A 288,358-nucleotide genomic window follows, 5' to 3' on the forward strand; every position below is an offset into this window, starting at 1 on the left:
GATTATCAGGATGTGTTCAGCGAGTCCAGGTCCAGTGTTCTGCCTCCTCATAGGGACTGTGACTGTGCCATAGATTTGATTCCAGGTAGCAAATTTCCTAAGGGAAGACTATTTAATCTGTCTGTACCTGAGCATACCGCAATGCGTTCGTATATCAAGGAATCTCTGGAGAAGGGGCATATCCGTCCTTCCTCTTCCCCTCTTGGTGCGGGATTCTTTTTTGTGGCCAAGAAGGACGGATCTTTGAGACCTTGTATTGACTATCGGCTTTTGAATAAAATCACTGTTAAATTTCAGTATCCTTTGCCTCTGTTGTCGGACTTGTTTGCCCGGATTAAAGGTGCCAAGTGGTTCACCAAGATAGATCTTCGTGGTGCGTACAACCTTGTGCGCATTAAGCAAGGAGATGAATGGAAAACTGCATTTAATACGCCCGAAGGTCATTTTGAGTACTTGGTGATGCCTTTTGGGCTCTCTAATGCTCCTTCAGTGTTTCAGTCCTTTATGCATGATATTTTCCGGAAGTATCTGGATAAATTTATGATCGTTTATCTGGATGATATTCTGTTTTTTTCTGATGACTGGGACTCGCATGTAGAGCAGGTCAGGATGGTGTTTCAGGTTTTGCGTGAGAATGCTTTATTTGTTAAGGGCTCAAAGTGTCTCTTTGGAGTACAGAAGGTTCCCTTTTTGGGGTTTATTTTTTCCCCTTCTGCGGTGGAGATGGACCCAGTCAAGGTCCGTGCTATTCATGATTGGACTCAACCCACGTCAGTTAAGAGTCTTCAGAAGTTCTTGGGTTTTGCTAACTTCTACCGTCGTTTTATTGCTAATTTTTCTAGCATTGCTAAACCTTTGACGGATATGACCAAGAAAGGTTCTGATGTTGCTAACTGGGCTCCTGCAGCCGTGGAGGCTTTCCAGGAGTTGAAGCGCCGGTTTACTTCGGCGCCTGTTTTGTGCCAGCCTGATGTCTCACTTCCCTTTCAGGTTGAAGTGGATGCTTCTGAGATTGGGTCAGGGGCCGTTTTGTCGCAGAGAGGCCCTGGTTGCTCTGTGATGAGACCTTGTGCCTTTTTCTCGAGGAAGTTTTCGCCTGCTGAGCGGAATTATGATGTTGGCAATCGGGAGTTGTTGGCCATGAAGTGGGCATTTGAGGAGTGGCGTCATTGGCTCGAGGGTGCTAAGCATCGTGTGGTGGTCTTGACTGATCACAAAAATTTGATGTATCTCGAGTCTGCTAAACGCCTGAATCCTAGACAGGCCCGCTGGTCATTGTTTTTCTCCCGTTTTGACTTTGTGGTCTCGTATTTACCAGGTTCAAAGAATGTGAAGGCTGATGCTCTTTCAAGGAGCTTTGTGCCTGACTCTCCGGGAGTCGCAGAACCAGTTTGTATTCTTAAAGAGGGAGTTATCTTGTCAGCCATTTCTCCGGATTTGCGACGTGTGTTGCAGAGATTTCAGGCTGGTAGACCTGACTCTTGTCCACCTGACAGACTGTTTGTTACTGATAAGTGGACCAGCAGAGTCATTTCCGAGGTTCATTCCTCGGTGTTGGCAGGGCATCCGGGAATTTTTGGCACCAGAGATCTGGTGGCTAGGTCCTTTTGGTGGCCTTCCTTGTCACGGGATGTGCGGTCGTTTGTGCAGTCCTGTGGGACTTGTGCTCGAGCTAAGCCTTGCTGTTCGCATGCCAGCGGGTTGCTCTTGCCCTTGCCTGTCCCGAAGAGGCCTTGGACACACATTTCCATGGATTTCATTTCAGATCTCCCGGTGTCTCAGGGCATGTCTGTCATCTGGGTGGTATGTGATCGATTTTCTAAGATGGTCCATTTGGTACCTTTGCCTAAGCTGCCTTCCTCTTCCGATCTGGTTCCTGTGTTCTTTCAGAATGTGGTTCGTTTACACGGCATTCCTGAGAATATTGTGTCTGACAGAGGATCCCAGTTTGTTTCCAGGTTCTGGCGATCCTTTTGTGCTAGGATGGGCATTGAGTTGTCGTTTTCGTCTGCCTTTCATCCTCAGACTAATGGACAAACGGAGCGAACTAATCAGACTCTGGAGGCTTATTTGAGGTGTTTTGTTTCTGCGGATCAGGATGATTGGGTGACTTTCTTGCCGTTGGCTGAGTTTGCCCTTAATAATCGGGCTAGTTCCGCTACATTGGTTTCGCCTTTTTTCTGCAACTCTGGTTTCCATCCTCGTTTTTCCTCGGGACATGTGGAGCCTTCTGACTGTCCTGGGGTAGATTCTGTGGTGGATAGGTTGCAGCAGATCTGGAATCATGTGGTGGACAACTTAAAGTTGTCACAAGAGAAGGCTCAGCGTTTTGCCAACCGCCGCCGCGGTGTGGGTCCCCGACTTCGTGTTGGGGATTTGGTATGGCTGTCTTCTCGATTTGTTCCTATGAAGGTCTCCTCTCCTAAATTTAAGCCTCGCTTCATCGGTCCTTACAAGATATTGGAAATCCTTAATCCTGTGTCCTTTCGCTTGGATCTTTCTGTGTCGTTTGCCATTCACAACGTGTTCCATAGGTCTTTGTTGCGGCGGTACGTTGTACCTGTGGTTCCTTCTGTTGAGCCTCCTGCTCCGGTGTTGGTTGAGGGCGAGTTGGAGTACGTGGTGGAGAAGATCTTGGATTCTCGTCTCTCCAGGCGGAGGCTTCAGTATCTGGTCAAGTGGAAGGGCTATGGTCAGGAGGATAATTCCTGGGTGGTTGCCTCTGATGTGCATGCGGCCGATTTAGTTCGTGCCTTTCACGCTGCTCATCCTGATCGCCCTGGTGGTCTTGGTGAGGGTTCGGTGACCCCTCCTTAAGGGGGGGGGTACTGTTGTGAATTAGACGTTTTGGCTCCCTCTTGTGGTCACTAGTGGTATGACTCTGGGATTGTCTTTTTTCTGTTTGGCACTCACCTGGGTTGTTAGTCCAGGGGTGTCGCTATATTAACTTCCTGGATCCTTAGTCCAGTGCCTGGCATCGTTGTAATCAGATCCTTCTGTTGCTCCTGTCTGCTGGTCCTGGCTCTTGCAAAATTAAGCTAAGTCTTGCTTCTTTGTTTTTTGAGTTACTTGCTTTGCTACTATTTTTGTCCAGCTTGTACTAAATGTGATTTCTGACCTTGCTGAAGCTCTAGGGGCTGGTGTTCTCCCCCCGGCCGTTAGACGGTTCGGGGGTTCTTGAATATCCAGCGTGGATATTTTAATAGGGTTTTTGCTGACCATATAAGTCATCTTACTATATTCTGCTATTAGCTAGTGGGCCTCTCTTTGCTAAATACCTAGCTCATTCTTATGTTTGTCTTTTCCTCTTACCTCACCGTTATTATTTGTTGGGGGCTTGTATCCAACTTTTGGGGTCTTTTCTCTGGAGGCAAGAAAGGTCTTTCTTTTCCCTTCTAGGGTTAGTTAGTTCTCCGGCTGGCGCGAGACATCTAGAACCAACGTAGGCACGTTCCCCGGCTACTTCTATTTGTGGTGCTAGGATTAGATATATGGTCAGCCCAGTTACCACTGCCCTATGAGCTGGTTTTTTTGTGTTTGCAGACTTGGTATTGATTCCTGAGACCCTCTGCCATTGGGGTCATAACAGGCCCACCCCACCTCGACGGGATAGTACGTCCAAGGTCAGAAAGGGGTTAAGATCGTGGCAACATCCTACTGAGGCGCGTAGCCGGTGGCCGGAACACAGAGGAAGTATTGGGCTCCAAGCATTACTTCAAACAGCGGCAGGATAGTTGATTATAGGTTGGCTGTCTCACCTAAAACACCTAAAAAGACATAGGGGGCAATTGTGGGAGAAGGGCGACGCTAGGGTCCCGGAAGAACTCCAGGCCTACCCGTCATACGGGTGCGTCCTAGCCATATCATCTGGGGGACGGAGAAGAACATCAGAACAGATACGAGTTTTGAGAAAGAACATCAGAAACAGACACAACAGTTGTGAGGACTATCCCGTGGTGCTCAGCAGGGAAGTACTACAACACACAGGCGCTAGAAGGTAGGCACAGATTTCCACCTGCAAAGGGAACTCTGGATGTGCCTTCGGACCGGCCGGTCTCAGCCAGCCTTGTTAGCAGTACTCTGGATTGCGGATCCTGAAGCCTTCAGTAAAGAGGTAAAGAGACTGCAACCCTGTGTCCTCGTTATTCATCGCGCCTCGCACCACGCACCACCATCACACCTTTCATTGGACGCCCCTTAGCAGTGTCACGGACCGGGTCTAGCCACCATGACAACCCCAGGACTGAGACTGAGAGGCCCGGTATCGAGTGCCCCGCGGCCCTGCATCTGGGGGCGCTCCAGTCCCCACTATAGGAGGGGTTCTAGGGTAACAATGAAGATTTTTATGTAAAGAGCTCTTTCTGTTGCCGTGTCTAAGAGGGAACTTATCGGAAGGTACCACTGCTGATGTTTGGGGCTAATTGCTGTTAACCCAGCTGAAATGGAATCTGTCAGCACATTGTTGTCATGTAATCTGATTCTAGTGATGTGTCACTTACTAAACTGTGTTTTGCTGTTTCAATAACATCAGTGTTGTGATGCAGCGGTATAACCATACACAGTGAAACGGTAGTGACCCAAGCAAGTTCAAACAAAATGTTCTTTTATTGTGTTACTTCACACAGTCAATATAGTATACGGCTTCTTCATACTGTCCATTAATAATGCATGGCTATATGATGCAGTCAATACACAGGCCGAACTTCCCTTTGTCCAGTTTCCCTGGGTGACCGCACGCCGATAACAAGTCTCTGTACTCACTCAGCGCACTGCACTCTTTATCCTCTGGAGTGCAGCCAGGTACACATAAGACAGCCCAAGACGCAGGGTGTCAGTGTCTCTGGTTCCATTAGCCTCTGTGCTGCTCCACACAGAGAGAGCTCTGCAGACAACTGCCCTGTCTGCTTCCAAGAACACACTGACACACCTCCCCCACTACTACAGGGCTTTTTAATCAGTCGCTGCTTCATTATTCTAGTTACAGCCACACCTGTGTCTGTAGTGCGGCCTCATGGCCTCACTACGCTTCCATGCACGTTCTGCAGAGCACATACGGTGCCCCCTAGCTGTAACAGGGGTCACTACCTCGCAGTGTTTTATCAACAGGAGATTATCACAATAGGACTAACTGCCTTGTGCATCCTAGTCCTCCTGCTGTGTCACCACGCCCCCACCACTGATTAGCAGCTTTTTGTCAATACACAGTGTACACAGAAAGCAGCAAATCAGTGCTGTGTGCGGGGTAATACAGAGCTCAGCATTTCCAGCTCTGCTAGATCTCCGAAGCAATGATTGTAACAAAATTACAACATTCAGACCAGCAAGTGACACATCATTGGAATCAGGCTCTCATGCTGATCTCAGATAACATAACAAAAAACAAGTGGCAGATTCCCTTTAACAAATTAAGGTCCGGACAGATATACATCAGGAACCGAAGTTTCATTAAAGCCTATCTTAGGACTGTTTGGTATCGGTGGAAAGGGAAAAGACTAGACTGGAAATAGTAGTTTATTTTAGAAAACCTTTTAAAAAGGTTTGTCCAAAGTGTTCAGCCCCTGTAAGTCATTGATACGGAAGTAGGTCACCAATTGACGGATTGTTATTAACCCTATAGTAAATGCGGGTGGTCTCATTTTAATCAGGACAATTGGGAAAACATGGAAAATCTGTTTTTGGAACGTAGATCACATCTATTAAGATATTCAACTTATCTATTCATCGCACGCTCATTTATTGCTCTTAGTCACACTGTGAATTGTATTTGTTGTCTCCTTTAAGCTCCTAAGCAAAGAGACTAATGGTTTGTTAGGAATGGAAGATAATTATATCCGTCTCTTCCATTGACCCGTGCCAAAACGACATCCTGCTGAACGTAACCTCAGGTTGGGTGAAGCTGATAACTAGAGGGCTTTGTGCTGTCTTGACGCTGAGGTGTTGAAAGCAGGTTCACTTTAACGAATCACAAACTAGAAGATGCCAAACTGGAGAGGAAGCACTCCGAAAAAAAAAAATGCCCAAAAGCCTTTGCATCTGCTCTTACTTAATAATAAATGCATTTCTTTGAGTATTTTTCAATGCCAAGCATAGTCAATTTTACCAGAAAAATACTATAGACAGTTGTAAAGAAACAATAACAGATAAAACTTATTTTTTTGTGTGTCTAGTGCAATGAAAAATAAATGTAACGTCAGAAAATTACCTTTTGTTTAAATCAGGTTTTTGTGTTACATATATTTTTTTCGAACTTTTTTTTCATATTACAATCTGTATTAAAAAAATAGCAATTTTCACACTCTCTACTTGGTTGTGTTTTTTTAGTCTCTTACTGTTAAGCATCAGGATTCTCCCACTGCACAGTGTAGATCCCAAGCCTTGTCTGCCTGTGGGGTCTCACATTCAGCTCCAGCCGGGACAGGTGCTGCTCAGCATAGACATCGGTCCCAGTGTCTTGCTCAGACTCATGGTTTACACTTGGTTAATGCTGGCTCTCCAGCTAAGGCTATAGGAACCAGTGATGTTCTGGTGCAGTCCTGTGCTCCAGAGTCTAAGTCCAGAGATGACCTTATTGAGCATGTCCGTGATGTGGCATTTTCTCATTGGTGGTTGGACGTTAGCTGCTCTGGTGATGTGGCGGCTCCGGATTGACCCGTGGGTGATGGCACGGCCGGCTGGGCGTGAGAGTTTGGGGTGGAGCCTAAGGTTTAAAAGGCTTCCAGCGGCACATACGGGTGCGCAAGTATCATTTGTGTGTGGCTATGTGAGTGGAGACTCTAATACTCTGTCAGCATGTGTTTTGTGTCTGTCTAGCTTTGAGACTGTACACGTAGGCAGGCAGCTAGCATCAGTGGGGGCAATTAGCCTTTGGCTTAGCATTAGTGTTGAGCGATACCGTCCGATACTTGAAAGTATCGGTATCGGAAAGTATCGGCCGATACCGGCAAAGTATCAGATCCAATCCGATACCGATACCCGATACCAATACAAGTCAATGGGACTCAAGTATCGGACGGTATTCCTGATGGTTCCCAGGGTCTGAAGGAGAGGAAACTCTCCTTCAGGCCCTGGGATCCATATTAATGTGTAAAATAAAGAATTAAAATAAAAAATATTGATATACTCACCTCTCCGACGCAGCGTGGACCTTACCGCTGTGAACCGGTAGCCTTCTTTGCTTAAAATGAGCGCGTTCAGCACCTTCCATGATGTCACGGCTTCTGATTGGTCGCGTGCCGCTCATGTGACCGCCACGCGACCAATCAGAAGCCTTCCTAGAAGGGAATTTAGGACCTGAGGGATGACGTCGCGGCTTGTGATTGGTCGCGTGGCGGTCACATGAGCGGCACACGACCAATCAGAAGCCGTGACGTCATGGAAGGTGCTGAACGCGCTCATTTTAAACAAAGAAGGCTGCCGGTTACCAGCGGTGATGTCCAGGGGCCTCCGGACAGGTGAGTATATCAATATTTTTTATTTTAATTCTTTATTTTACACATTCATAGGGATCCCAGGGCCTGAAGGAGAGTTTCCTCTCCTTCAGACCCTGGGAACCATACACTGGAAACTTCCGATTCCGATTCCCGATACCACAAAAGTATCAGATCTCGGTATCGGAATTCCGATACCGCAAGTATCGTCCGATACCCGATACTTGCGGAATGCTCAACACTACTTAGCATCTCTTACCTACATGTGTGTGGTTAGCACAGTAGAGTTTCAGAGCAAGCTCCATCCTAGTCAGGGTATTATGCTCAGCATTTGTTTTGTTTCTCTGTGTGAGTGATACAACTCAGTTGCAGAGCATCTGTTTCATTTCTGTGTGCGATTAACACAGCTCAGTTGCAGAGCCAGCTCTTACCTCGTGTTTTCCCTGTGACGTTTAACAGGGCACAGCACTCTGTCTATATTTGTTCAGCACCTCTCTGTGGAGTTTGGTGCTTAGTGTTCCGTTCACCCTGTGTGGCGTTAACACAGTGTGTCCAGGCAATCACTCACTGTCTGTTCCGTCAATGCTCACTAGCAGCAGTTTATCATCTCTGCACGGTAGACCCCGGGTTGCGATTGCACTTTATTATTTATTTTATTTAGTGAAATCCACCAACCCTAACACATACATCCTGTCTTTTCAGGAAGAGTTTTCAGCAGTCTCATTATTATCAGAGGTAGAATTACAATGTCAGGTAACACCTCTATACACAGCTGATAACACAGGATCCACCAATCACAATAGGTGATGTCACAGCTTACTCTCTTCACAATGACCCTTGCACATGCACAGTAGATGCTTCAATACAAAAGATAAGGGCAGAGTCTGTTCATTGTGGCTATGTACATGTGTTGTTTCCTGATACAACAGTAAAGAGTCTAAATAACCACATTGGTTAGTGTGCAAATTGCAAGATTTTTAATTTTTATTTTTAATACAGATTTGGATATGGATATTAAATCATTACAGAATAAAAAAAATACATTTAACATAAAAACCTGGCTTAAACAATATGCCATTTTCTGATGACACATTCCTTTTAATGGGTTTAATTTTTGTCATTATTTAATTGTTTTTCAGGTTTTGATGGGCTATCTCTATTGTTTAGTCTGATGGCTGTATAACTTGGATGAAGATTGGAACATAGTGTAAGGACTGGCCGGCGGCTTTCCCTACATGACCATGACAGATGCACAGAAATACATAATGCTGTCACTTTCCAGTATGGAGAGCCATCGGCAGGTCCATTCCAATCTCAGTCTGATTTATACGTCTGCATGGCTGAACCTTTAGGATAGAAGGCAATCAATATCAAAATAGTAGGGTTCCGACTTCTCATACCTTGCTGTTTTATTAACAGGCACATTATCATGCAGTTTGTAGACTCGGTGCCCAGTACTGCTTCACTCCACAGCTCTATCCTTTCAAAGTGAACAATTTATTACTTTAAATATTTGGCCTGAAGAATTCAAAGGGCTCTACACCATGTCCAGAACCTGAAACTAGTGCATATTGGCCACATGTTATGACTGTACAAACACCAGTACACAGGTAGCGACCAAACCAGTGGGACAAAAACATGAACCTGACAGATCCCTGTTCAGACTGGCAAAGCTCTACTCTGTCCCTGGTCTGTCCCTACCTGACCGTGGAGGTTGGCACCCTAAGATAACACAATGGGGCCTCCACTTGGTGGTGGCTCACCCTTAATGCCATAACAGCTCCTAGAATAGCTATACCTGTGTAATAAGTCACTAGGGAAAATAAGTTATGCACTAAAAACTGCTACTGACCCTGCCAGTTCTGGTACAGACAAGATATCCCAACTCCACAGTCCCTAGTGGAGACTGTGGGTACAGAGATAAACCTAAGCACAGACTAAGAGATGGCAACTCTGGCCTAAATTGCCTAAAAGGCCCACACGTTGCTTCAACTTCCTCCTAAAGAACCATAGGGCAGAGCAGAATGTGAATTACCTACAAGAAGAGAAATGTGCTGAACAAAGAAAAGATTCCAGAGTGAGTAAAGTAAATAACTAAATGCCAAAGAAAGAATAAAACAAGTACTTGGAAGAAATATACAGCCTACGTCCTAATGATAAACAGAAGATAGGTGCAAAGTATATCAAAGGATCAGCAAAGAGAAAATCCTTAGCTGAAATCTCATAGACTGGCTTCAAACATAAAAAGAATATTAGAATATCCAAATTAACTCCTTCATGACCCAGCCTATTTTGACCTTAATGACCTGGCCGTTTTTTGCAATTCTGACGAGTGTCCCTTTATGAGGTAATAACTCAGGAACGCTTCAACGGATCCTAGCGGTTCTGAGTTTGTTTTTTCGTGACATATTGGGCTTCACGTTAGTGGTAAATTTAGGTCGATAATTTTTGCGTTTATTTGTGAAAAAAATGGAAATCTGGCTAAAATTTAGAAAATTTTGCAATTTTAAAATTTTGAATTTTTATTCTGTTAAACGAGAGAGTTATGTGACACAAAATAGTTAATAAATAACATTACCCACATATCTACTTTACATCAGCACAATTTTTAAAACCAATTTTTTTTTTGCTAGGAAGTTATAAGGGTTAAAATTTGACCAGCGATTTCTCATTTTTACAGCAAAATTTACAAAACCATTTTTTTTAGGGACCACCTCACATTTGAAGTCAGTTTGAGGGGTCTATTTGGCTGAAAATACCCCAAAATGACACCATTCTAAAAACTGCACCCCTCAAGGTGCTCAAAACCACATTCAAGAAGTTTATTAACCCTTCAGGTGCTTCACAGCAGCAGAAGCAACACGGAAGGAAAAAATGAACATTTAACTTTTTAGTCACAAAAATGATCTTTTTGCAACATTTTTTTTATTTTCCCAAGGGTAAAAAGAGAAACTGGACCACAAAAGTTATTGTACAATTTGTCCTGAGTACGACGATACCCCAAATGTGGGGGGGAACCACTGTTTGGGCGCACGACAGGGCTCGGAAGGGAAAGTGTGCCATTTGACTTTTTCAATGAAAAATTGGCTCCAATCTTTAGCGGACACCATGTCGCGTTTGGAGAGCCCCTGTGTGCCTAAACATTGGAGCTCCCCCACATGTGACCCCATTTTGGAAACTAGACCCCCCAAGGAACTTATCTAGATGCATAGTGAGCACTTTGAACTCCAAGGTGCTTCACAAATTGATCCGTAAAAATGAAAAAGTACTTTTTTTTCACAAAAAAATTCTTTTAGCTTCAATTTGTTCATTTCCACATGGGCAACAGGATAAAATGGATCCTAAAATTTATTGGGCAACTTCTCCTGAGTACACGAATACCTCACATATGGGGGTAAACCACTGTTTGGGCACACGGCAGGGCTCGGAAGGGAAGGAGCACCATTTGACTTTTTGAATGAAAAATTAGCTCCAATCGTTAGTGGACACCATGTCGCGTTTGGAGAGCCCCTGTGTGCTTAAACATTAGAGCTCCCACACGTGACCCCATTTTGGAAACTAGACCCCCCAAGGAACTTATCTAGATGCATAGTAAGCACTTTGAGCCCCCAGGTGCTTCACAAATTGATCCGTAAAAATGAAAAAGTACTTTTTTTTCACAAAAAAATTACTTTAGCCTCAATTTGTTCATTTTCACATGGGCAAAAGAATAAAATGGATCCTAAAATTTATTTGGCAATTTCTTCTGAGTACATGATACCTCACATATTAAGGTAAACCACTGTTTGGGCACAAGGCAGGGCTCGGAAGGGAAGGAGCGCCATTTGACTTTTTGAATGAAAAATTAGCTCCAATTGTTAGCGGACACCATGTCATGTTTGGAGAGACCCTGTGTGCCTAAACATTTTGGAAACTAGACCTCCCATGGAACTAATCTAGATGTGCGGCGACCACTTTAAACCCCCAAGTGCTTCACAGAAGTTTATAGCGCAGAGCCGTGAAAATAAAAAATACTTTTTCTTCCCTCAAAAATTATTTTTTAGCCCGCAATTTTTTATTTTCACAAAAGTAACAGGAGAAATTGGACCCCAAAAGTTGTTGCCCAGTTTGCTAGTACCCCATACGTGGGGGTAAACCACTGTTTGGGCACACGTCTGTTAGGGGTCGAGCTCCCATCTCTGCACAGGGGGAATCTCGGGCCATCTCCGCTGGGGTCTCCCATTCTTCTCCTGCCGCAGTGGAGCCTGCTCAGCGGAGACGTCGGTCCCAGCATCTTGCTCAGTCCCACTCTGTATAAAGAGTTACTGCTGCTTTTCCTGGTTCTGCCATTGAAGTCAGTACTGGGCAGCGGCGAGCAGAAGCTTCTGGGACTAAGTCCTGATTTTCTCGTTCTGAGCATGCCCTGAGTAAGATGTCTCAGTGGAGATCAAGGGTCACATGGTCAGATACTGCAGCTAAGTCCATTGGTCCCTTCAGGAAGGTCCTGTAGGTGCTAGGACTAAGTCCTGCTTTGCACACACTGAGCATGCCCAGGGCATGGATTTAGGGTCACATGCTCAGGTATGGCAGTCTCTCATTGGTCCTTCTAGGAAGGTCTTTTTCTTGCTGCAGCTATATAAGGCTCGCATGGCCACACGGCCATGCACTAGTATCAATTCATATATGTGCTTTGCGCCAGTGTGGTTATGTATGAGTGTGTTCAGGGACCCGGCTGAAATAAGCCCCTAGAATACCGGAACCTCCGGTGAGGAGATTGTATGAGTGTGTTCAGGGACCCGGCTGAAATAAGCCTCTAGAATACCGGCTTCTCCGGTGAGGAGATTGCATGTTGCATAACCACTGACTGCTATCAGCTTGGCAGTAAGCTTGTGCTCCTGTGAGGCTAACAGGGTGCAGTGCTTCCCCTTTCACGGCTACTCTGTGGAGTAACAGAGCTAGTCTATACCGCCAAACAGTGCCGCCATTCGCTAGCAGCAGGTTCCTCCTGCACGGTGGACCCCGGGCTGCGAACGCACCCATTATAATAAACATCTCTATTTACTCGGTGCGTTCCGCTAGCCCTAACACACATTGGTGCTCGGAAGGGAAGTAGTGACGTTTTGAAATGCAGACTTTGATGGAATGGTCTGCGGGCGTCACGTTGCATTTGCAGAGCTTCTGATGTGCCTAAACAGTAGAAACTCCCCACAAGTGACCCCATTTTGGAAAATAGATCCCACAAGGAACTTATCTAGATATGTAGTGAGCACTTTCAACCCCCAAGTGCTTCACAGAAGTTTACAACGCAGAGTCGTGAAAATAAAAAATCATTTTTCTTTCCTCAAAAATGATGTTTTAGCAAGCAATTTTTTATTTTCACAAGGGTAAAAGGAGAAATTGAACCCCAAAAGTTGTTGCCCAGTTTGTCCCGAGTATGCTGGTACCCCATATGTGGGGGTAAACCACTGTTTGGGCTCGGAAGGGAGGGAGCACCATTTGACTTTTTGAACGCAAGATTGGCTGGAATCAATGGTGGCGCCATGTTGCGTTTGGAGACCCCTGATGTGCCTAAACAGTGGAATCCCCTCAATTCTAACTCCAACACACCCCTAACCCTAATCCCAACTCTAGCCATAACCCTAACCACAACCCTAACCCCAACACACCCCTAACCACAACCCTAACCCCAACACACCCCTAACCCTAATTCCAACCCTAACCCTAATCCTAACCCTAATCCCAACCCTAACCACAACCCTAACCCCAACACACCGCTAACCACAAGCCTAATCTTTATCCTATTTCCAACCCTAGCCCTAATTCCAACCCTAACTCTAATTCCAACCCTAAGGCTATGTGCCCATGTTGCGGATTCATGTGAGATTTTTCCGCTCCATTTTTGAAAAATCCGCAGGTAAAAGGCACTGCGTTTTACCTGCGGATTTACCACGGATTTCCAGTGGTTTTTGTGCGGATTTCACCTGTGGATTCCTATTGAGGAACAGGTGTAAAATGCTGCAGAATCCGCACAAAGAATTGTCATGCTGCGGAAAATACAACACAGCGTTTCCGTGCGGTATTTTCCGCACCATGGGCACAGCGGATGTTAGGGCTAGTGGAACGCACCGAGAAAATATAGTTTTTTATTGTTATTGATGCGTTCGCAGCCCGGGGTCCACCGTGCAGGAAAACCTGCTGCTAGCAAAAGGCAGGACTATATGGCGGTATTGGCTAGCTCTGTTAACTCACAGAACAGCCGTGAAAGCAAAGCACTGCGCCCTGTTAGACTTCACAGGAGCACAGGCTAACTGCCCAACAGAGAGCAGTCAGTGGTCATGCATGCACACAAAACTCCTCACCGGAGGTGCCAGCAATCTAGGGGCTTATTTCAGCCAGGTCCCTGAATACACACAAACACACAAACTCCTCGCTGGAGGCGCCAGCATTCTAGGGGCTTATTTCAGCCGGGTCCCTGAACACAATCTTACATGACCACACTGGAGCAAAACACATAACTTAGAAAGATACTAGCTCATGGCCGTGCGGCCATGCGAGCCTTTTATAGCTGCAGCCAGAACAAGACCTTCTTAGAAGGACCAATGAGAAGCTGCCACAAAGCCTGAGCACCTTCAGGACCTTCCTGGAGGACCAATGGGCTTTGCTGCAGTATCCAAGCATGTGACCCTCGATCTCCAATGAGAGATCTTACCCTGGGCATGCTCAGAAGGAGAAAAGCAGGACTTGGTCCCAAAAGCGTCTGCTCACCGCTGCCCAGCACTGACTTCAATGGCAGAAGCTGGAAAAGCAGCAGTAATCCTCTTCACAGAGTCAGATTGAGCAAGACGCTGGGACCGATGTCTCCGCTGAGCAACCTCCACTGCGGCAGGAGAAGAATGGGAGGCCGCAGCGGAGATGGCCCGAGATTCCCCCTGTGCAGAGGCGGGAACTCGAACCCTAACAGCGGATTTGGTTTTCCACAGGTTTACATGGAACCTAATTCTATGGCTATGTGCACACGCTGCGGGTCCGCAGCAGTTTCCCATGAGTTTATAGTTCAATGTAAACCTATGGGAAACAAAAAACGCTGTGCACATGCTGCGAAAAAAACTGCGCGGAAACGCAGTGGTTTACATTCCGCAGCATGTCACTTCTTTCTGCGGATTCCGCAGCGGTTTTACAATTGCTCCAATAGAAAACCGCAGTTGTGAAATCCACAGAAAAACCACGGTAAATCCGCAATAAATCCGCAGCGGTTTTGCCCTGCAGATTTATCAAATCCGCTGCGGAAAAATCCGCAGAGGACCAGAATATGTGTGCGTGTCCATAGCCTAACCCTAACTCTAACCCTAGTGGAAAAAAAAATATTTTCTTTATTTTATTGTTGTCCCTACCTATGGGGGTGATAAAGGGGGGGTTCATTTACTATTTTTTTTTATTTTGATCACTGTGATCGGCCTGCAGATTCAGCGGGCGCACTGCGCATGTGCCCGCCATTTTGGAAGATGGCGGCGCCCATGGAGGAGACGGACGGACACCAGGAGGCTCGGTAAGTATGAGGGGGTGGGGGGGAGCACGGGGGGTGGATCGGAGCACAGGGTGGGTGAATCGGAGCACGGAGGGAGCGGACGGGAGAGCGGACAGGAGGACGGAGGGGAGCGGACCACAGAACGGAGGACTGGGGAGGAGATCGGTGGCTGGGGGGGGGGGGGGCAGATCAGGGTTTCCAGCCATGGCTGATGATATTGCAGCATCGGCCATAGGTGAAATATTACAAATTGCTCTGATTGGCTGTTGCACTTTCAACAGCCAATCAGAGCGATCGCAGCCCCTGGGCTAAAGTACCACTCCCCCTGTCCCTGCAGATCGGGTGAAATTGGAGATAACCCTTTCACCCGTACTGCAGGGACGCGATCATTCTGTGACACAGCATATGCGTCACAGGTCGGATTGGCACCGACTTTCATGATGCCTATGCTGTGTCACATGTCAGGAAGGGGTTAATTTATCTCCAGCAGGAAACGCCAGCAGGGGGACAGAATATAAAGCTGCAGACCAAAGATGATAGGATGAAAAATGAAAACACCCAGAGAAAAGGAGTGTCTCCTGTGGCTTGGCTGATAGAGAAACTGATCATAGGACACAAACTCAACAGATCAAACCAGTGTTTAGATTACATAGTGGGAGGAGATAGTGCACAGTGTGCTTCTCTGCCACTGAATAAGACCGCAGCGTCAGCATCTCCTGTGATGTAGATACCACAGCCCCACATCTCCTGTGATGTCTATGTTGCACTATCATGTCTCCTGTGGTGTCTATACCGCAGTCCCATTTCTCCTGCGATGACTATGCCACAGCCCCAGAATATCCTTTTATGTCTATACCATAGGCCCATGTCTCCTGTGATGTCTATACTGCAGTCCCAGCATCTCCTATGGTGTCTATAGCACAGCCCTATGTCTCCATTGATGTCTATGCCGCAGCACCATGTCTCCTGTGACCTCTATGCTGCAGCCCTATGTCTCCTATGACAACTATGCCATAGCCTCAGTGTCTCCTAAGTGAAGTATACATAGCAGTCTCTGTGTCTCTTATGTGATGTATACACATGAGTCTTTGTGTCTCCTATGTGATGTATTCACAGCATTCTCTGTGTCTCTTATGTGATGTATATACAGTAGTCTTTGTGTCTCCTATGTTATTCATAATCAGAAGTCTCAATGTCTACTATGTGATGTATATACAGCAGTCTCATTGTCTCCTATGTGATGTAAACAGCAGTCTCAGTGTATCCTATGTGAAGTACATACAGCAGTCTCTGTGTCTCCAATGTGATGTAAACAGCAGTCTAGGTGTTTCCTATGTGATATATACTGCAATCTACGTATCTCTATGTGATGTGTACAGCAGATCTCCCTCTGCTTTACTTCTATAAATATAACTTGAGCAGTGATGAATTTCTCACTGCGAGGAGACCTTGTGTGTATTAGACATCTGTGTTTGGTGCGACTTACTGCTGCAAGTTCTTAACAAAACTTAAAGAGTGACCTGAACTCCAGACCGAGGCAAACCTGGAAAAGCAGTTATGCACAGCAACATCATCAATACCACCTAACATCACGGCTGCACCAAAGAGAAGCACTTCCAACCATCACATTAGGGGTGTCATAATTAAATGTTTGACCAAATATATGAGGGTAATTTTCAAGTGAATAATTTTGTACGGCCCCGGAAGGGTATTATAAAGTCCAAATGGCCCCTAGCAGAAAAAAAGGTTCCCCACCCTTGCCTTAATTATCAAACATCAATAGAAGTTCGCTCTGACCTGGTTAAACATGTTTCCAGGTTATTTTTACTGTACGATGAACACCGTAAAAACAAAAACAGAAAAAACAATGGGGAAATTCCATTTTTTTATAGTCTCATTTTTTTTAAAAAACTTTTCTCAGTATATTGTATGGCAACATGAAGGGTGTCATTCGAAAACTAAAGCTTGTCCTGCAGAAAACAAATTTCTAACGGATAAATATATCTTTGTACTGTCTTAGCTATTAGATAGAAAAATATTAAAATTTGAGAGTCCTCAGGTGTGTTAATACCTTTTAATGGCTAAATGAAAAGATGGTAACAAATAGCAAGCTTTCGAGACTACTCAGGTCACTTCATCAGGCTTCGTCTGTTATACTGAGCCTCATCAAGAGACCTGATTAGTCTTGAAAGCTTGCTATTTGTTACCATCTTTTCAGTTAGCCATTAAAAGGAATCAACCACTAAGGACTGTCACATTTTTATATTGATTGAAAAAAGAAAAAAAATAATGACGCTTGGAAGCTGATGGTAAAATTAAACAGTGCAAAAATTAAAAATCACCTTATTCTTAAAAGGTTGCAGTCCGGGAAAACCACTTTAAGTCTTAGATTCAAGTGTAAACTTCCATTCTAAATACCTGTGGTGCTTCCTGGATCAAATTCGATATATTTTCAATATAAATTCCATATATATATATATATATATATATATATATATATATATATATACATATATATCTTTTGAGAAACAAATGCTAAAATCAGCTTTTTCTGCTTTGACATTCCTCTGAGGTGCCGTAACTTTCTGTGCACTATGCTGTGCTGACAAGACGTAAAATGTAGGAGATTGCTGTGTGCCGTAATTAAACATGGCAATTTTACCGAGACCTTCTGGTTTTTACAACCCCTCCTCATCATTCCTACAAGCTAGACTCACTCGGCAATTTTTGCGATGCTCAGAATATTTCAGCGTTGCAATTTTGGCAGCTATCCAAAGGAGCCAGGTGCCTCTCCTGGATTACGTTCAAGTAGCCTTAGGCCACCTACAGAGATTTCAGGTAGAATCTGGATTGTGTTCACCTCAATATGCTGTGATGTAGATGAGTTTCAGGTACTTTGTGAAGTTTTTCCAGATGGCTGGCACCTCTTCAAATATTATTATTACTACATCGCTTCTCTTCATCTCTCTGAAGTGGGATTGGCTTGAAAGATATGACATTAGACCAGCCATGGATATTCCAATTACCCAGTCTTAGTTCCAAAGCCAAATATTTGTTTTGGCATATGAATGTGTGGGCAAGTTTGACCACTAGTCTTTGAAAGTGGACTAAACTGCTATAAAAATGATTCTGTCATCAGCTCTGAAAATTATTTTGACCTGTTGGGTCCTGCATGAGACAGACATGAACTGGTGGCTAATTAATCTAAACATTTTGACTATTGATCTCAAATGACCCTCCCCAAAAACATATAATTAAGCAATAATTTAGGTGGGGTTTCTAAAGATTGTTTTTTGTAATATCAGTGGTGTAGACTTTAGTAAACAGGCTAAATTGGCACTAACCCAATTATGGAGAGTAGATGTCAAATGAACAGCCATCTCTCCTGGCATACACAATCAATTGGGAGAGGGGAGTAGACACTTCCAGAGAGCTGTTACGCACCTCGCCCAGGTGTCCTGGGCTCTGTTTCCTTCATTTTGGTCCACTGCCCTCTATTGTGCTCCACGGTGGGTTCTGCAGATTGTTCAGGGGGCTCAGTGACATCATCTCCCTAATCCTGCTTAAGGTCCATTAGGACATACTCTGTGTCTTAGGATTGGCAATCTAGACTTTAGACTTCTAAGTTTGGTGTTCTCCACCTTCTATGCATACTGTTCTTCAACTTTCTTGCATCCCTGCTGGTTCCACTTTATTGGTCCTGCTTCACCTGAGGTTCCTGAGTGTGCTAAGTCCTTGCTTACCTCGTGCCTTCCTGCCAGCTGCGCCAATGCCCAGGGTCCTCTTGCCCACCCAAACCTAAGGCTTAGAGGATCCATCTTACTAGGAGCATAAGAATTGGCCATGTTGAAATTACAACAACCTTATCCTTTTTGTCTCTGACATCTGCCATCAGAGGAAAGATTTTGGTGGGACCAACCAATCATTTGATGTCTATAGTGGTCTCTAGGCTCTCCATTATTAGCAGATGTCACTGGGAGGATCAGGCAGTTGTATTTCAATCTTTATGTTCTTGAGGTAGATGAGTAACTTATTGGATGAAAAGTCTAACTGTGGTTTATTCCACACTTCTTATTGAACTCACGCTTGGTTGGCCAAGCCCAGTGTATCTAATTTGTATGGGTGGTGGAAAAAGGGCCCATGATTTTTAAAGTCTTCTGTCATGTCATAATACTATGTCAAGACGTTTTGGTAGTTGGATGTCTCGGTGTAGAGAGCCTAAATGATTGTTAAAATGAAACCAAGGATTGTAGCACTTAGATGTCTACTTTTACCCCTTTGGTTTAGTAATTGTTGGGAGTCTCAGCACCAAAAACCTTGCTAATCAAAACTTATGGCCAAAGTTTTTAAAACTTGTAAGTACTTTTTAAATCCATTTTTTGGAGGTTGTTAGAAGAATGGAGATATTACACAGAACCAGGATGCTTAGTTATAATATCTCTTATTGGTCCTCACTTTTTTTGTCCCTGCAAAACTCAACATAGATCCTGAATGTTATAACATTGTAAAAAATACAACTAATGTATCCAGGAATGTTAGGTTGTAATGGTGACTGGTGATTGCACTGGGGTCGCTATAAACATTGACCAAACTGTTTACTGTAATTTTCCGGTCCATTGAATAATGAAGAAACAGTTATAATTTTTTTTTAACCCAAAGAAGATGGCAAAATGCTCCAAAAGACATAGACATGTGGACATCTTCTGGGCATCGTTTGAGCTTTTCCAATGACTTGTATTGTATGGTACAATTCAATATGACTCTTATACAGTATTTTCATAGTTATACCTTCAATTTTATTTTCAGTTTTGTCATGGCAATTGCCATTAAACCCTTGTTTATTTAGTGGCAATAGTTAAAATAGCTACTGGCTGCGCAAAAATTTGGAGAATTCTGATTTTTAGATTTATCTTCTGAAATTTAGATCAAATATGTAATTTAAATTTTAATGGGTTGTCTGGCTTGGAAAAAGAATCATTCTGAAATACCCCTATGCTCTCTTGAAATGATGAAGCAAATTAATTTCTATGACCTGGTCCATCAGCTGTTACATTAATCTAGGACCGGAGAACCGCCTCCTACCTCCCGGTGTAACAGGCCAAGTTAACCCCTGGACATATTAAACCCGGGTACAAATTAGCCCAGGCCAGAATATACCCCAGAGGGATAAACTGTCCTAGGCCAAACTGGGTGTAAAATAACCTAGGTAAAACTATACCCCTCTATTTTATGAGCCCTTGTAAACGGTCTTCCCTGATGCCATTTCCCATGGTGGCCTACAATTCTCCCATTCCCCGAGACCCACAAACAGACCTGGTGGTGGAGTCGGCATACTCCTCTTCCCACAATGCACCTTCCAGGTCATCCCACCAACTCCATCACTCTCATTCCCTTCTTTTGAGGTCCACACCATCAGGCTCTTCCGTCCCCTCTCCCCCAGAGTAGCGGTCATATACCGGCCCCCAGGCTCGCCCACCCACTTCCTGGACCATTTCTCTGCCTGGCTGCCGCACTTCATGTCCTCAGAACTCCCAACCCTTATCCTGGGAGACTTCAACATCCCCATGAACAGCCCCACTTCCACATCTGCATCCCAGCTTCTATCACTAACCACTTCGCTTGGCCTCTCACAGCTCTCAACCTCTGAGACACACAAGGATGGTAACACCCTTGACCTGGTCTTTGTCCGGCTGTGTTCAATCTCCTACCTAAATAACTCACTGCTTCCCCTCTCTGACCACAACATTCTCTCCTTTATGCTCACAAATCCTCGCTCACCCCAGCATCCTCCTACCTACCATTCAGTCAGAAATCTACAAACCATTAACCCTCATACACTTTCAGACTCCTTACACTCGTCACTGTCCCCAATCTCCTCTTTTTCCAGTCATGATCTGGTGGTACATCACTACAATGACACTCTTAGAAGCACCCTAGACCAAGTAGCTCCCCTCACCCTCAGAACCTCCAAACACAGAGTAAAACAGCCCTGGCTCACATCGCAAACACGATTTCTCCAGCGATGCTCTAGGAGTGCTGAACGCTTATGAAGAAAAACTTGCACACGAGAAGACTTAATACACTTCAAGTTTATGTTAAAAACCTATAACTCTGCCCTTCACATCGCCAAACAGACCTACTTCACCACTCTGATCTCCTCACTATCCAACAACCCCAAGAAACTTTTTTACACCTTTCACTCCCTCCTCAGGCCAAAAGCTCAAGCCCCTATCACAGACATTTTGGCTGATGACCTGGCCTCCCACTTTATAGAGAAAATAGACAATATCCGTCAGGAAATCCTCTCCCAATCACCAAGTTCAGTGACTCCCATCCCTCCCTGCATCTCCCCTGGCTCACTCTCCGCATTTGATCCCATCACAGAAAAAGAAATCTCCAGGCTCCTCTCTTCTTCTCGTCCGACTACATGCACTACCGATCCCATTCCCTCTTTTCTCCTCCAGTCTCTCTCTCCAGTCGTCACTACTCACCTAACTACAATCTTTAATCTCTCACTCTCCTCGGGCATTTTGCCATCCTCCTTCAAACACTCTATCATTACTCCATTACTAAAGAAACCCACCCTCGACCCATCCTGCACAAACAACTATAGACCGGTCTCCAATCTCCCCTTCAGCTCTAAACTCTTGGAGCACCTAGTCTACTCCCGCCTTACCCGTTACCTCTCCATTCACTCCCTCCTAGACCCTTCACAGTCCGGCTTCCGCCCCCTACACTTGACAGAAACTGCACTCATCAAAGTGACCAATGACCTTCTGACAGCAAAATGTAACGGTGACCACTCTCTGCTCATTCTTCTCGACCTTTCTGTAGCTTTCAACACTGTTGACCACCATCTCCTACTCTCTAGGCTCCAGTCACTTGGCATTAAGGACACTGCTCTCTCCTGGTTCTCCTCCTATCTTTCTGACCGCTCCTTCAGTGTTCTGTTCTCTGGCTTCACTTCATCTCCTCTTCCTCTCACTGTCGGGGTAACCCAGGGCTCAGTCCTTGGCCCCCTTCTTTTCTCCCTCTACATGGCCCCAATTGGACAGAACATCAGCAGATTTGGCTTTCAGTACCATCTTTATGCCGATGACACACAACTATACACGTCATCCCCTGGCCTTACTCCTGCTGTACTACAGAACACTACTGACTGTCTGTCCGCAGTCTCCAACATCATGTCTGCTCTCTATCTGAAACTCAACCTCTCCAAAACTGAACTTCTTCTGCTCCCACCATCTACTAACCTCCCTAAACCTGACATTTCCCTCTCCGTGGGTGGCACCATAATAACACCCCGGCAGCAGGCACGCTGTCTGGGTGTTATGTTTGACTCCGATCTCTCCTTCACATCCCATATACAATCTCTTGCCCGCTCATGCCACTTGCACCTAAAGAACATTTCTAGAATCCGCCCTTTTCTCACTATAGAAACAACAAAAACCCTCACTGTCGCCCTGATCCACTCCCGTCTGGACTACTGCAACTCTCTATTAATTGGCCTCCCCTTCACTCGACTTTCTCCTCTCCAGTCTATCCTTAATGCAGCAGCCAGGGTCGTCTATCTAACTAATCGTTACTCAAACGCGTCCACTCTTCGCCAGTCATTACACTGGCTGCCCATTCATTAAAGGATACAATTCAAAGTACTTGTTCTCATCCACAAAGCTCTTCACAGTGCGGCACCCCCTTACATCTCCTCCCTCATTTCTGTCTTTCGGTCTAACCGACCTCTGCGCTCTGCAAATGACTTTCGACTAACCTCTGCACTAATCCGTACCTCCCACTCCCGACTCCAAGACTTCTCCCGTGCTGCGCCAATCCTCTGGAATGCTCTACCCCAAGAAATTAGGACCATCCACAATTTGCATAGTTTTAGGCGCTCCCTCCAAACACATTTGTTCAGAGCGGCCTATCATGTTCCCTAATCAGTTATTTTGTTTGTGTGTAGCCCATTCACTACTTCCATCTATCCCCCACTCCCTGAAGATGGCTGGACCATCATTGTAAATACATCATTACAAACACACACCTGTACTTTGTATCTCCCCCACCTCATTGTAGATTGTAAGCTCTCACAAGCAGGGTCGTCTTGTGTTGCTTTAAATATTGTATTGTTAACATTATTACTTGTGACTGTTGTGTTTGAAGCTGTTAAACTGTAAAGCGCTACGGAATATGTTGGCGCTATATAAATAAAGATTATTATTATTGTTATTATTATATATGCCATTTTTTAATAAGGTATTTGTGCTGTTAATCACATGATGAAGATTGATCTTACAATACATTGTGACTGGTAACGGACAACAGTCATTACATCTGTGATTACACTGTTGTCCATTAAGATAGGTGCTTTTACCTTAGATCACAATTGTAACTTGATCTTATCACGTCACTGGTTTTCTCACCCTGTCTCTGATTGGTTGAAAAGTGCTCGGATCTCTTTCTATCATACTCAGACACACAGCTGCTTTTAATGTGTAACTACTGAGAAGTGCGGTATATTCTTTACCTCATTATATCTTTGTGGAAGTCTAATATTTTTAGTGATTGAAGTTTTTCTGGTTCAAGTAATAAAAGTCTATATGTTTAGAACTTAAAGTTTTAAGTCTGATATCTTCTCACTTGACTTACCTGGCAAACCTAAACCCCAAAAAGATGTTGAAAAATTAATTAATTCTTGTGTATATCTCTTAACGCTGCTGTTATCAAGGGGGGTATAATCTGGCATGAAGGGGTATGAAATGACATCACATGTGCGTTAGGCTGCAACTATGATGTCACACCAAGCCGACTGGTCAAAAGAAGAGTGACAGATGTTGTCAGGTAAATGGTGGTTTCCACGGCTCTTGTAAATCAATTAAAAGATTATTATGTGAACCAGCTCTAGTAAATATATGTTAACACATAGATATCATTACTATGTTGCTTAAACTTTTTCCTCTCCAGTTTGAGCAGTTTAGAGGAACACAAGGTCCATCATTTAGGAGCATAACCCTAAAGAGGAGCATCTCTAACTTTGGAGGACCCATCAAGTGTAATACCTCATTTTTCCAATGGTGGTGCTGAAAACTAATCATCAGAGGCCACAGCCTCTGGATAATGTGTAGTAATTAGTGATGAGCGAATATACTCGTTACTCGAGATTTCTCGAGCATGCTCGGGGGTCCTCCAAGTATTTTTTAGTGCTTCAGAGTTTTAGTTTTTAGCACTGCAGCTGAATGATTTACATTTGTTAGCCAGCATAAGTATATGTGGGGTTGCATGGTTGCTAGGGAATCCCCACATGTACTTATGCTGGCTAACAGATGTAAATCATTCGGCTGCAGCGCTAAAAACTTAAACTCCTAAAAAATACTCGGAGGACCCCCGAGCATGCTTGAGAAATCTTGAATAACGAGTATATTCGCTCATCACTAGTAGTAATCCTATGATTGATTGATCTTTCTAAAAAGTATTCAAGGTGAACATCTTTTTATTTAAATATGACATTAGGGTGCTCATTTTACTGTGACCCACAAAGATATGTATTTAACAAAACAAATTTGTATATTATAATCTAGTCTTTGCAGCAGGGCCGGACTGGCCATCGGGCAGTTCTGGCAAATGCCAGAAGGGCCGGTGGCAGTCGTGGGCCACTCGCCAGAGCCGACTCTGCTCCCCTCGCCGCCGCATTCAACTATACCGGCGTCTATGATGCCGGTACAGTTGAATGCAATGATGGAGGAGAGAGGGTCTGCTGACGCTCCCTCTCCCATCATTCCCCGCTCTGCCTGGCGCTGACACTGCGGGTGCGCGATGACGTCATATCTTTGCGCACCTGCTGTGTGCCAGGCAGACTGCAGCTGCTGAGACCAGAGCCAGGAGCAGCGCGGGGCACGAGGAGAGGTGAGTGTTGTTTTTTTTTAATATATCTATGGGGGCTGTGCTGCATTACATTCTAAGGGGGCTGTGCTGTATTACATTCTATGGGGGCTGGTGTATTACATTCTATGGGGGCTGTGCTGCATTACATTCTATGGGGGCTGTGCTGCATTACATTCAATGGTGGCTGTGCTGTTTTACATTCTATGGGTGGCTGGCTGCATTACATTCTATGGGGGCTGTGCTGTATCACATTCTATGGGGGCTGTGCTGCATTACATTCTATGGGGGCTGGCTGCATTACATTCTATGGGGGCTGTGCTGTAATACATTCTATGGGGGCTGGCTGCATTACATTCTATGGGTGGCTGGCTGCATTACATTCTATGGGGGCTGTGCTGTATTACATTCTATGGGGGCTGGCTGCATTACATTCTATGGGGGCTGGCTGCATTACATTCTATGGGTGACTGGTTGCATTACATTCTGTGGGTGGCTGGCTGCATTACATTTTATGGGTGGCTGGCTGCATTACATTCTATGGGTGGCTGGCTGCATTACATTCTATGGGGGCTGTGCTACATTACATTCTATGGGGGGCTGGCTGCATTACATTCTATGGGGGCTGTGCTACATTACATTCTATGGGGGGCTGGCTGCATTACATTCTATGGGGGCAGGCTGCATTACATTCTATGGGGGAGGGCTGTATTACATTCTGTGGGGTGCTGTATTATATTCTATGGAGGACCGAGCTGTAATGCTGGATACAGCTGTGATTATATGTTATATAGTCGTGTTACACTCCCCTCACTTCTTGTAACCTACAAGTGTACAAAGATATTATACAGTCACCATGTGACAAGTGGGCCTCTGTACCTTCAAATGCCAGGGCTGAATTTTAGTCCCAGTACGGCCCTGCTTTGCAGCCTTTAATTTTGAAACCCAGTGAGAGCTCCAGCTTACAAATTAGGACAAATGATATTTCTAGAAGAAGTTATGGTCTGCACAAGGTGCTTAATTACACATTAAAGAAAACTGATGTTCTTAGGAAGACGAATAAAGGTATCATTATATCCTGGCAACTTTACATAAAGTGCATGCTTCCCTACTGTGGATATCCGTACTTAGTATTTAGGAGAACATAAACGGCTATGGATCATCTCCTCACCACAGGCTAGACGTGGGCAGAAAGGATCTGAGAGGATAAAAGGCTTCCCCACCAACCTGACCAGTCGATGTGTCAGTTATCTGTGCCAATGCCTTGCTTTTGATTTTTTTTGGAGAATACGAATCATCAACCTTCGCAGTGAGTCATAATGTCCACATGACCAGAAGCAATGATCTTGTTTTAATGAATCCACGGCAGCTTGTTGTAAAATGCAAAAGCTATATTATAATATGGTCTGTACAGTGCTTGTGTATAAATTCTGTGCACATGAGTAGAGTTGGTGACTTGTGTGGGCTAGTCAAAAATTATCATAGTTACCCAGTGCAGGGTAGGGTGACCATAAATGACAGTCATAGTGCCAACTGCATAGCTGTTTGATGGGAGGTGTTGTACACACCTATTTTTCTGGGGTTCAGTGCCAAAAACAGTTGATCAGTCTCTATGGAAGGGCAAGTTATAATGTTGACAAGTGTCTATCGAGCGGTCTCCAGTTAGATAGAGTTTGTATAACAGTATCTGGACTGATGTGGAGGAGAAGAATCAACTCTGGGCTGCTGAGTTACTGAGATGCCTAAAGAAACAGAGCCAACCCTGAATGATGCCCATAGGAAAGGTACAGTGTGGTGAGGTGCCATCATTCTGCAGCAGAACTCAAGTGACAAGTACACAAGATCAACGCTAGGCTCATATAGGTACACACAAGAGGTGCCTGTTGGTGACAAATATTGAGATTGAGTAGGGAAGTACTAAAGGAACTAAGCCCAAATAGACCTGCTGTACAGGGACCCAATCATCACCACAAAAACAAAGAATTTGTATGACCGTTAAGCCTTGAACCTTGCAGACTGTTATGACCTCATGAGTTTGGTTCAGTAAAGGATTTTGTTGGCTTTTAACCCTGACTGTAATGTCTGTTATTGGACCATCACTGTTGGCATCTCAGTGCAAGTGGTTGGCCTAGTCATCGCTACACCATACATATCAATAGTCAATGACATAGATATATACAAGAAGGCCTCATTGCAAATATCAAACTGGGGAACCCACCTTAGTGCTGGATTTTTCAATGTAAGAAAGAATATATTTTTGCCCTTTCCTACATTTTTAATGACCCCTAGGCTAATTACTTATCACAGGAATTGCTAACAATACAGTTTTCCTGCACAGTTTCTTACTACCCAATAGTAAATGGTATAAGGCCAACCAGATCTGGGCTGACTTTCTCCAAGTTACCCTTAACACTGTTTTGGAAAGAGTCTATGTCTATGGCACACAGGTCATGGCCTACAGTGGTTTTTGTCAGCAACAATTGTGTTCACCGATTGGTGAATGTGTATCAATCGTATCTGCTTGAAGCATAGCAGTTTGGGGTAAATGGTTAGTGTGCTGTGGATAGGAGCTGCTGTGACCCGCTCATCAATAAAGTCAGTCAGCTCTTAGTAAGGGCTTAGTAAAATGTATGTGTAGATTTAGTTTACATACTTGGAAGGGGCCGAGGATGGTGGACATTGGTACAGGATGGGGGACATTACTACATAATAGGGGGTATATCCTTATAGGATTTAAAACTCTGCAAAGGCCCATACATCTGACCAACAGGCAGGAGTGGGGAGGTCAAAATTTTGCATGGGAGCCCATCGAATTCTAGTTACGCCAAAGGAGTATACAGAAAAAACAGCATGGGTTCACAGATACTGCTTGTGGTGAGGTAGGAAATGTTTGAGCTGAGAGATAGCAGCATCTAGGATTCCATACTGTACTATCTGTAGACTCTCGTTTGCATCCTCCCTTGGGCAGAAGCTGTGGTAGGTGTATACCATGAGCTGGAGCAGCTCTGCATGGTAAGACACAGCCATTACACAGTACATAGCAGGAGCACATTTATAAGATTATCTCAGCACAATAACACGTTTTTTAATCACACCCAATTGTGGAACGTATTATTATTCTAAGATATATTGATTAAAATGTACTTAGTTCATATGACAACCCTTTAACTTGTAACAAAAGCAAAATTGTAGCTTCACACAGGATAATTTTCACTTCCAATTCTCACTCCAACACTCAGATCTTTTACCTTACTGTAGAGGAGAGATTCTTCACCTTCACTTGTTTTATCTATTCAGCACCATTGGACTTGTACCACTTGACCAAACCAGTCTACTTACATTTTTTTAAGCTCTGCTCTTCTCTTTGAGGTGGCACTTCCACAGTTCACACTGACCCTGCAATGGCTTCCAAACTTTCTTGCTCAGTACTACTCTTACTACCCAATGGTTGCATTCCCAGCGACAACACTCAGGCTTACTGGGGCACCACTACTAAGCCCTCTGGGTCTCTAACTATGGCCCACCAGATCTCAAAGCAGCTCCTCTGGACCATGCTTTTCTTTAAGACTGTCATATGAAATGCCCCATCCTTGGTAAAATCCCCATATTGTTTCTTCCTCCTATACCTCAGGTTGCATCAGTGTGAGCAAGAGTATATCATGCAATGGTAGTTACCAGCCAGTAATCTATCGTTTCTTTCTCCTCAAGGTTTCAGCATCAATTTTATTTTACATCTTTGTTCACACAAACATTATGACTTCCTATTACAACCATGGAAGATTGATCTCTGAATGGATCCCAAAAATTGTAACAAATCTTAATGACTTATTGGTGTCAGTCAGATGTCCGGCAAAGTTCTTTGGCAAGAATAGCATCGTGGTTTATGCCATTTCTGCTGCCATGAAAACTGGAACCCCTGAAAGTAAATTAAACCAGTATAAAAAGTCGCTTATATATTGGCTGAGATGTCAACTCTTTGTTGTCCAGAATCCCAGAGTGTCTATCAGCCATATCCTCCTGCTTCTCCAATGTGTACAAAACCAAATTCATCATCTTTCCTCCATCTCATTAAATTCCCCTATCCGATCTATCTATAGCAAAAAATTAAATCACGCTGTCCCCTGTACCCGAAGTCAGCCGCATTTCAGTAACCCTTGACTCTGCCCTGTCCTTGAAACCGCACGTCCAAGCTTTTGCCACCTCCTGCCACCTTCAATTCAAAAATATTTCCAGAATCCATCCTTTTCTCAACCCCAAACCTACTAAAGTGCATGCCCTCATCATCTCCCACCTCAACTACTGTAATATCCTCCTTGTGGCCTACCTGCTAACACTCTCGCACTTCTACAGTCTGTCCTTAACTCTGCTCCCGACTAATCCACCTCTGCCTCGCCACTCTTTCACTTCTCTCTTCTACAAATACCTTCATTGGCTTCCAATTCCCCAACATATCTAATTTAAACTGCTAACATTGACCAACAAAGCCATCCATAATCTGTTTCCTCCATATATCTCTGAACTAATCTCCTGATATTTTATTGGATTAAACTTGAAAGTTGTAACTTACTGTATAAGTTAGAAGAAAAAAAAAGTTTAAAAAGTTTTCTCATGTGATACGACAGTATATGCAAAATTTCAAGGAATGTATTTGAGTGACACAAGGAGGCGTGAACAGAGGAGGGGGCCGGAGAAGAAATCCTATGCTGGCTGTAGAGTGCATTGTATTATTGGGAATGCTGCTGCATCAAGCCGAGTCTAGGGTTAAGATGATCAGTGCAATCACTGTCTCTTCCTTCCTCTACCTGAGAACATTAGCAAGAGGCACCTTAGATGCCCTGGATGCAAACATGCCACCTACACTAAGATGATGAGAACATCCTGCCTTTTGCTCTGCATGCCTCTTGGAGCAGATATAGGATTACATTCCGTACAGAAGATGGATTATTTTATTCTCCTCCTGTGGACTTTACCTGTCACTATCCTGCAATACACCTCTATGCCATTTTTGTCAATCCTGTGGATTGGAGGCTTGGACAAGGCAGGTTCACTTACTTTTCTATTCCAAATATATATATATTTTTTTTTAAACGGTGAAATCCTTCCATACACATCTATCACTTATATCATCTGTTCTTGTCTTTTCAGACATTTCAACTCTACTGCCTATGCGTCTCTTTCGCTGCCTCCTTAGCGAGCGACGCTGGATTTCCAGGAATTAATCACGGTTCGTATAAACTCATTGCATTCATTTTCTGATATTATTTTTAATATTGCATTTTTTTCCTTTTTAGTTTGCTTTTATCATTGCATTTTTTATTATTATAATTATTTATTTTTTATTAATATGCTAATTGTGTTAATCAAAGGTTAATATATTATCGTAATGTACGTTGGTTTCCATAAAGCTGAAACTAAATCTGCTTGGTGATGTGGCACCCAAGGAGTTAATATAAGCAAAAAATTAACTTTATGTAAATATATGTATATTTTTTACATTTATTAATTTATAATATTTACCAAAATATTTTCAAATACATAAAAAAGATACTATATATATATACATATATATATATATATATACACATATATGTATATATATATATATATATATACATAGCATATATATATAGTATACATATATTAACATACAGTGAATGTGTAATTTTTATCAAAACATTTATGTTATAGCTATATCATATATTATAAACATTCCAAAACCAAATTAATCATTATTTTTGCTCATCAGAGAAAATGAAAAAAAAAAATAGTATCAGATAATTACATAGAATTTATATATAAAGTCCTCCAAAACTAAATAAAATGCAGATTTTTTTATGCGTTTATTTTTTTGCGTGAAATTCTAGGACTTGTCAGGTTCATACAATTTATTAAAAATCAGATTCCAGATAAGAGGAAATTCATACATTTTTTTTGCAATGTCTTGAAGTTGCTTCTACAAATCTTGTTCTTGCATTTAAGGAAAGAGTTAAAATAGCCAAAAAAAAAGAGGTTGGATTTGGAGAAACATGTTTTCTCGTGTAACCCTTTCAGGGTATTTCATGCCTGCCCGGCATTGACAGGATTAATTTACTGTCAAGTTTAATGACTAGGCCTCACTGTGGGGCTGTAAAGTCCTGCTCTCTCTCTGTGATATAATGAATTAATGACAGGTCTAGTGCCTACTATGAGCAAGCATTGCCTTTCAGGGTTGCAAAGGAATTCTCTACTCTTGCAGATGTTGCTTCCTGCAGATCCGGTCTGGGAACCTCAGCTATTCATTTATTGCAGCATTAACTACAGTCGATTACTATATACTGTATTCATATGGCATATAAATATGTCTAGTATCCCCTGAGAGTCTAACTGCATGCAAAAACTTTGTATAGACATTGAAATAAAGTAAAAATGGCAGGGTCAAAAGATTGCCCCCAATACCACATCAGCTATACATGAGTGGACCCATTGGGCATTGCCACGTTTTTTGTTTTTTTTTACAGAAGGCCAGTAAACAATATGACCTAGGGCTATAACACATGAAGATCTCTTCCAACAGACGTTTATGACTTTTGTCCTCATTTTTATCCTTCTTGATGACCATTGGCTTGAACTGTAGAGTAGAATCAACCATAACTTTTTCCCTTAACGTCTTCCATTTCGTTTTCCAAGTAAGATCAGTAATTGGCTATGCTTCTTTTAACATTATGTTTAAGGCCTGGACATTCTGACCTTCGGTCAAATGAGTGTTAGGACTTTGGTTTGATAATTTATCAAAGTTATTGGAAAGAACAACATGCGACTCATTCCAGTTGTGATGGCCAGGGCAAGCATTGGGCATGATGTACTCATGGTGCTTGCCTTAGATGTTGTATGTTCCTCATGCTCCTTATACTCACAATTCCAAATTAATTGTTTTGATAGTGGACATGTTGGTAAAGATGACCGTGAAGGAATTGGATTGTATGGGCATTCTTCCAGTGTGCCAATATGTATGAATTGGGAGAATATTTCACAGTAATCATTGCCCATGGTAAAGTTGGCCATTGATCTTGACAATTGGATGTTACAAGGCCCAAACATCTTCAATTATAGATGAGCATTTTGATTCACGCTACTCTCCTCCACTTCGGTTGACCGTTGCAGCCAGTCTTTACTTCCACTTCCTCCAACTCCATAATGGCTTTGTGGGTGCTCTGGTGCTTACTAGGCCCACCTGAGATGTTAAGATATTGTTGTGCCATGATGTGATGACATTGTTGGTCATTATAAACCCCAGAGGTGGCCAAGAAACTGAGCCAAGGGTGCTGGGCAAAGAAGACAAAACCATCTGTCAAAGACCAGTCTAGGTATCGGAATATGGTAGTGAAAAGAGAATCATTCATTTTTGCATTGTTGGTCGTTTGCTCGCCTAATAACTATTGTTCCTGACCCGATATACTCATGCATGCTTGACTGAGCATGCATGTGTTCTCAACACAGGATCAGGAAAATTCAAGATGCCCGGGAGGTCCTGATACACATAAGATAGTCATTCGGCCCCTCTGAAATAAGTGGGCTCAGTCCACCTATGTAGACTTTGCTCGTCTTAAAGTGATTATCTTATGAGATACTTTTATGAATAATCTATAGTAAATGCCATACGTGTCTGACATTGCAGGTTGCACCTATCTCTACCTATCTCCCATAGCAATGAATAGAGAGTGTTGGCACCTGCATGTCCACCTCTCCACTCACTGCTGGTTAGATGCCAGCCAGTCTGGGGAGATTCTGGAATTCTCATTCTAGAGATAGGTGTGCATCTCAGAAACAGGACCTGCATCTACATTTTTGCCAAATCCTATGGGTATGTCAAGAAGGAACTCTTCTTCAGCTGATGGCTACTCTTCCAAGTTTCAATATACATATACAAGCTTGGATCAGCCAAAAGTGCATGGGAAATAATGGTCACTTCTGGCTAAATAAATAACTAAACAGATATAGCATGTCAAAATACAAATAGAGTTAGGAGATTCCAATATTAATTGGATTGGCAGCTAATCCGGCTAAAATTAATTCTGCTGAGTCGTGCCTAATATGAGAAGACATCTTTAGACCATGCAACGGTATTGATCTATACACAGTGCAGCCAACCATGACGATCATAACATTAGATTAAATACTCAACTACCCATCTGACCAATTAACCTTATCTTGTAATATCTATATTGAACATTGGGCTCCAAATTGTTGGCCACTTGTTTCAAAATGTCAGTCAAAAAATATGCAAACATTACGTAGAATCTGTAGACCTTGTTGGGTTGAGGTTGGATGAAATAATCCCGCAGTTGGCACCATAACTAATCAATTAACATTCTCTGACCCATTATAGTTGACGTCCGTGTCCTCGGGATCATCATGTATGAGTAGGGCTAATATATTTAATAGACAGAGCATGAACAGAGCAGGCCCTTTAAATCATTTATTTGCTGACTCATATTGTGCTGAACGGGTAATCAGTATAACCCCCTGGTGGTGACAAATGTTTTTTTTCTAAAGGACTTATTGTAATCGTTCTTTCTAAAGTCTTTAAGTTTGACTAATCCTCTTTTTATGCAACTACAAAAACATAATGGTGGAATCCCTTGTTGACCTCTATTGTTTTGATTGAGTTGTCAAATGTGCATTTCGAGGAACAGTAGCATCAGAAAGACCCGAGCGACTTTTGTTCTGCAGAATTAGCTGCAACATTACATACCATGGCAAATACTACATGATGGACTGATTTTAGTCATTCATTATTATTTCCCTATTCAATGAAACTTATTCATAGAATAATGATTATTTGCTTGAATTTTGTTGTAGTTCTTTTCGACTTTCAATATCTATGATTTCAATCATTTAAGGGGTTGTCCAGCTTTACTGCAGGATAGCTTATAACTTATTAATTGGTTGGGGTCCAACTGCTGGGACCTGCACCGATTTGTAGATAGAGGAATTTTTATTTCTGTTGCAAAATGGAGAAGCAGGTTGATGTCAAATGCTATTCCACTCAATTTCTATGAGGCTGCTCAGAAAGGTTGAGTGCAACGCTTGGTAGCTCCATGGAGAATGATTTGAGCATGGGCAATGCTGCTTCATTTTAATGTGAATTAAAGTGCCATTCGGTCATGGTTCCATGGTGGTTGGACCCCCATCAATCGACTAGTTATCATCTGGACTGCATTTTTAACTAGACAACCTCTTTAAGTAGTACCCTCCATTGTTTATTTCCAATGGAGAAATATCTATTCAAGGCTCATTACAATGATAGCTCATTCATCCAAGCAGTATCTTATACTGTATTGAGCTTTGCACATCTTAAAAGGGTTGTCCCCTTGATGGCAGGATATGCCATGGATGTCTGATAGATAGGGATCCCATCCTGAGACTTGCATAAATCTCGAGAACAGTGGTCCTCCAAACATGCAAATATAGCGAAGGCAAGCAAGCACGTTCATCAATTTTCACACTTCCTATCGAAATGAATGGAGACAGCAGCACATACGCCACCACCTTTCCATTCCTGGTAGTATGCAGGTTGGACCCCATATATATAGACACAGGTTTCCAAGGAGGGTTGTGTAACTGTTTGAGTTGAGCAAACAGATTTGCAGGACCCTGGTCTGGAGTCCACATTGTTACTCCATGGCGTCTTGACCAGGATCCTACGAATTTCCTTGGCAGGCTCTCGATTGCCAGCATCCAGTGCGCCTCTGATGCTTGTATGGCCTCTTCAACATCATAGCATCCTCTGAAGCCTAGTCATGACATGATTTGTATATGTCAGAGCCGGTGCTCAGGATGCCATCATTCATACCCTGGACTGGCAGCCACGGAGTACCAACTTGGACCCTGGACCAGATTCATACAAATCATTTTGCTCTTCTGCGGTATCTATCATGCATGTTTGCCATATCCTGTTAATTTCCCATAAAAGTTCCAGATAGGAACACACCAAATTATAATAAAAAGTCCTTAATGTGCCTCCACAAGGTCCTGTACTTTTCTTGAATGTGGTAGCTTCCATCCATTGTATTTCTTGCTCAACCTCTTCCTTGTTTCCATTGAGCCCTTCTTATCTCAGATCTCCTTTCCAATGATCATGAACAATATGAGCTCAGAAAGTAGTAACCTCTGCCCTTCCCCAATTCTAGCATCTGATGCTGCTTGTCTGTTTAGGATCTTTACCCTCAATACAACTTTATCTCATCTACAAAAACCTGATCCCATATACCTCACATAGCTGTCATCTGAATGCTCTTTGTGTCCACCTCTATCTCTCTGTACACTCATGCATGTCTATCTTCTTTTAGGTCGAATGGGCATGTGTTTTTAATTGGGAGAATAGAGAAAACTGCTGCCAGACACCTCTAACAGCAGCTTAAGTAAGAATCTGGCATTGATGCTCGACATGCCTGATCTTTCTCTCCAAAGACATCACCTGTCAATGCAGCTTTAGGAGGCCCCTATATGGGTGGACATACAATTGGTGCAATCACACAGTGGCCCAAGAGGTCAAGGGGCCCATTCCCACTTTTAAAGAAGGTGGAATTCTGCATTATAATGAGCTGTTGGACTGCAAAGGACCCAGATATTGTTTTTGTGATTTTGCACAGGGGCCCTTTTCTGTCTGTGGCCACTACTGCCCCCATACACATTATAAAGTCAGCAGTTGCCACTGAATTCAGCAGGGTCAGATAACAATAATATAATTAAAAGAAAAAAACAACTAGCATGAATAGGGCATCCACTGCAAATAATAGGACAGAACCACACTTATGTCCCAATGGTGAAAAGTTTATAGGAAAAGTTTTTTATTTGCGCTGGAATGTACTCTAATTTTAGAGCATAGATAAAGGAAAAAGACTCAAGGGTGATCTTACGCTACTGATTTCTAATTGACTATGCTCATAGGATAGCGCGTGACCATAGGCCAATGTGATCCACTTCTGACTAGAACACAAGTGTGTCTCGCTTCAAGCAATGATTCCGGCTTGAATTAAATAAAAATAGATCTACCCAAACTCTCGAAGATGTTACCTTGTGCACAGTAGATGCGTCGTGTGAAGACTAGTGTCTATGGAGTCCACAGGAGGTCCGAACTTCCTCGGTGTGGGGTCAGTATTTCCGGTGGAGAGAGCGGTTGTTTCTGAGACGCTGTCCCAGCTCAAAAATTAGGGTACATTCCAGCGCAAACAATAATATAATGTCCATGGGGCCAACTCTCTTCACTCACCCTATATGAAAACAATTAGGACTTTGACTAGAACTAAATTGTCAATTTTTACCGGTTAGGCCAATCAGATGGTGCTCAAATATAGTGGTTGACTCAAGGTAAGCCTTAAGCCCCCATACACTTTAAATAGCTATTGACCGAATGATGCTGCAGCAGCTATCTCAACCAACTCTTCCATTCACAGGAACGCTCGCTCGGCCAAGCACTCATGTGCTTTATGACAAAGCCGCTGCTGGACTCTTGTGGTGGCATCTTATTTCAAGAGAACAAAATGATCAGCAGTTGGAAATTGGATATGCCAAATCCTTAGAGGGATTGTCCACCACTCGGACAATCCCTTCTCAATCTTTATATTTCCCCCCAGTAAAATAATAACACTTCTGGTTCTGATGCTGTTCCAACAGTGTCGGCACTGGCTCTCCTGGCTTTCAAGTGACATTGGTATGTCACACGATCACTGTGGCCAATCAGCATTGGCTTCACTCTCCTGATCAGACATCAAGAGCAAGTGAGACCTGTTGTTTCCCTCTCAATTACTCTGGATGTTAATTATTTCCGAAGGAGAGGAGAGTGAAGCAAGCGCTGATTGGGCGCAGGGATTGCATTACATAATGTCATGGGATCCCCAGGAGGGCCAGTGTCAACACCACTGGAAGAACACCAGCACTAGAGGTGAGTATGGATACCTTTGATATATTGATAGCAAATATAAATATATCTTGGAGACACTTTACTTGGGCTTAACAACATTGAATGTTTCTGATATATGTCTTTCTCTACCTTCAGATTATGTCTTTGTTACGCCAGTGGAAGTAGACTCCAATGGAGCCTACATCTCACATGATATCTTGCACAGTAGTCGGAAGAAGAGATCTACGCGAAGTTCAAAGTCTTCCTTGCACTACAGATTTTCAGCATTTGGACAGGAATTACACTTGGAGCTCCAGCCCTCTTCACTGCTGTCAAGTCAGTTTGCTGTGAATGTCCTAGGTAAAGATGGATCCTTAACAGATGTGGGACAGACTGTGGAGTCCTGTTTTTATCAGGGATTTATCAGGAACTTTGAGAACTCCTCTGTGGCTTTATCTACATGTGTGGGCATGGTAAGTCAATTTTTTAAGACACCTTTACTCTCTCATAAAATAATGATTGACAAATTATATTTTATGGTCTAGCATTAAAAAGTTGGCAGAAACTTTTTAATATTTATGGTTAATCATAAAGAACTTTCTCAGTTTACTTCCAGCACTGAAAAACTCAGTAGAGATCGCTGAAACAATAGGTTTTTACATAGAAAATTAATTTCTTATTCAAAAAAGTGCTCGGAGGGATTACGCGACCATCTCCATGTCCATGGAGTATTGAGTTGTGGAACTTGATGTCTCTCCGTTCTCTCCATCATCAAAATTTTGAACCCATTCATGGAGCTTAATATCAACCGTCTTGGCCAATCAATCCAAAGATATTTGCTCTATGACATATAGAGCTGTATGACATCTAGAGCGCCACGCTAGTCTAGTGGTCATGTTGGGTATTGCAACTCAGTTCCATTCAAGTGAAAATGGCCATAAATGGAGCCGTTTCAGGAAAAAGAAGATGCGTAAAACAAATTTTGATCTCTAAAGACCCCTTTCTTGCCTATAATTATATTTTTTTTGGATGGGCAAACGCTCTTCTATCAATCTATTAGCATAAATAATGATAAATGTTCTTAAGATCTTTTTCTTTTGGAAAAAAGACAAAGTATCTGGTTACAGGTAATTAACAAATGGAAATGGTTCTCGAAATGATAGAAGAACCATTATCTAGACCCCACCCATGGCACATTTACGATGCTTGACTGATTCTTTTGTATTCCAAATCCAAGGCTAATTTTTCCCATGACAAGTATTACCCTTTGATTTTTAAACCTTTCACCTGATCTTGTCTGTTTGCAGTCTGTGAGGAGTCATCAGCTTCTTACACTGGCCAAAAATTTGCTGAGTCTCTCTTTATATGTGAGGTGATATACATATACTGTATATGTATATATATATATATATATAAGCATATATATATATATATGATCTATTTTCATTAAAGGATTTAAACAATCCCTTTGTGTAACCTCCATCTTCTGTCATTGATTTGAATTCTCAGTGATCAGTAGTTATCGGTAGGAAAACTGGGCAGCAAGTGTTTGCTTTCCCTGCAGTGTCCCCGCAGGACAAATGAAGTATTGTACAGTGTCTATTGAAATGAGTAGGATGTGCGGATTCCTCGAGAACTAGATATGCTCTTGACAGTTATTCTATGCCATAAAGTTTCTGAATTGTTCACCCCCTCTATTACTGAAAATACCCTAATAGTGTACGGAAAGTGGATTTTCTAAAGCAAAATCAAAACCTTTAATGGTGTTGTGCGCTTACAGTCAAATTAGTAATTCCAACATTCCTTGGTCTCATGGCTCTCAGATATGCAGTGGTGTGGAACCAGAAATGGTAGTCCATTGTAAAGGGATTGCTTGTTTTTGCTGCTTGTTTGCTTTTTTTCTTTTTAGAAGAGGGGCCTTTACCTTTATCTCATTGATGCATTCCTTTAGTTTCTAGGAATCACTTTGTTTCTTGGTTCCTCCTGTGCTTTGTATCTTAGTTTGTATGTCAACAAAGTATTTCTATGTATTTGACCCGGAGCAGGAAGCAACACTGTCACTGGACTGTGTTATCAGAAAATGACCTATTGTTTTTTTTGTTGTGTTTTTATGTTAAATGTATTATTTTAATGTTTTCATTTTTTTAAATCAACATCTATGCTAAAAGAAACAAATGAGAAATCTTGAAATATTCATACTGGTCGCTAGGCCTAACATTAGACACCCTAAATAAGATACAGTAGATAACACAGGATCCACCATTCACAATAGGTGATATCACAGCTCACCTCCTCCTCCTGAACAATGATTGATAACACCTCTATATACAGTAGATAACATAGGATCCTCCATTCACAATAGGTGATGTCACAGCTCACCTCCTCCTGTACAATGACTGATGATAACACCTCTATATACAGTAGATAACATAGGATCCTCCATTCACAATAGGTGATGTCACAGCTCACCTCCTCCTGTACAATGACTGATGATAACACCTCTATATACAGTAGATAACACAAGATCCTCCATTCACAATAGGTGATGTCACAGCTCACCTCCTCCTGTACAATGACTGATGATAACACCTTTATATACAGTAGATAACATAGGATCCACCATTCACAATAGGTGATGTCACAGCTCAACTCCTCCTCCTGTATGATGATTGATAACACCTCTATATACAGTAGATAACATAGGATCCTCCATTCACAATAGGTGATGTCACAGCTCACCTCCACCTGTACAATGACTGATAACACCTCTATATACAGTAGATAACATAGGATCCTCCATTCACAATAGGTGATGTCACAGCTCACCTCCTCCTGTACAATGACTGATGATAACACCTCTATATACAGTAGATAACATAGGATCCTCCATTCACAATAGGTGATGTCACAGCTCACCTCCTCCTGTACAATGACTGATGATAACACCTCTATATACAGTAGATAACACAGGATCCTCCATTCACAATAGGTGATGTCACAGCTCACCTCCTCCTGTACAATGACTGATGATAACACCTCTATATACAGTAGATAACATAGGATCCACCATTCACAATAGGTGATGTCACAGCTCAACTCCTCCTCCTGTATGATGATTGATAACACCTCTATATACAGTAGATAACATAGGATCCTCCATTCACAATAGGTGATGTCACAGCTCACCTCCACCTGTACAATGACTGATAACACCTCTATATACAGTAGATAGCATAGGATCCACCAGTCACAATAGGTGATGTCACAGCTCACCTCCTCCTGTACAATGACTGATAACACCTCTATATACAGTAGATAACATAGGATCCACCATTCACAATAGGTGCTGTCACAGCTCAACTCCTCCTCCTGTACAATGACTGATAACACCTATATATACAGTAGATAACATAGGATCCTCCATTCACAATAAGTGATATCACAGCTCACCTCCTGTACAATGACTGATAACACCTCTATATACAGTAGATAACATAGGATCCACCATTCACAATAGGTGATGTCATAGCTCAACTCCTCCTCCTGTACAATGACTGATAACACCTATAAGTATAGTGGGTAACGGAGGATCCACCAGTCACAATAGGTGATGTCACAGCTCACCTCCTCCTCCTGTACAATGATTGATAAGACCTCTATATACAATATATAACACAGGATGCATCATTCACAATTGGTGATGTCACAGCTCATCTGCTACTCTAAGTGTTTGATTAGCCCCAGTTTAATTTAGGTGAGCAGATAGATAAATATTGGCCAGACTTGCCGATTCCAACCATCTCATGTATTTGGGGTTTTCCCAACTTTCGACCAACAGCAGATGTTGGGTAGAAGAAGGATAGGGCATGTCGTATATCAACAAGCCCATTCCTTTTATTATTAATTAGCCAAGTTGTCTCCAGAGATGTTTGACATTGGCTTACTTCTCTTTGAGTTGATGCATAGGAACCTTGTCCAGATGCCATGTTGGTAGTAGATCATGGCTGCCATATCTGAGCCCTTCAGACCTCCTCCTACATGCTGGTATCCCTGAGGCCGCTTCTGGTAAGTAGGACCTGTGCTATGTCATAATTAGGGCACAAAATGTGCATGATGTCCTGCTTGGTCTACTAGTCAACAGAGGAACCAGAGATGCCGACAGGTAGGAGACCTTTCGCAGGTCTCTGGTCCAGTGGCATTGGAATACTAACCCGAGCGCTGTACATAAAATTGGTAATCCCTTGCTATGTAATGTGTTTGACCATCTTTACTTTTGGTTCTACTAAATTATTAATGTTGGTCTTTCTATGGTTAGCTCAATTGGTGACCTCTTTAGGATATTACGTTAGTTTTGGATTTATTGTATAAGGTATATATTAAGAGTTAACTTAGAGGAACCATGACTTGTGATCTGAAGGCGTCCAAAACGAATGCAATAGTTTTCATTAATGTCGTTTCAAAAAGTACTCCATCAAACAAACCAATGGCAAAGCGTCTTTATTTCATCAATACTTTAATCTTATAGAATGTAAGTCCGCAAGGACAGGGTCCTCTCCCCTCTGTACCAGTGTGTCACTGTAAACCTGTTTACTGTAAATGATATCTATAACTCTGTATGTAACCCCTTTCTCATGTACAGCACCATGGAATTAATGGTGCTATATAAATAAATAATAATAATAATAATAATAATAATAATAATCTAAATTAATTATTCTAAAGAGTTCTGTGGACCATGACTTGGGTTGAAAAAGATGCATGGTCCTTCAAAGGTTGTTTTCCCCTATAGCCCAGACCTTCATTGGAGGTTGATTGTCCATTGATCTCACTACAGTTCCTTTTCCTTTTTATTCTTGTTCAGTCTGCATAGTCAACAGGTATCTTATGGTAAGAAGGTGTCAGGCCATTTAATCATGTCATCCCTGGAATCCTCTCCACAGGGTGCAGCAAAGCAGATCTGCTAATTATCTAATGATGAGATGTGTTTAAGCTTCCCGGGTAAATTGGATGCTGATGAACGAGCGTAATTAAAAAAACTCAGTAAACAATTGCTGATAAACAGCAAAAAGGTCAAAAATTAAGTCTAGTATAGCAAATAACCTTAATTCATTTATTGATGAAGATGATAAAAAACTACAAATTTTATTATTCCTCGGTTAAAACCATGACACAACTACAACAGATAAACACATATAACACATAACCGTGCTCTCTACTATGACCCTGCGATGGGGCTTCTATGTCACACACTGCCTGACAGCGGAGGTTGGCACCCTAAACATACAAACGAGATTGGCGCCCCCACTCGTCGGCGGCTGACCCTAGTACTCCTGCAAATGGCCCTAGATAAGGTGCTTCAAGCTCACTCACACATGTAACCGACAAGAAGATGATAGAACAAATAGAGGAGCTGATTGAGTATGTATATTGCACATATGGGGCTCCTTTTTTGCAGGGTTTTAACCGAGGAATAATAAAATTTGTAGTTTTTTATCATCTTCATCAATAAATGAATTAAGGTTATTTGCTATACTGAACGAGCGTAATTAAAAGCATCCTGTGTTCTCACCTTCCAGTAGGTTAGGGTACCTTCACACTGGTCGATTCTGCTACGATTACGACGCATTTGCGTCATATTCGACATCGCAGTACGAGCTCGCAGCCAGCGGTCACACTCTACGATGTTAACGCTTTTTCTGACGTAGTTGCGATGTGAACGTCACGCGTCGCAATCGTACGCTACCCTTCACACCGCCATAGTCCTACGACTCCGAGCGTGACGTATTACCAGCATGGGCGTGCTAAAACGTCACGCCCAATCAGGAGACAGGTATGCGGAAGCCCAACCCACGTAGTCGCATTACGAGCTCGTATGACCGCCGTCACATACTACGATTTCGACCGCCACAGCGAGACATTTACGACGAAAGAAAGTTCTGCTCTTTCTTTCACATCGTACGATGCTGGGCTGCGTCGCAAATCGTAACGCCATGTCACACTTTGCAACCTCGGAACGAGGACGGATAAACGTCACAAATCGAACGCTCGTTCAGACTTTGATTGCACAGTGTGAAGGGGCCCTTACTCTTCCTCTATCAGATTTCTGCCTGTGGGTTTCATTTTCGACACATCTAGGGAGTCAATAGTTAAAAAGTGTCCGTGTAGCATTTGGAAAATGCAATGCTGTCCGAGGCCAAGTTTAGCCATCACACTGTCAGTCTGAACAATATCTCCAAGATTGAATGGCTTCAATATCCTTTTTACACCAATTACTTTTGTCACTTGGATGCCCCTCTTTCCAGCTCCCTTTGTTCAATGCAATTAAAGTGGAAGTGGTGGTTCTTTTATACAGTTGGCAGCTCTTATCTTTTCTTTGTGTCTTTCATTAGCAGTAGCTTCACAACAATAAAACTGCAAGGATCCCCCCACCCGCTCTTTCAAGCCTTCAGTTTACACAATGGGACTTAGAAGAAATTGCATTTCAATAGACTGTGAGGGTCTCTTTGATCTAATTTTTGGATGACCCAAATGATTCAGTCATTCAGTTCACTGCTGTCTTCTAATACTTTGTATTGAATGCTATGTGGTGAAAGGACTCATTTAGAGGGGGTTGCTAGGATGAGTGATCTTACAGTAACAGAGGAACCACACAGAATCTTACAAGTATTACAAGTATATATCTGCACGATCAAGGGTGTAACTGTAATAAATGCAGGGGATGCAATCGTGCCTGGGTTCTGGAGCCTAGGGAAGCCAAATGTTCCCTTTGGCCCATATGAAAACATTATTATTAAAGTCCTGTGATAATTGGGCATCCTGTTGGATATTTTGCATTGGGCCACAATTTTCAAGTTACGACACTGTGCACAATGATCAATTGCTCGCTAAGGCAAGTAGTATTTTCTATTTTTAATCATGATGCACTAATTTGTGCTAGAGAGACGCAATCCAAAGCCATGGCCCATGAGGGATAATTTACCGGGCAGCCATAAGTTTAAAACATGCTGCCTTATGTTGTGTACAGGGGCGGACATTCCATTGGTGTCACCCGCGCAGCCGCACAGGGGCCCAAGATGTAAGGGTGCCTCGTTCCACTTCCACTTGTGGAAATATACATGGTAATTAGAGTTGAGTGAATTTGCTCAGGTTCAGTCGCTGAATTTGAATTTTCCATATTCATGCCTTATTGGTACCCTATTCTTGCCAAATTTATGTTTGATGATCGGTTCAAAACATATTCGGTAATTTCTACTCCCATTGACTCTAATGATGTTTGGCTGTGTTCGACTAATATTGCAAAAACAATATTTGCCGCCGATCGTAATCGGAACCGAATTTTGAAAAATTCGCTCAACTCTAATTGTGATGAGCTATTGGAGTGGAAAGGGCCCATACACTGTTCTTTCACAAGGGCCCTTTTCTGTCTGTGTCTGCTAGTGGCTGTGTAGATCCCCAAACACATGTGACCCATTGTAGCATGGGCTCCAGAAGACCACTGAAGGTGTTTTGCTAGTAGCTCATTCTTTAGGGGTTCCTAATAGATATCTGTTTGTCAAACTATGGTTCAGTCAATCGTTTGGCTGGTAGCAATCTCTCTCGACTTCTACATGCAAAGGAGCCCTTTTTCTGTCAAACGTTCCTGTGTTCTCTATGAGAGAGACTCTGCCAGAACCCTCGACTGACGGTTTATCTCTCTAAGAACAAAATAATCGTCAGTCCATAACCAGACATGCCGCATCCTTATTTCCTCAGACATCGTTTATAGAGAAAGAGTCAGGAGGTGCCCCAAATACATTGAACGGGCATCCAAGTTCTGTGAATTTGTAAGTTTAGGCTTTTATGGATCTTTCAAATCTTGATCAGATTAACATCTTGGAATTTGACAAGACAAGTCACCACCCATTGAACTATTTATGCCATATGACAGGGGACATTATTCCAATGGCACTAGAATATATCACTACCATGATGGAGGGCTCTTGGCTCTCACAATGCTTAGGTAGGTGGTATGTTTCACATCCACATAAAACCAGGACACAAGATTTCCCAGCAGAAAATCACCCCATCACTCTGACTCCACCAGCTTTTCTTCTTTCCATAGTGTATCCTGAAGCCATTTTTTCCACAGATCACACACATGCACTTGAGTGTCCATGTAAGAGCATGTGGTTCATCAGACCTGGACTTCTTCCTCCATTGTTCCGTGTTCCAGTTCTGATTCTCATGTTCTCATGATAGGCACTTTTTTGGCAGTGGATAGGAGTCAACATGGGCACTCTGGGCGTTCTGTGGATTTGTCACCCTATACACAACAAGCTACAATGCCTTGCACCTAGTTCTGACATATTTCTATCATGGTCAGTAGTAAGGTTTTTAGCAATTATTCTACAGTAACTCTTCTGTGGGATCAGACCAAACGGATTTACCTATTTACTGTTCCTACAGGAATAAGGTGTAACAAGGGGCAAATGAAAGGGCAAAACCTATAGTGCAGGTGACAGGTGGGTGGAAGCTAAAGGCAAGACAATCTCAGGAAAAAGAAAAAAAAGTAAATGGAAGAATAATGGAGGTATACAGTCCCTTCTTGTCTCATCTCTACACTTCTATTTCAATATGAGATTTCCATGTTTAGCGCAACTTTAACATCACAAAGGAACCCAATATGGAAATATTTTGAAATATCCCAACAGAAGGTTCAATTTAATAGCATTCAGTGCATGTAAAGGATATTTCTAGGACAAATAATGAATTTTTACATATCTCCTAATATCATTTATAGAATTTTTTGGGGAGATTTCAAGAATTGTAATTTAGCTTCTTCTAAATAATTATCTTAAATATGCATGAAATCCTCTAAAGACTACCATACCAGCAATTCTGTACCATCTCAGGTGGTCTTCTGGATTTGTTACACACTGTGATTTAATCCTTCCACAGTTCCCGGTGCCCCCTCCTTACCGAAATGCAGATTGAATCACCAGGTCAAAGCCAAAGTAGAACATCCCAGGAAAGTTTTAGGTTTAAACCTATTTTTCATTTTTTGGAAGACATTTCCCTTACAGAACAATGGTAACAATTAGAAAATTGTCCACATGACTTAGGCTAGGTTCAGATTGCGTTAGGGCAATCCGTTTAGTGCTAAGTGCTAGCGGATTGCGCTAACGCAATGTCTTTTTAGGGGTCGCGTTAAACGTCCCCGCTAGCGCAGATCCCCGATCTGCCAGAGCGGGGAACGGACCTTGGGCACGCCACAGATGCTGCAAGCAGCGTCCGAGGTGGGCCACAAAAGAACGGCACATCGCTAGCACGTGCCGAAAATGGCACGCGCTAGCAAGGCGCTTTAACATTGCTGGCAATGGGAGCGTTAACGGACGCGTTGCACGGCGTTAATTTCGCCGTGCAACGCTGTCCGTTAGTGCTCACACAAAAACGAAATGAGAACCTAGCCTTATAGTCATAAAAAAAACTACAGATTTACCTGAAAGTCCAGGACAATGACATTCTTAGAATAATTTTTAGACTCCTTTTATTCTATTTGTATTATCAAAGCATTGGGATGTTACACCTTACTCTTGTAGGAAGCAGTTTATTGGTCTAACGACAAGTGACAAGCCAATGTCACAGCTGTTGTGAATATGAGAAAGTACTTTAGGAGCAAGTTTACAGATCCTCTAAGGTTGTTTTACAAGCTTTGACCCATAAAAGGGCTTGGGAACAGTGCAGATTTACGATAAGTGCCATCAAGGAAACTCTTTGTGTCTTCAGTCCCCTTGAAATGTCGCTATTCCTCGATAGCTCAATTCACAAGCCATAAATAATGAAATTTTTTCCCCTCTACTAATTTTTGCTTCCCTTCCAAACTGCACAGGGGATGAATAACATTTGTTCTGCAATATTAGAGAGTGACACTATAAAGGGACATTCACATTGATTACCATTTTTTTTCTTGGATTGTCTCTGAGCTTCAAAGACCCAAAAAATTAAGTAGATTATTACAGGAAAAAAGCTGTATATACTGTATAACAGAATAGTATTGAATGCTGTAAAAAAATTAATTTCTGATCAAATTAATTATAGATATGGTAGTCCATATGATGATGTTACAGATGATGTTCGCTAAGGGTACTGTCACACAGTGGCACTTTGGTCGCTACAACGGCACAATCCGTGACGTTCCAGCGATATAGTTACGATATCCCATTGTCTGACACGCTACTGCGATCAGGGACCCCGCTGAGAATCGTACGTCGTAGCAGATCGTTTGAAACTTTATATCGTCATCAAGTATCCCGCTGTGGCGGCATGATCGCAGCGTGTAACAAAGGTGTGCACGATATTCCCAATGTCCCGTATGACTTCTACATCGCAACTACGTCATGAAATTATCGCTCCAGTGCCGTGCATTGCAAAGTGTGACCGCAGTCTACGACGCTGGAGCGATAATCAAGCGACGCTGCAACGTCACGGATCGTGCCGTCGGAGCGATCAAAGTGCCACTGTGGGACAGTACCCTAAAGGTACCTTCACACTGAGCGACTTAACAACGAGAACGACAACGATCTGATCGCTGCAGCGTCGCTGTTTACATCGCTGGAGAGATGTCAAACACAGCAGCTCCAGAACGACGCAGGAGCGATCCTGTGACGTAGCGGTGACTCACTTATCGTTCTCACAGGTCGTTAGCTCCATGTTTAACATTGCTGACATCGTTGCTTTTGCTGTCAAACATGACGATACACGCCGACCTGACGACCAAATAAAGTTCCAGACTTCTAGCTCCGACCAGCGATATCACAGCGGGATCCAGATCGCTGCTGCGTGTCAAACACAACGATATCGCTATCCAGGACGCTGCAACGTCACGGATCGTTGTCGTTCTCGTTGTAAAGTTGTTTAGTGTGAAGGTACCTTAAGGAATAAAGATCCAGCATGCCCGATTTCAGATAGCTAAACCTTTTGTTCTCTAAAAGATAAGTCATCACCAGAGGAGTCTGGCAGTGGCTTTCTCATAGAGAACACAGGAGCACTTGGCAGCTCGGAAGAGTGAGCGCTCCGTCCTGTGTATTGGGAAGTGGGATGAGATAGGTGCCAGCTGAATCATTGTTCTACCAACCACTTTCTAGGGACTTTAGATAGACGTAAGCCAATGCTTGGTCTCCATATTCTACACCTCCTCAAAACCTTATAAATTCTGATTAAACCAAGTTTAAATAGCAGTTTTAAAATTGTTCACCCTCAATCCCACATCAAAAGTGCAATAAATGCAGCTAAAGAGAGAATCACAGAAACGTTCTCAATAATTCCCTATGGACATGAAAGACCAGGACGCAGGTGTAACGACGTGATCTGTCAGTTGCCTCTTGATTTTTTTCTAGATGTAAAACTGCAGAGATGGTTTTCATGTCATGTTTATGTAGATCTGTATAATGCTCCAGCGCACAAAGAAATGCACAATCAAGTGATGACATGTCCCACATATGAACCTTTCATGCTCTGTCTCTAGGAGATCGAGTTATAGGTAAACTCCTAAATCATGACTATCCCTTGTAGATCTATGGAAGTTAACAGGTTTGTTTGTTTGTTTTAATTTAATGGTGCATTTACAAAGTGGTAAAAGCTTTAACCTTTGTAACGTCAGTCTCTTCATCTGTCCTGGTAAGTGAAGGGTCACCATATGCATTAGAATATCAACCAAAAACCTGCCGATACTAATGGGTTTGGTCAACATTAGTCTAACGTGCATTGAGGCCTCTGAGGTGGCTATACAAATTAGGGGCCATTCACATTGCATTTTGCACCTTTCATCAATTGTCCCAAAATTGGATTCAGGCAGAACTTCCCACATAGATTCCAATGAGATAGATGGAGTTCAAATGGACTCTGTTTGTGCTTTTTTCCGATGGTGTTTCAAACCAGTCTTATACCCATCTGAAAAGATGGACACCACTGGTGATTCAGATGGAGCACCCAACAGAAGGGGCAAAGTCCAATATGTATATGACCCCTTAGATCAGTCCTCAAGACCCACCAACAGGTCATGTTTTCAGGATTTCCTTAGTATTGCACAGGTGATAATTTCATCACCAGATCAAGCATTAATTCCATCACCTATGCAATGCTAAGGAAATTCTGAAAACATGACCTGTTGGTGGGTCTTGAGGACTGGAGTTGAGAAACACTGCCTTAGATGATCATTAACCAAACTCGATGGGAGCACATGACCATCTAAAGTGTATGGGGGTGTCCAGACTTTCTCCCCATATGGTAGATGTTGGGTAAAAGAAGGAATGGCATGTTGGATTTCAATATTCCCCATCATGTCTTCTCACCGCAGACAACCTACCACAAGAGATCATAGAATGATAGAATAATAGAATGTTAGAGTTTGAGGTACCTCCAGGGTCATCCTGTCCAACCCTCTGCTCAATGCAGGATTCATTAAACCATCTCAGACAGATATCTGTCCAGCCTCTGTTTGAAGACTTCCACTGAAGGAGAACTCACCATCTTTCGTGTCAGCCTATTCCACTCATTGATCACCCTCACGGACAAAAAGTTTTTTCTAATATCTAATCTGGATCTTCTCCCTTTCAGTTTAATTCCATTGCTTCTCGTGTTTCCACGTGCAAGTGAGAATAAGGATGATCCCTCTACACTGTGACAGCCCTTCAGATATTTGTAGACAGCTATTAAGTCTCCTCTTAACCTTCTTTTTTGCAAGCTAAACATTCCCAGATCCTTTAACCTTTCCTCGTAGGACATAGCTTGCAGTCGCTCACCATCCTGGTAGCTCTTCTCTGAACTTGCTCCAGTTTTTCAATGTTAATTTTTAAAATGTGGTACCTGTTGTGAATTCTGCTCTTGGGCTCCCTCCGGTGGTTATAAGTGGTAGCGCTGCTGTCTTTGGATCGCAGCAGTCACATCAGGTGTGTCCACTTATTGCAACTCTGACTGGGCTATTTAGTCTTGCTTTACCCTTTAGTCAGCGCCAGTTGTCCATTATTTCCTGGAGGATTCACTTCCCTGCCTGGTCTCTCTTGCTTTGCTGTTCCTTTCATCAAAGATAAGTTCTGGCTTTGTTTTTTGCAGTCCACATGCTGTGGGCCTTATCGTTCAGTGCTTTTCCAAGTTTTGTCTTTCCAGCTTGGTCTGTATAAGGATTTGCTCAGCCAAGCTGGTATCTCTGGAGATGCAGATATACCCTTCATGTCTTTAGTTAGATGTGGAGATTTTGTATTTTCTGTGGTGGATATTTTCTAGTGTTTTAATACTGACCGCATAGTACTCTGTTCTGTCCTTTCTATTTAGCTAGAGTGGCCTCCTTTGCTAAATCCTGTTTTCAGTCTGCGTATGTTATTTCCCTCTCCTCTCACAGTCAATATTTGTGGGGGGCTGTCTATCCTTTGGGGACTTTCTCTGAGGCAAGATAGTTTTCCCTTTTCTATCTTTAGGGATAATTAGTCCTTCGGCTGTGTCAAGATGTCTAGGGAGTGTTAGGTACATTCCACGGCTACTTCTAGTTGTGGTGTTAAGTTCAGGGTCTGCGGTCAGTACAGGTACCACCTTCTCCAGAGTACGTCTCATGCTACTCCTAGGCCACCAGATCATAACAGTACAACTGGCCAACAATGAGTTAATTGCATCTCAGAAGAAGGGAAGGAAAGTGCTGAGCTATTTTTTTTTCTGTAGTCTGTTGTGCCTTTTCTTCCCTCTTTGCCTCTGGGTGGCTCAGGAGTTCGGCGCTGGCATGGATGTTCAGGGATTGGCTTCTCGTGTGGATCAACTTGCTGCTAGAGTACAGGGTATTTCCGATTATATCGTTCAGACTCCGGTTTTAGAGCCTAGAATTCCAACTCCTGATTTGTTTTTTGGGGACAGGTCCAAATTTTTGAGCTTTAAAAATAACTGTAAACTGTTTTTTGCTCTGAAACCCCGTTCCTCTGGTGGTCCCATCCAGCAGGTTAAAATAGTCATCTCTCTGCTGCGCGGTGACCCTCAGGATTGGGCGTTCTCCCTGGAAGCTGGAAATCCTGCTTTGCTTAATGTAGACACATTTTTTCAAGCGCTAGGGTTATTGTATGATGAACCTAATTCAGTGGATCATGCTGAGAAGACCTTGTTGGCCCTGTCTCAGGGTCAAGAAGCGGCAGAATTGTATTGCCAGAAATTTAGAAAATGGTCTGTGCTGACTAAATGGAATGAGGATGCCTTGGGTGCGATTTTCAGAAAGGGTCTTTCGGAATCCGTTAAAGATGTTATGGTGGGGTTCCCCACGCCTGCTGGCCTGAGTGATTCTATGTCTCTGGCCATTCAGATTGATCGGCGCTTGCGCGAGTGCAGAGCTGTGCACGCTGAGGCGTTGTCTTCCGAGCGGAGTCCTGAGCCCATGCAGTGTGATAGGATTGTGTCTAGAGCTGAACGACAAGGATTCAGACGTCAGAATAGGTTGTGTTTTTACTGCGGCAATTCTGCTCATGTTATTTCTGATTGCCCTAAGCGTATTAAGAGAATCTCTAGTTCTGTTACCATCAGTACTGTACAACCTAAATTTCTGTTATCTGTGACCCTGATCTGCTCGTTATCGTCATTTTCTGTCATGGCATTTGTGGATTCAGGCGCCGCTTTAAACTTAATGGACTTAGAATTTGCAAGACGTTGTGGGTTCCCCTTGCAGCCTTTGCAGAGTCCTATTCCTTTGAGGGGCATTGATGCTACACCGCTGGCAAAAAATAAACCTCAGTTTTGGACACAGCTGACCATGTGTATGGCGCCAGCTCATCAGGAAAATTGTCGTTTTCTGGTGTTGCATAATTTGCATGATGCTATTGTGCTGGGTTTCCCATGGTTACAGGTGCATAATCCGGTATTAGATTGGAAATCTATGTCGGTGACTAGTTGGGGTTGTCAGGGGGTTCATGGTGACGTTCCTTTGATGTCAATTTCCTCCTCCCCCTCTTCTGAAATTCCTGAGTTTTTGTCAGATTTCCAGGATGTATTTGATGAGCCCAAGTCCAGTTCCCTTCCACCGCATAGGGACTGTGACTGTGCTATCGACTTGATTCCAGGTTGTAAGTTCCCTAAGGGCCGACTTTTTCACCTGTCTGTGCCTGAACATGCCGCCATGCGGAGTTATGTTAAGGAGTCTTTGGAGAAGGGGCATATTCGGCCATCTTCTTCACCATTGGGAGCAGGTTTTTTTTTTGTTGCCAAGAAGGATGGCTCTTTGAGACCCTGTATTGATTATCGCCTCTTGAATAAGATCACGGTCAAATTCCAATACCCTTTGCCTTTGCTTTCTGATTTGTTTGCTAGGATTAAGGGGGCTAGTTGGTTTACTAAGATTGACCTTCGAGGGGCATATAATCTTGTTCGTATTAAGCAGGGTGACGAATGGAAAACTGCGTTTAATACGCCCGAAGGCCATTTTGAATACCTTGTGATGCCATTCGGGCTCTCTAATGCTCTATCTGTGTTTCAGTCCTTCATGCATGATATATTTCGGAATTATCTTGATAAATTCATGATTGTATATTTGGATGATATTTTGATTTTTTCAGATGATTGGGAGTCTCATGTAAAACAAGACAGGATGGTATTTCAGATCCTTCGTGATAATGCTTTGTTTGTGAAGGGGTCTAAGTGCCTTTTTGGAGTACAGAAGGTTTCTTTTTTGGGCTTCAATTTTTCTCCCTCATCTATAGAAATGGATCCGGTTAAGGTTCAGGCCATTCATGATTGGATCCAGTCCACTTCTGTGAAGAGCCTTCAGAAATTTTTGGGCTTTGCTAATTTTTATTGCCGTTTCATTGCCAACTTCTCCAGTGTGGTTAAACCCCTGACCGATTTGACGAAGAAGGGCGGTGATGTTACGAGTTGGTCCTCTGCGGCTGTTTCTGCCTTTCAGGAGCTTAAATGCCGATTTACTTCTGCCCCTGTGTTGCGTCAGCCCGATGTTTCTCTTCCATTTCAGGTTGAGGTTGACGCTTCTGAGATTGGGGCAGGGGCCGTTTTGTCTCAGAGGAATTCTGATGGTTCCTTGAAGAAACCGTGTGCCTTCTTTTCTCCAAAGTTTTCGCCTGCGGAACGCCTTTATGATGTTGGCAATCGTGAGCTGTTGGCTATGAAGTGGGCATTTGAGGAGTGGCGACATTGGCTTGAGGGGGCCAAGCACCGTATTGTGGTCTTGACTGATCATAAGAATCTGATTTACCTCGAGTCTGCTAAACGGCTGAATCCTAGACAGGCCCGATGGTCCCTGTTTATCTCCCGCTTTGATTTCGTGGTCTCGTACCTTCCGGGTTCTAAGAATGTTAAGGCGGATGCCCTCTCTAGGAGCTTTTTGCCTGATTCTCCTGGGGTCCTTGAGCCGGTCGGCATTCTGAAGGAGGGGGTGATTCTTTCTGCCATCTCCCCTGATTTACGACGGGCTCTTCAGGAGTTTCAGGCTGATAAACCTGACCGCTGTCCAGTGGGGAAACTGTTTGTTCCTGACAGATGGACTAGTAAAGTGATTTCTGAGGTTTATTGTTCTGTGTTGGCTGGCCATCCTGGGATTTTTGGTACCAGAGATTTGGTTGGTAGGTCCTTTTGGTGGCCTTCATTGTCACGGGATGTGCGTTCTTTTGTGCAGTCCTGTGGGACTTGTGCGCGGGCCAAACCTTGCTGTTCCCGCGCTAGTGGGTTGCTTTTGCCTTTGCCGGTCCCTGAGAGGCCTTGGACGCATATTTCTATGGATTTTATTTCGGATCTTCCGGTTTCCCAGAGGATGTCAGTTATCTGGGTGGTTTGTGACCGGTAAGATGGTTAATTTGGTACCTTTGCCTAAATTGCCTTCCTCTTCTGATTTGGTTCCGTTGTTTTTTCAGCATGTGGTTCGTTTGCATGGCATTCCGGAGAATTTTGTGTCCGACAGAGGTTCTCAGTTCGTTTCTAGGTTTTGGCGAGCCTTTTGCGCTAGGCTGGGCATTGATTTGTCTTTTTCTTCCGCGTTTCATCCTCAGACAAATGGCCAAACCGAGCGAACTAATCAGACTTTGGAAACTTATTTGAGATGCTTTGTGTCTGCTGATCAGGATAATTGGGTGGCTTTCTTGCCGTTGGCTGAGTTTGCCCTTAATAACCGGGCTAGTTCTGCTACCTTGGTTTCACCCTTCTTTTGTAATTCTGGTTTTCATCCTCGTTTTTCTTCGGGGCAGGTTGAGCCTTCTGATTGTCCTGGGTGGACTCTGTGGTTGACAGGTTGCAGCAGATTTGGGCTCATGTTGTGGATAATTTGGTGTTGTCTCAGGAGGAGGCTCAGCGCTTTGCTAACCGTCGTCGGTGTGTTGGTTCCCGGCTTTGGGTCGGGGATTTGGTCTGGTTGTCTTCCCGTCATGTTCCTATGAAGGTTTCTTCCCCTAAGTTTAAGCCTCGGTTTATTGGTCCTTATAGGATTTCTGAGATTATCAATCCGGTGTCTTTTCGTTTGGCACTGCCGGCCTCTTTTTCCATACATAATGTTTTTCATAGATCTTTGTTGCGGAAATATGTGGTGCCTGTTGTTCCCTCTGTTGATCCTCCTGCCCCGGTGTTGGTTGATGGGGAGTTGGAGTATGTGGTTGAGAAGATTTTGGATTCTCGTTTTTCGAGGCGGAAGCTTCAGTATCTTGTCAAATGGAAGGGTTATGGCCAGGAGGATAATTCTTGGGTTGTTGCGTCCGATGTTCATGCTGACGATTTGGTTCGTGCCTTTCATTTGACTCGTCCTGATCGGCCTGGGGGCTCTGGTGAGGGTTCGGTGACCCCTCCTCAAGGGGGGGGGGGGTACTGTTGTGAATTCTGCTCTTGGGCTCCCTCCGGTGGTTATAAGTGGTAGCGCTGCTGTCTTTGGATCGCAGCAGTCATCAGGTGTGTCCACTTATTGCAACTCTGACTGGGCTATTTAGTCTTGCTTTACCCTTTAGTCAGTGCCAGTTGTCCATTGTTTCCTGGAGGATTCACTTCCCTGCCTGGTCTCTCTTGCTTTGCTGTTCCTTTCATCAAAGATAAGTTCCGGCTTTGTTTTTGCAGTCCACATGCTGTGGGCCTTATCGTTCAGTGCTTTTTCATGTTTTGTCTTTCCAGCTTGGTCTGTATAAGGATTTGCTCAGCCAAGCTGGTATCTCTGGAGATGCAGATATACCCTTCATGTCTTTAGTTAGATGTGGAGATTTTGTATTTTCTGTGGTGGATATTTTCTAGTGTTTTAATACTGACCGCATAGTACTCTGTTCTGTCCTTTCTATTTAGCTAGAGTGGCCTCCTTTGCTAAATCCTGTTTTCAGTCTGCGTATGTTATTTCCCTCTCCTCTCACAGTCAATATTTGTGGGGGGCTGTCTATCCTTTGGGGACTTTCTCTGAGGCAAGATAGTTTTCCCTTTTCTATCTTTAGGGATAATTAGTCCTCCGGCTGTGTCGAGATGTCTAGGGAGTGTTAGGTACATTCCACGGCTACTTCTAGTTGTGGTGTTAAGTTCAGGGTCTGCGGTCAGTACAGGTACCACCTTCTCCAGAGTACGTCTCATGCTGCTCCTAGGCCACCAGATCATAACAGGTACCCAGAACTGGACACAGTATTCCAGATGAGGCCTGGCCGAGGAGGAGTAGAGGGGAATAATTACTTCATGTGATCTAGACTCTATGCTTCTCTTACACTGTTGATTCATGTGCAATCTGTGATCTATTAGTATACTCTATAGTTTTTTTCAAACGTTCTGTTGCTTAGTTCTATTCCTCCTATTCTATAGATGTAATTTTTGTTTTTCTTGTCCAGATGTAGAATTTTGCATTTGTCCCTGTTAAATACTATTCTATTAGTCACTGCCCATTGTTCAATCTTATCTAGATCCTTCTGAATACTTTCTGTCTTCTCTAGTATTAGCTATCCCTCCTAGCTTTGCATTGTCTGCAAATTTGATTAGTTTACCTTAAGGGAATAACTAGATCATTTATCAAAATGTTGAACAACGCTGGGGACAGGACAGAGCCTTATGGTACCCCACTTGAAACACTCTTCCAAATGAATGTGCAACCGTTTATCACCGCTGTTGAGTACGATCACCGAGTCAGTTATGAATCCACCTAACCGTAGCTTTGTCAATCCCATACTTGGTCATTGTTCAATAACGATAGTATGAGATACACTATATCTACCTCATGTCTTCTTCCTCTCTCATGTTGGACGCTTTGAGAAACCAGGGGTAGATGTGTACTGGAAGGCTCTCATGGAAAGGCTGTTGGATCAACAGCCAGTGAAGGTGTATGGCTAGCTTTAGTGTAAGATAAAACCAGTTAAAAAAGCTCTGACTATGACAAAGGGCAGCAATCACTGCTAATGACAACGCCATGTCTCTTACAAGCAGAAGATCATACCCTGGGGACAGAAATTAGGAATCAGTTTACTCAGATTACAAGCAATTAAGTCCTACTCTGTTTTCTAAGAGGGGATAAATACTGTATTCTCTTCCGTAATTCCTCAACGAGGTTTGTGAGTTTTGTCTTTTTGTTTCGTTTTTAGATAAAATGCCGGATATGGAAATAATCTCTACTATTTATCACTTTTTGACACCGGTGTCTTAAACTAGACATTGAAAAAGAGTTTAGGATTGGGATACATTATAAACCTAATTTCACGTAGACAAAGACTTTGATTTCCCATTTTGCCCATGTAAGAAAGCAATTTTAAAGGAATATCCTCATTCTAGTGAACTGCATCTGGGATTTTATTTTATTTTAAACTAAAATAAAGAATAATACTAAAATGATTCTGATTTTATTGCTTACAGATGAGCATAATCTCCCTCATATCTGCACATTTGCAAATTCATTGAAACATTTTTATGTTCAGATTTTAAATTTTTAAGAGCCTATACTATACTCCAGAGCTGCATTCCATATTCTGCTGATTGCAATTAACGAGCATCAGAGAATGGGGTAATGTCATTTTGTATTGCAGCTCAAACTCCCCATAGTGCCCTTCAGCTTTGACATCTAGCGGATTGCTATATTTTGCGCAGTGATTGTCAGTACCCGAGCCGTCACAGATCAGCGGTTCCAAGTGGAGCACAGCTTGTATTGAAGAGTCATTTTCTATCTCTAGAGTCACTGGGTAAGTCTCTCTCCTGTAGAATGTAACCTTTTATGGTCAGCGGAGTCCTCTCTCTGTCCTGTAGAGTGTAAGCTCTTATGGTCAGTGAGGTCTTCTCTCTACTGTAGAGTGTAAGCTCTTATGTCAGTGGAGTCCTCTCTCTCTCTTATGTAGAGTGTAAGCTCTTATGGTCAGCAGGGTCCTCTCTCTCTCCTGGAGAGTGTAAGCTTTTATGGTCAGCAGGGTCCTCTCTCTCCTGTAGAGTGTAAGCTCTTATGGTCAGCGGGGTCCTCTCTCCTGTAGAATGTAAGCTCTAATGGTCAGCGGAGTCCTCTCGCTCTCCTGTAAAGTGTAAGCTCTTATGGTCAGTGGGGTCCTCTCTTTCCTGTAGAGTGTAAGCTCTTATGGTCAGCGGGGTCATCTCTTTCTTGTAGAGTGTAAGCTCTTATGGTCAGCAGGGTCCTCTCTCTCCTGTAGAGTGAAAGGTCTTATGGTCAGCGGGGTCCTCTCTCCTGTAGAGTGCAAGGTCCTATGGTCAGCAGGGTCCTCTCTCTCCTGTAGAGTGTAAGGTCCTATGGTCAGCAGGGTCATCTCTCTCCCCTGTAGAGTGTAGGCTCTTATGGTCAGCAGGGTCCTCTCTCTCCTGTAGAGTGTAAGGTCCTATGGTCAGTGGGGTCCTCTCTCTCCCATATAGTGTAAGCTTTTATGGTCAGCAGGGTCATCTCTCTCTCCTGTAGAGTGTAAGCTTTTATGGTTAGCGGAGTCCTCTCTCTCCTGTAGAGTGTAAGCTCTTATGGTCAGCAGGATCCTCTCTCTCTTCTGTAGAGTGTAAGCTCTTATGGTCAGTGGGTTTCTCTCTCTCTCCTGTAGAGTGTAGGCTCTTATGGTCAGCAGGGTCTTCTCTCTCCCATAGAGTGTAAGCTCTTACGGTCAGCAGGGTCCTCTCTCTCCTGTAGAGTGTAAGGTCCTATGTTCAGTGGGGTCCTCTCTCTCCCATAGAGTGTAAGCTCTTATGGTCAGCAGGATCCTCACTCTCTTCTGTAGAGTGTAAGCTCTTATGGTCAGTGGGGTTCTCTCTCTCTCCTGTAGAGTGTAAGCTCTTATGGTCAGCAGGGCCATCTCTCTCTCCTGTAGAGTGTAAGCTCTTATGGTCAGCGGAGTCCTCTCTCTCCTGTAGTGTGTAAGTTTTTATGGTCTGCGGGATCCTCTCTTTCTCCCTTTCCTGTAGAGTGTAAGCTCTTATGGTCAGTGGAGTCCTCTCTCTCTCCTGTAGAGTATAAGCTCTTCTGGTCAGCGAGGTCCTCTGTTAGGACCCCAATGACAGAGGGTCTCAAAAGTACTGTACATACACAGTCTGCAAACATAAAAAACCAGCTCATAGGGCAGTGGTAACTGGGCTAACCGTATATCTAATCCTAGCACCACAAATAGCAGCAGCCGGGGAACGTGCCTACGTTGGTTCTAGACGTCTCGCGCCAGCCGGAGAACTAACTAACCCTAGAAGGGAAAAGATAGACCTTTCTTGCCTCCAGAGAAAAGACCCCAAAAGTTGGATACAAGCCCCCCACAAATAATAACGGTGAGGTAAGGAGAAAAGACAAACGTAAGAATGAACTAGATATTTAGCAAAGAGAGGCCCACTGACTAATAGCAGAATATAGTAAGATGACTTATACGGTCAGCAAAAACCCTATCAAAATTTCCACGCTGGATATTCAAGAACCCCCGAACCGTCTAACGGCCCGGGGGGAGAATACCAGCCCCCTAGAGCTTCCAGCAAAATCAGGAATCACATATAGTACAAGCTGGACAGAAAATAAAAGCAATACAAATAACCAAAAAAACAAGGAAGCAGGACTTAGCTTAATTTTGCAAAAACCAGGACCAGCAGACAGGAGCAAACAGAAAGGATCTGATTACAACGATGCCAGGCACTGGACTGAGAATCCAGGAAGTTTATATAGCAACACCCCTGGACTAACGACCCAGGTGGGTGCCAAACTGAGGAAAGACAATCCCAGAGTCATATCACTAGTGACCACAAGAGGGAGCCAAAAAAGTCTAATTCACAACAGTCCTCTTTCTGTCTCTCCTGTAGAGTGTAAACTCTTATGATCAGTGGGGTCCTCTCTCCTGTAGAGTGTAAACTCTTATGATCAGTGGGGTCCTCTCTCTCCTGTAGAGTATAAGCTCTTATGGTCAGCGGGGTCCTCTCTCTTGGGAGTATTTTATCATATGGGGTTAAAGGAAAATATAACACAAAACAAACCACAGGAGTCATACAGTAAGGTATTAACAAGCTCTAACAACTTTCACTCCTATTTTGCTATTTTCTTAAACACTTTCCTCCCTGAACAGCACAAGCCTGCAGCTGTTGCCATTACTCCAACATTTCTTTAAAAGATTGTTTTAATCTCATTCATTAAAGTCTGAGAGGGAAACAGTAGCTGCAGAAGTTGTGCCACGCTGTTTTTGCTGCAATGTTTTTGCTATGGAAACAACCAAGCGTGGCTGGCTGGGCTACTCTGTTTTCATAATTTATGTTCACAAATATAAGAGTTACAGATTTGCAATTCTTAGTCATACTCAGCTGTTTCTGTAGCAGAAACTTTTTTTTAGCAATGGTTACCAATTTATGACCATGATCTGGTTAGTTTTATTGATATTAAAGAAGTTAAGAAGTCCGATCTTAAGCTACAAGTCTGCAGCGAGCTGTGCTGGTCCCGGAAGTGTTGGACGCATGACTGAAATCATGAGAATTGCATACACATGCCGACTAGACATGTGCAGACTCGGTCAATGCAAGTGTGCTGAGAAAGGCTGAACACATCTAGTAGGAATGTGGCCAAAGTATGCGTCTAGTAACAGACACGTCTAGTGACTGCAGACTTATATCTTAAGACTGGACAATCCATCTAAGAATGGCGGCTTAGTGTTTAGCAATATAGTCTTTCAGCACTGGGATCGAATCCCACCAAGGACAACATTTGTAAGGAGTCTGTATGTTCTCCCCGCGTGTGCGTGAGTTTCTTTGGGTTCTCTAGTTTCCTCCCACACTCCAAAGACATACTGATAGGAAATTTAGATTGTGAGCCCTAATGGGGACAGTGATTAAAATATCTGTAAAACATTATGGAATTAATGATGCTATATGGAGCAAAATTAATAAATATTTTTTGACTCTACTCCTGTACTAGTTCATAGCGCCAACATTTTGAATTCTATATACGTATAGCTATGAAGACTAATGCTGACAAGTCTTTTCTATTACAGGGCAGTGATATAGCAGTATAGGATGTTATCTCATCCATAGATTTGTGATGGATTTAGTGCGGGATGGCTTCATGCGAAAATGTTTGTATTATATGGCTCCTTTCATAGAACAGGTACTTCCGACTGTCTCCAGTACTTGTTTCTTCATGTCTAGAAGTTTGTCCACCGCACAAAACAGCTTATTGAAGTTTACAGAACTGACAAGACAATGATGTCACGAGTTACATCATTCCGTTTAATGCCCATTTTCATGGTAATTGTCTTGGGGGGGGGGGGGGAAAGCAAATCTTCCACTCCAATGCACCACTTAAAGATGGCTTTTAGAGATAGAAACGTGTGTTTTTGTGTTACTAATCAGATCCAGTTATGGTTAAAAGTGACATAAGCTTTTGTAAAGGTAAGAAAAGGTTGTTACAACATGTTCCTTTGACATCCATATACCGTATCATCATTGCTCAGCTCATTTAGCGGTGCAATATTTTACATACTGAAACAGGAATCACATTGGTTAAAAATCTCCAGTTGAGCGATAATATCACCCTCTACATGATTACATATCACTACTAAAACCTACAAGTCAAATTATAATGTCCAGGGTCACATGGCAGTTCTTAATAGGGTTTCCATAGACAGGTTTTGCACTAGTTACCTAGATTATATAAAAGAATATGAACTTACACAGGGGCCTTGGGTTGAGCCGTTGAAGTAGCTGCTGACCGGTGGTCAAGGCTGGCAGGAATGGTCATTTTCCTTGGTTAGAGCCAGGAAGGAAGAAAGGGCACAAAATGATTAACTTACACGTACACGATCTCCCAACACTGCGACTAATGAACACATGAACGCAAATATTGCTGGAAAACGTTAAAAATGTAAATGTACTTAGCATTAGCGAGTTGCCCTAATCATCTCCCGCCTCGACTACTGCAACATACTCCTCTGTGGCCTACCTTCTAACACTCTCGCACCCCTCCAGTCCATCCTTAACTCTGCTGCCCGACTAATTAATCTCTCTCCTCGCTACACTCCTGCTTCACCTCTTTGCAAATCCCTTCACCGGCTCCCAATTTCCCAGCGTATCCAGTTTAAATTACTAACACTGACCTACAAAGCCATTCATAACCTTTCTTGCTATGATGACCTGGTGGTTAGGAGCACTAGGAATGACCTGATGAGCAAACTAGTAATACAGGACAAGCTCTGGGAAGTGGGAGCTCTGCTGACCGCAACCCCTAATCCTATCACAAACAACTAGAAATAGCCATGGAGCGTACCTGACTCTGCCTAGACGCCTCTTCACAGCCTAAGAGCTAACTACCCCTAAAGATAGAAAATAAAGCCTAACTTGCCTCAGAGAAATTCCCCAAAGAAATAAGCAGCCCCCCACAAATATTGACTGTGAGTTAAGATGGAAGTCACAAACACAGGAATGAAATAGGTTTCAGCAAAGGAGGCCAGACTTAACTAAACAGACTGAGGATAGAAAAGGTATCTTTGCGGTCAGCATAAAAAACTACCAAAAAACCACGCAGAGTGTGCAAAAGAGACCCCCGCACCGACTCACGGCATGGAGGTGCCACTCTGCATCCCAGAGCTTCCAGCTAGCCGGGCAAAATCATGATAGCAAGCTGGACAAGAAAAACAGTGGTAAACAAATAAGCTAGCAGAGAATTAGCTTTTGCTGGAGTAGACAGGTCATCTGAAAGATCCAAGAGAGAACTGAACCAGTACTAGAACATTGACAGCTGGCATCAAGTAACGATCTAAGTGGAGTTAAATAGAGCAGCAGCCTAGAACTAAACGAGGTCAGCTGAGGAAGAAACCTCAGAGCCAGCAGCTCCACTCACAGCCACCAGAGGGAGTCCATGGACAGAACTCACCGAAGTACCATTCATAACCACCGGAGGGAGTTCGAGAACAGAATTCACAACAGTACCCCCCCCTTGAGGAGGGGTCACCGAACCCTCACCAGAGCCCCCAGGCCGATCAGGATGAGCCAAATGAAAAGCACGAACAAGATCGGCAGCATGAACATCAGAGGCAACCACCCAGGAATTATCCTCCTGACCATAACCTTTCCACTTGACTAGGTACTGAAGTTTCCGTCTCGAAATACGAGAATCCAAAATCCTCTCCACCACATACTCCAACTCCCCCTCAACCAACACCGGGGCAGGAGGGTCGACGGAGGGAACCATAGGAGCCACATATCTCCGCAACAACGACCTATGGAACACATTATGGATGGTGAAAGAAGCTGGAAGGTCCAAACGAAATGACACAGGATTAAGAATTTCCAAAATCTTATAAGGACCAATGAAACGAGGCTTTAACTTAGGAGACGAAACCTTCATAGGAACATAACGAGACGATAACCAAACCAAATCCCCAACACAAAGTCGGGGACCAACACAGCGACGGCGGTTAGCGAAACGCTGAGCCTTCTCCTGGGACAATTTCAAATTGTCCACCACATGAGTCCAAATCTGCTGCAACCTGTCCACCACAGAATCCACACCAGGACAGTCCGAAGGCTCAACCTGTCCTGAAGAAAAACGAGGGTGGAAACCAGAATTACAGAAAAAAGGCGAAACCAAAGTGGCCGAGCTGGCCCGATTATTAAGGGCGAACTCAGCCAAAGGCAAGAAGGACACCCAATCATCCTGATCAGCAGAAACAAAGCATCTCAGATATGTCTCCAAAGTCTGATTGGTTCGTTTGGTTTGGCCATTTGTCTGAGGATGGAAAGCTGAAGAAAAAGACAAATCAATGCCCATCTTAGCACAAAAGGTCCGCCAAAATCTCGAAACAAACTGGGAACCTCTGTCCGACACGATGTTCTCCGGAATGCCATGTAAACGAACCACGTGCTGGAAAAATAATGGAACCAAATCAGAGGAGGAAGGCAATTTAGGCAAAGGTACCAAATGGACCATCTTAGAGAAGCGATCACAAACCACCCAGATAACTGACATCCTTTGAGAGACAGGGAGATCTGAAATAAAATCCATGGAAATATGCGTCCAGGGCCTTTTCGGGACTGGCAAGGGCAAAAGCAACCCACTGGCACGAGAACAGCAGGGCTTAGCCCGAGCACAAGTCCCACAGGACTGCACAAAAGAACGCACATCCCGTGACAAGGAAGGCCACCAAAAGGATCTAGCCACCAAATCTCTGGTACCAAAGATTCCAGGATGACCAGCCAACACAGAACAATGAACCTCAGAGATAACTCTACTAGTCCATCTATCAGGTACAAACAGTTTCTCCGCTGGGCAATGGTCAGGTCTATCAGCCTGAAACTCCTGCAGCACCCGCCGCAAATCAGGGGAGATGGCAGACAAAATTACCCCCTCTTTGAGAATACCAGCCGACTCAGGAACTCCCGGAGAATCAGGCACAAAACTCCTTGAAAGGGCATCAGCCTTCACATTCTTAGAGCCCAGAAGATACGAAACCACAAAATCGAAGCGGGAGAAAAACAGCGACCATCGAGCCTGTCTAGGATTCAACCGCTTGGCAGACTCGAGATAAGTCAGATTCTTGTGATCCGTCAAGACCACCACGCGATGCTTGGCTCCTTCAAGCCAATGTCGCCACTCCTCGAACGCCCACTTCATGGCCAACAACTCTCGATTGCCCACATCATAATTCCGCTCAGCAGGCGAAAACTTTCTAGAAAAGAAAGCACATGGTTTCATCACCGAGCCATCAGAACTTCTTTGAGATAGAACAGCCCCTGCTCCAATCTCAGAAGCATCCACCTCGACCTGAAACGGGAGCGAAACATCTGGCTGACACAACACAGGGGCAGAAGAAAAACGACGCTTCAACTCCTGAAAAGCCTCAACGGCCGCAGAGGTCCAATTGACCACATCCGCACCTTTCTTGGTTAAATCAGTCAATGGTTTAACAACACTAGAAAAATTAGCGATGAAGCGACGGTAAAAATTAGCAAAGCCCAGGAATTTCTGAAGGCTCTTCACAGAAGTAGTATGAGTCCAATCATAAATGGCCTGAACTTTAACAGGGTCCATCTCGATAGTAGAAGGGGAAAAAATGAAGCCCAAAAATGAAACCTTCTGAACTCCAAGAGACATTTAGACCCCTTCACAAACAAGGAATTAGCACGAAGGACCTGGAACACCATTCTGACCTGCTTCACATGAGACTCCCAATCGTCCGAAAAAACCAAAATATCATCCAAATATACAATCATGAATCTATCCAGGTACTTTCGGAAGATGTCATGCATAAAGGACTGAAACACAGATGGAGCATTAGAAAGCCCGAATGGCATCACCAGGTACTCAAAATGGCCCTCGGGTGTATTAAATGCTGTTTTCCATTCGTCGCCCTGTTTAATACGCACAAGATTATATGCCCCTCGAAGATATATCTTGGTGAACCAGCTAGCCCCCTTAATCCGAGCAAACAAATCAGACAGTAACGGCAAGGGGTACTGAAATTTGACGGTGATTTTATTGAGAAGGCGGTAATCTATACAAGGTCTCAGAGAACCATCCTTCTTGGCCACAAAAAAAACCCTGCTCCCAACGGTGACAACGACGGGCGAATATGCCCTTTCTCCAATGACTCCTTTACATAACTCCGCATAGCGGCGTGTTCTGGCACAGATAAATTGAACAGTCGGCCCTTCGGAAACTTACTACCAGGAATCAAATTAATAGCACAATCGCAATCCCTATGAGGAGGTAGGGCACTGGATTTGGGCTCATCAAATACATCCCGGTAATCTGACAAGAACTCAGGGACTTCAGAAGGATGGGAAGACGAAATTGACAACAATGGGACATCCCCATGTACCCCTTGACAACCCCAACTGGATACAGACATTGATTTCCAATCCAATACTGGATTATGGACCTGTAGCCATGGCAAACCCAAAATGACCACATCATGTAGATTATGCAACACCAAAAAGCGAATATCCTCCTGATGTGCAGGAGCCATGCACATGGTCAATTGAGTCCAGTACTGAGGCTTATTCTTGGCCAAAGGCGTAGCATCAATTCCTCTCAATGGAATAGGATACTGTAAAGGCTCCAAGAAAAAACCACAGCGCCTGGCAAACTCCAAGTCCATCAAATTCAGGGCAGCGCCTGAATCCACAAATGCCATAACAGAATAGGACGACAAAGAGCAGATCAGGGTAACGGACAAAAGAAATTTTGGCTGTACCGTACCAATGGTGGCAGACCTAGCGAACAGCTTAGTGCGTTTAGGACAATCAGAGATAGCATGAGTGGAGTCACCACAGTAAAAACACAGCCCATTCTGACGTCTGTATTCTTGCCGTTCAGCTCTGGTCAGGGTCCTATCACATTGCATAGGCTCAGGCCTCTGCTCAGAAGATACCGCCAAATGGTGCACAGTTTTGCGCTCACGTAAGCGTCAATCGATCTGAATGGCCAAGGACATAGACTCATTCAGACCAGCAGGCATGGGGAATCCCACCATAACATCCTTAAGGGCTTCAGAAAGACCCTTTCTGAAAACTGCCACCAGGGCACACTCATTCCACTGAGTAAGCACAGACCACTTTCTAAACTTCTGACAATATACCTCCGCTTCTTCCTGACCCTGACACAAAGCCAGCAAGATTTTCTCTGCCTGATCAACTGAATCTGGTTCATCATAAAGCAACCCAAGCGCCAGAAAAAACGCATCTACATTACGCAATGCAGGATCTCCTGGCGCAAGGGAAAATGCCCAGTCTTGAGGGTCGCCACGTAGCAAAGAAATAATGATTTTTACTTGCTGAATGGGGTCACCAGAGGAGCGGGGTTTCAAAGCAAAAAACAGTCTACAATTATTTTTGAAATTCAGGAACTTAGATCTATCCCCAGAAAACAAATCAGGAATTGGAATTCTGGGTTCTAACATTGGGTTCTGAACTACATAATCTTGAATGCCTTGTACCCTTGCAGTGAGTTGATCCACACAAGAGGACAGACCTTGAATGTCCATATCTACACCTGTGTCATGAACCACCCAGAGATTTAGGGGAAAAGAAAAACAAAACACGCTGCAGAGGAAAAAAAAACTGGTCTCAGAACTTCTCTTATCCCTCTATTGACATGCATTAACACTTTACGGGCCAGCTGTACTGTTATGATGACCTGGTGGTTAGGAGCACTAGGAATGACCTGATGAGCAAACTAGTAATACAGGACAAGCTCTGGGAAGTGGGAGCTCTGCTGACCCCTAATCCTATCACAAACAACTAGAAATAGCCGTGGAGCGTACCTGACTCTGCCTAGACGCCTCTTCACAGCCTAAGAGCTAACTACCCCTAAAGATAGAAAATAAAGCCTAACTTCCCTCAGAGAAATTCCCCAAAGAAATAAGCAGCCCCCCACAAATATTGACTGTGAGTTAAGATGGAAGTCACAAACACAGGAATGAAATAGGTTTCAGCAAAGGAGGCCAGACTTAACTAAACAGACTGAGGATAGAAAAGGTATCTTTGCGGTCAGCATAAAAAACTACCAAAAAACCACGCAGAGTGTGCAAAAGAGACCCCCGCACCCACTCACGGCGTGAAGGTGCCACTCTGCATCCCAGAGCTTCCAGCTAGCCGGGCAAAATCATGATAGCAAGCTGGACAAGGAAAACAGTGGTAAACAATTAAGCTAGCAGAGACTTAGCTTTTGCTGGAGTAGACAGGTCATCTGAAAGATCCAAGAGAGAACTGAACCAGTACTAGAACATTGACAGCTGGCATCAAGTAACGATCTAAGTGGAGTTAAATAGAGCAGCAGCCTAGAACTAAACGAGGTCAGCTGAGGAAGAAACCTCAGAACCAGCAGCTCCACTCACAGCCACCAGAGGGAGTCCATGGACAGAACTCACCGAAGTACCATTCATAACCACCGGAGGGAGTTCGAGAACAGAATTCACAACACTTTCTCCTCCGTATATTTCCACACTAATCTCTCAATATCTTCCCTCATGTAATCTCCGGTCCTCCCAAGACCTCCTCCTCTCCTCCACACTTATTCGCTCCTCACCCAATCGCCTCCAAGACTTCTCCCGAATATCACCCATCCTCTGGAATTCAGTGCCCCAACACATCCGGTTATCCACTTCTTTTGGATCCTTTAAATGAAACCTGAAAACCCACCTCTTCAAAGAAGCTTACAGCCTGTAAAGACCACACGGCCACCTCAACACCATTGGAGCTACTGCAACCCTCAACCTATTGTCTCCTTCCCCATAATCCTGTAGAATGTAAGTCCGCAAGGGCAGGGTCCTCTTCCCTCTGTACCAGTCTGTCATTGTTAGTTTTGTTTACTGTAAGTGATATTTGTATTTTGATGTAACCCCTTCTCATGTACAGCACCATGGAATTAATGGTGCTATATAAATAAATAATAATAATAATAATTAACGATAGGTCGTGGAAATTGGTCATGGCCATACTGCAACATTGTTATAGTCTATTGCCTAAAACAGGTGGCCAATTACCCTTACTATCCGACGGCCACATTTTGTATACATTATTGGTCAGTCACATGAGTTTATCACTTACCAATCACCCAAGGGTTGATGGGGAAGACACTAAACCAGCCTTTGCAACAGGAGCTTGGTAGTTTAACACAATGACCCAATTACTGGCTGGTTCCTAAACTTCCATAGGCCAGGCAACAAGAGTGGTTTCAACCGGGGTGTGCAAAAATCTCTTGTTGATCCTGCATGATCCAGCATCCATCCATTCTCCTCTACACGGAAGCTAGCAATCACGTCTTCTAGCTCCAATACCATTTCTTTGTCTCCTCGCCAAGAGACATATCTTAATTACATCCTTGGCAGTCAGTTTTTTAGACCCAGTCATTTTTTTGGGCCATGCAGCAGTGTCTTTCTTTTCTGTATCATGTCTGTTGTGGATTTTGTTGGTGGGCTCCCTCTGGTGGTTACTGCTGGTACTGGGTGACTTTGGTGGGTTGCGGCCTTTGGTTTCCACCTGTCCATCAGAGGCTGGGTGTTTCCTATTTTACCTGGCCTTTCTGTCATTTCCCTTGCCGGCTATCAATGTGTTCAGATGTGCTCTGTTTGGTTCCTGCCTACCTGCTCCCAGATCTTTCAGGATAAGCTAAGTGCTGATTTTCAGTTGTTTGGTTTTTGGTCCAGCTTGCTTAGAATGTCTCTATGCTAGCTGGTTGCTCTAGTGGACTGAGGTTCTCCCCATGTGCCATGAGTTGGCACATGGGTTCTTGTAATCTCAGGATGTTTTTTTTGATTAGGGTTTTTTGCTGACCGCTCAGTCCCCTTTTGTATCATTCTGCTTTCTAGTTTTCAGCGGGCCTCTATTTGCTAAAGCTATATACATCATCTCTATGTGTGTGCCTTCCTCTCATTTCACCGTCAATACATGTGGGGGGCAACTATACCTTTGGGGTTAATTCCTCTGGAGGCAAGTGAGGTCTTGTTTTCTCTGCAGTACTAGTTAGCTCTTAGGCTGGTGCGTGGCGTCTAGAACCAACGTAGGAACGCTCCCTGGCTATCTCTAGTTGCGTTTGTCAGGCGTAGGGCAGCGGTCAGCTCAGGTTCCATCACCCTAGAGCTCGTCCGATATTTGTTATACTTTGCTTGTCCTGTGCTATCCCTAGCCATTGGGGATTCATGACAGTATAGCCGGCCCACAAAGTGTTAATTGTTTGGGCTGAAGCAGGAGGAAAAGAAGTGTTCAAGGAAAATTTTTTTTTTTTCCTTCAGAGATTTGCTGCCTAGCCCTTAATTGCTGTCTAGCTGCTTCTTACCTCCTCTTAACCCTTGAATGGCTCTGATCTTAGCTGTTTATCATGGATGTCCAGAGTTTGGCTTCCAGCCTGAGTAATCTCGCGGCAAAGGTTCAAAACATACAGGATTTCGTTGTTCACACTCCCATGTCTGAACCTAGAATTCCTATTCCAGAGTTTTTTTCTGGAGATAGATCTACCTTCCTGAATTTCAGGAACAATTGTAAATTGTTTCTCTCTTTGAAATCTCGCTCCTCTGGAGACCCTGCTCAACAGGTCAAGATTGTTATATCGTTCCTACGGGGCGACCCTCAGAATTGGGCATTTGCATTGGCACCAGGGGATCCTGCGTTGCTCAGTGTGGATGCATTTTTTCTGGCATTGGGATTGCTCTATGAGGAACCTAACCTAGAGATTCAGGCTGAAAAGGCTTTATTAGCCCTCTCTCAGGGGCATGATGAAGCGGAAATATATTGTCAGAAATTTCGGAAATGGTCGGTGCTTACTCAGTGGAATGAGTGCGCCCTGGCTGCAAACTTCAGAAATGGTCTTTCTGAGGCCATTAAGGATGTTATGGTGGGGTTCCCTGCGCCTACAGGTCTGAATGAGTCTATGGCTATGGCCATTCAGCTTGATCGGCGTTTACGGGAGCGCAAACCCGTGCACCAGTTGGCGGTGTCTTCTGAACAGGCACCTGAGACTATGCAATGTGATAGAATTCAGTCCAGAAGTGAACGGCAAAATTATAGGCGGAAAAATGGTTTGTGTTTTTATTGTGGTGATTCAGCTCATGTTATATCAGCATGCTCTAAATGCACAAAAAGGGTTGATAAATCTTTTGCCATTGATACTCTGCAGTCTAAGTTCATTTTGTCTGTGACTCTGATTTTTTCACTGTCTTCCATTTCCGTCGATGCCTATGTGGATTCAGGCGCTGCCCTGAGTCTTATGGATTGGTCATTTGCTAAACGCTGCGGTTTTAGTCTAGAGCCTCTGGAAGTTCCTATTCCTCTGAAGGGAATTGATTCTACACCATTGGCTATGAATAAACCGCAGTATTGGACACAAGTGACCATGCGCATGACTCCCGTTCATCAGGAGGTGATTCGCTTCCTTGTACTGTATAATTTACATGATGTACTAGTGCTTGGTCTGCCATGGTTACAAACTCATAATCCTGTCCTGGACTGGAAAACAATGTCTGTGCTAAGCTGGGGATGTCAGGGGGTTCATGATGATGCACCTCCGATTTCTATCGCTTCATCGACTCCTTCGGAGATCCCTGCGTTTTTGTCAGATTATAAGGATGTTTTTGAGGAGCCTAAGCTCAATTCGCTCCCTCCTCATAGAGAGTGTGACTGTGCTATAGAATTGATTCCTGGCAGTAAGTTCCCTAAGGGTCGTTTATTTAATCTGTCACTGCCAGAGCATACTGCTATGCGGAATTATATTAAGGAGTCCTTGGAAAAGGGACATATTCGTCCATCTTCGTCCCCTCTGGGAGCAGGTTTTTTTTTCGTGGCAAAAAAAGATGGTTCCCTGAGGCCTTGTATAGATTATCGCCTTCTGAATAAGATTACAGTCAAATACCAGTATCCATTGCCATTATTTACTGATTTGTTTGCTCGCATTAAGGGGGCTAGGTGGTTCACTAAAATAGATCTTCGTGGTGCGTATAATCTGGTGCGGATAAAACAGGGTGATGAGTGGAAAACCGCATTTAATACGCCTGAGGGCCATTTTGAGTATTTGGTAATGCCTTTTGGACTCTCCAATGCTCCGTCAGTCTTTCAGTCCTTTATGCACAATATTTTCCGTGAATATCTGGATAAGTTTATGATTGTGTATTTGGATGATATTTTGGTGTTTTCTGATGACTGGGAGTCTCATGTTCTACAGGTCAGGAAGGTGTTTCAGGTTTTGCGGGCCAATTCTCTGTTTGTGAAGGGCTCAAAGTGTCTCTTCGGAGTCCAGAAGATTTCTTTTTTGGGGTACATTTTTTCTCCTTCTACTATTGAGATGGATCCCGTTAAGGTTCAGGCTATTTGTGACTGGACACAACCTACATCTGTTAAGAGCCTTCAGAAGTTCTTGGGGTTTGCTAATTTTTATCGTCGGTTCATTGCTAATTTTTCCAGTATTGTTAAACCTTTGACTGATTTGACTAAAAAGGGTGCTGATGTTGCTGATTGGTCTCCTGCGGCCGTGGAGGCCTTTCGGGAACTTAAGCGCCGGTTTTCTTCTGCTCCTGTGTTGTGTCAACCAGATGTTTCACTTCCTTTTCAGGTGGAGGTTGATGCTTCCGAGATTGGAGCGGGGGCGGTTTTGTCACAGAGAAGTTCTAATGGCTCGGTGACGAAGCCATGTGCTTTCTTCTCTAGAAAATTCTCGCCCGCCGAGCGCAATTATGATGTGGGTAATCGGGAGCTTTTGGCCATGAAGTGGGCATTTGAGGAGTGGCGTCATTGGCTTGAGGGTGCTAAACATCGCGTGGTGGTCTTGACTGATCACAAGAATCTCATTTACCTTGAGTCTGCCAGGCGTTTGAATCCTAGACAGGCTCGTTGGTCATTATTTTTTTCTCGTTTCAATTTCGTGGTTTCATACCTGCCAGGTTCAAAGAATGTGAAGGCAGATGCTCTTTCCAGGAGTTTTGTGCCTGATTCTCCTGGAGACACTGGGCCTGCTGGTATCCTTAGGGATGGGGTAATATTGTCCGCCGTATCCCCAGACTTGCGACGCGCATTGCAGGAGTTTCAGGTGGATAAACCGGATCGATGTCCACCAGAAAGACTGTTTGTTCCGGATGATTGGACCAGTAGAGTCATCTCCGAGGTCCATTCTTCTGTGTTGGCTGGTCATCCTGGAATATTTGGTACAAGAGATTTGGTGGCCAGGTCTTTTTGGTGGCCTTCCTTGTCTAGGGATGTGCGTACCTTTGTGCAGTCTTGTGAAGTGTGTGCTCGAGCTAAGCCTTGCTGTTCACGGGCTAGTGGGTTGTTGTTATCTTTGCCCATCCCGAAGAGGCCTTGGACGCACATTTCCATGGATTTTATTTCTGATCTCCCGGTTTCACAGAAAATGTCCGTTATCTGGGTTGTGTGTGACCGCTTTTCTAAGATGGTTCATTTGGTGCCCTTGCCTAAGTTACCCTCCTCCTCTGAGTTGGTTCCTTTGTTTTTTCAGAACGTGGTTCGTTTGCATGGGATTCCGGAGAATATCGTTTCTGACAGGTGATCCCAGTTTGTGTCTAGATTTTGGCGGACGTTTTGTGCCAAGATGGGCATTGATTTGTCTTTCTCGTCTGCATTCCATCCTCAGATGAATGGCCAGACGGAGCGAACTAATCAGACCTTGGAAACTTATTTGAGGTGTTTTGTTTCTGCTGATCAGGATGACTGGGTTGCTTTTTTGCCACTGGCCGAATTTGCTCTTAATAATCGGGCTAGTTCTGCCACGTTGGTCTCTCCTTTTTTTTGTAATTCGGGGTTTCATCCTCGTTTTTCCTCTGGTCAGGGGGAATCTTCGGATTGTCCTGGAGTGGACGTGGTGGTGGACAGGCTACATCAGATTTGGAATCAGGTGGTGGACAATTTGAAGTTATCTCAGGAGAAGACTCAGCAGTTTGCTAATCGCCGTCGCCGCGTGGGTCCCCGACTTCTTGTTGGGGACTTGGTGTGGTTGTCTTCTCGTTTTGTCCCTATGAAGGTCTCTTCTCCTAAGTTCAAGCCTCGGTTCATCGGTCCTTATAGGATCTCGGAGATTCTTAACCCTGTATCTTTTCGTTTGGATCTCCCAGCATCGTTTGCTATTCATAATGTGTTCCATCGGTCGTTGTTGCGGAGGTATGAGGTGCCCGTTGTTCCTTCGGTCGAGCCTCCTGCTCCGGTGCTGGTGGAGGGAGAATTGGAGTATGTTGTTGAAAAGATCTTGGATTCTCGTGTTTCCAGACGCAAACTCCAGTATTTGGTTAAGTGGAAGGGTTATGGTCAGGAGAATAATTCCTGGGTGGTCGCCTCCGATGTTCACGCGACTGATTTGGTCCGCGCCTTCCATAGAGCTCACCCTGATCGCCCTGGGGGTTCTCGTGAGGGTTCGGTGACCCCTCCTCAAGGGGGGGGTACTGTTGTGGATTCTGTTGGTGGGCTCCCTCTGGTGGTTACTGCTGGTACTGGGTGACTTTGGTGGGTTGCGGCCTTTGGTTTCCACCTGTCCATCAGAGGCTGGGTGTTTCCTATTTTACCTGGCCTTTCTGTCATTTCCCTTGCCGGCTATCAATGTGTTCAGATGTGCTCTGTTTGGTTCCTGCCTACCTGCTCCCAGATCTTTCAGGATAAGCTAAGTGCTGATTTTCAGTTGTTTGGTTTTTGGTCCAGCTTGCTTAGAATGTCTCTATGCTAGCTGGTTGCTCTAGTGGACTGAGGTTCTCCCCATGTGCCATGAGTTGGCACATGGGTTCTTGTAATCTCAGGATGGTTTTTTTGATTAGGGTTTTTTGCTGACCGCTCAGTCCCCTTTTGTATCATTCTGCTTTCTAGTTTTCAGCGGGCCTCTATTTGCTAAAGCTATATACATCATCTCTATGTGTGTGCCTTCCTCTCATTTCACCGTCAATACATGTGGGGGGCAACTATACCTTTGGGATTAATTCCTCTGGAGGCAAGTGAGGTCTTGTTTTCTCTGCAGTACTAGTTAGCTCTTAGGCTGGTGCGTGGCGTCTAGAACCAACGTAGGAACGCTCCCTGGCTATCTCTAGTTGCGTTTGTCAGGCGTAGGGCAGCGGTCTGCTCAGGTTCCATCACCCTAGAGCTCGTCCGATATTTGTTATACTTTGCTTGTCCTGTGCTATCCCTAGCCATTGGGGATTCATGACACATGTCTTTACATCTCCTTTGCTCTCCATCTGTTGGCTTCTGATTCTAGGTGGTCCTCAGTCCAGTATCTTCTGGCTTCCATCCCTTTGGTCTACATCCATGCCATCTCCTGGGTTATTCTGATTGTATCTTTGGCTATGCTCATTCATTAGGACTAGTGAAAAGTTTTGCCTCATCAGAAGCTTTGCCCCTTCTGTCTTGCACTTGTCTTATGGTTGCAGTCAACTGAAGACTATCCTACAAGCTGCAACCGAGGAATACTCTGCAGCATGATGTGAAACCTTTTACTGGGCATCCAAAGTGCAAAGTAGGACTTCCTTTGCATCTTCCTTCAGGCTACTTTGTGCTAGACATCCAATTTACTACTCGCTTCACAAACATGAAGGACACACATAGAAACTGTGAATGTATAGTCAGTCCAGGACATTAGCAAACAAACGGTCAATGGCAGAGATGTAAGCAGTCACAAAGAAATGGTTAACTGTGGCAGAAGTGATGAGAAGGCAAACTGGATATTTGTTTGTAGAAAAATTTACACCATTGCAGTATCGACTCTTTAAGGAACATGAAGAAAAAACAGAATCTCAATACGCAGACACATGTTTCAGGTGTCGCCCCTCCTCAGTGCAAAGCAAGAGGCCTCTGACTGGGGTCTAAAGGATAACATTTCTCCTTGTGGAGAGTGGCATGCCTGCTATGACAGTGTAAGAAGAATTATGTATAGGCTATGTAATGCTTCTCTGGAAAATTAAATATGCAATTTTCTTCTTTAATTTCCCAGATGAGCATTGCATGGCCTATAAGTGTCCTTACACTGGCATGCCAGGCATGTCACGCTCCACACAGAGAAACTTTACCTTTTAAACCTTACTCTTCTAGAAATTCTCCATTTTCTCTATATATTCAGTTGTGGGTACTACAATATAGAAACGCTTTTTAGGGCTTTTACACTGCCTTATATACTCAGGAGGTGAAGTTGAGTATTTAGTGGCAAAAATTGATTTAAACCTTTTCATGGGAAACAGGAAAATCATTCCTCAAAAATTGTTTGTAATTTTTTTCCAGCTTTTCCATTACAGGGTCTAATGTTAGTGACCCTAAGTATTTTAAACAAAATCATTTAAAATCCAAAGAAGGGTCTAGACTTTCTCATCTTGTCTCAATGGTCAGTGCCACCGTTTCTAAAAGAAAAATGAAAGCTCCTCTTTTCTAAATCTAGGTGAACTATTTAGTTTGTCAATAACTTGAACCCTTATTGGCAAATTTAAGGTTTTTCGAAAGTTCTCATTGAATCCCTCATTACACAGTTGCCTCAGTCTATAAAACCTGTGAAAACGGCACCCATTCTTGTCTGATCTTGGCAAGATTCTAGATGATCAGATCACTTATTAAGGTTCAGCTAATGGCTTGTGGATAAGGCGAGTGCTCTTATGATATGTACAGTATTGATACAAGTCTCTTTGATGTTTCCGAGTACATCACATTTTTGAAAGTTGCCAAAGAAAATAAAGAACATTTTAGGATTTAAACGTCTGACAAAATGACAAATGACATCATCAGATTATCAAACTATTCTGTCAGTATCATGAAGGGTTTTGTATGTATAGCAATAAAGGGATCTCTATCATATATGATAGATGTGTGGATTTTTTTTTTAATGGTTGACGTTTGAACCCAATCTTTTCTTAGTTTAGATTTAGAGGAATCACATATTTGTGCACCTCAAGAAATGATGGCACATTGCTTAGGCGTGCCATCACTTCCTGATCTGTGCAGATCCTTAGAATAATGTGGCCATATTCCTATTGCATTCATTTATGTTTTCTCATACATTGTGGCGCTCTCACCCACCTACTCTACTGTGAAGTGGGTGAGAGGAGGGTTGGACATGGGTTGAATGGAAACCAACGTCCAATCACCTGTATGGAGCTTTTTTCATTGTTGAATTGAAGTGTCTTCTGTAAAAGGTTACTACTTTACGGGTCTTTGATCCTTTTGTTCTCCAAAACAACAATACTCTCAAAGGTTGGTTCCTACTGAGCGGTAGAGATAAGTCTCTTCATGTGGGAGCGTGCCAAGTTGGAGACATATAGACTATAGGCCCCGTCACACATAGCGAGGTCGCTAGCGAGATCGCTGTTGAGTCACAAGTTTTGTGACGCAACAGCAACCTCAGTAGCGATCTCGCTATGTGTGACACGTACCAGCGACCAGGCCCCTGCTGTGAGATCGCTGGTCGTGTCGGAATGGCCTGGGCCGTTTTTTGGTCGTTGAGGTCCCGCTGACATCGCTGAATCGGTGTGTGTGACACCGATCCAGCGATGTCTTCACTGGTAACCAGGGTAAACATCGGGTTACTAAGCGCAGGGCCGCGCTTAGTAACCCGATGTTTACCCTGGTTACCAGCGTAAATGTAAAAAAAACCAAACAGTACATACTCACCATCTGATGTCCGTCAGGTCCCTTGCCGTCTGCTTCCTGCTCTGACTGACTGCCGGCCGTAAAGTGAAAGCACAGCACAGCAGTGACGTCACCGCTGCGCTCTGCTCTCACTGTACGGCGGCACTCAATCAGAGCAGGAAGCAGACGGCAAGGGACCTGACGGACATCAGATGGTGAGTATGTACTGTTTGTTTTTTTTGGTAACCAGGGTAAACATCGGGTTACTAAGCGCGGCCCTGTTACCTGGTTACCCGGGTGCTGCAGGGGGACTTCGGCATCGTTGAAGACAGTTTCAACGATGCCGAAGTCGTTCCCCTGATCGTTGGTCGCTGGAGAGAGCTGTCTGTGTGACAGCTCCCCAGCGACCACACAACGACTTACGATCACGGCCAGGTCGTATCGCTGGTCGTGATCGTTGGTAAATCGCTATATGAGACGGGGTCTTATGCCATGTACCCATGAAAATTTAAATATGCAAGCAGACTGTTCAGAGAGGAAGAAGACTGGAACTGTAGTGTCTCGTTTTGGAAGTAAGTATCCTCAAAGTCAATACCAACTCTTCAAAAGGCTTGAAATATGACTTAGAATGAGAAGCTTCTCCCCAAGCCAAACTCTTTTGTCTGCTTTACACTGAGGAGAGCAAACAGCCCCAAACACATGTCTGCAAGTGGAGTTTTTGGTTTGGCTTGTTATCCTAAGTCATGCGGCAAGACACTACAAAAGGTTGACATTGACTTTTAGGATTCCTATTTCCAATAGTTGGCACTAGAGTTCCAGTACTCTTCTCCTCTGAAGAGGTTACTTGCATATTCTAAGATAGAAATGCCCCATACAGTAAATTGGGCTAATCTGTAATATCAGACTTGGCTTAAGAAAGTCGCAACTTTTTTATCATGACACATAACCCAACTTTTTTGTACAGTTATGGAAAGATGTCTACATATTCTTCTTAAGAAATTTCCAGTTAAGTATATAATTTATGGACCACACCATCACACTGCTACCACCATAACTGTTGTAAGATATTCTTTGAGTAGGATGATGTATTTCAGATTTGCTTTGACCAATGTGACTCAAATTTTTTGTCCATAGAACGTCATATAAAATGTCTTGTGTATCATCCAGTTCATTACCTTATCGCTTACTTATTGTGAGATCATAAGCAAATAGTTGAGCACTGGACAAAGACGTCTGTAGCTCCTTGAACACTTTTCTCTGATAGGCCTCTTTCACACTTCCGTCATTTTCCTCCCATCGAAATCCGTCGAGTTTTGAAAAAACAGGATCCTGCAAATTTTTCTGCAGAATCCTGTATTTTCCCATAGACTTGTATTAGCGATGGATTGTGATGGATGGCCATCCGTTTCATCCGTCGTGCACTGGATCCGTCTGAAAATAGAGGTCCGTTGTGCGGAGAAAACGTTCAGAGGAATGTTTTTTCTGCACGTCGGAAAATTGCTCAGCGACGGGTCCTGTGCTGTCCGTCGTTGGCTATAATGGAAGCATATGGACGAAGGATCCGTCGCTGATTGTCAAACACAGGAATCCAGCGACGTATCCAGTCTTTTCATTCTGAGCATCCCTGGAAGGATTTTCTAGTCAAGGAAAAAGCTCTCTCTCTCTCTCTCTCCAGAATTTTATACCTTAAAATTCAGTCAGAAACTCGTTTTACACTATTTTCACAACATCCATTGATACATCACTTCACTGCATTATGATGCACCCCAAACGACGGAAGTGTGAAAGAATCCATAATTGCAGGCATATATCAGTTGTCACTGTGTGTCAGGACTCTGAACATTTTTTATCTTTTGTGCATTACTGCCCTTTTCCAACATGGCGTCTTTGGTCTCATGTGCACTTGTCTTCCTGCTATAAAACTCCACCCCAGCCTTCAGTCTGTGCTAGATTATTCTGCTTTGCATCCAGCTCCTGATTACTCCCTGGCCTTGCACCTGCACCTGCTCCTGTGAACCTGTGTTGGAGATCCTGCCACTCGGCTCTGAGTTCCTGCTGCATACACCAGTGTTCAGTAACCCTCCTTCATCTGCTGCTTGTGTTACTTCCATCTGCATTTGCTGGACATGTAAGCCTTGCTGCTCTGCAAAACCTGAGACTATTAACCAGGCCTCCCTGGTTGAGCTAAGATATGATTTGAACTGCCTATAAGCATATCTGTCTGTGTCTGGACTAAGTCAAGGATCTATTTGTGTCAAGTTTCCTCAAGAATAACTGTGCTTCATAGACTTTCTGTTTGTTTGCATCTACCTCTGAAGTTTCCTATTGACTGCTAAGCTCCGTTTATTATTTGCACCAAGTGTTGTGGACTTGAGTTTCTCTCTGCACCTGTTTGAATCACCGTGTGATAATATAAACTTTACCACTTATAAAACTGTGTCCTGTTGTCTTGTTCCACGCAAAGAGTCTCCTGAATTATCCCCTATAATTATTAGACTGTGCCTTCCAGTAATTTTGGATAGATGACTATTTGTGGGAAGATTCCTATTTTAAGCCATCTCTTGTGTGAGATAGTGCCTCGCAATGTGATTTGTGTTAGGCTCACCTGGTGAGGTGGATGTTCCAAGCCCAAGGTCCTGGTGGGCACACGGGCTACAGCCATCGGAGCAACAGGCAGATGAGGCATGAGGGAAACTGGTAGAGAAAGTACTGGAGACCATAGGCAGATAGGAGACCAGGCGGCAGATAGGCGAGGACGTGAAGACCTCACACAGGTAGCAGAGGTCCTGGAGACCACAAACAGGTAGCAGATGTCCTGGAGACCACACACAGGCAGCAGAGATCCTGGAGACAGCAGACAGGTAGCAGAGGTCTTGGAGACTGCAAACCAGTAGCGGAGTTTCTGGAAATTGAAAATATGTAGCAAATGTTCTGTTCTTGACACCGGAAACAGGCAGCAGAGGTCCTGGGAACCACAGGCAGGTAGCAGAGATTCTGGGAAACAGGTATGGAGCAAGCAGTGGTGCACAGCCAGACTAAAGGCCCCGTCTCACATAGCGAGATCGCTAGCGAGATCGCTGCTGAGTCACAAGTTTTGTGACGCAACAGCGACCTCAGTAGCGATCTCGCTATGTGTGACACGTACCAGCGATCAGGCCCCTGCTGCGAGATCGCTGGTCGTGTCGGAACGGCCTGGGCCGTTTTTTGATCGTTGAGGTCCCGCTGACATCGCTGAATCGGTGTGTGTGACACCGATCCAGCGATGTCTTCACTGGTAACCAGGGTAAACATCGGGTTACTAAGCGCAGGGCCGCGCTTAGTAACCCGATGTTTATCCTGGTTACCAGCGTAAATGTAAAAAAAAACAAACAGTACATACTCACCATCTGATGTCCGTCAGGTCCCTCGCCGTCTGCTTCCCACACTGACTGAGCGCCGCAAAGTGAAAGTGAAAGTACAGCACAGCGGTGACGTCACCGCTGCGCTCTGCTCTCACTGTACGGCGGCACTCAGTCAGAGCAGGAAGCAGACGGCAAGGGACCTGACGGACATCAGATGGTGAGTATGTACTGTTTGGTTTTTTTGGTAACCAGGGTAAACATCGGGTTACTAAGCGCGGCCCTGCGCTTAGTAACCCGATGTTTACCCTGGTTACCCGGGTGCTGCAGGGGGACTTCTGCATCGTTGAAGACAGTTTCAACGATGCTGAAGTCGTTCCCCTGATCGTTGGTTGCTGGAGAGAGCTGTCTGTGTGACAGCTCCCCAGCGACCACACAGCGACAAAACAGCAACGCTGCAGCGATCAGCATCGTTGTCTGTATCGCTGCAGCGTCGCTGTGTGTGACGGGGCCTTAAGAGTCTTACTACCAAGACACAGGTGTGTGCCTTGGTAGGCCTTATATATACCTAGGTAGATGATCACATAGGAGCCTGCCAGGCTACTTGCATAACACAACATGGAACACAACTGAGTTTAGCGGACCAGGCTGAAGGGAGATTTGCCCGGACCTGGGACAGATGTGTAACAGTTTGTTGGAGTAACAAAGGTTTTGTCCTCAACTCTTACCTAGTTATATGCAGGTTCTCCATGACCCACTGATTCTTTCTCTCTCGACTCTGTTGAGTGGGCTTGCAGATGTTGGTGAATGAGGTTTCTAGCATTTTAAAGTGATAAAACCTATTTTGGAGACCAAAGGAGGACTTTTTTTAGCACGCCGATCTATTCACTGTCCCTCAAAGGTGCATTCTCAAGTTTGAATATTATCACCTATCTGTTGGATAGGGGATAATTTCCCAATCGCTGGGGGTCCAACCCCTGGAAATCCCATCAATTTCAAGAACCGGGGTTCCGAAGAGCCCCATGTGAATACAGCGGTGGTCGATCTTAAGCACTGCCACTCCATTCATTCTTAATGGGACTGACAGAAATTAACGAGAAACTGCGATTGGCTGGTCTTTAGCACTCCCAAAAGAATGAATAGAGCGAAAGTGCTCGTAATCGACCACCACTTAATTCATAAGGGCTTTTCAGAAGCTCAGTCCTTGGGATCACTGGGGGTCCGAGCAGTCAACCCCCAGCAGTCTGTAAGTTCTCTCTCATTCCATGTATAGCGGATAACTTTTAAACTTCATAATACCGTAAAGTAACTTTTTGTCATTGGTAATATAGGTTGCCTACTGTAGACAATCTTTTCTTTTAACAGGGTCTTCTGATAATAAGCTAATCACTAGACCCGCTACGGCTGTAACTCCAAAAGATTAGATGTAAACACCAGGAAAACCTCAATCTTCTTTTGACTAGCTGGCCTTGGCGTGACGTCATTATTGTGGCATGAAGCACTTGTGACCTTGTGGTAAACCAGCTAATCAAAAGAAGAGCTGATGATGCCATCAAGTAAGGGAAGATTCTCAAGGCTTCCGTCCAGCAGCCACAGATTTCTTACATGGCCATTGGACCGAGTCCTTGGAACCGATTCACACCAACTCTACTTATAATGTTTTTGAAAATGATTTTTAAAAATGAAAAAGCCCTTAAAGTTTCTACGGGGATAATTTAAAAATAAGCAACATGTCACATTTTCTTCTTCTAATATTATATTATATTTTTGGGTTTTGAGATTTAGAGACCCTTTAGTGTGATGAATTTACAATAATAAAAGAAACCTGCTACTTTTTCACACCACTGTAAAAGAACCGACAGATTGTCATTGCCTTATAGAGCAAGATTTTGTAAAAAATTGTTTTGCGCACAGATTTTTTGACAGCTATTCTAAAATCTGTTTGTCTCAGTCTTTTTGATGTTTAATATATAAATCACATCTTTTCATCAACTGATATTTTTTTGCTGAAGATTTTTTGACATTTTTTGTATTATCTTACCTTTCTTGATTGACAAGGCTTTGAACACACAAACTTCCTTCGCCAGGTGCATTTGTGCTGCCAGTCTTCATAAATAACCCCATTAAGTTGTACTTAAGAGATCAGACTGTATTCGGCCAGATGTTGAGAATGAAAAATATAATTTCTTTTTGTTCTGCTTCAGAACTCGACTATTGTTCATGAACTGAGTTTTCATTTATGATGCAGAACATGAAAAAACATAATTTTTTGCAAAGTTTCATTACTTTATTAATTATAAGATATACAGTAGTGACAACTTTGTTCACCCGGACAGGGATGGCTCCAGTATTTTGTGGGTCTTTAGATGGTAGAGTCATGGAGCACCCCTTATGCCTCAATTTCTTTCATCCACTCGATATACTATTTTTTGCAGAGACAATTTAAAGCATTGATGGAACAAGGAGCATCAGCTCTCTCCTCCATCATATTCCCTGTGCATCTGAGCTCTGACATCTCAGAGCAATGGGTGCGATCACGTCACTACATTGTGCCCCCTGTTAAGAGCTTCAGACCACACGCTGTAGAGACCGGAGCAGCAGGTGAGCTAGAAAAGGATTTTTTTTTTAAATTAATGAGTACATTGTGGTAGCCACTATACTGTTTGAATGACTTTATTTGGGCCATTATACTGTTTAGACAGCATTGTGTGCACCGTAATACCGTTTGGAGGGCTCTGGGGGAGCCATTATACCAGTTGGAGCACTATGAATGGGCTATTGTACTATTTGGAGGGCTATGTCGGTCCATTATACTATTTGGAAAATTATGTGGGGGCCATTATACTTTTTGGAGGGCTGTGTTGGGGGGCATTTTTCTATTTGGAGGGCTATGTTAGGGACCGTTATGTTTTAAGGACTGTGTGGGGCCGTTATACTATTTGGACGACTTTGTGTGGGCCATTATAATTTTTGGAGGGCTGTTATGATCCGGTGACCGTGGAGCCGCATGAGAGACTTTCTCAGGAGTAGGTGGTACCTGTACTGACCGCAAACCCTAAACTAACACAGCAACTAGAAGTAGCCGTGGGATGCACCTAACAAGTCCTAGACACCTCGACACAGCCGGAGGACTAAATACCCCTATAGATGGAAATGGGAATTCTATCTTGCCTCAGAGCAGAACCCCAAAGGATAGGCAGCCCCCCACAAATATTGACTGTGAGTATAAGAGGAAAGACACACGCAGGCAGAAAAACAGGATTTAGCAAAAGAGGCACTTCTAGCTAAATAGAAAAGGACAGGACAGAATTCTAAGCGGTCAGTATTAAAATCCTAAAAATATCCACAGCAGATAATACAAATATACTACATCTAACTAAAGACATAGAAAGTATATCTGCATCTCTTGAGAATCCAGCATGCCTGAAAAATCCAAACAAAGTCTAAGCTGGACAATGAATTGCACTGAATTGCAAAGCACACTGCATGTGTGCACAGAGACAAAAACCAGACACTTATCTTAGCTGAATTGGCAGCAGGGCATGAGGAGCCAGAGAGAGATGCAATCCCTCCAAGAACAATGGACAACTGGCCAGGACTCATGGATCCTGCAAACCTAAATACCTAGTAGGGCTGCAATCAGCAGAAACACCTGCCCTGGAATACAACCCCAAGACAACTGCACTACCACCAACAACCACCGGAGGGAGCCCAAGAGCAGAATTCACAACAATACCCCCCCTTGAAGAGGGGTCACCGAACCCTCACCAGAGCCCCCAGGCTGATCAGGACGAGCCAGATGAAAGGCACGGACCAAATGAGCAGCATGGACATCAGAGGCAAAACCCCAAGAATTATCCTCCTGGCCATAACCCTTCCATTTGACAAGGTACTGAAGCCTCCGCCTCGAAAAACGAGAATCCAAAATCTTCTCAACCACATACTCCAACTCCCCATCAACCAACACAGGAGCAGGAGGATCAACAGAGGGAACAACGGGCACCACATATTTCCGCAACAAAGATCTATGGAAAACATTATGGATGGCAAAAGAGGCCGGAACGGCCAAACGAAAAGACACCGGATTGATAATCTCAGAAAACCTATAAGGACCAATAAACCGAGGCAAATCCCCAACCCGAAGCCGAGAACCAACACACCGACGACGGTTAGCAAAACGCTGAGCCTCCTCCTGAGACAACACCAAATTGTCCACCACATGAGCCCAAATCTGCTGCAACCTATCAACCACAGAATCCACACCAGGACAATCAGAAGGTTCAACTTGCCCCGAAGAAAAACGAGGATGAAAATCAAAATTACAAAAGAAGGGCGAAACCAAGGTAGCCGAACTAGCCCGATTATTAAGGGCAAACTCGGCCAATGGCAAGAAAGCCACCCAATCATCCTGATCAGCAGACACAATGCATCTCAAATAAGTTTCCAAAGTCTGATTAGTTCGCTCGGTCTGGCCATTTGTCTGAGGATGAAATGCGGAAGAAAAAGACAAATCAATGCCCAGCCTAGCACAAAAGGCCCGCCAAAACCTAGAAACAAACTGGGAACCTCTGTCGGACACAATATTCTCCGGAATACCATGCAAGCGAACCACATGCTGAAAAAACAACGGAACCAAATCAGAAGAGGAAGGCAATTTAGGCAAAGGCACCAAATGAACCATCTTAGAAAACCGGTCACAAACCACCCAGATAACCGACATCCTCTGGGAAACCAGAAGATCCGAAATAAAATCCATAGAAATATGCGTCCAGGGCCTCTCAGGGACCGGCAAAGGCAAAAGCAACCCACTAGCAAGGGAACAACAAGGCTTGGCCCCCGCACAAGTCCCACAGGACTGCACAAAAGAACGCACATCACGCGACAAAGAAGGACACCAAAAGGACCTACCAACCAAATCTCTGGTAGCAAAAATACCAGGATGGCCAGCCAACACAGAACAATGAACCTCAGAAATCACTCTACTAGTCCATCTATCAGGAACAAACAGTTTCCCCACTGGACAGCGGTCAGGTTTGTCAGCCTGAAATTCCTGCAGAACCCGTCGCAAATCAGGGGAAATGGCAGAAAGGACCACCCCTTCCTTCAGAATGCCGACCGGCTCAAGTACCTCAGGAGAATCAGGCAAAAAACTCCTAGAGAGGGCATCAGCCTTAATATTCTTAGAACCCGGAAGATACGAGACCACGAAATCAAAAGGGGAGAAAAACAGGGACCATCGAGCCTGTCTAGGATTCAGCCGTTTGGCAGATTCGAGGTAAATCAGATTTTTATGATCGGTTAAGACCACAATACGGTGCTTGGCTCCCTCAAGCCAATGTCGCCATTCCTCAAATGCCCACTTCATAGCCAACAACTCCCGATTGCCGACATCATAATTGCGTTCAGCAGGCGAAAACTTATGGGAAAAGAAGGCACACGGTTTCATCAAGAAACCATCAGAATTCCTCTGAGACAAAATGGCCCCTGCCCCAATCTCAGAAGCGTCAACCTCAACCTGAAACGGAAGAGAAACATCTGGCTGACACAACACCGGGGCAGAAGTAAATCGGTGTTTAAGCTCCTGAAAGGCAGAGACAGCCACAGAGGACCAATTCGCCACATCAGCGCCTTTCTTCGTCAAATCGGTCAGGGGTTTAACCACACTGGAGAAGTTAGCAATGAAACGGCGATAAAAATTAGCAAAGCCCAAAAATTTCTGAAGGCTCTTCACGGATGTGGGCTGAATCCAATCATGAATGGCCTGAACCTTAACCGGATCCATCTCTATAGATGAGGGAGAAAAAATGAAGCCCAAAAAAGAAACCTTCTGCACTCCAAAGAGACACTTAGACCCCTTCACAAACAAAGCATTATCACGAAGGATCTGAAATACCATCCTGACCTGTTTCACATGAGACTCCCAATCATCGTAAAAAATTAAGATATCATCCAAATATACAATCATGAATTTATCAAGATAATTCCGGAAGATATCATGCATGAAGGACTGAAAAACAGATGGAGCATTAGAGAGCCCGAATGGCATCACAAGGTATTCAAAATGGCCTTCGGGCGTATTAAACGCAGTTTTCCATTCGTCACCCTGCTTAATACGAACAAGATTATATGCCCCCCGAAGGTCAATTTTAGTAAACCAAATAGCCCCCTTAATCCTGGCAAACAAATCGGAAAGCAAAGGTAAAGGGTATTGAAACTTGACCGTGATCTTATTCAAGAGGCGATAATCAATACAGGGTCTCAAGGAGCCATCCTCCTTAGCAACAAAAAAAATCCCGCTCCCAACGGTGAAGAAGATGGCCGAATATGCCCTTTCTCCAAAGACTCCTTAACATAACTCCGCATGGCGGTATGTTCAGGCACAGACAGGTTGAAAAGTCGGCCCTTAGGAAACTTACAGCCTGGCATCAAGTCAATAGCACAATCACAGTCCCTATGCGGTGGAAGGGAACTGGACTTGGGCTCATCGAATACATCCTGAAAATCAGACAAAAACTCTGGAACTTCAGAAGAGGAGGAAGAGGAGATTGACATCACAGGAACGTCATTATGAACCCCCTGACAACCCCAACTAGTCACAGACATAGACTTCCAATCCAACACAGGATTATGTATCTGCAACCATGGAAAACCCAGCACAATAGCATCATGCAAATTATGCAACACCAGAAAACGACAATCTTCCTGATGGGCTGGCGCCATGCACATGGTCACCTGTGTCCAAAACTGGGGTTTATTTTTAGCCAAAGGTGTAGCATCAATGCCCCTTAAAGGAATAGGGTTCTGCAAAGACTGCAAGGGGAAACCACAACGCCTGGCAAATTCAAAGTCCATTAAGTTCAAAGCGGCGCCTGAATCCACAAACGCCATGACAAAAAATGACGACAATGAGCAGATCAAGGTCACAGATAACAGAAATTTAGGTTGTACAGTTCCGATGGTAACAGAACTAGCGATTCTCTTTGTACGCTTTGGGCAGACTTAAATGACATGAGAAGCATCGCCACAATAAAAACACAACCTATTCTGATGTCTGAATCCTTGTCGTTCCATTCTAGACAGAATCCTATCACACTGCATAGGCTCAGGCATCTGCTCTGAGGACAACGCCACAGCGCGCACAGTTCTGCGCTCCCGCAAGCGCCGATCAATCTGAATGGTTAGAGACATAGAATCACTCAGACCAACAGGCGTGGGAAACCCAACCATAACATCTTTAACAGATTCAGAAAGACCCTTTCTGAAAATTGCCGCCAAAGCATCCTCATTCCATTTAGTCAGCACAGACCATTTTCTAAATTTCTGACAATACAATTCTGCCACTTCTTGACCCTGAGACAGGGCCAACAAGGTCTTCTCCGCTTGATCCACAGAATTTGGTTCATCATATAATAATCCTAGAGCCTGAAAAAAGGCATCTACATTAAGCAACGCCGGATTCCCAGATTCCAGGGAAAATGCCCAATCCTGAGGGTCGCCACGCAGCAGGGAGATGACAATTTTAACCTGTTGAATAGGATCACCAGAGGAACGAGGCTTCAGAGCAAAAAACAGTTTACAGTTGTTTTTAAAACTCAAAAATTTGGACCTGTCCCCAAAAAACAAATCAGGAGTAGGAATCCTAGGCTCTAAAAGCGGAGTCTGAACAATATAATCAGAAATACCCTGTACCCTAGCAGCAAGCTGGTCTACACGAGAAACTAATCCCTGAACATCCATGCTAGCACAAGACTCCTCAGTCACCCAGAGGAAAAGAGGGAAGAAAAGACAAAGCAGGCTACAGAAAAAAAAATGGCTCTTTCTTCCCTCCTTCTGAGATGCATTTAACTCATTGTTGGCCAGTTGTACTGTTATGATCCGGTGACCGTGGAGCCGCATGAGAGACTTTCTCAGGAGTAGGTGGTACCTGTACTGACCGCAAACCCTAAACTAACACCGCAACTAGAAGTAGCCGTGGGATGTACCTAACAAGTCCTAGACACCTCGACACAGCCGGAGGACTAAATACCCCTATAGATGGAAATGGGAATTCTATCTTGCCTCAGAGCAGAACCCCAAAGGATAGGCAGCCCCCCACAAATATTGACTGTGAGTATAAGTGGAAAGACACACGCAGGCAGAAAAACAGGATTTAGCAAAAGAGGCACTTCTAGCTAAATAGAAAAGGACAGGACAGAATTCTAAGCGGTCAGTATTAAAATCCTAAAAATATCCACAGCAGATAATACAAATATACTACATCTAACTAAAGACATAGAAAGTATATCTGCATCTCCTGAGAATCCAGCATGCCTGAAAAATCCAAACAAAGTCTAAGCTGGACAAAAACACAATGAATTGCACTGAATTGCAAAGCACACTGCATGTGTGCACAGAGACAAAAAACAGACACTTATCTTAGCTGAATTGGCAGCAGGGCATGAGGAGCCAGAGAGAGATGCAATCCCTCCAAGAACAATGGACAACTGGCCAGGACTCATGGATCCTGCAAACCTAAATACCTAGTAGGGCTGCAATCAGCAGAAACACTTGCCCTGGATTACAACCCCAAGACAACTGCACTACCACCAACAACCACCGGAGGGAGCCCAAGAGCAGAATTCACAACAGAGGGCTATTTGGCAGCCATTATACTATTTGGAGTGCTATGAAGGGGCCATTGTACTATTTGGATGACTATCTAGGGCCATTGTACTATTTGGAAGGCTATGTGGGGCCATTATACTATTTGGAGTGCTATGAAGGGGCCATTGTACTATTTGGAGGGCTATGTGGGGCCATTATACTATTTGGTGAGCTATGTGGGGTCCATTATACTTTTTAGAGGGCTGTGTTGGGGGCCATTATTCTATTTGGAGGGCTATGTTATGGGCCATTATGTTTTAAGGGCTATGTGTAGGACGTTATACTATTTTGACAGCTGTGTGGGGGCCATTATTGTTGTGAATTCTGTTTGTGGGCTCCCCCGGTGGTGCTTTATGGTAGTGCCACTTATTTGCCTTCTTCTATCCTTGATCACCTGTTGACACCCATTAGGGGAGTTTCCTATTTAAGGCTGCTTGGCTGCTGGTCTGATGCCGGCCAACAATGTATCAGTAGCATTCTGTTGCATTCTCCTGCTTCAAGATCCTGTTCAGCTAAGTTGAATTTTGTTTCTAGTTTATGCTATTTTTGTCCAGCTATTTGCAATGTGACTCTCTGTAGCTGGAAGCTCTCGTGGACTGGAATTGCCACTCCAGTGGCATGAGTTGTCACTGGAGTTTTAAAGTAATTTCAGGATGGTGTTTTTGAGTAGTGTTTTGAAGTTGACCGTGAAGTGACTCTTTCCTGTACTTCTGCTATCTAGTAAGCGGACCTCACTGTGCTAAATCTGCTGTTCATCCTACGTATGTCTTTTCCTCTTGACTCACCGTCAATATCTGTGGGGGCTGCTATCTCCTTTTGGGGTTCATCTCTGGAGGTAAGGCAGGCCTGTATATTCCTCTGATAGGGGTAGTTAGATCTCCGGCTGGCGCGTGGTGTCTAGGGCATCGTAGGAAACACTCCCCGGCTACTTCCAGTGTCGTGTCAGGTTCAGGTCACGGTCACTTTAGTTCCCATCACCCGAGAGCTAGTCCGTTGTTATTTTGATTTCCCTGCCATTGGGAAAATCATAACAGTTTGGCCGGCCACATGTGTTAAAACTATGCACTAAAGCAGGAAAGGATATGAAAAGGTTTTTTTTTCCCTTCTGTGTTTGGAAAGTGCACCTTAGTGCTTATTTGTACTCCTTGCTTAAACTGCAGTCTTCAGCCTTTTTTTTTTTTCCTCTCCTCTTAATCTCTGAATGGCTTTGGTTACACCTGTTTGAATCATGGATCCACAGAGTTTGGTTGCAGGTCTGAATAACCTGGCTACAAAGGTCCAGAACTTACAAGATTTTGTTATACGTGCTCCAATGTCTGAACCTAAGATCCCTATGCCTGAATTTTTTACCGGAGACAGATCCCGTTTTTTGAATTTCAGAGAGAATTGTAAATTGTTTTTGTCTCTGAAATCTCACTCTGCTGGTGATCCTGCGCAACAGGTTAAAATTGTTATTTCTCTATTGCGGGGTGACCCACAAAGTTGGGCATTTGCATTGTCGCCAGGGGATCCTGCGCTATTAAATGTAGATGCGTTTTTTCTGGCTTTGGGGTTGCTTTATGAAGAACCTAATTTAGAGATTTTGGCTGAGAAAGCCTTGATAGCTCTTTCCCAAGGGCAAGATGAAGCTGAGATATACTGCCAAAAATTTCGTAAATGGTCGGTGCTTACTAAATGGAATGAGTGCGCTCTAGCAGCTAATTTCAGAGAAGGTCTCTCTGATGCCGTGAAGGATGTCATGGTGGGGTTCCCTGTGCCTACAGGTCTGAATGATGCCATGAAATTGGCTATCCAGATTGATCGGCGTTTACGGGAGCGCAAATCTGTGCACCATATGGCGGTATCTTCTGAGCAAAAACCTGTGCACCATATGGCGGTATCTTCTGAGCAAAAACCTGTGCATCATTTGGCGGTGACCTCTGAAAAGGCACCAGAGCATATGCAATGCGATAGTGTATTGTCTAGAGGAGAACGACAGAATTACAGGCGCAAAAATGGGTTGTGCTTCTATTGTGGAGATCCAGCTCATGTTATATCAGCATGCTCTAAACGCATAAAGAAGGTTGATAAAAAGGTTGATAAATCTTTTTCTATGGGTACCTTGCAGTCTAAATTTCTTTTGTCCGTGACATTGATTTGTACTTTATCATCTGTTACTGTGGATGCTTATGTGGATTCTGGCGCCGCTCTGAGTCTCATGGATTGGTCCTTTGCCAAGCGTTGTGGGTTTGATTTAGAGCCTCTGGAGGTTTCTATTCCCTTAAAGGGTATTGATTCTACACCTTTGGCTAGCAATAAACCACAATATTGGACACAAGTGACTATGCATCTTTCCCCAGACCATCAGGAGATTATTCGTTTCCTTGTGTTATATAATCTACATGACGTATTAGTACTTGGATTACCATGGTTACAAATTCATAATCCAGTCTTGGACTGGAGATCAATGTCTGTGCTGAGCTGGGGATGTCAGGGGATTCATGGGGATGCACTTTTGGTTCCCATTTCTTCATCTACTCCCTCTGAGATCCCAGCATTTCTGTCAGATTTTTATGATGTCTTTCAGGAGCCTAAAACTGATTCTCTCCCCCCTCACAGAGAGTGTGACTGCGCTATTGAGTTGATTCCCGGTAGTAAATTTCCTAAGGGTCGCTTGTTTAATTTGTCTGTACCTGAACATACTGCTATGCGGGAGTATATCAGAGAATCTTTGGAAAAGGGTCATATTCGCCCCTCTTTGTCTCCACTGGGGGCAGGGTTTTTCTTTGTGGGTAAAAAGGATGGTTCATTGAGACCTTGTATCGACTATCGACTTCTGAATAAGATTACAGTTAAATACCAGTACCCGTTACCTTTACTGACTGATCTTTTTGCTCGCATAAAGGGGGCGAAGTGGTTCACTAAGATCGATCTACGTGGTGCGTATAATTTGGTGCGGATTAAGCAGGGGGATGAGTGGAAGACCGCATTTAATACGCCTGAAGGCCATTTTGAGTATTTGGTAATGCCTTTCGGTCTCGCGAATGCCCCTTCCGTTTTTCAGTCCTTTATGCACGATATTTTCCGTGAATATCTGGATAAATTTATGATTGTGTATTTGGATGATATTTTGATTTTTTCGGAGGACTGGGAATCTCATGTTCAACAGGTCAGGAGAGTTTTTCAGGTTTTACGAGCTAATTCTCTATTTGTGAAGGGCTCAAAGTGTATTTTTGGGGTTCAGAGAATTTCCTTTTGGGATATATTTTTTCCCCTTCATCTATGGAGATGGACCCTGTTAAGGTTCAGGCTATTTGTGATTGGGTACAACCTACTTCTCTAAAGAGTCTTCAGAAATTCTTGGGATTTGCTAATTTCTATCGCCGATTCATAGCGGGTTTTTCTGCCATTGCTAAACCTTTGACTGATTTGACCAAGAAGGGTGCTGATGTTGCTAATTGGTCCTCTGCGGCTGTGGAGGCCTTTCGGGAGCTTAAGCGCCGCTTTTCTTCTGCTCCTGTGTTGCGCCAGCCTGATGTTTCGCTCCCGTTCCAGGTTGAAGTAGATGCTTCCGAGATCGGAGCAGGTGCAGTTTTGTCGCAGAAAGGTCCTGACTGCTCAGTGATGAGACCATGTGCGTTTTTCTCTCGAAAGTTTTCGCCCGCTGAGCGAAATTATGATGTTGGAAATCGGGAGCTCTTGGCCATGAAGTGGGCATTTGAGGAGTGGCGTCATTGGCTTGAGGGTGCTAGACACCAGGTGGTGGTCTTGACTGACCACAAAAATCTAATTTATCTTGAGTCAGCCAGGCGTCTGAATCCTAGACAGGCGCGCTGGTCGTTGTTTTTCTCTCGATTTAACTTTGTGGTTTCATATCTGCCTGGGTCTAAGAATGTGAGGGCAGATGCCCTCTCTAGGAGTTTTGAGCCTGACTCGCCTGGTGATTCCGAACCTACTGGCATCCTGAAGGATGGGGTGATATTGTCAGCTGTCTCCCCAGACCTGCGGCGCTCTTTGCAGGAGTTTCAGGTGGATAGGCCTGATCGCTGTCCGCCTGGTAGACTGTTTGTCCCTGATGACTGGACCAGTAGAGTTATTTCGGAGGTTCACTCTTCCGCGTTGGCAGGTCATCCTGGAATTTTTGGCACCAGGGATCTGGTGTCTAGGTCCTTCTGGTGGCCTTCCTTGTCTCGAGATGTACGTATTTTTGTGCAGTCTTGTGATGTTTGTGCTCGGGCTAAGCCCTGCTGTTCCCGGGCCAGCGGGTTGTTGTTGCCCTTGCCTATTCCTAAGAGGCCTTGGACGCACATCTCTATGGACTTTATTTCTGACCTTCCTGTTTCTCGTAGGATGTCCGTCATCTGGGTGGTGTGTGACCGTTTTTCCAAGATGGTTCACTTGGTACCTTTGCCCAAATTGCCCTCCTCCTCTGAGCTGGTCCCTCTATTTTTTCAGAATGTTGTGCGTTTGCATGGTATTCCTGAGAATATAGTGTCTGACAGGGGTACTCAGTTTGTGTCTAGATTTTGGCGGGCGTTCTGTGCCAGGATGGGCATCGACTTGTCTTTTTCGTCTGCATTCCATCCTCAGACTAATGGCCAGACTGAGCGTACTAATCAGACCTTGGAGACTTACTTGAGGTGTTTTGTGTCCGCTGATCAGGACGATTGGCTTGATTTTTTGCCATTGGCAGAGTTTGCCCTTAACAATCGGGCCAGTTCTGCCACTTTGGTTTCTCCATTTTTTTGTAATTCAGGGTTTCACCCTCGCTTTTCGTCCGGTCAATTGGAGTCTTCGGATTGTCCTGGAGTAGATGCTGTGGTTGATAGAATGCATCAGATTTGGGGACAGGTTGTGGACAATCTGAAGTTGTCCCAGGAGAAGACTCAACAGTTCACTAATCGTCATCGGCGTGTCGGTCCTCGTCTTTGTGTTGGGGACCTGGTTTGGTTGTCTTCTCGATTTGTTCCTATGAAGGTCTCGTCTCCTAAGTTTAAGCCTCGGTTTATCGGCCCTTATAGGATTCTGGAGGTTCTCAATCCTGTGTCCTTTCGTTTGGACCTCCCAGCATCTTTTACTATTCATAATGTTTTTCATCGGTCATTGTTGCGGAGGTATGAGGTGCCGGTTGTTCCGTCTGCTGATCCTCCTGCTCCTGTGCTGGTTGAGAGTGAGTTGGAGTATGTGGTGGAAAAGATCTTGGACTCCCGTGTTTCCAGACGGAAACTTCAGTATCTGGTTAAGTGGAAGGGCTATGGTCAGGAGGATAATTCTTGGGTGACAGCATCTGATGTTCATGCTCCTGATTTGGTTCGTGCATTTCATACTGCTCATCCAGATCGCCCTGGTGGTTCTGGTGAGGGTTCGGTGCCCCCTCCTTAAGGGGGGGGTACTGTTGTGAATTCTGTTTGTGGGCTCCCCCGGTGGTGCTTTATGGTAGTGCCACTTATTTGCCTTCTTCTATCCTTGATCACCTGTTGACACCCATTAGGGGAGTTTCCTATTTAAGGCTGCTTGGCTGCTGGTCTGATGCCGGCCAACAATGTATCAGTAGCATTCTGTTGCATTCTCCTGCTTCAAGATCCTGTTCAGCTAAGTTGAATTTTGTTTCTAGTTTATGCTATTTTTGTCCAGCTATTTGCAATGTGACTCTCTGTAGCTGGAAGCTCTCGTGGACTGGAATTGCCACTCCAGTGGCATGAGTTGTCACTGGAGTTTTAAAGTAATTTCAGGATGGTGTTTTTGAGTAGTGTTTTGAAGTTGACCGTGAAGTGACTCTTTCCTGTACTTCTGCTATCTAGTAAGCGGACCTCACTGTGCTAAATCTGCTGTTCATCCTACGTATGTCTTTTCCTCTTGACTCACCGTCAATATCTGTGGAGGCTGCTATCTCCTTTTGGGGTTCATCTCTGGAGGTAAGGCAGGCCTGTATATTCCTCTGATAGGGGTAGTTAGATCTCCGGCTGGCGCGTGGTGTCTAGGGCATCGTAGGAAACACTCCCCGGCTACTTCCAGTGTCGTGTCAGGTTCAGGTCACGGTCACTTTAGTTCCCATCACCCGAGAGCTAGTCCGTTGTTATTTTGATTTCCCTGCCATTGGGAAAATCATAACACATTATGATATTTGAAGGGTTAAGTGGGAGCCATTATACTAATTGGAGTGCTATGAAGCGGCCATTGTACTCTCTGGAGGGCTATGTGGGGCCATTATACTATTTGGCGAGCTATGTGGGGTCCATTATCCTTTTTGGAGGGCTATGTTAGGGGGCATTATGTTTTAAGGGCTATGTGGGGGCCTTTATACTATTTGGTCAGCTTTGTGTAGGCCATTATGGTATTTGAAGGGCTAAGTGGGAGCCATTATACTATTTGGAGGATTATAATGGGCCATTATATTATTTTGAAAGCTACTGTTTGGGGGGACCATTATACTATTTGGAGGGCTATGTGCGGCTATTATACAATTTGGAGGGCTATGTTAGGGCCATTATACTCTTCGGAGGGTTATGTGGATGCCATTATATTATTTGGAGGTCAGACCGAGAGTAAGCAATATATTTAATTTTTCATTGTATGAGAAATCCCAACATTAGAATAGTACGTATGTACGTCTTCTGTTATATAGTAACTCCTTTTTTATGCATTGAATAACTGTACTGTTTGCATTGCCCTTACGATAATCCTACCTTTTTTGTGAAGCTTACAAGAGAACGTCAATCCCGCTACGGCTGTGCTTTGTGAATTTCAATGCAATGATTTATCTTCCAGTCAACCAGTGATGAATGTATAGGAGAGTTTATTTCATTTTTGTGCTTTTTGTACTTTTTTAGTATTTTATAAATGCCATCACAATCTGTACGCTGGCATTCGGCCCTTTAAAGAGCACTCGTTTCTTTCAAACATGCACAATGGGGCAGAAAATGAGGCTTGTAAAAACACCATCTGAGCGGGAGCGGTAATTGTATGGATAAATGGTAAATACGGTGTAGTTAACTTGTCAAAACAGCTCTTTCATGGTATCAAACACACTTTCCTTTGTGTAAGGTCAGTGTTGTCACCGTGCCTCAACCTGCTTGTATGGCATTGACCATTTTATCACTTTGTTCTGTAACTTGAGCCCAAAATGTCTTCTGTTATGCCAGGCCAATCAGCATCTCTGGGTAAAGCTAAAAAAAGCAGGATGAGGAAGAACTGGAGGGGGGAAAGGTTACGAGAGTAATTTCGAGGAAGGACATAGTGAATGTTGTTCCGACTTGTCTAAGGTAATTTAAAGTCCAGGTGGCGTCAGGTTCATTCATGTTCCTTGCTCTGTGTTTCACCTGACTTTCACTCAAAAATAGAATTTTCCTGTTATTCCACTTATAAGGTTGCCTGATCTGACCAGGACATGTCATTAATAAAGAGTTGTATGTGTTTTGCAAACACAGAATGAGCCAATCAATTCAATGCCAATTTGTGCTCAATTTTTGGAACTTTGATGGTTACATCAAATTCGAACAATTTGCTATTTGCTCCTATAATGGGCTGCCATCATCACAGTTAGTTAGTTAGTTAGTTAGTTAGTTAGTTAGTGGTCATATCTATGAATAACTAACCTACTGCAATGAGATTTCCGTAGTTGGGTGGAAACACCTGGGGATCTTAATGTAGCAGGAATAAAGCAGACATTTTGGATGTGGGACACCGACCATTACTTTGCCTTGTTTGACAAATTAACAAATCATTAATTGGAGGGCAGCAAACACTTGTTGAAGTTGAAGGGATAGTGAGTGATGCAAAATAATTATTAAAACTGTGAGCCTGTTTACAACGAAATACTCAAGTGCTCTCATTCTCGCTAAACGTTGAGAGTGACAGGACACATTGATGAATGATACATCCTTAAGCAAATACTTATCGAGATCTCGGAGATGACATGTGGTGTAGGGTTACAGCTTGATTTTACGCCAAATAGTTCAGAGTTGTAAACTGACAAATTCATAGAAAGTGGAATTTGGTTTCAAAGAGAAAATCGGTAGCCTTTTTGGTTTTGCACAAATATAGTTTAGTAGTTACATAGCTATATTAGTACATGAGAGATAGAAAGGGAGAAAGTTGGTGATAGATGATAGATAACAGATAGATTATAGATAATATATATATATATATATATATATATATATATATATATATATATATATATAATAGATAAAGGATAGATAGATAGATAGATAGATATATAATGGATAGATAGATAGATAGATAGATAGATAGATAATAGATAGACAGATAATAGATAGATAGATAATAGATAGACAGATAATAGACAGATGATAGATAGATAGATAGATAGATAGATAGATAGATAGATAGATAGATAGATAGATAATAGATACAGTCATGGCCAAAAGTATTCACACCCCTGCAATTCTGCCAGATAATTCTCAGTTTCTTCCTGAAAATGATTGCAAACACAAATTCTTTGGTATTATTATCTTCATTTAATTTGTCTTAAATGAAAAAACACAAAAAGAATTGTCCTAAAGCCAAATTGGATATAATTCCACACCAAGCATAAAAAAGGGGGTGGACAAAAGTATTGGCACTGTTCGAAAAATCATGTGATGCTTCTCTAATTTGTGTAATTAACAGCACCTGTAACTTACCTGTGGCAATAACTAAATCACACTTGCAGCCAGCTGACATGGATTAAAGTTGACTCAACCTCTGTCCTATGTCCTTGTGTGTACCACATTGAGCATGGAGAAAAGAAAGAAGACCAAAGAAACTGTCTGAGGACTTGAGAAACCAAATTGTGAGAAAGCATGAGCAATCTCAAGGCTACAAGTCCATCTCCAAAGTCCTGAATGTTCCTGTGTCTACTGTGCGCAGTGTCATCAAGAAGTTTAAAGCCCATGGCACTGTGGCTAACCTCCCTAGATGTGGACGGAAAAGAAAAATTGACAAGAGATTTCAACGCAAGATTGAGCAGATGTTGGATAAAGAACCTCGACTAACATCCAAACAAGTTCAAGCTGCCCTGCAGTCCGAGGGTACAACAGTGTCAACCCGTACTATCCGTCGGCGTCTGAATGAAAAGGGACTGTATGGTAGGAGACCCAGGAAGACCCCACTTCTTACCCCGAGACATAAAAAAGCCAGGCTGGAGCTTGCCAAAACTTACCTGAAAAAGCCTAAAACGTTTTGGAAGAATGTTCTCTGGTCAGATGAGACAAAAGTAGAGCTTTTTGGGCAAAGGCATCAACATTGAGTTTACAGGAGAAAAAAGAGGCATTCAAAGAAAAGAACATGGTCCCTACAGTCAAACATAGCGGAGGTTCCCTGATGTTTTGGGGTTGCTTTGCTGCCTCTGGCACTGGACTGCTTGACCGTGTGCATGGCATTATGAAGTCTGAAGACTACCAACAAATTTTGCAGCATAATATAGGGCCCAGTGTGAGAAAGTTGTTTCTCCCTCAGAGGTCATGGGTCTTCCAGCAGGACAATGACCCAAAACACACTTCAACAAACACTAGAAAATGGTTTGAGAGAAAGCACTGGAGACTTCTAAGGTGGCCAGCAATGAGTCCAGACCTGAATCCCATAGAACACCTGTGGAGAGATCTAAAAATGGCAGTTTGGAGAAGGCACCCTTCAAATATCAGGGACCTGGAGCAGTTTGCCAAAGAAGAATGGTCTAAAATTCCAGCAGAGCATTGTAAGAAACTCATTGATGGTTACCGGAAGCGGTTGGTCGCAGTTATTTTGGCTAAAGGTTGTGCAACCAAGTATTAGGCTGAGGGTGCCAATACTTTTGTCTGGCCAATTTTTGGAGTTTTGTGTGAAATGATCAATGTTTTGCTTTTTGCTTCATTCTCTGTTGTGTTTTTTCATTTAAGACAAATTAAATGAAGATAATAATATCAAAGAATTTGTGTTCGCAATCATTTTCAGAAAGAAACTGAGTATTATCTGACAGAATTGCAGGGGTGTGAATACTTTTGGCCATGACTGTAGATAACACAGGTCTGTGACTAAACAGCTGTTTGATTATTTTCATATAATTTCCATGTATTTTGGTGTTTTGATGAAGAAAAAAAAATTGAAAATAATTGTAAACGTCAGGACTTGCCACAAACCTATAGGTTCTTCTGCAATCTCTGGTGTAAATCATTGGTAGGCAGCTTATTTTTTTTTCCACTCACTTCAATAGGAACTGCGTGATTGGCTGGTGGCAGTCAGATGGTTAGTGACATAATGAAAGGTCCTTATGCTTTCAAGAAATTTGCATTGGAATTTCATTCATCAACCGTGTTTCCCCAAATTAGCGTTATGGCTTTGAGGAATTGTATTAATTAGCCTGACTGTTTCTGTTTCATTTGTGGTGAATATACAGTGTTGAATCAACAGCTGAATATTACAGACTTTGTGAAAAAATATACTTTGCATACTTCTGACTAAAACTTGGAGATCAAGATAAAGTTTGGGCGCCTAATAAAGTCTGCAAACGGTGTGTTGAGGATCTCCGAAATTCTTTCAAGGGTAAGAAAAAAAGCTTTCCGTTACGGGTTTCCTGTGGTATGGAGAGAGCAAAAGAAGCATAGTGACGACTGTTACTTTTGTTCTGGTAATGTGAAAGGGTATAATTCCAAATGAACGTATTTCATTTGATACCCCAATCTTCACTCAGCAATTCGTCCTCATCCCCCATGACACAGATATGCCAGTACCCAAGGCCCCTGCTACCTTGGAAGAGATACCTAGCTCTGATTAATGTTGAATCTTACCTGATCCAGATGATGCATCAAGTTCTGACTTTGATGATGATACAAGAACAAAATTTGTTTCCCAGGAGGAGATGAATGATTTAGTAAGAGACTTGAATCTTCCCAAAGATGCCGCTAAGGCTCAAAAGCAGGAATTTATTGTTACCAGGAGTGTCTTTTTCATGGTTCAGATATCATGAAAAGGAGTTTGTTCCTTACTTTGCCCAGGAAGACAAGTTGGTTTATTGCATCAATGTCGAAGGTTTGATGGGTCAATTCAAAATTCAATATGATTCAGGTCAATGGCATTTTTTTTATAGGTTTTTCAAAAAGAAGTCTCAAAGCAGTTTTACTCCATAATTGCGGTTTTTATGCTTCCAACCCTGTAGGTCATTCCATACACTTGTAGGAAACCTACGAGAACTTGGAATTAGTTCTTCGTAAATTTAAAAATGAAGACCTTGGTTGGCAAGTGTGTGGGGATTTGAAGGTCTTGTGCATGCTGATCGAACAACAAGCTGGGTATACCAAATACCCTTGTTTTCTGTGTCTGTGGGACAGTCAAGACTGACAAAATCACAGGACCAAGAAAAGTTGGCACCCGATGGTGCTCACAGTCGGTGAAAAAAGTGTCCTCCGAGTAACTTTGGTACCTCCATATAAAGTTCTTCTACCACCTCTAAACATAAAATTGCACTTGATGAAGCAGTTTGTAAAATCACTTCCAAAAGATGGGGAATGCTTCAAATACTTGGTCACCAAGTTTCCAAGCCTCTCTGAGGCAAAATTGAAGAAAGGTGTGTTTGTAGGCCCAGACATTAGAAGGCTTATAGCTGATAAAGAGTTTGTCAATACCATGACGGATCCTCAAAAAAAGGGTGGATAGCATTTAAAAAGGTCTTAGAAAAATTGTCGGACGAATGCTGAAAGCATTTCAAGCTTTAGTTTGCCTGATAAGTTTGAAAGTGAATTTCCTCCATTCCCACCTTGACTACTTTCCTGAAAGTTTGGGAGCCGTGAGTGAAGAGCAAGGTGAACAATTCCACCAGGATTTTAAAGAGATGGAAAGAAGATACCAGGGAAAATGGAGCATTACAATGATGGGAGACTACTGTTGGATGCTTCAGAGAGACATTCCAGATGCTACTCACAAGCAAAAATGTACCAAGAGGAGTCTCACAGGGAAAAATTCTTTTAGTAACTTGTATCATCTCCTGAAAAAGAAGTCCTAGTGACTTTGAAACGTGTTGAGAATAAACCACCATTTATATCTCCAATACGCCTGGACATTCCTTTACGCAGCAGCGTGGGTAATATCCACAAATCTCTCCAATCTATATATATAAGAGGCATCATGATTACTCGCTAATCCCACCCCCTGCACAGTAGCTCCACCCCCCACCACATCACCACACATAATCCCACCCCCCACCCCATTATTTCACACAATCCTGCCCCCACCACATTACCACACACAATCCTGCCCCCACCACATTACCACACACAATCCTGCCCCCACCACCACATTACCACACACAATCCCGCCCCCCCACCACATTACCACACACAATCCCCCCCACCACATTACAACACACAATCCCACCCTCACCATATTACCACACACAATCCTGCCCCCACCACATTACTACACACAATCCTGCCCCCCCACCACATTACCACACACAATCCCGCCCCCCACCACATTACCACACACAATCCCGCCCCCCCACCACATTACCACACACAATCCCGCCCCCCACCACATTACCACACACAATCCCGCCCCCCCACCACATTACCACACACAATCCCGCCCCCCACCACATTACCACACACAATCCCGCCCCCCATCACATTACCACACACAATCCCACCCCCCTACCACATTACCACACACAATCCCGCCCCCCACCACATTACCACACACAATCCCGCCCCCCACCACATTAACACACATAATCCCGCCCCCCACCACATTAACACACACAATCCAGCCCCCCACCACATTACCACACATAATCCTGCCCCCACCACATTACCACACACAATCCCACCCCCCACCACATTACCACACACAATCCCGCCCCCCCACCACATTACCACACACAATCCCGCCCCCCCACTACATTACCACACACAATCCCGCCCCCCACCACATTACCACACACAATCCCGCCCTCCACCACATTACCACACACAATCCCGCCCCCCCACTACATTACCACACACAATCCCGCCCCCCACCACATTACCACACACAATCCCGCCCCCCACCACATTAACACACATAATCCCACCCCCCACCACATTACCACACATAATCCTGCCCCCCACCACATTAACACACATAATCCCGCCCCCCCACCACATTACCACACACAATGCAGCCCCCCACCACATTACCACACATAATCCCGCCCCCCACCACATTACCACCAACCAACAGATGAGAATAATTTGTTACACTATAGCAGTCACTATCCAAAATGTATGATTCAATCATTACCATACAGACAATTTCTTAGAATTAAAAGATTTCAAAATATACCATAATTATTATCTTAATTGGAGTGCTTCCTCTTGTTTTATATTCTGCAGACTATAACAAATTGGATATTTGTTTGGAGATCTGGCATCTACTGTGTGCAACTGTGGCGCTGTTCAATTATTTTTTTTACATATATAGATAGTAGATAGACATATAGATAGATTGATCTGGTGACATATCTGCCTATGCCTTTAATCCATTATGTGCTCCATGTTAATCTTTCTCTGTGTTCATATATAGCAGTACATGGAAGCTGTTAGATATCTACATACAATATGGTGAACCAGGGCCGGACTGGCCATCAGGCAATTCTGGCAAATGCCAGTAGGGCCTGTCTGGTTGTGGGCCGCCTTGTCTGCTACCTTGTTAACAAAATCCGTGTTCTCAAGACACCCATACTGTTAAGAGTAGTGATGAAGCACAATGTTGCTGACTCCGTCACTTACCCCAGCAGACCACGGGTATCATTAAATATTGGTCTTGTAGTAAATCTTCCTTTCCTTTATCCGGGGTAATATTAGTAATATATCCCATCTGGTTCATGGGGACAGGAACAACATGGGCCTGTGTGATTTCAAATGCCAGGACTGAATTTCATCCCCAGTCCGTACCTGGTGGAAAATGATTGTCCTTGGTTAGATTTGAACCAATAACCCGAGCAATGGAAACCTACAATGCTAACCTGTCGGAATAATGTTTATTATTGCATATATTATAACTACTATGTACTACTGTTTATTGGTGCATGAGTCTCTGACTCCAACAATAGTGTTATATTGTCTGTAATACATTGTCTAAAAAAAGAGTGCCAGGACGTTCCCGCTCACTGTTCACACTGTGTGTAGCTGGAGCACATTCTGCTTTCACTTTACAAGCTGGCAGATGAGATGCTAAGATCCCAAGCTGTAAGAAATAACAGTTGTAAGCTGCACTATCTTTGTTCATGAATAAATATATGTTCACTGTTGAACAGCTGGACTGTACACAGATTAATCCACTGCCAACATAACTACCCAGCCACCGTGCTGTCCAAGAGCTGTTTACTGGCTAAGTCATGAAAATGACTTCCAACACGTATGAGAAGGTTGTGAAAAGAGAAACTAGTTCCCATTACAGCCACTCACTTCAATTTGTAAAGTGTTCCTGAGAGGTGGAATCTTACCGTGATCTGTCCGAGTTGAATCCATGACTTCAACAAAATTACTAACCACTGAGCCACCATGCTGCCCAGGAGATTATTTATTGGTAGGTTATCAATATGACTACCAGCAGCAATGGCAAGATCATGAAAAAGAAAGCTAGATGCCCAAGGCATCAAATAAGTTAATTGATTTTAATTTCTGAAATGTACCTGAGAGGAAGAATGTCATTATTATTGGTCAGAGTTGAACCGATCACTCCAGTGCTAACCACTGAGCCACTGTACTAGCTGGCAACAGCCACTATGTTACCCATCAACTGCCACTGTGCTACACTATAAGCATCACCAAGCCACCACCATGCATCACTGTAGGAATCAATAAGCTCCCACTATGCTTCACTGTAGACATCCCCAAGCCCCCCTCCATGCTTCACTGCAGGCAGGGTGTTCCTTTCAGTGTATGCTTCATTTTTCCTCTTACCAGCAGTACATAATGACACAGACACTTGGGTTACAGCATAATGGTACTAACACTTTGGGTACAGGGTAATGACACTGGTAACCTGAATAGGGAGTAATGATGCTGACAATTACGGAACAGAATAATTACACACTGATTCTTGGGATATATGATAATGACACTGAAACTTGGGGTTCTCCTCTTTATGGCTCGATGATCATCTAGTTCTCATCATTAGTGATGGGCGAGCACTAAAATACTCGGTGCTTGTTGCTTGGGTCGAGCAAATTGGAGTGTTCGGGTGCTCGACCCGAGCAACGAGCCCAATATAAGTCTATGGGAAACTCGAGCATTTTTCCGGCGGCCCCCCTGGTGGTCTGCAGAGGGACTAGAAATTGCTGAAATCGATGGGAACAGTGCTCAAATGACATCGGAGCAGCATGGAGAATACCCCTGGAAGCATTTCTGACTCCCAGGTCACTGCTGTGAACAATGCTGTCAGAGTCTTGCACCACTTTTGCAGACTCACAATAAAACATGCAAAAACGAAACCAAAATCGATTTTCTTGGGAAATATGTTCAGGAACATCCTTTCCAGGGTAATGACTTGTATATAAGGCAAAATAAATGCTCCTCCACACCTTGGGCTATGTTCAAATGTAGCATTTTTGATGCATTTTTGAACTTTGGCATTGCTTTCAACCAAGACACATGCATTCACTTGGAAATGTAATTTTAACATTTTACAACCTTATCTGGCCATGTGTTGTGTGTCCTTCATTTGTGAAGGAGGGACCCTGAAAGTCACAAAGCCTATTTCTACAGGGCTATCAGGCAGCCTTTACTATTCTTAAAGGGCCAGCAGTCGGCTCTCACTATTCTTAGAGAGCCATCAGCCGGCTATGCTTTGTTGTTCCCATTAATAAACAGTGGGTCTCCTATACTGTTATTGCATATGCAGTGAGTGGCAGGGCTGACCAAATTTGGACGCACCCCAAAACCCCTTTGAAGAGATGTACAGGAGGGCCTCCTGAAAGTAATGTTCCGAATATTAGGAATTGGGTCTCCCATAGTGTTTGCCTATGCAGTGAATGCAAGGACCGCCAAAAATATGGAGGCACTCCAATGCCCCTTGGAAGAGATGTGGAGGAGGGCCTCATAAAAAATGTTCCCATTAGAAAAGAGCTGGTCTCCTAGGCTTGTAATGCCCCAGCTCTAAGTGTATGGGCTGACAAACATTTACCCCCATGGGGTATACATGAACATACTGTTTAACAAATTTTTTTTACCGGCATCAGAAACACACTTTAAAAATTTTTTGTGGGTGTTGCATCACGGACCACGGTCACCCTGGTGATTTGGTGGTGGAGGATGAGGATGAGGAGAAGGAGAAGGACAACAGCAAATAGCCAAAATCAGGTAGCGTATACCCATCTGTGGGTGTGAAGAGGTGCATGGGAATAGACCTCTCAAAAAAAGACACTGAGTTTATGTTACGCTGCTATGATTCAGTGGTGTTGAGAAGTCTGAACTTCCGTGTCGTCACCAAGTGGACAACTGACCATTCTCTCCTCCTCCTCCTCCCTGTCCTTAGGCCATCCACGCTGAATAGATGGTATGACAGTTGTGCAGGTAGTACCGTCTATAGCACAGGAAACTAGCTCCTGTTCTTCCTCCTCCTCTTCCTCATTGTCACCCAATCCACATTAGGATGAGATGAGGCTGGGCGGTGTGCAATCACCCTGTATGGTTCCTTGCTCATCTCATCGTGCTCTGCCTGCAAGGCATCCTCTTTGATTGTGAGCAGAGAGTGTTTCAGAACACAGAGAAGCAGGATGGTGATGCTAATTACGGCGTCATCGCCGCTCACCATCTTGGTGGAGTCCTCAAAGTTTTGGAGGACGGTACATATGTCTGACATCCATGTCCACTTCTGAGGTCTTATGTGTGGAGTCTGAACTGAATACCGACGGCCTTCTTGATGCTGGTAGTCAACAACTGCCCTCTTCTGCTCACAAATCCTTCCCAACACCTGCAGTGTGGAGTTCCAACATGTGGGGACATCACACACCAGTCGGTGACCCGGAAGCTTGCAAACGCTGCTGAAGCACGGCAAGGGCGGCAGAAGCTGTAGCTGACTATATAAAATGGGCACACAGGCGGCGTACTTTCACAAGCATATTCTGCGGCTCAGGGAAGGTTTTGAGAAACCGCTGAACCACAAGGTTAAGCACATGGGCCAGGCATGGTACGTGTGTGAGCTTGCCTCACCTCAGAGCCGCCCCCAGATTCTGGCCATTGTCACACACGACCATGCCTGGCTGTAGGTTCAGCGGTGTCAGCCACAAATCTGCCTGCTCTTTCAGAGCTGTCCACAACTCTTCAGCATTGTGCGGTTTATCACATAGGCATATTAGCTTCAGCACAGCCTGTTGCTGCTTGGCTGAGGCAGTGCTGCAGTGCTTCCAGCTTGTGACTGATATGGTCATTTCGGAGATGAAGGCTGAAGAGGAGGAGGATGAGGTGCAGGTGCTGTAGACTGTGGGGGCAACCCTGATTGACCTGTGGCCCGCAATCCTCCGCATCGGGATTACGTGTTCCATCTCAAGGTCCGACTGGGTCCCGGCATCCACTGTGTTAACCCAGTGTGCCTTCAGCGAGATGTACCATCCCTGCCCACAAGCACTTGTCCACTTGTCCGTGGTTAGGTGGACTTTCCCAGTTACTGCATTGTTGAGGGCTCGGCTAACGTTGTGGGACACATGCTTGTGTAATGCGGGGACAGTACACAGGGGGAAATAGTGGCGGCTGGGGACCGAGTACCAAGGGACGGATGCCACCATCAGATTGCAGAAAGCTTCAGTCTCCATGAGCCTAAAAGGCAACATTTTGAGCACAAGCAGTCGCAAAATGTGGGAATTTAGTAGTGTGGTTTTGGCTTGTGGGGCGTTGGCTGCGTATTTGCGCTTGCGTTCGAAGGACTGGGGTATGGATAACTGAATGCTGCCCTGGGAAAAGGACATGGACGTGCTTGCTGATGGCGCTAGTTGAGTGTCTGCAATGACAGGTGCAAGGCTGGAGGCATCTTCACATGCACCATGGACAGGGGATTGGCTTGCATGCACAACAGCAGAAGAAGCAGTGGTGTCACTCGCAGACAGTGTTCCAGGACCCTGGGGTTCGGCCCACAAAGTTGGGTGCTTTGCTGCCATGTGCCTGATCATGCTGGTGGTGGTTAGGCTGGTATTTTTGCTACCCATGCTGATGCTGGCCTGGCAGGTGGTGGAAATAGCCTTTTTGGGGTTAGCTGCAGAATCTTTAAAAAACAACCAGACTTGGGAAGACCTAATAGTTGTACTGGCAACTTCCGTCATGTTGATGTTGCAGGGAATAGTTGCCTGCATTTTTTCTGAGGCCACCACACTTCTTCTTCCTGCCTGTTGGTGTGCTACGTCTCCCCCCTCCCCCCCTGTGTGCTGCTGTCCTCGCTCTGCATGTCCTTCTGCCAGGTTGAGACAGTTACTATATCATCCACCACCTCGTATTCCACTTCCGCACCCTTGTCCTCCCCCTGACTTTTTGGCAATTGTGTCTCATCATCGTCCACCTCTTGTGACACTTTCCCACCGTTGCCTTCGTGCGCCATGGCTGTTCAAATATTTGGGCATTGCTACATGCGATCTCCTCTTGCCCCGCTTCAAGTAGACCGGGCGAGAGACCCGAATCTATAAATGGAAAAGTGAACTGCTCTTCGGAGTGTCCAAGTGTGGGATCAATTGTCTCAAGGGCACTCGGCATGGTGGAAGGAAGGAGGATCAGGGTGAGGAATATGCAGTCCAGACTCATGGCTACTGAGACTTGACCATGTGGAAGACAGGGTGGTGGCAAAGTGACTGGAAGCATTATCCGCTATCCAACCAACAACCTTTTTGACACTGCTCTGGGTTCAATACTGGTGTGCTGCAGTCCCCTAGTAATTGGGACAGGAAGGTCTGACGAGAAGAAGTGGGTGTTTGTTGTGGCACAATTTCAGCTTGCCCATGGCCTCGGCCTCTGCATATACCATCACCATCACGTCCAGTTCCCTGTCCCTTGCCACGCGCCTTGCCCATTTTAAATGGAGGACAATATTTTCCATGTTCGCTACTAATGGCTGAATTTGCAGCCAAGTTATATGTAATCCGTGTGATGTAAAACCACAGTGTTAAATAGCTGGCCTGTAGGTAACTATTTTTAACAGCAAGCTGGTGTCAATAACACACTGCAAAAAAATTTAAATGGAGGACAGAAATGGCATAATTTAGAGCGCACTTATATGTGATCCATGTGACGGACAAACCACAGTTTTAAATAGGATCTGGCTGTATTCTGCAGTGCCACACGCAAATGGAGCAGAAATACAGTGTTCTCTGGATTGCTTTTTAAGCAAATGATCAGGATTAAGATCCCCAAAAAATTATTCCTGACCCCTGATACCTGGGGCTATGTCTAGAAATATCTGTAAAAGCAGCAGCAGCAGCAGCAGCAGACAGAACTGGAATAGACTTTCTTGCTATATGCACTGCAGTCTGCCACATGCACTGTCTGCCTGATATCTATGCAGCTGGATTTGTCCTCAGAAGAACTGTTAGTTGAGATGGATATGTGTATAATATACTGTATTGTGTTATACCTTCGCAAACTAAGAAACAAGCAAATATCTCTCTAGCTCAGGAGCACCTCTCCCTACACTGCCTGATTCCAGAGTAGACAGTGACGAGCATGGCGGTGCCAAGTCTTATATATAGACGTGATGACACTGTACGGCCAGTCAATCACTGTAATGCTACAACCAACATGGCTGCATCATTACAGTGTGTGGCAGGCAATCCCTGCATAATTATTGACTCTGTAAAGAGCATCAAACATGCAGGGAGGGTACCTGAGTTCCCACCGAGCAACCCTGGAAATACTCGTCGAGCTCCGAGCATTTTGAGCAGTGAGACGCTAGGGCAAGTACCGAGTAATGGCGAGCATGCCCGCTCATCACTAGTCATCATCTATTAGTGACAATAACCCTGAATGAAGAATGAAGCTACATTGTATCTCGTTGTTTGTACCTCCCCATACTGGTTTAAGCATGGTGAATCTTCTGATTTTTCTTCTCTGTAGTTTATGCTCATCCTGGAGCCAGTCATGCAGATGATGTGATCTTCTCCTCTTTGCACAGTGATAACAATTATCAACAATCTAAATGGAGACAAATTTTTTTTGAGGAGTGATACTTATACGAAGTCGAGATCTATACTGTCATGCAGTCCAGAAAATTATCTACTATAACAATATGTAGTATATAACCACATCTCACATGCAAAACCTGCACTGGAGAATAAAGATATGGGACCAGCCGGACACGGTGGTGAACCGTTCACTGACCCAGCATAAGGATAAGGCAGTGTCACGATCCACTTTTGGTTTCATGGCAGCTCTGGTTCCACTTTGACTTAAATAGGAGCTTTTTTCCTTTCAGGACCAGCGGGTACTAATGTCCGTTTCCCTTGCTGGTACTCTATTGAAACTGCAGAGTGGCTAGGTCAGCTGATGTGGGTGATGACCACTCCAGCCATCCTTTAAATAGTCACCTGATGCATCAGCTGACTGTCAGTAATAGAGCATTCAATACTGACCAAGCCTAGAGGAAGGCCCTCTCTGCCTGTTGTTGTGTTTCAGCTGGTTTCATGGTCTGGGTGCCTTTCATCTGCTGTGCAGTGATTTGCAGCAGAGAAGGCTATTAAGCTAAGTTTGGTGTTTTTGTCCTTGTCTGTCTCATGTTTGTCACTGTCCCCTGTGTTATTCCATCTGCAGTGATGAAGCTAGAACACTTGCTGGGCAGTTCACTAGTCAGGATAGTGCTAGGTGACAGCAAGGGATGAGGTTCCTGATGGCGGGGGGGAAGGACCCACTTAGTGCATTAGGTGAGTGCAGGGTCAGTCTCAGGTTTGAGCAGGAGGTGTCCATCCCTCATTTCCCTATCGGTAGGGCTGTCCTTTCCCCATTTCCATCCCGTGTGTGTGTTGTGCCGCCCGCTTAGCTACCAGTGTGGGGTCGCTACATATAGTGACAGGCGGCCACAGGGCACAGCGCATTGTATATGGCTTCACATATATGCATTTGCGAGACTGGATTGCTTGACATAAATATGACAAAAATTGTGTCCTGAGAAGGAATACCCATTTAATCGTTTAATTATTGTGATATCAAAAGTTCTGTAGCTTTCTTACATAATCTCTGCTTCAATCCTATCTATCCATAATGCTTCCATCACCCATCTACATCATCTATCAGCCATCCATCTTACGGAGCACAGTGCGGCTGTAGAGGACCTGACTGTTGTCTCTCGGGGCCTGTTTTGTCCCTCTTTCTCCCACATACATTTATACCAGTTTCTCTTTGCTTCTCTTGGCACCGCTGGGCATGAACACGACTGATGGAGATCATCTTGTTCAAGCTGCTTCACACCTCTTTCCTATTCATCACATGCACTGTGTTGTGCACACGCTGTAGCTGGCAATAAGAGATAGTCTGCAAGAGGGACATGCTGGAACTCTGATTAGCAAAGTGAGGAAATTGGCTATTACTGCCAGAACCCCTAAAATTGATTCAATCTTGAAGAGACGTGCTGGAAAAGGGGCAATTGTGTATCAAGCCACTTGGTGCTGCAGAACCTATTTAATGAATGAGCGATTGCTTGAGCTGAAACCCTTCCTTGTAGTTATGGCCAACCCTCAGGTAACACTACATGAAGGTCAATGGACACAGGTGGCTGAATTGAAGGAATTGCTTCATCGCCCATTTACAGTGACTAAAAAGTTACAAGCTGAGGATTTAACTCCAGGTATTTTTATAAAGGAGTGGAAGAATTTGTTGCTTTACATGTCCCAAAGAGGAGGTTTAATCGCAGATGGCATTCCTGCTTCAATGAAACAGAGAGAGACACTGCTATTAGAAAATAAAATTATTCTGGCAGCTGTTTATGTGGACCCGAGTCATCCTATATTGCTGGAGGATCAACAGCTTACTAAAGGAAAAGAAGCTCGGATTGAGGTAGCAGTTAGGATGAGTGGGCTACAGAATGGCCAAGAGCAAGAGGACTCGGGTCCTGCCAGTGCTTCTGCTGCTGTTCCTTCATCCTCATCAGATGAGGAGTTTGATTTCGAACAGTATTTGGACAACATGGAGCAAGCAAAGCATTGCCACAGGGAAAAAGATTCCACTCCCATAGAAAACAGATTGACCATATTTCAGCAAAATTTTTCACTTGCTCTCAAAGAAGTAGTAGAGTTCAATCTTTCATCAAAACTGACTGTGCACGAGGCAATTCCTTTATACCCTGAAATTGTTAGAGATGTTGCCCATGTGGTTACTGCTTTGCCACCAACCCAAGTTAGTGTAGAGAGGTTGTTCTCTAGACTTAAAATAATTAGGTCAGATTTGGCGTCATCTATGAAGGAAGATCTGATGGAGGCGATACTATTTCTCAGAACAAATTCAGAGACTGCACAAATGTTATTCAGTATGTTTTTGTTGAAAACAGTTTTTTCCTCTTACTGCATAGTATATAATAAATTGTAAATATGTCAAAGTTTTTTTGTTCTAAAGTTGTTTTCCAATAAATATATTTTATGTCCTATCTAAATGGCTTGATTATTGTATCATAATAATGATTAAAAGCCTGATGTTACCATTTTACTACAGTAAATTTATCACTTAAACTTAAACATGAGCCATGTATGAGGGAGTTGGAGTCGTGGAGTCGGAGTCGGTGTCATGGAAATTGAGGAGTCGGAGTCGGAAGTTTGGCCCACCGACTCCACAGCCCTGATTTTGTGTGACTGTATGAGTTTCCTCCCATGTTCTGAAGACAGACCTGTAGGAGATATGACCACTGATGGGTGCAGTGATATCTGTAAAGTGCTGTACAATCAATATGCTTATTTATTATGCTTCACTTTGCAGACATTATTTCCCCGTCAGGACTCACATCCTATCAATATGTCTTTGGAAGTGGAGCTGCTCGTACTCTGCTCCATTCATTGTTTATGGGACCGTCTGAGAACGCAGAGCTCCGTTATTTCCAGACAGTCCCGTAGACAAAAAATACAGTGGAGGATAAGCCTGTGAACCTCTGCTCTATTCATTGTTTATGGGACCATCTGGGAAAGCAGAGCTTCATTATTTCCATACAGACCCATACACAATGAATGCAGTGGAGGATAATCCTGCACACCTCTGCTCCATTCAAGAATGGGATGGATCTAGGACACTTGCGCACTGAGCTCTGGAGACCGAGTCATGGAGATTATTACGTGATGTTTTCTAGCATGTGGATGTGTCAGAAATGTCCCACAGTAAATGGCCGCCCTCGCCGGTCTCTTGTATGAGAACACAGAGACTAAAATCCTTTTGTTCCCATCTCATAGATTTGTGCACAGCCTGTTGTTGCTGGTGGTTAAGCACCCATGGGGCAGCAAGGTAACACTAGTGTTTTCTTTTTCTTATTGCTGTTTTCATTGGTTCAGCTCAAGACCAAGAACAGTGAGATTCCTCCTCTCACAAACATCTAAAAAAATAAAATCAGTGACCACAAGGGAACCCTTTTCATGACCTGTTGTGGGTACTGATGGGCATATTGATGACTGAGCCAGCAGGTAATTCTATGGTGGCTCAGTGGTTAGCTCGATTACATTTCAACGATTGGGTCCTTAGTTCAATTCTGGCTAAGGTCTGCGTAATTCTACTTCTCACTTGTACTTTAGAAATTGCAAGTGGACTCGCTCTAGTTTTTCATGACCTGTCAGTGGGCACTGATAGACTTATTGATGACTTAGCCAGCAGCAAGCTCTCAGGCAGCACAGTGGCTCAGTGGTTAGCTTGATTGCCTTTCAATACTTTGGTCCTTAGTTCAATTCTGACTGAGGTCTGAGTAATTCTACCTCTCAGTTGTACTTTAGAAATTGCAAATGGAGCTGTTCTAGTTTTTCCCATCTTCCAATTGGTGCTGCAAGTCATATCAATGACTTTGCCAAAGGCAAAACTAGAGCATGTCCCATTTGCAGTCACTGATTACAATTTCTAAAATACACATTAGTGGAGGAATCTCATTGTCCTCAGTTAAACCCAGAGCACCAGCATTAAATAGCAGCAATGCTAACCACTGGGCCATCATGCTGCTTAAGCTCTAAACTCTGGGTAAGTCATTAATATGACTTCCGGCACCTATGGGAAGGTCATGAAAAATAGACATAGCTGCCCAACACATCTAACCAATCTCTTCATTGATTTCAATTTATAAAGTGAGGTGGAAAACAGGGCCGTACTGGCCATCTGGTGAGTCATATTGATGACTTACCCAAAATTTAGTGCTCAAGCAGCATGATGGGCCAGTGGTTAGCGCTGCTGGTGCCCTGGGTTCAACTCTGACACAGGACAATGAGATTCCTCCTCTTAGGTGTGTCTTAGAAATTGTAGTCAGTGACTGTAATGGTACCTTCTCTAGTTTTTTCTGACCTTCCCATAAATGCTGAGTGTCCTATTTATGATCTGGACAGAAATAAACTCTCAGGCAGCACAGTGGCTCAGTGGTTACCTCTATTGCCATCCTACACTTGGGTCCGTAGTTCAACTCTGACTGAGGTCAATGAGTTTTCTCCTCTCAGACACATCTTAGAAAATGAAATCAGAGACCTCAAATTAAGTCTTCTCTTCCTTTTCATGACCTGTTGGTGGGCACTGATAGACATATTGATGACCTAGCCATACTTGGGTCTTTAGTTCAATACTGACTGAGGTCTGAGTAATTCTGTAAGGGGGTTGAATAATGTTGCTGCTTTACCTTTCCTCCTTAATAGATCCTGGTACCGTATGTTCTAGTGTAATATAAGTGAGTGTGCATTTGCTGCTATACTGTGGTACTGCTACATGAATTTATGTATTACTGCCTATAAATAATGGTACTGCTACACTAATACGTGTATTACTGTTCCCTGTAAAATGTACATATTATAATATGCTTCGTTGTGCAGTAATGAATATCTAGTGTTGTAATATTAGGTATTGTGTTTTGTACTTTTGATAGGGAAAGTGTATTGTTAAAGTTTGGCCACCAGATGGGAGGCATTCTAGTGTATAGCGCTTTCACTTAGGGTATAGTGTAAGAAAGGGTTAACTATAGGAGGGTGTCACGAATCCTCACCGCTGTCACCAATATGTCACGATTCACACCGTGACCGTCACCCCTACGTCACGGATCGGGGTGACTTTAGGCCAACAGACATGTGCAGGGGGGCTTATCTTAGTTATCTCTCCACTACTACAATGTGATGAAAAAAACACACACAAGGCTATTGACCTCTTAGTTTACAGCAGGGGCTTATTTTAGGTATCCCACTGCTCTTCAATATCCCATGAACTGCAGGGATTTATGTATGTCCCGCTTACAGTTCCACTTGAAACTTGCAGATCTCTGGCGCACCCTTACTCTCCAGGTCAGATTAGGTACTGCACCTACGGTAATTAGTCGCTAGAAAGGCTGCCTGCTATGTACTGGCTATTGGGCACTCTGCAACGAGGTGATACAAATACTCCCACTCAGGCAGGAACAATAATTATCAACGCCGCGGTCGCTACAGCGACTCCCAAAGGCCCAGCACAAAGGTAAGCTGCCACCAGCTTCGATTAAACGGGTCCGAAGCTAACCCAAAACAGTAGCGTAATTCCCTTCAGAAGGCTTAGGGTACGTTTTAGAACAGGAGAACGGAAACTAGTAATTTATATATTTTACTCCGAAAAAGGCAGTGTTTATATAAAAATATTACAAAGATGTTACAAAATGAGACAATTGAAATATACAAGGTAGTTATAAAATAAAGGGTTTAAATGAGAAAAGGTAACACTCACATGTTCTCAGGACATTGCAGGCAACCAGGCTAGTGGGTGGAGTTCCCATATGTCCCAATGCATCAGGACTGGCAGTCAGGCTTCTCAGGTCAAAACTCACTCCTGGGGGCCTGGCAGTGGGAGAAACTTATAAACCGCAGCCCGTGACATCACCAACAGGGCTGGCTTACCCAGACCCTCCTCTCTCTTCAGTCTTAGTAAATTTCACACAAGTTTGTCCAATGCCTGTATCTCAGAATCATAACACACCCAGCATTCATCTTGTATTAAGATTTGCTCTCTATAGATACTAAATTCAGGCTAGTAGGGACACTCAGTTCCAGAGAAATCCATACTCTGTCCCTGTTGGACTTGGAAGCTCCCGCTTACAGTGATGGAGAGATGCGCCGATGGACTTTAGCAATATGTACTCATCATTTTCCTAGCCTAAATCGTTTGCCCAATATCTTGCAATATTAGGACAAAGGACCTCATGTTTTACAAGGGAGATCCAACCAGTTTAAGCTGGTACAACTGTCTATGCATCTATACCGATCGTAAAAATTCCTTTAGGATGGGCATGAGGGATTTGGGAGCTGAAAGTCAGGAATGCAGCAAGAAGCCATAAAAGCTCTTCTACACACACATTCAGAAACACACGGAAGGGGTTTTTGTTTTAGCCCGCAGCTTTTGGGACCATGGTCAGAAGTGCAAAAATCCCTCAGCTATGGTTTTTACATTATCGGACATACATTTTCCTCACACCTCCCCCTTTTGGTCTGCGCTAGGGAGGCAGAACCCCATGGTATGCCTCCATGTGCACCTCAGTAGGTTCACCCTGGCGGGACAGTCCATCTGCATTCCCATGCTCCCTGCCCGTTTTGTGTTCAATGGTGAAGTCAAACTGCTGAAGGGCAAGGCTCCAGCGTAGCAACCTGCCGTTGGTTCCACACATGGCGTTTAGCCAGCGCAGAGGGTTGTGGTCGGTCACCATGGTGAAGGTGCGACCGTACAAGTAGGGCTGCAAGCGCTGCAGGGCCCAGACTATGGCCAGGCACTCCTTCTCAATGGTGGAGTAGGCCACTTCCCTCGGCAAAAGTTTCCGGCTCAGGTACAACACGGGGTGCTCTCGGTCCTCGAAGTCAACCTGGCTGAGCACAGCACCAAGGCCAAACTCATCGGTCTGTACCAAGAACGGTCGACTGCTGTCGACTGCTTTCAACACAGGGGTGTTGCACAGTGCTGTTTTCAACGCCTGGAAGGCCCCCTCACAGCCATCTGTCCAGTTGACGATGTGGGGTAGCTTCTTCCTGGTGAGGTCCGTCAAAGGTTTTGCCAGGCTACTATGGTGCTGTACAAAGCGCCTATAGTACCCTGCGGTGCCCAGGAAGGACATCACCTGTTTCTTGGTCCTGGGAGTGGGCCAGTCCACAATTGTTTCCACTTTTTCAGGCTCTGGCTTTAGGGTGCCTCTGCCTACCCGGTGCCCCAGGTAGTGGACCTCCCTCATGCCCATCTGGCACTTTCCCGGCTTGATAGTCAGTCCTGCTCGGTGAATTCGCCTGAGCACCTCCTCAAGGTGCTGCAGGTGTTCCTTCCAGGAGGAACTGAAGATGGCAATGTCATCCAAGTACGCCACGGCGTACTCCTCCAGTCCCTGAAGCAGAAGGTTGACCATCCGCTGGAAAGTGCCAGGGGCATTCTTCATGCCGAAGGGCATGACCGTGGACTCGTACAGTCCAAAGGGTGTGCTAAAGGCGGACTTCTCCTGCACCTCGGGGCTCAGGGGAATCTGCCAGTATCCTCGACTCACATCCATTATTGTCAGGTATTTTGCGCCAGCTAACTTCTCAAGCAGCTACTCGATGCGCAGCATTGGGTGCACGTCAGAGGCTGTAATGGCATTGAGCCCCCTGTAGTCCACGCAGAACCGGGTGGTCCGGTCCTTCTTTGGCACGAGAACTACGGGTGAGGCCCACGCGCTCTTTGACCATCGAATCACCCCCAGCTGTAACATCTCATATCACCTGGTCAGAGATTCGATAGGGTGTTCGCCGTAGTGGGGCATGACTCCCGGTGTCCACCTCGTGGACTGCTAACTCAGTCTTTCCAGGTCGGTTGGAGAACACGACCCGGAAGGGTTCCAGTGTGGTTTGCAACTGCAACCGCTGTGGTTCAGTTAGCGAGGCGCTTACCCCCACATCCTCAATGGACCCATCGGCCTTGGCTTGGGCCAGCATGTCCAGGAGGGTGTCTTCCTCCCCGTCTTCGGGTAACCTGCAGACCGGTAGGACGAAAGGTTTACATTCGTGATGAGCCTTCATCATGTTGACGTGAAAGGCCTTTCGCCTACCCCGAGCGTGGTCAAGCGTGACCACGTAGGTGACCGGGTTGAGCTGTTGGTGGACGACATACGGGCCCTCCCAGGCTGCCTGAAGCTTATCCATTGGTACGGGGACCAGCACCCACACCTTTTGACCCACGTGGTAGGTCCGCTCCTGGGCGTTCTGGTCGTACCAGTGCTTCTGGTCAGCCTGAGCCTGCGTCATGTTGTCATGCACCAACTGCGTCAAGGTCTGCATCTTGTCACGGAAGCGCATGACATTCTCCACTATGGACACTTCAGAAGGGTTCGGCTCCTCTTCCCAGGATTCTCTTACCAACCCAAGGGGTCCCCGTACTCGCCTGCCGTACAGGAGCTCGAAGGGGGAGAACCCTGTTGAGGCCTGCGGAACCTCTCGGTAAGCGAACAGCAGGTGTGGGAGGTACCGCTCCCAGTCGTGCCCTTGTGTCTCAACCAGCATGCGTAGCATCTGTTTGAGGGTACCATTGAAGAGTTCACACAAGCCATTGGTCTGTGGGTGATACGCACTCGATACCAGGTGCTTCACCTGCATTCTCTTACAGAGAGCCTCCATTAGGCGAGACATGAATTGGGTCCCTTAATCAGTGAGCATCTCCCTGGGAAATCCTACCCGTGAAAAGATAGCCAACAGGGCATCCGCCATCTTATCTGCCCTAGTTGACGACAGAGCTACTGCCTCTGGGTATCGGGTAGCGTAGTCTATCACAGTAAGGATGTATTGCTTTCCAGAGCTGCTGGGGACGGCCAGTGGGCCCACAATGTTCACCGCGATCCTCTGGAAAGGCTCCTCTATCACTGGCAAAGGGATCAGGGGAGCCTTAAGAGCAGGCCCCGCCTTCCCCACTCTTTGACAGGTGACACAGGAGCGGCAGTAGTTTGACACATCTGTCCCCATCTTAGGCCAATAGAAGTGTTGAGACAGCCGGGCCTTAGTTTTGCTGATCCCCAAGTGTCCAGCTAGCGGGATCTCATGGGCAATCCGTAACAACTCACCCCGGAATTGCTGCGGGACGACAAGCTGTCTTTCCCTCAACCACTCCTTTTGCGATTTTCCGGGTACTGTCTCCCGGTACAACCTTCCTCTTTCCCAGAACACACTCTCCTTATCAGTCTCGGAGATGGGCGTCTCGGCGAGTTGTCTCAAACTCTCTAGGCTCGCATCTGTGTGCAGAGCGGCCTGAAACTCCTGGCTAGGGGAAGCCAGAAGCGACGTCAGGGTCCCTTCCCCACGGGAACCCTCTGGAAACGACTCTGGGTCCACCTCTGGTTCAGTCACAATGATGACTGAGGAGGGTCTGGAAGGCAGACAGTTATCTGCGTTCCGGGCACTCTGACTGTGGGTGACAGCAGCTACGTAGGCTGTTTCCCCGGGGATTTCTACCGACTCATCAGTCGACGCTGCTATGAACTCTACCTCCCCATCCACCCCCATTACCTCAGGAGCAGTGCTACTTATGGGCCAGTTACCTTCCTCGGTGGCACTGGTCAATTGCATGGCATCACCTTCCTCACGGTTCCCATGTATCTCCCAATTTCCTGTAGCACCGACACTTGCCCCTGCTAGGGGTTCCTCAGCCGTCTCACTCCGCAGAGCGACGTGGCTGAGCACTCCTGTACCGATGGACACATCAACTTTCACAGAAAAATCATTATCAGGTTCAGTTGGCACAGGTACAACATTTTGACCATCACTCCTAGGGAAAAAATGGTTATCAGATGCATCATTATAAGATAAAGCATGGTCAGGTAACACATGCGATTTCCCATCATCATCATCATCATCATCATCATCATCATCATCATCATCAGGGTTAACGTTACCCTTATTAGCAGATTGGGGAGGGGTGTCAGGGACGTAGTATGCAACCATCCTCCCCAAATCAGTCCCCAACAAAACATCAGTGGGCAAATTATTAGACAGCCCCACTTCCTTCACCCCGCTCCTGGCACCCCAATCAATATAAACCCGGGCCATTGGCAAGGGACAACTGATGCCCCCTATCCCATTGACAGTTAGGGTTTTCCCCGGAATGATTTCTTCAGGGGCCGCCAGTTCAGGTCGGATAAGGGTTCGTTCAGCCCCGGTGTCCTTGAGGCCTGTAGCAACATGGCCTCCCACAGTGACGTGCTGTACGTTGTCACACACCCTCCCAGCCACACCACCCACCAAAAGAACTGCTGCATTAGGCCCGGGGGCCTTGGATGGGGGTTTCTTCGGCTTGTCTGGACAGTAGGGACTGATATGACCAGTCTGGTTGCAGACGTAACACTGGTGAGGTTCGGTGGTAGGTCTGATGCTGTTGGCTACGGGGACAGGACCTCTGGGGTGTTGGCTGGCAGGGGTACTGGCGTTGGTTGCAGGCTTACCCCCTCTCCAGCTGGTGGTGACTGGTTTCCGCACTTCCGTTCTACGGTTGGCCTCATAGGCATCAGCAATCTGCACTGCTTTCGTCATGTCTTTGGGTTCTCTGTCCATCACGAACTGTCGCACCTCAGCTGGACAAAGATGTAAGAACTGGTCTTTGATCATCAGGTCTCGCAGCTGTGCAAAGGTGGTCACTGACAGTCTTTGGGTCCACTGGTCAAAGTGGGTCCCCAGTCCATGTGCCACATCGTCGTAGCTGTCATGTGAGCCACGTTGGAGGTTCCGGAACTTTTTACGGTAAACCTCAGGTGTAAGCTGGTACTTGGCTATGAGGGCCTGCTTGATGGCCTCATAGTCACCATCTTGTTCTTGAGGGAGGGCAGCAAATGCCTCCAGAGCTTTGCCTCTCAGCCCTGGTGTCAGGTATCGTGCCCATTCGTCTGTAGGCAGCTGGTACTGTCTGCAGGCTTTCTCAAAGGCCCGCAGAAAAGTGTCCAAGTCCCCGTCCTTTTCCATAACAGGAAAATGATTGGGCCGGGGCTTCGGTATCTGAGCGCTGCTGGGCTCACGGCTGGACTGGGACGAGCCCTGCATTTGCAGTCGCGCTAACTGCTGCTGGTACTCCCGCTCCACTTGCCGCTCGGCTCGGGCCTCCTGCCGGTATTGCTGAATCAGCTGCAGACGTCCATCATGGTCGTCAGTGGGGAGTTCTTCCAAGGCCGCTTGCAGGTGGGGGTCCAATTCGCCCTGATTGCTAATAGGGCCAGCATTCAGTGGTTGGACCTCTGCTGCAGCACCATGTTCGCTGGTGCTGGCTTCTGCGGCCACTGGGCTCTGAGAGTGGTCTAGAGCGGCTTCCCATTGCACCAGAACTGCGACCAGTTGGGCTTTGATTTTGCCTGCGAAGTCAATGTGCTGTGACTTGCATAAGGCAATAAGGGTGTCTTTGGTCTGCTGCTCATAAAAGGTTTCTCCCAGCACAACCATGGTTGTCAAATAAAAGATAGGACAGAAAAACGAAGAGAAAGGGAAGGGATAATTACCAGTACACACAATTGTCTCAGGACTAATAAACACTGAGTTCGTTCTCCAAACTTATTTGCGCAGAGTCCTCGCAAGAACTTTGCAAGTTTTTAGTGAGAGGAATGATTGCTCAAACCAAATCACTAATGCTCTAAGATCGCACCGCCTTGCCACCAATTTGTCACGAATCCTCACCGCTGCCACCAATATGTCACGATTCACACCGTGACCATCACCCCTACGTCACGAATCGGGGTGACTTTAGGCCAACAGACGGCTATCACATGTGCAGGGGGGCTTATCTTAGTTATCCCTCCACTGCTACAATGTGATGAAAAAAAACACACACAAGGCTATTGACCTCTTAGTTTACAGCAGGGGCTTATTTTAGGTATCCCACTGCTCTTCAATATCCCACGAACTGCAGGGATTTATGTATATCCCGCTTACAGTTCCTCTTGAAACTTGCAGCTCTCCCCCCCCCCTTACTCTCCAGGTCAGATTAGGTACTGCACCTAGGGTAATTAGTCACCAGAAAGGCTGCCTGCTATGTACTGGCTATTGGGCACGCTGCAACGAGGCGATACAAATACTCCCACTCAGGCATGAACAATAATTATCAATGCCGCAGTCGCTACAGCGACTCCCAAAGACCCAGCACAAAGGTAAGCTGCCACCAGCTTCGATTAAACGGGTCCGAAGCTAACCCAAAACAGTAGCGTAATTCCCTTCAGAAGGCTTAGGGTACATTTTAGAACAGGAGAACGGAAACTAGTAATTTATATATTTTACTCCGAAAAAGGCAGTGTTTATATAAAAATATTACAATGATGTTACAAAATGAGACAATTGAAATATACAAGGTAGTTATAAAATAAAGGGTTTAAATGAGAAAAGGTAATACTCACATGTTCTCAGGACATTGCAGGCAACCAGGCTAGTGGGTGGAGTTCCCATATGTCCCAATGCATCAGGACTGGCAGTCAGGCTTCTCAGGTCAAAACTCACTCCTGCGGGCCTGGCAGTGGCAGAAACTTATAAACCGCAGCCCGTGACATCACCAACAGGGCTGGCTTACCCAGACCCTCCTCTCTCTTCAGTCTTAGTAAATTTCACACAAGTTTGTCTAATGCCTGTATCTCCACTCCAGAACATGTCAGAATCATAACACACCCAGCATTCATCTTGTATTAAGATTTGCTCTCTATAGATACTAAATTCAGGCTAGTAGGGACACTCAGTTCCAGAGAAATCCGTACTCTGTCCCTGTTGGACTTGGAAGCTCCTGCTTACAGTGATGGAGAGATGCAATATGTACTCATCATTTTCCTAGCCTAAATCGTTTGCCCAATATCTTGCAATATTAGGACAAAGGACCTCATGTTTTACAAGGGAGATCCAACCAGTTTAAGCTGGTACAACTGTCTATGCATCTATACCGATCGCAAAAATTCCTTTAGGAGGGGCATGAGGGATTTGGGAGCTGAAAGTCAGGAATGCAGCAAGAAGCCATAAAAGCTCTTCTACACACACATTCAGAAACACACGGAAGGAGTTTTTTTTTTTTTTAGCCCGCAGCTTTTGGGACCATGGTCAGAAGTGCAAAAATCCCTCAGCTATGGTTTTCACATTATCGGACATACATTTTCCTGACAGAGGGGCTGCTGTGTAGTAAGCTAGGAATGTTTCCCTTAGAGAGTCAGAAGGGCCTCACCACCCAAAGCGTCCGCACTGGCTCTAGGCCCAGGACACCACAGCAGCCAGGTAACGTTTCAAGTGGAGAATACAGTCATTCGGAGTCCTATAGGGACAGAAGGACAGTATACTGCAGCAGAGATACTGCAGTTTGAGTGGAAGAAAGGAAGCGGTCCGGGAAACTACAGGGCACAGATAGTTCAAGATGTGGCAGATCATTGCATGGGCAGATACTCTCAAATCCGAGGTGAAACAGATGATTTAAAACCCAGATACAGTGAGTGTGGACAAGGAGAACGCTGCTGTACCGCCTAAGACCTTATTACCAAATAATGTACTGAAGAACGTGGAATTGAGTACAGGGAAGATGCAGGATGTGTACTGTATGAAGCCTGATGTTTATGCTGATTCTAACAAGAATGTACTGCAAAGTGTTTTGAGTAAAGTTCTTCGTTTTGCATTTAAAACGGACTGTGTCTCAATTCTTGAGAAATCGATTACAGAAAGTCCCCAGCACCACAGAGGAGTCCCTGACTGTGAGGAGAGAGAAGACACAGGTATGCTGATGGAAGAATGTTATCTTTCTGTGAGGGGAAGCCAGGACACCAAGGCCCCAATGTCCTCGGCCACGACTACGGTTCTGGACGAACCTTACAATTCAACATCTCAGTTGTACTTTAGAAATTGCAAATGGACCTGCTCTAGTTTTTCCTGATCTGCCAATTGGTGCTGCGAGTCATATAAATGACTTTGAAAAGGTTCTTTTCCGAGCAACATGGTAGCCCAGTGGAAAGGACTTGCCCTTTGCAGCATGAGAGCCCAGGGTTCAAATCCCTCCATGGCAAGGAGTTTATATGTTCTGCCCTTGCACAGGTGGGCTGCCACCCATGCTCTAAAGACATACAAGTAGGTGTCAGAAATGTCCTGCAGTGGATAGCCGCTCCCTGCTGGTCTTTTGTCTGAGAATACAAAGACTAAAATCCTTTTGTTCCCATCTCATAGATGCACAGCCTGTTGTTGCTGGTGGTTAAGCATACATGGGGCAGCATGGTAAAACTATTGTTTTCTTTATCTTGTTACTGTTTTCATTGGTTCATTTCTGACCAAGAACAATGTGATTCCTCCTCTCAGACACATCTGAAAAAATGAAATTAGTGACTACAATGGAACCTGCTCTTCCTTTTCATGACCTGTGGGTGGGTACTGATAGGCATATTGCTAACCTAGTTTTCAGGTATTTCTATGGTGGCTCAGCGGTTAGCTCAATTACCTTTCAACGCTTGGGTCTTTAGTTCAATTCTGGCTAAGGTCAGAGTAATACTCCCTTTCAGTTGTACTATAGAAATTGCAAATTGACCTGCTCTAGCTTTTCATGACCTGTCGGTTGGCACTGATAGACATATTGATGATCTAGCTATCAGGTAATTCCCAGGCTGTTTCTAATCCCAGCATGGATGACATTTGCAAGGAGTTTGTATGTTCTCCACGTGTTGGAAGACTTCACCAAAGTTAGCTTTTGAGCAGCTCAGTGGAAAGCACTGATGCTTTGCATAATGGGAGTCCTTGGTTCAAATCCCACCATGGGAAATTGCAAATGGACATGCTATAATTTTTTCTGATCTTCTCATTGGTGCTGTGAGTTATATCAATGACTTTGCCAAAAGATATGTTCTGACTGGTATGGGAGCCCAGTGGAAAGCATTGGTGCTTTATGGCATCGGAGTCTGGGGTTCAAATCCCACCATGGGAAATTGAACATGGACCTACTCTAGTTTTTCCTGGTCTTTCAATAGGTGCTGGTAGTAATATCAATGATTTTGTCAAAAGTTATCTTCCGAGCATCACTGTGGCCCAGTGGAAAGCACTGTTGCTTTGCAGCATGGTAGTCTGGGGTTCAAATCCCCCCATGAGAAATTGCAAATGGAGGTGCTTTCGTTTTTCCTGATCTTCCATAGGTGCTGGTAGTAATATCAATGACTTTGACAAATGTCAGCTTCTGAGCAGCACGGTAGCCCAGTGGATATGGCTGGTGCTTTGCAGCATGGGAGTCTCGGGTTCGTATTCCTCCATGGGAAATTGTAAATGGACTTGCTTTAGGCTGTATTGTAGGGATTTATACTATGTACCCAAGGTGATGTAATGATTTTAATTGTGTTTTATAATATGTGCCAATAAAGTATATTTTGCTATATGATTATTGGGTGGTGTGCATATTGTACTAGTGTCTTTCCCCCCTGTTTTTCTTCTCAGTGCTTTCCACTGGGCCGCCGTGTGGCTAGGAAAATAGCCTTTGGCAAAGTAATTGAAATGACTCACAGCAACAATGGGAAGATCAGGAAAATCTAGAACAGGTCCGTTTGCAATTTCTAAAGTACAACTGAAAGGTAGAAAAACTCAGACCTCAGTCAGAATTGAACTAAGGACCCAAGCATTGAAATGTAATTAAACTAACCACAGAGCCACCATGCTGCCTGAGAATTACTTGATGGCTAGGTCATCAATATGTCTATCAGTGCCCACTTACAGGTCATGAAAAAGTAGAGCAGGTGCATTTGCAATTTCTAAAGTACAACTGAGAATTACTCCAACTTTAGCTAGAATTGAACTACGGAAAGCGTTGAAAGGTAAGTGAGCTAGCCGCTGAGCATCCATAGAAATACCTTAAGTCTAGATTATCAATATGCTTATCAGTACCCTCTGACAGGTCATGAAAAGGAAGAGCAGGTTCCCTTGTGTTCACTAATTTCATTTTCTGAGATGTGTCTGAGGAGGAATCTCATTGTTTTTGGTCAGAGCTGAACCAATGAAAACAGCAACAAGAAAAAGAAAGTGATAGTGCTACCATGCTGATGAGTGATGAGCGAGTGTACTCATTGCTCGGGTTTTCCCAAGCATGCTCGGGTGATCTACGAGTATTTATTAGTGTTCGGAGATTAAGTTTTCATTGCCACAGCTGAATGATTTACAGCTACTAGCCAGCTTGGTAACATGTGGAGATTCCCTAGCAACCAGGAAACCCCCACATGTACTCAGCCTGGCTAATAGCTGTAAATCATTCAGCTGCGGCGATGAAAACTTAATCTCCGGACACTAACAAATACTCGGAGACCACCCGAGCAATGAGTATACTCGCTCATCACTAGTGCTTAACCACCAGCAACAACAGGCTGTGCACTGGTCTATGAAATGGGAACTAAAGGATTTGAGTCTCTGTGTTCTCACACAAAAGACCAGCCATTTCTGACACCAACCTGTATGTCTTTGGAGCACAGGGAGAACTTACAAACTCCTTGAAGATGTCATCCTTGGTAAGTTTGAACTATGGACTCACTTGCTGCAAAGCACCAGCACTTTCCACTGAGCTACAGTGCTGCTGGGAAGAGAATTTATGGCAAAGTCATTGATATGACTCGTGGCACCAATGGGAAGATCAGGAAAAACTGGAGCAGGTCCATTTGCAATTTCTAAAGTACAGCTGAGAGGTAGAATTACTCAGACCACAGTCAGAATTAAACTAAAGACCCAAGCATTGGCATGTAATCGAGCTAACCACTGAGCTACCATGCTGCTTGAAAGTGAGCATTTGGGAAAGTCATTGATATGACTCGCAGCCCCAATGGGAAGATCAGGAAAAACTAGAACAGGTCCATTTGCAATATTAAAAGTTCAACTGAGAGGTAGAAATACTCAGACCTCAGTCAGAATTGAACTGGGGACCCAAGCATTGAAAGGTAATTCAGGTAACCACTGAGCTACCATGCTGCCTGAGAATTACCTGATGGCTAGGTCATCAATATGTCTATGGGTGCCCACCAACAGGTCATGAAAAACTAGAGCAGATCCATTTGCAATTTCTAAAGTACAACTGAGTTGGAGAATTACTCCAACCTTAACCAGAATTGAACTAAGGACCCAACCATTAAAAGGTAATTCAGCTATCCATTGATCCATCATGCTGCTCAGAAGACACCTTTTGGCAAAGCCATTGATATTACTACCAGCACCTATTTGAAGATCAGGAAAAACTAGAGCAGGTCCATTTGCAATTTCTAAAGTAGACCTGTGAGGAGAAATTACTCCAACCACAGTCAGAGGAGAACTAAGGAGTCAGGACCCAAGCATTGAAAGGTAAGGGAGCTAAACACTGAGCCAATATAGCATTACCGTTATCAATATGCCTATCAGTATCCATCGACAGGTCATGAAAAGGAAAAGCAGATATCATTTGAGGTCTCTGATTTCATTTTCTAAGATGTGTCTCAGAGGAGAAATCTCATTGACCTCAGTCAGAGTTTAGCTAAGGACCCGAGTGTAGGATGGCAATGGAGGTAACCACTGAGCCACTGTGCTGCATGAGAGTTTATTTCCGGCAAGATCATCAATAGGACTCTCAGCATTTATGGGCAGGTCAGAAAAAACTAGCGAAGGTAACATTACAATCACTGACTACAATTTCTAAAATACACCCATCAGGAGGAATCTCATTGTCCTCAATCAGACTTGAACTCAGGACACCAACATTGAACAGCAACAGTGCTAATAACTGCACCATCATGCTACCCGAGCGCTAAACTCTGGGTAAGGCCTCTTTCACACTAGCGTCGTACGACACACATCGCAAGGCGTCGTTTTGGAGAAAAAACGCATCCTGCAAAATTGCTTGCAGGATGCGTTTTTTCTCCATAGACTAACATTAGCGATGCATTGCAACGCATTGCCACACGTCGCAACCGTCATGCGACGGTTGCGTCGTGTTGCGTCGGACCATCAGCACAAAAAAAGTTGCATGTAATGTTTTTTGGTGCGTCGTGTCCAGCATTTCCGATCGCGCATGCGTGGCCGGAACTCAGCCCCCTCCTCCCCGGAGCTCACAATGGGGCATCGGATGCGTTGAAAAACTGCATCCGCTGCCCCCGTTGTGCGGCACTTTCACAGTATGCATCGGTACGTTGCCACGTCGCATTGCGACGTGCGTCGCTAGTGTGAAAGTAGCCTAAGTATGACTCTCAGCACCTAAGGGAAAGTCAGGAGAAACTAGAGCAGATCCCATTTGTAACCACTGATTACAATTTCTAAAACACACCTGAGTGGAGGAATCTCATTGTCCTCACTCAGAATTGAACCCAAGGCACCAGCATCAGTGTTAACCACTGGGCCATCATGCTGCTTGAGTACTAAATTTTGGGTAAGTAATTAATATGACTCCCGTCACCTATCTGAAGGTCAGGAAAAATAGACATAGCTGCCCAACACATCTAAGCAACCTGTTTATTGATTTAAATTTCTAAAGTGAGGTGGAAAACAGGGCCAGACTGGCCATCGCCAGAAGGGCCTTTCTGGTCCTCGACTGCATTGTTAATAGAATCGGTGTTCTCAAGATACCCATACTGTTTAGAGTTGTGATGGAGCACACAGTTGCTAACTCCGTCACTTACCCCAGCAGGCCACGGGTATCATTAGAAAAATTGGTCTTGTAGTAAATCTTCCTTTCCTCCATCCAGGTACGGACTGGGGCTCAAATTCAGTCCTGGCATTTGAAATCACACAGGCCCATGTTGTCCCCGTTCCCATGAAACAGATGGGATATATTACTGTTTCATGGGGACGGGGACAACATGGGCCTGTGTGATTTCAAATGCCAGGACTGAATTTCAGCCCCAGTCCGTACCTGTGGTGAATCAATCTCATTTCTACCGTGTGTGCAATGCAATAAATAATATCTTAGGTTATTATCTGTCATTTAATGAACTGCGCTTATAAAATCTATTGTTTTCAGTCAGGTTTCATAAGGACGCGCTCAAGGGAATATTTTATATCACCGATCCCACAGAATCTTGTAATTAAACACAATTTTACCTCTTCTGAAGGACATCACTCCCATGTACTGTATAAACGATCAGCAGAAAGAAAAGTAAATCTTCACTCAGGAAATCCTTATAACAGCCGTACACACAAGTCATATAGCAATACACAAAAACAACATTTTTGTGGAAGACAGAAAAAATGTAAGTAAAAAGAAATTCTACCTAAATAATCTGCATTATGACTATACTAATATACTGCATTGCTGCGTTAAACACTATACTTATATACTACATTACTACCATATAGACTATAGTTAAATACTACATTAGGCCTCTTTCACACATCCATGTCTCCGGTGTGTGTGGTCACAGTTTTCACACGTACCGGAGACACGTACACACGTAGATCCATTCAAATGAATGGGTCTGTGCACGTCAGAGTGTTTCCACAGACCTTGTGTCAGTGGGCAAAACACACTGACATGTCCGCTTTTTGCCATCAGCATGGACGGCAAAACGGCCCGCACATGTGCACACAGAGAACACACATTGATGCTACTGTAAGCGCTGTTCCCCGGCAGCTGGAGCTGAATCCGGCTTTCATCATTCTCCCCTGCTCTGCCAGCGAGTAGAGGAGAATGATGAGCGTTATGTTAAAGTCCAAACGACAGCAAGTGGGGGCTTTTGGGACTGTTACCCCCATCATCCCACACCTGCTGCCGCTAATAATAGTGACTGTAGGTGTGGATCATCGGGGTATTCCACAACCGCCAGCTGCGATCATTTGGAAATAAATGAATGAAAAACCCAACATGGGCTCTCCCCTATTTTATTGAACCAACAAGACAAAACTCACAGCTGGGGGTTGCAACCCTCAGCTGTCAGCTTCTGCAAGGTTGGTTATCAAGAATAGAGGGGTCCCCACGCTGTTTTTATAATTATTTAAATAAATAATTAAAAAAAACGGCATGGGGTCCACCCCATTTTTGACAACCAGCCTTGCTAAAGCTCACATTGATATGGGCCTGAAAGGTGACATCAACCCCACAAATATTACCCCACTTGCCACCGCTACAGGGCAAGTGGGAAGAGCTGGGCAAAGCACCAGAAGAGGTGCATTCAATAGATGCGCCTTTTCTGGGCAGCTGCAGGCTGCTGTTTTTAGGCTGGCAGGGCCTATATCAATGGCCCTTTACCATCCTCAGTATACCAGCCCCCAGCTGTGAGCTTTAGCAAGGCTGGTTGTTAAAAATGAAGTGGACCCCATGCCATTTTTTTAAATGATTTATTTAAATAATTAGAAAAACAGTGTAGGGACCCTTCTATTCTTGATAACCAATCTTGCAGAAGCTGACAGCTGAGAGTTGCAGCCCCAACTGTTAGTTTTGTCTGGTTGGTTTAATAAAATAGGGGGGAACCCATGTCAGTTTTTTCATTCATTTATTTCTGAACGATCACAGCCGGCGGCTGTGGAATACCCTGATCATTCGCATCTACTGTCACTATTATTAGCAGCAGCAGGTGTGGGATGATGGGGGTAACAGTCCCAAAAGCCCCCACCTGCTGTCGTTCGGACTTTAATATAGCGCTCATCATTCTCCTCTGCTCGCCGGCAAAGCAGGGGAGAATGATGAGAGCCAGCGTCAGCACCAGCCATCGGGGAACAGTGTTTGCTGTAGCGCTTCTTCCCCGGCGGCTGTCCGTGTGGTACTGATGCAGCACACGTGTGGCACACGGTTGCCACATGTGTGCCACACGTAGTACACACACGGATACACAGACACAGATATCTCCGGTACCGGTTTTTCCAAAACCGGAAATATCAGGACCTGTGAAACCGGCCTTGCTGATATATAAGCTATATTTATATACTACATTACTGTCATATAGACTATACTTTTATACTACATTACTGCCAAATAGACTATACTAATATACTGCATTACTGTGTTAAACATTATACTTATATACTACATTACTGCCATATAGGCTATACTTACAACATTATACTTATATACTACATTACTGCCATATAGGCTATACTTACAGTATATACTACATTACTGTCATATAGACTATACTTATATACTGCATTACTGCCATATAGACTATACTTATACACTGCATTACTGCCATATAGACTATACTTATACACTGCATTACTGCCATATAGACTATACTTATACACTGCATTACTGCCATATAGACTATACTTATATACCACATTACTGCCATATAGACTATACTTATATACTACATTACTGCCATATCTATCTATTATCTATATATGATCTATCTATCTATCTATCTATCTATCTATCTATCTATCTATCTATCTATCTATCTATCTATCTATCTATCTATCTATCTATCTATCTATGTCCTACTGTATCTATCTACAGTATCTATCTATCTATCTATCTATCATCTGTGTATCTATGTATATTTATCTGGTACATGATATATAACAAGGCTAAACATGTTAATTTCTAGATCTAAACAGAAGTCACGCCAAATTAAAGACAGACGATTATGTCCATCTATCCCGATCTAAGCGCTCTGCAGTAAAATCTCAGCACCGTGGGAGTTTGGTTGTTGAAACCCTTGTAGTTGCTGATAAGAAAATGGTGGAGAAACATGGCAAGGAAGTGGTGACCACCTACATACTGACAGTGATGAACATGGTGAGCCAATAGCTTTTTGCATTTCTTACTATGTTACCATGTGACTGTGAGACCTTCCTGGTTTCCTGATATACATTTTTTTCTTTCTGATAGTTTTGTAGTCATATATATATATATACTTTTTTTTAATAATTCTGAACTTGTTATACCAGAAATTGGTTGCTCATACACTGACTTCCTGTGACACAGTTGTGTTAATACCCAGCATCCAATCAGAGAAGGCAGAGTTGCAGAGGGAAAGGAGGGAATAGCAGCCTAAACCAATCATATGACAGGAGGCGTGTCTCAGACTTTTATAGGTGTTGTCGCTAATTTATAGCCACAGATCAGAGCTCGGCTCTAGTGCTCTAAAAAACACGTAAGAGCAAGATCTAGGCAAAATAAAAAGAAGACAAGCATCACCTATAGACACCACATTTTTAAGTTCATAACTGGACAATACCTTTAAAAGTTTTGATCACTTACATTTATTATTCTATGAATTATACTAGTAGGGATTTACCGTATATATATGCAGAGAATGTCCCAATAATTGTATATTTTCCTTCTGTCTGTTTAGGTATCTAGTCTCTTTAAGGATGGGACCATTGGAAGTGACATTAATATTGTTGTTGTGAGTCTGCTACTTTTGGAAGAGGAACCGGTACGTTTTTCCGATTCATGATCTGGATGGATACAGGATATCACATCACCAAACTTTTGGACTCTGAGACTGAGAGTTTATCTGAATGAGAGGGATACATATAAAAGTGGGGTAGTAAATGCATGGTGACATGGTAGTTGACATCAGGGCCTGACTGGCCATCTGGTAATTCTGGCAAATGCCAGAAGGGCCTGTCTGGTCCTGCGCTGCCTTCTCTGCTACATTGTTAACAGAATCCGTGTTCTCAAGATACCCATACCGTTAAGAGTTTTGACGGAGCACAAAGTTGCTGACTCTATCACTTACTCCAGCAGGCCACGGATATCATTAGAAATATTGGTTTCTTAGTAAATCCTCCTTTCCTCCTTCCATCATAATGTTAGTAATATATCCCATGTGGTTCTTGACGATGGGGACAACATGAGCCTGTGTGATTTCAAATGCCAGGACTGAATTTCAACCCCAGTCCATAACTGGTTGACATTCTGGCCAAGGCATATAACCACTTTTACTTTTTTCCCCTCTCAAGAAAGTCTCTTTACAATTTTGGGGTTCACTTCAACATAACGGAGGTTAATTGATAACCTCAAATGGAATGATAGAGGGAGTAACATTTCTACTATTAATATTAGTCATATCTATGGGCCTTCCTATAGCGAGAACATACATGTTAAACCCCATCACCCAAGGTGTTATTTTGTCCTCTCATTTTCGTTTTTTCATCCCCCTTCTTCCAAGAGCCAAAACGTTTTAGTTTTCTGTCAATGTAGCTGTTTAAGGGCTTGTTTTTTGCTGAACGAGTTTGACTTTTGAATGATATTTTTGATTTTACTATATAGTGTACTGGAAATGGGAAAATAAAAAAAGTGCAATTCCTCAATTTTTTTTTTTTTTTTTTATTTACCATGTACACAATATGGTAAAAGTGATCTGGTAATATGATTTTCCAAGTCTGTACAAGTATGCAGATACCAAATATGTATAGCTTTTTTAAGTGGTGAAAATGAAATAAAAATTAGGAAGTTTGCATGAAATTTTTTTTTGCTTTTGTTGCCATTTTTTGCGTCCCGTAGCGTTTTCAATTTTCGATTGTGGGGCTGTGTGACGGCTTATTTTTTTGAACCCTGAACTGACGTTTTTACTGCTACCATTTTGGGGTAGATATGATGTTTTGATTGCCTCTTATTGCATTTTATTGCAATGTTGCATCGTCCAAAAAAAATGACATTCTGATGTTTTGAATAGTGATCGGCAAGCGTGCTTGGCACTGCTCAGTGTTTGAATGAGCATCCTAGTGCTTAAAATGCTCAGTACTCGATCAAGTATTTGGGTGCCACGCTCGATTCACTGTCCCGCATGTTTGGCACCTGATTTTCAGCCACTAAGCATACAGGGAATGCCTGACAATTACTGTAGTGCCGTCGGCGATTAGCAGTACTGTGATTGACCTGGCCGCATAGCGTCATCAGGCTTATATAAGACCCGGAGACGCCATCTTGTATTGTACCTGGAAATAGTGTAGGGAGAGGTGCTGCTGAAGCGATGGCCCGGGGACCACCACGGTGCAGGAGACTACTGTACACAAGACGAGGTGCAATCAACAAAGGATAGATTTATTGGGAGACAGGGAATGGAGGGGACATGGAAGATGCAAAAGCGTATTTACAATAGCAAAAGATAATGCACATGAGTCAACTTGTCTATATAACCGCACAGTGCTTCAACAATCATAAACTCAGAATCTATCTCACCAGCAACTTTACACAATAAAACATATATAGCTCAATGCTACTCTGCATATATCCTCCCTTGCCTCTACTACGCAGGCCACACGGATACCGTGCTCTAGCTACTGTAGCCTGCACTAGACCCTAACTGGTGCACCAGGCAGGAACAGACTCACGGTGATGTTGGGGACACAGGTCCAGTCCCAGGGGGCCCCCAAAAGTCCACAACGGTGGTGCGCACGGATTCCTATCAGCTCTGCTAAGCGTGGTCTTCTCCTTGCTCCTGGAAACTGTAAGTCCCCTTTCAAGTATCTTCGTGGCTTCCCCAACCAGCGCAGAACAGCCACTCTTTGCTGTAAACGGGAAAGTCTATCTGACAAACACAGTTCGTCTCAAGCTGTGTACTCTTTCTTGCAGCCAAAGTCTCTTCCTTGCAAAACAGGACGGAACACAACACACAGTCTTTCTATCTTCCCTCTGGAGACTTCTTCCTGCACGCTGCTACAGCTCCACCTCTTCACTCAGCCTTGAGCAGTCCATAGCAAAACAAGAGCAGGGGAGAACAGCAGAACATACCATCACATAGACAAAGGGGGGTGCAACCTCTTAAAGTGACAGCGTGTTTCTTATTATGCATAACAGCACCACCCTCTTACATGCCTCCCTTCTTAATGATGGTCGTCCTCGGCCATCACAGCTTCATGGTAAAAGTATAATGAAGGAGACAACAAAGGTATACAAACAGACAGAGCACACTGTTCTACATATCGGACTGGTGGAACCCCTGCATTAGACCTCTGGGATCTCCGAAGCTCTTGGCTGTCAGGCAAGGCTTGACTATCTTCCAGAGGAACACTTGTTGCAGGGGACACTGTGAGCTCTTGTCTGGTTTCATCCTCACATGGCGGTACTGGTACATCCATGGGATTACCGTTTCTGGGCGGCTGAGGACCCCCTACTGTGTCAGGGACGGTCCACCACTCCTCATCGATTTGGCCATCAGGCATGACAGATTCAGGAGGTGGAGTGGCTCCTTCAGGCGACAATGGCGTAGAACAGACCTCAGACCGGCAAGGCCGCAGCATATTTCTGTGAAGTACTCTAGGGGCGGATGCCCCATTCTCAATCTGTACCTTGTAGACAGGGCCGTTAGCATACACTCTCTCGATAACCTTGTACGGCTGTACTTCCCATCTCTCACTTAGTTTTCCCTTGGGGCGTTTCTCTCTGACCAACACTCGGTCTCCAGGTTGGAGCGGTAACTCTTGAGTCGGTTTGCGGGCCGTATGTTCTTTTTCTTGCAGTTGCTGACCCGCCAACCGCCGTATCGTTTGCAAACGTTGTCGATGCTCTTTCACCCATGAGGTGACATTTCGCTCCATCAGCTCCTCTGGCTGTTCCAGATTCAGCTCAATGATCTCTCGTCCAGCTCTTCCAAACAACAGTAGATAGGGGGTGTAACCCGTGGTGGAGTGGACCCGATTGTTGTAGGTCCAGACCAATTCCGGCAGATAGTCTGGCCAACACACCTTCTTATCCTCTTCCAATGTTCTCAGCATCTGAAGCAAGGTTCTGTTAAAGCGTTCGCAAGCTCCATTGCCTTGAGGATGATAAGGCGTGGTCCGGGACCGCTCGATGCCATACATGCGATACAATTCTTCCATCACCTTGCCTTGGAAACATGCGCCTTGGTCGGAGTGGATGCGCTTTGGGCACCCATACACCCGGATGAAGTCTTGGCAGATGGCTCGCGCCGCCGATTCCGCAGTCTGGTCTCTAGTCGGGGTTACTACTGCGAACTTAGAAAAATGATCGGTCATCACCAAACAATATTGCAGCCCCCGGGCCGAGTGTCCCACGAGGAGATAGTCGATCATCAAGACTTCCAATGGCTCCTTAGTTTGTATGGTCTGGACGGGTGCCCTCTGTTCAGTACTCTTAATGAGGTCACATACTCGACACTGCCGGCAAAGCTCTTCCACCACAAGCTCCAACCGAGGACAATAGACATGCCGCTGCAACCATTGGTAGGTCTTTGTGGAGCCAAAGTGCGCTCCGAATTCATGGGCTTCTTTAGCTATTTCTTGAGCCATTCTTCCTGGGATGACCACTTGCCACCTTACTTCCATATCTTTTGGCTGTTGCTTCTTACGATATAGTACTGACTCTCTCACTTCCAGTCTATCCCACTGGTGCAACACACTCCTCATTTCAGAGTCCAGATCATCTCTTTCTTGTTTGCCAGGCTTCCGCTTTTGCGTTACCCACCATTTCATCTGTCTCAGCCCTTCGTCTTCATCCTGAACGTGTCCCCATTCTTCATTGGTTCTTCCCAGGGACCGAGGTAAGGCACAGGCCTCCCTTCTTGACTGGGCCACAACCATCGGGGGCTTGAACTTATTAAAGTCTGGGGTTTCCTCCTCTTCAAGTTGTTCATCAAGATCCCCCACTGGAGTCTCCACAGGCACTCTGGACAGCCCATCCGCATTTGCGTTTTCGGTAGCAGAGCGATAGCGGATAGTAAAGTCGAACTTGGCCAGGCGAGCCATCCACCGTTGTTCTAAGGCCCCCAGTTTAGCATTCTCAAGGTGGGCCAGGGGATTATTGTCTGTTCGAACTTGAATTTTTGTACCTGTCAGGAAGCCTGCAAACTTTTCTGTCATGGCCCACACCAGAGCCAGGAGCTCTAACTGGAAGGAGCTGTAATTGTGAGGGTTTCTTTCGCTGTCTCGCAGGGACCTGCTAGCATACCCGATGACTCTCTCATGTCCATCCTGTATCTGAGAAAGTACGGCACCGAGTCCATGTAGGCTACCATCGGTGTACAACAGGAACGGTTGATCGAAGTCTGCGTAGGCCAAAATCGGGGCCGAAGTAAGGGCACTCTTTATAGCCTGGAAGGCCTCGTGTTGTCCCTGTGCCCAGGGGATGCGCTGGGTCTTTGGCACTCCAGCGGTCCCCCTCAGCAACTCATTGAGAGGACCGGCCATCTTCGCGAAGTCTTTAACAAACCGACGGTAGTAACCCGCGAGTCCCAGGAAGGCCTGGAGTTCTCTCACTGTTTGAGGGACTGGCCACTTCTGGATAGCAGCCACTTTTTCTGGCGAGGGTAGAACTCCATCTTGTGACACAATGTGACCCAGGTACTCGATCTCCCTCTTGAAGAGGTGGCATTTCTTTGGCTTCAACTTCAGGTTATGAGCACGCAATCTTCCGAGTACCTGTCCAAGCCGGGCAAGGTGGTCTTCGAAAGAGGACGAAAACACAATGATGTCATCCAGATAGATCAGGGTGGCCTCGAAATTTAAATCTCCCAAGCACTTTTCCATCAGCCGTTGAAAGGTGCCTGGAGCATTGGAGAGCCCGAAGGGCATCCGGTTAAACTCGAACAGTCCCATAGGGAGAATGAAGGCAGTTTTCTCTCTGTCTTTCTCTGCCACGGCTACTTGCCAATATCCGCTTGCTAGGTCCAGGGTGGAGAAGTACTTGGCTTTCCCCAACGCTGTCAAGGATTCCTCGATGCGGGGCAATGGATACGAGTCTCGAACAGTGCAGGCATTGAGTTTTCTGTAATCTACACAGAACCGGATGGTCCCATCCTTTTTCTTAACGAGCACCACCGGGGCTGCCCAAGGGCTCTGACTACTCTGCACCACTCCTGAATCCAGCATCTGCCTCAGTAATGTTTTCACCTCTTGGTACATTTTGGGCGGGATCTGCCGGTATCGTTCTCGAATTGGACGAGCTTCCCCAGTCGGGATCTCATGCGTGATGGCTTCAGTACAGCCGAAATCTTCGGCATGACGGGCGAATGCGGCCTGATTCTTCCACAGCATAGTTTCTATCGCTTGCACACGCTCAGGGCCCATAGCCTTCACATCCACTTCCATTTGCTCAAGGATGACCCGTCCACTCCACTCCGGGGATGGTGTCTCTTCGTCTTCCGCAGCAACTGCCAGGGCCCACCCCATGCCTTCTTTCGGTGATAAAGACATCTCCTTCTGACTCACCACTTCACCCTTATGCAGGTACACCAGGGCCAGATCTGTCCCTCGTGGCAAGGCGACCTCCCTGGGGCTCACATTCAAAGCTCTTATGGGGACATGTCCTCGCTGGACCACAGCTATCGTACGAGCTATCATGACTTCTTGATCCACTCCTCCGCCTACCACGGGCTGAACAACCACTTCCAACCCATCAAGGTTGCGGTGAGTCCCCACTGGGAGGTACACTATAGTTTCTTGCTCGGGAGGTAGGATTATAGGTTCTTTCCCAGGAGCCCGGATGACCCCTACCGTCTGATAAGATGGCACACTCTTCTGCGTCCCACAGACGCGGATCAGTCGTTGAAGGGCTTCTTGAGTAGGCTTATGTGGGGTAGCCTTCTTCCAATATCCAGGTCCCCGCTTGGTAAACATAATCTGATCGAGTTCACGTAGGATATTCATTCCCAGTACTACAGGCACATCTTTCTTGATAGGCTCAGGGACTAGCAAGATCCCTTTTCTCCCAACTTCTTGGCCACAGATTCGAATATTCATCCACACGACCCCTGTGACCGGGATCGGTTGTTGGTTGGCAGCAAACAACCGGATCAATGTCTCTTTCTCTGGCTTGGCCAGGTCCTGGAAATGCTGCTTGAAGTATGCTTCTGGCATCGTTGTCACTTGTGACCCGGTATCTACCAGGCAATCCACCAGAACTCCTTCAAATTCAGCACGTAGGATGGGGCTCCCAGCGATCAAGTGTTCGTTATGATATGGAGCGGCCTCTCTTCTCGCCTCCCCCGCAGAGTGCCGCACTACTGCGGGGGTTGGTAGTTTAACGGCGGCTTCCACTGGCCTTGAGTATAGTTCCGACAGTCTCTGGCAAGGTGCCCCCGTCCTCTACACTCCCAGCATTGAACGCCTCCCCCTCGCCGAGGGGTACTTCCAGCCTGTCCTCGGGCCGCCGATGTCTGACGGGAGGGGGCTTGTTCCCACTGATTCCTTGTCGATCGGGCCGAAGAATGGTTGTATGAGTATGGTGGGTCAGTTTCTTGTAGTTCCCCCACTCTCCGCTCCATCTGGGTCAGTTTCTCTTGTACGTTCACAAGGGACCGCTGCAAATCTTGCACTACCTGGACCAGCACTTCTTGATGGTTTGGGTCCCCTCTGGCATTGGTGCTCTGGACACGCATCACTCCAGACGCATAGCTTTCTTCTTTACTTCGGGCCACTGTTTCCGCCAGGACTTGACGAAACGTAAGGGCCGGGTCTGCCCGGACCCGTTCTGACAGTGCTCTCCTCAAGGATGTACTGTGTAGTCCCAGAATGAATTGCTCCCGGAGTATCCGGTCTTTAGAGCCCATGCCGCCAAGTCCATCTGCCTCCTTTCTCTGCACCTCTTCGAACACTTCTTGCAGTACTGTTGCATACTGAGAAATTCCTTCTTCTTCCCGCTGCAGCCTAGAGAAAAATTTGGCGCGAAGATGTCCCGCGCTAGCGGTCTCACCGTAGATCTCTTCCAGGAACTTCACTAGCTCCTTCAGGGTACTGCGGGTGAGTTCTGGTTGTAGGCAGACATTTCTGCGGGCTTCCCCCTCTAGGGCAGTTAAAGCAATATCCACTTCAAGGACTGGGCTTATGTTATAAATCTTCAGGGTGCATTGCAGCCGAGACACCCAGTCGGACAGTGGCATATTCTTGCCGTCAAATTTTGGGAGCACACTAAATATGGTGCCCATAGGGAGTGTCCTTGCAGGGGTTCCACCAATGCCCACAGCATCCCCATTAATGTTAGCATTCCCGCCATTGCTGTCTGCTGCCTCCATCTTAGTGACAGTACCCTGCTCGCAGCGCCACTTGAAGCGATGGCCCGGGGACCACCACGGTGCAGGAGACTACTGTACACAAGATGAGGTGCAATCAACAAAGGATAGATTTATTGGGAGACAGGGAATGGAGGGGACATGGAAGATGCAAAAGCGTATTTACAATAGCAAAAGATAATGCACATGAGTCAACTTGTCTATATAACCGCACAGTGCTTCAACAATCATAAACTCAGAATCTATCTCACCAGCAACTTTACACAATAAAACATATATAGCTCAATGCTACTCTGCATATATCCTCCCTGGCCTCTACTACGCAGGCCACACGGATACCGTGCTCTAGCTACTGTAGCCTGCACTAGACCCTAACTGGTGCACCAGGCAGGAACAGACTCACGGTGATGTTGGGGACACAGGTCCAGTCCCAGGGGGCCCCCAAAAGTCCACAACGGTGGTGCGCACGGATTCCTATCAGCTCTGCTAAGCGTGGTCTTCTCCTTGCTCCTGGAAACTGTAAGTCCCCTTTCAAGTATCTTCGTGGCTTCCCCAACCAGCGCAGAACAGCCACTCTTTGCTGTAAACGGGAAAGTCTATCTGACAAACACAGTTCGTCTCAAGCTGTGTACTCTTTCTTGCAGCCAAAGTCTCTTCCTTGCAAAACAGGACGGAACACAACACACAGTCTTTCTATCTTCCCTCTGGAGACTTCTTCCTGCACGCTGCTACAGCTCCACCTCTTCACTCAGCCTTGAGCAGTCCATAGCAAAACAAGAGCAGGGGAGAACAGCAGAACATACCATCACATAGACAAAGGGGGGTGCAACCTCTTAAAGTGACAGCGTGTTTCTTATTATGCATAACAGCACCACCCTCTTACACTGCTGCAAAAGGGACAGTGTGTTTTATAGCTTTCCGGTACCTGTTGGTGCAACATTAAATCAACAGCCCTTTTTAGCGCTAGATTATATTCTCTAATAATAAAGCTCTTATCTGCAATTCATTTAGGGTTAGCTGGCAGTGTAGGTATTGCATATTACAGACTTCTACTCAGGATTGATTGTGTTACAGCACTTGGTGCTGCCACGTACAAGCAAAACTCCTTGTCCAGGCATCTTCCCCATGTTGTTCCCCATTCCATTTCAGCACTGTTTCCATCCATTTCAAAGATTTTCCTTCCCCACCCCAAACATCCTCGGAGGGTGCACTGGAAAAAATGCTCGAGATTCACATTGACTTCCACTATGCTCTTTACTCAACTTGAGCACCTGAGCAGCACGACTTTCTCTTTAAAAGTAAAGAGCATCCGAGCATTTTAGTACTAGCCCATCACAAGTTTTAAATTTGTTTTTGTTACGCTGTTTACCAATTGGATTAATTTATTTTATATTTTGATAAATTTGACTTTTCTGAATTGTTTTATTTTCAATGGTGAAAAAGGGAGGTGATTTCAACTTTTGTGTTTTTTTTAATTTTTTCATAGTTTTAACCCCTTTCTGTCATCAGACATACTATTCCATCCATGTGGGGTGGGCCCTACTTCCCAAGGATGGAATAGTACGTCCAGCGCGATCGGCCGCGCTCACGGGGGGAGCGCGGCTGATCGCGGCTGGGCGTCAGCTGACTATAGCAGCTGACATCCGGGACTATGTGCCAGGAGCGGTCACGGACCACCCCTGACACATTAACCCCCGGCACACTGCGATCAAACATGATCGCAGTGTTCCGGCGGTATAGGGAAGCATCGCGCAGGGAGGGGGCTCCCTGCGGGCTTACCTGAGGCCCTCGGAGCAACGCGATGTGATCGCGTTGCTCCGAGCGTCTCTTACCTCCTATCCCCGCAGGCCCCGGATCCAAAATGGCCGCGGGGCTGCATCCAGGTCCTGCAGGGACTACTTCCGGGTCCAGAGCAGGTGCTGTTAAGTCTGCAGCGCTGTAAGTCAGATCGCTGATCTGACAGAGTGCTGTGCAAACTGTCAGATCAACGATCTGTGATGTCACCCCCTGGGACAAAGTAAAAAAGTAAATAAAAAAAAAAATCCACATGTGTAAAAAAAAAAAAAATCCTAAATAAAGAAAAAAAAATATTATTCCCATAAATACATTTCTTTATCTAAATAAAAAAAACAATAAAAGTACACTTATTTAGTATCGCCGTGTCCGTAACGACCCAACCTATAAAACTGTCCCACTAGTTAACCCCTTCAGTGAACACCGTAAGAAAAAAAAAAAAACCGAGGCAAAAAACAACGCTTTATTATCATACCGCCGAACAAAAAGTGGAATAACACTCTATCAAAAAGACGGATATAAATAACCATAGCACCACTGAAAACATCATCTTGTCCCGCAAAAAAGGAGCCGCCATAAAGCATCATAAGCAAAACAATAAAAAAGTTATAGTCCTCAGAATAAAGCGATGCCAAAATAATTATTTTTTCTATAAAATAGCTTTTATTGTATAAAAGCGCCAAAACATAAAAAATGATATAAATGAGATATTGCTGTAATCGTACTGACCCAAAGAATAAAACTGCTTTATCAATTTTACCAAACATGGAACGGTATAAACGCCTCCCCCAAAAGAAACTCATGAATAGCTTGTTTTTGGTCATTCTGTCTCACAAAAATCGGAATAAAAAGTGATCAAAAACTGTCACGTGTCCGAAAATGTTACCAATAAAAATGGCAACTCATCCCGCATAAAACAAGACCTCACATGACTCTGTGGATCAAAATATGGAAAAATTATAGCTCTCAAAATGCTCCCCTAAATTATATAGGGAAGACAAAAAGGGAATTGAAAAAACGAATAGGGGAACATCTAGGTGATGTAAGAAATAAAAGGGATACCCCGTTAGCTAGGCATACCTGGGAGTACCATCAAGGAGATGCGGACACTCTAAGATTTGGTGTTCTAGAGGTTGTTAGGCCAAATGGTAGACAAGGTGACTGGGATAGGCTATTGTTACAAAGGGAATCCCAGTGGATCTTTAGAATGGAGTCAATAACCCCCAGAGGGTTAAACGAACAACTTACCTATAGTTGCTTTATCTGAGATGATTGTGCCTGTTCTGTCAGGTTAATTTGTACTGACTACTCTACCCTTATATTTTTGAAATCCAGTCTTGGAGAAACACACTTAAGAGAGAGTGTGTGTATAATTGGTCAGGGGACAACTAATCATCTGTGTGTTCCCTTCTTACGTATCTATCTCATTATGAGTATTATCAAGTATCTTGACAAATTTTTAAGTGACCTCTGAGGTCGGGGATATTTGAAGACTAGGGTGTTACAGTCAAGTAAGGGTTACTATGGAATGAATTCCCCTTATTTATGTACATGTACATCATATGTGCAATCAGCCGGAAATAGCCCTCTAATTAGCATATAGCGCTCAGAATTAGTCCTGACTTTTGGTGGGATTTACATCATGTAGCGCTTTAGCAAGCACACTGTAATAAGCGCTACCTATAGGCATGCGCTAAGCGGTGAGTGGGACTTGGGCGTCACAGTTAAGTAAGGGTTAATATGAAATGAATTCCCCCTCTGATATGTATACATACATCATATGTGCAACCAGCCGGAAATAGCCCTCTAATTAATACATAGCGCTTACAATTGGTCCTGACGTTTGGTGGGATCAACGTCATGTAGCGCTGTAGCAGGCACACTGTAACAAGCGCTACTGAGACGCATGCGCAAAGCGGAGTGAGGGGCTATTGATGAATTAACAGCCACTGCTGTAAGCAGGCCGGCCGTGACTGGAGCGTCGGTGTGTGCACTGCGCATGACTGCGCAGAGCGACGTAAGACAAGCTGGAATGGGGAGGAAACTGATATGCCTCTAGTGCATGGGGGATTTGGACATGCGCACTTTGAATGGGAGGACATCACTGTAACACATCGCCCGTTTGTAGACTCCCCCTAGCGCCGACCGGATGTTGGAGGGGGCGGTCCTAGAGACAACAGCGGTAACTTTAAAATCCCCACAATTAGGGGCACTGCACGCCTACAAGCAGTGTATGATGACGGCCGTATGCTGTATCCCCGCATAGCGGTCTCCCCATCAGCCTCCTGATGAACTGGTATCGTGGCAGGGAAACGCGTTGAGGCATGAAATGATCGTCTGGACACCAGATAAGACAAATGCATTATATTATTGAGAACTGTGCGGTATATGTATGTGTGGGGTAGGGTATAATGAAAGGAGGAGTTTTTTGCTGGTGAAACACAAAGCATATGAGCATGGTATTGGTTTGCACTTGATAGATATTTCCTATTACTAAAAGATGGTGCAGGTCATTACTTGGTCAATGATCAATTAGAAGGTACCTTATTATGATATTGTGCAACTACTTGATTAATATCTGGAGATTGATGAGTAGGATGCACATGATATAGAAGGATGGTACCATTGTGGCATTAATTAATATTAATTTGTTCTGTGCTTTGATCGTATGTTTATCTAAACACTCCCCATACCTACGCGTATTATTGTTTGTCCCTATATTGTTCCCATACCCACCTCAGCTTACCCCCACCCCCTCTCTTTAGACCCATTATCCCAGTGCATATATGGCATATGGGTCAGGTCAAGTAAAATAGGGCTATTGAGGGTCAGTCGACGTGACCGGGGGCGCCATTTGCGTGACTATTCAGGGGTGCCAACCTCCGCATGCTAGGTAGGGACAGGGGCAATAGGGATTGGTAAGGCTAGTGTATAGCACCCTTACAGCACACTATACCCCCATTCCAATTATTGCGGGTATGCTATTATTATCTGGTAATATTAGGCTATTGTGTTCCGTAACCATAGATAAAGTAACAAGTCTGTGGTATTCTGACAAATTTGTTATCATTACTGCACAATTCTTCTATAGGTATCATCCATCCCCTGTTTGCACATTTTATAGCGGCATGCCCTTATAAGTACGGGATATGTGGCAGTCCTGGGGGTAGTAGGGCCGACTATTATTTTGGGTACAAACAATTATTAAGTAGGGAGGTGATATAAGATATCGGATGTGGTATCACCCCTAACGGATAAGAAAAGTGCATTAAGGAAGGATATGGTAACGATAGTCCTAAGTATTGGTTTTTTTAAAAAAAAATTTTTTGGTCACATTGTTGTAGGGTTAGGGTTTTTTGTCTACTACAATTTTAATAATTTTCTAAATAAAGGTATTTGTGGTATTAGTTGTTTTTGGAATAATATGTTTGATCACTACACCAACTCATCTGTTATTTGTATAGCTCTCAAAATGTGGAGACGCAAAAACTTTTTTTGCTATAAAAAAGCGTCTTTTAGTGTGTGACAGCTGCCAATCATACAAATCCGCAATAAAAAAACGCTATAAAAGTAAATCAAACCCCCCTTCATCACCCCCTTAGTTAGTGAAAAATAATAAAATTAAAAAAATGTATTTATTTCCATTTTCCCATTAGGGTTAGGGTTAGGGCTAGGGTTAGGGCTAGGGTTAGGGTTAGGGTTAGGGCTAGGGCTAGGGTTAGGGCTAGGGTTAGGGTTAGGGCAAGGGTTGGGGCTAGGGTTAGGGCTAGGGTTAGGGCTAGGGTTAGGGTTGGGGCTAGGGTTGGAGCTAAAGTTAGGGTTAGGGTTGGGTCTAAAGTTAGGGTTAGGGTTAGGGTTGGGGCTAAAGTTAGGGTTATTGTTGGGGCTAAAGTTAGGGTTTGGATTACATTTACGGTTAGGATTAGGGTTGGGATTAGAGTTAGGGGTGTGTCAGGGTTAGGGGTGTTTTTAGGGTTACCATTGGGATTAGGGTTAGGGGTGTGTTTCAATTAGGGTTTCAGGTAGAATTGGGGTGTTTCCACAGTTCAGGCACATCAGGGGCTCTCCAAACGCGACATGGCGTCCGATCTCAATTCCAGCCAATTCTGCGTTGAAAAAGTAAAACAGTGCTTCTTGCCTTCCGAGCTCTCCCGTGCGCCCAAACAGGGGTTTACCCCAACATATGGGGTATCAGCGTACTCGGGACAAATTGGACAACAACTTTTGGGGTCCAAGTTCTCTTGTTATCCTTGGGAAAATAAAAATTTTGGGGGCTAAAATCTGTTTTGTGGGAAAAAAAGGATTTTTTATTTTCACGGCTCTGCGTTGTAAACTGTAGTGAAACACTTGGGGGTTCAAAGTTCTCACAACACATCTAGATAAGTTCCTTGGGAGGTCTAGTTTCCAATATGGGGTCACATGTGGGGGGTTTCTACTGTTTGGTACATCAGGGGCTCTGCAAATGCAACGTGACGCCTGCAGACCAATCCATCTAAGTCTGCATTCCAAATGGCGCTCCTTCCCTTCGGAGCTCTGCCATGTGCCCAAACAGTGGTTCCCCCCCACATATGGGGTATCAGCGTACTCAGGATAAATTGTACATCAACTTTTGGGGTCCAACTTATCCTGTTACCCTTGTGAAAATACAAAACTGGGGGCTAAAAAATAATTTTTGTGAAAAAAAAAAGAATTTTTATTTTCACGGCTCTGCATTATAAACTGTAGTGAAACAATTGGGGGTTCAAAGTTCTCACAACACATCTAGATAAGTTCCTTGGGAGGTCTAGTTTCCAATATGGGGTCACGTGTTGGTGGTTTCTACTGTTTGGGTACATCAGGGGCTCTGCAAATGCAACGTGACGCCTGCAGACCAATCCATCTAAGTGTGCATTCCAAATGGCACTCCTTCCCTTCCGAGCTCTGCCATGCGCCCAAACAGTGGTTCCCCCCCACATATGGGGTATCAGCGTACTCAGGACAAATTGGACAACAACTATTGGGGTCCAATTTATCCTGTTGTGGAGCGCCCCCACTGTCGCAGGGCCGTGGGGTACCCGGTACCGGGCCTCTCTGTCTCGATTCTGAGATTGTCACGGTAGCTAGACCCGGTCCATGGCCCTGCTAAGGGGCGTCCAGTAAAAGTTGAGAGTGATGATGTGTGGTGCAGGGTGCGAGGAATAACGAGGACACAGGGTTGCAGTCTCTTTACCTCTTTACTGAAGGCTTCAGGATCCTCAATCCAGAGTACGGTTAACAGGGCTGTCCGATGGCACCTCCAGAGCTCCCTTTGCAGGTGGAAATCTGTGCCTTCCTTCTAACGCTTGTGTGTTGTAGTCCTTCCCTGCTGAGCACCACGGGATAGTCCTCACAACTGTTGTGTCTGTTTCTGATGTTCCCTCACAACTGATTCTGATGTTCTTCTCCGTCCCCCAGATGATATGGCTAGGACACACCCGTATGACGGGTAGGCCTGGAGTTCTTCCGGGACCCTAGAGTCGCCCCTCTCCCACTGTTGCCCCCTATGTCTGCTTAGGTGATTTAGGTGAGACAGCCCGCCTATAACTGACTGTCCTGCCGTTGGTTTGAAGTAATGCTTGGAGCCAGTACTTCCTCGGCGTTTCTGGCCACCGGCTACACGCCTCAGTAGGATGTTGCCTCGATCTTACAGCACGACTCCTACTGGTGTTTTCTCCTTGTTGCTTTGATCTCGTTTCTCACTCTTCACAATTAACCTCGCTTCTTGTCCTTTCTTGGGGTACCGCCGCGATGAAGTGCAGGCGTGGTCCCGTAACGTTCTTTCTGTTCGCTAGGCCTCTGTCAGGATCCCACCCCTGACAGGGACCCCCCTGAATCTTCCCCTGCAACACCCTCTGCCACAGGATTGTTGTGAACTCTGTTTTCGGGCTCCCTCTTGTGGTCACTGGTGGTATGGTGTGACTTTTGCTTTGGGCTCCCCCTGGTGGCTTTGTTTGTTATCCTGCTGGTCTCTGGCTATCAGCTGGTTTGTTATCCTCTGGGAGGTTCCTATATAGCTCTGTTTTACTTCCACTTGTGGCCGGCTAGCGATGTAATCAGTGCTACTCAGATTCCTTCTGACTACCTTGCTCCCAGTCCATCCAGGATTAGCTAAGTTTTGTTTGCTCATTTTTTGATCAGCAGTGTTTATCATGTTTTCTGTTCCAGCTTGCTAAAATGTAATTCCCTCGCTTGCTGGTTGCTCTAGTGGGCTGAGTTTCTCCCCACACACCGTTAGTTGGTGTGTGGGTTCTTGAAATCTCAGGATGGATATTTTGTAAGGGTTTTTTATTGATCGCATAGACCCCTGCTCTATTTTCTGCTTTCTAGTACTAGTGGGCCTCTTTTGCTGAATCTGATTTCATCCCTATGTATGTACCTTCTTCTTACTTCACCGTTAATATTTGTTGGGGGCTTCTATATCTTTGGAGATTATTTCTCTGGAGGCAAGCGAGGTCTTTCTTTCTCTTTAGGGGTAGCTAGTTCCTCAGGCTGGCTCGAGACGTCTAAGAATTTTTTAGGCACGTTCACCGGCTACCTCTAGTTGTTTTGGATAGGTTCAGATTTGCGATCAGTCCAGTTACCATCTCCCTAGAGCTCGTCCTTAGTTTAATCACTTGCTGATCTATTTGTGATCCTCCGCCACTTGGGATCATAACACAGGATGTTGCCTGGTTCCAACCCAGTCAGCTTTCTGTCTAACTTTCTATCTAACCCCTAGTTTTACCAGATTGTGAGGAGTGGCCTAATACATAGTGCCCTTTGCTCCCCCTGGAGGCCAGACTATGAAGTGTATTGGTGTCTGTGATAGCTGGTCAGGTGAACTCCTTCAGTGCCATCAGACGTACCATCACTCCCCTTAGCGGCGGAGCGATGTTACTGCAACGACCAGGTCTCTGGGGCGCTGCACTCCCCCCCGGTTAAATCCAGTACTCCCGGACTGGGAAGAAACAAAAAATACATGTCAGCAAAAAGACATACAATTTTGAAATGCAATAACAAGTAATAAGTAATAAGAACAGTGCTTCCCTTTATGGGAGGTGAGGACTCTTAAACGTTACAAACATGGTTAAATATTTTAAATAACAGACTATAAATAACTTCTATTACCCAACCGGGTATTCTACTGAGTGCAAATTCTGAACAATAACTTAACATTGCCTTTAAGGACGTATAAGCTGGATCCTCTAAAGGCCTAGGATAAAACTTCTAAAATATAAATTAACTTTTCTTCGTCTTTCTTTCCTAAGTGCAATATTTTCTTGTTACTCTCTGATTGTCTCATGCAGGACCGCCTGTCTATCTGCCCAGGCCTACTGCCTCTTTTCCTAGTACAGTATCACTGAGCCATCTCTCTATGGCTCCTAGGAGGACTCACTCACTAAACCCTACGGGTTCACTTTCCTGTCCTCATTCTCTATCACATTATTAAGCATTTCCTATAATCAACTAACTAACTAACTACATATAACTTTTCTATGTAAAACATTATTTCTATTTATTCTCTTGCAAGGCGACATTGTATCTTAAATACAACTAACGAACATTCCCTTTAAGAGGGAGCCAAGTCTCTTTGATGTAGTGCTGCTACTCATGCTGCCAGTCCCTGTAGACAGAAACTCCAATGCTGTTCCCAGGAACAGTTTCTTCGCAAAGAGTTCTCTTTTGTTATAAAACCAGTAGGGGGCACCTTTAAGAAGGTGCAAACTATTTACAATAAATTTGTAATCATGCAGTGTTCATGATCCAGCAGTTCTCTGCAACAGTGATAAACAGGAAACAAAACAAAAAGGCAAAAATAGGGATCCCGGGTAAACTAAGGGATCCCTTTAAGAGTTAACCCTAGTCGGGTTATAGCAGCAGAGAAACACAAAAAGACAAACAGTTAACTATATACATTTTCGTGGTTCCGAGGTTTATCCTCATAGAAGGTTACACTGCATCAATTGGTGGCGGACACTCGCCGGCCGGGGAGGTTGTGGCCTTCCGTCTTTGGCAGGTGCGGTTTCAGTATGATTAGTTGGTCTCCCAGACACGGTCAGATCACCCAGTGTCTGGATTCGAATATCGGCTGTGGTTGCAAGTTCAGTGGCAGCAAAAATACACACCGTAGCAACAGTAGCGGTGTTGGTCAAATCAGGGTTGGTCATCAGCGGGACAGCAGGTGGTGCTACCACCGGCTCACACCGTTGGACGTCTCGAGCGCACCACCCCTGCACGCTCCAGTGGTGGGTGTAGGTCACCTGGTCCCCTTTACATGGTAGCTGTGTGTCATATCGATTGCGGAATGGAGTTTTCAGATTGTAGCTGGTAAAGAAGATGTCAGTCGGTAGTCCCGGTTCCTGTATAGAGCCCCAACCCCGCTTCGGGTGAAAGGCTAGTACAGTCCCCTGCTTGACCGAGTTCCTCCTGTTGTGTTCAGTCTTTGGTCTCTGTATTCTCGGTGGGTCATTTGGTTCTGTCTCCCCTCGGTTTTGCCATTGTCGAATTAAGCATTGTTTATACTGTTCCCAGGTGAGCACAGCAATGCTGAGGCCCTCCTGCCTGGCCCCGTCTGGCGCGATCCGCGGGGTGTCCCATTGGAAGGTCACCCTCTCTGAGCTCACATCTAGCGGTTCCCCCATCGTGGTTGGTAGTGGAGGCACCAGCTTCTCCATGGTGCCTGGGGTCAATATCACTAGCTCAGCAGTGAAAACTCGGTTATTGTCGGGCTGGGGAGCGGTCACGGGAGCAGGGTCGGTCAGGAGAGTAGGATCGGTCGGAAAAGCAGGGACGCTTTCCATACCTGCGTCTGATGTGATTCCACCGATGTCGATCTGTTCCGTTGACAAGGACACTGGAATTGGCTGCAGCCCGGACTGCGGTTCCTCCAGGGCGGTCTCCTGAGGCAGCTCCGACCCCCATTGCTTCACATCGGCTGGCTCCATGTTTGGGACGGGCTGGCTCGGCTCTGCCACCCGCGGCGCCGAGAGGTCCGGACCCTCCAGCTGCAGTGGACTCGGGTCCGTCTCCAGTGGATGAGGACAGGCCGGGATCACTTCGCCATCGCTCGGGCACTCGCTGATCATCTTCGTTGTCCCGCATTCGATGGCTGCACATGCACCTGGCTCTGCCATTTCTCCAGGGTGGAGCTCCCTCTTCACCTCGTTCCTGCCGTTGCAAATCAGGGGGCGGTTCTCCTCTGCTTCTGGGCAGGTCGTCATCTCGCAGCAGTAGTCGGAGGGGGCGGTCGCCACCTTTGGCGCTGCTTCGGTAGTCTCCTCCCATGGCACGCCCTTCTTCTTCCTCTGTGCTCCACGTGGCGCTGCAATGGCGGCGGTTTTGGCGGGAACTTCTGGCGGCAAGTGGCAATACACAGTCTTTGCAATAAGTCACAGTCCAAGCACAATAAATCACAGTTCCAAGGCACACATGACCTGATTCTTCAGGCTTAAGTAGATCCTGTTCGTGACGCCAAATTGGAACGCCCCCACCATCGCAGGGCCGTGGGGTACCCGATACCGGGCCTCTCTGTCTCGATTCTGAGATTGGCACGGTGGCTAGACCCGGTCCGTGGCCCTGCTAAGGGGCGTCCAGTAAAAGTTGAGAGTGATGATGTGTGGTGCAGGGTGCGAGGAATAACGAGGACACAGGGTTGCAGTCTCTTTACCTCTTTACTGAAGGCTTCAGGATCCTCAATCCAGAGTACGGTTAACAGGGCTGTCTGAGACCGGCCGGTCCGATGGCACCTCCAGAGCTCCCTTTGCAGGTGGAAATCTGTGCCTTCCTTCTAGCGCTTGTGTGTTGTAGTCCTTCCCTGCTGAGCACCACGGGATAGTCCTCACAACTGTTGTGTCTGTTTCTGATGTTCCCTCACAACTGATTCTGATGTTCTTCTCCGTCCCCCAGATGATATGGCTAGGACGCACCCGTATGATGGGTAGGCCTGGAGTTCTTCCGGGACCCTAGAGTCGCCCCTCTCCCACTGTTGCCCCCTATGTCTGCTTAGGTGATTTAGGTGAGACAGCCCGCCTATAACTGACTGTCCTGCCGTTGGTTTGAAGTAATGCTTGGAGCCAGTACTTCCTCGGCGTTTCTGGCCACCGGCTACACGCCTCAGTAGGATGTTGCCTCGATCTTACAGCACGACTCCTACTGGTGTTTTCTCCTTGTTGCTTTGATCTCGTTTCACACTCTTCACAATAAACCTCGCTTCTTGTCCTTTCTTGGGGTACCGCCGCGATGAAGTGCAGGCGCGGTCCCGTAACGTTCTTTCTGTTCGCTAGGCCTCTGTCAGGATCCCACCCCTGACAGGGACCCCCCTGAATCTTTCCCTGCAACACCCTCTGCCACAGGATGTTGCCTGGTTCCAACCCAGTCAGCTTTCTGTCTAACTTTCTATCTAACCCCCAGTTTTACCAGATTGTGAGGAGTGGCCTAATACATAGTGCCCATTGCACCCCCTGGAGGCCAGACTATGAAGTGTATTGGTGTCTGTGATACCTGGTCAGGTGAACTCCTTCAGTGCCATCAGACTTACCATCACTCCCCTTAGCGGCGGAGCGATGTTACTGCAACGACCAGGTCTCTGGGGCGCTGCAGTTGCCTTTGTGAAAATACAAAACTGTGGGCTAAAAAATCATTTTTGTGAAAAAAATGTTTTATTTTCACGGCTCTGCGTTATAAACTGTAGTGAAACACTTGGGGGTTCAAAGCTCTCAAAACACATCTAGATAAGTTCCTTAGGGGGTCTACTTTCCAAAATGGTGTCACTTGTGGGGGGTTTCAATGTTTACGCACATCAGGGGCTCTCCAAACGCAACATGGCATCCCATCTCAATTCCAGTCAATTTTGCATTGAAAAGTCAAATGGCGCTCCTTCCCTTCCGAGCTCTGCCATGCGCCCAAACAGTGCTTCACACCCACATATGGGATATCAGCGTACTCAGGACAAATTACACAACAATTTTTGGGGTCCAATTTCTTCTCTTACCCTTGGTAAAATAAAAAATTGGGGGCAAAAAGATCATTTTTGTGAAAAAACATGATTTTTTATTTTTACGGCTCTGCATTATAAACTTCTGTGAAGCACTTGGTGGGTCAAAGTGCTCACCACACATCTAGATAAGTTCCTTAGGGGGTCTACTTTCCAAAATAGTGTCACTTGTGGGCGGTTTCAATGTTTAGGCACATCAGGGGCTCTCCAAACGCAACATGGCGTCCCATCTCAATTCCAGTCAATTTTGCATTTCCTTCCGAGCTCTGCGGTGCGCCCAAACAGTGGTTTACCACCACATATGGGGTATCAAGACAAATTGTACAACAACTTTTGGGGTCCATTTTCTCCTGTTACCCTTGGTAAATTAAAACAAATTGGAGCTGAAATAAATTTTGTGTGAAAAAAGTTAAATGTTCATTTTTATTTAAACATTCCAAAAATTCCTGTGAAACACCTGAAGGGTTAATAAACTTCTTGAATGTGTTTTTGAGCACCTTGAGGGGTGCAGTTTTTAGAATGGTGTCACACTTGGGTATTTTCTATCATATGTACCCCTCAAAATGACTTCAAATGAGATGTGGTCCCTAAAAAAAAATGGTGTTGTAAAAATGAGAAATTTCTGGTCAACTTTTAACCCTTATAACTCCCTAACAAAAAAAATTTTGGTTCCAAAATTGCGCTGATGTACAGTAGACATGTGAAAAATGTTACTTATTAAGTATTTTGCATGACATAACTCTGTGATTTAAGGGCATAAAAATTCAAAGTTGGAAAATTGCGAAATTTTCAAAATTTTTGCCAAATTTCCATTTTTTTCACAAATAAACGCAAGTTATATCGAATAAATTTTACCACTATCATGAAGTACCATATGTCACGAGAAAACAGTGTCAGAATCGCTAAGATCTGTTGAAGCGTTCCAGAGTTATAAACTCATAAAGGGACAGTGGTCAGAATTGTAAAAATTGGCCCGGTCATTAATGTGCAAACAACCCTTTGGGGTAAAGGGGTTAAAAACTTTTTTTTACTATATTTAATAATCCCCTTATGGGACTTGAAGCTGAGATCAACCGATTGATTCAGCCCTGTTATGTACAGCAGAAATCATGATCTCCTAGTAACGTTGACAGGGCTGGTGTACACAGGAGAATAACGTCACCAGCGTGCAGATGGGAGCTTGGAATGAAGTGCACCTTTTTGAAGAGCTTTAAATGCTGCCGTCAGAGATTGACAGCGGGATTTAACTGGTTAACAGCCCTGGGCTGCTAAAAGAACATGATGGCAGATTGTCATGTGTGGGAAAATATGTGGGCTCACCGTGTGAGACTGAATCAAAGGCAGGTACACAACACATGACGTAAATATACGTCATATGTTTTGAAGGGGTTAAACTTTTAGCATTGCTTCATTAAACAGTTGGAGTCATAATTCCATTGCAAAACTGTTTGAAATGTAGTTGCACAAAGATTTTTTTTTACTTTTTGTGTTTTTATGACAGCATTGAAAAGTTTTGAAAAGTGAGTGGTGCTTAAAAGTGAAGGTTTACGGTCATGGCTGAAAGATGGTCCAAATTTATTAAAAAGTGCACGCCTCTTAATGAATTTGGCACATCTTTCTCTAGCATGACCTTTAACTAGACTGGCTTACAAAACACCAGGATTGATAAATTAGGGCTTAAAGATCATCTCTCTCTGGATTTTTAAAAATGTATATTGATTCTCCACTCCAATTACTGCTGTTTCACTGATTTTGGATCCGTTTTTTTTCTTCTTCTGTGCCCCTTCTTATGCCCCTCGATAATAATGTTGCAAATGTTCCCTTTAACTAACTGGGCGTGTACCACATCTTTTCTCTGTGGTTGCAGCAGTATTTTGATTGGCCAGCATCAGAGGAGAAAAAGAACACACCCACAAGGATTTCTGTAGTACACGCCCAGTTGCTTAATGGAAGAATTTGCACCATTATTACTAAGGGGCATAAATTTGGAAGGGAGAGACACAGAAAAAAAAAGAAATCTGTTCCAGAATCATTGGAGCAGCAGCAATTGGAGGAGGTACTTGGTTTATGTTAAATAATCAAGGTGAAAGACTTAAATAGCACCTTTCTTTGTCCGGAATTCATCTCACTCATGATAACAGATTTTTTTTATTAATTAATCCACCGAGTGATAAGGCAAAATCACATAAAAGTGCCCCTAGCGTGGTGCTTTATGCTGGACAGTGCTTCAGAGATGACATCCCTAACTATAAAATTTGATTGCTGCAGCCAATCACTGACCTCAGCGGTACATCACCACTGAGGTCAGTGATTTTCTGCAGCAGTAACATGCATAGTTAGAGACGTCATTGTTACAGGACTGATTGCCAGACGGCCCAGTGTGGTGGTAAAGTAACAGCTCTATATATATTTAAATAGTAAATGATGCATTTTTTATGTAATTCCCCCTTTGGCTCAATTTTTGAATGTTTAAAAAAAATACATTTTTCCAAAATATATTAACAACAAGACACCGATTGTTGAATCGACCACTAGTAATTAGAACTTTTTGTCTACATTAATACCATTAATGATCCCTTTCCACCTTATGTTTTCAGGCCGGGCTAAAGATCACTCATCATGCCGATCAATCCTTAAATAATTTCTGTCAATGGCAATCTGCTCTTATAGGAAAGAATGGAAAAAGGCACGATCATGCCATTTTGTTGACAGGATTGGATATCTGCTCTTGGAAAAATGAACCTTGTGATACTTTAGGTGAATATTCCATAACAAATCCAGTTGAATTCTGAAACATTGACTTAGGGTTATTTCGGTCCTCCTTTAGCCTACGGCCACGTTTGCACATTTTTTTAATATTAATGTTATGATATTTACTTAAATTCAGGCAATAATTTGTATATTTTATGACATGATAAAGTAATACTTTTGCAGATATATTGATCGGGATTATGTATTTGTTTTATTAGGTTTTGCACCAATTAATGGTATGTGCAGCAAATATCGCAGTTGTACCATTAACGAAGACACAGGTTTAGGTCTGGCATTTACTATTGCTCATGAGTCTGGTCACAAGTAAGTACATTACTCATGTAATACTTATGTGATATATATATATATTTACTAGATGGTGGCCCGATTCTAACGCATCAGGTATTCTAGAATATGTATGTAGTTTATTTATGAAGTTTTCAGAATAATGCAATTTATACACAGGATTCAGCAGGCGCGACCAATTAGTGAAGCGTGGTTCAAATTCCGTGCCAATTTGCGGCCGGACTGCACCTGTCGCTGAAGGGTCACGCCCGGCCGTGAACAATCAGTGAAGCCAGGGCCTGCTCCAGGTTTTTGAGGGCCCCTGGCGAAAGAGTCTCAGTGGGCTCCCCACTTTAACACATACCACGATTCATGATGCACAGACACAGCAGAGAAATATAGCACAGCCAAGTAGCATACAGCCCACGTAGTATATAACACAGCCCACGTAGTATATAACACAGCCCATGTAGTATATAGCACAGACACGTAGTATATTGCCCAGCCACGTAATATATTGTACAGCCACGTAATATATTGCACAGCCACGTAGTATATTGCACAGCCAAGTAGTATATAGCACAGCAACGTAGTATATAACACAGCCCATGCAGTATATAATACAGGCCACGTAGTATAGAGAACAGCAATGTAGTATATTGCCCAGCCACGTAGTATATAGCACAGAGACGTAGTATATAACACAGCCCACACAGTATATAACACAGCCCATGCAGTATATAACATAGCCCACGTAGTATATTGCCCAGCCAAGTAATATATTGCACAGCCACATAATATATTGCACAGACACGTAATATATTGCACAGCCATGTAGTATATAGCACAGCCACATAGTATATAGCACAGCCATGTAGTATATAGCACAGAGACGTAGTATATCACACAGCCCATGCAGTACATAACACAGGCCACATAGTATAGAGCACAGCAATGTAGTATATTGCCCAGCCACGTAATATATACCACAGCCACGTAGCATATAGCACAGAAACATAGTATATAACACAGCTCACGCAGTATCTAACACAGCCCACGTAGTATATAGCAATATGGGCACCATATCCCTGTTAAAAAAAATAATTAAAATAAAAAATAGTTATATACTCACCTTCCATTGGCCCCCGGATTCAGCCCAGATGTTTACCGATGCTCCTCGCGACGCTCCGGTCCCAAGAATGCATTACGGTCTCATGAGATAATGACGTAGCAGTCTCGTGAGACCCCTACGTCATCATCTCGCGAGACCACAATGAATGGGCCAGAGCGTCACGAGGAGCAGAGGGAAAGGTGACGGAAGTTGAGAATATAATGATTTTTTATTTTGTTTATTATTTTTAACATTAGATCTTTTTACTATTGATGCTGCGTAGGCAGCATCAATAGTAAAAAGTTGGTCACACAGGGTTAATAGCAGCTTTAACGGACTGCGTTACACTGCGGCATAATGCGGTGTAAAGCAGCCATTAACCCTGTGTGAGTGCTGACTGGAGGGGGCACTGACAGAGAGTAGGAAGGGGCGAATTCGCAACTGGACTGTGCCTGTCGCTGATTGGTCGCGGCCTGCCGGCGATGCGGGATTTCCGTGACACACAGACAAACAGACAGACAGACAAACAGACGGAAGTGCCCCTTAGACGATTATATATATAGATTTATATATATATATAATGTGGTAGATTGGCTCATTTGGCTGTACATGGAGGTAGGCATAGGAACAATATCACTTTAGGAATGTCCTTAGTCTATTAGGTGCGGCATAAACTAAGGTGAAGCACAAAGTAAACACGGCCCTCTGGGCAAAACAAAACAAATTGCTAGCACTAACCAAAGTCCTTGTATTAGCGGGCATCAGCCTGCTCAGGGTTAGCAAGACCCTCCGTTCTTGTATTAGCAAACCACAAACACTTCTCTACAGTGTTCCTCTCCAGACAATGAACCCTGCTGCCTTTGGAGGCCAGCCCCAGAACACACCCTGGGGTGGAGATAAGGTGGACATCCTCCCACCCACTCTATGGATGACCACATAAAACCCAGCCAATTGTACAAATTAGCTGGTAACCCTCACTTAGTGTGCTGGAGGAAAATCTATGGGTTTTACATCACTGATGCCATTAAGTGCAGTGAAAATATTTCCCCGCCAGCACTCCACCAGTGACTTTGTCACAATATATATATATATATATATATATATATATATATATATATATATATATATATATATATATATTAGATCTACATATGGGTGTTAACATTCTCTAACATTTTATACAACATGGAAAGTTATGAAACTTTTAAAATCAATTTATTGCAAAATTTTCTTCATTACTTTAACAATAATTGCAAGCAAGTTTTCAAAACCACGCTTTTCCCCAGTTTATTTGTTTACCTTCTTCTGCACTTTGGAGTACAGATGAGGGCAGTGATGGGTCAGCTCATCTCCTGTGTCTCACGAACTCTGTGGATAAGCTGCAGCAGGAGATTGTTCTAATAGGTAGAATACTAAGAGGAGGAGACAGAAGCTGACCCATCACTGCCATCATCTGTACTCCGAATGAAGACATTCTGATATCAATACAGCTGAAGGTAGTGAAATAGGCTGGAGAAAATCCTGGGTTTGAAAGCCACTTAATGTATATGCATATTTTTTTTTTTATCAGAAATGAAAACTAAACCCCCTAATAAAGTGATTTTCAAAGTTGCAGAACTTTCCATGTTTGACAAATTTATATAAAAAAATAAAATTAAAGTTTATCTACTCTTTAACCCCTTCCCGACATCGGACGTACTATCCCGTCCGATGTCGGGTCCCCTGCTTTGATGTGCGCTCCGGCGGTGAGCGCACATCAAAGTCGCGACATGTCAGCTGTTTTTTACAGCTGACATGTGCGCGCAATAGCGGCGGGTGAAATCGCGATCACACGCCGCTATTAACTAGTTAAATGCCGCTGTCAAACGCAGACAGCGGCATTTAACTACCGCATCCGGCCGGGCGGCCGGAAATGAGCGCATCGCCGACCCCCGTCACATGATCGGGGGTCGGCGATGCTTGTATATTGTAACCATAGAGGTCCTTGAGACCTCTATGGTTACTGATGGCCGGTGGCTGTGAGCGCCACCCTGTGGTCGGCGCTCACAGCACACCTGCATTTTAGCTACATAACAATCTAATCTGATGATCGCTGTTATGTAGCAGAGCCGATCGGGCTGTGCTTGCTTCTAGCCTCCCATGGAGGCTATAGAAGCATGGTAAAAGTTAAAAAAAAAAAGTAAAAAAAAATGTGAAAAAAATAAAAAAAATATAAAAGTTTAAATCACCCCCCTTTCGCCCCAATCAAAATAAATCAATAAAAAAATAATCAAACCTACACATATTTGGTATCGCCGCATTCAGAATCGCCCGATCTATCAAGAAAAAAAAAGCATTAACCTGATCGCAAAACGGCGTAACGAGAAAAAAAATTGAAACGCCAGAATTACGTTTTTTTGGTCGCCGCGATTTGCATTAAAATACAATAACGGGCGATCAAAAGAACGCATCTGCACCGAATTGGTATAATTAAAAACGCCGTCTTGGCACGCAAAAAATAAGCCCTCAACAGACCCCAGATCATGAAAAATGGAGACGCTACGAGTATCGGAAAATGGCGCAATTTTATTTATTTATTTTTTTGCAAAGTTTGGAATTTTTTTTCACCACTTAGGTGAAAAATAACCTAGTCATGTTAGGTGTCTATGAACTCGTACTGACCTGGAGAATCATAATGGCAGGTCAGTTTTAGCATTTAGTGAACCTAGCAAAAAAAACAAACAAAAAACAAGTGTGGGATTGCACTTTTTTTGCAATTTCACCGCACTTGGAATTTTTTTCCCGTTTTCTAGTACATGCCATGGTAAAACCAATGGTGTCATTCAAAAGTACAACTCGTCCCGCAAAAAATAAGCCCTCACATGGCCAAATTGACGGAAAAATAAAAAAGTTATGGCTCTGGGAAGGAGGGGAGTGAAAAACGAAAACGGAAAAACGAAAAATCCCACGGTCATGAAGGGGTTAAGGGGATACCAAAAACGATGTTTAATTTTCTGGATGGAGTCTACCCCTTTATCATTTTCCTATATCTGTGCACGCTATTGCTTAGTGAATATCTGAAAATGTAAGTTTAATAACCAATACATAATTAATTTATTAATTCTATAGTTTATATTATCACATTTTTTATTAGTTTTGGAATGGTTCATGATGGAGAAGGAAATCCTTGCAGAAAGGCTGAAGGTAACATCATGTCTCCCACTTTGTCTGGAAACAATGGTGTGTTTTCCTGGTCGGCCTGCAGTAGACAGTACCTGAAGGAGTTCCTCAGGTGAGGAAGCCCGATTGACTGACAAATGCTGCCTAGATGTTTTTTTTCAATTAGTCTGTTCAATTTCTCAGATTTGCATGTGATAATAAAGTTCCAGTAGGATTTTAACTGGCAACTTTATTAGTATCTGTCGCTTCAAAGTTGGTCCCAAGCCTGCATCGTGTTACCACTGAAGAAGAGCAAACCAGATGTTCTTCTTGTTTTCTGAAAGTTGAACAATTCTGAAAAAATGACCTTTTGTTTCCATCTCCAGGTGTTGCTTTTAACCAACACCTTCCATTTTCCTCCTGTTTCCTGTTAACGACTTAGCAGAATTTCTGAGCATGTTGGAACATCTTGGAAGACTGGACTCCTCTGTACATGTTGGGATGAAGCTTAAAAATTCCCATGACCCATAGAACCATATGTTCTCATTCCTTGTAAAGTTTACGGCCAGAAAGTAACACAATGCATCTGGTGTTACCTAAAAGTGAGCTCCGGTTGGATTATCAGCTTCATAGTGATAATTTCTTCCCTTTTTTCTGTTGTTGACTCAATTTTGCTATTGTGGGATTTAGACCAAAACCTTTTTCGTAAGTAGGGTCCTACAGGGAAAAGCTGATCACATGGTACCCTACTTCTGAGACCCACATTGATCAGCTGTAATAAATCAGGCAACATTAAAGAATGTTTCATGATTGGTACAGCGCCACCACAGGAGAAATTAGACATTACACAGTTTAGTCAAAGAGTTGGCCATATAATGTATGGATGTCTCCGGTTCAGAGAAGGTTTTGAACAGGTGAAATAGGACAACTAGAATCCTATTGGTTCTTATTAATTATTTATTCTTTTTTTTTCAATGACCTATGGGTCTTTACGGAGACCTAAAGGGAATATGTCAAATTAAAAATACAGATTACATAGTTTAGACCAGGAGCTGAGAAGATTGATGCATAATTTTGTGTTAAAAGGTTCAGTATAACTTTTATTTAATTGATCAAAATCTCTACACATTCTAAACTTAGAAGTGCAATAGGCGGTCCTACCAATTTAGAATAATCAGATAATTAGTCAAAGCGGCAATTGGAGGAAGCACTCAGTTTAAATGTAAAAATTCCAGTGAAAGGTTCTCTTTAAATATCTTCTCATTTGGACATATAGTTCTATAGATAATTGGGTTTCATGATGATCAGACCCCAACTGACCCTGTAGATGATTGATAAATGATAATGGCTGGAATAATAGTAATAGCTTTAATCCATGATCTTTAGTTCTAAGAACATACTTGGCCATGTTTTCATTTTTGAACAATTTTTAATATAAAATATCATATTCTCTGTATATTTCTGACATGTTCCGCAGTAACAGTAAATAAATTCATATTCATTTGGATGTTAGAAGCACAGTAAATTTAGTTAAAGTCTTAGTGATGCAGAATTTTGTATTGCAATCCCATCTGCTTTGGTTAAAATTGGATCAATTTCACTAAATTGTCATTTGATAAAGCATGACTCAACCGAATGTAAGCCGGTTACCCATGTCTATGAGGAAATCATTCACACTGAATTCCATCACAGCACAGCTCAATCCTCCTGTCTTGTTGATGAGCCAAAGCAATTAGGACAGTTCCAGTATCCTGAGAAGCTGCCCGGACAGATCTATGATGCTGACACTCAATGTAAATGGCAATTTGGACCAAAAGCAAAGCAATGTAGCCTGAGTTTTGTAAAGGTACGTCACCTCTTATCACGTCTTTCCTATAGCCAGGTCTGTTCTGCATTACTAATAGGATTTTCATATAATTCAGTAAACCCTATGGTCATTTTGAAAAAAAAAATTGGCCTTCTGATGCATTAGATTGTCCGTGTCAATGATTTCTCTCCAAATGAATTGAGACGGGGCTAAAAACTATATATAGTATGTATCAACATCAATTCTAATTTTGTTTTTTTACTTATGCTTCCATCTTAGAGGCCAGTCACGTTGCATTTTACCTCTTCCATTGAGTGTTCCATTTGAATTCCCAAAAAGGAGGCTTCAGACAGGAACCTCTGATGGTGCCATTACATTTTTTCTGTGCCCAGCCTTTAAAATGGGTACAAGAATGTTGTCTACTGGAACGAGTTAGTGCGAACCCATTTGACCCAGTCTAGCTGCCACAACAGTGATCTCTAGCTGCTGGAAAGGAGCAATGGCAAATGCCTCTTACCTCTTCTTTTGCTTAACCGGCTTGTGTGATGGAATTTTTTTGCCATGATGTACACATGACATCGCGTTAGGCCGGCTTATCAAAAGAAGAATTGCGGATGTCATAGGGTAAGAGATGGTTCTCATGGCTTCTGCCCTACGCACCGACCACAGATTACTCTTGTGGTTGATGGAGTGAGAAGTGCAGATTGATTTCTACCAACTCTATTTCTGGCCCATTAGTCTTATACTCCTTGCTGTTTAGTACAGGGCCTGGAAAAAAACACAAGTGATACAGATGTAGCAGCTGTCAACTTGATGGCTGCAATGTTCAATGGAGAGAGTTTAACACTATTATGCACTTTGCTTGTAGCCTAAGAACCAGACAACACCTTTAAGTCTATCAACACTATGTGGGTCAGTAGTGAGCCAATGAGCTTTAAAAAGATTGTACAAGGTTCTAAAAAATGAAATAACAGCAGGCTTCAGTTCTAACACACCGGTGGTCCCCCGCCGGTCTTTGTTTACTTCCCTGTGGCAATGCCGAACACGTATAAGACCTCAACAGCCAATCACTGCGGTGATGCTGGCATGTACGTCATGACATCACCGAGGCAAGCGATTGGCTGTAGAAGTTATGTGAAAGTAAGTGACATCATCACAGCGTGGATGTACACACAGACCAGTTTGGACCTCCAGAGCGCTAGTTAGGTCCACCAGAACATTGGCACTGGAGCTGAGAGTAATTGTCGTTAACTTGTAAGGAAGAGTGGTTGGATATTTTCTCACCTACATTTATGATACCTCAAAGAATGGAACAGCATTTCACATATATTACTTTTTGCTTTAGGATATTTGCAAGTCTCTATGGTGCCACAAATCTGGACACAGGTGTGAGACAAAGTTTATGCCAGCAGCAGAGGGTACAGTCTGCGGTCTAAATATGGTAAGATGTTTCGTTATAATAGAAAGTGGCTTTGAAATAACACTGTTCTGTAATATTATCCATAATGCTACTAAATGTTTCTTGGGCAATAATAAAATAATTCTTTACACTTGACCCAACTTAGTGGTGTCGAAGAGGACAGTGCATGAGATTTGGAGACAATGGTCCAAGACCAGTTAACGGAGGATGGTCAGATTGGTCAGACTGGTCGCAGTGTTCAAGAGATTGTGGTGCCGGAGTGAAGTATCAGGAGAGGTTCTGCAGTAATCCAGTGTAAGACACCAGATTTTTCTTGATCCGGTTGAATTGTTAGGCTAAACACACCAATCAATTGGGAAATAATTTAATAACACAACTTTTTTTTATTATTTTAGGCCTCAGCATGGAGGGAAATACTGCCAGGGCTCCAGCCGTATTTATCAGATTTGTAACACACAGGTTTGTCCCCCAAACACTCCAGACTTCCGAGCGCAGCAGTGTGCTGAATACAACAGCAAGCCATTCAGAGGGTGGTTCTACAAGTGGAAGCCCTACACAAAAGTGGAAGGTGAGGGGTGTAGAATGAAAAAGTTTACTTGGGGTTCTTATTAAGTTGATAATAAAACATGATGATAAATTTGAGTCTCTGTAGTAAATTTCTCATTAAAGTTCTTAAAGCATGACTGTCTTTTCACCAAAAAATGTAGGAAAGTATAGTCCTGTTGCTATCATCCCTCAGCACAAGCTAAAACTGATTTTAGCACGCATAACATTATAAATAGTGATGAGTGAGTATACTCGTTGCTCGGGTTTTCCCGAGCATGCTCGGGTGGTCTCCAAGTATTTGTAAGTGCTCGGAGATTTAGTTTTCATCGCCGCAGGTGAGTGATTTACAGCTGTTAGCCAGCTTGAATACATGTGGGGATTCCCTAGCAACCAGGCAACCCCCACATGTACTCAGGCTGACTAGTAGCTGTAAATCATTCAGCTGAGGCGATGAAAAGTAAATCTCCGAGCAGTCACAAATACTCGGAGACCAACCGAGCGTGCTCGGGAAAACCCGAGCAATGCGTATACTCTCTCATCACTAATTATAAACTGTCCCAATTCTCATTTTCTTTAGTTTGCCATCAACTCTTAGGTGGTTTGTGGTTTTTCTTTCATATCATTTGGATAGCACTATAGGAATTGGCACATCCTTTCACTCACCCCCGAACATGCCTTGCTCCTAGCATTGTCAAATGGCTTTCCTACCCCAAACTCTGCTATACTTTTATGAATCTTGACAAACAGAAAATCAAAAGCATAAAGACAAAGAGTCTCCAGCATATCCTATAAGAAGACAAGAATATGCCCTCACTTACTGTAGAGAGACAAGGATGCGTCCCCTCTTCCTCTAGAGAGATAAAAACCTTCCTCCTCTACCTGAAGAGAGACAAAGACATGTTTCCCCTTCCTGCAGAGAGACAAAGACCCATTCTCCTTCTTCCTGTAGAGAGACAAAAACCTGTCCTCTTTCTGTAGCTAGACAAAGACCTGCCCTCTCTTATTATAGAGAGACAAAGGCCCGCGCCTCTTCCTATAGAGCAGTGTTCCCCAACTCCAGTCCTCAAGAGCCACCAACAGGTCATGTTTTGAGGATTTCCTTAGTATTGCACAGGTCAATGAATGCTTGCCTGTCCAGGTGATGCAATTATCACCTGTGCAATACTAAGGAAATCCTCAAAACATGACCTGTTGGTGGCTCTTAAGGACCAGACTTGGGGAACACTGCTATAGAGAGACAAAGATCTGCCCCATCTCAGAGCTAAGGACCCACCCCCTCTTCCTATAGAGAGCTAAGGACCTGCCCCCTCTTCCTATAGAGAGACAAAGATCCACCCTCTCTTCCAATAGAGAGCCAAAGATCTGCCCTATCTTCCAATAGAGAGCTAAGGACCCGCCCCCTCTTCCTATAGAGAGCTAAAGACCTGCCACCTCTTCCCATAGAGAGGCAAAGACCCGCCCCCTCTTCCTGTAGAGAGACAGAGCACTAACTCCACTTCCAGTAATTCATCTCAATGTCTTTGCTTTAGAAGTTGATTACGCTTGACAACAGGCAGCAAATTAGACAGATATGAGACTCCTCATGGCCAACACATTGGAGTCTTTTTTTCGGAGTTAAAAAGACAACATACATTTTTAATAAAATGATTTGCAGATTTTCTATCTATCACATTATTGTTCAAATGAGATCAAGTTGTCAGAAAGTTCTGAGTCATTTTTATTCTTTTCTTCCCCAGCGGTAGCAAAATTGCTGCAAGTGTCTGTTGAAGCCTTCTAGTATCTCATCTATGGTCCACCACCTTAAGTTTAGTAAAAATCCAAAAGCAATTAATATAACATATCAGACAGACTGGGTTGAACTTGCCTGAGGTTCTAAATGTTTCTCAGGCCCCCCTCCATATCTTTAACAAATAGTCCCGAAGACATATTAATCTCAAAATATTACCATGCATATAGTAGCATATATATGCTAAATTGCATATTTCAATGAGCAAAGTGACTCAAAAATATATGGAAAAACAGTAGAAAAAATGAGTCAAATGCTAATAATTAACAAAAGTGAACAAACTTTATTAAGTATCAATGTAAATAGAATTTAAAACCATAAATATGTGTGCACACAGTTCATTGAGCAATCAATGTGTAATATAACACTATGAGGTACATGACAAAAAACCCAACTAAGTGAGTACCGATACTGCCTGCCTCCACAAATGGGCTTTCATAATGTAATATGGTAGAATAAGGAATCACTGTGGCATACCTATGCACAATATACTACCACAGTTTATAAAGGTATCTATGGCTGGTTGATGTAATCAGTAAGCGGAGAAAGCAGTTCGGATCCCTGTGAATACTGACCACTCCTAATCTCATCCACTCTGACCACCCCCAAAGTGTATAAAACCTATATCATCCGATGTAGCAAGCTGCTAATAACAACAATGTGAGCACAGTGATACATAGTTACAAACAATAATTACCCATACTGTGTCAGGCAGGTTTCCCGGGACTCACTCCCCTACGCACGTTTCGGTGCGATTCCTCCTTCTTCAGGGGGCATTGCTACAGTGGTGACTGGTCCCTCCTTATATATTCAGCGTGCCAGGTCACCTGGTACAAATGCACCAGTACCGATGATCTAACCACGCAAGCGCATAGCTTAGTGCGAGCAGGCAGACGCGCACCCACTCCATCATCCCCGCAGCAGAGTCACGTGAGGCGGCCGGCGCCAGCCCCCGCCACACAACAGAGCAAGCGGAGACGAGGCACTGGAGCGTGGCGGCGAGCAGTCACAAGGGAGTCAAGCGCATGCGCGCAAAAAGTATGGTAACAACATAGGTCCATAACAGGGTACATAAATATAATAACCATAATATATAATGGATACAGTAATAAATAGTACAATCATAACTCAAATAGAAACATATGAGATGCCAACACAGATCCCCTAGATAGATCCATAATATAAAGACATCACAGAAACCACCCCCAGATGAGCACGCACCCGCCAGCCCATCCGGCAAGGCAAGTCACATAGAGTGGCCGGCGCCAAGCCGCTACCACACACCAAGCCAAACAGGAAGGGCGGCAGAGCACGATGCCATACCGAGAGTGTCACATAAAAGATCATAAAATTGCCAAAGATCACAATGATCACCAGCAGCACATCAGCATGACTACACACAATACACAGATGGACAGTATCAATATAATGTCACTACAACAGGTGATTAGATAAACTGCTATAATCCAGACATAAATGTAGTAATATGATTACATGATATTGGTTTAGTCCATGTTGAAATCCTACATCTCTTCATTGAAATAGATATACTCAAGGACGATTCTTCATATAAGTTGAAGCGCAGATAATCCACAGGATAAAAGGATGCATCTTAAGTGGACATGTCATAGATGTTGATACATATTTGTTATTTATAATTGATCACTAGAATGATAAAGGAAAAAACATAAGTGTCCAGATAAAACCAGAAAAAAATTAAAAGCCAATTAAAATCACAGCGATGGGCAAAAAAGGAGACAAAAGGCAACCATAACACAACAATGGTCAGAGGAATGAGGCAAACCCCTGGGACTCATTAAGACCGTGGGGGGACATCGTGCCCAAGATGGTTATCCATCTACACTCCTTTTGGGCAAGTTGAATTTTTATTGTCCACACCACGGATCCCAAGTTTTACCTGCTGGATGCCCCTGACCATGAAAGATTTCGGATCACACTGGTGAAAGTTCTTGAAGTGCCTTGGTATAGTTTTCAGCAAGGTCACATCCGTGGCTGAGGCTGCTGCAAGTATATCGCGCACATGCTCACGGGTACGTATTCTTAGCTGGCGTGATGTCAAGCCTATATAAATTTTTTGACAGCCACACGTAGCATAATATATCACCTGTGTGGTCGCACAGGTGATATATTGCCTAATATTGAAGTCCCGCATCCCGTCAGATGAGGTGAAGGTAGTCGTTCTCAAGACATTCTTACATGCTATGCATCCACCACAGGGGAAACAGCCCTGTCGTGGCCCACGGGAATTGAAAAGGTTCTTAATCTAAGGCACATAGTGGCTTTGGACCAGCATGTCTCCCAGATTTTGACTTCTTCTAGCTGTCATTAGTGGGTCTCTAGGTAGATATTTCGATAAGACAGGATCCATCTGAAGCACACTCCAGTGACGCCTAAGACTTTCCCTCATCTGCGTCCACTGACCATTAAAAGTGGATATAAATCTAATTTGATCATCATCTTTTTTAATTTTTGATTTACCCCCTCCATATCTATTGTGCCATCTAGTCCCAAAAGTATAATAAATGTTGCCATTATCATAGCAGACACAATATATTAGAAATATCGTTTAATGAGTACAGGATCCTAGAGAATTATCACCATTGACTTATAACTTGTATGACTCAAGGCAATAGACAGTATTTCTCATGTAAACCTCTTCTGTGTGTTCCAGAGGAGAATATCTGCAAGTTGTACTGTACGGCTGAAGATTTTGACTTTTTCTTTGCGCTGTCCAACAAAGTAAAGGATGGGACTCCATGCTCTGCCAACGGACTCGACATCTGTATTGACGGTAGTTGCGAGGTAAAGCCTTTTTGAATAAATTACCATTTTTTTTTCACAATTCAAGATACACTTGGCTGTTGATCTGACTTTTTGAAGAACCTTTGTCTTTTGTCATCTGGTTTTAATTAAACTTTTTCCCATTTAACTTATGATAATCTTACAAGAGGAGGATTTCCCACTAAAGTGAATTTGACAGGAGATTCATGCTGCCTGAACCACTAGCAGCATAAATCAGACACTAGTGGCGTTATTGCAATCATGTATAATTTATTGGGACTATGTGTCTCGGATGACTAGCCCCAAGATAAGTCCATGACAACTTCTCCATGCCTAGCTTTCCTAGAATTTTAGGTCTTGTACATCAGTAGATACCTGTCAATCTACGGGAGTAAAAGAGAAGTCGCCAGTGTCTTGTACTGAGACTAGTCATCCAAGACACATAGTCCCATGATGGGTTTTAAAAGTACGTTTTCTCTGAAAGGCCACAACATTTCTGAGTTAAAAAAAACACACAACTGCAACAGCACAACCAGAGTCTGATTAATGCTGCCATTAGTTATTAACTCTAAGGCATATTGGCACCAATTTTGGCTGATCATGGGTTGCGCTGATGAAACCTCTGATGACAGCATGATGATATTAAATATTAATCTTCTCCCTACAGTTTTGTTGGCTTGTTTGAAGAAGTTGACATATTTGGTTGATCGACCCTCATTAATGAGCCAAATCGTCTAATGTTAATGGGTCTTTAACTAAATAGCTTCATTAAGTAAAGATACTCACTTGTCATATCTGGAGAACTCTACTAAGGCATGGATTTAGGAGCTTGAGCTTAAGAGGGTGACCAAGTTAGACATTTTCTTTATTGTGTATTTTTACTTAGATTTGTATGTTTTAAAGGGTTCTTCTCCTCTTTATTAAAAATGTACCCATTACTGCTGATAAAAGAATTAAGAAAGTTACACTTAAGCCCAGAATCTGCTCCTCATTCCAGCACTGCTACTATGATGTTCTCCTTGCTGGACCAGAAGTGAAGACATCACAATGACCAGTGACCTGACTATTGAGGCCACTGATAGGCTGGATACTCAGGTGATTGGTGGTAAGGAGACCATCTGAATGGCAATGCTGGAGCAGATAGTGGATTCCAAGGGTAGGCATGGCTTCTTTAACCCCTTTAACTTACGTATGTGGAAAGCTGGCTTAGCAAAATGGTACACTTGGTATGATATTGGTACCTTAAGGATGGATTTCAGGACTATATAGAGTAATCAGTTTAATTCTGATAAATCATCTAAGTAAATTCCCTGCTATATGATTTCTCTGGTCCTCCTGAGTCATCTAAGTTTTTCCAGAGTCAAAGGGATTGTCTCATGAACGCATTTTAACATGTTGACTTTACTTTGGATCCACTCTATTAAAGCAGCTCTTGCACCTGGAATTATTTGACCAGACTTTAATCTGCATAGTTGGCGTGTAGAAGATGAGCGAATCTTCCAAAATTCATTTAGGCAGATTTCCTTGACTAGGTTAGAAGATTTAAATTGACCCTCCTAAAATTCATATCGGCCCCAAAAAGACACTTTCTGGACCCCAAAGCATAATAAACTGAGGGCAGGGAAGGGGTTATAAAATAAAAAAAAATTATAATCATCCAACGCTTGCCCCTCAACTGTTTGGCTGCAACAGTTTTTCCTGGTCCTTCATGTTGTGAATTTACTTTTTGGCTCCCTCTAGTGGCTACTAGTGTTTTTACTCTGGGTATGTCTATCATCCCTTGTTTGCTCACCTGGGTCGTTAGGTCAGGGGTGTTGCTATATTAGCTCCCTGGACCTTCAGTTCAATGCCTGGCAACGTTGATATCAGAGCTAATCTGTAGTGCTCTTGTCTACTGATCCTGGTTCCTGCTTGATTAAGCTAAGTCTGCTTTCTTGCTTTTTGCTATTGTTTTTGTTTTGCATTTTTGTCCAGCTTGTACATAATCTGTATCCTATCCTTGCTGGAAGCTCTAGGGAGGCTGGAGTTCTCCCCCCGGGCCGTTAGACGGTTCGGGGGTTCTTGAATCTCCAGTGTGGATTTTTGTTAGGGTTTTTGTTGACCATATAAGTTATCTTACTACATTCTGCTATTAGTGAGTGGGCCTCTCTTTGCTAAACCTAGTTCATCTCTGTGTTTGTCATTTCCTCTTACCTCACCGTTATTATTTGTGGGGGGCTTGTATCCAACTTTTGGGGTCTATTCTCTGGAGGCAAGAGAGGTCTTTGTTTTCCTCTTCTAGGGGTAGTTAGTCCTCCGGCTGGCGCGAGACATCTAGCGACCAACGTAGGCATGTTCCCCGGCTACTTCTAGTGTTGGCGTTAGGAGTAGATATATGGTCAACCCAGTTACCACTGCCCTATGAGCTGGATTTTTGTATTTCGCAGACTTGCTGATATCTCTGAGACCCTCGCCATTGGGGTCATAACAGTTTGCCAGGCCAGTATTAAATGTTAAATGCATTGCAGAAGCGGGATAATAAGAAAGAAAGTTCTGAGTTTTTTTTTCTCTCTCTCATTTTTTTTTTCTTTTCCCCTTTACCTCTGAGTGGCTTGTGATTGCTGCAGACATGAATGTCCAGACCTTGATTACAGGTGTGGACCAGCTTGCTGCTCGTGTGCAGGGCATACAAGATTATGTTACCAGAAATCCTATGTCAGAACCTAAGATACCGATTCCTGAACTGTTTTCCGGAGACCGATTTAAGTTTAGAAATTTCAGGAATAATTGTAAATTGTTTTTGTCCCTGAGACCCTGTTCCTCTGGAGACTCCGCTCAGCAAGTGAAAATTGTTATTTCTTTTTTACGGGGCGACCCTCAGGATTGGGCTTTCTCGCTGGCGCCAGGAGATCCGGCATTGGCTGATATTGATGCGTTTTTTCTGGCGCTCGGTTTGCTTTATGAGGAACCCAATCTTGAGATTCAGGCAGAAAAAGCCTTGCTGGCTATGTCTCAGGGCCAGGACGAGGCTGAAGTGTATTGCCAAAAATTTCGGAAATGGTCCGCGCTGACCCAGTGGAACGAGTGTGCATTGGCTGCAAATTTTAGAAATGGTCTTTCTGAAGCCATTAAGAATGTGATGGTGAGTTTTCCCATTCCCACAGGTCTGAATGATTCTATGGCCCTGGCTATTCAAATCGACCGGCGGTTGCGGGAGCGCAAAACCGCAAATTCCCTCATGGTGTTGTCTGAACAGGCACCTGAATTAATGCAATGTGATAGAATCCTGACTAGAAATGAGCGGAAAATTCATAGACGCCAGAATGGCTTGTGTTACTACTGTGGTGATTCTACACATGTTATCTCAGCATGCTCTAAACGTCTTACTAAGGTTGTTAGTCCGGTCGTCATTGGTAATTTGCAACCTAAATTTATTCTATCTGTAACTTTGATTTGTTCACTGTCATCGTATCCTGTCATGGCGTTTGTGGACTCAGGTGCTGCCCTGAGCCTTATGGATCTGTCATTTGCCAAGCGCTGCGGATTTGTTCTTGAGCCATTGGAAAATCCTATCCCTCTTAGGGGTATTGATTCTACGCCATTGGCAAAAAATAAACCGCAGTTTTGGACACAGGTTACCATGTGCATGACTCCCGAACATCGGGAGGTAATACGTTTTCTTGTTCTGCATAAAATGCATGATTTGGTTGTTTTGGGTTTGCCATGGTTACAGACCCATAATCCAGTCTTGGACTGGAAGGCTATGTCAGTGTCAAGTTGGGGCTGCCATGGAATTCATGGGGATTCCCTGCCCTTGTCTATTGCTTCTTCTACGCCTTCGGAAGTTCCGGCGTATTTGTCTGATTATCAGGATGTCTTCAGCGAGTCTAAGTCCAGTGCACTGCCTCCTCATAGGGAATGTGACTGTGCAATAGATTTGATCCCTGGCAGTAAGTTTCCTAAGGGGAGACTGTTTAATCTGTCGGTACCTGAACATACCGCGATGCGTTCATATATTAAGGAGTCTCTTGAGAAGGGGCATATCCGTCCTTCTTCTTCCCCTCTTGGTGCGGGATTCTTTTTTGTGGCCAAAAAGGACGGATCTTTGAGGCCTTGTATTGACTATCGGCTTTTAAATAAGATCACTGTCAAATTTCAGTATCCTTTGCCGTTGTTGTCAGATTTGTTTGCCCGGATTAAAGGTGCTAAGTGGTTCACCAAGATAGACCTTCGTGGTGCGTACAACCTTGTGCGCATTAGGCAGGGCGATGAATGGAAAACCGCATTCAATACGCCCGAAGGTCATTTTGAGTACTTGGTGATGCCATTTGGGCTCTCTAATGCACCTTCAGTTTTTCAGTCCTTCATGCATGACATTTTCCGGAAGTATCTGGATAAATTTTTGATTGTTTATCTGGATGATATTCTGGTTTTTTCTGATGATTGGGACTCGCATGTGGAGCAGGTCAGGATGGTTTTTGAGATTTTGCGTGAAAATTCTTTGTTTGTAAAAGGCTCAAAGTGTCTCTTTGGTGTACAGAAGGTTCCCTTTTTGGGGTTCATTTTTTCCCCTTCTGCTGTGGAGATGGATCCAGTCAAGGTCCGAGCTATTCATGATTGGACTCAACCCTCGTCAGTTAAGAGTCTTCAGAAGTTCTTGGGTTTTGCTAACTTCTACCGTCGTTTTATCGCAAATTTCTCTAGCGTTGTTAAACCGCTGACGGATATGACCAAGAAAGGCTCTGATGTAGCTAACTGGGCTCCTGCTGCCGTGGAGGCTTTCCAGGAGTTGAAACGCCGGTTTACTTCGGTGCCTGTTTTGTGCCAGCCTGACGTCTCACTTCCCTTTCAGGTTGAGGTGGATGCTTCGGAGATTGGGGCAGGGGCCGTTTTGTCGCAGAGAGGCCCTGGTTGCTCTACTATGAGACCTTGTGCCTTTTTCTCTAGGAAGTTTTCGCCGGCAGAGCGAAATTATGATGTGGGCAATTGGGAGTTATTGGCCATGAAGTGGGCATTTGAGGAGTGGCGTCATTGGCTCGAGGGTGCTAAGCATCGGGTGGTGGTCTTGACTGATCACAAAAATTTGATGTATCTCGAGTCTGCTAAACGCCTGAATCCTAGACAGGCCCGCTGGTCATTGTTTTTCTCCCGTTTTGACTTTGTGGTCTCGTATTTACCAGGTTCTAAGAATGTGAAGGCCGATGCTCTGTCTAGGAGCTTTGTGCCTGATGCTCCTGGAGTCGCTGAACCTGAGGGTATTCTTAAGGAAGGAGTTATCTTGTCAGCGATTTCTCCAGATCTGCGACGTGTGTTGCAGAGATTTCAGGCTGGTAGGCCTGACTCTTGTCTACCTGACAGATTGTTTGTGCCTGCTAAATGGACCAGCAGAGTCATTTCCGAGGTTCATTCCTCTGTGTTGGCAGGGCACCCGGGAATTTTTGGCACCAGAGATCTGGTGGCCAGGTCCTTTTGGTGGCCTTCCTTGTCAAGGGATGTGCGGTCATTTGTGCAGTCCTGCAGTACTTGTGCTCGAGCTAAGCCTTGCTGTTCTCGTGCCAGCGGGTTGCTCTTGCCCTTGCCTGTCCCGAAGAGACCTTGGACACACATCTCTATGGATTTCATTTCGGATCTCCCGGTGTCTAAAGGCATGTCTGTCATCTGGGTGATATGTGATCGTTTCTCCAAGATGGTCCATCTGGTTCCTTTGCCAAAGCTGCCTTCCTCTGCTGATCTGGTTCCTGTGTTCTTCCAGAACGTGGTTCGTTTGCACGGCATTCCTGAGAATATTGTGTCGGACAGAGGATCCCAGTTTGTTTCCAGGTTCTGGCGATCCTTTTGTGCTAGGATGGGCATTGATTTGTCGTTTTCGTCCGCTTTTCATCCACAGACTAACGGACAAACGGAACGAACTAATCAGACTCTGGAGGCGTATTTGAGGTGTTTTGTCTCTTCTGATCAGGATGATTGGGTGACCTTCTTGCCGTTGGCTGAATTTGCCCTTAATAATCGGGCTAGTTCTGCCACCTTGGTTTCGCCATTTTTCTGCAACTCCGGTTTCCATCCTCGTTTTTCCTCGGGACATGTGGAGCCTTCTGACTGTCCTGGAGTGGATTCTGTGGTGGATAGGTTGCAGCGGATCTGGAATTATGTGGTGGACAACTTGAAGTTGTCACAGGAGAAGGCTCAGCGTTTTGCCAATCGCCGCCGCGGTGTGGGTCCCCGACTTCGTGTTGGGGATTTGGTATGGCTGTCTTCTCGATTTGTTCCTATGAAGGTCTCCTCTCCCAAATTTAAGCCTCGATTCATTGGTCCTTACAAGATATTGGAGATCCTTAATCCTGTATCCTTTCGCCTGGATCTTCCGGTGTCGTTTGCCATTCACAATGTATTTCATAGGTCCTTGTTGCGGCGGTACGTTGTGCCTGTGGTTCCTTCTGCTGAGCCTCCTGCTCCGGTGTTGGTTGAGGGCGAGTTGGAGTACGTGGTGGAGAAGATCTTAGATTCTCGTCTCTCCAGGCGGAGGCTTCAGTACCTGGTCAAGTGGAAGGGCTATGGTCAGGAGGATAATTCCTGGGTGGTCGCCTCTGATGTGCATGCGGCCGATTTAGTTCGCGCCTTTCACGCCGCTCATCCTGATCGCCCTGGTGGTCTTGGTGAGGGTTCGGTGACCCCTCACTAAGGGGGGGGTACTGTTGTGAATTTACTTTTTGGCTCCCTCTAGTGGCTACTAGTGTTTTTACTCTGGGTATGTCTATCATCCCTTGTTTGCTCACCTGGGTCGTTAGGTCAGGGGTGTTGCTATATTAGCTCCCTGGACCTTCAGTTCAATGCCTGGCAACGTTGATATCAGAGCTAATCTGTAGTGCTCTTGTCTACTGATCCTGGTTCCTGCTTGATTAAGCTAAGTCTGCTTTCTTGCTTTTTACTATTGTTTTTGTTTTGCATTTTTGTCCAGCTTGTACATAATCTGTATCCTATCCTTGCTGGAAGCTCTAGGGAGGCTGGAGTTCTCCCCCCGGGCCGTTAGACGGTTCGGGGGTTCTTGAATCTCCAGTGTGGATTTTTGTTAGGGTTTTTGTTGACCATATAAGTTATCTTACTACATTCTGCTATTAGTGAGTGGGCCTCTCTTTGCTAAACCTAGTTCATCTCTGTGTTTGTCATTTCCTCTTACCTCACCGTTATTATTTGTGGGGGGCTTGTATCCAACTTTTGGGGTCTATTCTCTGGAGGCAAGAGAGGTCTTTGTTTTCCTCTTCTAGGGGTAGTTAGTCCTCCGGCTGGCGCGAGACATCTAGCGACCAACGTAGGCATGTTCCCCGGCTACTTCTAGTGTTGGCGTTAGGAGTAGATATATGGTCAACCCAGTTACCACTGCCCTATGAGCTGGATTTTTGTATTTCGCAGACTTGCTGATATCTCTGAGACCCTCGCCATTGGAGTCATAACACCTTCAGATCCTTCTTCAATCCTTGCGTCTTTCATTGTTGTCTAGTCCTCACGTGGCACATATCATTGACGTCAATGCCATGCATTAACGACCACTTGACTGCATGTGGAAGCACACATGACTATGTGAGGACTAGTCAGTGCCGGAAGACTCATACCAAAGGCCAGTCTAAAGAGAAGGCTAATCAGAAGAGGAGACTGCAATGGTAGCACAGGTTAGAGGTGTTCTTAAGACAGTTTTTACATTTATGATTTAACACCTTCCTTGCCTTCAAAAGAATCTCCAGTAGGCCATCATTTTTTTTCAATTGGTAAGGAATTCGAACAGTTGAGAATCAATTTGCTCATGTTTGCTGCCGTGTACTAACACATTTTCACTGTAGAGAAATGACTGATCATGAGGTGCTCCAATAATAAATGCTGATCACAAGAAGTTTTTTTAAAGTTGGACTCATTGAGAAAAGTTGACCGCTGCATTGACTTCAAAATGTCTTGATAAGATAGCAATTTGAGCTCGCTGAAATTTTATCCTACCTGCTACTGATAAAACATTTGGTAAAATTAAATTTGCTTCTATTGTATCCATATATATAAAATCCCTATGGTTGGTTTTGCTGAAATTGCTGTGTATACTTACCCATGCAATACCAATTGCGCAAAACAGCAATTTTAACTGACTCTGAAACATAAAACTACCGTAAAATATCAGAATAAATGATGTGTAATTCATATTAACCGCAGAACAACCTTTAACTAAGCACTTAATTAATTGGTTGCATTGAGATTTCTATTATCTGTTGTGGAGTAAAATATCATCTAACTAAATGTACTGTGCAGGAAAGTGAATGGATTTTAATTTCACTTTGGCTCGGTGACAGCATGAAGAAATGATCTGCCTGCATCCTGTGATATGATGCGTTCCGACACTCACAGTCTCCTAACGCACATTTCATTTCTGTAAATTCCGGTGCCAGCTTGTAGGGTGTGATTATGTTCTTGGATCAAAAGCAGCTTTGGATGCCTGCGGAGTCTGTAAAGGTGATAATTCTACATGCAAGTTTTACAGAGGACAGTATCTGAACCATCACAAAACTAATGGTAAGATCTTCTAGTGATCCAGAGAAGTAGCTTCCGACCGATGACTCGAGTGCCCCATATCCAATAACAACCCCCTTCAATAAGTCTAAGGATGTTATAGTGTTACTAAGGCTTGAATAAAAGGGCATACGCAAATGGCTATAAGGTGGCACCACACTGAGTACTATCACTTGGCACCTGAGTAAGAATGATAGATAGATACATCAATAGATATGATGGCCATATTTTGGTAATCCCGGACAGTCTTCTGAAACCCATAAATGAAGCCTGTGACTAATCTCGCTACTTCTGCTCACGATTACAATTGAAGACTCCTCTCTGTTCTTTCTTCCTGAACAGAATACTATACCGTTGTCACTGTGCCGGTTGGCGCGAGAAGTATTCATTTCCGAGAGCTTCAGTATTCCACCAGTTACATCGCTGTGAGAAACCTTAATGGAAAGTACTATTTGACAGGGGAATGGACCATTGATTGGCCTGGAAAGTTCCCATTTGCCGGGACCACTTTCCTTTATCAAAGATCAACACAGCAACCCGAAAGTCTTTATGCAGCGGGACCGACCAATGAAACTCTGGTTTTGGAAGTAAGAAATTTATTTTAGTATAATTTTCTGGTTCCTTAATATTCTTGTGGCTTATCAGATCTGGCTAAAGCATTTCAGAATAGCAGCTTTGTGATCCTCCCTCCTTCCAAAAATGAATAAAATGTGATATAAAAACAAATATAAAACAAATTACGAACAATAACAGCTACATCGCGTCCCCCAAAACAAGCTTATACATGGTTCTACCACAGGAAAAAAAAAAGAATATGGCTTTTCTAAAAATATTTTTATTGTGTTAATATAGTCAAACATAAACATAAAGTCATACATATAAAATAAGTAGCTTCTTAACCCATGTCCTTTTTTTGGGACACCTAATCTTTAGCTTCTAGCAACTAAGATTTTATAATTTTTATAATTAGGTCCAATTTTTTGTGTTGTGTTTGTAAAATGAATGTTTTCAAAATAGGAAATCATGTCATTGTCATGCCCTTTTCTGAAAAATCCGTACTTGTAAAAATTTTAATTTGGCATGTAATAGGTTAACAAATATGTAACAATAGAAAGACACAGTAAAATAAAATAAAAAATATAGAATTTGAAGAGTTGCTACATTTTATGTAACATGACAGAGAAATGATAATTTATTCATTATTCATGGGACAACCCCTTTCAAGATACTACGCTAGAGTAGTAAGCCTTTGGTCTATCGTAAAAGCGCGCTATGTTAAGTTAAATTATGAGAATACTATTCATCCAAAATACTTAAAAACCCAAGTTTGAGCCAAGTTTATCCGCACGAGTGCAGACTAAAATATACTGAGCACTAATTCCGCTAAGTGATCCTAACTATTAATTTGAGGTCAGCACTCTATACGTTTGGAAATGCTTTCCCAGTGACCCGTGGATGTTGAAGATATGAGTCATGGATTTGGCTTTTGAGACAATGCGTGGTTTGCTTGATATCAAAGCTCAAGCTTACAGCAAATAGACTTATCTGACCTGATATAAAGACCCTCTAAAACAGTTGTCTGTAGATGGGGTCATCCTCTTTGTGGAGACTTTAATTTGGCAAATATCCTTTGTCATGTTGCAAGGCTCATTAAAGGGTTGGACATTGACTTGAAGGGTCATTATTCTCAATAGTTGGCACTAGAGAGACAGTTGTCTTCCATCTGGAGGAGGGCTTGGACAACTCGATCTTATTCAAAAGATTCAAAAGTGCTAAATAGAAAATCTGAAAATCTCTTTACATAAAAATTATGTTTTCTAACCCCATTAAGGTTTGGGCCACTAGGTGGCTTTGTTTTGGTCTAACTTGCCTTCAGCTACCTGTTGTTAATTGTAATCCATCGGAAGCAGCAAAGACACTAAAACAGATGACAGGAAATAGGGGTGTGTCTTTGTCTCTCTGCTCTTGCTCTCCTGTCTGTTTCATTTTATACAGGTATAACATAGAGGAAGGTTTTCAGTTTAGGGGAAGGCAAGCCTTTAGACAATGGTAGGAGTAACGCAGGTTGGAAAGTAAAGGTAAAGACGTTCCAGATCATATAGCCCTGGAAAAGTGCTAATTATAAGGAATCCCCCATTCAAAAAGAGTGGATCACAATAGGAAGAGAAAATTCAGTTAAAGGAGTTTTCTCGTACAGGACATTTAAGATATATCTAAAGGATATTTTCCTCAACTTTTGGAGTGCTAATAGAAATAAAAAGAGTGAGTAGCCTTCTTTTTCCTATGGAGCTGCTTGCTGCAGTTTTGATGAAATCACTATTTCATGTGAAGCAGATATAACAGTTCTGAGCCCTACGTAACCCCACCCACATCTCTAATTGGCAGCTTTCTGAGTACACTGTGCATAGGAAGAGAGCAGCCAATCATTTGTGGTGGGTGTGGCTGGAAAATTCTAGGGGAGATCTCTTTCCAGCCCATAGATCTTAACAGCTCATTTACATATAAAGTAAAAAGTGGGTTTCTCAGGAATAAAATATCGGATCACTGATTTTAATGTATCATTATATTCATCTTTCTCTTACCTAAATGTTCATATAGGCAGCATGGTGGGTCAGTGGTTAGCAATGCAGCCTTGCAGTGCTGGGGTCCTGGGATTGAATCCTATCAAGGAAAACATCTGCATGGAATTTGTATGTTCTCCCTTTGATTGCGTTTGGTTTCGTCGGGGGGTGTCGAGCACCACCCCAGCTCCAGCCGAACACCTCCGAGGGAGGACAAAAGCAGGATCAAATAGTGGAAATCGGTCGCAGGAGCGCTGAAGGAAACTGACACCAGGTAAAGTTTAGCCACTTTACCTGGTGTCAGAGTTTCCTTCAGCGCTCCTGTGACCGATTTCCACTATTTAATCCTGCTTTAGTCCTCCCTCGGAGGTGTTGCGGTGGTGCTCGACACCCCCCTTGTTCTTTAGGCTACCTCTTAAGCGCTCTGATACGACCGCCTTTACTGACCCTGATAATGTAGATAAAACACTGTGGAAATAATGGCGTTATATAAATGAGTAAAATAAATAAATAAAAATAAATTGATGGCTTAGGAGGGTTGATCCTACTAGTGGATTTAATCCTTTACGTTAAAAAAGTCCCAAAAGATGGACAGCACCTTGAAACTTTTTTTTAACTGTTTTTGAACTCTCTGAGCCACCTATTTTTGAACTCCTTGTGCCACCTAAAGATCACGCCGGGTACTGCACTTAATAATAAATCGCAGAATAAGTTGGAATATCTAATACTAATACAATATCTATAGATAAAAGTATGGAAAACAATAAAGTAAAATATCTAGACCTCGTTTACTTGTATGATAATGACTTTGTGTTGAGGGTGTACCGGGCCAATGTTTTTTAATATGCCGTTACGAAAGCATCTATCAGCAAAATTTCCCCAGATCATTCTCTCTGTAAAATAATTAACCAAAGTAAAGGGTGTGCTCCGAATTATTCTTCTCTAACAAAAAAAAGTGACTCAAAAGAAAACAAAACTTATCTGGAGGCAGCAAAAAGTGTCAACTACAAGCCATTAAATCCAACGTTATTGACCTTGACATAAACACTAAGTTCACAATGATGGTGTTTCCCCTAGTATTGCTTATGAAGGCCTTTTATTATTCATCTGGAACGTCTTTCACATTTTTGCATTCCCACTTGTGTTAATTAAAAAGTTGCATTCTATTTTGTTGATCATAAAAGAAGCGAGCGCTTCATTTTTTGGCCAGCATCGAAGCCTCTAGGCCGTCTCAATAGCCACCAATGGGATTCATATTACTTCCGAAGGAATTAAACTAAACTCGGTATCCGTCCAAGGGTTTGACACCAAATTTATGGCAACAACACAAATAGAAAAAAATGCAAACGATAATTCATATTTAGAGTCCGATGATTCATAGCTGTACAGAAAGAGATGTTAATATATAGGCCATCATCTTATCATGGGAGACCCAGAGTGTATATATTTTCCAAAAATATTTCCATAATAATTTGCAGTGTTGATACATTTTTCAGTTTTTTTTCCCTTGAAGTTTTAGTTTCTCATAGAATTATTTAAGGGCTCAGTCGAGGATTAATAGTGGAATGATTTATTAGTCTGGCGAGATCTATTTTACTATGTGATTCAAGAGTAAATAAATTTTTCTCTACCAAAAATCACTGTCCATAAAAAAAAGTAGTCCTTGGATCCTGGATGACATACTAAAAATTTATAAAATCAGACTGGGTTATTGAGGTCACTTGGAAAAAAATAAACATCTTTTATTGTAGGTACCGTACCATTTCTCCCGAATGCCCAAAATGACAAATCATACAACAAGACAAGACGTTTCCCATAGACAGCATTTATTACATATCCATTGGATATATGATGAATGCATGAACACTTGGGGGCTGGCTGTTGAGACCCACATGGATATAGAGAATGGAAGACCAAAAGTCTCTTATCTGAGTGAAGTGGTAGTGATTCTTCGACCATGACTCCCGAATAATGCAGTGGTTGCACATGCTTTTCCACCACTTCCCTCACAAAGGGATTTTGGGACCTCAGTTTTCATGATCGATTGGGTTCTCAACAGTTAGATCATACATTTATCACATATCCTGAATAGAGGTTCTAAATTTTATTTATAGGACAACCCTTAGAAAGCTCCTAGATAGAATTGGTGCCAGTTGATTTGTAGGATCTGGTCCATTGGCCAGTGGTGTAACTTGAAGCTCATGGATCTCAGTGTAAAATCTCCAACAGAGCCCTCAACTATCACAGGTCATTAATAGTAATAGTTTTTTCGTATGGACCAAAGAGGCCTTTTGGGCCTCGAGAGACTAAGTGCAAATGCAATCCTTGCATCTAAAATAGGTACGCCCCTGCATTTGGCCACTTCAGTAATGCTGGAAGGATGCCCTGTGTAACACCTCACACCTGACGGTATCTGTTTTCTGCTTTTGATTATTCGACTTGTGAAGTTGTGCGAGGCCAGCTAATCAAAAGAAGATGCCGTCAGGTAAAAGACAGTTCTCAAGGCTCCCTTCCAGCTGCCACAGATTACTCATGAGGTCGCTGGATGGGGTCCTGGTTTACTTTAATCCTGCTCCTAGTCAGAAGGATAGTTTGGTGATTCTAGATGACAATAGGGACAAATGCCCTTGGGACTTAGACCATCATAACCTAAACATGTTTCTTTTGGCAATAAATGATGGCATTTCCATCTTTTTATGGTAGTCTTTATGGTTTTATTATTGTACTTTTGGTGGTTCCTTTAAAAAAAAATGTAAAAAATGTATAAGCAGCCACAAAAAATTTAATGTCATGCCCGCACGTGGATCGTGATACCATTGTGCCACGGAACAGACTTACCCTGGAGGGGTATAGCTAAGCAGCTAACTTGGTGTTCACTGGAGCCTCTGGTGGTGAGGTCAGGCTTGTGCGGCAGGTAGCTGCCAGGTGCCACTCCAGGGCAATGTCCGACAGTAACAATAAGGGTTGCTCAGGCACCTTCCTATTGGGGCTGGTGACTTTTATACAAGATGCCTCCCGTCCCAACTATTGGCAGGGAGCCATCTTACAGGGGAACCCATTTTACTATGTGAGCACGGTGTCCCTGTGAGAGCAAGGAAAGCACGCCCTGGGAGACAGTGTGGTGTGCACAATGAATGGAAAAAAGAGCATAAGGATACTGTTGCACCCTGGGCGGTATGTTGTTGTCCCCACTTGGTGAAGGCAGGGAAACAATGCCGAGGCACCACCGGCATTGAACCTTACAGTACCCCACCATTTATGCCCCTTCATCTTCAAGTCTGCAATGACTCTCTGCAAAGAAGATGGAGCTATATTCTTTCTCCTGAGCTCCCACAAGCTCTTATCAGGACCAAGTTCTCTCCAAGCGACTGGAAGAAAGGTTACATCTCCCACCTTCTTCTTTTGGCAATGGACATTACACTTGATGTTTCCTTGCATATGATAACAGTTGTCATATTTAATTTCACCTAGTCTATGTTGGAGCTTCTGCTCCAATGTAAAATCTGCAACAGAGTCCTTAAATTGTCCAGGTGTCAGTTACAGAACTAATGTTTTATATTGAACCTGTCAAGAATATCAGCCTGCCCATATCATGCTTGCTATGAGATCCAGACTGGCTTCCTCGTTACAAACAACTGAAAACAAAGTTTGAATAACAAGATGGGGCTCAGAAAGAAGAGTCCACTAGGTGTCTCCTTCTGGCATTTTCTCACCTAACCTTATTTGATTGACAGGTCTTTCCTTATTTGTGTTTAGGAAAATCAAGCCTAGGTGGGAAGAAGTCAGAGGAAGACTTCCAACAGACTCCTCTCTTTTTCTGCTCTTTATGATGGTACTCGAAGTGTGACTATATTTATTATGGCAGGTGCAGACGTCCGTATGTTCTTCATCCAAGAAAATCAGTGGGATCATGCTAATCTCACTCTGATCAGACTCTGATCAGAGTGGGATCCAATTTTCTTGGATGTGGAGAATTAAAAGAAGTAAAGGTTTCTCCATCTTGTCCATTCTGTTAGTGTGAGAAAATTGGACCGCACTTGGTTATCACCCAAGTGAGATCCAATGTTTTAGACAGACCCATAGACATGAATGGGTGAGTGCCATCCAATTATCTGATAAGAACTGCGCATGCTGCATTTTTCTTAATAGGACCGCTCAGTCCTAGGAACAAACCAGACGTGGGCAAGGCCCTACAGAATAACATTGGTCCAAGTGTGATCCGATGTTTTGACGGGCAACACTTGGACTGAAATTACGTCGTCTGCATGAAACCTTAAGGTGAGGACTAAACAGGAAACCAGTTTTTCAATTTTCTTCTTTTGTTCTAGGTTCTTTACCAAGGGAAGAATGGCGGATTTGTATGGGAATATACATTACCTTTTTCTGCACATGAAGAGGCACCTATGAAAAAAGCAACTTTCTCCTGGGTCCCTATGTATACAGAATGCTCAGTCACATGTGGTGGGGGTAAGGCAATTTTTTTATTCAGTGCTAATTATGGAATGTTTTTCACTACCTAAACTAGGGGGAATAGCTATAGGGGGAGCAGAGGTAGCAATCAGTTCCAGACCCACATAACGTAGGGCAGGGATGGGGAACCTCAGGCTGACGGGCCATTTACGGCTCTCAATGACCTTTTATCTGGTCCCCGTGCAGATTCCTGGGGACTGCAGTGCTTGTACCGGCAGCTGTATTTTGATATTTGCCTGCTCATTAATTTTGTTGTTGTTCTGTAAGCACATGCACGCAGTGTTCACTACTCAATGCTGAGGCATGTGCAATGAAACATTATGTCGTGACACCAGTGCCAGCATCAGGACGTTCTTTGTGGGCGCAGTTAGCACACAATTTATATGGCCCCCAAGGATGGTATAAATATCCAAATGGCCCTTGGCAGAGAAAAAGTTTACCACCCTTGGGTTAGGGGTTCAACAGCAGCTCCACCACGTTGTAAGGCACCAAGGTTACAAATGGGACATGGTAGGTGAGACAGGAGTTGTTGCAAAATTTGCACTGTGGCCCAGGAGCTTTACATTATACACCTGGAATAAGGGCTGACATGTTACGCCAATGTAATACTATAGTAAATGTCTCATATTTTGAGAAAATGCCATTTTGGGGGGAAGAATGATGGACTTTCGAAATGTGTCCTTTGCCCAGAATTATTTTTTATTCAGAGTTGATCAATAATGTACATAAAATCAGACAGTGATGTACGGGAATAGACAGGATATAAAAAGAAAAGAAAAGGCTGTATTTTTTCCTGTCATTTTTTTCACAGAAACTGCACCACACTAGTCCACAGTTTGTGTTTAGTATTGCAGCGCTGCTCAATTGAAGTCAATAGTACTAAGCTGCAATACTACACACAACTGGTGGACATGTGAGGCTCTACGTCTGGAAGAAGGTTGTCATGGTTTTTATAATGCTATAGAACCCTTTTGATTAATTTATTAACTAAATTTGAAGACAACATTTTTGGGGTCAATTAGTTCTTGAGTTTGCTATATTCTGGAATAGATGTTTGGCAGACGAAGGAGTCTTTTTGCTGAGTTTTTGGAGGAGAAACTGAGTGCAAACTCCAAGATTTGGAGGAGTTTTGAAATTTTGAAAGTTTTCATTCAGCTTTTGCTCCAAAAACTCCTCAAAGAGCTATGTGTACACACAGCCCTTGAATATTTAGTATTAATTAACTTTTTCCATATTTTTAAGGTCAAATGAATGTGAAATGTGTCTGTTTACAAGAATTTCGAACTCAAGTTAACTCTAGTATGTGCGGATTGTTGAGCAAACCTGTCCTGGAGCCAAAATTGTGCAATACCCAACCATGCCCAGCGTTGTAAGTAGCCTTCAATGATGGAAACATGAAAAAGTGAATTTATCTATCTATCATCCTAAACATTGTTATTTTTTTTGTTTCCTACAGTTGGTCAGCTGGTCAGTGGAGTCCATGCAGCACTTCTTGTGGTGGTGGCCAACAGACCAGAACTATTCAGTGCCTCCAAAAAAAGACTATGCAGGGTGAGGAACTGGTTGGACACTCCAACTGCCCAGTGAGTACTCCTATCCAGGCCCAACAATGCAACACTCAGGATTGTCCAGCAGAATGGAGCACCGGTCCATGGTCTCAGGTAGGATGAAAAAATTGACTATAATAACAGAAGCCCATAGACAGTCCCAATCTTCTCAGTATTAGTTCTCACTCTTTGATTTCAAGTAACTTTGCAAAAATTGCATCACCCAGAGATATGTTAATTGAATCATATTCTTTGAATTGTTTTTAAGCATTAAGCGGAATACAAATAGCACCCCTTCTGTTCACAGGTTGCGTGTGGTATTACAGCTCAGCTCAAATAATTTATATATATAACATAGACAAGTAGACAGGTGTGGCGCTACTTCTGGAAGAAAAAAGCCATGTTCTTCTAATCCTGGACAACCCATTTTAGTGATAGCCACTAAAATCCAATAAGGTCTGTTTAAATATTGCTTTTGGGCCTAACTAGTAAATAAAGTCACAATCAGAAACCCATTCTGCTGTGATTTAGGCAAGGGTTGTAGCACTAAATGCAATGTGCAAAAAACTTGGCCTGTATAGAGAAGTAATTAGTTAAATGGTAGTAATTGGTAAAAATTGCACCCAAAATAATAAAAAAAGCTCTAAATTTCCTCTTTTAACCTATACTTTTTAATTGATCTTATTTTCATCCACATTGTAATTAAAGCTAAAAATTATATAAAATAAAGCTCAATCATTTTCCAAATCCTCTACTATCCTGTGTGTGACTGTAAGACAACTTTCTGCAGCAGGAGCCTCTCCCTCTGCTCTGTCTACAGTAGAATAAAATATATTTTAGCTTTGCCTGTTACCTAGGAGGATATATCTTCAGTCAGTCAACGAACAAATAGGGAACGTAATAACAGTAGATTAAAGGTTATTCCCATTTTTAAGGTTTATGCCATAGCAATAGGACGTTCCATAATTTTATTATAGGGATGGTTTACACCTCTGGGGTCCGCATCTATTTTGAGATCAGGGCCATGACACACTGCAGTTTTTGGAGAGGTGGCCATGCATGAGCGGTTTTCTCCACTGATTTGTAAAGGAGTTACAAAAATTGCTGAGCGGGATTACTTGTCAGTTTTTAGAACTCATGTACAAGAGATGTCAACTTTGGAATCCAGATTGCATGCAACAGGGTCGCGTTCTCTGAATGTGGATCCCAGTGGAGGGACTCACATCTATCAGACAATTATTACTTATTGGGTTTTTAAAAAGTTGCTCTTGTAATATTTCCATTGTTCATCTGAGTATTCATTTTCTTTTTTTTTTCAAATCTACCATACGATTCCAGAGATATAGGCCTTTTTATTTGGTGCTACATTTTATGGTCTCTTTAAAGGGGCGTTACTCACAGGGAAGTAATGCAGAGCAACCTAAAGACATGCCCCTGAGGATCCAGTGAGTCACTCCCTCTTATAAAGACCATACAAATTTGCACTAAATAAAAAGACTAATATCTCTGGAAAAGTATAGTGAATAAAAAAATAGAATAATCAGGAGAGCATAGGGGGATAGGATAAAATTAAAGGAAGGCCTCCTTTGACCTGGTGACTGGTCCTTTTTAAGATGGGACAACCCTTTTAACAAGATTGTCCTCTGCGAAATTTCTAGAATACTTTCTGTTTAAAGGGATTATTCAATAACCAACATATTGTCAGTGCTGAGCAGGGTGGATTTGATTTAAATCTAACTGATTTAAATCACGATTTAAATCACGATTTAAATCACTAGTCAGTAAGGCTTGATTTAAATCAGTGATTTAAATCAAAGTTTCTACCTAAACTAGTTCTTGCTACTTTAACATGCAAGTAGATGAAGATTTTTAGAATCACTTTTTATATTACTTTTTTCTCCCCAGTTTAATGGGTTAATCATTCATATTTGGACACCACTGTTCTGTTGTACTTAGGAAGGAGAAAAATAATCCTGACCTTAATAACAATTTAAATAGATTTATTCAACTGAAACAATAACAACATTACAGCATAAGTTATTTGCTTAAACAAACATCCATGTTTGTTAACTAATTTGGCTAAACAAAATATATATATATTTTAAGAAACTTAGACTGTCAGCCCAGCCGACACATGAAAAACTTAAATACTACTGTCCCTGCTGTCCTCTGTAGCTCACTTGTCGTCATCTTCATCATCATCTTCTTCTTTGTTCCTATTCATAATCTGGAAAAGAAAAACAAGCTTTCCTGCTTTATTGGGTCCCAACCGATTTCTCAATTTAGAATGAATGAGTCCAAAGGAAGAGAATATTCTTTCAACGCCTGCAGAAGAAGCTACTGCTGTTAAAAGTGAAATCATTACTTGAACAGTCTCTAAATCCAAGCGCTTAAGTGACTTCCACCAGTTTACTGGTGTGACCTTCCTTAAAATATCTTCAGCAAACATATATTTCTTGAATGGTTCCCCCTTAGCTCTGAAGTTTATTATAGTTGGCATTAAAGATGGATGATTGCTGGATACCCATGTCATAGCTAACTCCTCTTCCTCAGCACTTAGGTTTTGACCCTGATATTGGATATTGACAATATTTGCCAAAAAATGAGCTGGAGTCAGTGCTTGTCCCATTCGTTTGTTTACTGCTTGTAATTTAATTCTGTCCATGTGTAGTTCTGTTTTTAAGTGTTCACTCAGTTCCTTCCAAATTTCAACAGCATCCGCAATAAAACAGCTATTTTTCTGTGTTTTGTTTAAAGCTTGAGAGATGGGTTTCAGGAAGCTCAGCATATGTTCAACATTTCTCTTAAGCCCAATGTTGAGGATTTTGGCCGTGACAGTGCCATCTATTTTATCTCGATTTTCTTCACAAAGTGTCATCAGAATAGGCCAGTTTTTGATATACTGCTCAAAACAGTCCACCACAGAGTTCCATCTAACATCTTGTGGGAGCGTTAGCTTGGTTCCACCCATCCTTTTCAGAGCTGCTGCAGCAAAATGATTATTACGGAAGTATTTAGCAATTTCAACAACATTAGCCTTTATTTCTGGAACACTTAAGTCTTTGGCTAAGAGGTGCAGCAAATGAGCACTGCAAACCATATGTTATTAGCAGCTTTGTATTCCCTCCCTGCTCTTCTAAATCTCTTCTCATCTTGGATACATTTGCAGCATTCTCAGTGACCAAACTGCGTACTAGACATTTGAATTTTTGTTCACATGTCGTTATAGCTTTTACTGTCACTTCTTGTAGGTATTCTGCTGTGTGTGCATTTCCTGACGTATCAGTTGTTTGTGCAAGGAAGACTTTACCTTCTTCTGTTGTTATACAAGCACATACAATAGGATCATTGTGGACATTACTCCACCCATCAATACTTAGGTTAACAATTTTACCCTCCAGAGCTGTTGCACATTGCTCCATTTCTCTGTCATACACTTGATCCAGCAGTTTCCCTGCAACATCAGCTCTGCTGGGTGGACTGTATCCTGGTCTCAGTGACTGAACCATATTAATGAAATGTGGGTTCTCAGTCAGACGGAAAGAAGAGTTCGTTACATAAATAAATTGGGCAATTTTTTCATCAATCAACTCTTTTTCTAATCTGCTAGTTCTTATCACAAACCTATCTATGGTGGTTCCAGGAGGTAAAGGTTTTTTCTTCCTTTTGGGTGATGGTGATATGTGGCTGTGGATGTCTGATGATGATGCTGCTGCTAATGAAGCACTATCCTGGATGGATAACTCTGAAACTGTAGAACAGGATGATGGTGATCTTGGAGGTGGATAGTTTCCAGAATCCATGAATTCCCCTAAACAAAAAAAGTCAATGCTGTTATTTTATTGTTTATACAATTTCTGCTTATTGCACACAACACATCATGGTGGAAGAACCTTTGGATGGTAAAATATTTTCCTCAAAAAGCAGTTTATTGAAAAAATTCCGATTTAAATCAAAAAAATCTGATTTAAATCAAAAAAATCTGATTTTTTTGATTTTTTTTTTTTTTAAAAACATTGATTTTTATCCACCCTGGTGCTGAGTAAAGGAATAGCATCACTCACCATTTCCTTAAAAATGGGTCCTTTATCCCATCATCAGGGACATGGACGTGATGTGCAGGGGCTGCCAGGAAAGCAGTGGACGATGGTCTTTTTGCGTTAACACAACACGTCTATGAGTCCAGGACAATAATCAACATATGTCACCTATCTACAGCATGTATGATTTTTAGGGCTCTGACCCCTGAGATCCTCACTGATTATGACAACAGGGGTACCAAAGTCAGTAATGAGCATGTGCGACCATATCTCCATTCGAGCAGCGGTTGCACGTGCTCACTACTGCTCCATTTACACATGGGGACTTTGTGAGCCCCGTTTCCCGGATTTGTGGGGGACTCACCCCTAATGATCATGTGATCATGATCTATCTTGTGGATGGTTGCTAAATTTTGTTTAATGGACAAAGATTATGCAGAAAATGCTGCAGATTAACAGTGTTCAATTGTATTTCAATGCCTCCTACGTTTAGTGTTGCTTTAATGGTTGCCATATACTTGATTCATAACACAGAGGATATATCCCAGCCCAATAAAAGCACCAAACGACAAAAAAAATTTTAGATAGTAAATTTAGCCGAATTAATATTGTTCTCTGGAGCCGCACAAGCTTCTGTCTCCAAGGTCCTGTAATAAGCCAGGTCTTATAGCTGTCACTCGTTAAGTAGAGGCCCATCTGCCAAGCTGTCTTGTTTGATGACTGACACCCTCAGATTTATTTGGGGAGTTTTTAGGTTTAGAAAAACTTAGACTTGGCTTCATACTAATCCGGAAGACCTAAGGTGTTCACCTCTGATATTTGCTGTGTAAGTAAGCCCTGCTAATGTCATGTTCTCGTAATCTTTGTCCATTAGCTATGCATCTTAATGTCTGACAGCCTGCATTCCTCATCTATTCCAGTGCTCCCGATCTTGTGGAAAGGGAATTAAGAAACGAGAAGTTTATTGCAGAAGTGTCAACTCGGAGAAACCTAAAATACTTCCAGAGAACCTATGCTCAGCCAGCTCAAAGCCAGAGTCCACCGAGATCTGTATATTAGCACGCTGCCAGAAGAATGACAAATTGCAGTGGGTGATATCTGCATGGACTGAGGTAACCCGCATAAAATCTGTTTAAGCACATTAGAAAATTTTGTTTTACTTTTATTGGTCTTTGTCAGAACACTTGTCGCCATAAGGAGCAACCAATGAGAGCAGCAAAATGGCAAAATATTCAAGATGCTAGTTTTTCTCGAAAGTGATATAAGTATCATGCAAAAAACTGACAAAAAGACAGACACCAGATAAAAAGTGAGCAATTGTTTCTCTTTTTTATTCTAGCCACTCTCCTGAGTAATCTCTTTTTTGCTTTTTGTAAATCCATCGTACGGTTCCAGAGATATGGGCATTTTAATCTAGTGAAAATGTGTAAAATCTTTACTCAGGGGCGTAGCTCACAGTTACTCTGTTGGCGTGTCTTTGGGCATTCTGCATAATTATCTTATGAACCACGCCTCTTTGAAAAGGATAATAAAAATTAGTTCTGAATAAAAAGGACCATATCTCTGGAACCGTACGCTGGATTTACAAAAAGTAAAAACTGGAATTCTCAAGGGAATAACACAAATAAACTAAAGGCAAAAACGGGATACTTTTGATAGGTCCTCTGAGAAGTTAAAAAATCTTAAACTCTTGAGATTTGGCAATGTAGTAAAATATTTATTTTGGGTTCTGCTTTCATCAAATTAAAACACGTAGTTGTATTAGGGTGGGTTTGGTTCTGTCCATACAAAGCATTTATCAACTACTTAACAAATTGATTGGCACATATTTAAAGACCTTTTAAATCACCCTGTTCTTTACCTGTTGGTTAATAAATTCATGTATACAGAATAAAAAATAAGACATTATTGGCAGCACATTTTCAAAGGATATGCTACTAACAATATGCAAACTGCACAGCGTTGGGACTGGTGTGTGGCTGTAAGTCAGTTGACTGCAGCAGAAGCCTCTCCCTTCTGCCATGTGTGCAGGTGGACAAAACATATTTAAGACCCACCCATAGACTAAGTAGGCATGGCTTCACACAACTACCAGGCAAGGATAGAAACTGCTCGGCAGAAGATTAAAGGATTATTCTCAATCATTCGGTTACCATACAGTTTGCACTAGCTTGTGTGAAAGGACCGTAAAGGAATGCGAATGAAATTATTATATAGGTGATCAGTGGTCATTACGGGTAGAAATCTAACCATGTAAACCCACTACAAGTTCTGTTACACTGACCATTTGATGTAAACAATTGTTAGTACGATCATTCAGTCCCTATATGTTTTGCATGTTGTTGACAATACATAACTAGAGATGAGCGAACCCGATCTGTAAAGTTTGGGGTTCGTACATGAAGCTTGGTGTCCGATGCTGAACTCCGAACACCTGGTGTCCTGTGCTGAACTCAGAACATCTGGTGTCCAGTGCTGAACACCGAACACCTGGTGTCCAGTGCTGAACTTCGAACACCTGGTGTCCAGTGCTGAACTCCGAACACCTGGTGTCCAGTGCTGAACTCTGAACACCTGGTGTCCAGTGCTGAACTCAGAACATCTGGTGTCCAGTGCTGAACACCGAACACCTGGTGTCCAGTGCTGAACTTCGAACATCTGGTGTCCAGTGCTGAACTCCGAACATCTGGTGTCCAGTGCTGAACTCCGAACACCTGGTGTCCAGTGCTGAACTCCAAACACCTGGTGTCCAGCGCTGAACTCCAAACATCTGGTGTCCAGTGCTGAACTCCGAACACCTGGTGTCCAGTGCTGAACTTCGAACACCTGGTGTCCAGTGCTGAACTCCAAACATCTGGTGTCCAGTGCTGAACTCCGAACATCTGGTGTCCGATACTGAATTCAGAACATGGACTTTTCTTGGAAATTTGTTTTAGAGTTCGTGGAGGAGAGAGATGCATTTTCCAGCTCCAAAGTTTGGGCCCCATTTTATTTCTCTGGGGTTCGGGTTTAAGTTCCAGAAGTACCAGAACCAAACTTTGGACTAAAGTTCAGTCAATACATGATGAACCTGAACTGCCACCAGTACGCTGATCCCTACACATGACCAATATTTAGCTGAAAACAGACTATAACACAGATCTATGCTCCTGCTGAGGTTGCCATGATTGGTAGGAGTCAGAAAACCTCCCCAAAGAAGTCATAAAGCAGGCAATTGATTAACCCTTATCAGAGGCGTAGCTAGGGTTTTGGTCCGGGGGAGCGAAGCTTCTGAGTGGGCCTCTAACCAGGTAACCTTGATTACAACTCGGTGACGCGCCCTAATACTGGAGGAGAACCTCAGCAGATGACCGCGCTGTTACTGAAGATAATCTCTATATGAAGACCAATATGGATATTACCGCCATATGGTCAGTGGTAGATATCAGCCCTGCAGAACATGTAACAGATCACTGCACAGTTACAGATAATGTCTTACCGCTGACGTCCTTTCTGATGGAATCGTTCATTTTTCCCATCTTTTCCATCTGGCCCAGACCGACATGACAACGTCTTCCAGCAACGACTCACCTGCAGAGAATACAACAAAGACACGTTTCACTTCTCATATTCCAGCCCCATCACCATCAATTACCAACCTGCACAAACTCCTTATCCTACTGATATCCCAAATACTGAGCCGCTGCTGCCGTATGTGTCCCTATTATTGCACCTGATACCCCAATACTGAGCCGCTGCTGCCGTATGTGTCCCTATTACTGCACCTGATATCCCAATACTGAGCCGCAGCTGCCGTATGTGTCCCTATTACTGCCCCTGATACCCCAATACTACTGAGCCGCTGCTGCCGTATGTGTCCCTATTACTACACCTGCTGTGTGGTTCTCTGTTCCCTCTAAATTCTAAAGCAACTCTCTACAATATAGTAATGCCAGGTGCAAGTGCCCTAGAAAACAGTGCCCATATTTTGCCCCTAGAAAGTAATAATGCCCTGTGTGCCCCTTTGATAGCCACAGTAACCTGAGTTCCCCTATAACAATAAGTGCCCACTTTACATTTAATAAAGTCCCGAGTCTGCCCCTGTACAGCTCCCCTATACACAGCATGATGCTCTCTTATACACAGTATAATGCACCCACACAGTATACTGACCACTTAGTAGCCCCCAAACTGTTTGATGGCTCCAACAATGTATAATGGCCCCCACACTGTAATCTCCATATTGTATGATGGCCCCCTAGATAGCCTCCATATACAGTAGCATAATGCACCAAATAGTCCACAATATAGTATAATGCACTCCCCATAGGCAGACTCTATAGCATACGGCAGCCCCTCATAGGCAGACACTGTAATAAGGCAGCACCCCCATATAGGCAGCCCATGTAATAAGGCAGCACCCGCATAGTCTGACCCTGTAACAAGGCAGCACCCCCATAGTCAGACCCTGTAAAAAGGCAGCACCCCCATAGTCAGACCATGTAATAAAGCAGCACCCCCATAGTCAGACCCTGTAATAAGGCAGCACCCCCATAGTCAGACCCTGTAATAAGGCAGCATCCCCATAGTCAGACACTATAATAAGGCAGCACCCCCATAGTCAGACCCTGTAATGAGGCAGCACCCCCATAGTCAGACCCTGTAATAAGGCAGCACCCCCATAGTCAGACCCTGTAATAAGGCAGCACCCCCATAGTCAGACCCTGTAATAAGGCAGCCCCCATAGTCAGACCCTGTAATGAGGCAGCCCCCATAGTCAGACCCTGTAATAAGGCAGCACCCCCATAGCCAGACCCTGTAATAAGGCAGCCCCCATAGTCAGACCCTGTAATAAGGCAGCCCCCTTAGTCAGACCCTGTAATAAGGCAGCCCCCATAGTCAGACCCTGTAATAAGGCAGCACCTCCATAGTCAGACCCTGTAATAAGGCAGCCCCCATAGTCAGACCCTGTAATAAGGCAGCCCCCATAGTCAGACCCTGTAATGAGGCAGCCCCCATAGTCAGACCCTGTAATAAGGCAGCACCCCCATAGTCAGACCCTGTAATAAGGCAGCCCCCATAGTCAGACCCTGTAATGAGGCAGCCCCCATAGTCAGACCCTGTAATAAGGCAGCACCCCCATAGTCAGACCCTGTAATAAGGCAGCCCCCATAGTCAGATCCTGTAATAAGGCAGCACCCCCATAGCCAGACCCTGTAATAAGGCAGCCCCCATAGTCAGACCCTGTAATAAGGCAGCCCCCTTAGTCAGACCCTGTAATAAGGCAGCCCCCATAGTCAGACCCTGTAATAAGGCAGCACCCCCATAGTCAGACCCTGTAATAAGGCAGCCCCCATAGTCAGATCCTGTAATAAGGCAGCACCCCCATAGCCAGACCCTGTAATAAGGCAGCCCCCATAGTCAGACCCTGTAATAAGGCAGCCCCCATAGGCAGACCCTGTAATAAGGCAGCCCCCATAGTCAGACCCAGTAATAAGGCTTCCCCCTTCGTCAGACCCTGTAATAAGGCAGCCCCCATAGTCAGACCCTGTAATAAGGCAGCCCCCATAGTCAGACCCTGTAATAAGGCAGCTCCCTTAGTCAGACCCTGTAATAAGGCAGCACCCCATAGTCAGACCCTGTAATGAGGCAGCACCCCCATAGTCAGACCCTGTAATTAGGCAGTCCCCATAGTCAGACCCTGTAATAAGGCAGGACCCCATAGTCACACCCTGTAATAAGGCAGCACCCCCATAGTCAGACCCTGTAATAAGGCAGCACCCCCATAGTCAGACCCTGTAATAAGGCAGCACCCCTATAGGCAGACCCTGTAATAAGGCAGCCCCCCCATAGTCAGACCCTGTAATAACGCAGCCCCCTTAGTCATACCCTGTAATAAGACAGCACCCCCATAGTCAGACCTTGTAATAAGGCAGCCCCCACAGTCATACCCTGTAATAAGGCAGCCCCCCCCATAGGCAGACCCTGTAATAAGGCAGCACCCCCATAGTTAGGCCCTGTGATGAGGCAGCACCCCTATAGTCAGACCCTGTAATAAGGCAGCCCCCACAGGCAGACCCTGTAATAAGGCATCAGCACCCATATAAAAAATAAATAAATAAATACTCACCTCTCTTCTTCCTGGTTCCTGCGCTGCTCTCACTGATCTCCTGACAGCGGGCGCTGGGCAGTGACGTCATCGCGCCCGCTGTCAGTGTCAGCAACGTCAGACGCCGACACTGACAGGGGAATGATGGGAGAAGGAGCGCAGCGCTCCATCTCCCATCATTGCGATCAGCTGTATCGGCTTAAAGCTGATCTTCTGATGATGGCGGGGGGCCCACTGCTGGCACCGGGCCCCCCCTGCCTGCTCAGAGGCCCCATAGCGGCAGAGCAGGATGATCGATTCTCCCTGCTCTACCACAGAAGGTAACTGTATCGGCGCGCTGTGCGCGCCGATACAGTTACAGTAGCGTAGCTCCGGGTGGGCCGCCTCAGAGCACCGGGCCTGGGGCGCCAGCACCCTCTGCCCCCCCGGTAGCTACGCTACTGACCCTTATGGTTAAAAATGTTTTTGTCTTCTTAGTACCACTTTAAAGTGAATCTGTTTCCAGGTTTTTGCTCCCTCATCTAAGAGTAGCATGACTTGGGGCACAGATATTTATTTGTCACTTACTGGGCTGCTTGCTGTAGTTTTGATAAAATCACAGTTTTATCTGCTGCTGATCCAACAGTTCTCTGAATGCTGAGCTGTGTTTAACCCCGCCCACACCACTGATTGGCAGCTTTCTATGTACACTGCGTAAGGAGAAAGCTGCCAATCATTGGTGGAGGCGGAGCTACACAGGACTAGATAGCACAAGGCAACTAGTCCTCTGGTGATAATCTCCTGCTGATAAAACAGTGGTTTTATCAAAACTACAGCAAGTAGCCCAGTAATCAGGGTCTCTGCCCCTACATCATGTCGCTCTCAGATGAAGTGGCAAAAAACTTTTAAAGCGATAACCTAATAAAAAATTTTTACCTACCAATATGTTATTGATTCATGTGGGAAGGATACATGTAGAAGAAGTCTTTTATGCAACTAAAATATTTGCCAACAATCCATACAATTTTTAGATATCGAAATATTTTCCCACAAGAAATCATATTTTTTTTTCAAAAAAAAGGAATCAAGTATTAATTTAATGAATATTTTATGCACTAATTATATTTACTTCATTCATTGCACAGTGTTCAGCCACATGTGGTCCTGGTGTAAAGAAACGAGAACTGAAGTGTGGAGAACAAGACAATCATGGCAAACTTGTCACTGTTCCTCAGAGGAGATGTCGTAGTGTCAGAAAAGCCAACATACCCCTGGAGCAGCCATGCAACAGCAAACCCTGCCCTGTGCACTCACCTTACAATGCATTTTATGTATGGAATACATATCCATGGCAGCCGGTAAATTTTCTCTACCTTCACTTGAAAATGTGTTTTTTTGCCCAAATGGTATCCAAAAAAAGTAAAATATGCCACCACAATATATATATGTATATATATATATATATATATATATATATATATATATATATATATATAGTATACAGTTTATAATTAATGTAATCAGAACATATGTTCATTCTCATCAGTGTACGGTTACATGTGGCGGAGGAATGCAAATACGAGTTGTCCAGTGCCTTCACCAAGGTAGACCTGCGGTTGGTTGTTTGCCTCATCAAAAGCCGACAACTTCCCAAGCTTGCAACATGAACTTCTGTCCGACTTCAGGAATCCAAGGTATTAAATGGAAAAAAAAATAATTTTATTAGGTTCTGATTAGTGAAGACTGAACATGCTCACTCAGAGAAGGTGTTATCCTATCATGCTCGAGTGCTGGCCGAGTGTATTCTTTGTACTTGAAAAATATCTTCGAGTCCTCGCACTTGCATGTCTCTCGGCTGCTCGACAACCACAACCCTTTGCAAGAATTGCCTAACAAACAGCCAATCCCTGCATGTGTCGCGGCTGTCGAACAGCCGTGAGACATACAGCCGTGGGGACTCAAACATATTTTTCGAGCACGCCGAAGACACTTGGTTATCACTGAGCATGCTCCGATAACACCTTATTTGAGCATACTCGGGTGTTATCAGAATATCTTGGGCGTGCTCTTATATTATATTCGAGTCCCTGCAGTTGCATGATTTGCGCCTGATAGGCAGCCTCAACACACTGTTTGTTAGGGAATCCCGACGTGTTGACCCCATCCTAGTGAACGTTAGGACTCCCAGTATTCAGATATGATCTACCATGTGTATAAATTATAGGACTACTTCTTTGAAGTATTTTTTGACTGTGGTCATTCATTTTAACAGTCTACTCCATCCAACCCAGACTATCATGATGTCTTCTCCTATTTTTTGAATTTCTTCCCTAAATATTTTTGCCTTTTCTTTTTTTTAGCGTATGCACATATTTCTATTTGATAACATAAACCCCCAATCTTTGTGGTTATGTTTATGCATATGCAAATATGTTAGATGCCATAGCAAGTAGAGATGATAGAATAAATTCGCAGGACCCTTTTCCAATGGGCAGGTTAGTATTCCCTGCCTGGTAATTGCTTTCTACCTCTTGACTTCCCTGCTCCTTTTCTGATTTGTTGACCTGGAATGACGTCGTGTTTGCTTTATGCCACAGCAATAACATCGTGCTGGAGCATCTAATCAAAAGAGATGCCAGCAGATAAGAGGCGGTGCGCAAGGATTCCGTCCATGGGCAATGAAATTAAGAAATGGCAAGTGGATCAGGGTCCTGCAAATCGATTCGCTCATCTCTAAAATGAACCCATCGAAATCCAAATATAGCCACTGAAACTGAGTCCCACTTGCCACACTGCCTACATAAAATTTAGTTCTTTTGATGTTTCTGTTCCTCTGTTAATATTCCTGGAACTGTCTAAATTAATAAACAACTGGTTCTTACTAGTTTTCTTTAAAATTATGCAGCTAAAAATCATATTATCATGTTTCATTTTCTTGCTTTGCAGAAGATCCATCATGTGTGGACTACTTCAGCTGGTGCTCTCTTGTTCCTCAACATGGAGTTTGCAACCATAAGTTCTATGGGAAGCAATGTTGCAAGTCATGTACAAGAAAGAAACACTACAGTGACACTGGATGACCCTTCCGATATTGGCCATTACTTGTCTTCTGAAGCAGACATTCATGCAATCTAAAGTTAATCATCTATGGAATATTGTTTGATCTCGCGGCTGGAAAGTCACAGATAAGTTCCAGACAATCAGATTTATCTCTGATTAAAAGTTCCTAGGAGCATTCAACACTGACATTAGGAAATTTGATTCCAAGAAACTTGTGCTTTGGTCTCCTCAAGAGTACCAAGATGGACGTGTCCTTGATCAAAAAAATTTCATGGCTTTCAGTGGATACAACTGGATGTCTATGACATCTACCAAAGGAGGAAATCCTGGTTTGCAAACCTTTTGTGTCAGATACTCTGGTGGACAGTATCGAAATCTACAGATTGTTCTCTTCACGAGCCAAACTCAATTTCAGTGAATGGTCCACAAACTGGACACAGATCCAACCATACGAGATTTCAAACAAATAATAAAATTTAGAAATGGAGATCTATACTAATGGACTTTGCATTTCAGATATTTCTGAGATCTCATCTTTCGAGATTTCAGAGTAGAGCTCATCCTACATTCTGAATCCAGGCTAAAGATGGTCCTATTTTGGTGCTTTCATGTAGGTGCTATTGCCTTTTTGGTCAAATGTCAGAGTAGACTTCCTTCCTTGGACCCTCAATGTCCAATGGCAAAAAACCTCACTCAGACAACAAGTGTGGTTACAACATGCATACTCTTGAGAGTCTTGACATTATAGATGGTCCTCCTCACCTTGCTGCTGGAGAATTACGGTGCTTATCTTGAGAACTTAAGTTTTGAATTTACTTTCACATGCAAAATGGGATATTGAAAGGAGATATGAACATAACAAGGAACACTTCAGCTTTCTGTGCAAGTCCTCAATCCAATGTTTTTGGTCTGAGCCTCGAATGTCTGCTGCATTTTACTGTAAATGTGCTGCCAGAGTACAGAGGATCCACATCAGGATTAGATCTATTAGACCTGTTATTCACTACTTGGACTTTCCACGCAAAATAAGTAGCTTATTTCTACTGTTGCATGTGAATGGGGCTGCAGGAGATGTGGATTGTCGACAGATTTTGCGCAAAGTTTGGCACAAATTTGGTAATAATCATCTTTGGTTAAGACAAATAATTCCATGGCTATGTACACAATATGAGTTGCATCACCTGCCTATTTATTAGATCAATGCATACTGTGTGATGAGATGACCTCTTGGTCAATGTCCCTTTTCGAAGCTCCAACTCAAAGAAGGTTCCACCAAGTTGTTTTATTTTAGATATATTTTACATCTTAAGTAAGAGTGTAAGCATGAGGTAACCCAAAGTTTGCTTTTGTTGGTCATGAAGAATTGGAGCTTCATCTCTTCCTTTTTAGGTCTCTTTCAGACTTCCATGATCATCGGTATGACAGGCCACATATCTCCCGACCCGAGTTTGACAGCCTCATAGAAATATATGATGCTGTCACTCTCAGGTTGGGAGACGCGCGACCAATTTGTGCATTGCGATCCAAGATCGGACTGATGATCACGAATGTCTGAAAGACATGTGCTCAAGGCTCAACTAATCCTAGGAGGTGTCAAGTGGCCTTAGGGTCATGTCATGCAACCCTTCACACCTTTTGTTGTTAAGAACCTTTTCTAGGTTAGAAATACAGATCTCTGCACTGTGTTCTCTGGAAAAGAAAGATTAAACTACTTACCAATGAGTCTGAAAAACTTTAAGATGTGTGCACACAATTTTTTTTCTGCCCAGAATCCCCCTGAAAAAGTTCTAAAAAAATGCCAAAAAGAATGAACATATGCACAGCAATGTCAAAACGTCTTTCTCACCAAATGTTCCATCTTTTGTCCCTTCTTTTAACCGCTTCAGGTTTCGAAAGCTGTGGAGCAACTTTGAGAAGTGAATCTTGTCCATTCTTATCCGCTTATATATATAGTATGTAAAACTATCACACTAAGGGCAGGTGCAGACAGCCATATAGTCTTTCATGTGAGAGAATAGGGCCGATTATGCAAATTACCCTGATCAAACTCCGATAAAAATTTGATCGGAGCGTGATCTGATTTTCACGGATGAGGAGAAGACGGAGAAAAAAATGGCTCCATCTTCTCGATTCGGTCAGTTCGGAGAAATCGGACCGCACTCAGATGTCAGCCGTGTACAGTACGATTGTTTCCCATGGACTCATTGACTTGCATGGCTGAGTGCAATCCAAATATCGGATCAAAGTCGGGCATGCCGCTTTGTTTTTCACCGGACAATCTCTGTCCAAGGAAAATATCGGACATACACTAATGTTGACCCGAATGCGATCTGATGTTTTGTCGGATTACACTCTGACTGAAAATATGCTCATCGGCACCACACCTTCCCTAAAAGATGTCCAAAAAGACATCAATAAGGCTATGCTCACACGTTGCAATTTTGCTGCTTTTTTTCTGCAGCAAAACCTGCTCTCTTGACAGTAAGAAGCTTGCTGCAAAAAAACAGGTTTTACTTTTTTTGTTGCAATTTTGTGCGTTTTTTTGCTGCGTTTTTGTCATGCTACATTTGTTTCTTGTGTATGCTGATAAAGTTTAGTGCCCAAAAAAATAAATCTGATTCTACTTCATCAGGTTTTGGCACAAAAAAAACAGCAAAACCTGATATCTGAGTTTTTTCAGCGTTTCTTCAGCTTTTTTTTTCACTATCCATTACTTTCCGTGGGTTAGAAAAGCTGAAAAAACGCTGAAAGAATTTACATGCTCTAAAAACGAGCTGTGTGCACAAGAATTCTGAAAACACATAGACTTTGCTTGTACTGTAAAACGCAGATAAAATTAGCATAAGAAAAGCTGAAAAAAAAACGCCCCAAAAACATATACGTGTCAACACACCCTAAAGATGCTCCAAGTAAAACACTGCTATCCTAGAGTGTCTTCCTATAGCACAAAATAAGCGGGTATGCCGACATAAAAAAGACGTCATGTGCACTGAATTTTTTCTAAAAGAAGTCAAAAACCACAAAATTTAGATCAAAATTCATTTTTTGTTTTTTTTTATATAAAGCAATAAAAATGTAAAAATTCCCAATGTGCAAACTCTGCCTTATGCAATTTCTAGAAGTTTACAGCTGTCTGGATTCTTTTTTAACTCCATGATTTAAAGATGTGGCCATTTACTGCAGATAATTTGAGCAGCAAATTTGCAAAAATTCAGCAGGGAAATATGCAGGACCAAGCACATTTTGGTCCAAATTTGCTGATGCAAAATTCAATTGTTTTGCACATTTTTCAGCCGATCCAGGGGTATTTTGGAACAAAAACTGCAACAACACTTTGACAAAGAACGTTGTAGTACTTAGTAGTTTTTTCCACCTCTGAAGTCACCCACCTGCAACTTTAAAACTCAGTCTGTGCTCCTTTAAACTAAAAATTCCGTTAAGAGAAAAAAATAGACATAAAAGGAATAAAACAGTCAATGCAATTGCCAAAACCAGAAGAGCTCAGACATGGTTGTATCCTACTATAATTTTATGAGGAGTGGCAATAAAGAGTATATTTATGGCGTTCCGCTAAATACCACAAGTTACCGTTGATGAATGAAGTTTAGTTTCGCTGAAGCAGTAAATGTAACGTTTCATTTCCATGATTACTTTACTCAGCACTAATTTGAACATCTAGGAGTACAAAAAAAAAAAAAAAAAATTATATATTTTCATTATTTTCTTATTTTATTTTTTTTTTGCTTATGGACACTTATATGGGGACTTAATGGAGATCTTATTCGGCAATTTATTTTTGTTCTGTAAAATGAAACACAATGCAAAATGTTATAATTTATTACATAGAAACATATATTATTGTAATCATACTTAGGTTTTTGTCATGTTTTTGTTACAATTTTCCTCTGTTTTTTGGAGAATTTTGAATAATTTTAAATAATCGACTACCTCTACATCTGTTGTTCTCGGATCCAGATCAAGTTGGGAGCGGCCCCTGGTCAAAAATATTTCTAGATGACCCCCAGTGGTGTAACTAGAGTCCAGTGGGCCCAGTGCAAAATTTAGCTTTCAAAATCCTATAAGGACATACAGTACGTGTTGCCCCTCTTCCCGATTATGGCCCCTTACAGTTATATATGTCCCCATCCTGTGCCCTTTCCAGTTATATATGTACGTCATCTTGGTATACTGTATATGTCCTGAAGCCCCTTCCAGGTATGTATGTCCCCCATCCTGGTATATATATCTCCATTCTGGGCCTATCTTGGTATATATGTTCCCCATCCTGATATATATGTCCTCCATTCTGGTATATATGTTCCTCATCATGGGCCCATCCTGGTATATGTCCCCCATCCTCTTATATATGTCTCCCATTCTGGGTCTATCTTGGTATATACGTTCCCCATTCTGATATATATGTCACCCATCTTGGTATATATGTTCCCCATCATGGGTCCATCCTGGTATATGTCCATCATCCTGGTATATATGTTTCCCATCATGGGCCCATCCTGGTATATGTCCGTCATCCTGGTATATATGTTCCCCATCATGGGCCCATCCTGTTATATGTCCCCCATCCTGGTATATATGTTCCCCATCATGGGCCCATCCTGGTATATGTCCGTCATCTTGGTATATATGTTCCCCATCATGGGCCCATCCTGTTATATGTCCCCCATCCTGGTATATATGCTCCCCATCATGGGCCCACCCTGGTATATGTCCCCCATCCTGGTATATATGTTCCCCATCATGGGCCCATCCTGTTATATGTCCCCCATCCTGGTATATATGTTCCCCATCATGGGCCCATCCTGGTATATGTCCGTCATCTTGGTATATATGTTCCCCATCATGGGCCCATCCTGTTATATGTCCCCCATCCTGGTATATATGCTCCCCATCATGGGCCCACCCTGGTATATGTCCCCCATCCTGGTATATATGTTTCCCATCATGGGCCCATCCTGGTATATGTCCCCAATCCTGGTATATATGTCTCCCATCCTGGGCTTATCATAGTATATATGTCCCCCATCTTGGTACATATGTCCCCCATCTTGGTACATATGTCCCCTATCCCTGTATATATGTTTCCCATCATGAGCCCATCCTGGTATATGTCCCCCATCCTGGTATATATGCCCCCCATCTTGGTACATATGTCCCCCACCCTGTTTTATATGTCCCCTGTTCTGCCACTGTCTTTAACCAACAAAATAAATGATTCTTCTCACTATCCCTCGGCCCCCCCCCCACCACGAAAACCCCTCTTCTGTAGCCAGCTGTAGTTTTTTCTGTTTTTTTTTTTTTTGGGGGGGGGAAGGGAGTTTGATAAAAGTCCAGGTCAAAAATATATTTAGGTGACCCCCTCCTTTGTCGCATAATGTACAAGTTTTATTTTATTTTTGTATAACATGCAAATAAGAGTGATTTCACACGTCCAATATTTGTGATCTGAGTTTTGGACCGCGATCTCCAAACTGTCCACAGGTCTCTTGATCCATACTCATCAGTCACATAGGTGTGCACTTGGACCATGAACATCAGACTTGTGAACCCGGCCTTACTTAAAGGGATATTTAAAAGAATATTAAACAAGCTAGGAGGCAAAAACAAAAATAAAAAACTTTTTTCAAATATGAGTAAACATACGAGTCAGTAATAATCTTTTATGCCTCATACTGAAAATTTTAGATTGTTGTAGATAAATTCTCCATACTTGTCTAGGCAGAAGTGGGAAATTGAAGATGGTGCCCCCTATGTCTTGGAGGACCCTTTTTCCACTTTTTAAATCAAATCTGTCAGCAAATTTTTAATATGTAATCTGACAGCAGAATGTTGTAGGTACAGATATCCCGATTCCAGCGATGTATCACTTAGTTTACTGGGTGCAGCAGTTGTGATAGAATCACTGATTTTGTCTGCTGTAGATCTAGCAGAGCTCGGAATGCTGTGCTCTGTATAACCCCGCCTACATCACTGATTGGTAGCGTTCTGTGTACAATGTATATTGACAGAAAGCTGCTAATCGGTGCTGGGGGTGTGGTTAGACTAGGAGGCATGAGACCCCTAGTCCAGTAGTGATAATCTCCTGCTGATAAAACACTAATTGTATTGAAACAGCAACACACAACCCAGTAAGTGACACATCCCTGGAATCAGAGTCTCTGCCCCTATATCATGTTGCTCTCAGACTACATAGCAAAAACCTTCTGCCAGATTCCCTTTAATCCAACCCTGAAACAGGAAAAAATCATGTATATATACAAACCAAATACACAAGACCACCAGGGACTATAATGGAAATTAAATAATCCAGATGTCAAATACAATAATGATTAATTCTATTTATTTTACATAACATATTAAAATAATATTTAGCTAAAACAAATGCCATATGATAATAAAATAACCCGAGCGGGTTAATAAAGATAAAAAAGTAGCAGATTAATAGGAAAAAAAATTACATAAAGTCAGGTTTGTCTTTTTAAAACTGGAGTACGTGTGAAAAAAAGACAAAAATTATGTTTCTTTAATTATTAGTTTAATTTTATGTAAGAGTGAATGTTTTAACTCCTTTGGCACTAAAGGAAGTCGGTTCTTTGTAGAGGAGTCAAAAAATGTCAAACCTACGGTATGATGTATAATTGCGAAAATGTTGTAATATTTATTTTATGTTTTGTAATAAAAACTTTTTTATCAAGTTGTAAATTTCACAATAAAATATTTAAAATGCTTTAAAAAGATTATTATTATTATTTTATGGTAAATTTACAGACTTAAGGTTAGGGCTTGTGCACAATATCAGACGAGTGCTATGCGTGCTTTTTACGGATAGCACTTGTACCTATGACACTCTATGGGGCTGTAAACCCGTCCAATGTTTTCCTCGGACTGAGTGTTCCACAGAAAAATTGAAGACATGTTTGATTTTTATTCAAGTGTCGGTCAAAATCGTCAATGCAAGTCTATGCGTCGGTGAAAAAAAACCCTATTTTCCCCAACTGACAGAATGGAGGAGATGGAGAAACTATTTTTATTTTTCCCTCCATGTTGGAGAAAAAAATTTACTCTACGCTGATGAAACTCTGATCAAAGTCTCATCAGAATAATCAGACCCTTTCTCTTAGATGTGAAGAGAACGGTTGTGTGACCCTACCCTTACTGTGTGCATCGATATGTTTTTGGTATCTTTTTCACAGAAGACAAGGTGTGTGTCACCAAGAGGTTGTAAAAGATCTTTGGAAACATTTAGTTCTATGACCGCCTAAGTTGGATTGACCATTCAGGCACAAGAGTAAGACCCTCTTCACGCATCTGTGTTTCCATGCTTTGGACCATGGCTTCTAACAAGAAAATGAGGTTCCTGACCCATATTTAAAAGCCAGGAATCATGGACAATGCTCAGACAATGAATCTGAGACGTCTTAATAGGTCCTATCAGGGGCAGACATATCAAGAGGCAGGCAACACGGGGCCAGGAGGTAAGGAGGCCCACTTCCACTTTCATAGGCATAACTATTGGACTGCAAAGGGCCCATATACTGTTTTTACACATGGGCCTTTTCTATCTGTGTCTGCTACTGAGGCCTTTTTCTGTCTGTGTCCTCCACTGAAGCCTAATGTCATATGATCCCACACTTCAAGGCCCAAACTAGTCAATTTTGGTGGGATCTGTGAACTGAACTGATGGTCTCCTGACTCTTCCCTTATGGGCAGAGACAGACTGCCGTATTTCTCATGCGAGAATCGCATTGTAAACGTCGTACTGGCTGTCAGCTCTCCTGACCTGAGCTTGACAGCTGCATAGAGATACATCATACTGTCTTGCTTAGGTCAGGAGAGGTGCCGGCCAGTGAGTACAGTGCGATGCAAACCTCGCACGAGTTATACGGCCCTCTGACTCAGCCTTATAGGTAATAATAGGGGTCAGAAGGATTGGACATATTCAATTTTAATACTATATCCTTTAGTTCTCAGAGGTAACCAGAGATGTCTGGCAGTGACTTAATCCCTTCCTCCCATTTAAACAGCAGTGCGCCTGTCCAAAGTTGCATAATATATCAATATAGAAAACAAAAAGATGTTCAGCTCACCATTAGATGAATTTCTCAGGCTTTGGGTGCAGACTCCAGGATGGTGCTCGGAAAAAGCGGCTGTGGTAATCAAACAAAAAAGTTCTAGCAATAGACATCCAAAATCAGGTTATTGAGTGGACGTTAAAAACGTCATTTTATTACAATGCCTTTAAAAACATGCTGTTAAAATAGTGAGTGAGGGATAACGTCCACTCAATAACCTGATTTTGGATGTCTGTTGCTGGAACTTTTTTGTTTGATTACCAAACTTGCATAAGTATGGTGGGTGAGGAGAAATAGCTGTTGGCTGGCAAATATGTAATATATATTGGCACCTTTGGGGCCCACATTGTACAACAGCAATGTGTTTAACAAGCTCAAGTGTCTATGAATATTATTACTGGAGTCGAGGCCACTTGGTGCCGATACATCTTAGATAACTAAGGATTCGTTGGACATCAATTTCTCGGTCAAGAGGTCATGAGTTTTCAATGGGAAGAATAAAGAAAGACAGCTCTGGAGGAGGTTTATGTCATGGGAAAACATGGGGTGTTGAAATGCAACAAGTCCGACTCTTCTTCCCACAGATATCATTGGTCAGAAGTGAACAAGAGGTGCCCATAAATATTAAATGTTCGGTTGATTCAGCTTAAAACAGCCAGTTTGGTCAACTTTTCTCTAATATGTATGGGGGTCTTGACTCCTTCTGGGCCAACAGATTGCAGGGCCCATGTATGTAGCACCTATAAAAAGTTTTATAATATTAACGTTAGTCTCAAGTTGTGAGGTGGATTCACAAAACAGTAAATCAAGGTCTTCCCATGGACCCGGAACGGTGGCACACCAGGCTGGAAGTCTCATGCAATAGTTGGTGGCAGAATTAATTTAATTTCTAATAACAGATTTTGATACTCACAGCACACAATAGGCTAACCCATACATGGTTGACAAGAAGGTCTGAGAGTTGTCAGAAATCACAGGAGTTTGCAAAGATAAATGCAGCATAGTGATCAGTCTCTAAATGTCAGATCATGGTGCTTATTGCACAAGATGGGGTGACTGGTTGGTCCTACGTAGCTGTAGGTACTAGTTGTAAAGTCGCAAAAAGTCTAAGAAGATATTTACAACAGAAGAAGCTGGATATTAACAGAATCCAAACACTCAGCAGATGAACACAGTTCTGTCTCAACAGTCAGACACAACAGTCCAACTGAGCCTTAAAGGGACTCTGTCACCTGAATTTGGAGGGAACAATTTTCAGCCATAGGGGCGGGGTTTTCGGCTGTTTGATTCACCCTTTCCTTACCCGCTGGCTGCATGCTGGCTGCAATATTGGATTGAAGTTCATGCTGTGTCCTCCGTAGTACATGCCTGCACAAGGCAATCTTGCCTTACGCAGGCGTGTACTATGGAGGACAGAGAATGAACTTCAATCCAATATTGCAGCCAGCATGCAGCCAGCAAGTAAGGAAAGGGTGAATCAAACACCCGAAAACCCCGCCCCTATGGCTGAAAATTGTTCCCTCCAAATTCAGGTGACAGAGTCCCTTTAAAAGGCATAGGGAGATGATGTCACTGAGACCTGCCAGGCAATCTTGTAAGACCCAATGTGGAGCCCAACAAATGGCATCAACCATAGAGGAAGATAATGAAGCCCATCCAAGACAGGTTTGTAACAATTAACAGGCATATTTTGTTTGATTTTATAGCTTTCTCTTCTCTGAAATGTTCACAATTATTTTCCAAATTAAAGAAAATTTCTTACTAAGTAAAAAAATTAATAAACTAGAGCACCACCAAAACATATTAGTCTGACTCATCGTCTCTTTTAGCCTGTTAATAATATCTCTTTTTTTTTAAAGTTGTGTGATGATGATCCCAATTATGACCACAACTGAACCACGAGTCTCCGCTGGATGGGTACATGGCTGGGGTACAGTTTACGATTTATATTTTTGGATTAGTCACAATTAGGGGTTTATTCATTAGACTAGATTCCCTTAGGCTGTTTTTAATAATAACAGAACATTCGGCACATTGTTGGCTCCGATCTGATATCTTCTTAATGGTCTTTTTGTTGTGTAGTTTCGATTACTGTACACCTAAGGGGTTTAATAGAAGAAACAAAGCTGCATATTCAGAAAAAAAGTATATACTGATTTACTTGTATATTGTTAAGAGACTTGATGTCACTTTTAAGAGGACCTGTTACGAGGACAAAATTTGCCAAATTTTGCTTTTATTTTACTCCCACTGCTCCCCTGAGTGTTCTTTTAATTTTGTAACAAATTTTTAAGCATTTCCTACTTTGTCCTCATTTTCTTTAATGAACATCCCTTTTAGATATGGCATGACAGTGATTTTGCTGTATATATGAACAATATCCATTTTCACAGGGATGGGTACTGTGGTGCAGTGACCCCTGTGGCAGCTAGGGGGCGCTGTGAGTGCTCCTTGGGATGTGCATGGAGGCATATTTGTTGTTATAATGGTGGTGAAACAGTGACTAGCAGAATTGTGAGTGGCCGATATGTGTCGCAGAGGGAGTCTGCGTGGTAAGTCTGATGCAATGTTGTTGTTGTTCTGGGACCTGTAGTCCCTCAAGAGTTGTTGTAGTTGTAAGGGAGACTTACTAGGCTAGTTATGTGAGATGGGCAGGACAAACTAGCCACACATCCACACTCCCACCCAGGGGAGTGGTTAAGGGTATATAATGTGACCAGGGTGTGGGTCACATGTTCCTGTGTGGTTCCAGTGTTTGGACCTGAGTGGTGAAGGTCCTGGAAGTATGTGTTGGATTTCCTGGGAATAGGAGTCCTGAAGAGCACATGCTGATGTGTTGGATTTCCTGGGAGTAGGAGTCCTGAAGAGCACATGGTGGGGCTTTGGACTTGCTGGTGGCCTGAGGTGTTGGACTAACGTCCTGAATAGCACCCGGACAGGTCACATGCCTGGGGTGTTGGACGAAGTCCTGAATAGCACCTGGACAGGCCACATGTGCGGTTCATGTGTTAGATGTCCTGGGAGTAGGAGTCCTGAAGAGCACATGCTGGTGTGTTGGGAGGTCCTGGGAGTAGGACCGGATCCCTGAATAGCGCACAGTAAGACTATGGTTCTGGATGGTCTGTGTTAGGGAAGCTACCGTCCTTCGGTGGGTCTGGACAGACTAAGGTGTGCTGCTCAGGCAAGTTGGTGATCCCTGTGAGGCAGCTTTCCCGGAAGAGTGGACTGACAAGGAGTCAGCAGGTGGAGCAGGAGCTCCCGTCAGGTACTATACAGACTGTTGGTGCTTGTAATGTTCTATGAACTGTGTGGTCTACCACGGTGACTGAACGGAATGAGGTTCGGCGTGTTTAGAGACCACGACCCAGTCTCATGTGCGCTGTATGTGACTTGGGACATTGGTGAACTGTACGGCGTACGGACACCCATGGTAACTGGGCGAAGTGAGAGGTCCAGCATGTTTAGTGTCTGTGAGACAAAGCCGTAAATGAAGTGTTTAAGATAAAGCTGCAAGTTTATATCACCAGTTGGTGCCTGTTGTGTTTTATGAAATGTATAATATGAACTGTGCACAACTCGGTTTATGACACTTTAATAAACCGTATAGACTGTGTTTAAGCGAAAAATCGTGCCTGACTACGTTAATCCCGTGCCAAACGAGTGTCCCCCAATACACTCAGTAAGAGCAATCTTACAGTACAATGTGAAGACAGACCATGCAGCTCCTAGAGGGACTTGTTCTCATACCTTTACTACTGCGTGGGAGGATCTGTACCCGATTCTCCTCTCCAGAGGAACTACAATGTCAGAAGTTGCTTTAGTAGTCATGGAAAGTAGAAACAGATATTAGATCCTTCAATCCTGGTGGAAAATATGGAATTGGGGGGCTCATCCTTCTATTCTTTTTAATGACTGTCTACTGATATAATAGGTTAAAGAGATTAATGGTTAAAGAACATCTTCAACCCATCAGTCACTCCATCCCCACTGACATTGCATGACAAATTTTATAGGCCTATAAAGGATATGCACACAAGGAGGAGAACAAGGAGCACATAGTAAGAGTACATATGAGCAAAAATCTTTATTTATATAAATATTAAAACATGGACAGCAATGTAAAATGCAGTGTAACACGAAAAAGTCACATAAAGGGGGAAACTAACCCTCCCTGCACCAACCTAATACTCAAATGTAATATATGTAAGGAGCCAAGAGAAACAGCTCTAAATACATGATGTAAGTACAATGGCAAGCTAAATGGTAACTGCTGCGCACGGTAGGTAGAGATAAGAGCCAGCAATCATGCCATACCAAATCAATAAATAAATAATACCGCGGCAACAGTGATAGAAAACATAAGGGCTTACCGGTGTAAGAAGGAGGTGGAAGGAGGGGGTCCCGCCGGTGGAAGGTCCCTGACGCGCGTTTCATGGCGTTTAAACCGCCACTTCCTCAAGGGGATGTGAAAGGGAGTGACCAGGACCTGCTAATAACCTCCCCTGACCCCTATCACATGTACAGCACCGGCCAATCGCGATGGAACCCTGAGGAACTGTCCGACCGGGACGGCCCTAATGGTGGCTGGATAATGCGCAGAGGTAGCGTGCAGAAAAGAGTTGACAGCAGTGGGCTTCCTGAAAACAATCCCTCGACATTTTCGTCTATACCATAATTGTAATGAGAAGATGCTTACAGTTAGGGGCATTGATGCACTGCATCTGGGTATAAGAGGCGGTGATAATAAAAAACGGCTTGCACAGATCGAGACCAAGTGGATCGTCCTGCTTGACACTTTGACCCCTAAGGGTTTAAATGAATCCCTTAGGGTACTGTCACACTCTGCAACTTTCCAATGATCATGACCAGCGATACGACCTGGCCGTGATCGTTGGAAAGTCGTTGTGTGGTCGCTGGGGAGCTGTCACACAGACAGCTCTCCAGCGACCAACGATGCCGAAGGCCCCCGGTAACCAGGGTAAACATCGGGTTACTAAGCGCGCCCCTGCACTTAGTAACCCGATGTTTACCCTGGTTACAAGCGAACGCATCGTTGGATCGGTGTCACACACACCGATCCAACGATGACAGCGGGAGATCCAGCGACGAAAGAAAGTTCCAAACGATCTGCTACGACGTACGATTCTCAGCAGGGTCCCTGATCGCTGCTGCGTGTCAGACACAGCGATATCGTATGGATATCGCTGGAACGTCACGGATCGTACCGTCGTAGCGACAAAAGTGCCACTGTGAGACAGTACCCTTAGTTTTGTCCCTTATCTTTGAAATACTATTTTCCTGGCTCTCTGTGGTGATTGTGCCATCTTCCATCATTATCCCTCCGGTGGATATCTGTGTTTTTATCTCTTCTTTTTTAACTTTCTTTTAATTTGTAAATTTTTGTTTTTTTTCTGCATTACTAGCAGCACCTTATATTCACGGGACCTGTTTTTGATCTCTCCTCTTCTTCGTCACATACCATCGGCATCTGTACGTCACCATCTGGGCCAACTAAAGAATATGTGGAGGCCTTCTACGGACAAGAACTGGTTTTCCGGTGCCTGCTTTACATATATGGACATTCCACATGATTTTTCTGCTTATTATAGCATTACATGTGCAGGATTACCTTTAAACAAATTGAATATATTGTGCTTTTTCCATATATAAAATCTATGCATTAATGCGCTGTGTATATAGCAGGATATTTATCCCTATTAATTTATGTATTTGCCATCATGATGGGGCCTGATATATGTATAGGGCTCTTTACTAGTGGCTCTGTATTTCAGGCCTTCAGGTTGGGCTGCTATAGGTATGAGGTATACCCCTTTTTTCTTTGACCAGCTTACCACGGCACGCCCTCGAGTGGCTGCGCGCATCGCCTTGCATGCGGGCAGTCCGGATGTGTGGGTGGGCGTCTATTACCTTGTTCGGCGGTCCGGGACCTTCATTCTGGACATGCGCACTGGGGTTGACGCCTGGCCCTCACTGCGGACTTCCCTGCCGCAATGCGCATGCGCCGTCGGCGCCATCGCGATTGGCCGCTGCTGTACATGTGATAGGGGTCAGGGGAGGTTATTAGCAGGTCCTGGTCACTCCCTTTCACATCCCCTTGAGGAAGTGGCGGTTTAAACGCCACAAAACGCGTGTCAGGGACCTTCCACCGGCGGGACCCCCTCCTTCCACCTCCTTCTTACACCGGTAAGCCCTTATGTTTTCTATCACTGTTGCCGCGGTATTATTTATTTATTGATTTGTTATGGCATGATTGCTGGCTCTTATCTCTTCCCACCGTGCGCAGCAGTTACCATTTAGCTTGCCATTGCACTTACATTATGTATTTAGAGCTGTTTCTCTTGGCTCCTTACATATATTACATTTGAGTATTAGGTTGGTGCAGGGAGGGTTGGTGTCCCCCTTTATGTGACTTTTTCGTGTTACACTGCATTTTACATTGCTGTCCATGTTTTAACATTTATATAAATAAAGATTTTTTGCTCATATATACTCTTACTATGTGCTCCTTGTTCTCCTCCTTGTGTGCTGATTGTATGGAGCTAATAATAAGTCATCTGGGTACTTTCTACTATAGATATTTATTTCTCTACCCAGAACTTATAATATGACTTCGGTATTCTTGGTATCTATAAAGGATATGGTAGTGTTTTTCTTGAGGTCATTATTTGTATTGTAATGCTTAATAATTATAAAAAGCTCCGGTAGTAATAATCCCCCGTAGGAAAACACAAGGTCTTCTTTGATGGTGCGCACCTGGGCTGGCTACCTGTGGGCGCCTTTCTATCTTGGAGGTAATGCTTTGTCTTCTTCTCTAGTCCAAACCACACAATGAAGTGACTGTTTCCAGGAACAACTATGAAAAGAAGGCTCGAGTGAGTTTGCTTCCATGTTTTAATGGAGGCAATTCTCTTTTATACTGTATGGAGGAGAATGTGGGGAACGTTCTAAGAAACTGAGGTCGTGATTTCTTTGCTATAACTTTTTGAGTTCTATAATACAAGTAAAAGTTTGTATAATTGTACCGTTCATGTATTGTTCATATATTGTCATTGATGCTGCTATTCATCTTGTTTCATACAAGCCTCCCCATTTAGCAGGTCCCAGGGGAACCGTTGTCTTCACTCTTTAAATCTTAAGGCCCCGTCACACTTAGCGACGCTAAAGCGATCCCGACAACGATACGACCTGTCAGGGATCGTTGCTGCGTCGCTATGTGGTCGCTGGTGAGATGTCAAACAGTGAGATCTTCCCAACGACGCAGCAGCGATGCGGCGACCTGTAGCGACCCGTACAACGATGTCGTTGGTCGTTGTGACCCTGTCACATGGCAGCTATTATGACGATTCAGACCTCGATGAGGGACGTCCTGTGTGACATTGTAGTCAACGAGGTCATTGGTAAGGTGTCAAACACAGCGATGTGTGCTACCCAGCGGGACCTCAACGATCAAAAAAAGGTCCAGGCCATTCCGACACGACCAGCGATCTCACAGCAGGGGCCTGGTCGCTGCTACGTGTTAAACATAGCGAGATCGCTACTGAGGTCGTTGTTGCGTAAGAAAACTTTTGACTCAGCAGCGATCTCGCTAGCGACCTCGCTTAGTGTGACGGGGGCTTTACATTCAGATGTAGACTTTGACAGGTTCCCCTGTGTTTCTTCCACATGTTGGCTGCTGATGGGTGGAGCGTTCTGTCAGAGAGAAGGGTCATCAATCTGGATGGTTACCAGGAAGTCAAAGTCAGAGACAGAATGTGAGGCTGTCGAGTAAACATAAAAACAAGCCAATGTTAGGAACTAAACATCAGGAGATACAGGATACAAACAACAGACCACAGTATTAACAAACTAAAGCTGGCAGCTAAAAGCAGCTGCTGGGGGTTTAAATAGGGAGTGTCACAGCAGAGAGCTGATTAGAATAGATGATCAGCACCCAGTTGTCATGAGGGTGTTCATGTCCCCCTTTAAGATTTGGAGTTAGATGGGTATGTCTGGAAATGAATCAAAGTCCTCTTTAGAGATGGTTTGATTCATGCCCTAATTGAAATGGATTTCCCTTTCCTTCAGTGCTGAGAGGGTTAAGGACTCTTTCCATGCTGGATCAGACCATACAGCCTGTTTTTTCTCAGCTGCAACTGCTTATCCTTCACTCCCTATGTATATACATACTCTGGATGTTTAGTCCCTGCCAGTGAAAGAGTCGTCTTCCTGTGCTGTCTGCTAAAGCTAAGTAGTTGAAGTTTGGACCTGGAGTTGTGGTGTTCTGTAGTTTGCTGTTGTACATGTGTGTTTATCTTTGGGTCCCTTTTTTCCATTTAGTTTATTCCTCCCTGTCCCTATCCTCCTCGCTATTGTTGGTTAGTGCTTTTGTATTATAGTAGTTTTCTGTTATCCCTGTTTTGTCTTTGTGTCTGGTTTATGTTTCATTTCTGTCCCATGAATCATGGTGTGGGGGAGGGGACATATTAGGCTTTTTTAGGAGCATAGTAAAATCAGAGACTCCAGCATCTCTACCATGAAGAGTACCCCTGGGACAAGGATAGTTAGGGTCCCAACTCCAGGGACAGTTTGAGGCCCCTCTTCCTCACTGAAGACGGTCACAGTGTGACACCAGTTGAAGACATACAGTTATGGCTGAAAGATTTGGCAAACTTGAAATTGTTTCACAAAATTAAGTATTTCTCCCCAAAAATATTGCAATCACACATTTTTTGTTATACATGTTTATTTCATTTTTGTGTATTGGAACAGCACAAAAAAAAACAAGAAAAAAGTTGGCCATAATTTCACACAAGCCGCAAAAATAGGTCTGACAAAATTGTTGGCAACCTCAAATTAATATTTGGTTGCACACTGTTTGGAATAAATAATTGCAATCAATCGCTTCCTATATCCATCAACAAGCTTTTTACACCTCTCAACTGGAATTTTGCAGCACTCTTTGTTTGCAAACTGCTCCAAGCCTCTCATATTTGAAGGGCGCCTTCTCCCAACAACAATGTTATGATCTCTCCAATGAGATTTGCAATAATTTTTGCAATAATTTTCTGGGAGAGATACATTTTGCGTAATAATTTTAAGGCTATCAACACTTTCGGCCATTACTGTAGACTTCATATCTAAGAGGCATCACAAGTACCAGACAGACTAAAGGTACCTTCACACTCACCAACTTTGCAAAGAGAACGACAACAATCCGTGACGTTGCAGCGTCCTGGATAGCGATCTCGTTGTGTTTGACACGCAGCAGCGATCTGGATCCCGCTGTGCCATCGCTGGTCGGAGCTAGAAGTCCAGAACTTTATTTCGCCGCCAGGTTGGCATTTATTGTCATGTTTGACAGCAAAAGCAACAACGCTAACAATGGATGTAATGGAGCTAACAACCAGCGAGAACGAGAAGTGAGTCGCCATTACGTCACTGGATCGCTCCAGCATCGTTCTGGAGTTGTTGTGTTTGACGTCTCTACAGCGACCTAAACAGCGACACTCCAGCGATCTAGTTTAGGTCGGCTCGTTGTCTATATCGCCGCAGCGTCGCTGAGTGTGACGGTACCTTAAAACAGGAGTGTGCCCGCTTCTCTTAATGCTTTATCAGTGAAAGTGTGGCTGCACCTCCCGGCAGAAACAGATGTTGTAAGGGAGGGTTCAGATACAGATGTAAGAAATGTTTTGTGTATTTGCACTAAGAGAAGAATACCTATTCACTAAACTTATAGTATGTGTACACAAGGAGTTAAAATCCTTTTTGATCAAACCAAGACACACTGTCAGCTCACTGAAGGATCAGGTTACAGCTGCCTACTCATCTCTATGCAGAGGGGGGGAGGAAGGAGTACAGTGATAGAAACAGTGAAAGAGACACACGCTGACCATGCTGTTTCTTTCTAGTTAGTGTTATATCTCACCCCAAAGCTTGATTCACAGCTACACTACTTGGTACTGTTGTAAAATGTCCTCCATGCTGTTGTCACCCAAAAACATGGCATATATATAATATGCCAGCATTTTAATACATTTTAGGAACATTTTTTTTACATCACACTAAACAATATTCAATTATTTCTAGACAGAAGGGCATGGCTTCACTGGAGATGGCGCAAAAGATGTGTCTAACCTGTTTAGGAAAATTCTGGAAATTTTTCTGCCTCTCTGGTCTAGTTTTAAACTGTTTAAAGGTAAGATGGTAATAAAAAAAAAGGCCTACGAATGTTATTACTATTGTGTGCAAATGATACCAATACAAATAATGAATACATTGATATCACTATCAACATCATCATCAGGTCCAGATACAACCAATTGACTTGATCATTATTTTATTATATCTAAATAATTGTAGAACTGATATAGACAAAAGTCCAGCAAAGTTTCCAGAAGTGTATGTGCTATATGGTGAAAGTAGCTTTTCTGGTGTCTCCATTCTGACATCTAGTGGCCAAGAAGTGAACAGCACAACAGTATTTCTTGATTGCAGGACTCCGTTAAAAGATAGTAAAGTACAATATAATTATCCAAATGCTCAATAATGTCCTGGTGCGTGCACAATTTTTTAACAATAATAAAAATAACTTTAGGCACTATTAGTTTAAGGCTCCTAACAAGAGTCGCCAGTGCGAAAAACGGATTTGGGAAAAGACTTACTGATTTATAAGGATAAAATCCAATCAAAATAATGTCTTTGGCAGAACATTTGTTAGCCTACCAGGTGAGGTGGGAACTCGTCCCCCGGGCATGGATGCAGCCAGCTAGAAGGCACGTGGGCAGCAAGGACTTGGCACACACAGGAGACTCTGGAGCAGCAGGATAGATGAAGTGGGACTCCGCAGGGATCGAAGCAAATAAAGCACAGTATGCATAGAAGGTGGAGCACATCCATCGTATAGGTCTACAGACTATGTCAATCCCAAGACATAGGCCTTAAATAGGTATACGGTGATGATACCATTGATCCACACCAGTTAACTTGAAAAAATCCAATGTGGAGCACAACAGAGGGCAGTGGACTGAGGGTAAGCAAGCAGAGCTTTGGATACAATATAGACATTTCATGTGCATAGTCAGCAGATATGAGCAAATTAATTTGCAAGACTCTATACCAGAGGTCAAATCAGCATTGTGTGGCTACTGAACAGGAGCCTTGCAAAATATCTCCTACCAGCCGACTTCACTTTTGAATAGCCGGACTGGCATGCTCTCATCATTGCAACAGAAGAGGATTCTTGAAGGGAGAGCAAGGAGACAGTGCAGCCTGGCTGATGCTGCAGGTTCTGCAGAGGAGGATTGCTAGTGACACAAAGCAGGGGACCTGCCCCTGAGGGGGTGTGAACACGGAGCAATTGCCCAGTCCACCTCTAACACTTCCATCATAATATAGAAAGGAGCTTATAAGGAAAGGCCATCAATGTTAAAGTTCTGGACAATACCTTTAAAGTCGCTATCTAACAGATTGGCACAAGATGGCAGATGTATTATGCACAGAACCAGTGACGATGCCCAGCACGCAGGGTGGTGGCTCACTTTCTCATTGTTTAGCTGCTTATGATAAGGTGATTATTTTAAATTTCATTTTTTTATGGTATTTATTGCAGTAGATCAGCTCACTAGGCTGCACATGGAGGTAGACACAAGAACACTTTCTCTTTAAATCTTCCACTGGTTTATTAGTGCAAAGTAAAAATAAACATGGCCCTTCTGGCAAAACAAGAAGATAAAACAAAATGGTATCCAGTCTGCTTATCTGTAGGAATCCGCCCACTCAGGATTACCAAAAACACATTGTTTAGTTTAGCATAAACACGAGTGACACTCTGGAGGTAGCCTCTCCAGACATACTGAACATCTAATGACATAGAAGGCTGACTATTTACCTTCTAAACTCCATCTTGGGGTGGAGATAGGATGAACAACCTCCCACTCGCTCTTTAGTTGTGCACATAAGACCTCTGCCCTTAAAATGTCCGACTAACCCCTCTCAGCACTTAGTGTGCTGGAGCAAACTTCTTGGTTTCAAATCACTGAAGCTAATAGCCTCAGTGAAACATATCTCCCCTCCAGTAACTTGCCAATGACTTTGTCATATATTGTATCTCCCCTCTCTGCCAATAGCCAGGGATTTTGGCACCTTCAGTCACCAAACAGGGAACTATGGACAGGGCATATGCATTACCGTGTAACTTCCTGAGCCTGTGCTCCACATGAAAACTAGTCCTGGAGTGCTAGAAATCACCAAGTCATCGAGGCATTCTTACCCTTCCTTTCCTCATCCATCTCAGGGGCGCATGATCAGACACCAACCTGAACTTTTTGGGACAACATGGCTCGCAACCCAACCTCTGAGGCATCCGTCTGGACCACAAATTCCCTACAGAAGTTAGGTGCGATCAAGACTGGCTGCATACACAGCGCGAGCCTCAACTCCTGGAACACTGTCTCTGCTTCACAGAACCATTTGGTCATTGATGTCTTAGTGCCCTTAAGAAGATCAGTCTGGGGTGCGGCTATCATGGGGAAATTTGTGATAAATCACTGATAGTATCCCACAATTCTCAGAAACGCCCAACACTGTTTCTTGGAGAACAGTTACGGACAATTTTAGATTGCCTCCACCTTATTTACCTGAGGCTTTATTTCGCTCCTTTCGACAATGTAGTCCAAGTATTTTGCCTCTTCTTTTCCCATGGCGCACTTTTTGGGGTTTATTGTAAACCCTACCTTCCTTAGTGCATCCCTGAACATAGTGAGAAACAGGCATGGGGCCTCTCCTGGGGTGCTGCTGTGCCTCAAGAAGGTGGCGTTCTCCAAATGGCTACCTCACTTGTAGCCAGTTTGTTCATGGTCTCCGAACTTCAATACTGAACTCTCAGAACAGGGAGAACCTCCAGGCAGGGACCTGCTAGAGTTCCTGCAAAAGTTCCTGGAAATGTAGGAGACAGTGCGACGACCGGCAAGTGGCAAGAGGTGTGCTCAGTCATCGAGTGGGCTCTCTGTTTGTTCAGGGCCTCGGCACTTGCTCGGGTGCGCCGGGTGATGATGCCAGCCCTGCCGGACACGCAGAAAGTTATCTTCTCTGCTTTACCATTAAATTCAATGGTGATCAGTAAGCAGTGGGGAAATGATGTGGATACACAAAGAGAATGAATTCCATAGAAAGAAGGCACAAGGGGACTATATATGGATTAAAATTTGTTATGATGCAAAATGCTTTTGAAAAAGATGATCTCTGGATTTGTCTATTATTCTTTTTTTTTTCAGTTACAAAAATTGGCAACACAAATATATATCTAAAAAAATATATCAAATAGTTCAGTCAATGTCATGAAAAAAAAAAAATAATGCAATGTTTTGGTCAGCAATATCAATGTCCCCAAATATGCTCCCATAAAGTATACAAGATCAAGATCAAAAATATATTTGGTATAATACTTTATTTGTGATCACTGATGAATAAAATAAACAGTTGAACAAGTATGTGAGATTCACTAAACAAACAGAGACAGACAGAGTTAAAAACGGCACTAAATGCTCATATGGCCCTGTTTTAGAGGGCCAATGCACAGCTGTACATAGCAATAAGTTTGTGCAAAAAGTGCATGTATATTTATAACATAGTATCAGGTACAATATATAGTAAATAGAGTAAATCCGGCACTGTGTGGCAATTTTCACAATATAACATAGGCTGATAGGCAATGAACTGTCCGCACAGAAACCAGGATTATATCAACATTAATAGTTCACACATAGAAAAAATTATACCTGAGGCCATGGTTGCTGTGTAAAGAGCACAGAGATGCCGCAGCACCCTGCTAAGATGCACCTATCCATTCCTTTGCTGAAACTCCTCGCTCCTGGGATGTTCTGCCCGGCTCTGCACCTTCCCAGAAACCTGACCCAATTCCTCTCCGTCAATTTTCCAATTTGGGGACTAAAGCAAGGCTGGCTCTTCGATATCTTTTTCAGGCCGTTGGGCTTGGACGTTATAGGATGGATCACCGAAATTTGTCGCGGACGTTCCCATGCTGCGTTTTCCCTCCGTTTTCAGCTCCAGTAATTCTTATCTCCTTCAATCAACACTATCTCCAACATACTTAACCCTATAATACCGGTGCCCCTCTCTAAATGGGGCTGTTCCTATCTATGTTAACTATTACTTTACTGTTCCTAACTACTTCCTGAATGACGGTGCCCTCCACTATATTTCCCAAGTACTAACTGTACCTATCACTATATCTTGACCCTATATCTATGTCCTAATTTCTTATCCTAATACTTTCCAAAGTCTTAATACATTAACACACTGTTATAGAAATACATTTGCATAATAAACATGTGTCATCCACAATAAAACCGTTATCAAAATGTAAGCATTCTACAGCATTATCCACATTGCTTCAAAAAGTGTACCCTTTATATTAGGATGGGACGAAGAGCATGAATGTCCCTGACATACTCTTACAATCTGACAAAATATCAGAACATATTTGGACCAATGTTATTCTATGGGGCCGTGCACATTTCAGATTTTTGCCTCGGACCGAGCCAGTCCAAGAAAAAAATCGCAGCATGCCCAAGTATGATCCGATATTCGCATTGCAATTGGTCATGCGAGGCAAAGAATCCCGTGGAAAACATTGGACTGCACTTGGATGATGTCTGAGTCTAGTCTGATTTTCATGGACTAACAGAACGGAGAAGATAGAGACATTTTTTGCTCTATCTTCTTCTCATCTGAGAGAATTGGATCACACTATGATTAGTGATGAGCGAATATACTGGTTACTCGAGATTTCTCGAGCATGCTCGGGTGTCCTCTGAGTATTTTTTAGTGCTCGGAGATTTAGTTTTTATCGCCGCAGCTGAATGATTTACATCTGTTAGCCAGCATAAGTACATGTGGGGGTTGCCCGGTTGCTAGGGAATCCCCACGTGTACTTATGCTGGCTAACAGATGTAAATCATTCAGCTGCGGCAATAAAAAATAAATCTCTGAGTACTAAAAAATACTCGGAGGTCACCCGAGCATGCTCGAGAAATCTCGAGTAACGAGTATATTCGTTCAACACTAACTATGATCAAACTCTGATCATAATCAACTCGATTCTCTCAGATGAGTGAATACATGGTCATCTGCACTTAGCCTAAAGGTTAAGTCTTAATAACCTGTTAGTGAGAGGTTTAAATCCATTGGAACATAGGGAATTTAAAGATAATTTTGATATTACAAATTCACACCTTTCAAAGGTTATATTTTCTTTTAAGTGTATTCTAAAAGTTCACATCATATAGTACCCTCAATCAGGAGGGACTGTATAAAAGCCAAGGCACGGAATGCAGCAGCCATTTTTTGGGGGCGAATCTGGATAGTGGCACAACGTCACAGCTCACGCCTTAGCCTTAAGAGACAGAGAGAGAGAAGGTCATAAAATACTGAATACACAATACAGATAGCTGTTTTTCTCATGTTGTGTTGCACATACTAACACCTGTTTACGCATAGCCATCTATCTTGAGGTCACTTGGACATTACTAGGGCTGGGTTTGCATTAAATAACTAAAAAAGGGTTCACTACAGTCCTATAACTAAAGAAGGTTCACTTCAGTCCTAGGAGACCCCAGGGTGTTACACACATCTTTTCAGGGCAGTTGGAGGCTTTGCAAAGTGCTACAAGTCAAGTTTTGGGGAAAATCTTGTCAAAGCTGTTGAATTGGCATATCAAAAGATTCACTCTTCTCTAGAAAACATCCAATATATACACGTTACAGTTCATACAGGTAGGCTTAAAAGAAAACAAACAAAAGATCCCAATGTTATTTTTGGAGCCCTCAGAGAATAAGGAATGTATTTTAATAAGGAACACTCTGCAGACTTGGTATTTAGTTCCCTCCTTTCTGTGATATTTTAATTAAGGAAAGTTCACAGTTAAAATAATTGGTTTATCAGAACTGTGTAATGCTGCAATGCTTCACAATAGCCGCTGCTCAATAATTCACATGCAATTAATGGCCCTTGTCTGGATTTTTTTTTTAAGTCCATTAGCCTGGGGGAATACAATGATGAGGGTCCCGCGAGAGTCCAGTTTTATGGGGCATTGAAATGATTTTTTTGCGCAGGGATAATGCAAAACTACATCGGTAAACACAACTTTATTTTGTTTAGTTTCACGCTCTGTTTCCTCCTATTTGTACAACTGCACAATTCTCCTCTCGGTAAGATAAGATCCGTCTGTGGTCTTGATTGCAACAAAATAAATTATCAAGTGCTGGTCCCATAATGGTTCCTTCCGGGGCATTGGATAAAAATGGGAAAATAAGCAGATCCAAAATAGTATATCAGAAAAAAACAAGGGACGAAACAGATAAGAAAACTATGCAAGAAAAAAATAATTTTGGCTTTTTGGAAATGGGTGAAAATGAAAAATTAAGTCTGCGTTGTTGCTCATGGAACCCAGTCCAGCATAATTTCTACAGCATGGGCTTGGACCATAGGGTCCATACATACTGATTCTATATATCACCGTTTATACAATTTATATTTTGTATTTATTAAGGTATTTCTTATTTTGATTTCATATATATTAACAAAGTTCATATATATATGTATATATATATATATATATATATATATATATATATATATATATATATATATATATACCGGTATATATATATATATATATATATATATATATATATATATATATATATATATGAACTTGGTTAATGGAATATTATTTCAATCACTTTTGGTGTGATCACGCGCCATGATCCCATTTTTTAAAAAATTTGTGCCACATCTGATTTATTTAAACCATGTACATTTCTCTTATCATTATCTCTGGTCATTTATCTGAAGACGGTGTTTTTACCTCGAAACATAATCATTGGACCTATTGGAGTTTTAATGATAGCGCCACTCCAGCATTTCTGAAGTGGTGATCCTATACTAAGGTCTTTGACCCAATTCTCATATTTACCCGCCTTCTATCTCCGTCATTCCCGTCGGTCTCCAGCAGTTTGTCCAATGTTTGCTAGATCGAGATAGACGTCACTTTTCCATGCAAGTCTATGACAGCTTCATTCTGGCTCTTACAGACTTGGATTGAGAGCTTGTGACCGCTACTTCTGACTTTTGGACAGTTAGAAGTTGCGGTCACAAGTTGGCGCTATGGGAGCGGTGCAGCACCAACAGATGGTGAAGATGGTGATGGGTAAGTCTAAGACTATGGTTAAAAACCATAGATTAGTTGCACCACTCCAGCGCTAAAAAACCAAAGGCCTGGACTGGGGCTTTAAGCCCAAGTGCCCGGATAATGCTTTGAACATTTTCCTCCCTTGAAATGTTTCTTAACTTTTCATGTTGGATAACAAAATTAAAAATTTAGTTACATGATATCTGTCCATTGGATCAACCCTCCGGAGATATTGATAGGGACACACAGGTCATTGAAAGTTGAAAAAATGATACCTTAATATAGGTGATCCGATGTTTAATTCCAGAGAAATCCATGTTTTCCTTATTATATAAATAAGCTGTTAAGATCTATGGGTCGGACATAGATCTCCCTGAGAATCTGCCTCTAGAGCTTAATGTAAATGAAAGCGGCATTACGAGTATTAGACATATTGATCAAGAGATCAGAAGGTCAGTCATTACATGTCTCACACTAGTAATGCCTCCTTTCAATTACAATAAGCTCTGGAGGCAGATTCTCGGGAAGATCTATGTCCCACCCACAGATCGTAACAGCTCATTTACATATTTATACAATTATGAATTTCTCTGGATTAAGACATCGGATAGCAGATATCAAGGTGTCATTTTTTTCATCTTTCTATGACCTGCAGCCCCATATAGATGGCTTAGAAGGGTTGATCCTACTGACAGATTTGCTTAAATCATTAGGTTTAAGCAAAACATATATATTGTCCCCAGTGGTGGATAACCCCATTAAATATGTTATTATTGGGCTGATAAAGCTCTTGTAATCTATTGTAGGAGTTTATCCTTTTCACAAGTTTCCTTTCAATAATTTACTTATAGAACGTTTATAAGCATTTGCACACATTAATAAATATAATACAGCTTCTTGTAGCTCATGCTAAGCAGTCTCCATTCCTCAGGTAACCACTAGATGTTAGCATTGCTCTATGTTCCTTCCATGCCTCCTTACTGTAGATGTATATGTTTGGTAACTCGGTAATATTTCCACATCTTCCTTTTGGGCATCTGTGCCAGTAAGACCACATTAAGGACTTGGCAATACTTTATTAAGGAGCAACAGCTGCACTTAATATAGGGGCTAATATCGTACACAATTCATATTAGCGCTTGATGATTTGTAAGCCAGCAGAGCAGCAGATTGCGGCATACAATGAATACTGCATAATAGCCGTACCATCTGCTCAGATTTTAAGGCCTCCTTTAGGTACGTCCAATACAAATATTCATAAACCTGAGGAACAATTTGACCATTTAGAGGATATTTGGAATTCTGGTAACATTTGCGGCTAATCTACTCATTACCCAGCACCCATATCAATGGTGTGAAAAAAGTATCTTCAATAGTTTGTCCCCAGTTTTCCGTGTGTTTCAGTAATATGTGTTATTTATTATGCTCATCTTTTGGTAATACTAGTGTGAGCGCAACTAATAGACATGCTCGGACTGGCCCACAGGCGAACAGGTAAATCCTCTGGTGGGCCCCTACTCCTCTATACACCAGAATACACCTGACAATGGCAGAATCTCATCACTCGTTTATCAACTACCCAGTGTATTACTATATAGAAGCAGAGGTAAATTTGTAAATGGGGGTAATGTAGCACTTACATGTAGCTGAAGAGTGGACCCCAAGGGTCAATGTTGCTGGTGGGCCCTTGTCACCTCAGTCCTTCACTGCTAATATCACTTTATGTTTTGTGACTATGAGAAAAAAAATAGGAACAAATAGGATTCAACGTTTTGTTCACACCAAAGAAATATTGGTACGACAAGTTATAAAGAAAGGATGAAAATGTTAAAACTCTCAAGCACTGTCATATATTAATGCTTAAATTAATAATTCGTCCATCCTCTGTGCTTATACAATGTTAACTCATTGGACAAAAATTTTGATACTGACCCATATTTTGGTTTTCACAGTGCTTTGTTGCTGCTTTTAGATTTTGAAGTCAAATTATTCTATTGTTACTGATGTACGATTAGAAACATTTCCAAAGTTTTTAAACATCTATTGACAAATTGTCACTATACTGTAGCGGGATTTCCCATGACAATGGGCTCCTTACCTGTCCCTCAAGCTAGGAGGACCCTAGGTTATCCCTGTTACCCAGATTACCCCTGATGGTGGAGATGCTGGGGTATCAAAACTTGCTCTGCTCCTATATGTACACTTAACTGTTTCCTCTCCCACCCATGGTGGTATGGTACAGGAGTGTATAACTCAAAGCTGACAGACAGGGGAAGCAGGAATAAAAGAAAACTACAAGCATACAAACACACTCACAAAACAACCGAGTGGAAATCAAGGGAACAGTAGGATAGAGAAATCAAATGGGAAAGTGGATAAGGATAAGCATGCACAATACCAAATCCACACAGATATCTCCTGGAACAACACTAACTGACTGCTACTAATTCAGAACTCTCCTTCACTACCAAATCAGGATGTTGTAAACTATCACCAGCCACTCCCTAATGCAAGAAGTGACCATATACACTTGATAGGAGTGGCCAACTCAGAACAGCTGAGACAAATCAAGATGGAGAGCTCCAGAAGATAAACAGAACTTAGTAACCCTTGCAATAATAGAGCAAGGAAGACCTGCACTGCTAAGAGGAACGTGAAACAGATCTAATATGTGCAGGGGTTTGTGTAACAAAATACTACGATCTCCTGGCCCCTCTCTGTCATGATATTACCATGACACAAAGACATCAAGCTTCTGAGACTCCATATTTGGAGTGTTGATCCCTATTTTTCCAGACTTCTGTCTTTCGCACTCACGGCTGGATATCAGCTTCTGGGCCAAATCCTGACTAATGACAACCCATTTTTGTCTAATCAGTGCTTGGAGTTTATCACAATTTCTGTGTTTTTGATCTACCACTTTTTGAGAATTAACCACAGGTTCTCAGTGGATTTGAGATCTGGGGAGTTTCCTGGCCATGGACCCAAAATTTTAATGTTTCGTCCCGTGAGTCCCTTAATTATCACTTTTGCCTTCTGACATGGTCTTCATAATGCTGGAAAAGCATTGCTCATTATCAAATTGCTCTGAAATCTTTGGGAGAAGCTGTTCTTAGAGATTGTTTAGATCCCATTTTTCATTCATGGCAGTGTTCTTAGGCAGAGTTGTGAGTGAAACTGAATAGGATGTCCCTAATGCTAGTATCTCACTTTGTTATGTACCAGCAGGTTTCAAAATAGAGGTCGGAAGTGTAAGACCTACAGTACATCTGACTGTTTCACATCTGCCTAAGGAAAGCCCAATAAACAAGATGCACAGCCCAAATATGGGGGACTATGCCCCCATATGTGCAAAGTATAAAGAGCTAAATCAAAGGCCGAAAAAATAGGCTGCAACACCTGTTGGTATAAGTACAATGAGTTGGTGCACATTTGCACTGTGGATATTAGCAAGCAAAACCAAGAATAAAAATAAAAAGCAAATACCCTGCAGTAAGTAACTAGTTGTAGTACATGTAATTAATATAAGGAACTTAGTTGACATTATATTGATCAAAAAGGTGTAAAAGCCATCCCACCATGACAAGGTGTACCCAATCATGATGGTCCCTATCTCTAGCATCTAAACCCCATTATGTGCTACTAGGCCTCAAAATAGTTGGGCAAGGGGCAGAGTAGGACCTATACATGATTGTTTCACACCTTGGGAGCGTTTTGACACTTCCCCACTTTCAGACTCCTCCCATCTGAGTCATATGTCTTGGTTCAAGTCCACTTGATGCTTTTTTATGGTATTCAGGCACCAACCCTCATGTGTGGTACTTTGTACATCTCAGGACCACCCATGCCCTCACGTAGGAATACTGTCTGGTGTCAAACGGCTGAGTGCCAGCTGTGTACACCTGTCAATCATCCCATTCCTTTAAGAAATACACATGCACAGAATGTTAGCGCAAAAACACAATCACAATATACACTGCTCAAAAAAATAAAGAGAACACTTAAACAACAGGATATAACTCCAAGTAAATCAAACTTCCGTGAAATCAAACTGTCCACTTAGGAGGCAACACTGATTGACAATCAATTTCACATGCTGTTGTGCAAATGGAATAGACAACAGATGGAAATTATTGGCAATTATCAAGACACACTCAATACAGGAGTGGTTCTGCAGGTGGGGACCACAGACCACATCTCAGTACTAATGCTTTATGGCTGATGTTTTGGTCACTTTTTAATGTTGGTTGTGCTTTTACACTCGTGGTAGCATGAGACGGACTCTACAACCCACACAAGTGGCTCAGGTAGTGCAGCTCATCTAGGATGGCACATCAATGCGAGCTGTGGCAAGAAGGTTTGCTGTGTCTGTCAGCGTAGTGTCCAGAGGCTAGAGGCGCTACCAGGAGATAGGCCAGTACACCAGGAGACATGGAGGGGGTCATAGGAGGGCAACAACCCAGCAGCAAAACTGCTACCTCAGCCTTTGTGCAAGGAGGAACAGGAGGAGCACTGCCAGAGCCCTGCAAAATGACCACCAGCAGGCCACAAATGTGCATGTGTCTGCACAAACAGTTATAAACCGACTCCATGAGGATGGTCTGAGTGCCCGACGTCCACAGATGGGGTTGTGCTCACAGCCCAACACCGTGCAGGAGGCTGGGCATTTGCCACAGAGCACCAGGATTGGCAAATTCACCACTGGCACCTTGTGCTCTTAACATATGAAAGCATGTTCACACTGAGCACATGTGACAGACGTGACAGAGTCTGGAGACGCCATGGAGAGTGATCTGCTGCCTGCAACATCCTTCAGCATGACCAGTTTGGCAGTGGGTCAGTAATGGTGTGGCGTGGCATTTCCTTGAATGGCCGCACAGCCCTCCATGTGCTCGCCAGAGGTAGCCTGACTGCCATTAGGTCCTGAGATGAGATCCTCAGACCCCTTGTGAGACCATATGCTGGTGCAGATGGCCCTGGGTTCCTCCTAATGCAGGACAATGCCAGACCTCATGTGGCTGGAGTGTGTCAGCAGTTCCTGCAAGATGAAGGCATTGAAGCTATGGACTGGCCCGCCCATTCCCCAAACCTGAATCTGATTGAACACATCTGGGACATCATGTCTCACTCCAACCACCAACGTCACGCTCCACCACAGACTGTCCAGGAGTTGGCAGATGCTTTAGTCCAGGTCTGAGAGGAGATCCCTCAGGAGACCATCCACCGCCTCATCAGGAGTATGCCCAGGCGTTGTAGGGAGGTCATACAGGCACATGGAGGCCACACACACTACTGAGCATAATTTCCTTGTCTTGAGGCATTTCCACTGAAGTTGGATCAGCCTGCAATTTGATTTTCCACTTGGATTTTGAGCATCATTCCAACTCCAGACTTCCAAGGAATATTAGTTGTGATTTACGTTGATCATTTTTAGGTTTTACTGTTTTCAACGCATTCTACTATATAATGAATAAAGATTTACCACTGGAATATTTCATTCAGTGATATCTAGGATGTGGGATTGTAGTGTTCCCTTTATTTTTTTGAGCAGTGTATTAAGTGCAATCACCAAGAGAACCAATATCAGATTGCAAAATGGTCACCATGGCAGAACTTCCAACAATATAACAACATCGGAGCCCAACAAATGGCAGAAAATCACTCGCAGAGGTGGTGCAAATCAATTCTCAAAACCCAGTCTAGTGGCCACATGAGTAATCTGTGGTTGCCATACAGGAGCCCTGTGATAACACCTCTTACCTGATGGCATCCATGGTTCTTCTTTTGATTAATCAGCCTGGCATCATGTCATTGTTGAAGGATAATGCACATATGATGTCGCGCCAGGCCGGCTAATCAAAAGAAGAGTCAGGCATTCCACCAAGCGACAAAAAGATTATTGACATGGCTGATGGCCCGGGTCTTGCAAAACATTACACGCCAGCTCAAGTGATTGTTAAGGAAGAATGAAAAAACATCTTTTCTAACACTCTTACAGGCACTTTTGTTCCACCAGATGAAATCAGTCAAGCTAAAAAGGATTTGTACATGTCCACCTTTAATTGCAACATTAGGTCTTGTGTGTACATAGTTATATCATACAGGGACCAATAGATTTGAGACTTAAAGGGGTTTGCCTTTTGGGCAATTCCTACTTGTTAGAGAGATCCCTTGCCAATTTTCTATTGATATTATGTCCATAGCAATTTTTTGCCTACCTGGGCCCCCTCTCTGATCGGCTATGATTTGTTGAGAAACTTGGTAAAAAGTGTTCTATTTTTCAGCAGCTCCATCACAGGGGAAATTAAGCATTACACAGTGCTCATTTACACTAATAAGGAGATAGTTGAATGCAGGATTGGACTATTTGACTAACACGTATAAAATTAGCATTTTATGAGTCAAGAAAAACAAAACTATTTTTGATATTATTCGGTGACTCTTTAAAAAAAATATATACCACATTTTTTGGACTATAAGGCGCAGGAAAATAGGAAAAAAAAGAATATTTAACCTGGTATCAGATCAGGCATGTCAGGGGTCCGGGTGTGTCCCCTCATGGGTGTGAGCAGGGTCACATTTACATCATTTGTGGGGCGATTCTGCGGGCCCTGGGAGGAGGGAGGTTCCCGGCTGTGTGAGGCAGGAGCAGAGTCTCCACTATGCACATTTATCTATTGGAAGTCTTCAGTAATATCTGTGCATATCCCGACACCGGTGCCTTTTTTGTGAAGCCAAGCAAGGACTCTGCTACTAACGTGCACCACCAGGACACACCCTCCTCCCAGGCCCATGCCCACAGTATCTCCCAACTCCTGAAGCTGCCGACTTCCTGCAGCGACAACCTCGCTCCATCGCCACCCCCCTCCCAAATTTTTTGGGAAAAGTGCATCTTATAGTCCAAAAAGTGCGGTATATAGCTCTTATGACATTAATTTTTGAAAGTAAGTACACCAGCCTCATCGAGTTGAAGAGATCTATTATTGCTATAGGAAATTTATCATCACATATAACTAGTGCTTGATGTATAGCGCCGTCATATTCTGTAGCGATTTACAAACACACACAATCTAATTTCCCTAACAGTATGTCTTTGCAGTGTAGGAGGAAATCATAGAACCCGGAGGAAACCCACAAAAACAGGGAGAGAACATACAAACTCCTTGCAGATGTTGTCCTTGGGAGTTGTTGCTATTCAATAGTACTAACTGATTAGCCACTGTGCTGCATGAAGAGGATAATGACAGATTTGTGAAGATGTCACTCCCTGTTAAATGTCACTGTAAACAGAAGAGAAAAAAAAACAAGTTATAAAGTAGTGCGTGCTATCTGTGTATAGTCATAGGGGTGTTCCAGAGCTCATAACTAGTCGGACTCTACTTGCTTACAATCAAACTCCAGTGCCTTTGTAAAGTGCAGATCAAGCTGTGACTAATACAACTCACTTCACTGTGCTTGAATGCAGTATTAGCTTCATATAAAGGGATGGGCTCCCATTAAGTGAGTTACTAAACTCCCCATAGTGCAGGCTGCCAGCTGTCAGAATTTTTTTAAATTTTAATTCTATGTCTATGAATTGTGAATTGGTGCTTAAAGAGAAAAATTCACAAAAACCAATTTTAAGTGGTCTGTTCAAAGTTCAGCCTAAGACTGGCTTCTGCTTGCACTTTTGGTTCTCATTTTGCCTTTGACTGGCTTCTGCTTGCTCTTATGGATTTCAGATTCTCATCAAGTTGTCCAGTCCTTTGGGGATTTCATCAATATACAATATAGACATTACAGACACTGTTTGGACAAAAGTATTGGCACCATTACACATTCCACCTCCAAGAGCTTGTATGACCTCCCATAGACTTTAATATGTAGTCAGCTCCCCCTTTGTAGTTAGAACAGCAACCACTCTTCTGGAAAAGTTTTATACAGAATCTCTGCCCCTTCATCCAGAAGAGTATTTTAGAGACTGATTCTAGTGAAAAGGCCGGGCTCACAATCTCTGCTTTAGTTCATTACAAAGGTGTTGAATGTGGTTGAGGATGGGGCTTTATGTGGCCGGTCATGTTCTTTCACACTAATCTCCCCCATCCATGTCTTTATGGACCTTACTTTGTGCACTCGGAATAGTCATGGGCAAGAGAAAATGGTCTTCCCCAAACTGTTCCCACAATATTGGAAGCTACACTTGTCCAAAATGTCTTGTTATGATGAAGGATTAAGATTTCCTTATACTGGATATGAGGTGCCAAAGACGAACTCTGAAAAACAAGCCCATAGTGTTATCCTTATTCACCAACCTGTATTGCGGACACACTGTAGTAAGGTAGGTAAGATTTTACTGGCATACCAAACCCAGACTCGTAAACCAGATGCCAGATAGAATAGCAAGATCTGCCTGTTACGCTAGTCAATTCTCACAGCCAAGTCATGTGTCAGGATAGCCAAGGAGTCCAAGGTCAGAAGTCAGGGGGGTACATCATAAACAGAAGGAAGAGACAAAAACGTAGCCAGGAAATGATCCAAGGTCAGAATACCAGGAGGATAGCGGATCAGTGCAGAAGGAGTTAAACAGGTGGATGGTCAGAGTGAGGTCCAAGGACAGGCAACAAAAGATCAACATACAAAACACAAGGCAAAGGGGAAACAACCACATTTAGCTGAATGTACATCTGGCAGAAGTCTGGGAGACACAGCTCAGTTAAGCAGCATGGCAATTACCTGGGATAATGAACACTTGGAGACAGCCAGTGCCTCCCAGTCTCAGACTGGACAGCCGAGCTGTCAATCAACACCCTGATGGCTTAGCACGCCCCTATACCAGACTGGGAGACCGAGCTGTCAATCAAAGCACCGACAGCTTCAGCTCACCTCTGTACCAGATTAAATGGCTGAGCAGTCAATAACTGTATCCCAGACAAACTGCCACTGCACATAATACGATTCTACTGCTCCAGAGTCCAGAGGTGGAGCCCTTATACCACTCAATCCAACACTGAGCATCGTGCTTGGTGATGTAAGGCTGCATGCAGTTTCTCAGCCCAGTGTTTGCGCTGATGTTAATATCAGAGGAGGTATGGACTCTGCATTTATGGAGTCAGCAGAGTGTTGGTTACTTTTTTGCCCTGTGCTCCTCGGCACTCAGTGACTCTGTAATATTATGGGGGTCTCCACTTCATGGCTGAGTTGCTGCTGCTCCTCCCATGTCTCAGTAAAATCATTCACAAGTGATAAGGGAAAATGTAGGAGGGAAGAAATGTCATGAACGGACTTGTTACACTGGTGGCTCTTGTTACAGGACCGTGCTGATATCGGTGAGCTCTTTACCACCAGCCATTGTGTCATATGTATGTAAAGATAGATGTCATGATGTAGGATTGGAGGTTATTACACTGGTGGATGAGAGGCCGGAGGTGGTATACCTGGGGGCAAAGGGCTGTGTGTTAAACACTGAGGGCGAGGGGCTTGATGCTATAGACTGGGGGCAATGGGGCCGTTTGTTAGACTCCGGGGGATGAGGAGCCAGATGCTATACACTGGGGGCAATGGGGCAGTATGTTAGACACCGGGGGCAGTGGTACTGAATTAAATATTTGGATTCAATGATTAAGATTAGTGATGCGCGAGTATACTCGTTGCTCAGGTGACCTCCGAGTATTTGTTAGTGCTCGGAGATTTAGTTTTCATCCCGGCAGCTGAATGATTTACAGCTATTAGCCAGCTTGATTACATGTGGGGTTTCCCTAGCAACTAGGCAACCCCCACATGTACTCAGCCTGGCTAGTAGCTGTAAATCATTCAGCTGCCGGAATGAAAACCAAATCTCCGAGCACTAACAAATACTTGGAGGTCACCTGAGCAACGAGTATACTCGCTCATCACTAATTAAGATGTGTATCCCAATAGTTTGTATCATATTGAGTCTGGCATTTGTCAAATTGACCCATCAGTCATCAATAGTTCACTTTCTTAATACCAAAACATGTCCTCCTAAATTAATTTTGGCATTAAACCTTACCCTGCTCTCTTTTTAAGTGGTAACACAGAACCTGCTCCATTTGCACACATTAGTGTACGGCTAATGGAAATGAAACCATGGTATGAAAATGAGTTTAATGGATCGTTTGAACACGATTGAAAGCAGGAATTTTCACAGGGGGCTCAGAAGTGAATGACAAATTATTACAAGTCGCCCCATGACAAAGCCTCTTATTTTATTTGGCATACTGCATTGAAGTGGCTGCAGTTACACAAATATGCCAGTAGGGGGCAATATAATACATGGGGAAAACTGATATCGTCATCTAAAGTATTAACGCCATGTGCTATTATCATAATGAAAAATTATATATTTTTTTCAAGCTATAATGAAATCAAATAAAAGATATTGTTAACGTAGCACGCTACATCATCTTGCAGCATCACTTATTCTCAAGGCTGCAATCATAACCCCCCCACACCTTTTTCGACTGCTTTGAAATGAAGGGGTTAAGTCCGCAGGAGATTTGCATACAATACATTTCAATATGCAAAACGCATTTTTTGGAGTCGGGTATTGAGCCGCTGTGATCAGCACAACGCAGGCATAACAGTTACTATTTCAAGGAATGAAATACAAAGTAATAAACTCATACTGTGAACTGGTGTGACTCCAAGCTTTTACCTCTTTGTGGAAGCGAACGGAGCTGCAAAGAAAGGGATTTACTTGTCGTTAGGTGCCAAAGCGACAGATATAAATATAAGCTTTTAAGCCAGAAAATCCATAAATTGCAGGCGCTGCCGTTGTGTCCTTTTTTTTTTCTCTTCCTTTCGTCTTTTTTCATTCTCCGTCTCTCTAACAAAATGTATTAGCCTTTCTTTAGGGAGAAAAAAATCCTCTGGCGTATTGTTATTAATCATCGGTAAAATCTGTGGCTGGACAATGAGGCTGGCATTGAGCCACATTTCCTGAAGTGTGGAGTTCTTACACGGAATATAATCCGCCTCCTACGGAGCCGGTGGAAGAATTAACCTCTTTGGCGCTTGGATTCTTGCTTGCTGTGCATCTGTCCTTAAAAAATTGTGGTAACTGGAGGGTTAATAATGAGCAAAATTTAATAATTTCACATTGTATTAAAAGGCAGGGAGATAAGCAAATCGGCTTCACTAAACTGTTATTTGTGTCTTTGGAAAATTTTGGCAAAAATTGAAATTGTTCTACAATCTAATTCCTAATCCAAAAATACAATTCAGGAGGAAAAAGGAAAAAGAAGGGAGCGGATATGTTCCGGGTGTTATGACCACCTTATTCACAAAATGAAACGTTTAATGACACCACCGATATTTGCCATTAAATGTCTCATCTCGTGAATAGGCTGGTCTCCTCCATCGCAGCGCCCGGAACATATCCACTCCCTTCTTTTTCCTCTTGAATTGTATCTCCTGCTCTGACCCAGGAGGGTGTGGAGATGGCAGTCGGTGCGGCAGCCGATGGGGGTGCAACGTTAGTCCGCCTCCACGTGATGAACCCTGAGTAATGCTAAAGGACTAACAATCTTGACGACCAAACGATGAAACTACATCTAGATCTCATGGCCAATATAGCTTTACAGCATATTTGATAATGTCTACATATAATAATGGTACCGTCACAAATGACACTCCTTAGTTATCTTTTCTGTGCAGTACTCATGCCCTTGACCTGAAATCTTCAATCTTCTTTCACAAACACTCACAGGTCAGGTCTACACATTGCTTCAGCTCCAACTTCTCCTTTGCTGTCTCAGGGTTCCCACAAACCAACAGCTCTACCTTCCTGGGTTTTCTGCTCTATACCTGCTGCAGTTGAGCTCTCTTATCTCTCTGCTCCATTTACTCCAAGAGTGTTCTGGCTGTGTCTGGGATCAAGACTGATTACGGGGTAAAGGATAGGAATTACTTAGTGTTTTCAATACATTCACTTAACCCTTCAGGGGTTCACGTGCTCTGTTTAAAGATCCAGTATGATTCTCTATTGATGAGTCTTTGGTATCTGTTAGGAACATTTTCAGGAATTTGATAAATTAAAATGAATTGCAGATGTGTGGGATCTTTCTGGTTTCAAACAAAAAATGTCTGGAAATGTTTAGCGTTGCCATGTTTGTTCATCCAATTATGTGCTGCTTGGATTGTGGGAAGGAGAAACAATGGGAGCATGAAAGTAATTGTACTGAAAAAGTGGCAGTTTTAATCCCACACATTACCGGAACACTATTGATACAAAAGTAAGTGGAGCAGAGAGAAAAGAAAGCTCAACTGCAGCGCGTACAGAGTAGAAAACCCTGGAAGTTATAGTTTCTGGTTTGGGGGAACCCTGAGTCAGCAAAGGAAAAGTTGGCGCTGAGGCAACATGTAGACCTAACCTGTGAGAGTTAGTGAAAGAAGATTAGATATTCCAGGCCAAGGTCATGATTACTGCAGAGAAGAGGACTGTTAGCAGACAGAAAAGTGTTGCACAAATAAAGAAACTTTATTTTTCTACATACGGTATTTGGATTTTCCCATCATTGGCTGTGCTCCTTACACCACATTTGTGTCTTTATTTTTCTTGGCTTACTGGTCCCTGTTGGCATCTTCAGGATTTGTGGTGGTAGCTGCAGCCTTGGGAGGCTAATCCATACTCGCAGAGAAGTTAATAGTATTCGCCTACCTTCCTTCACGGCTGGGGTATTGCACCTAGGAGCGCTCTCCTCTACACTCTTCTTGTGGACTCCATACTGAAGACTAAAGGTACCTTCACACTAAACGATATCGCTAGCGATCCGTGACGTTGCAGCGTCCTGGCTAGCGATATCGTTTAGTTTGACACGCAGCTGCGATCAGGATCCTGCTGTGATATCGCTGGTCGCTGAACAAAGTTCAGAACTTTATTTGGTTGTCAGACCGGCGTGTATCGTCGTGTTTGACACCAAAAGCAACGATACCAGCGATGTTTTACACTGGTAACCAGGGTAAACATCGGGTTACTAAGCGCAGGGCCGCGCTTAGTAACCCGATGTTTACCCTGGTTACCAGTGTAAAATGTAAAAAAAACAAACTACATACTCACCTTCGCGTCCCCCGGCGTCCGCTTCCCACACTGACTGAGCGCCGGAAAGTGAAAGTGAAAGTACAGCACAGCGGTGACATAACCGCTCTGCTGTTAGGGCCGGCGCTCAGTCAGTGCAGGAAGCGGACGCCGGGGGACGCGAATGTAAGTATGTACTGGTTTTTTTTTACATTTTACGCTGGTAACCAGGGTAAACATCGGGTTATTATCGCGGCCCTGCGCTTAGTAACCCGATGTTTACCCTGGTTACCCGGGGACCTCGGCATAGTTGGTCGCTGGAGAGCGGTCTGTGTGACAGCTCTCCAGCGATCAAACAGCGACGCTGCAGCGATCGGCATCGTTGTCGATATCGCTGCAGCGTCGCTTAATGTGAAGGTACCTTAAATTGAACCCCCTAGCAAGATTGCCTACCAGCTGCAGGGCTTTATTGTCCCATAACTTTCACATAAAGAGATTACAATAAACAATAGTCTAAATGGTAAAATTACAATACTTTGCATCAGCGTCATCTAAGCACAGTATATCATGCAACATATTAAAAACTATAGCTTATATCATAACATCAAATCTTTTCAGGGGTTGTGGTCATCTTCATTTACTCCTCCACTCCTGGAGAGGGGATCCTTGTAAAAGTTATCATCACCAACTAAAATAAAAGATGAGGCCAACCGTGGTTCAGCCCCTTCTCCTGTTGCCCTATAGCAGCTGCATGGTCTGCTTCCATGGTACTCATGCCTTTGCCCATGATATATAAAATTGTATAAGCAAACATAAGGTCATTTGAACTAAAAAGGAATTCATTTAGAATAAGGTCTACAATTAAAGCGAACCTTTCAGCAGGATTTTGCTATGTAAACTACAGGCATTGTCTGGTTGGTGCTGTTAAACTGATTAAAATGATACCTGGGTTGAAGAAATCCTTATTGTGGTTCTTCTATAATCAGTGCTATAAGTTTTTAGTTAGTGAGATGTCCGTGCTCCGAGGCGGGACTGTAGGCAGAGTCCTATCTTCCTGCTTTAAGCCAGAGAAACCAAGGAAAGACCTGTCCACAGGCTGCCCTAAAGATGAACATGTTTGTGCTTTGGGGCAGCCTGTGGGCTTTTCTTTCCTTGGTTTTTCATCGCACTGCACGCTGTGAGGTTCCTTCTGTGTTGTCAGCAGTTGACGTATGACTGAAAGTATGTGTTTGACATATGAGCATTCATGTGCTGACTCAATGAGAGTAACATCAATCAGTGCAAGTGTATTGAGAAAGTCTGGACAAATCTAGCCGGAATGTGGCCAGAAGTATGCAAATTGTATACTTGTGGACTTGTGACTGTGTAAGGAGATGAACAAATGAGAGATTTTCACAGTTTGAGGCCTAATAGAGTATCAACTAGAGGTACCGCAATCTGCTGGTCCAATGTTGCAAGACTAGAGAAAGTAGTAAGAAGTACATCAGCAGGAACTGTAGGATGAAGCCAGGGCCGGACTGGCCATCTGGCAATTCTGGCAAATGCCAGAAGGGCCTGTCTGGTTGTGGGCTGCCCTGTCTGCAATGTAGTTATCAAAATCGGTGTTCTCAAGACACCCATACTGTTAAGTGTTGTGACGGAGCACAAAGTCGCTGACTCAGTCACTTACCCCACCAGGCCACCGGTATCATTAGAAATATTGGTCTTGTAGTAAATCTTGCTTTAATCTATCCAGGGTAATATTTGTAACATATCACATCTAGTGCTTGGGGATGGAGACAGCATGGGCCTGTGTGATTTCAAATCCCAGGGCTGAATTTCAGCCCCAGTCCGTACCTGGATGAAGCGCATGGTTCCCGAGGGAAAGTGATTGGAGGAGACACCAGAACAGGTGACAGCAGTGGTGCAGTTATTAACTATAAATTGCCAAGAGGTTAGAGAAGTGGAGGAGCCATCGCCTGGACCTGTGGCAGGATGAACGTGCAGTCAAGCGGAGTTGTCTTATAGCCGCTATTGCTAGTAACCAGATCCAAGTAATGAACTGAGTAACCAGATCCGAGTGACCAGAACTGAGTAACCGGATCCAAGTGAGGAACTGAATGATTACAACCGAGTGAAGGACTGAGTAATCAGATCTGAGTAATTAGATTCAAATGAGGAATGGAGCGACCAGAACCAATTAACTAAATTCAGAGCTGAGTGACCACAACCAGAGACCAGAGCCAAGTGTGAGGGCTAGGGAAGAAGGAGAGGAATAGGCCGCAGAAGAGGGATGTTCGTGTGAGCTGTAACTTCCACTGTAGACGTACGGTACAAAGAGGGCTAGGACCATGCTTCAGGGCACTACGGTGGCCAGTGCAATGGGTGTGCAATGACTGATTGATAAGGGATTTATGGCCTAATGGCGTAGTACAGTAGACTCTAATTAGAGCCTGCAAGACAATTCATATTGCCTAAGGGAGAGAGAAAGAGTGGTGATGGCGACAAGCCCAATAATACTGTGATGCACTTCTGGTCGAGGTATTAGGTCCAAAACACCCATAATGATAATGGTTGTTCACTTGTAACAACAAAGGAATAGTGCGCTAACAGAATTGTGTTAATGCTCAATATAGCTGAATTACTGTATTCTCATTGTATAATAATTTACTGTATTTCCATTGTCTGCTTTATGCTTTGATAAAGACACATAAATCCACGTTAACGAATAAATATCTGTTGGTTAAGGTACCACTGATTCCTCACTCTCTGCGCTGTTGCATCCACATACAACCACGGCATCCAGTGCTGGCACAGGACAATCCTCACAGCACGCTGTGCACGTGATCTGATGATTCACAAGTCTGCAGTCACATAAAGTGACTGCAGACTTTTAGCCTAAGGCTGGACAACCTCTTTTAAGGTCTCTCTATTCATCAAGACTGGCATTTTGCACAATTTGATAAATGAAACGCTGGAGTAAATTCATTAAGATACATACACCTCTTGATTAATTAGGCAATATTTTAGCTGCCGCGCATCACCGCATAAAATGTACTGTGAACGTGGATGGAAGTACATTTCTAATATTTATGATACTTCTTCCAGGTAAGATCCTCTTTTCTTACAAAAAGTTGTAGGAGTCGGCCAAGATTGATGATAGATGAAAAACCTATACAAGGAATGTGCAAGGCTCAACATATAGAAAAGTATATAATTCTTATTTTTATTACAGACAAAATAAAAAAGGCAACGAAATAAGCATACAAAGTAAGAAGGTTAAAAAATATATATACTGAGGACAGGTGGGTGTGACACCTTCCACCATCCCCCTAAATAGAGCGAAGGGTGGATCAAGTAACAAAGTATATAAAATATGATGTAATAGATAAAGTCATAGCATTGAGGATGAATATTCAAGCCTAAGTGTGATTCCAAAATAGTCAAATGAAAGACAATTTAATATACACTGCTCAAAAAAATAAAGGGAACACTAAAATCACACATCCTAGATATCACTGAATGAAATATTCCAGTTGTAAATCTTTATTCATTACATAGTTGAACTATGAACATGAACAACTAATATCCCACGGAGGTCTGGAGTTGGAATGATGCTCAAAATCAAAGTGGAAAATTAAGTTACAGGCTGATCCAACTTCAGTGGAAATGCCTCAAGACAAGGAAATTATGCTCAGTAGTGTGTGGCCTCCATGTGCCTGTATGACCTCCCTACAGCGCCTGGGCATGCTCCTGATGAGGCGGTGGATGGTCTTCTGAGGGATCTCCTCCCAGACCTGGACTAAAGCATCCAACAACTCCTGGACAGTCTGTGGTGCAACGTGATGTTGGTGGATGGTGCGAGACATGATGTCCCAGATGTGTTCAATCGCAGTCAGGTCTGAGGAATGGGCGGGCCAGTCCATAGCTTCAATGCCTTCATCTTGCAGGAACTGCTGACACACTCCAGCCACATGAAATATGGCATTGTCCTGCATTAGGAGGAACGCAGGGCCAACCGCACCAGCATATGATCTCACAAGGGGTCTTAGGATCTCATCTAGGTACCTAATGGCAGTCAGGCTACCTCTGGCGAGCACATGGAGGGCTGTGCGGCCCTCCGAAGAAATTCCACCCCACACCATTACTGACCCACTGCCAAACCGGTCATGCTGAAGGATGTTACAGGAAACAGATCGTTCTCCACGGCGTCTCCAGACTCTGTCACGTCTGTCACATGTGCTCAGTGTGAACCTGCTTTCATCTGTGAAGAGCACAAGGCGCCAGTGGCGAATTTGACAATCCTGGTGTTCTGTGGCAAATGCCAAGCGTCCTGCATGGTTTTGGACTGTGAGCACAACCCCTATCTGTGGACATCGGGCACTCAGACCATCCTCATGGAGTCGGTTTCCAACCATTTGTGCAGACACATGCATATTTGTCGGCTGCTGGAGGTCATTTTGCAGGGCTCTGGCAGTGCTCCTTTTGCTCCTCCTTGCACAAAGGCTGAGGTAGCGGTCCTGCTGCTGGGTTGTTGCCCTCCTACGGCCCCCTCCACGTCTCCTGGTGTACTGGCCTGTCTGTAGGTAGGGCCACCAGCCTCTGGACACTACAATGACAGACACAGCAAACCTTCTTGCCACAGCTGCCGGCCAAAAAGTGAGAGCAGATCACAGCGGTGACGTCGCCGCTGTGATCTGCTTTCACTTTACGGCTTCACTCAGTCAGCGGGAAGCAGATGGCAAGGGACCTGACGGACATCAGATGGTGAGTATGTACGTTTTTTGTTTTTTTTACTTTTACGCTGGTAACCACGGTAAACATCGGGTTACTAAGCGCGGCCCTGCGCTTAGTAACCCGATGTTTACCCTGGTTACCAGCGAACCTCGGCATCGTTGGTCGCTGAAGAGCTGACTGTGTGACAGCTCCCCAGCGACCACACAACGACTTACCAACGATCACGGCCAGGTCGTATCGCAGGTCGTGATCGTTGGTAAATCGTATAGTGAGACGGTACCCTTAGTGGACAGTTTGATTTACTTGGAGTTATATTCTGTTGTTAAAGTGTTCCCTTTATTTTTTTGAGCAGTGTAAATATAATTTCTAAAGACAATACAGCGGTGTCACATGGAGATAAAAAACACCCGACATGCGTTTCGCATCAAGCTTCAACAGGAGATAAAAATGATGTAAAAATGCCAAAAGCCACAAAATTTGTGTGCATCTGCAAACATTTTGTGACATTTCAAAAAGTTTTACAGTACAGTTCTGGCAAAAAAAACTATTTGATGAATGGGCCCACAAGTTTTTTGTAGGATTATCCCTTTATGAAGTGCTACACTAACTAAAAGACTGTTAGCCCACTCTGATAATTTGCACTGCCCTTGTGCCTACATGGCTGAACCCTGCCATATACACACAACCATTTCTCTTTAAATCAGACTTCAATAGAAATACATTGTAAATGTGCACGATACGAATATTTCTCATTCTGTCCCATGAGGGTGCAACTTGCACTCGTGTGGTGCAAAATCTTCAAATAAGTGCTAACTTTAAAATGTTTCTAATTGTTTTGCATTCTTGATAATTGTAGCAGTAAGAAATTGGACAAAGTCTAATATTTTTTAATCCTTTGCTTTTTTTTATCTAAATTTAGGACTTGTGTGAAAATGTGATGAGGTTTTAGGTCAAATTTATGCACAAATATGAAAAATTTACCAACTTTTAAGCATGACTGAATAAGATATACATGGAAATGATCATTTTTGACTGTGACCTCTTGGGGGCACTCGGAGACTGATGTGAGTGCTCGCTGTGTGGCTGAAAAATCTATTTTTGATAAGTTTATATTTTACAGTCTATTAAGATAATGTTAAGGTATCAAAACAATAATACAAGAGCGATGCTAAAAGTCTTCCTTGTAGACAGCAAGGGTTACTGTAAAGAATAAGTCTCCTAGCGAGCTGACCCGGTCATTGATCATAGGTCTCTTGGTGGTTTGAAATGTTGATTTATATTACTTTAAAGGGAACCTGTCACCACGTTTTTGGAAGATGGGATAAAAATAGCGTTAAATAGGGGCAGAGGTGGGCGTTACATTAGTGTGTGTGTTATGCGTTTATTACCCACCTAAGTTGCCGAAATAACTTTGCAAAGTCTCCGTTTTCGCCTGTCAATCAGGCTGGTCAGGTCACATGGGCGTGGTGTCTTCCCCCAGATTTGGCGTAGTTTTCCGTTGGTGGCGTAGTGGTGTGCGCATGCCCAAAGTCCGGAATCCTCTTCCAGGGGATTTAAAATAGCGCGGTGTTCGTTATTGCATTGGTGATCGGTGGGCGCGGCCATCTTCCTTTGGCCGCGCGTGCGCAGAAGCGGCGCTCTGCTGGCAGCGGCTTCAGGAAAATGGCCGCGGGATGCCGCGCGTGCGCAGATGGATATCGCGGCGGCCATTTTCCTGAAGCCGCGGCCAGCAGAGCGCCGCTTCTGCGCACGCGCGGCCAAAGGAAGATGGCCGCGCCCACCGATCACCAATGCAATAACGAACACCGCGCTATTTTAAATCCCCTGGAAGAGGATTCCGGACTTTGGGCATGCGCACACCACTACGCCACCAACGGAAAACTACGCCAAATCTGGGGGAAGACAACGCCCATGCGACCTGACCAGCCTGATTGACAGGCGAAAACGGAGACTTTGCAAAGTTATTTCGGCAACTTAGGTGGGTAATAAACGCATAACACACACACTAATGTAACGCCCACCTCTGCCCCTATTTAACGCTATTTTTATCCCATCTTCCAAAAACGTGGTGACAGGTTCCCTTTAATTCTGTCTGAGCAGCTTTTATTTCCTCCCCATGCTTTGCTTGGTTTTCTCAGGAAGTTCCAGAAATCCTGATAATCAGTAATGTCAGAAAAATAGTGCATTTTGGAATAAACTTCCTACTTTGGCTTATGATGGATCCATGATGGGTCTTCAAAAGTTACTCAGATAACACAGCACTTGGATACCTCGACACAAAACAGAGTTTGGGAGATAATCTTCTGTGTCAAGTTATCAAGACGGTCCATGGAGGGTCATAATAACATATCTTTTGTCATCCTCCTACCTGTCACACATATCTACATATTTGTATACATTACTTAGACTCCAGGTTCTCCCCACCATTCTTGTTTTTGGTGTTTCTCTGTTTCCCTCATATGTACATTATGTATTTTTAGTATCTGCTTTTACTCGTATAATAAAGTTTATTGACCTTCCCTTCGGATTTTTTGGGTCTTTCCTCTTTTGGTGTTCTTTAATACTGGAGATACCAAGGGTGCAGAGGTAAGAACACACTGCTTTCACGGCTGTCCACTCTGTACCTCTGATCAAATACTGCTCACATTGAATTCCACCTTGTCTTTCTGATCTAATACTGGAGATACCATAAGTGCTGTGGTAAGAAGAGGCTGCTCACACTGTCTACCCTGTCTATCTAATCTTATACTGGAGACACCAGGATAGCTGTGGTAAGAAGAGGCTGCTCACACTGCTGTCTACCCTGTCTATCTAATCTTACACTGGAGATATCATGGGTGCTGTCAGGACTCTGAACATTTTGATTACCTTTTGTGCATTACTGCCCTTTTCCAAGATGGCGTCTTTGGTGTCATGTGCACTGTGTCTTCCTGCTATATAACTCCACCCCAGCCTTTAGTCTGTGCTAGAGTATTCTGCGTTGCATCCAGCTCCTGACGACTCCCTGGCTTTGTACCTGCACCTGCTCCTGTGAACCTCTGTGGAGATCCTGCTACTCAGCTCTGAGTTTCTGCTGCATACATCGGTTTCCAGTAATCCTCCATCTGGCTGCTTGTGTTTGTTTCCATCTGCATTTGCTGGACATGTAAGCTGTTGCTGCTCTGCTTAAACCTGAGACTTTTACCCAGGCCTCCCTGGTTGTGCTAAGATATTATTTGAACTGCCTTATAAGCATATCTATCTGTGTTTTGGACTAAGCAAGGACTTATTCATGTTAAGTATCCTCAAGAATAATTGTGCTTCATAGACTTTCTGCGTGATTGCATTTTCCTCTGAAGTTTCCTATAGACTGCTGAGCTGCATTTGATACTTGCACCAAGTGTTGTGGACTTGAGTTTCTCTCTGCACCTGTTTGAATCACCGTGTGATAATATAGACTTTACCACTTATAAAACTGTGTCCTGTAGTTGTCTTGTTCCATGCAAAGAGTCTCCTGAGTTATCCCTTATAATCATTACAGGTGCTGAGGTAAGAAGAGGCTGCTTACACTGCATTCCACCTTGTCTTTCTGATCTAATTCTGGAGAGTGCTATGGTAAGAAGATTCTGCTCGCAATGCTGTCCACCCTGTCTATCTGATCTAATACTGGAGATACCAGGAGTAGGGTTGAGCAAAACGGGTCGGCCATTTTCAGAAGTCGCCGACTTTTGGCAAAGTCGGGTTTCATGAAACCCGACCCGACCCCTGTGTGGGGTCGGCCATGAGGTCGGCGATCTTCTGAATCTGGTATCGGAATTCCGATACCGAGTTCCAATATGTTTGAGATATCGGGAATCGGTATCGGAATCCATATTTAAGTGTTAAATAAAGAATCAAAATAAAAAATATTGATATACTCACCCTCGGACGCGCCCTGGTACTAACCGGCAGGCTTCCTTCCTAAGAATGAGCGCGTGAATGACCTGCGGTGACGTCGCGGCTTGTGATTGGTCGCGAGCGGTCACATGGACAAGCCGCGACATCATCTAAGGTCCTTCATGCGCTCATTCTTAGGAAGGAAGGCTGCCGGAAAGAAGCAGGGCGCGTCCGAGGGTGAGTATATACCTAATAGGAATATACTGACCCTCGGACGCGCCCTGCTTCTTTCCGGCAGCCTTCCTTCCTAAGAATGAGCGCGTGAAGGACCTTAGATGACGTCGCGGCTTGTCCATGTGACCGTTCGCGACCAATCACAAGCCGCGACGTCACCGCAGGTCATTCACGAGCTCATTCTTAGGAAGGAAGCCTGCCGGTTAGTACCAGGGCGCGTCCGAGGGTGAGTATATCAATATTTTTTATTTTGATTCTTTATTTTACACATTAATATGGATCCCAGGGCCTGAAGGAGAGTTTCCTCTCCTTCAGACCCTGGGAACCATAGTATCCCATTGCACTGCATTGGGTTTCGTGTTTCGGCCGAGCCCGACTTTTTTATAGGATCGGCCGATTTCACTCGACCCGACTTTTGAGAAAGTCGGGTTTCGTGAAACCCGACCCGATCCTATAAAAATAAAAGTCGCTCAACCCTAACCAGGAGTGCTGAGGTAAGAAGAGGCTCCTCACACTGCTGTCCACCCTGTCTATCTGATCTAATACTGCAGATATCATGGGTGCTGAGGTAAAAAGAGGCTGCTTATACTGCATTCCACCTTGTCTTTCTGATCTAATTCTGGAGATGCAAGGAGTGTTGTGGCAAGAAAATTCTGCTCACACTGCTGTCCACCCAGTCTATCTTATCTAATACTGGAGATACCAGGAGTGCTGAGGTAAGAAGAGGCTGCTCACACTGCTGTCCACCTTGTCTATCTGATCTAATACTGGAGATACCAGGGGTGCTAAGGTAAGAAGAGACTGCTCACACTGCTGTCCAACCTGTCTATCTGAACTAATACTGGAGATAACAGAAGTGCTGAGGTAAGAGACTGCCCACATTGCTGTCCAACCTGCCTATCTGATCTAATACTGGAAATACCAGGGGTGCTGAGGTAAGAAGAGACTGCTCACAGTGCTGTCCAACCTGTCTATCTGAACTAATACTGGAGATAACAGAAGTGCTGAGGTAAGAAGAGACTGCCCACATTGCTGTCCAACCTGTCTATCTGATCTAATACTGGAAATACTAGGGGTGCTGAGGTAAGAAGAGACTGCTCACACTGCTGTCCAACCTGTCTATCTGAACTAATACTGGAGATAACAGAAGTGCTGAGGTAAGAGACTGCCCACATTGCTGTCCAACCTGTCTATCTGATATAATACTGGAGATACTAGGGGTGCTGAGGTAAGAAGAGGCTGCTCACACTGCTGTCCACCCTGTCTATCTGATCTAATACTGGAGATACCAGGGGTGCTGAGGTAAGAAGAGGCTGCTCACACTGCTGTCCAACCTGTCTCTCTGAACTAATACTGGAGATACCAGTGGTGCTGAGGTAAGAGTCTGCCCACATTGCTGTCCAACCTGTCTATCTGATGTAATACTGGAGATACCAGGGGTGATGAGGTAAGAAGAGACTGCTCACACTGCTGTCCACGCTGTCTATCTGATCTAATTCTGGAGATACCAGTGGTGCTGAAGTAAGAAGAGGCTGCTCACACTACTGTCCACCTTGTCTATCTGATCTAATACTGGAGATACCATGGGTGCTGAGGTGAGAAGAAGCTTCTTACACTGCTTTCCAAACATGCTATAAGTCACAGGCTCCAAGTCACAACAGTGTGTTATTAGACTCGAGGTAACAGAAGCAGAACCACGTACTGCCCATGCTCACAGGCACCTTATTAGTATTCTAGGACTGTTTTTTCTCATTGTAACAAGATGGTGGACAATTTTATTTTATAATGATTATCTCCTTAGACAAAGAAATTGTAATTTGTTAATTAAAAGTATATCGGAATTTATTTATTTATTATTTTTTTTCGAGTTATTTATTTATTTTCATTTCCGAAGAACCCCTCCTGATAATGCTGTGGTATGAAGATTCTTAGCAATATCTTGTGGTGCACAGATATGTCTAATATTGTGCCTATGGTACTACCATGTTATATAAATTGTAAAAATACTTTTGCCGTTTTCTACTTTTATTTTTCCCCTAATATCTTGTTGGTGAACATTTTCCAGGCAAATAACCAGTCTGCCTTTGAAGTTATAATAGACGGGAGAGAGCGTAAGCGTTCATCTCTTGCCTCACCTCTGATCTCGGAGAAGTAAAACACTCTTGTATTAGTGTTTTTCATCCTTTGCTTACAGGTTTCATATTTTCAAAGGCTCATCAGTAGAGCTGAGGGTGTACTGCATCTGGGTCAATGCATCGTGAAGGGAGAGGTCAGCCATGCTATTAAACTTTTGGCTCGCGAAGATAGCGTTTTGGATTTTGTTTTGGAAGAAGCGCAATTAGGGCACTTCATTAAGGAAATAATGAACTTTTTATTCCTGACTTTGCCTGGAATTTGCTTGACCTTTATTTAGGAGGTCCTGTTATTAGGCTCATTCATTAGTAATCTTTTAAAAGGCGGACAAATAAGAAACATTAGGCACCTTTTGTGTTTTTAATACCTTTTAATTTTTTTTCTTTAATGTTTTATATATATTTGATTTTTCCTCTTAATTTTTTTAATTTATTTTTTATTTTTTAACATAGCACAATTTAATGACATGGGAAAAACATAGTATGACAATTTCGAGTTTTTGACAGTGACTCATGCCAGATGACACATTTAGCGCATGTTTAGATTTTACATCTAAAATTTTCACCAAAATTTTGGTAAAGAGCCCAATCCATGCCAATTTTATGGTAAATCACACCTCATTGACAATCGAGGCACTCTAGTGGGTGTAAATGACATGATAAATATGATATGAGCCACGTATATTAGATTTTTGACCCAAACTGTTCAAGATTTCTAGCAAATTTAGCTTAGTACATCTCCAGTATATTTTTTTTATATGTCAGAAACAGCATACCTTTAGTCCATAGGCTGTGTCTGGTATTGCTACCCAGGCCTATTGAAATTAATGCTGCAGTCATAGAAACAGGTCATGAAAAATAGTTGGCAGAAAAGAAGAGGCCTTTTTTAAATTTTTGTCAACACATTTAAAGGGTATCTGTTAGCAGGTTTATTCTAAGTAATCTGAGAGCCTGATTCCAGCAATGTGTTGCTTGCTTAGTAATTTGCTGTAGTTTCAATAAAATCAGTGTTTTATTAGCAGGAGATTATAACTACAGGACTAGGTGTCTGGTGCTTCCTAGTCCAACCATGACCCCAGCACTGATTGGCAGCTTTCTGCGAATCAGGTACTGTATGTGGGAGGGGACTCAGCATTCCAATGTCTGCTAGATCTGCAACAGAGAACTGTGATTGTATCAAAATAACAGCAGGCAGCCCAGCAAGTGATATATCACTAGAATCAGGCTCTCAGCCCTTACACCATGCTACTGTCAGACTACATAGCAAAAGCTGTAGACAGATTCCCTTCCAGGGCTGAAGTAAGGAAGACAGTGTGAGAAGTGGGAAAAGTCACATGACTGCTGCAGCCAACCAGTGGCCCTCGATCACCTGCAGCCCTTCTTTGTTCTATCAGAGCGGCTGTTCAAAGAGCATAGTTTTTCATCTCAAACAAATTATTCTTTTACTTTGGATAAATTTCCCTTAATAGGACGATTCATGTCCTGACTCCTTTTTTTGTGGCTCATGGATGTTGTAGAGGGAGACAACGTATTTAAAGGGAACCTGTCACCACCAAAATCGGGGGTGAGGTAAGCCCACCGGCATCAGGGGCTTATCTACAGCATTCTGCAATGCTGTAGATAAGCCCCCTATGTATCCTAAAAGATGAGAAAAAGACGTTAGATTATACTCAAACAGGGGCGTTCCCGCTGCTGGTCCGGGTCCGGCGCCTCCTATCTTCTTCAGATGACATCCTCTTCTGGTCTTCATGCTGCAGCTCCGGCGCAGGCGCACTTTGTCTTCCCTGTTGAGGGCAGAGCAAAGTACTGCAGTGCGCAGGTGCTGGGCTTCTCTGACCGTTCCCGGCGCCTGCGCACTACAGTACTTTGTTCTGCCCTCAACAGGGAAGACAAAGTGAGCCTGCGCCGGAGCTGCAGCGTGAAGACCAGAAGAGGATGTCATCTGATGAAGATGGGAGGCGCCGGACACGGACCGGACCAGGACCTCCCCGGGTGAGTATAATCTAACGTCTTTTTCTCATCTTTTAGGATACATCGGTGGTTTATCTACAGCATTACAGAATGCTGTAGATAAGCCCCTGATGCCGGTGGGCTTACCTCACCCCCGATTTTGGGGGTGACAGATTCCCTTTAAAAATTTGAGTCCTGCTTGCTCCCCCTAGTGGTTGCTTTATAATGAAGTAACGCACATATTTAGTAAATCTGAACCTAGATATGATATATGAATGAAACATATATTCAAAATTGATGATTAGAGTCGTGGATTTATGTAATTACATATGTAATGAATGTGGTGGTCCCATTATTGTTTTTGCTGAACCTTTGCGTCAATATTATGCGAAATGTTTCATATTCCTTTCCCTGTGTTAGTGCCCTGGAGGGAGACGTCGCTACCAAGGCCCTCTGCTCTACGATCATTCATTTCCAGTGACTGAACACAGTAACATTTCCATTTTTACTGTGCTTATCGTCCTATGTAGATAAATGGTGAACAACAAGCACTGCAGGGTTTCGTATTTTGTACGCAGCCCCTTTGACCACAAGAATGATGGTAACATTTGCCTACTACGTCTTTCTTCAGCATGCTATAAATATACACGTGCAATCATACCGGAGGTTGTCGGTGTTTTTATCCATTACCCGGCTTGTAGAGTAATCCACAGCTTTTCCAGGAGATCTGTGCAGCCTTGTCTACTGATGTTAACCTTTTCTAGTTCACGGATCGAATGAAAAAAGAACACAGTAAAGACTGACACCAGGCAGAGCAAGCACTAGTTAACATTTTCTGTAGAGATGTGCTGAGTAGTGATGAGTGAGCATGATTGGATAAGTTGTTATCCAAGCATGCTCAGGTGCTAACCAAGTGACTTCGGTGAGCTCGAAAAATATGTTCGAGTCCCCGCTTCTACATGTCTCACGGCTGTTCGACAGCCTCAAGACATGCCAGAATTTCCTGTTTGTTAGGCAATCCATGCATGAGTTATGACTGTCGAACAGCTGCAAGACATGCAGCCGCATGGACTTGAACATATTTTTCGAGCACGTCGAAGACATTTCGTTAGCACCCAAGCATGCTCGGGTGATACCTTATCCAAGCACGTTCGCTCATCACTAGTGCTAAGTTATTGGGGATATGAATCCTTGTCTACCGGTGGTGGAACCCCCAGTAAAGATACATTTATCACTTATCCAGTCTCTAAACAGACACTAATAAGTTCCATTGACTTATGATTTGGTCCATCAGATTCCTTTGTAGTACCCATCATTTTACCAGAAGAATGGTCAAAGTGTAAACCTAATTTTAATTTCATCCTTTATTTTGGTAAAAACATGTGCAGCGGTGCTCTTTCCACAGCTCCTCAACTAAAAGCAAATGCTAGGAAGTAAAGGGTTGCTCTCATGATCCTATCATCAGGAGCATATCGCTCCCCTGCCTCCTGACTTTCTGCTTCCTGGGGGACAGGGTGATACTCCTGCATTAAAGGAGTTTTTCAGGTTTGGAACGAAAGTCTGCAGTCACTTTATGTGACTGCAGAATTGTGAACCCTCACATGGCACATATCGCGCACTGTCAAGTCATGCGATATGCATACTCCCGGCCACATTCCGCAACCTCACTCAATGCAAGTGAATTGAGTGAGGTTGCACAAGTCTAGTTGGAATGTAGCATGCTGCATACTTACAATCACTTTGCCGCCCAACTCATCATCAGCACTAAAGATTTCTCGCAGCGTGCGCTGTTCATACTGTGAGGATTCCCAAGTCTACAGTCACATAGAGTGGCTGCACACTTTCATGTCAAACCTGGAAAATCCCTCTAATGACAGTTCAGACTAGCTGCATCGTTGCACCGTTGGCCTAAACTGTGTGCTCTTCCATGCTACGAGCAGAAGCAGCTTTTCTTTGGAGAAGCACAGGAAGGCTGAGGCTGGTTGGTTCCAGTGATCTGAACACTTTCGGAGCAGCACTTGAAAGCTCTATAACAAAAATTTTGCATGCATATGCGGCGCGCCCCCACACCGCCGCAGGGCCGAGGGGTACCCGGAGCCGGGCCTCTAGGTCTCAGTCCTGGGGTTGTCACGGTGGCTAGACCCGGTCCGTGGCCCTGTCCGTCAGTGGGGGACGTCCGGTGAAATAAGTGGTGCTAATGGTGGTGTAGCGGTGCAGTTGTGGGGTGCAGGTTGCGGTAAATAACGAGGACACCAGGTTGCAGTCTCTTTACCTCTTTACTGGAGATCTCTGAGTCCTCAGTCCAGAATACGGTTCACCAGGCTGCGCAAGTCCGGCCGGTCCAATGGCACTTCCAGAGTTCTCCTCTCAGGTGGAAATCGGTGCCTTCCTTCTAGCGCTATGTGTTGTAGTCCTTCCCTGCTGTGCTCACGGAAAGTGACCCCACAACGGTTGTGTCTGTTTCTTAAGTTCCCTCACAACTCGATTTGATGTTCCTCTGTAATCCACCCCTCCCTGTATTCAGGTTGGAATGGCACCCGTTTGTCAGGTAGGCCTGGAGTTCTTCCGGGACCCTAGAGACGCCCCTCTCCCGCAATTGCCCCCCAAGACTTCATAGGTGATATGTGGTAGACAGCCCGCCTGAGACCGACTGTCCTGCCGCTGTTTGGAGTATGGCTTGAAGCTGAATTCTAATCCACTCCCTCGGCGTTCCGGCCACCGGTATTGCGCCTCAGCAGGGTGCTGCCTCTTTCAACAAAACCCCTGCTGGTATTCTCCTTCTGCTTGATCTCGTTTCTCACTCAGCACAATCTGCCTCGCTTCTAGTCCTTTCTTGGGCACCGCCGCTAAGCTGAGCAGGCACGGTCCCGTTACGTTCTCTCAATGCCAAGCCTCTGCCAGGATCCCACCCCTGGCAGAGACCCTACAGTCTCTCCCTTCACAACACCCTCTGCCACAAGGTGTTGCTTCGTTCAATCCCGTCAGCGTTCTCTCTCTAACTTCCTGCCTGACCCCCAGTTTACCCACTATGGTGGGGAGTGGCCTAATGAATAGCACCCTTAGCTCCCCCCGGAGGCCCTGCTGTGAAACATATTGGTGTCTGTGATACCTGATTGGAGGAACTCCTTCAGTGCCATCGAACGTACCATGGCTCCCCTTAGTGGCGGAGCCACAGTACTGCAACGACCAGGACTCTGGGGCGCTGCACTCCCCCCCTGGTTAAACACAGTACTCCGGGACTGGGAAGAAAAACAACAATACAGATTAGTAAACAGACATACAATTTTGTTGAGTGCAAAACAATAAGTATACTTGAACAGGCTTCCCTTTATGGGAGGTGAGGACACTTTTAACGTTACAAACGTAGTCAACATTATAAATTACAGGCTATACATAACTCCTGTTACCCAACCGGGTATTCTACTTAGTGCAAATACTGGAACAATAAATTAACATTGCCTTTAAGAAACATACACTCTTAGTTTACCAAAGGCCTTCCTATAATCACATTACAGGGTAGGGTAACTTCACATTCTCCTTCTTTGAACCTGCAGGACCGCCTGTCCCTATGGCACCAGACCTACTGCCTCTCCTTTCTTTTACAGGACCGCCCCGTTCAGCCAGGGCCTACTGCCTTTCGCTACTATACATAGTATAGACATAACATTCCTTTCTTTTTAGAGAACTCTGAGCCAGCTCTACTCGGCTCCTTTAAGGACTCACTTTCTAACCCCTACGGGTTCGCTTTCTGTCCTTAGTAACAAAGTAACTTTCTATGGGGACGCAGGGTTTACCTTCTATCCTCACCTTCATCATTACTTCTTTACTTTCAACTATGCAGATCTCTACTTCTACCCCTGCGGGCTCTCTGCATCTTTTCCTTTCACAAAACATTATTTTCAGATTTCACAATTCAAACAATTTAAACACATATAACTTTTCATGTAAAACAGTTACATTCTTTCTCAAAGCATCATCATATTACCGTTCTAAAACAGTATCGCTTTCAAGTTCAATTCCACACATCCCCTTTAAGAGGGGACCAAGCCTTTCTGAGGTAGCTCGTCTTCTCAGCCTACCAGTCCACGCAAAGGCTCCGGAATGGCATCTTCGCAAAGTGTCTTTTAACTAAAACCAGTAGGAGGCACCCTTAAGAAGGTGCAACTATTTACAAGGAAGTTCGAATCATGCACAGTCCATGATTTCTGCAGTTTGTGTAAAACTTTTGGAAAACAGCAATAGTGACCCCGGGTCAACAAAGGGGTCACCTTTTAAAGTTTACCCTGGACGGGTTGTAGCAGCAAACAATCAGGAATAGTTAAAACAATAAAATAGCAACTATTTACATTTTCTGACAGCAATGTCTTACTGAGGTTCTGCGGAAGGTGATCTCTTTTCTGGCCTCACCAGACCAACAGATCGGCCCGGTGAGCCAGGACGCCGTTCTGGTCCCAGTAAGGATAAGATTCCCCTCCGGGGGGTCCTCCTTGTCGGCAGGTGCACACGTCCCTCTGGAGTGCGGCGAGGCTGGGCTCCTTGCGGTTCCGCGGGGCCGGGTTCTGCTGCCTGTCCTCCGGGACTATCCCCTTCTGGTGTCCCCGCAGCAGCCTGGAGGGCGATGCATTGCTGGACCCCTCGAGCGAACCAGCCCGTCTCACTGGCATCCCTCTTCCACCTCGTATAGGTGACGGCATCTCCTGGCTCCAGGTCGCGATCAAACCCCCCGCGGCAAGGTTCCACCTCTTCTCGGTCTACCCGAACTTGTACTGGCTCTCCAATTTCTTGGATCACTCCTCTCCCATATCGGGGATTAAAGGCCACCACCACACCCCAGTGCGAGGTCGGAATCTCCGGCGCGCCAATCAAATCAATCGGCTCCGCCGGCTGGGGTCGGCTCCGCCGGGCGGCCATCAGACGCCGGAAGTGTTCGGCGTCCGGGATTATTTTCAGGTCCGGAGTCGGTAGCGTACCTTCAGACGCGGCCAGGTGGGACGGAGCGGGGAATACTGGGGACAAGCGGATCTCCGTTGGTTGACCCATCCGAGCAAGCACACGGGCATCCTCTTTCAGCCGGCGTGCTAACTGTCGGGCCTCGGCTGCAGCCGCGCACTCCGCGGACATCGGTACAGGGGGTCGTCCCATCTGTGGCCCTGCGAGGGTCGGACCCCGCAGTGTTGGTATCTCTGGGGCTACCCCAGGCTGCGCAGCCTCAGGCCGGGCCGGGTCAGCTCCGCATGGTGCTCCGGGTGTCGCCATCTTTTTCTCCTCTCCCGCGTCTTCTTCCCGCGGTCTCTTCCGTGGGCGGCCCCGTCCCCATGGTCTCCACCCTCCGACCAAGATCAGGAGGCGTACCTCAGCTGTTGACGGGCACGTCCTCAGGACACAGAAATACTTAGACTGGGCGGCCATTGTTGTTCGCGCTCTCCAGCTTGCCTACGCCCACTTCACGCCCCTCTTCTCTTCCTGCGCTCTCCTCAGCGCTGCAATGGCGGCGGATTTTGGCGGCAAATGGCACAACACAGTCTTTTCAATAAAGTACGGTTCAAGTACAGTAAATCACAGTCTCTAGGCACACATGACCTGATTCTTCAGGCTTAAGTAGATCCTGTTCGTGACGCCAAGTCTGCGGCGCGCCCCCACACCGCCGCAGGGCCGAGGGGTACCCGGAGCCGGGCCTCTAGGTCTCAGTCCTGGGGTTGTCACGGTGGCTAGACCCGGTCCGTGGCCCTGTCCGTCAGTGGGGGACGTCCGGTGAAATAAGTGGTGCTAATGGTGGTGTAGCGGTGCAGTTGTGGGGTGCAGGTTGCGGTAAATAACGAGGACACCAGGTTGCAGTCTCTTTACCTCTTTACTGGAGATCTCTGAGTCCTCAGTCCAGAATACGGTTCACCAGGCTGCGCAAGTCCGGCCGGTCCAATGGCACTTCCAGAGTTCTCCTCTCAGGTGGAAATCGGTGCTTTCCTTCTAGCGCTATGTGTTGTAGTCCTTCCCTGCTGTGCTCACGGAAAGTGACCCCACAACGGTTGTGTCTGTTTCTTAAGTTCCCTCACAACTCGATTTGATGTTCCTCTGTAATCCACCCCTCCCTGTATTCAGGTTGGAATGGCACCCGTTTGTCAGGTAGGCCTGGAGTTCTTCCGGGACCCTAGAGACGCCCCTCTCCCGCAATTGCCCCCCAAGACTTCATAGGTGATATGTGGTAGACAGCCCGCCTGAGACCGACTGTCCTGCCGCTGTTTGGAGTATGGCTTGAAGCTGAATTCTAATCCACTCCCTCGGCGTTCCGGCCACCGGTATTGCGCCTCAGCAGGGTGCTGCCTCTTTCAACAAAACCCCTGCTGGTATTCTCCTTCTGCTTGATCTCGTTTCTCACTCAGCACAATCTGCCTCGCTTCTAGTCCTTTCTTGGGCACCGCCGCTAAGCTGAGCAGGCACGGTCCCGTTACGTTCTCTCAATGCCAAGCCTCTGCCAGGATCCCACCCCTGGCAGAGACCCTACAGTCTCTCCCTTCACAACACCCTCTGCCACAAGGTGTTGCTCCGTTCAATCCCGTCAGCGTTCTCTCTCTAACTTCCTGCCTGACCCCCAGTTTACCCACTATGGTGGGGAGTGGCCTAATGAATAGCACCCTTAGCTCCCCCCGGAGGCCCTGCTGTGAAACATATTGGTGTCTGTGATACCTGATTGGAGGAACTCCTTCAGTGCCATCGAACGTACCATGGCTCCCCTTAGTGGCGGAGCCACAGTACTGCAACGACCAGGACTCTGGGGCGCTGCACATACACTCTCTGCCTAGGAGACCGGTCTCTGCTAGTGGAGTGCAACGGCGGCCTGTAAGCTGCGCAACGAGCTCTAAGCTGTAGAATTAAAATTTCCTTCGTTCTTGAGAATGAGAAGACATTTTTTTTACACGCACTTAGCAATTTTCTCCATTTATGATGATGTGAAAACTCATAAAACCTAAGACAAAAGCAAAATAAGCATATTCCCTGCTACAAGTAAGTAAAAAGCAACAGTGCAAGCAAATAACATAGCATACTTAGTAAACACTGTTTGTAACAAAAAAAAAGCATAAAAGCCATCCCACCAGCGGTAATTGGAATGATGCTAACCTCTAGTTCTAAAATCTAACCATGTGTTAAAATGACCCCAACCTGAATAAGGGCCGTGCAGGACCAAGGATCAACTTTGGACAACCCTTTAACCTTATATGAAAACTCCTTTAACCCAAGCATCATGGACAGGAGGTTGAGAAAAGAGAACACACCACGTCTTTCTGACCCAGATAGACATTTGGGCAGTGATGTAACCTGTAGTTCATGGACTGTATGCAAAATCTCTAACAGGGCCCCCAGCTCTGAAGAGTCTTTAAGCGGCTTGTCCAGGACTAAATTATTTTTTTCACAATGAGCCAAAACACTAACAGGCAGGTACCGTAATTGCTAACTAGTTATATCTAGTACCGTCTCAGAGTGGTCACCGATCGCTCCTGCCCGTGATTCAGCTGCTCCACATTAACAGAATATACCCCCAAAAAAGGGAAGTACACAACCCAAAAATAAAATTAATATTTTCATTAATGTAGCTCAACTAAAACTAGAAAACAAACATATACAAAATATAACAAAAAAGGGGGGAGAAAAACCCTGAGCAGAGTGACCTCCAAGCAGCCAGTAAAGTTCAAGTGAAAAACAGGCAACTACGCACATTATATCAGAAAAAAAACATTAAGCATAGCTGAATACTGTAGATTAGGGTTGAGCGACTTTCATTTTTTTAAGATCGAGTCGGGTTTTGCGAAACCCGACTTTGTCCAGAGTCGAGTCGAGTGCAGTCGGCCGATTATCGCTAAAAGTCGGGGATCGACCGAAACACGAAACCCAATGCAAGTCAATGGGGAAGCATAGTCGACAGTGAGTGGAGGCCAGGAAAACACCTACAGTGCCCATTTTAATGCCAAAAACATCCACTCTTGTTTCTGAAGCTTTTCAATCTTAATTAACTTTATAATAATAGTTGGGCATTGGAAATTGGGGGTCATTTGGCAAAAGTTGTGGGGGGTAGGGCTGGTTCAAGGTTTTAGTGGGCCCAGGAAACGTGGACTACGTCACGGCGGTGGAGCAGTGAGAGGTAAGTATGTCAAGTTTGCAATTAAGCAAGCAGGGGGGGCCCACTCGTTAGCATTGGCACTGGCACAGGGCCCCTCAAAGTACAGCGGTGTGTTTGCACGGCGGGGGCGCCTCCCACCAGCAGCGACACTTTTGCGTACTCTGAAAGGCCCTGTGCCAGTGACGTCGCCAACAAGTATGCCCCCCCCACCTGATGAAGGAACCTGCACTTTCATCTGCACCTTCCTCTTTGTCCCTGTGTAAGGTGGTATAACATGCGGGAAGGGGAACCTTACTTTCAGCAGGGTCAGATTCTGGCTGTGTAGAGTGCAAGGGGAATGTAGTGGTCTAGGTCAATGTACCAGCAGACTCATCTAGTAGTGGCTGGGCAATGGGCAGGATGAGGAGGAAACACAGATATAGGGCCAAATAATAAAGTAGGCTAAATGCAGTTCAAAATTGGTAACAGGACTAAACAGGAGGCATTGCTTTGTTCAGTGGAGTAGCAAACCCAGGAGCAGCAGACACCGTTTTAAGGGCCCAACCACACTAGTAGGCCAAATGCAGTTTAATATCTGCTACTATAGGCTGAAAGCCTAAAGACTGAAGCTCAGCTTTATACAGTGGAGGACAACACCAGGGAGCGGCACACACCGTTAGTAGGGCCCAACCAAAGTTGAAGGCCAAATGCAGTTTAATATCTGCTACTATAGGCCGAAAGCCTAAAGACTGAAGCTCAGCTTTATACAGTGGAGGACAACACCAGGGAGCGGCAGACCCCGTTAGTAGGCCGTAACCACCAAGCTTTTTAAAAAACAGCACTTAATGAGAGCCAGAAGGTTGAAGCTCAGCTTTATTCAGTTGAGCTCAACACCAGGGAGCGGTAGACACCGTTAGTAGGCCGTTACCACCAAGCTTTTTAAAAAACAGCACTTAATGAGAGCCAGAAGGTTGAAGCTCAGCTTTATTCAGTTGAGGTCAACACCAGGGAGCGGTAGACACCGTTAGTAGGCCGTAACCACCAAGCTTTTTAAAAAACAGCACTTAATGAGAGCCAGAAGGTTGAAGCTCAGCTTTATACAGTTGAGGACAAACACCAGGGAGCGGCAGACACCGTTAGTAGGCCCTAACCACCAATTTTTTAAAAAACAGCACTTAATGAGAGCCAGAAGGTTGAAGCTCAGCTTTATACAGTTGAGGACAAACACCAGGGAGCGGCAGACACCGTTAGTAGGCGGCAACCAAAGTTGAAGGCCAAATGCTGTTTAATATCTGATACTAGGGGCCGAAAGCCAGAAGGTTGAAGCTCAGCTTTATACAGTTGAGGACAAACAACAGGGAGCGGCAAAGAGAGGTATTAGGCCCCAACCACCAATTTAAAAAAAAAAAAATGAGAGCCAGAAGGTTGAAGCTCAGATTTATTCAGTTGAGGAGAACACCAGTGAGGGGCAAACAGAGGTATTAGGCCCCAAACACCAATTTTTTTTAAAAAAAGCACTTAATGAGAGCCAGAAGGTTAAAGCTCAGATTTATTCAGTTGAGGAGAACACCAGGGAGCGGTAGACACCGTTAGTAGGCCGTAACCACCAAGCTTTTTAAAAAACAGCACTTAATGAGAGCCAGAAGGTTGAAGCTCAGCTTTATACAGTTGAGGACAAACACCAGGGAGCGGCAGACACCGTTAGTAGGCCGCAACCAAAGTTGAAGGCCAAATGCTGTTTAATATCTGATACTATAGGCCGAAAGCCAGAAGGTTGAAGCTCAGCTTTATACAGTTGAGGCAGTTGAGGACAAACAACAGGGAGCGGCAAACAGAGGTATTAGGCCCCAACCACCAATTTAAAAAAAAAAAAATGAGAGCCAGAAGGTTGAAGCTCAGATTTATTCAGTTGAGGAGAACACCAGTGAGGGGCAAACAGAGGTATTAGGCCCCAAACACCAATTTTTTTTAAAAAAAGCACTTAATGAGAGCCAGAAGGTTAAAGCTCAGATTTATTCAGTTGAGGAGAACACCAGGGAGCGGTAGACACCGTTAGTAGGCCGTAACCACCAAGCTTTTTAAAAAACAGCACTTAATGAGAGCCAGAAGGTTGAAGCTCAGCTTTATACAGTTGAGGACAAACACCAGGGAGCGGCAGACACCGTTAGTAGGCCGCAACCAAAGTTGAAGGCCAAATGCTGTTTAATATCTGATACTATAGGCCGAAAGCCAGAAGGTTGAAGCTCAGCTTTATACAGTTGAGGACAAACAACAGGGAGCGGCAAACAGAGGTATTAGGCCCCAACCACCAATTTAAAGAAAAAAAAAGAAAAAATGAGAGCCAGAAGGTTGAAGCTCAGATTTATTCAGTTGAGGAGAACACCAGTGAGCGGCAAACAGAGGTATTAGGCCCCAACCACCAATTTTTTTTAAAAAAGCACTTAAGGAGAGACAGAAGGTTGAAGCTCAGATTTAGACAGTGGAGGACAATTTGAATTAGGGACTGCAGACAGACTTAGTAGGCTGTCCCCTGTGGACCATGCATCCACCACATTAACCCATTGCGCCGTAATGGACATATAACCTTCCGTGGCCATGCCTACAGGTCCATGCGTCTGTTGTCAGGTGCACCTTTGTACTCACAGATTGCCAGAGTGCATGGACAATGCGGTCTTTTACATGCTGATGGAGGGTTGGGATGGCTTTTCTCGCAAAAGAAGTGTCGACTGGTTAGCTTGTAGCGTGGTACAGCGTAGTCCATCATGGCTTTATTAATATTAAATAAAATAAAATATATAAATAGGCTCTATGAACTTTTAAATAGGTTCCAGGGGTACACGGGCAGCATTGGTGTGGTCAGCGGAGGAGGATTGCAGGGAGGGACCGCAGACAGGCTAACGAAGGCCTAAAATAACAAAAAATAGGCTCATGGCAGTTTTAAATCGGTTACATGCATACACAGGCAGCATTGTGGTCAGCGGAGGAGGAGGATTGCAAGGAGGGACCGCAGACAGGCTAATGAAGGCCCGCAGACAGGCTAATGAAGGCCCGCAGACAGGCTAATGAAGGCCTAAAATAACAAAAAATAGGCTCAAGGCAGTTTTAAATCGGTTACATGGATACACAGGCAGCATTGTGGTCAGCGGAGGAGTATTGCAAGGGGGGACCGCAGACAGGCTAATGAAGGCCCGCAGACAGGCTAATGAAGGCCCACAGACAGGCTAATGAAGGCCTAAAATAACAAAAATTAGGCTCAAGGCAGTTTTAAATCGGTTACATGGATACACAGGCAGCATTGTGGTCAGCGGAGGAGGATTGCAAGGAGGGACCGCAGACAGGCTAATGAAGGCCCGCAGACAGGCTAATGAAGGCCCACAGACAGGCTAATTAAGGCGAAAACAAAAATTAGGCTCAAGGCAGTTTTAAATCGGTTACATGGATACACAGGCAGCATTGTGGTCAGCGGAGGAGGATTGCAAGGAGGGACCGCAGACAGGCTAATGAAGACCCACAGACAGGCTAATGAAGGCCCGCAGACAGGCTAATGAAGGCCTAAAATAACAAAAAATAGGCTCAAGGCAGTTTTAAATCGGTTACATGGATACACAGGCAGCATTGTGGTCAGCGGAGGAGTATTGCAAGGAGGGACCGCAGACAGGCTAATGAAGGCCCGCAGACAGGCTAATGAAGGCCCGCAGACAGGCTAATGAAGGCCTAAAATAACAAAAATTAGGCTCAAGGCAGTTTTAAATCGGTTACATGGATACACAGGCAGCATTGTGGTCAGTGGAGGAGTATTGCAAGGAGGGACCGCAGACAGGCTAACAAAGGCCTAAAATAACAAAAAATAGGCTCATGGCAGTTTTAAATCGGTTACATGGATACACAGGCAGCATTGTGGTCATTGGAGGAGTATTGCAAGGAGGGACCGCAGACAGGCTAATGAAGGCCCGCAGACAGGCTAATGAAGGCCTAAAATAACAAAAAATAGGCTTAAGGCAGTTTTAAATCGGTTACATGGATACACAGGCAGCATTGTGGTCAGCGGAGGAGGATTGCAAGGAGTGTCTGACACAGTTAGTACTCACAAAAAATAAATAGATGTTAATGTCTCGCAAAACAACCAAAAAAAAAGTGTGGCATACTTAGGTACAGGGGTGGGCTCATCTGCTGAGTTTCTGACAAAGTAATTTGGCAGTAAGTATTTACTGGTGTCAATATAGGACACTGACCCAGACTACTTTAACTAGCATCATAGATGTCAACAAATTGGTATTGTCAGTGCCAGGCATTGAATGATGTCAGCGCATAGACTAAACATTGGTGGAGCTGTGCGAGATAATTTTGCACATGGTAGAGCACAGTTTGAGCTGGGGGGGGGGGAACTCTCTTGTGGCCGGCGGTACCGTCCCAGGGCCCCTCATGTTACAACGGTGTGTCTGACGTTGGGTGCACACCACCACCGCCAGAGACACTTCATTGTACTATGAGGGACCCAGTGGCAGTGCCGTCGACCAAAAGCGGGCACACCCACCTCTTCAGACAAACAGCACTGTAACGGGTGCTTGCGCCAAGTGGCGAGACCATGGCCCCGTGGGGGGAATTTTCCCATTGAGGGAGGTGTAAACATTTCTTATGCTGGACAAACAGCTGCTGCAAATTAAGAGATTGGAACACTCAGTAAGACCAGTCCACAAGCAAGACCTTTTTATAGGAAAGCTAGGTGTCAGCCGGGAAAGGTGGGGCAAAATAATTTGAAATCCAGGAGTGGTTCATTTTAATGAAGGTGAGATCATCCACATTTTGGGTAGCCAGACGAGTCCTTTTTTCGGTTAATATTGAACCAGCAGCACTGAATACTCTTTCTGATAGCACACTAGCTGCTGGGCAAGCAAGCTCCTGCAATGCATATTCTGCCAATTCAGGCCAGGTGTCTAATTTGGATGCCCAGTAATCAAATGGGAATGACGGTTGAGGGAGAACATCGATAAGGGATGAAAAATAGTTAGTAACCATACTGGACAAATGTTGTCTCCTGTCACTTTGAATAGATGCTGCAGTACCTGTCCTGTCTGCGGTCATTGCGAAATCACTCCACAACCTGGTCAGAAAACCCCTCTGTCCAACGCCACTTCTGATCTGTGCACCTCTAACACCTCTGCCCTGTAGCCCCCTGCAGCTTGTGTGAGAACCATCACCGGCGCTGTGTGCTGGGAATGCCTGAATCAAACGGTCTACAAGAGTAGCTTGTTTGGTTGCTAATATTTGTTCGAGGTTCTCATGTGGCATAATATTTTGCAATTTGCCTTTATAGCGAGGGTCAAGGATGCAGGCCAACCAGTAATCGTCATCGCTCATCATTTTAATAATGTGTGGGTCCCTTTTGAGGATACGTAAGGCATAATCCGCCATGTGGGCCAAAGTTCCAGTTGTCAAATCTGCGGTTGTGCTGGTTTGAGGGGCAGTTACAGGCAAATCTACGTCACTTGTCTCCCTTAAAAAAACAGAACCCGGCCTTGCAACGCCACTAATTTCTGTTGGCCCAGGAGAAGCTTCCTCATTAAAAAAGTACTCATCCCCATCATCCTCCTCGTCCTCCTCCTCCTCTTCGCCTGCTACCGCGTCCTCTACACGGCCCTGACCAGACAATGGCTGACTGTCATCAAGGCTTTCCTCTTCCTCGGCTGCAGACGCCTGCTCCTTTATGTGCGTCAAACTTTGCATCAGCAGACGCATTAGGGGGATGCTCATGCTTATTATGGCGTTGTCTGCACTAACCAGCCGTGTGCATTCCTCAAAACACTCAAGGACTTGACACAGGTCTTGTAGCTTCGACCACTGCACACCTGACAACTCCATGTCTGCCATCCAACTGCCTGCCCGTGTATCCTCCCACAAATACATAACAGCACGCCTCTGTTCGCACACTCTCTGAAGCATGTGCAGTGTGGAGTTCCACCTTGTTGCAACGTCGATGATTAGGCGATGCTGAGGAAGGTTCAAAGAACGCTGATAGTTCTGCATACGGCTGGAGTGTACGGGCGAACGGCGGATATGCGAGCAAAGTCTGCGCACTTTGAGGAGCAGGTCAGGTAACCCCGGATAACTTTTCAGGAAGCACTGCACCACCAGGTTTAAGGTGTGAGCCAGGCAAGGAATGTGTTTCAGTTGGGAAAGGGCTATGGCAGCCATGAAATTCCTTCCGTTATCACTCACAACCTTCCCTGCCTCAAGATGTACAGTGCCCAGCCATGACTGAGTTTCATTCAGCAAGAACTCGGACAGAACTTCCGCGGTGTGTCTGTTGTCGCCCAAACACTTCATTGCCAATACAGCCTGCTGACGCTTGCCACTAGCTGTCCCATAATGGCACACCTGGTGTGCAACAGTGGCAGCTGCGGATGGAGTGGATGTGCGACTGCGGTCTGTGGACGAGCTCTCGCTTCTGCAGGAGGAGGAGGAAGAGGAGGAGGGGGGGCGAACGCCTACAGCCAACTCTTTCCTTGACCGTGGGCTAGGCAGAACTGTCCCAATATTGCTGTCCCCTGTGGACCCTGCATCCACCACATTCACCCAGTGTGCCGTGATGGACACGTAACGTCCCTGGCCGTGCCTACTGGTCCATGCATCTGTTGTCAGGTGCACCTTTGTAGTCACAGACTGCCTGAGTGCATGGACGATGCAGTCTTTAACATGCTGTTGGAGGGCTGGGATGGCTTTTCTAGAAAAGAAGTGTCGACTGGGTAGCTCGTAGCGTGGTACAGCGTAGTCCATCAGCGCTTTGAAAGCTTCGCTTTCAACTAACCGGTAGGGCATCATCTCTAATGAGATTAGTCTAGCAATGTGGGCGTTCAAACCCTGTGTACGCGGATGCGAGGATGAGTACTTCCTTTTCCTAACGAGAGTCTCATGAAGGGTGAGCTGGACTGGAGAGCTGCATACGGTTGAACTAGCGGGGGTGCCGGTGGACATGGGTGACTGAGAGAGGGTTGGAGATGGTATTCTTGCCGGTGCCCTACATGCAGTGTTTCCTACTGCGAACTTGGTGATTCCCTGACTGCTTTGGCCTGGCGACGAAAGCTGCATAGATACTGCAGGTGGTGCGGGAAATGGTGGGTTTACAGGGAGGGAAGGGATGTAGCGTTGCTGACTAGCTTCATTGGCCGAGGGTGCTGCAACCTTTAGGGACGTTTGGTAGTTAGTCCAGGCTTGCAAATGCATGGTGGATAAATGTCTATGCATGCCACTTGTATTTAGACTTTTAAGATTCTGACTTCTGCTTAAGGTAGTTGAACATTTTTGACAGATGACTTTGCGCTGATCATTTGGATGTTGTTTAAAAAAATGCCAGACTGCACTCTTTCTACTATCGGATACCTTTTCAGGCATTGCAGACTGAGCTTCTTTAACCGGATGGCCACGCTGTCCTCCAACTGGTTTTGCCACGCGTTTTTGGCCAGATACGGGCCCGGCAGATGGAACCTGTTGTGATGTTGATGCCTGCTGCGGCTCCTCCTCCTCCGCTTCAGAACTACTGCCGCCTGCACCCTGTTCCCCCAATGGCTGCCAATCAGGGTCAACAACTGGGTCATCTATGACCTCCTCTTCTATGTCGTGTGCAACTTCGTCTGTGTCACCGTGTAAGCCGGTGGTATTGCGTTCGTGACGGGGCACCATAGTCTCCGCTGGGTTTGATTCTGCCTCAGTACACTGCGAGGGCAATGTTCTGGTCTGAGTCAAAGGAACAGCATAGTAATCTGGCTGTGGCTGTGCATCTGTGCACTCCATGTCCGATTCAACTTCTAATGGGCATGGCCTGTTAACTGTTTCACTGTCTAACCCAGGAACGGTATGTGTAAAGAGCTCCATGGAGTAACCTGTTCTGTCGACTGACGCATCCTTCACTGTTGTTCTGGGTGAAGGACACAAGGAAGCGACTTGTTCCCGACCAGGAGCATCCACTGACGATGCACTGCTCTGACATTTGGCACTTTCCGAGGAGGAGGCGAAAGAGCTAGAGGCAGAGTCAGCTATGAAAGCCAATACTTGTTCCTCCTGCTCCGGCTTCAAAAGTGGTTTTCCTACTCCCAGAAAAGACAGCGTTCGAGGCCTTGTGTAGCCAGACAACGAACCTGGCTCAACAACTCGAGACTTAGGTGCTGTACTGCTTTTACCACGACCACCTGATGCTCCACCACCACTACCATCATTACCAGCTGACAATGACCGCCCTCGGCCACGACCTCTTCCACTAGACTTCCTCATTGTTTGCAAAACGTAACCAAAGTAACGGTATTTGTTACTGTAAAACAACTTATAAGGTGAACTCAAACTTCTGTAGGATTTATATATACCTTTATAGGTGCCTGACACTGAAAGGAAAATCAGGCCCAATGTTACACACTAGGTTTTCTGTGCCCCAATAATTTGAGACAGATGGCACACACAGGACCAGCACTCAAGCAGAAATGCCAATCTTAATCTCCCACTATTTTATTTTTTTTTTCTGGGAGAATTAAAAAAACAAACAAAAAACAATATTACACACTAGGTTTTCTGTGGCACACAATGAGAGACAGATGCCACACACAGGACTGGCACAGAGGCAGACTAGCCAATCTTTATCTCCCACTAATTTTTTTTTTTTTACAGGGAGAATTTACCCAAAAAAAATAAATGGCCAAGTATTACACAGTGGTTTTCGGTGGCACACAATGAGAGACAGATGCCACACTCAGGACTGGCACAGAGGCAGACTTGCCAATCTTTATCTCCCAATAATTATTTTTTTTTTAAAAGGGAGAATTTAGAAAAAAAAAAAAAAAAAGGCCCAGTATTACACAGTGGTTTTCGGTGGCACACAATGAGAGACAGATGCCACACACAGGACTGGCACAGAGGCAGACTTGCCAATCTTTATCTCCCAACTAATTTTTTTTTTTTTACAGGGAGAATTTACCCCCCCCCAAAAAAATGGCCAAGTATTACACAGTGGTTTTCGGTGGCACACAATGAGAGACAGATGCCACACACAGGACTGGCACAGAGGCAGACTTGCCAATCTTTATCTCCCACTAATTTTTTTTTTTTTTACAGGGAGAATTTACCCCCCCCCCAAAAAAAATGGCCAAGTATTACACAGTGGTTTTCGGTGGCACACAATGAGAGACAGATGCCACACACAGGACTGGCACAGAGGCAGACTTGCCAATCTTTATCTCCCACTAATTTTTTTTTTTTACAGGGAGAATTTACCCCCCCCCCAAAAAAAATGGCCAAGTATTACACAGTGGTTTTTGGTGGCACACAATGAGAGACAGATGCCACACACAGGACTGGCACAGAGGCAGACTTGCCAATCTTTATGTCCCACTAATTATTTTTTTTTTAAAAGGGAGAATTTAGAAAAAAAAAAAAAAAGGCCCAGTATTACACAATGGTTTTCGGTGGCACACAATGAGAGACAGATGCCACACACAGGACTGGCACAGAGGCAGACTTGCCAATCTTTATCTCCCACTAATTTTTTTTTTTTTAAAAGGGAGAATTTAGAAAAAAAAAAAAAAAGGCCCAGTATTACACAGTGGTTTTCGGTGGCACACAATGAGAGACAGATGCCACACACAGGACTGGCACAGAGGCAGACTTGCCAATCTTTATCTCCCACTAATTGATTTTTTTTTTAAAGGGAGAATTTACCCCCCCCCAAAAAAATGGCCCAGTATTACACAGTGGTTTTCGGTGGCACACAATGAGAGACAGATGCCACACACAGGACTGGCACAGAGGCAGACTTGCCAATCTTTATCTCCCACTAATTATTTTTTTTTAAAAGGGAGAATTTACCCCCCCCCCAAAAAAAATGGCCAAGTATTACACAGTGGTTTTCGGTGGCACACAATGAGAGACAGATGCCACACACAGGACTGGCACAGAGGCAGACTTGCCAATCTTTATCTCCCACTAATTATTTTTTTTTTAAAAGGGAGAATTTACCCCCCCCAAAAAAAAATGGCCAAGTATTACACAGTGGTTTTCGGTGGCACACAATGAGAGACAGATGCCACACACAGGACTGGCAAAGAGGCAGACTTGCCAATCTTTATCTCCCACTAATTATTTTTTTTTTAAAAGGGAGAATTTACCCGCCCCCCAAAAATGGCCAAGTATTACACAGTGGTTTTTGGTGGCACACAATGAGAGACAGATGCCACACACAGGACTGGCACAGAGGCAGACTTGCCAATCTTTATCTCCCACTAATTATTTTTTTTTAAAAGGGAGAATTTAGAAAAAAAAAAGGCCCAGTATTACACAGTGGTTTTCGGTGGCACACAATGAGAGACAGATGCCACACACAGGACTGGCACAGAGGCAGACTTGCCAATCTTTATCTCCCACTAATTATTTTTTTTTTTAAAAGGGAGAATTTACCCCCCCCCAAAAAAAAATGGCCAAGTATTACACAGTGGTTTTCAGTGGCACACAATGAGAGACAGATGCCACACACAGGACTGGCACAGAGGCAGACTTGCCAATCTTTATCTCCCACTAATTATTTTTTTTTTTAAAGGGAGAATTTACCCCCCCCCCAAAAAAAATGGCCAAGTATTACACAGTGGTTTTCGGTGGCACACAATGAGAGACAGATGCCACACACAGGACTGGCACAGAGGCAGACTTGCCAATCTTTATCTCCCTGCAGTAATCTCAGGAAAGTATGGCAGGCAGCTATAAAAAGGACTGCTGCACACAAAAGTGGGACAAACACACAAGATAGCTGTGCAGAAAGGAAGGAACAACAGGATTTGTGCTTTGAAAAAAGCAGTTGGTTTGCACAGCGGCGTACACACAAAGCAACGCAGCTATCAGGGAGCCTTCTAGGGCAGCCCAATGAGCTACAGCGCTGAGGAAAAAAAATGTAGCTTCCACTGTCCCTGCAAACAAAAGGTGGTGTTGGACAGTGGAAATCGCTACAGCACAAGCGGTTTGTGGCTTTATGTACCCTGCCTATCACTATCCCTGCTTCTGAAGAAGCGGCAGCAACCTCTCCCTACGCTCAGATCAGCAGCAGTAAGATGGCGGTCGGCGGGAACGCCCCTTTATAGCCCCTGTGACGCGGCAGAAAGCAAGCCAATCACTGCAATGCCCTTCTCTAAGATGGTGGGGACTGAGATCTATGTCATCACGCTGCCCACACTCTGCGTCCACCTTCATTGGCTGAGAAATGGCGCTTTTAGTGTCATTGAAACGCGACTTTGGCGCGAAAGTCGCGTGCCGCATGGCCAACCCCACACAGGGATCGGCTCGGTTTCATGAGACGCCGACTTTGCCAAAAGTCGGCGACTTATGAAAATGAACGATCCGTTTCGCTCAACCCTACTGTAGATAAATTTGTAATATCAACCCAGTGGTAAGATTATTCCCAATACAAAATACGGTGTATACAAAAACATATAAAACAGAAGGGTGTTGGTTGCACAGCTTATATAAATATGTGTTGAGTGTAAACTCACACAAAATACAGGTTATCAATATAAAATGTTAAATTGTGCTGAATGAAAATAAGAGGCAAATGCGCCCAGTAAAAAGAGGAATCTATTAAAGTGCCAGTGCTTAAAGGTGCATAAGGACGATTGCAATAGCAAAGTCACGGCGCAAAAGGATTTGCTTTAAAAGGTGCTGCCAATACCTGTGTGGATGGTGGTGCTTTGGAGGGATAACATCGACGCGCATTTCGCTATCGCTTCTTCCTGGCGGTTTTTCTCCCACCTTTTTTGTTATATTTTGTATATGTCTGTTTTCTAGTTTTATTTGAGCTACATTAATAAAAATATTTTATTTTTGGGTTGTGTACGTCCCTTTTTTGGGTATATTGTTCAATATTGGAAGTCTCCCTATATACCTTGTTATATGGTCTTTTTGAATTGGTTTGATCCACATTAACAGAGCAGCTCTTTCTCTTCCGAGCTGCTCTGTTAATGAGGGGTGACTGTCAACGTCAAGCTAAATGACAGCCAGCCATCTGCAGCTTGGTAGTGGGGAGCCGGCTGTCAATCAGCATGACATCATCCCCCAACTCTCAGGAGTCATTAAATGGCTTATCCAGATCAAAATTATTGTCTTCACAATGAGCCAAAAAATCTAACAGGCAGGTAGTTGCTATCTAGTTCTATCTGGTGCCGGCTCAGAGCGGTAAGCAACCGCTCCAGCCGGAGATTCAGCTGTTCCACGTCAACAGAGCAGCTCTTCCTCTTCCGAGCTGCTCTGTTGATGGGGTGTGACTGCCGACATCAAGCTAAATGACAGCCAGCTTCCAGCAGGTAGGCAGCAGGGAGCCGGCTGTCAGTTGGTATGACATCAGCAGTCACGCCTCATCAACAAAGCTTAAGAGAAGTCGATGCTCTGTCGACACGACATCAGAGGAAGCCTCAGAATTTCAAGCAAGAGCAGGGAGTGGATGCTCTATGCCGGCAGAGATCTGCTCTGGGCAGAACAGGCAGGTAGCTAGCAACAACCTACCGGTTAGTTCTTAGACATACAGTAAAAACTATTGAGCCAAATATATGGTACAAATGCTCTGAGCACAACTACAACCACTCCAATCATGTCCCTGCACGTGGGCCCCATTGAAGTCTTATTCCATGTACTGTCCGTCACTGGAAGATATGCCTATAGAAAGAAGTCTAGTAATTAAAGGTTCACTTTTTCTTTAAGAAAGCACCCGTGTGGCCCATAAGCAGCTCTGCTATTATGTCGGCTCTTTCAGCAGCCTCTGATATTATTGATATTAAAGGGAATATCTCACCTACGGATCCCTGTTATCTTTCCTAGAGCGCGCTGTGTTCTATAAACGCATCAGATAATGCAGCGTTGGATCTTGCCATAAAAACCCTGGCAGACTAGTGTCTCTCAAGGCTTCATTATATTTCTGATGTACAAAAAACTAAGCTTGTATATTTAGAGGCTGACACTCTCAGAAATCCGAAGCCTCGGCCCAGAACATGTGTTAAAAGCAATTTTTTTTCCCTCTTCTCTTGCTGAGCGTGTTGTGATGTAGCTGCGGCGGACAGTCGTTTTATTGCTGACCAAGAGGGCTTCGCTCTAAATTCATTAACTCTTTTCGATCCGGCTTCCTTGGCCAAAAAAACCCCCCTTTCTTGGTTGAAAGGAGCCCCGACAAGAGCCGCACTGCATTCTTTATGACGACTAAAACACATAAGCTGCAAGGTGACAACAGGGAACCAACTCTACCAAGAAAGCGAATATTGATGCCTTCTTACTAATTTCAATGGAGACCAATACCCCAGAAATCCAGGAGCTGAAGCAGAAAATGAGCCAAGGAGTAATGGCCACATATCTGTCTTTAATAATGATCTCTGCCGAGCAGTATATTAACGAGTCACTAACAGCGGAAAATTCTTCTCCGGAGAAATTTTTTTTCTTCATCCCTGAACTTGGAAAAACAGCAAGACTTGGAGGAACATTAATGGAGTGTTATGTTATAAGAGGTAAATAATGTAATAGGGGATATAAGGATGTCAGCAGGAGAGGGGCCGTCATATGGACATTTTGCTACTCGGGCTCCAATGTGTGAATATGAAGCCTGCAGCTATTTTTTGTCACCCCCTTTCAAACAATTCTCACTTTCCTACGGTTCTTTGTTTAGACTGTTTACCGTGATAGAAAAATGTTTCATCTCCTGTCCAGACTTCAAAAGTCAAACTTAATAATGAAGATCCTGACCTGTAGATTACAAACAACGCGAAGAAGGAGAAGACTTTACGAGTGAAAGTAAATTAGTGAGAGTAGTTGGCCGGTTATACGTTCATACACAGTAGATACCTTCATACATAGATATATTTTTGCTTATCATTTAATATATTAAAAGGGTTGTCTCATAAAAACTGCTTTAAGAAATGTAGACGTCTTGGTCCCACTTCTGTCGCCCCTGACAAAGAGGTGACTTTGCAGGGGGCTAGGGGTGGCCAACCGTGCATCTCCACTGAAGCAGGCCCTGCTTCAATGATATTCGTAGGGACTAACAGGGCTTATAGAGAGAGGTTGCCTTTAAAACAAAGCCCCTTTAATAGCGTAAAGGGTATTTTCTGGTGTTTTCTTAAATTAAAATTAAGCAGTGTGAAGTGATGATTCTAAAGCAAAGAAAGCGTACTTACCCCACAGAGTCCACTCTTCTCTTAAGTGTTGCCACTCCATCTTTCTTGCCAGAATGAATGCAATGATGTCAAGAGTAGACTACCAGTCACCTAACCCTTGATGCTATAGATTGCACCACCAGCCACCTGACCCTTGATGATATGGATTGGATCACCAGCCACCTAATCCTTGATTCTTTAGATTGGACAACCAGCCACCTGATCCTTGATACTATGAGTTGGACCACCAACCACCTGATGCTTGATGCTATAAATTGAACAACCAGCCACCTGACCCTTGATACAAAGTAGTAGACCACCAGCCACCTTATCCTTTAATCTGTGGATTAGACTACCAGCCACCTGATCCTTGATACTATGAGTTGGATCACCAGCCACCTGATCCTTGATGACTTGATGAGATCACTTTGCAGGGGGCTAGAGGTGGCCAACCGTGCATTTCCACAGAAGCAGCCCTTGCTTCAGTGATGTTTGTAGGGACTAACAGTGCTTATGGAGAGAGGTTGTCTTTAAAAAAAAGCCCCTTTAATAGTGTAAAGGGCTTTTCTGGTCTTTTTTTAATAAAATTAAGCAGTGTGAAGTGATGATTCTAAAGCAAAGAAGGAGTACTTACCCCCCCAGAGTCCTATCTTCTCTCAAGTGTTGCCACTCCATCTTTCTTGCCGGAATGGAAGCAATGATGTCAAGAGTAGACCACCAGCCACCTGACCCTTGATGCTATGGATTGGATCACCGGCCACCTGATCCTTGATGCTTTAGATTGGATCACTAGCCACCTTATCCTTGACACTATGAGTTGGATAACCAGCAACCTGACCCTTGATGCTATGGATTGGATGAAGTTAGTCAAACCGCTACAAAAGTACTTAAAGGAGTTTTCCACTTTCAGGAAGCTGGGCTCCAAATTGTGTAAAATACAGTTAACAATCCTAGCAGGTACTTATCTACCCTAGTTCTTGTACTAGGCCCTGCAACTGTTCCGGTTCTGGTATCAACAGCGTGCATTAACACTCTAACCAGTCACTGAGTTCAGCGGTTGTGCAGAGGTTGATGGCATGCGTTGCGGAGCTCAGTGACTAGCTAGAGTGGTGATGTGACATCACTGCTACGGCCAAAACATTGGGACCAAAGCAGTGACGGGCAGCCAGTGCTGAACCCAGGGAGGGTGAGTATTTGCTAAATTTATTTTTTGAGGTATTTTATGCAGTGTTGGGGTAACTTTCCAGTAGGTAGACAATTCCTTTAACATAGGAAGCTCATAAATGAGACTGTGGTCCCATAATTATTACCGCAAAAACATGATTTCTGTCGGTAAACAGGTAAATATCCGTAAGCTATCTGCCTATGTCCTTATACACTATATGGAAAATATATACATTTTAATCACTGATTTTTTTTATTTAATCCCTTTTCCACAAGTGTATAACATCCATCTTCTTGCCCCGTGTGTATATAATCCGGCTGCCCCGCCATGCCATCTGCTATACTAATGTGACAGAATGGCTGCTGGGAAAGAGCTCGCTGATACCAGTGCGGTCCTGTAATAGAAGTCACCGATGTAACAAGTCCGTTCATGACATTTCATCCTCCTAAATCTTCCCCATCACCTTTGAGTGATATTATTGAGAAGTGAAAGAAACTGCAGAAATTCAGTCAAAGTAAAGACTCCGTAATGTTACAGAGTGGGGTCACCTAGTGCTGAGCAGCAGAGGGTAGAAAATCACCAACGCTCTGCTGTCCCCATAACTGCAGAGTCCAGACCTCCTCTGGTAATAACATCAGCATAAACACTGCTCCCCCGCCGGGAGGTTCATGGCCGAGCGGCTGCATGCAGCCTTACATCACCAAGCACAATGCTGAGCTTTGTATGTAGTGGTATAAGGTCTCCACCACTGGACTCTGAAGCAGTGGAATTGTGTTCTGAGCAGTGACGAACAACACTTCTCTATCTGAAATCTGATGGATACATCGGGGTTTGGTGAAAGCCAAGTGTCACAACTCTGTTATTGGGTGTCCTGGGACCAGTGGCTCCTTTCCTGTTCCTAACGCTTGGAGCACCCTAGCTCGAACTGTTCCCTTGATTATTTTTGATGGTGAAGACGCCGAATCTGCCCTCAGTCTGTATCCTTCCCCCAACCTGGGAAGAGGCGAGTAGTAGTGTACCGTAATACACGAACCAGACTAACAAGGTAATACTAACAGGGGCAACGGAAAATACCCAGCATTCAAATATACTCATAGATATAAAAGAGGAATGCACCAGGGAATGATGGATGGGGTTAAACCAAAGTAGGAGAAGAGAGGGAATTATTACACACTCAAAACCTAGCAACAGTCACAGATAAATCCACCAACCACCTACTCCAATAACCACCAACAACTTCCAGCCATGCAGCATAATCTATCTCTGACAATGAGTGCTGGCCAGGGCCCAGATTATATAGGAGATGGGAGTGGCTAATAGTGAACAGCTGAGCCTTAGCTCCAGGAGCTCTCAACAGAGCAGATTAACCCCTACACTGCCAAAAGAAATCTACACCATTTAATAAGAAAGTTAAGTGCTTCTAACCAGTGCAGGAGTAGGAGAAATCAAACATTGTGGTCTTCTGGCTCCACTCTGGTTTACCGAGACACCAGGAGAGCGCTACCTGCTTGACTCCATTCTGTCCACTGTACAGTTTGGTAGATGTGGGATTATGCTATGGGCTTGTTTCTCAGGGGTCAGCCTTGGTTCCTTAGTTCTGTTGAAGAGAAAACTTAATGCTTCTGCACAAGACATTGTGGACAATTGTAGCTTCTAACTTTCCTAGAGCAGTTTGGGGAAGGTGATTTTCAGTTTCCCGTGACTGTGCCAAGTGCACAAAGTCCATAAAGACATAGTTGGGGATATTGTTGGAAGAACATGACCATCCGCACAAAGCCCTAACCCCAACCCCGTCCAACACCTTTGCAATGAACTAGAACAAAGATTGTGAGTCCAACCTCTCCACCATCAATCTCTGACCTCACAAATGCTTTTCTGAATGTAGGGGCAAAAATTACCACAGACACCTCCAAAATCTTGTATAACGTCCTCCCAGAAAAGCGAGAACTATTATGGTATCGAAGGGACCAACTCCATATTCATATCTATGGATGTATAATGGGAGGTCATACAGGCTTCAGTAGGTGTAATTTGGAGTGGGCACATACATTTGTCCTTATATTATATGGGGGTCAGTAATATCATATTGATACATCACACTATAAGACCAATGCATTCTGTGCAATGTTGGCTAAGATATTATGAGGAAAGTCAACTCCCAGCCGTTCCTCATAATTCATCTTCTGGTGTATCATTTAAAATGTTAGTATGTAAATCCTTAATGAGCCTGTAAGTGAATCTGAAATGCAATTCATTAAGCAACTTAGTGCTAAGTCAAATGTAACAGACATGAAAAATGCCTTTTCATTAGTTCCCATTGGCTTCAGTAAATTCCGACTCGAAAGCCATCTGATATGTGGTCAATGAATTAATATTATGTCCAGTGCCTAGCAGGAAGATCAAGTCTATGGTAGCGTCTCGGGTTTGGAGGTGGTCATCATGTAATTTATAATTTAAATTGGAGAAGCCTTTAAAGAAACTGATTTGTAGTTGTTGAAGTGAATCCTTTTAATTTTGATTTATAATACTGATATTTACACCCCGGTAGCACGCTTCCAAATTTACTTTTATTTCTGCTTCACTAACATTAATTTTCCTATCTCCATGTACTAATGCAGATCTTTTCTCTTTACTTGGAACAAAACATTTTTTTTTACGTAGAATGGTCTTAAACATTAGAGTCTTGCTCATTCATACTTCCGTTTTTGGAATAGAAGTGCCTATAATGGTTCACATGTCCATGATTTTTCCATGAACAATTGTAGAGACATCCAATTTTGAGTTTCGGATCAAAATCAACAAAGTAATAAGTCTGTAGGTCCTCAAAAAGATTGGACAGCACTTGAATGCCATCTGCATGTTGTCCAATTTTTACAAAAAAGGCAGCACACTGCAGCGCTAACACATGCAAGCATGAAACACGGAAGTTGAACTGCATTACTGCACTAGAAATATGAAAAATGAGAGCGTTTAGCGCATAAAAAAGGCCAATTTTATGTGTACCTGGTAGCCACTTTACGGCATCTCTCTTATACCAGGTCCTACGCTTTCCTTTCCTCGCTGAGAATAAACGTCTCCATCTGAATGGGTACCTATGAAAACCTCTTCTTAGACAACATTCTCTCTCTGTGGAGGGGTACTGGACCTGCTGCAATTAAAACGCCTGTGACTAGGAGGCGGAGTGCTCGGTCAGAAGCGCATAAAAAAGGCCAATTTTATGTGTACCTGGTAGCCACTTTACGGCATCTCTATTATACCAGGTCCTGACACTTAGTGTCCATAGACACTTAGTCTATGTTTGGATGTGACGGTCAGTTTTTTCAAATGTATTATTTAGCCTTCTGACCGAGCACTCCGCCTCCTAGTCACAGGTGTTTTAATTGCAGCAGGTCCAGTACCCCTCCACAGAGAGAGAGAATGTTGTCTAAGAAGAGGTTTTCATAGGTACCCATTCAGATGGAGACGTTTATTCTCAGCAAGGAAAGGAAAGCGTATGACCTGGTATAAGAGAGATGCCGTAAAGTGGCTACCAGGTACACATAAAATTGGCCTTTTTTATGCGCTAAACGCTCTCAATTTTCATATTTCTAGTGCAGTAATGCAGTTCAATTTCCGTGTTTCATGTTTGCATGTGTTAGCGCTGCAGTGTGCTGCCTTTTTTGCTTGACTGTATAAGAGTTGGTGACTCTAAGGTTCAGCACCTGTTCACACTTAGTCTATGTTTGGATGTGACGGTCAGTTTTTTCATATGTATTATTTAGCCTTCTGACCGAGCACTCCGCCTCCTAGTCACAGGTGTTTTAATTGCAGCAGGTCCAGTACCCCTCCACAGAGAGAGAGAATGTTGTCTAAGAAGAGGTTTTCACAGGTACCCATTCAGATGGAGACGTTTATTCTCAGCGAGGAAAGGAAAGCGTAGGACCTGGTATAAGAGAGATGCCGTAAAGTGGCTACCAGGTACACATAAAATTGGCCTTTTTTATGCGCTAAACGCTCTCAATTTTCATATTTCTAGTGCAGTAATGCAGTTCAATTTCCGTGTTTCATGTTTGCATGTGTCAGCGCTGCAGTGTGCTGCCTTTTTTGCTTGACTGTATATGACTTGGTGACTCTAAGGTTCAGCACCTGTTCACACTTAGTCTATGTTTGGATGTGACGGTCAGTTTTTTCAAATGTATTATTTAGCCTTCTGACCGAGCACTCCACCTCCTAGTCACAGGTGTTTTAATTGCTGCAGGTCCAGTACCCCTCCACAGAGAGAGAGAGAATGTTGTCTAAGAAGAGGTTTTCATAGGTACCCATTCAGATGGAGACGTTTATTCTCAGCAAGGAAAGGAAAGCGTAGGACCTGGTATAAGAGAGATGCCGTAAAGTGGCTACCAGGTACACATAAAATTGGCCTTTTTTATGCGCTAGACGCTCTCATTTTTCATATTTCTAGTGCAGTAATGCAGTTCAATTTCCGTGTTTCATGTTTGCATGTGTTAGCGCTGCAGTGTGCTGCCTTTTTTGCTTGACTGTATAAGAGTTGGTGACTCTAAGGTTCAGCACCTGTTCACACTTAGTCTATGTTTGGATGTGACGGTCAGTTTTTTCAAATGTCCAATTTTTACAGACTGCTAGATAGGAGAATGTGGAGGAACTTTTTTTTCTCATGAGAGAAAAACTGAAGAAACTTCGCCCAAGCTCTGATGAAAATCCATTAAAAAATCACTGATAAAACTCGGACAGATATTTTTTGTACAGGAAAATCACTAATGATCTGAATGAGCCTTTATTTTTCAATAAGTCACAAGTTCAACCCTTTACTGAAATGTTGAAATGGTTATAGGTTTTTCCAAAATGAATGTTTCCTATATTCACAGGATAGGAGATAAATGTTAGAAAGCAGGGCATCTCACAGTGTGAACCCCACAGATCAACATTATGGAATATCTACATTCCCCGATCCTCAATGGCACATCCATCAGGAGGAAATTTCAGACATGGGCTTGGCTTCGCCGCAGAAAGTTTTGAAACATTTTTAACATTAATCAACTAAAATTAAAATAGTGAGAAATTCCTTCTTGTTTACCCCATTTTCTTTCCATGACAAATTCATAAATTTCTCACGTCAATGTAAGGCTTGTGAAGAATCGATCCGTATGTCTCTACCCAGGTTCTTACTACTCATTAAAATAATTGGTGCAGTCAACTAGGTCAGTGCTCTATCCATTTAGGGTCACTTTGCACTTGAATGGTTGAACTTCATGGTAGGCATGTCCTTGAACATAGTGTTTAAGACCAATTGACTTTACCGATGACCTGTGAACTATGGCATTGCCCAATAATCATTGGAGGACATTTTCATATTTGCCATATTGTATTAAGCCAAATGACCCAAAATAAAGGCAAGTTGACCATGTTGTAACTGTGAGCAGGACACTGCTGTTATATAACTGCCTGAACAATGTTATGGGTTTGGCTTCAAGTGAAGAACACTTGCCATCAACCTTCCTACAATTATCGGTTGAAGAAAGTCGGCACTCCATTTTCCTTGGTTCAATACTTTATTGGAAATCCATGTGCACAAAGGACCTACAGTGTGATCTTTAAGACATCAGACATGTTTCGGAATAGCATTCCTTATTCATAGGTCATCTTTGATTAAGGAATAGTATTCCGAAATAAAAAGATGTGTTGAGGAGTGGACCACACTTTATGTCATTTGTGCATGTGTATTTCCAATAAAGCATTGTTCCAAGAAAAACAGAGTGACAACTTATTCTGCTGATATAGTTCTTTGCCTGCTCAGATTCAAGTTATGTGGGTGTGTTGAGCTGTCATTTTCTGTGTTTGGCCCCAACAACTGTCATCTAGTGTTGAGCATTCCGATACCGCAAGTATCGGGTATCGGCCGATATTTGCTGTATCGGAATTCCGATACCGAGATCCGATACTTTTGTGGTATCGGGTATCGGTATCGAAACAACATTAATGTGTAAAATACAACATTAATGTGTAAAATAAAGAATTAAAATAAAAAATATTGCTATACTCACCTCTCCGACGCAGCCTGGACCTCACCGAGGGAACCGGCAGCGTTCTTTGCTTAAAATGCGCGCTTTTCCCTCCTTCCGTGACGTCACGGCTTCTGATTGGTCGCGTGCCGCCCATGTGGCCGCGACGTGACCAATCACAGCAAGCCGTGACGTAATTTTCAGGTCCTTCTAGGCATTCAGTATTTTAAAATTACGTTCCGGCTTTGTGATTGGTTGCGTCGCGGTCACATGGGCGACGCGACCAATCACAAGCCGTGACGTCACGGGAGGCAGGAAACGCGCGCATTTTTAAAATTACGTCGCGGCTTGTGATTGGTTGCGTGCCGCCCATGTGACCGCGACGCGACCAATCACAGCAAGCCGTGACGTAATTTCAGGTCCTGAATGCAGAAATAGGCATCTTGCAGCTATCATATCAAATGGTATAGAAGAGCCAATCAGGAGAGACTAACCTATCCTGTATAAAAGCTGAGGCAGGGAATTCATCAGCCATTTTTGTGGTGACTCTGAATAATGAGAGGACGTCACAGCTCACAGCTATGTCATAGAGTTTGGAGGGGAATTCACTAAATTAACTGTGAAGATAGTGTGTGACCACTCACCAATCAAGAAAGGTTACCACTTGATTACCTATGACCATATATGTGGAGATCACTTGGACATTACTATGGCTGTGTTTGCATTAAAGAGCTGGAATTGGGTTTGATACAGTCCTAGAAGAGCTCAGATTGTTACACATCTCATTTTAGGGCAATTGGAGAATTCGCTTTGTGGCAAATCAATTCAATTTTTTGGAAAAATTTGACAAAATTTGGCAATGCTGATGAATTTGAAATCCAATGCATTCACTCATCTGTAATTTTTTACATCAACTATTTATTATATCTATCACCGATGTTACGAACAAGTCTATTTTTGGAGGACCAAGCAAAGTTTTCATCTTCACCTAAGAATTTTTCGCTATGACTTTATTTCCACTACATGCGGTAACTCTCCATCCATTTTCATCTGTTGGCAAGCTCTTCATCAATATTGAATTTGCCGTGTGGAATAGGATATGCAAAAAGATAACAGCTTACATGGAACAAATATCTTTCCTTTAATGTTCGTCTGATCAAAGTCCGGGGTTTAAAATCTGCAAAGTTTCTAAAAAATCCTCTGTTAGAGAAATACCCCTGTTAATAATTCTTTGTGAACCAATTTCAAAGACCTTTTCCTGCCTGATCGCGAACTGCTATATACTCATTTAATATTTTTCCTTTTTAGTTTACAACTGGCCATTTTGCAGTAGAAAGGCAAACAAAATGCATTTTTCTTTGCTCTCCAAAGGCCTCTCTCAGGTTCATTATGCTTTTATAACCTAGAACACATCTGTGGGTCCCAGAGAGTCTGCACAGTAATAATTCAGTCAATATCAATGTAATCATTGCACAGTGTAAGTCTAATTGCTGCGTTCCTTTTACTCCATAAACTTTCCATTGCTGGTAAAATCATTGTTTGCACTTTATATATTATAATCCGGTTGTGTGGATAAATCCAGAAGCATTTAGCTTTCTATCTTGAATTCCTATTCATTTTGTGCTCATTGTACTAGACATCAATAAGTTGCGCATTTAAATTAGCCGTAGAGTACGTTATTTTGCGACCTCAATGCAAAATCTCTAACAAGGCATCCAAATTACAGTGTGCCATTTTTAACACTGGCATCATCTAATGAGACAGAGGAGCCTTCAAGCCACTTTTGGGAACAATTTCTTAGGTGCAACTGTGGAAAGTGACATGACTGACATGGTCATTGTAAGGGGACTTATAGGCCATACAATGCTCCTCTGGGAAATTAAATACTATTGGCATATCAGTCATGTCACTCTCCACAAGGAGAGTCATTACCTCTTAGATCCTAGCAGGAGGCCTCTCATAGAGCCAAATCTTGCTTTGCACTGAGGAAGAGCAACACCCCAAAACAGGTGTCTGGTTTGGCTTTTATGGCATGTGGCAAGGTTTGTTAAAGGGTCAATATTGACTTTTAGGGTTGCTACTTACAATAGGTGACACTAGAGTTCAAGTCCTTTTCCTCTTTGAAGAAGAAATTTGCATATTTAGATGCAACTGCTAACTCTGAGCTCAAATAGTTGCTTTACTTTTCTCTGGTGTATACAATTTCTAAGGAGGGCATCATAATTCAAAAAATATGGGCACGCTTAATACTGTTTTCAGTGGTTGTCCCAATTTACCACCTAGAAATGCTTCACCAGAGATCTAATTTCAAGCTTTGTGACCGTAGCTCAGAATCTTGAGCAACCTCTTTGATCATAAAGCTTCATTTGTAGTATTGGTCCTTTCTTATTTGGTTGGATAATCATTTGGACCTTTTGCACCCTCTATCCACCTATGCTGGAGAGAACTGATTTTGCACTTCGGACCTGGCTGTAGAGGTAAAGCACAGGTTGTTGCCAAGCCTCCCAAACTTGACTAGATCTTCAATCTTGACATGACCTACGCTAGGGCCACCTACATTGCAAGCATTTAGGAGATATTGAGGCATGTTAAGCAAGCTAACTGCACCAGAATTGTGTCATAAGAACACATCGAGCAAAGAATAGCTTCACCCCAGAAAGTGTCTTTTGTTTTATGGTCGGGTTTGGCCTATGCTTGGTTGTTCTTTCCTTACAATGCTCTCTAAAGTGCGCTATCTTGCCAGCTCATCAACTCTAATTAGAGCTGTTGAGGGAGCGCACTGTCACTGTGCATGGAGTAAAATATTGGACAGTAAGACCAAACCTCACACCGAGCTTGCATTAGAATTGACAACTAACACATGCTCAGTACAACAGGGAATTGCCCAGCCTTTGAAACAGACATCACTGATGACACTTCAATTCAGGGTGGGGACAGAGGCTTTATCAGTGACCGCTACCTCTGCCCTCTGATGATGTATCATTTGAGAACCCCAGAATGCACTGGGGATTCTCAAACAAAGTGTCATCAAAAGGGACATAGGTAAGAAGAAATTAAAATAAAATAAAGCAGATAAGAGGGTAGAGACATTTTAATTAATCCTTATTAGAAACACTGTTATAGTATTAAAATAATATAAACCTATAAAGAATTGCACACGCTAGAACTTCACATACAAAAATTACATACATTTTATTGGTAATAACATACAGTTATATGAAAAAGTTTGGGCACCCCTATTAATCTTAAGCTTAATGTTTTATAAAAATTGTTTTTTTTGCAACAGCTATTTCAGTTTCATATATCTAATAACTATTGGACACAGTAATGTTTCTGTCTTGATAAGATAAAGTAACGAGGGCACTCACCGGTCTTCTGTAAAATTACTTCTTTATTATTAACGTAACATCCAACGAGAGGTAGCGGCCGGGGGAGAGAGGGAGCAGGGGTGGACGACGGCCGTTTCGCGCTTGTCCTGCGCTTCTACGGGTCGATTTGTGCTCAGGACTGGCAGCGGATAAGTGCACCATCCTGGACACACCCCACCACTCAGTCCCTCCCACAAACCAGAAACTACAATAAGCACATGTTAAAAACATTGTTAAAAGGACAACAAATAAAATACAAAATAGTGGAGTACACATAAATGTGAGAAATACATTGCGACCGAGTAAATACTTTACCAAAGACAATCAAAAAAGACGCGCTCTACAGGAACCAATCACGTTAGTTAAAGGGACTAGAAACTCATGCGCCACCTACAGGAAGATAGACATATCGACTCTGTCATTGAAGCCCAGCGGACCCAGGGCGCCACTGCGCAGGATCCACCTGGCTTCACATCTCAAGAGAAGATTGTCCCAATCACCACCCTGAATCGGCAAAACGACTCTCTCAATACCAGCAAAGGTAAGACAGTCTTTCCTACCTCCGTGTTTCTCTCTCATATGTGTAATGAGTCGCGGAACTCCTTTGCCGGACACTACTGACCTACAATGTTCTCGAAAACGGACATACATCGGCCGAATAGTTTTGCCGATGTAAAAGCACCTACAAGGGCAAAAAACAATGTACACTATGTGGTCAGTCTTACAAGTAATGAAATCATTAACTACATGAGACACAGACCCTATTTGAAGACAACGATCTGTGAGGTGCTGCTGACAGCATGAACAGTGACCGCACCTAAAGTTCCCCTTAGGGGAGACCCCTGTTTTACCACCCGATTTCTTACCAATTTGTCCCGCAATCTGACACTTCTCCTATTGGCTATTAAAGGGCCTCTCGCAGCTACTTCAGTTAGTTCTTTATCTCTTTCTAAAAGGTGCCAATTCTTTTTAATGGCCAATCTAATTTGTTGATCCATGCTACCAAATTTGAAACAAAAATTAAATCTCCTATTGTTCTCCTTTTTTTGTTGTTGTTGTTGAGGCGGTTTTCTCACAACTTTTACTGTCCTCTCATTCTTTACTCTGGCTAAGGCTGGTGCTAGAACACTCTCTGGGTAGCCTCTATTTCTGAATCTGACCCTCATTTCCTCGGCTTGGCGAGAAAATCCATATTCGGTGTTATTCACCCTACTGGTTCTCAAAAATTGGCTATATGGCACTGCCCGTTTGGTGTGCAGAGGGTGATAGCTATTGTAGTGCATTAGTGTGTTCACTGCTACTGGTTTTCGAAAAAGGGAGGTGCACACCCTACCATCTTTGATTTTACCATCCCAAATTATAACAATATCGTCGACATATCTACGAAAATACTTAATATGCTGCAGGAAGATATTCCCATCTGAGTAAACATATTTTTCCTCAAAAAATCCAAGGAACAAATTCGCGAAAGTACAAGCTACCGGGGTCCCCATTGCAGTACCCTCTTGCTGCAAATACCAATCCTCCAGAAAGGTGAAAGCATTGTGAGTCAAAATAAATTTTAATCCTTCACAAATAAAATTAATGAAATTCTCACTCCTATCTGTTGTCTTCAAAATAGTATTAATGGTATTCACCCCAGATGTTTGGGGGATCCTGGTATAAAGGCTTTCAACGTCAATGGACGCCAGTGAAAAGCCATCCTGCCAATCAAAACCTTGTAAACTATCCAAAAACGAATTGGTATCCTTAAGATACGACGGGATATTTTTCAGCATAGGGCGCAACAACCAATCTAAGTACTGGGACAGGGGCTCAGTGAGCGACCCTATCCCAGATACTATAGGGCGTCCAGGAGGACGTGTGATGGACTTGTGCACCTTCGGGATATAATACCAATGGGGCCTGGTGGGGAACCCCGGTAGCAACCTTTCGGCTTTCTTTTGCGAAATTGTTCCCAGTTCAACGTACTTTCTCAGATAGGATCTTAATTCATCTTTAAACTTCTGCATAGGATTTTTTGGAAGTAATTTGTAGACTACTTTGTCCGATAATTGTCTTAAAGCCTCACTAATATAGTCAGCCTTGGGGAGTAGAACAATTTTTCCCCCCTTATCAGCAGCCCTGACTATGGTGTCCTCCCAAGCTTTAATCTCCTTCAACGCCCTTTCTTCTTTAGACGTGATGTTGTTAGTGGCTTTATGGTATACCAACGCCTCAACGTCCTTTATAACCTGTGCTTCAAACAAGTCAATCATGTTACCTGGGGATACAACTGGCATAAATCTAGAGGGAACAGTAATGTTTCTGCCTTGAAATGAGGTTTATTGTACTAACAGAAAATGTGCAATCTGCATTCAAACAAAATTTGACAGGTGCATAAGTATGGGCACCTCACCAGAAAAGTGACATTAATATTTAGTAGATCCTCCTTTTGCAAAAATAACAGCCTCTAGTCGCTTCCTGTAGCTTTTAATGAGTTCCTGTATGAAGGTATTTTTGACCATTCCTCTTTACAAAACAATTCCAGTTCAGTTAAGTTTGATGGTCGCCGAGCATGGACAGCCCTCTTCAAATGATCCCACAGATGTTCAATGATATTCAGGTCTGGGGACTGGGATGGCCATTCCAGAACAGTGTAATTGTTCCTCTGCATAAATGCCTGAGTAGATTTGGAGCGGTGTTTTGAATCATTGTCTTGCTGAAAAATCCATCCCCTGCGTAACTTCAACTTTGTCACTGATTCATGAACATTATTGTCAAGAATCTGATGATACTGAGAGGAATCAATGCATCCCTCAACTTTAACAAGATTCCTGGTGCCGGCATTGGCCACACAGCCCCAAAGCATGATGGAACCTCCACCAAATTTTACTGTGGGTAGCAAGTGTTTTTCTTGGAATTCTGTGTTTTTTTGCCGCCATGCATAACGCCTTTTTGTATGACCAAACAACTCAATCTTGGTTTCATCAGTCCACAGGACCTTCTTCCAAAAAGAAATTGGCTTCTCCAAATGTGCTTTTGCATACCTCAGCCAACTCTGTTTGTGGCGTGCTTGCAGAAATGGCTTCTTTCGCATCACTCTCCCATACAGCTTCTCCTTGTGCAAAGTGCGTTGTATAGTTGACCGATGCACAGTGACACCATCTGCAGCAAGTTGATGCTGCAGCTCTCTGGAGGTGGTCTGAGGATTGTCCTTGACTGATCTCACCATTCTTCTTCTCTGTCTTTCTGATGTTTTTCTTGTCCTGCCACTTCTGGCCTTAACAAGAACTGTACCTGTGTTCTTCCATTTCCTTACTATGTTCCTCACAGTGGAAATTGACAGGTTAAATCTCTTAGACAGCTTTTTGTATCCTTCCCCTGAACAACTATGTTGAATAATCTTTGTTTGCAGATCATTTGACAGTTGTTTTGAAGAGCCCATGATGCCACTCTTCAGAGGAGATTCAAACAGGAGAACAACTTGCAAGTGGCCACTTTAAGTAGCTTTTCTCATGATTGCATACACCTGGCTATGAAGTTCAAAGCTCAATGAGGTTATAAAACAAAAAAAGTGCTTTAGTAAGTCAGTAAAAAGTAGGTAGGAGTATTTAAAACAAGAAAATGATAAGGGTGCCCATACTTATGCACCTGTCAAATTTTGTTTGAATGCAGATTGCACATTTTCTGTTAGTACAATAAACCTCATTTCAAGGCAGAAACATTACTGTGTCCAACAGTTATTAGATATATGAAACTGAAATAGCTGTTGCAAAAAAAACTATTTTTATAAAACATTAAGCTTAAGATTAATAGGGGTGCCCAAACTTTTTCATATAACTGTATAAAATTTATAAACAATAATGATGGAAATGGTACCAAATGAAAACACAACACCACATTATTCATTAACCCCGTGGATAAATAGTCTCTCTCGCCTTAACATGCGTTTTGACTACGTGTGCCTTCTTTCAGGCACGCCGAAACGCGCATTGGGGTCGTGGCACCATCAGACTAGAGGTAATGCAAATTACACAAGTTTGATTTTGATTATCATCCACTATGCCGTTTGTTTTACTGACCTATATGTGGGAACTTTGAATGACTATGCCGTTAAGGCGAGAGAGACTATTTATCCGCGGGGTTAATGAATAATGTGGCATTGTATTATATGGCTCTGTGATACAATTACCTTTGGTCTGTGGTGTTGTGTTTTCATTTGGTACCATTTCCATCATTATTGTTTATAAATTTTATATGTTATTACCAATAAAATCTATGTAATTTTTGTATGGGAAGTTCTAGTGTGTGCAATTCTTTATAGGTTTACATGGACTCTGTGCACGGGACTGATTACTATATATCTCCGGATGGGCACAGGGTTTAGTGAGAGATAACCCTGTGCATTGTGTGTCTAATTGGCATTAGTATTAATATAAGTAGAAATACATTTAGGATGAAAATCAATATTGGTCTTGGAGAACCCCTTTAACACTTTCCAGTTATTGTAATCTCTATATTTGGGGCATTGGACTAATAAGTACAGAAGCAGAACCTGTAATGCTTATATTAACTTCTTCATGACCAATGACGTATAGATATGTCATTGTGCGGGTCTCTGCATTCCCTGCACATGACAGCTGACTTGAACAGCTGACGTGTATCTAACAGCTGCAGGTCGAATCACGACTCACCCATTGCTATTAACATGTTAAATGCCGCTGTCAATCTCTGACAGCAGCATTTAATTTGCTCTAACAGGAAGCATGTCACAAGACATACCCATCAGTGACACTGTCACGTGATCGAGGGGCACCGATGGGTCATCATGACAGCTGGGGATCTGCAGGTGTTCATAGGAAATCAGCATGTATGCTACACATACTGAAGCACTGCTATGTATAGCACAAGCGATCAAAAGATCACAGCTTTAAGTCACCGATTGAAGCAAGTAAAAAGTAAAAAAAAAAGAGCAAAACAGTAAAAAATCCAAAATTACGTTTTTTTTGGTTGCCGCAACATTGCAATAAAATGCAATAATGGGCGACAAAAAATGGTATCTATAAATATGTCAGCTCGGTATGCAAAATATAAGCCCTCACTCAGCCCCAGATCTCGAAACATGGAGACGCTACCGGTCTCGAAAAAAGGAGCCTTTTTTTCTAACAAACTGGGATTTTTTTTACCACTTAAATTAAAAATGTAAAAGAACCTAGATATGTTTGGTGTCTGCATACTTATAATGACCTGGAGAATCATAATAGCAGCTCAATTTTAGCATTTAGTGAACATGGTGTATAAAATACCCAATAAACAATTGTGGAATTGAACTTATTTTTGCAATTTCAGCGCATATGGAATTTTGTTCCCATTTTCCAGTACACTATATGGTAAAATCAATGGTGTCATTCAAAAGTACAACTCGTCCTGAAGAAAACAAGCCCTCACATGGCCATATTGACAGAAAAATAAAAAAGTTATGGCTCTGGGATGAAGAAGAGAAAAAAACAAAAATGCAAAAACGCAAAATGGCAATGGGTTGAAAGGGTTGCTAAGTGCCCCAAAATCATGTTCCCAAAACATGTGTTGAAGTAAATATAAAGAGGTCAATCCCTTTAAAACTCTCTTCAAAGAGATTCAATGATCTGTGTTGTTATTCCCTGAAACGGAAATACAGGTATAATGGAAATGTTAAGCCCATGCAAGCTGGAAACCAGCGGCATCGGACAGGGGTTAGTCTAATTTTTGTCATGGCACCCATCATTTTTGGCAAAAGATGCTCTGAATAAAGTCTCCATATTTATCTATAAACCATTTGTAATATTGCCGTTAAGCTCTATTTCGCGTAATGGGCTGAGCTGCAATACGAGGTACAACCCATGGTGAAAAAGGGCATTGCTTTTTTGGAAAAAAAAATGAAAAATGAAATCCTCTAAATCCAATGCTGTGAAGTTCTTTCGAATGCTTTTCAACAAGATAGATATTGATTGCTTTAATTGCATATCGTTATCTGATTTTCTACTGAAGGATGATTCAATTTAGAAGAGGTGACAGTAGTATGCAACCTGCCTCTTTATTTCGAGAGAAACCGGATACCTGCAGAACCTTGTTAATTTCACTAAGAAAATTGAGAAAATTGTTTCCTCACCCATTATAAAAAGGGTGGAAGCAGCAGGAACGACAATTACGTCTGAAAGAGTGATTACATTTTCCCGTAATAAAATATAAATTCTCTTTTTGACGTGTCGCGAGTTATTATATTTTGACCGATGAAGACTTTGTGTATCAGCTTGAAGGAGATTGCCCAAAATCTCTGGGTCAGACGGAGTGTTACACAAAACCGTAGTGCAATTGTCCTTTTCTTTCTATGTGAAATGTGACCATCAAACAAATATCTTTCTTTCCATTTTCTCCAAAGTATGTGGTATTATAATCTCCGCAGGCAATAAATCAGATACAATTGTTGTCATACTGAGGCACGAGATTGTGCCATGATATGCTTCGAATACTGTGAGGTGTATGTGTCACCTGCTTTAGTTGCTGTGTCTCGCGTTCGAAAAGGACTTTGTGAAAAAGGTGCAAGAAAAATACAGACTATTTTAGCAAGGTGACAATGCTATGTAGGAAATGAACCGATAAATATATCAGTGTTCATTGCCTATATCTACATGTGAGCCATTGGTGCAACCTGTGCAGTCAAGGGGAACAAGGAGTAAGGAAGGGCGCCACTTCTGTCTCCAACACATGAAGTGGTGCCATATGATCAGGGTCAGTCTAGGGTGTCTGGGGCCCACAAGAGGAATTGACCCTAGAGGCCTATCCTACATCTATATGTAAATACCTGTTATAGTGGAGCATCAACTGTAGAACACAGGCGGTTCCTGCACATCTACTGTGCACCACCATAACTGGGATGTACAATTACGGTAGTTTACATGAAAGGTGTTCTTTGGTGAAAACAATTTATCACCGATCCACAGGTTTGGCAGGTGACAACTTATTGGTTGGTGGAATTCAACCATTGGAAACAGCGCCGATCGGAAGAATGGATAAGTTTTATCCCTGACAGGACACTTATTCCCATATTAGAATGGAGTGGCAGGTGGGATGTCTGACCGCAGCTCCATTCATCCTCTTTGGGGCTTCCAGAAAAAGCAACATAGTGCCGCCCTCCACAGTAAAAGCACCTCCCTTTTGTTTCCCCATGGAAGACAACATCCTCAAAAATATATTATATTAAAGCAGTGATGTCCCTTATCAGACCCCTAGAGTAATTATGTCCCCCCTTGCCACCATAAATAATGTACGTTCCTATCCTGGGTCTCTGCGTATCCCCCCATCCTGGGCCTCTATGTATCGTCCAATCCTGGGCCTCTTTGTTTCCAAGTGGTTGTTATCACAGCCACAGACCCATCAGAGGCAACATGCTGACATTGGTGCACTGCACATAGCAGTGCCACTGAAAGACTGCCGGCACCCATTTAACATTACTGCTTTGCATCGTGTACTGATGTCAGCACTCGGAGCATAGCAGTGACATCCAGTGACAGTGTTGAGCACAGCCTTTAATTTGCCAGGGCCTTTAAATGGCACTGCTATGCGCTGCATGATAATATCAGTGCTCGGTACATAGCAGTGACGTTCCTGGTGGCAATCTTAAAATTAGTAATATACACCATGCACTAATCCGTGTGGCCTCTGGTGGGCCCGTGGTGGTTCTA

At 43.8% G+C, this 288,358-nt stretch overlaps 1 protein-coding gene across 2 annotated transcripts; it reads left to right on the forward strand.

Moving 5' to 3' along the window:
* Positions 1-29,568: 29,568 nt before the first annotated feature.
* ADAMTS18 (ADAM metallopeptidase with thrombospondin type 1 motif 18) lies at positions 29,569-203,418 on the forward strand. Of its 2 annotated transcripts, XM_077288385.1 has the most exons (23): positions 29,569-29,842; positions 29,950-30,028; positions 36,842-37,158; positions 127,089-127,317; positions 129,610-129,800; positions 130,360-130,443; positions 153,361-153,520; positions 153,733-153,838; positions 158,044-158,181; positions 159,741-159,894; positions 161,201-161,296; positions 161,421-161,569; positions 161,671-161,843; positions 166,300-166,430; positions 174,812-174,935; positions 175,275-175,519; positions 181,822-181,960; positions 183,206-183,332; positions 183,420-183,624; positions 188,471-188,662; positions 194,763-194,975; positions 195,164-195,311; positions 196,564-203,418. In XM_077288385.1, the coding sequence occupies exons 1-23, from the start codon at positions 29,669-29,671 to the stop codon at positions 196,695-196,697; spliced, it is 3,708 nt and encodes a 1,235-aa protein (XP_077144500.1). In that variant the 5' UTR covers positions 29,569-29,668; the 3' UTR covers positions 196,698-203,418. The 2 variants fall into 2 exon arrangements, with proteins under 2 accessions (XP_077144500.1, XP_077144501.1); XM_077288386.1 differs by lacking the exons at positions 29,569-29,842; positions 29,950-30,028 and having other exon boundaries at positions 37,010-37,158; positions 127,093-127,317.
* Positions 203,419-288,358: the final 84,940 nt, after the last annotated feature.

This window comes from Ranitomeya variabilis, chromosome 2 (genome assembly GCF_051348905.1).
Source record: "Ranitomeya variabilis isolate aRanVar5 chromosome 2, aRanVar5.hap1, whole genome shotgun sequence".
NCBI classification, from domain to species: Eukaryota; Metazoa; Chordata; class Amphibia; order Anura; family Dendrobatidae; genus Ranitomeya; species Ranitomeya variabilis.

Coding starts and splice junctions, on each gene's coding strand:
- ADAMTS18 (XM_077288385.1), top strand. CDS start 29,669: ATGATGAGAACATCCTGCCTTTTGCTCTGCATGCCTCTTGGAGCAGAT. Junction 153,839..158,043: donor GCTCATGAGTCTGGTCACAA/GTAAGTACATTA, acceptor ATTTTTTATTAG/TTTTGGAATGGTTCATGATG. Junction 183,333..183,419: donor ACCCAACCATGCCCAGCGTT/GTAAGTAGCCTT, acceptor TGTTTCCTACAG/TTGGTCAGCTGGTCAGTGGA.